Source organism: Onychomys torridus, chromosome 7, assembly GCF_903995425.1.
Source record: "Onychomys torridus chromosome 7, mOncTor1.1, whole genome shotgun sequence".
Lineage (NCBI taxonomy): Eukaryota > Metazoa > Chordata > Mammalia > Rodentia > Cricetidae > Onychomys > Onychomys torridus.
Genome location: NC_050449.1, coordinates 58,590,535 through 58,866,971, shown reverse-complemented (window position 1 = coordinate 58,866,971; position 276,437 = coordinate 58,590,535). Strand labels below are relative to the sequence as shown.

At 47.2% G+C, this 276,437-nt stretch overlaps 6 protein-coding genes, 1 long non-coding RNA gene, 1 other non-coding gene and 2 pseudogenes across 12 annotated transcripts; 2 read left to right on the top strand and 8 right to left on the bottom strand.

The window, feature by feature from the left end:
- Positions 1-5,790: 5,790 nt before the first annotated feature.
- Pdcd7 (programmed cell death 7) lies at positions 5,791-17,030 on the bottom strand. The gene is made up of 5 exons (XM_036194108.1): positions 16,089-17,030; positions 11,172-11,310; positions 8,950-9,186; positions 8,647-8,734; positions 5,791-6,870 (listed from the first exon to the last, which is right to left on the bottom strand). The coding sequence occupies exons 1-5, from the start codon at positions 16,959-16,961 to the stop codon at positions 6,747-6,749; spliced, it is 1,461 nt and encodes a 486-aa protein (XP_036050001.1). The 5' UTR covers positions 16,962-17,030; the 3' UTR covers positions 5,791-6,746.
- Positions 16,960-22,409, top strand: LOC118587603 (annotated as a pseudogene).
- Positions 22,410-25,567: 3,158 nt separating this feature from the next.
- On the bottom strand, positions 25,568-62,049 carry Clpx (caseinolytic mitochondrial matrix peptidase chaperone subunit X). The gene is made up of 14 exons (XM_036193761.1): positions 61,745-62,049; positions 52,880-53,040; positions 51,267-51,384; positions 44,351-44,505; positions 42,764-42,923; positions 41,246-41,287; positions 37,460-37,636; positions 36,822-36,986; positions 35,685-35,773; positions 34,135-34,299; positions 31,895-32,194; positions 30,304-30,396; positions 27,334-27,440; positions 25,568-26,024 (listed from the first exon to the last, which is right to left on the bottom strand). Exons 1-14 carry the CDS (start codon positions 61,821-61,823, stop codon positions 25,934-25,936), a joined length of 1,902 nt encoding a protein of 633 aa, XP_036049654.1. The 5' UTR covers positions 61,824-62,049; the 3' UTR covers positions 25,568-25,933.
- Positions 62,050-64,740: 2,691 nt separating this feature from the next.
- On the bottom strand, positions 64,741-87,563 carry LOC118586768. Its single transcript, XR_004945404.1, has 3 exons — positions 87,498-87,563; positions 86,243-86,311; positions 64,741-64,857 (listed from the first exon to the last, which is right to left on the bottom strand). It is a non-coding gene; the product is annotated as an uncharacterized LOC118586768 (long non-coding RNA).
- Positions 87,564-90,999: 3,436 nt separating this feature from the next.
- LOC118587497 (cartilage intermediate layer protein) lies at positions 91,000-106,244 on the bottom strand. The gene is made up of 8 exons (XM_036193511.1): positions 106,108-106,244; positions 103,669-103,758; positions 102,901-103,170; positions 99,869-100,048; positions 98,760-99,074; positions 97,907-98,015; positions 96,892-97,049; positions 91,000-93,750 (listed from the first exon to the last, which is right to left on the bottom strand). The coding sequence occupies exons 1-8, from the start codon at positions 106,166-106,168 to the stop codon at positions 91,379-91,381; spliced, it is 3,555 nt and encodes a 1,184-aa protein (XP_036049404.1). The 5' UTR covers positions 106,169-106,244; the 3' UTR covers positions 91,000-91,378.
- A 17,995-nt stretch (positions 106,245-124,239) lies between these two features.
- On the bottom strand, positions 124,240-126,911 carry LOC118587601 (annotated as a pseudogene).
- Positions 126,912-129,390: 2,479 nt separating this feature from the next.
- On the bottom strand, positions 129,391-165,311 carry Parp16 (poly(ADP-ribose) polymerase family member 16). 4 transcript variants are annotated; one of them, XM_036193910.1, is made up of 7 exons: positions 164,785-165,311; positions 151,050-151,187; positions 147,213-147,419; positions 143,506-143,677; positions 140,456-140,597; positions 132,763-132,898; positions 130,928-130,986 (listed from the first exon to the last, which is right to left on the bottom strand). In XM_036193910.1, the coding sequence occupies exons 1-6, from the start codon at positions 164,956-164,958 to the stop codon at positions 132,787-132,789; spliced, it is 945 nt and encodes a 314-aa protein (XP_036049803.1). In that variant the 5' UTR covers positions 164,959-165,311; the 3' UTR covers positions 130,928-130,986; positions 132,763-132,786. The 4 variants fall into 4 exon arrangements, with proteins under 4 accessions (XP_036049801.1, XP_036049803.1, XP_036049802.1 ...); XM_036193908.1 differs by lacking the exon at positions 132,763-132,898 and having other exon boundaries at positions 129,391-130,986; XM_036193909.1 differs by lacking the exons at positions 130,928-130,986; positions 132,763-132,898 and adding an exon at positions 137,624-138,959.
- Positions 165,312-175,421: 10,110 nt separating this feature from the next.
- Positions 175,422-175,537, top strand: LOC118588180. The gene has a single exon (XR_004945569.1). It is a non-coding gene; the product is annotated as a U5 spliceosomal RNA (small nuclear RNA).
- Positions 175,538-182,766: 7,229 nt separating this feature from the next.
- Positions 182,767-225,489, bottom strand: Igdcc3 (immunoglobulin superfamily DCC subclass member 3). 2 transcript variants are annotated; one of them, XM_036193068.1, is made up of 14 exons: positions 225,118-225,489; positions 221,806-222,111; positions 192,127-192,271; positions 191,639-191,769; positions 191,130-191,267; positions 189,691-189,849; positions 188,569-188,734; positions 188,059-188,306; positions 187,701-187,865; positions 187,228-187,419; positions 186,994-187,098; positions 185,982-186,120; positions 185,698-185,902; positions 182,767-184,655 (listed from the first exon to the last, which is right to left on the bottom strand). In XM_036193068.1, exons 1-14 carry the CDS (start codon positions 225,230-225,232, stop codon positions 184,458-184,460), a joined length of 2,412 nt encoding a protein of 803 aa, XP_036048961.1. In that variant the 5' UTR covers positions 225,233-225,489; the 3' UTR covers positions 182,767-184,457. The 2 variants fall into 2 exon arrangements, with proteins under 2 accessions (XP_036048961.1, XP_036048962.1); XM_036193069.1 differs by having other exon boundaries at positions 185,982-186,060.
- Positions 225,490-228,812: 3,323 nt separating this feature from the next.
- On the bottom strand, positions 228,813-264,927 carry Igdcc4 (immunoglobulin superfamily DCC subclass member 4). The gene is given in 21 exon segments (XM_036192354.1): positions 228,813-231,586; positions 232,051-232,215; positions 232,742-232,970; positions 233,481-233,586; positions 234,928-235,065; positions 235,186-235,285; positions 235,287-235,357; positions 235,511-235,638; positions 235,910-236,093; positions 238,525-238,626; positions 238,708-238,944; positions 240,274-240,447; positions 241,753-241,890; positions 242,391-242,555; positions 242,986-243,399; positions 243,943-244,098; positions 244,939-245,079; positions 246,490-246,626; positions 252,364-252,505; positions 253,139-253,492; positions 264,779-264,927. Coding segments are annotated over 21 exon segments (3,762 nt in total). The 5' UTR covers positions 264,843-264,927; the 3' UTR covers positions 228,813-231,169.
- Between the last annotated feature and the right edge of the window lie 11,510 nt (positions 264,928-276,437).

The window sequence follows — 276,437 nt, the reverse complement described above, 5'->3', positions numbered from 1 at the left end:
TCACAAGTTCAATGCCTACCTGGGCTGCAGTATGAGTTTAAGTCTAACCTGGGCAATTTAGTGAGACTCTGTCTTAACATAAAAGTAAAGAGGGTGGAGCTATAGAGCTCAGTGGTAGAGTGCTTAAGTAGCAGGCAGGAAGCCCTCAGTTAATCCCCGGTATCACATGTATATAGATACCCACAAAGAAAAACAGGCTAACCATGAAGAAAATACTGATAAATGGGATTAAAGTTAGAAGTCTTAGTCATCAGAGTTAATGACAACCACAGAATGGGAGATGGTATTTGCAAAATATCTCCTAACAAAGGACTCATATTCAGCCTATACAATGAACTTCCACAGACAATAGGAAATTTTAAATTCTCCTTAGGAGGATATCCAAATGGCCATTAGATAGAGGATGTATTATTTAACCTCTTTAGTCATTGGGTATAGAAAGTCAAACAGTGACCCACACACCAGTCATGAGCAGCTCAAATTAAAGCCTGGCCATGACATGCTGCTGAAGATGTGAACACCTGTAACTCTCATGCACTGCTGGTAAGGATGTTAATCAGGACTGGCCCAGTATCTACCAAGGCTGGAATTCTACAATTAAAAATGCATCTTCAGATCACTTGTCTTTTACACAGGGTTTAATAATGAGTTCACTGTCTTTGGGAAACAAAACAAAAACCTCTTTCACATGGAATTCAAGCTCACAACTACCTATAATGTAAACTAAATTCCTGATCACAGCCTGGCAGTTTAGTAGCAGTCAGGAGCCAGGACCAGGGTATGCCTCTGGCCCCAAACAATCCGTCAGCCCTGGCAGGGTGACACAAAGCCCTGCTGCTTAGGGTCACTGTGTGGTCATCCTGTTCCCAACAGGACAGCCTCACGTAGAGATGTTGGGTGGGTAATCTGGGAGCAGACAGGTCAAGTGAGAGCAGGTGGCCAAAGCCCTTAATTCCCTCATCTCCTCCCCAATCTATTTCTTCTCATCACGGTATCTTCCAGCCTTTTGAACTTGTCTCTTCCTGCCTGAATCCATGTCACTGCATGTCAGTGAGTGGCTAGTTATGCCCCTCTATGGGCAAGATCGGGCAAGTCTTGGGGTAAAATCTGCCTTGTTGGCTCATTTTTACTGGGTACCTATGAGGCCTAAGGATGTTACTGGAGGCTCAGGAAAGCTAAGCAGGTCTTAACATCCTCAGATTTATCTTTCAGTCTCAGCTACCCTTGAATTTGGAATTATAGAGAAGGAAAAGCCCAGATTCTATTGAAGCTCCAGAGTAAATTCTTGTCCACTTGAGATACAGACCTAACAATCCCTCTTCCCACCTTCCACTTGACATCTGCGTCCTTAATAACTGCTTTCTGCATCCTTAATAAGCCAGTCCTGAACTGGCTTCTAGTCTGGAGAGTCTGAGGGTCTCTTTCTGAAGAACAGCAAAGGCCACAGTGGATTGGAGCTAGTGAGAACACCCTAAAATGCATCAGTGAGTGCCTCCAAAAGAGACGGCCTAGTCCTCATGGGGCTGGGGGCTTTAGGAAATACACAGGGTTTAACTTGGGTATCAAAAGGTAGAAGGATGGATTGTGCGCAGAAAAAGGATCAAAGGGCAGGCAGGCATCCAGGAAAGAAACAGCAGCAGACAGACAGCAGGAATCTGCAGGGTGAGGTGAGAGGGTCACAAGTGAGTGACAGTATGTGCACTCTGCAGCGAGATCCAGGGTAGATTAGGGACCTGCTTGGGAGGACTTTGAATATTTTTATATTTGTTTTTTTTTTTTTTTTTGGTGTGTGTGTGTGTGTGTGTGTGTGTGTGTGTGTGTGTGTGTGTGTGTTTCCTGAGGTCAGAGGAAGGTATTGGATTAATCTCCTGAAAGTGGAGCTACAGACAGTTGTGAGCTGCCATATAGGTGCTAGGAATTGAACCTGGGTTCTCTGGAAGAGCAGTGAGTTCTCTTAACCACTGAGCCATCTCTCTACCCCCAAGGGCTTTAAGTTTTGAGCTGAGTTCTGACTCTAATCAGTAGGTGGCAGAGAAAGCCCTGAGGTGCTGGGATGGGGTGGGGTATACAAGGAAAGCAAGGATGTGCTACAACAAACTACATAATCCAGGACTTCCCAATTCCCAGCTAATGTGCCCATGGGGCAGATCTGAGTATGGGGCTGGAGACTGGAGAAAGCTGTAGTGACTGACCTAGGTGGGGGCCCAGCAAGGAATGACTCCCCCTGTACTCTGCACGACTCCATCCTTGCTCAGAGCTTCATTACCTGCCAACAATCCCCACTTCTCCTTGTCTCTTCTGAGGTCAAACTCACAAACACCTGCCTCCAAGGCACCTCCCAAGAAGCCCAGGTTGCCTCTCATTTAACACACACGAAGTGAATTTCACCTTTCTTCCCTCAAACAAATTTCCTCCCAGAGTCTTCATCTCAAGGTATGATGAGCCGTTACAGAGCGCGGCTAACACTCACTAGACACTCTCCTTGACCACCTCCCATCGCAAATCCTCTGCCAAGTCTGTCTGTGTCACCTTCGTGGCTAACATGGGAATCCAAACTGCTGTCACTGTCTCACTGAGCAGCTCACCTCCGTTTGTTTAACTTTTCATGTGCTACTGTTGCATCTTTGTTCTACACACAGAAGTGTGATCATTTCAAACGACAAATTAAGCCACCGTTCTTCCTCTTTCCATAGTTTCAGATGCTTTCCAAACAAAAACTAAAATTCTGAAGGCTTGCAATAGCTAGACTGATTGCGTGTGTGGTCTTTTTGAGACAGGGTTTCACTATGTAGCCCTGGCTGCCCTGGTACTCGCTCTGTAGATCAGGCTGGCCTGCCTCTGTCTCCCCGAGTGCTGGGATTAAGGGAGTGCACCCCCACACCCAGCACTAGGCTGATTCTTACCCATGTAACTCCAGCCAGAGTACCCTCATCGTGACCCCCACAGCACCTCTGCACAGCTACTCCTGACTCTGCCTGTGTTTTTCTCAACACTTCAAAGCCTTTCCCCCAGAGCTGAAGCAGCACCTGCTCAAAGCAGCTTTCTCCAAGAGCAGCTTTCATAATCTTTCCTAAACATTTTTTGAGAGTTTTGAGTCCTCCAGACCGTCCTTGAATTTCTAAACAGCTGAGGATGGCCTTCAACTTCTGATCTTCTTGCCTTCACCTCCTAAGTGTGGGATCTGGTTTTATGGGGTGCTGGGGACTAAAGCTAGGGTCCCATGCATGCTAGGTAAGCATTGTGCCAACTGAACTACATTCCCAGCTCCCTACACCCCTCTGACCGTTAGTGTACTCTGTGAACCAGGACACACATGTAGATGGAACTAACTTACTCATACTACAGGACACTGTTTATATAATTCACTTAAATGTGTTATGAAGTCAATTCCTACTTTGTGATCTCATAGAGCCTTCAAAGTACTCAAAACAGTTTTGGATTGTTGTATTAACGGCCATCTTCCTTGTAACCTGTGTTCTCTGTGGGGTTACAGAGTATTTCTTAGCATCCATGAGCACTGTGAAACATCCGGGCAATGAAAATACAGATGTGTTAGTAGCACCATCACAGCGGCAGTGAAGAACTCTCCCAGGGCAGCTGTGGTGTCAGTGAAAGCTAGTCTAGATGGAGTAAGACGGAGAAAACTTCCACAAGTCTTCACTCCTCTCAACCCAGGGAAGCAGGGATTCTATTCACCCCTTTCTCTGCTCCTAGCACCTAAGTTACAATACTGGAGAATGGAAAACCAAAAGCCACCTCCCAAAGGACACAGCTCTAATCCTAGCTTCCTCATCCTCACATGAATCAATAAAGCTGAAACTCCTGCCTCAAACGTCTCAATTTTTGCTTCAGAGATTATTAGAAAACAAGTTTATTCCAAAGCCAAATGGAATTTGCTTTGGAAACAAACTCTTCAGCAGCAGCCAGGTGTGGCAATCTGGAACTTCTGTGTAGATAGATACAAAAGTACCCAGCTCATTCAAGTTAACTCACAAGGAAAAGCAGAAACATGTATCAGCTGACAGAAGCATTTTTAAACACATCGTTAAAAAAAGAAGCTAAGTGGGAATAAGACAGCACTTTGTACTTACCTTGTAATGTCCAGGAGAGCGACTCTGTGGACAGAACCTGAAGACATGAACAGTGCAACAGATGGTGTAAGCCCAACTAAGCTTTTTAAAAAGTCACATGGACATGGAGACATAAAGAGTTTTAGAGAGATTAAGCTGGTTGGCTTGTTGCAGCAAATTCTCAGACAGCACAGACTCCACTAAATACTTACTATGGAACATACAATGACTCTTTGGCTCAGGGCTTGTTACTCTTTCCTGTGCTTACCTAATTCCTTAAAAACTTGTGTTAGTCTCTTACAAGTGCTGGTTTGGGGATGTGTGTATTTTTTTTTCATATAGAATATAATTAATCTGGGCCTGGAGCAGAGGCTCAGTGGTTAAAAGTACTGACTGCTCTTCCAGACGACCTGGGTTTGATCCCCAGCATCCATATGGTGGCTCAGAACCATCTGTAACTCCAATCCCAAGGGATTGGACTCTCTTCTGGCCTGTGGGTACCAGGCATGCATGTAGTGCAAACGCATACATGCAGGCACAACACCCATAAACATAAAATACTAAAAGATATTTTTAAGAAAGAATATGATAAAACAATTAGTGAACTTTCTGATTAATCTTTGAATTTTATTTCATTTTATTAAACATTGATGTTTAATATATGGAGAATTTAGGTAAAAGTGAAAAATCAAAAAAAAAAATGAATTGGTAAATGACTGAAGGTAAACAGAATTATAGATCTAAATTCTGCTGATTGAAAAGACTAAGATGCCAGGTGGTGGTGACACACACCTTCAATCCCAGCACTTGGGAGGCAGAGGCAGGCGGATCTCTGTGAGTTCAAGGCCAGCCAGGTCTAGAGAGTGAGATCCAGGACAGGTTCCCGAGCTGCAAAGAGAAACCCTGTCTCGAAAAACTATTAAAAAAAAACCCAAACAACAACAACAAAAACAACCTGAGACATGACCAAGGGTTACTGGAGTCAGGGGTACAGCACTCACCCACGTCTTTCTAAGCCTGGAAAGAAACAAGGGCAGTGGCTGCTACAGTTCACAGCTCACAGGCAGGCAATAGACCAGGAAACTGACGAACAAAAGTAACTGCACTCTTTATAAGAGCCTTGCCAACACCAAATATAGATCAGGAGTAGCTTTTCTTCACCCAGAGTTCAATGCCTCCTTTTCTGGGTCAGTTGCTCAATCTCCCTAGTCCCTGCCCATCAACACTGGTATCCACGGTGACAGGGACGTCCTGTCACAACTCATACAGTCCATTGCTGCTCTTCCTGCAGCCCATCTCAGAGCAGGAAGTGAAGAGTTCAAAGGAAAAGGTACACAGGCCTGTGTGGTCAGGGGAAGCTAACTATATCAGACCTGAACTCACGAGCTCAGACACACAGGGAAAAAACAGCCCGTTCCCTAGCTGCCCGATATAATCCCCAGGGGAGCAGTAGAATGCACAACTGAGCAACACGTATTAACTACAAAAAGGGACAAGGCTGTTAGTATGTCACACCCAAGGGCTCCTAATTCCACATCATTTCCAAAGTTGATGGTGATCTTTCTTGCTATCCAGAGTCAGATTTACAGCCAAAGTTTTCTGTTTACGATCGTTTTTCTGCAGCAAACTCCTGTTTATTAAATTTGGAGTGAAATGCTTTAGCAATGTGAAGATGAAATGTGTTAAATGATTTGAGAGAGGATAAATCAGGGGCAAAGGCTCAAATGAAACGTGAAAATGGTATTTATTTAGCTTTTAGGAAATTAAATAACAAAACCAGAATAAAGCAAAACAAAAACCATAACATGTCGTATGACTGATTATGTCCAAGCACAACAGCTCTTATTAATGAATATAAAAAATAAAATTTACCATTCATATTTGCTCTTTTCCCAACTTTTACTATATGGATATTTTTAAAAGCTTGAGCTAAGGGAAAAAAAATCCCAGAGCTACCCCAGTCCCTACCATGTGACTGAAATCACGGTCCCATAGGGAAACACGTTTCTATTCCTGGAGACCCCACACAGCTAGATCCCCGGAACACTATAGACTGGCGCTTTCATGAGGAACACAGGCACTGTCTGTCAGAGCACGAGCCGACCTAGTCTGGCCCTTGGCTTTTCTAAATTCTCCACAGGACAACAGTTCTAAGCCGGTAGCATTCCTGGCAGCCCGGTCTACAGCCACTGCTATGGTCCTCAGGAGCAGCTTCCCAACTGCACCAGAACTGGGGTTAACAGAACTGCACTCCTGGGAGCTGCTGGAGGACAGTTGGTATGGAAAGATCAGGAGTAGTGGCTGCTAACTCTACTCAGTAAACACCTTCAAGCAGTAACCAAGTGCTGACTGTACTTACCCACCAAAATACAACAACCCTACAGCAAATGAGCAGGCCACACCAGACCAAGCCCCTCAAAACAGAGGCAGATTTAGGGAATGAAGGCCACTGCCGCACTAATAACCTCAGTTCATCTAGGCCCTTTCCTGATGAACCTTATCATCTCCTGCTGCAAGAGGCACTCTGGCCAGGGCAGAGAACAGAAGGAAGCAGGACTTCCAGTCAGGACAATGCTGCATGGAGCTGAAGTTGTGCAGAAGACCACAGCAGAGATGATAGCATCCTAGTATCTAGAGCTGCAGTGCTCGTCTGTGGGACCACGCTCCTGGAGCCTCTTAATGCAGCTTAACGGCCGTTGCCCAGATGTCGTTGCTGGGGATCGGGGGAAGGACCCATCCTTGGGGAACGGAGTTGCCTTTAGGATGATCAGACGGCACCAGGTACTGATCCCAATCATGCCTTAATAAGAACATTACAGAATAATGTTTATTTCTGGTTTTCCCCAAGCAAGATATTCAGAAACTATATTTCATATCTAGGATACTGTTTTCAAATGACATTTGTACTAACCTGCTACAAAACTGGGTTTCTAGGAAGTATGCCTAGGGTCACATTAATGTGCACATTTAAGGAAAAACAGCCAAACAGTAAATGTACAGTTGACATTTATCATTTGCAGAATCTGTATTTGTAATCTCTTTCTCTATCTCTCTCTCTGAGACAGGGCTGGGCTGAGGCTGGCCTTCAACTCCTTATCCACCTGTCTCCACCTCCCAAGTGTTAGAGCTACAGGCATGAACCACCACACTTGGCTATATTAGCAAATTTAAATCATCCCGTGTAGCATTTCCATGGACAACCACAAATGCAGAGAGAAAAAAAAATCTGTCACATTCTGCTTTTGTCTTTTCCGGCTTTATGGAATAAATCAGCGTCCTTTTTGTGGCCTGCTCTGTGCTATGTGGTCAGTTTTGTGCTTCTAGATTATAGACAGTTAGCCCTGATGCGATGCTTATAATCCACAGCATACATTAAATTATGTGTCTTCAAACAGACACATGAAACAAGGTGGTGATCAGCTAATAAAAAAAGTAAGACAAAGGCTGGAGAGATAGTTCAGCAGTTAAGAACGCTGGCTGCTCTTCCAGAGGATCCAGGTCATGGGAGCTCACGACTGTCTGTAACTCCAGTTCCACAGAATCTGATGCCTTCTTCTAGCCTCCACAGACAGCAGACACACATACTGTACAGACATACATTCAGGCAAAATACCCAATCACACAAAATTAAAAAAAAAAAAGTCAAGACAAGAAGCTCAGCTGTCTCCTTTAGGAGCAGTGTCCGGTACGCTGTGACTCAGTCTTCACAGTAATTTGAGTACACACTCCTGTCATCAATAATAGGTTTCAAGGCTAAAACTGTGTGTCAAAGTTAAAACTCTTCCTGAAAAATAAATTTGATATGCCAGAAAATTCTTCCCCAAAACTGAGAAATTCCTGGAGTGCTGGAAGGGACTTCAGTTACTTTCAATCCGCTCTTTGAGACCCTTAGGTCCTAAGATGTTTTAGCCTAGAAACAACAAAACGCTTCCAGGTAACAAGGTTATACTGCCTGCGACATCTAATCATGTACTTCATTTTACCTACTGACTACTTAAAAGACTGCATGTGGGCAAGAGGCTTTTCTTGAGCTCAAAGGCCATATTCTAGTCCACCATCTCCATCTTATATGTGAGGGCGTCACAAGCTAGACAGCTGGGAATTAGCTAGCTCCTAAGTAATTGGTTCAGCTCAGAGCATTAGGCTTTAACCTATAGGTAGTCAGGGGTCAGCATGGGCCTTATCCTCCAAGGGCAACTATTCAAGAAAAAGGTTTCTCTTCCTTGGTTGACCTAGCAGCAAAAGAGAATGAAGAGAACAAGGCCAGCTATGGTGATGCAGGCCTTTAATCCAGTACTGAGGAGGTGGTGGCAAGTAGATCTCTGAGTTCAAGGACAGCCTGGTCTACAGAGCAGTCACAGCCAAGTTTCTTAACCTGTTCAAATGGAGATACTGACTTCCAAGAATTAATGAGGACTTTTAAGATACAAGCAACACCCTTGAACTTCGGCAACACTACACACTCAAAAGGACCTTTAAAAAAAAAAAAAAGACGCAGCAAGAGACCCAACAGCAGAAGCATTTCATCAAGAGCTTGCTGCCAAAACAGAGGGACACAAGAGGCCGCCCGTCTGACCTTATCTGAATGAGCGCAGGCAGGGAGTGCTCGGCCTGGAGGTAGTACTGGCGGAATGGCTGTAAGAGGTGAGCAAGTGGGAAGTCATCTGAAAGAGAAAGGCACAACATGTCACCTTGCTCGCTGTTCAGAGTGCACTGATTATGACAACAGGCTAACTTCATCTCCTCGGGAACCCTGACTTCCACCATGTAGTTGAGAATCTCAACTTGTAGTTAGGACTGCCTTTCAGCTCAAGTTGGGTTTCTTACAATAAAAGAACTTAGATCTTTCCTCCATCTCCACTGGCAAGGGTAAACTTACCCGGATCTCCAAATAACTTGGACTCCATTTCTCGCTTCTGAAGTAAAAGTCTCTCTCTCTCTTTTCTCTGTTTCTTTTCTAATTCTCTCTTCCTCTCTTCCTCCTGTTCTCCTTCCAGCATAACTCGGAGGGCTCTCTCTTCAGCTTCATACAGTTCAGAGCGCTTTTTAATGAGTTTTCTCAGCCGCTGAAGATGGTGCTCAAAAGTCTCATCTGCCGAGGCAGGAGGACAGACCCCTGTGCGAAAAGAAGTAAATGGAGGTCCCTGTGCCTGTCCATTCCTAGGCAGTAAAAGAAGAATAAGAGGAACACCTATGCAGCACCTGCCATGTGTTTACACATGTCCCAAGACAGCAGGGCACCAATTGAGAAAACTAATCACCACCTGCCACTTTGCAGGAGAGGCAGAAGGTCTGCACCTTCTCTGTCTGACCTATTTTGGTTTCTTTACTGACCCTTACTTTGACATCCTCTTTCTAGAGGACTTCTGTTTGTCTTTTGGTCCTCATAACATTCTATATTCTCAAGGTCATTACAACTCATGCTACTTGCTGATGAACTAACTCATTCGTGTTGGGGGGGGGGTTGTGTACAAACACACACACACACACACACACACACACACACACACACACACACACACCCCAGAGGAAGACATTAGGTGTCCTGTTCTATCACTCTTTGCCTTGTTCCCCTGAAACAGAGTCTCTCACTAAACCTGGAGCTAGGTTGGCACCTAGCAACCTCTGCCATCCTCCTGAATACAAGCCTGCACTGGGACTACAGGGATGAGTAACTACATCTGTGTAGACCATAAGTTCCTTAAACTTGACCAGTCAACTCAAGACTGTTCCCCTGTTTCTGTCTCAGTAGGAGTGGCATCTTCAATGTGTAGCAGACCAGGTTAGAACCTTGAAATCACCATACAACAAACAAAGAAAAGGAAGAGGTGTTTGGTTTTTCATAAGAGAGCTTCAAACAGCAAATACTAACCTCCCCTCTTATATACAACTGCCCTGAAAGAACCAGTGAGAGCACAGGATTCTAAATACAATGGAGGCTGACTTGTAGAAAGCAATCCATTGGTGAATGAGTCTGGCTCAATGCACAGCAGTCACACCCCAATAAAACCTTATTAAGGATCTAAAAGTTCTGTCTTCATAGTATTTTTTACTTATTTCTTTATTGGTTTTTTTCAGACAGGGTTTTTCTGTGTAGCCTTGGCTGTCCTGGAACTCACTCTGTAGACCAGTCTGGCCTCAAACTCACAGAGATCCGCCTGTCTCTGCCTCCCTAATGCTGGGATTAAAGGTGTGCACCACCACCTCCTGGCATCTAAATTATTTTATTTTGTAAGTACAGGCACATTCATGTCATTGCATGCATGTAAAGGTCACAGAGTAACTTTTAAGAGTTGGTTCCCCTTTTCTACTGTGGGGCCCAGGGTTCAAATTCAGAGCTTCAGGCTTGCCCAGCAAATGCTTTTATCTCCTGAGCCATCTTGCTGTCACTGGTGTCCTATCTTAAACTATACAGAAGAAACTATTAGTCAACTGGCATTTGGTAACTTGTATGTGTTGTGATGCAATTTCCTACATGAGTAAAACATGCCCATAACTCTAATTCCAGGGTACTGACACCCTCTTCTGACCTCCATGGGTATTTACACACACGTCATGCATACAGACAGCCACACAAACACAATATTAAAAATAGATTTAAAAAAACACCCCCAAATTTCTGAGTTACTGCTGTCAAGACCAGTTACTTTAAAGAGTAAAAATAGGGTTGGGGGTTTAGCTCAGTGGTAGAGCGCTTGCCTAGCAAGTGCAAGGCCCTGGGTTTGGTCCTCAGCTCTGGCAAAAAAAAAAAAAAAAAAAAAAAAGTAAAAATAATTAAGTACCAAATGTTCTTCCTCCAAAAATATTTGCAAGCCAAGCACAGAGGCCCAGGCCACCTGTTGTGATCTCTACAACAGAGAAGCTGAGGCAGGACAATTGTTACAAGTTCAAAGCCAGCATGAGCTGCAGAGCTGAGATTCTTTCTACAAGAAACAAAAGATAGGGAAAGGTAAGAAGAGAGAAACAATCCCACCATGTTATGTGTAGGACATCTGGATGTCGAGGAACTGAGACAGAGGAGGAGGAGGAGGAGGAGGAGGAGGAGGAGGAGGAGGAGGAGGAGGGAAGGAGGGAAGGAGGAGAAATGCAGACCGTCCTCACCTTTCCTTGCTGCGGCTTCTTTCCTCAGTTTCCTCAGTTTCTCTAAAGCACGCAGAATGTCCACCATTCTTTTGGTGTCCGATTGTTTTTTCCTTACTTCAGACAAGACTCCATCAGCAGCCGCTTTGAGTTCCTGCTCCTGAAGGGAAAAAGAGCCCCAGACCTTGGATTAGGAACCTCCCCACAGCAGATTAGACCTCCCTGGAGGCAAGCTTTCAGAGGATCAGGCTGTCCACAACAGACCGCTGAGTCTAGGTCTCTATTTCCCAGGCCTGGCATGCTACACTGGTTCAGTCAAGGGCTTCTTCTCCTGCTTTGTTAGCCTGCCCCCCCCCCCCACCCACCACCCATCCCCACCCCCTGGAAACCAGGCTGGCCTTGACTGAACCTCCCTGTCTTCTTTCCTCAGCCTCCCCTGATGTGATCCACCTCTCCCAGATGATCACACAGCCTTCCCCCATTTGGTTTTGTTTTACTTCTGGAGATGGTCTTACTCTGTAGCCCAGACTGGCTTCAAACTACAGCTTTTCACCTGCCTCAGCCTCCTAGGTGCTGAGATCACAGACGTGAGCCACCATGCCCAGCTCCATATAACCTTCTTAGAGGGACCCTCTCCTCTCTGCAGCTTCAATGCCTGTACTGAGTTCTTGTCTCTTAATGTTTCCAGGTGTGGTCCAGGAGGGCTTGCATCCAATTTACTTTGTCAAGCTAAAGTTCTATTAAAAATGCAGATTAGGGTTGGGGATTTAGCTCAGTGGTAGAGTGCTGCCCTGGGTTCCATCCTCAGCTCCAAAAAAAAAAAGAAAGAAAGAAAGAAAGAAATAGGGGGCTGGAGAGATGGCTTCGAGGTTAAGAGCACCAACTGCACTTCCAGAGGTCCCAAGTTCAATTCCCAGCAACAACATGGTGGCTCACAACCATCTGTAATGAGATCTGGCACCCTTTTATGTATACATAATAAATAAATCAATCTTAAAAAATGTCTTCTAGGGCTGGAGAGATGGCTCAGAGGTTAAGAGCACTGGCTGCTCTTCCAAAGGTCCTGAGTTCAATTCCCAGCAACAACATGGTGGCTCACAACCATCTGTAATGAGACCTGGTGCCCTCTTCTGGCCTGCAGTCATACATGCTGTATACATACTTAAATAAGTGAATGAATGAATGAATAAATAAATATTTTTTTTAAATGTCTTCTAAATTTAAAAAAAAAAATGCAGATTAGCTGGGCAGTGGTGGCACACGCCTTTAATCCAGCACTCGGGAGGCAGAGGCAGGCAGATCTCTGTGAGTTTGAGGCCAGCCTGGTCTCCAAAGTGAGTTCCAGGAAAGGTGCAAAACTACACAGAGAAACCCTGTCTCGAAAAGCAAAAACAAAAACAAAAAACCAAACAAACAAACAAACAAAATGCAGATTAACAGACCTGATTAATCAGGCTCCCAAGAAAGACAAGAAATGGAACTGGAAAAGCCTAGGGCTGACTCTACAATGTCTCAGAGTACCACTAAGTTTGTCCTCCTCTGCTCCCAAAGATCGCTTGTACAATCATCTGACAGTCCTCCTTGGATCTGTCTTCCATATCCTCATCTGCTCGCCTAGTTCTCTCCCATGTGTCAAGCGGGTGGCTGCAATCCCACATCACAGCCAGTGACGACGCCTCTTCACTCTGCTTGGAAAACCGCAACTATCTGTAGCTGTTGCTTCACTTGAGCTCAGAGCTCAGACGTCATTCCGTTATCTAGGGAGCCTTCCTCCAATGAACGAGATAGTCTCCCCTGGGCTCCTCACACTAACTACCTGTACTGACATGATCCCTACAAGGCTCCAAGCAATCAAAGACAAGCTACATTTTATTCCTCTCTATCCCTGCTATCAGACACTAGGCCCAACCCCTAATGGGCCCTTACTAAATGTTTGCTGAAGTGACTCCAATTTCATCACATTAAAGTACTGCCTCCCTAGTGTTGACATTCCTGAGGGTACAATGCTAAAGCTTGCTATCAATATACTTCCCAGCAACGCTATACTGGTCTCCAGGACAGTGGTAGACACAGGGAAAAGATTGTACTGACTAATTTCATGTCAACTTAACACGAGCTAGCTAGAGTCCTTTGGAAAGAGGGACACTCAATTGAGGGTCCAATTGTGGGTGGTGCTACTGCTGTGGAATAATCCTTCTGCACACTGTGAATATGTATTACTCTCATTGGGTAATAAAAAGCTGACAGGCTGGTTACCAGCTGGGCAGGAAGTTAGGTGGGAAAGCCAAACTGAGAATGATGGGAAGAAGGAGGGCAGAGTCAGGAGAGATGGCGGCCAGTTGCTGAGCAAGCAGGACATATAAAAATGAGGTAACAAGCCATGAGCCATTTGGCAAAGCATAAATAGAAATATGGGTTAATTTAAGTGTAAGAGTTAGCTAGTAACAAGCCTCAGCTATCGACTAAGTATTTTTAATTCATATTCATCCTCTGAGTCAGTTATTCGGGACAGGAACTTTCTGCCTATATGCTATCCTTCCTTGGGCAGGTGGTCCTGGATATATAAGAAGGCAGGCTGATCAAGCCCTGGAGAGTAAGCCAGTAAGCAACACTTCTCCACGGTTTCTGCATCAGCTCTTGCCTCCAGGTTCCAGCCCTGTTTGAGTTACTGTTCTGACTCCCTTTAATGATGGACCAGGATGCAGAAGTGTAAGTAAAATAAACACTTTCTCCCCAAGTAGCTTTTGGTCATGCATTTCATCACAGCAACAGAAACCTAACTAGGACAAAAGTGTCAGCTGATTGTGGGGAGTGGAGAGGCAAAGAACCCTGAGCACTGTCCCAACAAGACCAAAACAAGGACACCAACAGACACACTAGCATGGAAGGGGGAGAGCTCCAAAAGCCTCAACCCTAGACAACCACAGGCAACTGGGGGATGCTCAGAGCAAGAGAAATGTCTTCCCCAGAGACTGACAGCTCAATTCATTACCAATACCAAGTGGTCAGCCCTGAAATCATATACATACAAGTAATATTAAATGTCCTGGTCAGGTTGTATTTATGTATATATGTAAAAATAAGTAAAGAAAGAGGCCATGAATTTGAAAGAGAACAAGGGAGGTGCATGGGAGAGATTGGAGGGAATAAATGGAAAAAGGGAAGTGATGTAATTATACTTTCAAAAATAAAGGGTTGGGGATTTAGCTCAGTGGTAGAGCGCTTGCCTAGCAAGCACGAGGCCCTGGGTTTGATCCTCAGCTCAAAATAAAATAAAATAAAATAAAAAATAAAAAAATTTTAAAAAATTAAAATATATATATTCTAAAAAAGCAGCAGAGGGGCTGAAGAGAGAGCTCAGCAGTTAAGAGCACTTGTTACTCTTACAGAGGACTAGGTTCAATTCTCAGCACCCATAGAGTGGTGCACAATCATCTGTAACTCCAGTTCCAGGGGATCCAATGTCCTCATCTAACTTCCATAAGCACTAGGCACACATGCAGTGCACATACAAACATGCAGACAAAACACTCATATAAAAATGAATAAATCTCAATAATAATAATAACAACAGCATTCAAAGGTAATGAGGATGCCTTCAGCCAACACTTGGCAAATCTTTTCTCCCTGGCTCTACTAAAGAACATGAGATAGATAAGCTCTGAAGTCAGATAACCTAGACTTACGTCTGATGTAATATTGGTACAAACTTGTGCGACTGTTGTCAAGTTAACTGTTTTAAGTCTCAACCTATAAAATTAGGGTAATGAATTTCTCAGGGCTGTATGTAGGACATTAGTGTAGTGTCTACTATAGATGTGAGTGCTGAACTGGGGAAGGCAAGCTAGCAAACAGGGTAGCAACCAGGGACACAGTGTATTTGGGTTATGCACATTCTCCTCTTACAATAATGCACCTGGCAGCCAAGCTCCTTTGCCTCTCCAAACAATGCACCTAGCAACCTCAGACCTCCATCTTTACATATACTCCTCACTAAACAATGGAATATGTTTCTTCTCCTCTTATGACCACGGAACTTGGACAGTTTCTATTCAAACATATTCCCAACACATCCTACAAGGAGGGCCCATCCAGCTAGAACTGGTTTTTGGTGCATTCACAGTAAGGAAAAAGGTAAACCTGTGTCCAAGTAAACTTTTAGAGTAACCTACTTACCATCTTATGCTCATACACAATGGGAAGTTCTTACGATTAAAATCAAATGCATCATGGGAAGGCACATATAGTAGAAAAGATCACAGGTCCTAATCTCTCAATCAAAATAGAGAACCATCTTCATTAGACACATTAGTAACCAAGTTCCTCCTCTATAAACCTACAAAAGGAAGTGCCAAAAAACAACCAGAGACTTTTGAGTATCTTCTCTCATGTGGACCCTGTGGCTGCCAATCTTGACAGTGTCTTCCTTCTAATCTGGACTTAGTACTTTTAAAGTTTTTTTGCTCTTTTTGCAATTCTGTGTGAGTCCTTATTTCAATCATTTGAATAAGAGGGCAAGTACCTGGAAACACCTGGACAAGACAGACTCATATCACCCAATACACAGGGATTCATAGTTTCAAACTAATAAACATATGAATCCTGGGGGAAACTATTATTAGGTGTGGCCCAAGTCCTCTAAATTTGCATGCTTAGGACAGTATAAACCAATACGAAGGCCGGTTAGTACTGAACATCAATAAGTGGCTCCAACTTTGAAGCAAGGGACAGGAGGTGTGCCCTCCCAGAAATGTACCAGCGTGAACTTGTCATGTGTTTACGGGACTTCATAGTGTACGTTCTTGTGTACCATCCATCATCAAAACGGAATACAGAAAGAGGTGGTAAAGGCTAGCTTTCACGGATAAGCATCCAAGTTAACCAGCACGCAGATTCAGGTTCCAGTCACCACCGCTCCAACTGCATAGTAGTTCTCACCCGCTTCTTTTCCTCCACTTCCTGCACGCACTTCACCCTCCAGCGGTCAATCTCCTGCTCCCGTTCCGTGGCCTGCGCGGCCTCCGCCTCCCGCTCAGCCTCGCGTTCCCGGGCCCTCTCACGAAGCCGCAACCGGCGGCGCCGGACCCTCTCCAGCCTCCGTCGCGCCTCGCCCACATAGGCGGCCTGGGCCAGCGGCTGCAGCCGCTCGGCCAGCTCCGCTCGCAATGGCACAGCCTGAGCGTGTAGCGAGGCCCAGGCCGCTCCGTCGGCCTCGGCCTCGCGCAGGGACTGCCCCAGGCTGCGCAGCCGCCGCACTAGGCGCAAAGCGGCGCGCAATCGCGCGCGCACCTCGCCCAGGCTAGGCCCGACGGGTGTGCGCGGGGGCCCGGGGCCGCCTGGCCGCCGGGGGTTCCCGAACACCGCCTCCAGCCACTGCCGGTCGCGCAGGCGCTGCAGGGCCGCGTCCCCGAGCACGTCAGGCGGCGGCGGCGCCTCGGCCCAGCGCGGGCTCCAGGGCGGCCCAGGGCCTGGAGGCGGTGGCCGCGGACGCTCGCCGGCGTCGGGCCCCGGGAAGGGCCGGCACTGCGGCGGCGGCGGCGGCAGCGGCGGGGGCGGCACTGGAAAGAAGGAGCCGCCACTGCCACCGCCGCCGCCGCGGGAGGCCTCGGCCGGGGCGCGGGGCTGCAGTGCCAGCGGAGGCTGGAGGAAGGGGGCGGATGCCCCCGGGAAAGGGCCGGGCCGCTGGGGAAGAGGCGGTGGGAAAGCCGGGGAGGGCAGCGGCGGGGGCGGACAGCCGAACGGAGCGGAAGGCGGTGGCTGCGGGGGCGGCGGCCCCTGGCGGCCCTGGGCGAAGAAGGGTGGCAGAGCCATGTCGGCAGTGCAGCGGCTGCGAGCGGTGACAGTAACTCTGTGTACTTCTTTAGGCGAGTTCCGGGAGGAAGTGACGTTTTACAACGCGCGACTCCCTGCTTCACTCGCCTGCCGGAAGTGCGTCGTACTGCCGCGCAGTGGTTCGGTCTTGAATTCCCAAGCCCTGTCGTTTTTGAAAGTTCTAGGTGAGGGACTAGAGAGACTCAGCCTGAGGCTTCGGCTAAGATCCGAAAGACAGAAGAGGTTAATTGTAAGAGAGGAACACAGTTTGGATGGGAACAGCATGTGCTAGTAATTTGTAGAATGTCTGTTGGGGATCTGAAAGAATGCCAGGGTTGGGGATTTAGCTCAGTGGTAGAGCGCTTGCCTAGCAAGCACAAGGCCCTGGGTTCGATCCTCAGCTCAAAAGAAAAAAAAAAAAAAATGCCAGTGTGTGGAACTCAGAAACACTAAGGGAAGCTTAGTGATCTTTGGGAGATGGACTGTAGTGTCCACGGTGTCATATCGGGTTTTTTTGTTGGTTGGTTGGTTTGGTTATGTTTTTTTGGTTTGGTTTAGGTTGTTGTTCTTTTGGTTTTTCTAGGCACAGTTTCTCCGTGAAACCCTGGCTGCCCTAGAACTCACTTTGTAGACCAGGCTGGCCTCGAACTCAGAGATCTGCCTGACTCTGCTTCCCTAGTACTGGGATTAAAGACGTGAACCACCAAGGCCCTGCTCCAAATCTTAATGTTATGAATTTGCACCGGTGGGGGATCCCCAGCTGACTGGGCCAGGATATCCCATGAGAGCAGGGAACCATGCTGGGATGCTGGGCAGATGCAGCCCTGGGCTGGCAGGTGCCCCTCGCCTGTGGCATGCGCAGGGCACCAACTGCAGGCGGCCTGACAGTCATTCAGGACCAGGACCCGTTAGGAAATGGTTTATTATAATAGAGACGAGGAGAAAGATAGGAAAGAGGGAGAGAAGAGAGAGAAAGAAAGAGGGACAGAGGGGGGCGGATCGAGGGTGCACACCTCGTGGGAGGAAATTGTGAAAGGGGAGGGATTTTTCCTTAAAGTTGGGGCTTTTGTGTCAGGACTCAGGGAGGTGCCAAGGGGCGAATTAGAATACTAACACTTAAAAACAATGAAAAACCAGTGGTTATAAGTCAGCGTTGTGAAGGGATGTCCTTCCATTTTATTAGTTAAAAAATTAAACTTCTTTGAAATGATTTATGATTCATATTCAGCTGTAAGAAACAATACAAAGTGTTTCTTTCTGCGTGTCCTTCATCCCAGTTTCCCCACCTGCAACATCTTATAAAGCTGCAATGCGGGCTGGAGAGATGTCTCGGTGGTTAAGAGCACTGGCTGTTCTTCCAGGGGTCCTGAGTTCATTTACCAGTAACCGTGTGGTGGCTCACAACCATCTGTAATGAGATCTGGCGCCCTCTTCTGGCCTGCAAGGATACATGCAAACAGAACACTGTATACATAATAAATAAATATTTAAATAAACAAACAAGCAAATAAACAATTTTTTTTAAAGCCCGCCGAGTGGTAGCTCACGCCTTTAATTCCAGCACTCGGGAGGCAGAGCCAGGCGGATCTCTGTGAGTTCGAGGCCAGCCTGGTCTACAAAGTGAGATCCAGGACAGGCACCAAAACTACACGGAGAAATCCTGTCTTGAAAAAACCAAAAAAAAAAAAAAAACCAAAAAAAAAAAAAAAAAAAAAAGATAATTCCCCGAGTGTTAAGTTTTATTCCTATTTTTTTAAGTTGTGTATAAAGTGGGGTGCATGCCATGATGTGGAAGGATGACAACTTGAGGGAGTAAATTCTTTCCTTCCACCATGGGGGTCCCCAGAAACAAACCTGGGTCATCAGACTTGGTATCAAGAACTTCTACCCTTTGAGCCATCCAAATTGTTTTTTAGATTTTCACCAGCAATATGAGCAAACTGATTTCTCTGCATTCTCATATCCTTTCCTTTGAAGTATCTCTTCATATCTTTTGTATTTTCTAATCGAATCTTCTGTTTATGTGTATGTGAATTTGGGCCAGCACATGCCATGGCACATGTTGGAGGTCAGAGGTCAACCTTCAGGAGTCGGTTCTCTCTTTCCACTACGGGTTCCAGGGATTGAGCTCAGGTTGCAGTGTTTGCAATGGCAGATATCTTTACCTAATAATCCTTGCTGGCCCTTACTGTTTCTTTTTAAATGTATGTCTGAGTGTATGTGCCTATGTATAGGCCAGGGAGGGCATCTTTCTCCATCCCTCTCTGTTCTATATTGGGTGTGGGTTCACAAGGGTCTGTGAAATCAAGACACAGAGGCACCACAAAGATGAAATTAGCCTTTCCAGCTGCAGAGGGATCAGCCTCTCTGGACTGACTCCTAGCTTAGCAAAGGCCTTTTTTTTTTTTTTTTTTTTGTTCTCCAATTTATACTTTTTTTTTGGGGGGGGGGGTGTTTCGAGACAGGGTTTCCCTGTAGCTTTGTGCCTTTTTCCTGGAACTCACTTGGTAGCCCAGGCTGACCTGGAACTCACAGAGATCCACCTGCCTCTGCCTCCCAAGTGCTGGGATTAAAGGCCACCACTGCGGGGCTCAATTTACACTTTTTAGCAAGTTAATTTCTGTATCCCAAAACCTCTTAACTAAGCTCCCCAAAGAGACAATGACAAATGCAAATTCTCAGTTAAGGAATACCAGTTTTCTGGGTTGTCCTCAACCAAGTTTGCATAGGCTTTGCACCTTTAGAAAATTCTCAGACAAGATTCACATAGAAGTTACAGGTACAGGGAGACAGAAGGCAGCAATCACAAAAGGCAGATCAGAGCTACGTGCCAGCTGCAGCTCTGCAGGAATTCTCCCAACAACTCTCCTGTTACCTGCTAGCCATCTCACTAGCCCTCCTGAATTAACTTTTTTGTTTTGTTTTGTTTTGTTTTTCAAAACAGGGTTTCTCTGTGCAGCTTTGTGCCTTTTCCTGGAACTCGCTTGGTAGTCCAGGCTGGCCTCGAACTCACAGAGATCTGCCTGCCCCACCTCCCCAGGGCTGTTTTGTTTTCACCGATGACACCTGATCTGAAACTGAGAGAACTGATAAGATAGAGGGATACAAATTAAAGAAATGCTCTCAAGTAAGTCTCAGCCATGTTTGCTTCCAACACTGTAAAATGCACACCTAATCATGGCTAACCCTGGCTTGAAACTTTAATCTCACTACTTTCTGTAAAAAGAAATTACCATTTAACCTGGACTGCGAGGATTGTTTTATTCTTCTGAGACAAGACCTCACTATGTAACCCTTGACTGGCATGGAACTGTAGGTAGACCAGGCTGGCTTTGAACTCACAGAGATCGGCTTCCCTCTGCCTGGACTAAAGGTGAGCTCCACCACTCGGGCGTATGTGCAAGGTTCTGGCTAGTTTGTTTTAGAAACAAGAGTCTTAATCTGTGGATAAGGCTGGCCCCAAGTTGACAATTCTCCTGCCTCAGCCCTCTCTGAGTGTAGAGATTATAAGCATTATAATAGCTGCTGGCTGAAATGAACAAATGGGGCTTGATCTTCACCTGAGTAAATGTACGGCATAGCTAGAAAGATACGGGGAATTTTGGGAGGTTTGTTAATGGAAGGAATGCTTAGATGCTACTACAGTGACTCACAAGGTACGAGAAGCAAAATGTCACACTACCAAGGACTAAAGACTTTCAGGAATGAAAGGGACTCACCAGTCCCAGGTTATATGTGGAGTGATTCAGTTTTGCTAAGAGGGACTGTTCAGTTTAGACAGGTGAAGAAGGTAGACACAGATGGTGGGGTGTGAATTTCCGTGTCTGCAGCTGATGAGAAGTGAGAATGTTAAATGGGCATCTCAAGAGAGATAGGGATTTTTTTCAAAGTGGAGTCACCTGCTCCTGCCACTGCTGACACCACCCAGGGAGAAAGAAGGAGCCCAAGTGGGGATGACCCAAACTGCTTCCCTGTAGTGGACCAGCCCCCACACTTACTTACCCCAGGAACTCTTGAGGAATGAGGGATAAGAAGAGACTTAGTTAGAAATAAGGAGAGAGAAACAGACAGAAAACACAGGATAGCCTCGGGTGGACCTGGATCCTTAACCACCTGCCCAGAACTGTATTCCAAAAGTCTATTTATAACAATGCCAAGGAGTGGAACAAAAGACCTCCCCCTTGCTAGTTAGACCCTTACAAACACCAGGTACCCAGGCCAACCTCCCATGCAGTCCTGCTGGGTACAGCCACTAGGAAACCTAGTGGGCTCCAACACTTCCCTTTCTCCCTGTCCCCCATACCCTCCCCCATCAAGTGTCAGCTGCCATAACCCCCACCCTGGAACCTACATCCCCAGGTGAGGGGGCTGAGCTCTGGTCCCAGAGATCCCAAGGATCCTGGTAGGGTGACCATTGCAGCAAGACATGGCAGAAGGGGGAGGAAGTGATATTCAGTGGTGATTTTCTCAGGTGAAAAGGAGCAGCAAATGATGTAAAAAACAAAAAACAAAATCCAAACTCACAGCAGAGGATACAATGTTTACAGCACCTTTCAGAGCCACAAGCCAGAATTTGACTTCTTGCAAAGCTTATAAATACAAGATCAACAAAATCAAGTGATTACCCCCAGAAAAATACTGCTGTTTCTAATAATAAAACTATATACATATATATACATATATATATATATATATGTATATATGTGTATACATATATATACATATATATACATATATATGTATATATGTGTATACATATATACATATATATATACATATATACGTATATATGTATATATATATTTTTCCCCCCTCGAGACATAGTTTCTCTGTAGCTTTGTAGACCAGGCTGGCCTCGAACTCACAAAGATCCACCTGCCTCTGTCTCCCGAGTGCTGGGATTAGAGGTGTGCACCACCACCACCCGGCTTTAAAACACTAAATTATGGAAATCCGTGATGGGACAAAAGCCCAGAAGGCTATGACTTGAGAGAGGAAGATGGGAGGTATAGAGATCCTCCTATAGTCACTACATGACAGCTGCCAGTCTTTAGACCATCCAATGGCAGAGGCCAGTCCATGAAGAAGATTTGCAACGCTCACACCTGTCACATAAACTCAAATTTCCATCAATAGTGATTATGAAACTCACTTACCAGCAGATAATTTTTGGAATAATCTCTGGCATCTGGAAATTACAGATGGGAGTTTTAATATTGTGGGTATCAAGCCAGGCAATATGGAAAAGCTCCATCCGGAGCAGCACAATTCTATCCCCAAAGCATCACACATATGTGTACCAGCAGTACAGGGAACAATGGGTTATATGGCATAAGGGCATCTGTACTCTGTGACATACATTCTAAAAACCTTTTGAAAACCTCAAGGACTCAGCAACAGGCTTTTTTCCCCCCTGAAATCATATCTATGTCTGATATTCAGACATAAATTAGATGGGTGTTCCTAGCAGAGGAGTCATTCCCTGCTTGGGGAGATAGAACAGTTCACTGTAGCGTCCACAGTATTTGACACTGCCGCTCTATAACACTTGATAGCTACATGGAGAAAGCTGTGTGGAGGCATCAGGGACTGCTCTCCATGTCTGCTAGCCATTCAGGGGAGGGCAGAGCACTTTTAACATAATGACTTCTTGCTCCATTTTGCCTAGGGGACTAGACTGTGTCAGCACTGATGTATTCCACTTACTATGCTTTCTGTTGTGATATCATCAAACGTAGTTTATGTATCCTCATTACATTTCATTTGTGGGGTGCACTCCCTTTTTAAAATTAAATACACTTCATTTTTACAACGGATTGCAGCATTTCTTCTCTTCTCTGGCCTCCTGACTGCTCCCTCCAGGATCCCTCACTTCTGCTCTCCCCACCTGCTCAATAGGCCGGGCCGTGGTGGCACACACCTGTAATCCCAGCACTGGGGAGGCAGAGCCAGGCGGATCTCTGAGTTCGAGGCCAACCTGGGCTACAGAGTGAGTTCCAGGACAGTCTCCAAAGCTACACAGAGAAAGCCTGTCTTGAAAAACCAATAAATTATTTAATATAAATAAGAAAATAAAAATAAAAAAGGAATAAAAGCCATCAAAATGGGCCCGTTTGAAGTCAGTGGTAACAGGTGTATGTTGTGAACAAGTATTTTAATAACAGTCGGCTGTAATCACTTCCTGACATGTCTGGAACTGAAAATGGGGTGGGGAGTGTAGACCTACTACTGAATAAAAGTGGCAGAAGATAGGAGCCAAAAAGAAGGATAATAACAGGAAGTCAGTTATTACCTATTTCTGAACCCCTGAGGCTCCCTAGATTCATCTTACTTTGGAGATTTTGATTTTATTTCTTCTTTTCTGGTAAATTCTTAATTGTTCTTCCACACCCATCTAGGCTACCATATATGGTATTTACCTTACCCACTGAAGTTTGTGTCTGTCCCTTCAATGCTCATAAGGTCCTTGAAAAACTTAGTCTATGTCCCCAGTTTGGGTTCCAAAACAGGACATTTACAGGTTTTTTGTTGTTGTTGTAGTTTTTGATACAGGGTTTCTCTATAGCTTTGGAGCCTGACCTGGAACTTGCTTTGTATACCAGGCTGGCCTTGAACTCAGAGACCCACCTGCCTCTGCCTCCTGAGTGCTGGGATTAAACACTTGGGCCACCATGCCTGGCTTAGGTATTTTCAATAACATTTAACGTAAATATTAGTAAAACTTGGTTAGAGGGACCAATCCTGGAATAAAGTAGCTCATATGACATCCGTGTTCTTTAAAAACAACACCAACAGCCAGGCATGGTGGTGCACATCTTTTTTTTTCTTTTTTTTAAGATTTATTTATCTATTATGTATACAGCATGTTTGTCTGCAGGCCAGTTGAGGACACTAGATCCCACCACAGATGGCTGTGAGGCATCTTTAATCCCAGTGCTCAGGAGGCAGAGGCAGGTGGATCTCTGAGTCCAAGGTCAGCCTGTCTACAGACTGAGTTCCAGAACAGGCTATAGCTATGTATGTAGTGAGTCCCTGTCTCCAAAAAAGTTAACCATTAACTTTTAAGTAACAAAGAAGTGGCCCACTCTTCTGACACAGAGTCCAAGGCTATATAGAGAGACCCTGCCTCAAAAACAAAAGACTGATCTGGCTGCTTGGCACTGTTGATGCAGGATGCTGCATCTCTGTCCACCACCATGAACACAACACTATCGTAACTTTTTTTGGTGGGGAGGGTTGGTTTTTTGGAGACAGGGTTTCTCTGTACAGCCCTGACTGTCCTAGAACTCACAATGTAGATCAGCCTGGCCTCGAACTCACAGAGATCTGCCTGCCTCTCTCTGCCTCTACTGCCCTGCACCCCAGTAGCTTTTATTTAGTACTTCTGTTTTAGCCAGTTACCAGAACCTAAACTCCAGGATAAATCATAATTGTATGTGGCTGTGTTTGTCTCCTAGTCCATTTTGGGAGAATTATCTTAATATATTTAGAAACTGCCAAGTTTACTCTTAAAAATGGGAATGATGCTTTTAAGGGAAGGATAATAAAATTATAGTACAAAAGACTTAATGAAACTAGAACCATTTCTATGGAGAACAGGACATCTGTTTCTGTTCCTCACTGCAGCTACCAGGGTTAGTTATCTGCCAAGTTCAATGTGGGCCCCTATCCTACTTCTGTCTACTGAGGACTTCACATCCCTTACATCATAGAAAGCCCAAGTCTTCAATGGGATTTAGATTTGAAGTGTTCGGTGTTTCCTAGAGGAAAAGTGGGTGAAAAGAAAACAATATTCTAAAGCCAAACAAGAAAAAAAATGAATATTTACAGATACTGAGATGTACAAAACTTCAAATAAGATTGAACTGAATGAGTGTCATGAAAACATATTGTAACATATTGGAAGAAAGCATAAAAAAGACAATTATGGACTCAGATGCAGTTTTCATGGGTCTGCCTCCCCCCATGTCTTAGTTCTGCCCTATAAAACAAAGTAGTAATTTATGTGTCACTGAGAACACTGACTAATGATAAAACTAAGACTTTCTTCATGTTTAGTACAGCCAAAAAATTGACAGATATCTAGCACCACTAGTCAAAAAACCAAATTCAGTACTTTTAGAAAAGTGCAATTATTAAGATATTTTATTTAGTCTGGTACATGGCTGACAAAGCATGCTGCTTAAAAAATTAGTTATTTATTGTCTTCTTCTGACTATTAAATCAGACTATGAATTCCATCTACTACTCACTGATGGTACTAAAAATGGTTCAAAGATGGCAAATAAGTCAGACAAGCCATCAAGAGGATGGGTTCTTTTTTTTGGTACCAGCTGGGAAACCAATGTCATGCACTAGCAGAAAAGACTTAGAATGTGGGTTTCCATGGTATTTTTCCATATCTGAAAACTATCTGGTTCGGTTTTTTTTTTTCAAATAAAAACTCTAATATTCCCAGGAAATATGGGTAGAAAGGTAAGACTAAAGAATGGGATCCCCACACTCCACTTTGAAGAATTTATTTTCTCATTTGTAGAGTAGCATTATTGTAATATTTCCAGGAAATATGGGTCGAAAGGGTAACACTAAAGAATGGGACCCCAACATTCCACTTTGAAGAATTTATTTTCTCATTTGTAGAGTAGCATTATCGTAAAGTCCACAGTTATTGCAACACCTGCATCGCTTAAAAGATTCCTAAGAATTTTGTTAAAGCATATTTTTAAAAAACAGAACCAAAATAATGTACATTTTTATCTCTAAACATTGTGTCATTAAAGTCCATGTAATGTCTTCTGTATAAATCAATGTGATGTTACAATAATATACATGATCGGATTCTTATCTTAAAGGCTTCTGACCATGTATGATATCCAAGATAGATTCAATGCCTTTAATGCCAGACTGCAGAAACTGTTAGGACCCTAAACAAAACAAGGGAAAGCTGTATGTACAGGCAGGAGTCTGACAGTTTAGCTGTTTGCAGCATCCGCTTGGCGAGGCCATCCATCCTCCTCAACTCCGGAGTCATACTCCTCTTCAGAGGACTCTTTCGATGGAGCCCTGTAAGGAAAAGTTATGTTTGTTTTTCAACAAAATTGGAAGTGAATATGATTTCTAGACTCAGAACAGTAAACTAATCTTCATAGCTAAATAGCCCCTCAAAATAGAAAAGAAGAAGAGTATTTTTAATATTCGGATTGCTTAGTGGTGAAATATGGGAATTAAGTCATAAAAGAGTTCACTGATTTCCCTAAGAAAGCTAACTGCTGAAATGCATGGCAATTTATGAACCAAATCCAGCCCATTGTCTGCTTTGTAAACAAAGATTTACTGGGATACTGACATACTCATTCACTTATGTGTTGTGTATGGCTGCGTCTGTGCTGGGGGCAGTTTTGAGCGGTTGCAGTATTGAAAGCATGGCTCTGAAGAACTTATATGAGAAAGTCTGCTGATGATTCCTAGAATATATAAAACATAACTGTCAAATATGCCAACTGGTATGACACTGAGGGAAAATAAACTTTGTAAACAAAGATTTGGTCTTATGCAAGCCATTAAAAAGAGCTGAATGTACTGGTGCACACCAGTAATCCCAGCACTCAGGAGTTCAAGGCTATTTCCTTAGGTACTTAGTGACTTCAAGGCCAGTCTATGTCCAAAAAATAAACACATGGGACAAGCCATTCATCAATTAGAAAATTAGCACTGAAATATATTTTAATCTCTAGATATTCAACCTAAAGTCTAGTTTTTGCTTTTTTTTTTTAAACCATTTTTTGAGACAGGGTTTCTCTGTGTCGTCCTGGCTGTCTTGAACTCATTCTGTAGACCAGGCTGACCTCAAACTCAGAGATCTGCCTGCCTCTGCCTCCTTGGTTTTGTTTTGAGACAGTGTCATGATGTAGTCCAGCTTAGCGTCAAATTCACAGTGTAAACTGAGATAAAATTCTGGCGTTGTTGGTATTCCCCTTCACACACAGACAGATGTATGCCTCTCTTATATACTGCTTGTTGCAGAAAAAGTAGAGGTGGGGCTGGAGAGATAGCTCAGAGCTTAAGACCACTGGCTGCTCTCATAGAGCTCCTGAGTTCAATTCCCAGCACCCACATGGCGGATCACAACCATCTATAATGCACAAATGTTGATTCAGACAAAACACCCATATACATAAAGTACATTTAAAATAGAAGCTGATTTTGAAGATCATTTTACAAAATTACTTTATAAACCATATTGGATGTTTCTTACAGAAAATTATTATTTCCCTTACAAATAAGAAGTTATACATGTTTGCAAGGACAGAATAAACTCAAGCAGTAAGGACCATAACTTCTGGCTCTATTCTGGCTTGAGAGTATGGTTTACCGAATGTATCCTGGTTCCTTTTTTCCTTCTACTACTTCTTTGTCAACTTCTACACATACAATGTCAGAATTAGGAACTTCGAACATTGGTTCTAGTAACAGCTTTTCCTAAAGAGAGAAAAGGTAAGAAATTAGGAGGAAAATTATATACAAACATTTCAATTTTAATCAATGTAAAAGCCTTCCTATTTGTTATATTAAAATAGCTTCTAATTACATTCAGATCATTTTACAAATAAGTCAGCTGACTATTATTCTGCCCTCTAGGCAACATGCACATACAAATCCTGTACTTTCAGCCTCAGATGCTACTGCCCAGCATGCCTAACCTTTTCTATGATATGACTGAGGCCATCAACTAATAACCCTTACTTTTATGTCAATTAATCCTAAAATCACTTCTACCACATTCTTCCATTTCAAACTGATTCAAATGAACATCTGCCTCAAGTGCAGCAGCAGACCTTAAGAAAACCAGTTTTCATATAGGAGAGGTGGAGGGAATTGCTGACACATCAAGTTTTCCAGGCATGTCAGACCAATGGCCTGTTCTTCCAGTTTGCCTGTCTATGTCTGTAATACCTTAATCACCAGGGCCTCACCATACAGTAGTGTCAAACTGCTTGTGGTAAATGCATGGTTCACAACTGAAGTCATACTAAGATGGGGCTGGGATAACAGTGTCTTTACAGATATCTTTACAGGGAAGATAATCCTATCCTTGCTTTGGGAGCAGACACTGAAACAGTAACCCATGCCAGATCTGGGAAACAGGGCAGAGAAGTTTCAAGAGAGGAACAAGTGGGGTCAGGAAGTCTGTGTCCTCCCTAGGGTCTCAGAAAAAGCTCATAGCACACGGAAGCACAGGGACTAAAATGGGGATGTCTATAGGTCTGAGAAGGAGCGGTCAAAGGCTATGTGTAAAGCTGGACATGCATGGTAGTACATCTGTAATCCCAGAGCTTGGGAGACAGACACAGGAGTTCAAGGCTACCAGTTTCAGACCAGCCTTGGCTACATGAGATCTTGCTCTCTATATGCCTTGATCCTACCCCAAATTGCCCTGTAGAATTTTCTCAAATTCTCCTTCCAATGATTCAGATTTTCTTTTCCTTCCTTCCTTTCTTTCTTTTTTGAGACAGGGTCTCTTTACATAGACTTGGCTGACTTACAACTCATTATGTAGAGGATGCTGGCCTCAAATTCAGAGCTCTGCCTACCTCTGCCTTCCAAGTGCTGGAAGAGGTATGTGCTACCATACCCAGCTGATTCATATTTTCTGTATTTTTTCAATATAGTGTGTGTGTGCCCTTAGTTGCAAACACCTTAAACTTTGAGGCTTACAGAGTTCTTTTTATTTACAGTTTTGGGTTGATTTTCTTTTCTTTCGTTTTGAGGCCATGTCATGCTGTCTGCAATGGGAATTTCAATGGAAGCTTCATACACCTGTTTTATGTTCAATCAAAGCTATGGCTTTCAAAGCATCCTCAGTAACATTCAGTTAGATACACACTACAGATGGATAAGACAAATGAAAACTTAAGCTAGTCCTTGGAGATCTTTTCCTAATTAGTAACACAGCATTTGATCTACTAACTGTAATGACCATTATTAATCTTCCCAGAATCACAGAATTTTCTGACTAAATGGAACCAATGCCTATTTCATAGACAAGTTCCAGAAAGTTAAGGAAACTGAGACTCAAAAAAAGGCATGAAGAGGTTGACGACAGGCTGGCCTTGATTGAACTCACTATATTACTGAGAAGGCATAATTCTCCTGCCTTCACCCCTGAGTATTACCATTACAGATATGAGCCATCCCATCTAGCTATATGATGCTGGGTACAGAAATGATGGTTTCTTGCATTCTAGCAAGCACTCTACCTTCTGAACTACATCCCTAGCCCAAATTGTGTGTGTGTGTGTGTGTGTGTGTGTGTGTGTGTGTGTGTGTTCTAAAATTTGAACCCTGCACTTCATGCTTCCTAAACGCATTCACACTATTTAGTCACACTTACCAGTCACAAAATACTTTTCTCTGGGAGGTGAAGCAAAATAAAAACTGACTACTACCCTATCAGTCACACACACACACACACACACACACACACACACACACACTCACACAAATAATAGAAATAAAAAAGCTTTAGGGCAGATCTCTAGATAGTACTTCCAAAAGACAAACAGGAAAGCTTAATAGTCTCAAGACTTGGACAAAGGGTAAAGGGAGATATCTCAGGGAATAACACACTGAGTTCAGATTCCCAGCACCTACATAAAAGTTCAGTGGGTGTGGCAGCCTATCTATAACTTTAGTGCCTGAGAAGCAGAGAAAGCAGATCCCTAAGACAAGCTGGCTAGCTAAACTATACAAGTTGGCAAGCTCTAGGTTCAACACACACTATATTGAAGAAATACAGAAAATATAAATCAGCTGGGTATGGTAACGCATATCTCTTCCAGCACTTAGGAGGCAGAGGTAGGCAGAGCTCTGTGAATTTGAGGCCAGCATGGTCTACATAATGACTTGTAAATCAGCCAAGTCAATGTAAAGAGACCCTGTCTCAAAAAAAAAAAAAAAAAAAAAAAAAAAAAGAGACTAATTCTCAGTAATTAAAATGGAGACACCTGTAGGGGCATAGTCTTTTTAATCCCAGTACTTGGGAGAAGCAGGCACATCTTTGTGAGTTTGAGGCCAGCCTGGTCTACAAAGTGAGTTTCAGAACAGCCAGAGCTACATAGTGAGACCCTGTCTCAACATCTAACCACTATGCAAAAAGGAAAACACCCAACATCAGCCTCTGGCCATCTGCATGCGTGTGAACACACACACACACACACACACACACACACACACACACACACACACACACCAGCGCTGGCAAGTGTTAAAATAAAACAAAACACCAAATTTAGATCAATGACAATCTAGGGGGTTTGCTGATAATTTTTTAACTCCAACTTACCATTATGGACCGAAGACCTCGTGCACCTGTTTTTCGTTCCAGTGCCAATCTAGCTATGGCTTTCAGAGCATCCTCAGTAACATTCAGTTCACACTACAGATGGATAAAAGATAAATCAGAACTTAAGCTAGTCCTTGGAGATCTTTTCCTAATATAGTCACACAGCATTTGACCTACTAACTGTAGTGACCATTATTAATCTTCCAGATTCACAGATTTTTATAAATAATAGAACCAAATGACTATTTCAAAGATAAACAAGTTCCAGAAAGTTCAGTAAACTGAGACTCAGGAAAAAGGCAAGAAAGAGATAGAGGCTGGGCTGGTGTGGCTTCTATCTGACAGACCTTTACCCCTTGCAGACTAGACAATCACTATCACTTAGACCTCATTGCAGATAGTTTTCATTTGCTGCAGCACTACTAGGGACTGAAATTGGGCCTTGCCCTCCACCCCCAAACTATCCCCCAGCTGTCTAAGAGCATGTGAAAGAGAGTAACACTCTCACCCTGTACTTTAAAAAGGAAAAATTTCAGACAAGTCTGTCATTTTCATGTTTTAGAATGTCATCCTCATGATGAGGTGGTAACACGTGACTTAGAGGCAGGCAGGTCTCTGTGAGTTCAAGGCCAGCATGGTCTACCAAGTGAGTTCCAGGACAGCCAGAGCTGTTATACAAAGAAGCCCCGTCTCAAAACAAAACAACATTCTAAAAACAAACCCACCAATACAAACAAACAAAAACCCCTAGAATGCCATCCTCAAGTAGTATGCTTTTAGTCAATTAACCAATGGTAGTATCACTATTATGAATAACGAGTTTGTTCCATGGGCTGCATATGCAGCTCAGTGGTAAAGTGCTTATATGGAAAGAAAACTTATATTTAGAGATGCTAAGTTCATAAAACTCAAAATATTTTTTATCTGATTGGATGTGCTGGATAGAGTGACCTCCATGTTTGGATGTAAGAACTAATAAATTTGCCGGGCATTGGTGGCGCACACCTTTAATCCCGGGAGGCAGAGGCAGGCGGATCTCTGTGAGTTCGAGGCCAGCCTGGTCTACAGAGTGAGTTCCAGGAAAAGCTACAAAGCTACATAGAAAAACCCTGTCTAAAAACAACTAATAAATTTACTTAGGTAAAGTATATAAAAATATACAAGGGTTTGGGATTTAGCTCAGTGGTAGAGCGCTTGCCTAGCAAGCGCAAGGCCCTGGGTTTAATCCTCAGCTTAAAAAAAAAAAAAAAAAAAAAAAAAAACACACACACACACACACACACAGTATGTGAAGAGCAGAGCACTTAGAACAGCAAAGCTGAAAGAGCAATTTTGTGTATTTGGCTTGGAGAAGCTGAGGTAGGCTGACACTTCTGTCTCTGTATTTTATGCTCCAGTGGTCATTTTAATGCAGAAAAATAAAAACATTCTCAAATGCTGAATGTGACACACTGTGCCTTCCTACATCTATAATAAGTGAAGAATAGGCTGGTATTATAGATGAGCAACTTCTCTTGTAATAATGTGGGCTAACTTAATAGAATTATAATACAGAAAAGAATCACAAATTAAAGAAAAATGCAAACCTTACCTTATCCATGCTGAATAAGGCCTGATATTGAGGAATAACTGCATTACGTGGCTCGGTTAGTATTTGTACAAGTGTCTTCTCATCTAGACTATGCAGAGGGACCACCACGGGTAACCGTCCCACAAACTCAGGTATCATGCCAAATTCAATGAGATCTCTGGCTTCCACATGACGGAGTAACCGATCTTTTTCTTCAATATCTTGATGAGTATTGGACTCTCCACTTCGGTTAGCAAGGTCTGCAGCAGCTGCAGCCCGCCTGCCCTTTCCCAGATTGGACGGTGTTCCAAATCCAAGGTACTATCCAAGAAACCACAGAGATTATAAACAGTAGATAGATGGTGCAAAAGTGCTTTACATCTATAAGTCCCATATGAAACAGGGTCACAGAGGTTAAGTACTTTGGCCAAGGCTTGCTTCTCTAAGTAGCAAAGCCACGTCTTAAATTTCCCACTAAATTCACAGCTAAATGAAATGATTTAATTCCCAATAGGTTAAAATTATGTTGCAAATCCTCTTCTGACTTGTGAAATAATCAACTTTAACACTACATTTAATTTTGCCTATGTCTACCATCAAATCCTTTTTGGAAGTCTGAAGAAGCACAAATAACTATAAAATATTAGAACAAGGTCCCTGCCTTTGGTTACAGAAACCCAAATATAAGCTTATTTGTTACTATGTTTCTCACACAGGAAGGAAATAAAGGATGCTCTGTTTAACTTATGTAGAATTTCAACAGCAATAAATAAACTGGCTATTCATCCAGTTACTGATGGAAGCTGATGCAGAGATCCAAAACCAAGCACCAGGCGGAGCTCCAGGAGTCCCGTCAAAGACAGGGAAGAGGGGTAATATGAGCAAGGGAAGTCAAGATCACGATGGGGAAATCTAGAGAGACAACTGAACCAAGCTCATAGGAACTCACGAACTTTAGACCAACTGCTGTGGAACCTACATGGGACCAGACTAGACCCTCTGCATACAGGAGACAGTTATGTAGCTGGGTCTGTTTGAGGCGCCCCCGGCAGTGGGATCAGGATCTATCCCTGGTGAGTGAGCTGACTTTCTGGATCCCATTACCTATGGTCAGACACCTTGCTCACCCTTGAGAGGGGCTTGGTCCTGCCTCAACTGAATGTACCAGGCTTAGCTGTCCCCCCACGGGAAAACTTACCCTGTTGGAGGAGGGGAGTGAAGGTGGGGAGAGAGGTGGGTAGGGGGAGCTGGAGGAGGGATAAGAGGGGGACCTGTGGTTGGTATGTAAAATAAATTTTTAAAAATTTTAAATAAATAAATAAGAAAGAAAAATAAACTGGCTAAAATAAGAACCAAACTGTATCCATGCTGAATGAGGCTTGATTATATGACTTAGTACCTGTAACCAGAGTGTAGGCTATGCAACTACTACTAAATTACTACTTAAAACTAGTACACAGCAAGAGTTCAAAGACAACTTAAAGCAACTGTCAGAAAGTTCATCTATGACCTCACTTAGGAATGTTATGTAAAGTGCGGTGGCTACTAGATAAAACACAAAGGCATGAAGAAAAGAGGGGTATTCTGGGTTTCTTGCCACCCACCACATTACCATTACATTTTACTGTAACCAATCAACTACTTGGTGCTGGATATGCACCCTGAAATCCAAGCCCCAATTAAAACCATGGCTAATAAGAATTTAACAAGAAACATCAATAAAACTCAGTGAAATCACAACCCTTCTCCTTACTCCCGCTAAACTCTTCCTTCTATTTGGAAAAAGCAGCAGTGATTTATGACGAACTTTATGGGCACTGAGACAAGCTATTTGCTGGGCTGCAGCTGCTCTAGTCAATTTGTTCCTCCTGCTGCTAATCTTGATTGGTATGAAAAACTCATCAAGTTACACTTCTAAAATGCTCTTATGTAGTGAGACAGGGTCCCACTGGATCATCCTGGCTGATCTGGAACTCACTGAATAGACCAGGCTAGACTTAAAATAACAATGATCTGCCTACTGCTTCTCAAGTGCTGGGATTAAAGGCCAGTACCATCACGCATAACTAATTCATGGGTATTTGGGAATCATATTCCTTATTACTCAAAAATTCAAACAACTAGGAATGTACATTAGATCTTTCTAAGAAAATCCAATGACTGGTAACCAGTAGACATGAGAACTGAAGCTGAGTGTCCATCCTGTGAAACTTTATGTTATCTCATGAAGAATTTCAAAGGAAAAGCTCAGAAAAACTTACTTTTTCATTTTTCCTTCTGCTGATGATTCTGTCTAAGCCATTAAAAGCACCAGAGGCTACAAACAGGACATTTGTTGTATCAACTTGAACTGTTTCTCCACGTAGTTTTCTAGAATTCTTTTCTGGAACATTGACTATTGTGCCTTCTAGAAGTTTTAATAAACCCTGATAATGAATGAATTATAGCATTACCATATGTAAAGACTTTAAACGTCAAAGAATAGGATTCAATGGGGGAAAATAATACATGGTTATGGCCAATGAGTGTAACTAACAAAAATTCCCCCATTTCTATAACCAAAATAAAAATCAATTGCACTATCACTTTGGAACTTCATAAATAAATTGCAATCTAAGAAAGTTGACTTTGATGGTAGAGCCTCCCTCCCTCCCCAACCCCCCCATCCTCATGTCCCTATGTAGCCCAGGCTGGTCTCAGTGATCCTCTTGCCTCAGCCTCCCTAAGTCCTGGATTACAGGCAGGAGCCACTTTACCTAGCTTGATGGTAAACGCTTAATAAAGACAGAATGATGGCTGTAAAATGGTAATAAAATAGTGCAAATATTCAAAATTGAAACATACTCAATCTTTCACATAAATTCTTTAATTCTAACTCAATACTATAGTCAACGTTGGGTATATTTTGAGATGTCTTCATTAAAAAATTATTCAGCATAGTTGATAACAGTCAGAATTCTGTGTCTGTAAAAAGCTGTGTTTGTCACAGCTAATTGCCATTAGAGAATAAGTTTATTAAGGTGGCCAATAGATCATTGTGACTTTAATTATGATTCTACAAGAAATGAAAGGCTATTTTATACCATCTTCTTTAGGAGACAGCATGTCATGGAGCTAATCTCAAGCTTACTATATAGACAATGATGACACTGAACTCCTGATCCTCCTTCCTGCACCACTTAGGCCAAGAGATTACAAGTGTGTACCAACACATCTGCTTTCTTTTCTGTCTCATCTCTCCTTTCCTGTTTCTTTTGGTGCTAGGGATTGAGCCCAGGGCCTTGTGCACACAAGGCAAGCAAGTTGTTAACCACTGCGCTACATCTCAGCCTTTATATTAATCCTGTAATGAAACATGGGTGGGTTATTCATGCCTAGTCTTCAGTCTTCTGGAAATGTTTAAGAGGGCCTTTGAGGAATAAAACTAATAAAGATAAATCTTAGCTTTTTCTGTTTTTAAAAATATTTTAAATTTCCTAAGAAATGAGTTTTCTTATTTAAAATCATTAATAAGCTCTAATTTTAAGGATCTGATCTACTTTAAATGGCATGTAAAACTAGGTGGCACATGCCTGTAATCCCAGCATTCAATAGGATGAAGCAATACTACTGCAAATTCAAGGGCAGCCTGGACTACACAGACCTTGTCTCAAAAACCCACATTAAATAAATAAATAAAGTGGTATATGAAGTTTAGGGCGGGAAAAATAAAAGAGAATCTAATTAAATGTGAAACCAAACGTACAATACTTGGGAAGCTGATGTGTTCCCTTCTTTTTAGTGGGCTTGAACAAAATATTCAACTGCTTACTTGCTGAACGCCTTCTCCACCTACATCCCGTAACTGATGGATGCCTGGCACACTGCCAATCTTATCTACTTCATCCAGAAAGACAATTCCTACAAGTCAAGGAGGATTCTCTTTATAATATGGAAAAGAATTGCACAAGACAGTCTCAGCTTTAAAAGACTGCATAGCTACAAAGCAAAGTTAGTCAGTTTTTTACACTTAACATGTAAAGGCATGATCATTAAGACACTACACTATCTTTCTCATTCATCTTTTCATGTAACTATTATGGAATTGATTCTATAGCATATAATTTGAGAATGATAACCAAAATGCTCTCTGACAAGAGTCTGTAGTCTATTAGTCTATATGACTAATAATGAATTCAATTTTTTTTCTTTTGGAAGGGAAGACACAGCATTCATTGTAGGCATGAGGCATTGGCCAGAACTAGTAAAACTTCAGTTTACTCTTCCCTACTTCTATTTCCTCAAATACACATTTATTTATTTAGTGTACGTATGTGTGCATGTGTATGGGAACACATGTATTACAACATGTGGTGGGCAAGAGACAGCTTGCACAAGTTGGTTCCCTCCATCCACTATGTATGTGGGCTGTGAGGAGAGAACTTAGGTCATCGGGCTTGCTGGCAATGCTTCTGTCTGCTGAGCCATCTCGATGACCTATCACCTAACGCCTTGTCTTAGCACAGTGGTCCTCAACCTTCCTCATGCTCTGACCCTGTAATACAGTTAGTTCCTTGTATTGTTCTGACTCCAACCATAAAATTATTCATTGTTACTTCACAACTGTTGTTTTTACTGTTATGAACACTTATCCAGTCTAAATTCTTGTCTTTGTCCTTGTCCCCAACCTTTCCCCACCCCCAGCACTGGAAATCTGGAGAGGAGTAAGAACAAGAAAACCAATGGGAATATTAAAACCTAAAAGAATAGTACCAGCCTGTTTGCACGCTACCAGCTACCTTTTTAGCCATGAGACAAAGCCAACAATCACGCTAGAATGGGTAACATCAGGTACTTTCCAATAATTGGAAAATGTTAGTTAGCCCTTGACTCAAGATGAAAATTATACTTCTCCTTAATATTAGATTGCTTTCTAGGGACAATTCAACAAGCTACACCTGAAACATACCTTGTTGTGCTTTCTCTACATTGTAATTGGCATCTTGGAGCAGTTTGGCGATCACAGATTCAATATCTTCACCTACATATCCAGCCTGAGTCAAAGTCGTACAGTCACAGATAGCAAAAGGAACATCAAGGCATTTAGCTAAAGTTTGTGCCAGCAGGGTTTTACCTACAAACAAAAACAGTAACTAAAAAATATACTGCCTTACAATGTTTCTTCAAAAATAAGCTTAAGTATATAATGAAGCTTGAAACATTCTTATATCTGCTCTCTACTATATTCAGATCTTACTAATTTTATTGTTCCTTTTACAAATTTAGAGATTGATGTAATTAATATGTTAATTGAAAAGTTAGGAATTAGCCCAAAGGGCCACACCAATATCTCAAAGTCAGTTTTAGTTCTAAATAATGAACACTCATGATGTAGCCAGAGCAATCTTGGATAGTGTTTTCTTTACTGAGGTAGATTCTCATGCTGCAGACCAAGCTGGCCTCAGGGTTGTGGCATCAGCCTCTCAACTGTTCTGATTACACGCAGGCCTGAGAGCCAGAATCCACTCTAGTTACAAGGTATAGGTTACAGTGTCACTCTCTACTTTTTTAAAAATGAGTAGTAAAGTTTCCCAAAATGTTATTTACCTGACCCAGTTGGTCCAAGCAGCAAAATATTACTTTTTTCAAGTTTTATGTCATCATGAGAAGAATCCAGTACTTCGCCTCCCCGTTTTTCCTGAGGCATTTGCTGATTGACCTGCTGCTGCATAGATGCTCCTAGGGCATTGCCATGTGGGCTTATCCCAGCAATCTGGAGCAGCTCTGGGGGAACAGAACAACTGGATTACTAGAGCTGCACTGAAATTACTTGAGAAATGTTCCATATAATCCTACATCCCAAAATGAGCCACTATTGGAAACAACTGCTTTACCTAAAAGAGAATTTCAAATTGACAAGATACAGGTGGGGTTTTTTTAAATATGTTATTTATTCTTATTTTATGTGCACTGATGTTTTGTATGTATGTCTGTGTGAGGATGTCAGCAGCCCTGGAACTAGAGTTACAGACAGATGTGAGCTGCCATGTGGTTGAAGCTGGGTCCTCTGGAAGAGCAGCCAGTGTTCTTAACCACTGAGAAATCTCTCCAGCCCCAGTGACAAATGTTAAATACAGTGAGCTTCAGAGAACTCTCCTCCTCATTTACATCAGTGTGTAAGCATGCTCTTCACAGAGATAGTGGGACAGAACAGGGTTTCAGCTGCTAGCCTTCCTGTGCCTCTGAAGAGCCACATAATCTTGCACAAGTTACTTTCTGACCCTGTTTTCTATCTACAAAACAGCATTATTACCTGTCCTATCACATTCAAACATACAGTTGGCTAGTATGAGGATATAGCACAATTGAGTTCAAGATAATATGCAAAATTAAGATCTGTCTGTCTTGCCGGAGAGTGGTGGCGCAGGCCTGTAATCGCAGCACTCAGGAGGCAGAGGCAAGTGGATCTCTGTGAGTTCGAGGCCAGCCTGGTCTACAGAGCTAGTTCCAGGACAGGCTCCAAAGCTACAGAGAAACCCTGTCTCGAAAATCCAAAGAAAAGAAAAGAAAAAGATCTGTCTGTCTGTCCAGTAAATGAAAAGCTGGACTGCAGAGAAAAAGAAAAAAATGAGACTAAGTATGGTAGAACACACTTTTAGGGAAACAGAAGTCGGCAGATGTCTTGTGAGTTTAAGGGAAGTCAGAACTACATGGTGAGTTCCAGACTCCAGACTTACATGGGGAGAGAAGAACCAAGAAAGGAGGAGGAGAAACAGGGACTCAGGAAACTTGGGTCCTAGTCTCAGTCTGGCTGCTTCCTGCTTATGCAATCATGGAAAGCTGCCTAACTTCCTGGACATGCTTCCACTGTGACACAGGCCTTTTCCAGTTTCCTCTTCTTTTAAGGATGTTTCTTTTAGTACAGCAGGAAACCAGGTGTGGTAATCTCAGTATCAGTAACCTTATCTGAATATCTGACTTTTCCTGGGTATCAACAGGATCTTTCTGCGCCCTTCAACAGACAAAATATGTTACTAGAAAAGACAATACTGCCGGTGAAGTATAAGTTTACAAAAATAAATGTTTATTCTTGTTTTCTCTTGACTAGGAGAAAAAACCCAGAGTCTTTAAAGATTATCCACCTCAGCAAATAACCAAATTGTCCCCAGTTCTCATTACTTAAGGTATCTGTGACTATGTTATACTTGGCTATAATTTTGGATTTTATACTATTTTATATCTTATGTGTATGAAAGTCTTGCCTGCATACATATGTACCATGTACATGCCTGTGTCCCTGGAACTGGGGTTACAGATGGTTGTGAGCCACCATGTGAGTGCTGGGAATTGAACTCAGGTCCTTTGCAAAAGCCATCTCTTCAGCCCCTAGGTTTATTTTTAAGTTGCTTCTAAGAAATGAGTTAGGAATATCATAGTGCTGTCTAGTGACCATTTTAAACAAGCCAATAGATAGAATAAATAAACAGTTTCAGCAGTCATACCAATTTTTTCGTCCTATTCTATCAAGCATCACTTTGAAAAAAAATCATCATGCTTAAGGCAAAAGGTTATTCTAGTCATTAAGATTACTAGTGCAATATATACAGAACTCCAGTTGTAAAGACCTAAGAGTTAATAATTTACAATATTATTAACCACATTAGGCAAGAAGAAAACACACTCTTCTGTCTGAGGTTAGTTGTTATTAGTAAAATTTTGTTTTCAGTTTCTGGAAAATCCAATTAGGAGCTGTGGTGATAAGGGAATGGGCCTGACTTTGATTAGTTCTACCCGATGGAGGAAAATGACTTAAGTGCATAATTTCTTTAAAAATTACAAGAGACGCCGGGCGGTGGTGGCGCACGCCTGTAATCCCAGCACTCGGGAGGCAAAGCCAGGCGGATCTCTGTGAGTTCAGGGCCAGCCTGGGCTACAGACTGAGCTCCAGGAGAGCTAGGGCTGTTACATAGAGAAACACTGTCTCAAAGAAAAATTAAATAAAAAGAAAAAGAAAAAAAAGGAGGGGGTGTGGCGGCATGTATCTTTAACTTCAACACTCTACAATTCAAGGCCACTTGTCTACACAACTAGATCCTGTATCAAGCACACACATGCATGTATCCATTTACTCATTAACAAGAGACAATATAATTTTCTCTTAAAATTTTCTTAAAATTTAACTGGGTAATGGTGGCACATGTCTTTAATCCCAGCACTTAGGAGGCAGGCAGATCTGAGTTTGAGGCCAGCCTTGTCACAGAGCAAGGGCTACACAAAGAAACCCTGTCTTGAAAAAAAAAAAAAAAGAAAAGAAAAAAAATTTAATTAGGCACATTTCTCTTGATTTTTCATTAGATTAGTTGGTTTTTATCTATGCTATGATACACATGTTGAAGCTAAAAGACAACTGTGAGAGTTGATTCTCTCCAGCAGGTAGAACCAAAGTATTGAAAACAGGTCTCTTGAACAGGACCTGTGTTTGGTTCCCAGCACCCATGAAGGGCAGTTCACAACCACCTGGAACTCCAGCCCCAGGATCCAACACCTCTGGCTTCCATGGACACCTGCAATATTGTGGAATATTATTTTAACTGAGCAAAAATGTGTTACATTCGTTTATGCTGTGGGATATTGCTTTAACTGTGTAACGGTATGTTACATTTGTTTATCCTGCATTTGTTTAAAAATGTAAGAATTATGTGTTTAATTATGAAAACATATGTTGCATTTGTTTCACCTTGCCTGCCTAAGGCACTTACTTGGTTTAATAAAAAGCTGAACAGCCAATAGCTAGGCAGAGAAAGGATAGGCGGGGCTGGTGGGCAGAAAGAATAAAAGGAGGAAAAATCTAGGCTCAAGAACAAGAGAAGAAGAGAGAGAATAAAGGAGATGCCCAGGGCCAGCTAGCAAACAGACATGAGAAGCAGAAGTAAGATGTATAGAAGGAAGAAAGGTAAACAGCCCAGAGGCAAAAGGTGGATGAAGATAAACAGGTTAATTTAAGTTAAAAGAGCTATCTAGAAATGAGCCTAAGTGTAGGCCAAGCATTCACAACTAATAAGTCTCTTTGTTGTGATTTGGGAGCTGGCTGGTGGCCCAAAAGAAAAAGCCTGGTACAATTTGCTCTCATCTGTACTTACCCAAATACAGAAACATACAAGTGTATACAAGTAAAAATAAAAACCTTTAAAAAATATTAAAAAATATAAAAATTATGAAAAATTGTTCCAAAGTTATATGTTACATATAATAGATTCATTTAATATACAAGGAAGATTTAAATCCTCTTGGTACTATACAAGGTGAATGAATAATACATCATAGCTGTTACTGAATGCTTCACAAATCCCAGAAATAATCTCGTGTACAGACAGGACCGAGGGAGGGACTTACTTGTAAATCTGTACTCATCCTCCCGTCTTCTGATTTCTAACTCTAAGAAAGGAGATAAAAAGGGCAACATGAAATATTACGTATCAGTTTAGTTTAGGGCAGTCAAGACTGAATGTCTACTTCCTGCCTTTTTCCAAATTCATTTACAGGATGTATTGTTTTCACATTATGAACAACTTCTATGCAACATCCTTTCTATGTTAAAAACAAAACAAAACAAAGCTTAATGATGGTTGTCCCGATACTAACAGTCAATCAGTAGAATTTAAAAATTAATATCTAAGCCAGGCGGTGGTGGCACATACCTTTAATCCCAGCACTCGGGAGGCAGAGGCAGGCGGATCTCTGTGAGTTCGAGGCCAGCCTGGGCTACAGAGCGAGTTCCAGGAAAGGCGCAAAAGCTACACAGAGAAACCTTGTCTCGAAAAACCAAAAAAAAAAAAAAAATCTATTTAAAGAGAATAATAATTTAAGGTAAAATAAGAGTTGAAGTTCTTCATACTATAAATGCAAAGCCTTTGCTCTTCCAGCACCTCATACAATTTAGATATGACTGGAAAGACCCAGACAACAGCTGGTATATGACTGGATCACGCTCTTTCCTAAGTCCACTGTAGGCATGACTTCCACTTTCTAAAAATAACGTCAACTCCCATTACCACATAACTATTTTGCAATAAGCTCACCAGGTGAACAGTGTTTTCATTAAATTCTTTATATATTTAGTAGCTACTATATAAAGCATTTGGCAGAAATTTTTCAAATTGTACGATGACTAAAAGGACCTAAAATGCTGGGCTCCCTAGACAACAAAATAAAAACCTAAATATTTACATTTTAATTGAATTGTAATTTATATTTAAAAAAATTCGACTACTCTATTGTCCACAGTAAACTGAGATTGCATAGTACAATAATATGTTAGAATCTCAGCTAAATAGGAATTCCACTGAGAATCACTTACAAATTTGCCCTGAACCTCATGTTCTATAGCTGGAGCCCAACGAAGAATGAGTACTGATGCTGTGTTAACTTATCTCTGTGAATCTGACTTAGGCAAATGAGATTCTGTATCCTGAACCCCAAAGAGGAAAACTGGGGTTGTCCAGAGCACTGCAGTGACCTGTCTAAGGTGATCTAGAATCCAAAGATGAGTACTCAGCATCTACTCCAGCAGCCTGCAAGTCTTGGTTGATTTTTGTGCTGCTAGTGAGCAAAGGCAAGGTGCTCCACAACTGAGCTTGTCACACATTTCCTAAAGAGACCCTCAAGAAACACATTTTACATTCTTTGTGACTTCAAGTTTTAAGAAACAATACTTACCTTGACTAAAAGTTAATATTCTCTGGCATTTCTTATTCTCACCTACTTAAAAAAAATTATTGCTACGGGTAACCCACCAAAGTGATTTCATGGTCTACTAAGGGATAATTTAATATGTCACTACAGTAAAATGACTTTCCGATAAAGAGTTACAAAGAATGACCAAGCATAGTAATCTACATTTTGGTCACTGACCTCTGGGTGTCAATGATGTCTGCTTCTCCACCTCTGCTTGCTGTCTCAGATTAGCTGGGATATTATTATATATTCTCTTATAATGGTTATACACAGCAACTGAAAGAACTTTCTTAGCAAATGACTGGCCAACAACATACTTGTCGAGGTAGTTATAAATCTGAAAAATGATTAGGTATGAACAATTCACTATGAGCTATCACAAAAACACATTACAAAACTATATAAACAATTTGCTTAGAGGTTCAAATTTGAAAGATTCCCATTAAAAATGAAATGTCTGGGGCTGGAGACATGGCTCAGTGGTTAAGAGTGCTTGCTGCTCTTGCAGAGGACTGGAGTTTAGTTCCCAGCACCCACATCAGGCAGTCAGTACTGCTTGTAACCACCTCTAGGGAATCTGATGCACACATCCCTACACATAAATTTAAAAAAAAAAAAAAAGTAGGGTTGGAGAGAGATGGCTCAGAGGTTAAGAGCACCGACTGCTCTTCCAGAGGTTCTGAGTTCAATTCCCAGCAACCACATGGTGGCTCACAACCATCTGTAATGAGATCTGGCACCCTCTTCTATGTACATAAGTAAACAAATATTTTTTAAAAATTGAAAAGACATTCATTTACCTGGATAGAAACTTAAAAGCTTTGTTCTTTCCTTTTGGAGGGGAACAGCAGTGCTGGGAATCAAACCCAGGGACTTGGATGTAGCTTCATATGTTCTGCCACTGAGCCACACAACTCAGTTTTGTTAATAAAAATTAAAGTTCTGGTTCACACTTCATATTACCAACTGTTTGAAACCAGATATCAACTTCTTGTGTTTTTAGTGGAGAAGGTTTTAACTGGATACAGTGCTGCATGTCTGTAATCCTATTATGTGGTTGAAGAGGCAGGAAAATCTCAAGTTCAAGGCCAGACTGAGTGACCTTGTATAATAACCACATTCATGCACACACATATGCAAACACTAGCTATTAATACTGATCAACTCCTGAAAAGTTAAATCACTTATGTATTTTCTAGAACTTTGACTCAGATATATAAAATCTACAAATTAGTAGCTATATAAAACTATCACATTATTTTTGTGTGACCATTACTTTAGCCTTAAATTAGTTTTCAAATTTACTCTGTCATATTTTACAGGACTAAATCACACTGTCTGAAATTTCTAGACAGAGTCATCAAAACCATGGAGACACACATAGAGCAGTCCTGAAAGTGATCTTCTGATCTGCACAAACACACACCACGAACACATGTATGTGCACATTTACACACACACACATACACACTCAATGAAAAATGAAAAAACTCATGGAGCTAGGCACAGTAGCATATGCCTATAATACCAGCACTTTAAGGTGAAGGCTCCAGGATCAGAAGCTCATCTTCAACTACATAGGGAGCTCAAAGTTAACCTGGGCTACATGGGACATGGGTCTCAAAACAAAACAAAAACAACCAAAAAAGGTAAAAACCTTATAGACTTATTTAGATCTTGTTAGGATTTAACATAAACAGGAAGAGGGAAGGAATGGAATGTCTTCAGGATAAAATGCCTGAAAGATGGAGAAAAGGTTTCTACCTTTTTGGGGGGTGGAGGTGGCTTCTGTTGAAATGCCAACTTCACAGCCTCGGCTGCTGACTCTGGTTCTTTAATTATACTTTTCTTTGAGTCTGCTTCTGATAGCACAACAAAAAAGTGATGACATTTTTCACACTTGACAAAACGGGTGGAAGCTGAAAAGGTCAAGAGAGAAAAATTTTAGGAATAATTTCAATAGAGTTCACCTTAAAAACTTACTTTATCCAGCACTAGGGAGGAAGAGGCAAGTGGATCTCTGTGAGTTCGAGGCCAGCCTGGTCTACACAGCGAGTTCCAGGAAAGGCTCCAAAATTACACAGAGAGACCCTGTCTGTGGGGGAGGGGAGACACTATTGTAAGGCTCAGTGGACCAGTGCCTTGGTTAGTTGTCTACTGGCTGTGGCAGCACATGATTGTAATCTCAGCACAGGTTTTTTTTTTTTTTTTAGTAGTACCAAAAGTTCAAGGGCACACTGAGTGCACAGTCACAGCCCAGCAGAAGCCAGAAAGTAAGACTTATACCAAAAACTAAAAACAAACCAAAAATCAACAATAAAACTGGACAAGCAAGATGGCTAATATGTTCAGGTATGTGCTTCTAAGCCTGAGTCCAATCACTAGAACCCACATATTTGGAGAGAGCCAACTACCAAAGGCATGTCCTGATCTCTACACATGCATACACATAAAATAAATGTATTAAAACCAAACTATTTTATTCATTTCCACTAGGTTCTTTTCCTGATCTAAAATTCATTAAGAGTTGGCTGCAATTCAGCTATCCATAACTAGAGATAATTTTTAAAACTAGTTTGAGAATATAGACTAATTATTTACTGAAATTTTTTTTAAAGATTTATTTATTTATTATGTATACAGAAGAGGGTGCCAAATCCCATTACAGATGGTTGTGAGCCACCATGTGGTTGCTGGGAATTGAACTCAGAACCTCTGGAAGAGCAGTCGGTGCTCTTAACCTCTGAGCCATCTCTCCAGCCCCTGAAATTTTTTAATGGACTGTGACAAGAGTGTAAGTAGATTTTCTATCTTTTTTATAAAAAATTTCAGTACTTAAGTTGAGATAAAACGATTTAACTGCTGAAAATGTAAGAGATACATTTTTTTTTCTTTCTCAGACAGGATTTCTGTTTAGCCCTGGCTGTCCTGAAATTCCCTCTGTAGATCCACCAGCCTCTGCCTCCTGAGTACTGGGACTAAAGGTGTGCACCACCACCGCCTGGCAAGAAGATAAGTTCTTTAGATTACCTTGCACATATGATCATTTCTAAAACTTCTTGCAGTAGGCAGGAATTAACCCAGAGACCCATGATAATGTACAGAGAAAGGCTTTGGGGCACTCAATCCTAAATGGAAACAAGCCCCTCCCTCAAGGCTCAGGGTCTATGCAGAATTGGCGTGAAAAGATTCTGAGAGCCAGAGGTGACTGATGGATGACGCTAAGGAACTAGCATCTTTAGACACAACAGGACTGATGCACGTGTGGAGTCAAACAGACTGTGTGGCAGCATGCAAAGGCCCACACAGGTTAACGTCAGAAGGGTTAAAAAAGGAGTAAGTAGACACAAGAAGCTTTCTGTAATTGGTAGCTGCTGGGAAAAGGAAAATCACTTTTCTCTAATGGAGCATCACTAGGTATATCAACCATACTCGTTCTAGAGTAGTTAGCCAGGGCTGGAGAGATGGCTCAATGGTTAAAAGCACTGGCTGCTCTTCCAGAGGTCCTGAGTTCAATTCCCAGCAACCACATGGTGGCTCACAACCATCTGTAATGAGATCTGGTGCCCTCCTCTGGCCTGCAGGCATTACACTCTATATATATTAAATAAATAAATCTTAAAAAAGAGTAGTTAGCCATCACAAAACTGTTCTTCTAGAGGACCCGGATTCAATTTCCCAGCACCCACAATTGTTGGGTGATTTCCTACAGAGCTGCAGCTGGTTTGATTCTGGATTGTTAGCACCTAGCTTTGATCTGCCTTTTGTGACTGCTACCTTCTGTCTCTGGTACCTCCTATTTGAAGTCCTCTCTAAGAGTTTCCTAAGGGTTCAAAGCCTATGCAAACTTGGTTGAGCGGCAACCCAGAAAACTGTGGTATGGTATTCCTTAACTGAGAATTTGCATTTGGCACTGTCCCTTTGGGGATCTTAAAATAAGAGGTTTTGGGATACAAAAATTAATTTGCTAAAGATGTAAACTGAAAAACAATAAAAAGTCCTTTTTTTTTTTATTAGTTAAGAAATTTTCTGTTCATTTTACATACCACAGATTCCCCCGCTCCTCCCTCCTCCCCAGCCTTCCTCCTCCACCCCCCCCCCCCCATTCCCACCTCCTCCAAGGTAAGGCCTCCCATAAGTCAGCAGAGCCTGGTACTTTCAGTTGAGGCACGTCCAAGCCCCTCCCCCTGCACCAAGGCTGTGTAAGTTGTCCCACCATAGGCACTGGGCTCCAAAAAGCCTGCTCAAACAGCAGGGTGGGACCTGATTCCACTGCCAGGGGCCCCTTAATAAGCAGATCAAGCTAAACAACTGTCTGGCTTATGCAGAGGGCCTAGTCCAGTCCTACAGAGGCTCCACAGCTACTGGTCCACAGTTCATGAGTTCCCACTAGTTTTATTTTGTTGTCTCTGTACATTTCCCCATCATGATCTTGATGCCCCTTGCTCATCATAGACTCCCTCTTCTCTCTCTGAGATCTCCATGAGCAAACTGGAGGGAGAGGGAGGGGGGGATGGAGAGAAAAGGATGGGGGATGAGAACATAAGGAAACAGGATGGTCAAGCTGGATAGGGACAGATTGGGAGAGCAAGAAAAGAATAACATGATAAAGGGAGACATCAAAGGAACAAGAAGAAACAGGGAGTTAGGGAAGTTCCCAGGAATCCACAAGGATGACCCCACCTTAGACTACTAGCAATAGTGGAGAGGGTGCCTCAACTGGCCTACTCTGGTAATCAGATTGGCAAATACCCTAACTGTCATCAAAGAGCCTCCATCTAGTAAATGATAGAAGCAGATGTAGAGATCCACAGCCAAGCACCAGGCTGAGCTCCAGAAGTCCCGTAGAAAAAAAGTCCTTTGATAAGCTATGAGGAGTCAGTCTAGAAAGGTTGATTTCCCTGCAGCTGGAAAGGCTTATTTTCTCCTCAAAGTGCCTCAGTATCTTGATTCCACTGACCCACGTGAACCCACACCCCATATACAACACCACATGGTGGGTCATAATTGTCTGTAACTTCTTAATTCTGGGGGATCTCACTCCCTCTTCAGGCCTCTGTGGGGACTGCACACATATAATGCACAGACATACATGAAGGCAAAATACCCATACACATAAAACAATTAAAAAATTATTCTCAAAAAATAAAATGAATCTTTAAAAAGCAAAACAAGGGTTGGGGATTTAGCTCAGTGGTAGAGCACTTGCCTAGCAACCGCAAGGCCCTGGGTTCCTCAGCTCAAAAAAAAACAAACAAAAAAACAAAACAAACCTTTAAAAGAGACATTCTATTAAAACAACAAAGTATTGTTTTTTTCCAGTAGCAAATTTTAAATTAAGGACTGACTCATACATACTTTGTATTTACTGATCACCTACAAATGGTTAAAGAAATATCAAGCCATCAAGTCCACAAATTAACACAAGTTCAAATATATAACCACCATTTCCCATTAAAGAGAAAACAGTGAGCATCTTTGTTCTCTAATAAGGTGCAAGTTCACAGCTGTTACTGATGGGAAACAGGGCAAAGGATTAAAGGGCAGAGAAGCGTCTCATCTAGTTGGAGCTGTGTAACAGGAAAATCTGGCTTGGAAACAGATGACCAAAGTATTTCTCTATGGAAATTAGGTCAAAGGGAAAGAGATTAAACACCAACATATCTCATCTGTGCTTGATACTGAAAGGCTGCTTAAATTTAACTTGAGGGCTAAGCAGTGTGGTGCAAGCCTTTAGTCCCAGAACTTGGGAAGCAGACGCAGGTGGATCTTTGAGCAAGTTCAGGACAGCCAGGGCTACACAGAGAAACCCTGACTCAACAAAACCAAACAAAAATTTAACTTAAATATTAGATTTGCAATACAAGTTTGTAGTGAAGCATGTTCAGTATATATTCAAGTTCAAGAACTCAATTTTACTTATTAAAATACTATGAAGGTGACATGAATTATAAGGCAGAATTTATAACCCTTAGAAATACCCTTAAAGTGGCCATACATTCCCATGGGCTGAAGGCCAGGACAGAGCAATAGGGGAAAAGTAGGTCAGTGAGCTGACCCAGAGGGTCAAAGTGCACGCTGTCAAGATCGATGGCCTGAGTTTGACCCCTAGGGTCCACATAAAGGTGGAAGGATTGGGTAACTATTGCCTTGCTTGCTGACCTTGACCTTGATATCCTCCCTATGCTAATTCCCTGTGAGATTCCACCCTCCAGAATGCTTAAGGGAATCTGCATGGGATCGAATAAGGGTGACAGCTATGTGACTTGATCTGTTAGTGGGGTCCCTGGCAGCAGGTCCAGGACTTATCCCAGGTGCATGAACTGACTTTTTGGAGCCCATTCCCTGTGGTGGGACACCTTGCTCAGCCTTGATACAATGGGGAGGGGCTAGGCTCTCCTTCAACTTGGTATGCCAGACTTTGCTGACTACCATGGGAGGCCTTACCCACTCTGAGGAGTGGATGGGGATAGAGCAGGAGGGAGGTGAGGAGGCAGGAGAAGGAGAGGGAGGGGGAACTGGGGTTGATATGTAAAATGAAAAAAAAATTAATAAATAAATATATCTAAAAAAAAAGGTGGAAGGAGAGAACCAACTCCTTCAAACTTCACTTGATCTACGTGTGTGACCTCACACATGCACACACGTGCAAACACACGCACACACAATAAATAAATTTTTAAACAAATAAACAAAACAAAAAAACTTAAGGGAGGAGGAAAGGGAGAAAGTCAGCAGATTGCTGGTATTCCCTTTTTCTGTTTCTGGTGGGCCATCATACATCCCGAGTGGCCACAATGTCCTTGTCCAAGTACACAGAGCCAAGTAACATGGACTGAATGTCCTGAAACCATGAACTGAAAGAAACCCTTCCTCTTTTCAAGCTGTCTGGTCAGTACTTTGTCACAGATACAAGGAAAGTACCTGACACGGATGCAGAGGACAGTAGCTGCAACCAGGCCACATGGTCCACAAACTGTTTGGCCTTTTCCTGTAAATGTTTGCTGACTGGAGCTATATTATGTTTAACAGAAACTGTGAAGCAAGTATCTGGACATGGGTCGAATACACAGAATACATTCAGAGCTCTTCAACAATAGAGACAGCCTCATTTAAAAATGAGAAGTCTTCAAATAGTCGTTCATCTAGCCAAAGAACACCCACAAATGGCCAAAAACATACGAAGATACTAGACATTATAGGTCATCAGCAAAACACAGATTAGAACCACACAGTGAATCCTCAGGGCAGTGCTCTTACCAAGTGAAGGACGGCAATTCCCAGACTCTAGACTCTATTGTGTGTGTGTGTGTGTGTGTGTGTGTGTGTGTCAAATGTGTCTAGAAAATTTCATCATTCACTTCCACCACTTTCATTCTATATTGTGATCCAAATTAAACTTTATTCAGATTGATTTTTTTTCTCTTTTACCAGCTAGATCCATGAAGAATATCTTTATATTCAAACTGTTCAAGAGCTACTTTTAAATTATTATATAAGCCGCAGGGTGTGGTGGTGCACACCTTTAATCCTCGCACTCAGGAGGCAGAGGCAGGTGATCTCTGAGCCTGAGGACAGTCAGGTCTACAAAGTGAGTTCCAAGACAGCCAGAGCTACCTATGTAGAGACTCTCTCAAAAAAAAACCAAGTCTTCCCAAAACTATAAAAATATGCCATGTGGGCCAGACAGTGATGGCACACGCCTTTGATCCCAGCACTCAGGAGGCAGAGCCAGGTGGATCTCTGTGAGTTCGATGCCAGCCTGGTCTACAGAGCGAGATCCAGGACAGGCTCCAAAAGTACACAGAGAAACCCTGTCTCGAGAGAAAAAAAAAAAAAGCCATGTGTAGTACTCTTTGACATGATACTGAAATAATATTATGGTAAATATGAAAATTTAACTAAAGTATTGGTATTAGAGCTAAAATGTACAGTGAGGGTGATTGTAATCCTATTCTTAGGAGGATGAGAGCATGGAGGTCAAGTGGCTACACAGCAAGATGGTCTCAGAACTTGGAGAAAGAAGGAAAGAGAAGAAAAGAGAAGGAAGGAAGGAAGGGGAGGGAAGAGGGGAGAAGAAAAACAAGGAAAGAAACCTCTGACCATGACACACAGGAAGGCTAACGTGTGATGCAGTGTAATTGTCCCTTGACTGCACTTAGCTTAGCGTGTAGGCAATGAGTCACTAGATAAATTGCACTTTGCTCTTATAGTTCAGGGCACTACCAGAAGTAGGACACTGATTTCTTCTTTTAGTGTCTGAATCATTAGTAATCAAACATTGCCTAAATTGAGGGATTATCTCTTCTGGTACATCAGTACCCAGAGAAGAAATTATCTTAACACATGAATGATTGATCTTCCCCACATATGAGATACTTACTAAGTATTTGAAGAATGTAGCAATATAGTATAAGTTTTGGTTTTTCTAAAACCCAATGAATACACACATGAAAACTCACAAAATCCAAATTTGAAATGAACATTTTGAAGCAAATTAAACAAGTGAATATTTTATCTCTTACAGTGCCAAGTCCTACCGACATCCCAGGGATGCTAAGTATTTTTAGAACACTCAGAGAATCACTAAAGTTCAGGGTAAAAATAATTCTGGTTTTTCATTTCTATACATCCAATGGCTTACAGAAAAAGGGAGGGGAAAGAAAATTCAAATACTTACACACAAAGGTCTCTACATGTGTGCACAAGTCGCCACATTTGGGACAGCGAAGCTGGTTTCCTCCTTTCCCAGAATTCCCAGAGCCTGATTTCTTACTGCTTCCTTCACTCACTGATTTCTAATGTTCACAGAAGAGAGAGACCGTCAGTCATTGGTATCAGATACCATTATAGATGCAGCTTAACGATAAACAGGAATTTGTACTAATCTTATAATTTCCAGGCTGGAATTAGTAATAGTAGTTTGTATCTACTGCCACTGGTGTCAAAAGATCTACCATAAAAATCAAATCAGTTCTAGTTTAGCGCATGTAGTTATCTGAAAACCATCTTTTAAAAATATAATCTATACTAACATGAATATTAAATAGCTTTCTTTCAAAGACTCTGTAAGTACAAGGAAAGAAACGTTATTCTATATAAAGTAATTCTCTTTGATGAAACCAATCAAGAGTTATCATGACAGGAAGAAACTTTTAACATTCTTTTTTTTTTTGGATCTGTAGCCCAGGCTGGCCTGAAATATGACAATTCTCCAGCCCCACCCTATTGAGCACTGAGATTATAGGCACCAGCCCACCAGACTGGCTTACTCCGATAAAGAACTTTTCCATCTCATTTCAAACAGCCATTTTACTACTCCCAAGTCACCCCTAGTATTAAACCTTAACTATTCTAAGTAACTTTCACAAATCTTATTTAAAATGGAAACATTTTACCTAATACAGAGTCATGGCCAGGATTATGTATGGAAATGAAAATGCCTAGGACTATATATATATAATAGTTCAGGTATAGTTAAATTTACACACTGAAAAATAGTAACATAATCTCAGTAAACCACTAATCATCCACTTGCTAGTTACAGTACAGCTGGACAGAAAATGGAGAAGTCTAAGATTTTAGATAGAGGACAAACCGTGGCCTGTTTTTTCATCTTTACATTTTATGTAAATGTATGTAATTTTATGTAAATGTATGGGGGTTTTGCCTGTATATGTCTGCACACAACATGTGTGCCTGTGGAAGCCAGAAGAGGGCATCAGATGTCGAGACCAGAGTTAGACAGTTGTGAGCTGCATCGTGGGTGGTGGAAACTGAAGCTCAGCCCTCTGGGAAAGCAGTCACCTCTTAACCATTGAGCCATCTCTCCGTAAACCCATAAAATGAGTGGTACACTGGTATAATGTTAGAGTTGTGTAAGAAAGCAGGAAATGGCTACTCCTCACTCAGTCCTACTATGTGGTCATTTAATGACATTTTAGTGCTCTGGGGTGTCAGAACTTTATATAAGTATTGTACAGCACAAAGTACTGGATAAGCTGGGCATGGTGGGCACCTAGAAGGTTGATGTGGAATGACCCTATTCCAGGCCTGCCTGGGTTACACAGCAAGTTGCAGAATAGCCTAAATCATATAAACACTGCCTCAAACAACCACAACTAACAAATAAAATACAAGATCAAATCAAACTTTTATGCAATTTATAGTTCAGATTGTTTTACAGAATTCATACTTCCTAGAGAATACATTTAAGCTAACATGCAACACTATTATTATATTTAGCTCTTTAAAGGTGGGAAATGTATAGATGCCAATAAAGACAAAGATAACCTTATTGCCATCTCCGGAGCCATCTTTGTTAGTCCCATCTTTTGAGGCAAAGTACGCTGGTGTTTCTGAAAAGGACCTCAGAGGAGCTCTACGCAGGATCTGAGTGTCCACACTCCCCAGTCTTCCTAAAATGGGCACATGAATGCGCCCACAAGAAATACCTGGAGGGAAAAAGAAATCTATTAGTTCTCCATACCAAACACTGGTATGTTCATAAATCCTCAGTAGGAACGGGAGAGACTGCTCAGTGGTTAAGAGCTGCCTTCTGATTCCAGAGGACCTAGGTTGGACTGATCTCCATCCCAGGAGATCCAATGACCTCTTCTGTCCTCCCCAGGCACCAGACACGTACACAGAACAACACACTCATACATGCAAGTAAAACACCTACACACATAAAGTAAATGCTAACTTTGACCAGTAAAGCTACACACCAAGGGAGAAAAAAGTAACACCATCAGAGTCAAAGGCCTTTCAAAAACAAGCCAGGACTCTGAATGATTCCACAAGATACATTGTTGTCAGATGAATCACTTAAAAGTGAGCAAGGGGCTGGAGAGACGGCTCAGAGATTAAGAGCACTGGCTGTTCTTCCAGAGGTCCTGAGTTCAATTCCCACACCCACATGGTGGCTCACAGGCATCTACAATGAAATTTGTAGCCCTCTACTGCCATATAGAACACTCACTGTATATATAATAAATAAATAAATCTTAAAAAAAAAAAGTGAGCAAGATCAGCTGAGCAGTGGTGGCGCAAACCTTTAATCCCAGCACCCAGGAGGCAGAGACAGGTGGATCTCTAAATTTGAGGCCAGCCTAGTCTACAAAATGAGTTCCAGGACTGCCAGAATTGTTACACAGAGAAACCCTGTCTCAGAAAATTAAAAGAGTGAGCAAGATCATGTAGGCTCTTTTAAAATGACAGATGTTTAACACTTGTTTTACTTGTATGTTTTTGAAAAGGGCCTTTATATGCTATATTTGTGCTTTTTGTGCACTATCTCTACCCTTGAGAATAAGCATATCATAACAACTCTTGCCTCTTTGATTAGCGGGGGCAGTTAGCACTTCTTTCAAAACTTACATGCTTTCCTACTCACAGGAGGTCTCAGTAGAAAATCTGAGACGATGGTTAGAGTGGTGGTTGTTAGGGATGGAGGAATGGAGAGTTTCGGTTGGATAGAGTTTCAGTTTTACAAAATCAAGAGTTATAGACATGGATGGTGGTAACGGACGGTGGTAATGGTTGAACACTGCAAATGTACAGCTGGAAAAATGGCTCAGCAGATAAAGGTATTTGATGTGCAAGCTTGAAGAATGGAGTTTGATTCCTGGAACCCCCATAAAGATGAAGGAAGGCCGGGCGGTGGTGGCACACGCCTGTAATCCCAGCACTCAGGAGGCAGAGCCAGGCGGATCTTTGTGAGTTCCAGGCCAGCCTGGGCTACAGAGTGAGTTCCAGGAAAGGCGCAAAGCTACACAGAGAAACCCTGTCTCGAAAAAACAAACAAAAAACAAAAAACAAAAAACAAAAAAAGAAGGATGAAGGAGAAAACTGCCTCTACAATGAATCCTCTGGACTCCATAGATGTGCCGTGGCATATAAACCCACAAGCACACATCACAGATACAAGTGAATAACAGTAACTTTAAAAATATTTAATATGTATTTAATACTACTGAGATACATTTTAAAATAGTGAAGACAAGCAGAGAATTCAGTGTATACTTTTAGTCTGACATATAGGAAGTTCAAGGCCAGCTTGAGTTGATTTAACAACCTGCCTCAAAGAAAAATACATCACACACATGTACACACACATGCATGCACACACATACCCCAAATCGGGTAAAGTGGCAAGTGTCTGCAATTCTAGCTTGTAATTTTAGCACTCAGGAAACTAAGGTAGGAGAATTCCTAGCTGGAGGCTATCCTGGGCTATGGGATGAGACCCTGCCTTAAAAAAAAAAATTTAAAAAGGATAGAATGGTAGTAGTGCAGGCTTGTAATCCCAGTACTTAGTCCAAGGTCATACTCAGCTACATATTGAGTTTGAAGCCAGCCTGGACTAAAGATTCTACTTCTTCCCCCACCCCCCACAAAGTTTCTCTGTGTAGCCCTCCCTGGCTGTCCTAGAACTCACTTTGTAGACCAGGCTGGTCTCAAACTCAGAGATTTGCCTGCCTCTGCCTCCAGAGTGCTGGGAATAAAGTATTATTTGTATTCCTCTCTTGATGGATTTTTATATTGCTCTTTGTGTTGTCTTCTTTTACCTTTTCCTTTTTTTTTTTTTTCCTTCTAAAGACAAGGTCTCTATTTGTAGCCCTAACTGAACTGGAACTCAATATCTAGACCAGGCTGACCTTGACTTGACTCGTGGAGATTTCCCCTGCCTCTGCCTTCTGATTGCTGGGATTAAAGGTGTTCTTAATTGATGATTACTGGGTATCTATGGATGAGGGCGGGCATATGTGGGTGCAGTGGAAGAGGCCAGAGGAGAATTCTGTGCAGTCAGCTCTCCTTCTGCCTTCACAAACAAAGAGGTGCATGCATGGCCTTTGATTAAGCAAAATTATATTTTATTTCAGTACTGTGGGTTTACTAAGAACCTTAGCTGGGCAGTCATGGCACACAGTGCACACCTTTAATCCCAGCACTGGGAGGCAGAGGCAGACGGATCTCTGAGTTGGAGACCAGCCCGGGCTACAGAGTAAGTTCCAGGACAGACTCCAGAGCTACACAAAGAAACCCTGTCTCAAAAACAAAACAAAACCAAAGAACTTTACATAAACCAACAGACTACAGTGAATCACTAAGGTGGCTTGCTAACAGTTTACCAAAGTGCTGTTAGGAGGTACTAAGTAAAACAATAAAAGTGGTAGAGGAGAGATTGGTAGTTAAATTTAAGAAAACATTTTTCTGTCATTTTATTCTTTGTAAAATTCTGAACTCATTCTTTAAATTTTATTTTCATGTGATCAAGGACTTGCATGACTAAGTATACAGTGTTTCCAAACACAAAAAACAAAGCAACCACAGAGTCACCAAAGAAAACACTAGCAGAAAAAATAATTCATGTGTCATTTAAACTTCTGAAGGTATTTCTTTACTAAAACTTTTCATATGATACCATAGTGCTGTTTTAACATGCTGTAATCTAGGACCATAAACAAGATGCCAAGCTGTAACACAGGTGGTTCTCAAACTCAAGTGTGCATCAGTACTGCCTGGTGGATTTGTTAAAACACAGTGCAGGCACTCTTCCCTGGTTCTGCAGAAGGTTGGAGGCAGGACCCAAGAATGACCTTCTAACAAGGTCCTAGGTTGATGTTGATGCTGCTGCCAATGCTACTGCCCTGGGACTGCACTTCAAAAACAACCGTACTAAACAAAGAGGCCAATCACCGATCATAAAACCATCACAGAAATTATAAGGCACTACAGCAAACTCATCGGGGCTTCAACTGTTTTTTTGTAACATAAAACGTACATACTTTGGTGAAATGTTTGGACAGATTTCAGACTTTTTGAATGTATACTATAAAATACATAAAGAAAATTCAAGATACTAAGCTAAAGATTTTTTTAAAAATTAAGGCTTGATGGCACACTTATTACAGCCCCCAAAAGGCTAAATTAGGGGCCAGTGAGATGGCTCAGCAGGGAAAGACATTTGTGACTAGCCTAACAAAGGGAGTTCAATCCCTGGTACCCATATGGTGAAAGGAAAGAACTAGTCCCACAAATGTCCTCCACAACAGAGGGTTTTTGTTGTTGTTGTTTTTTGTTTGTTTGTTTTTCAAGACAGTTTCTCTGTGTAGCTTTGGCCGTTCCTGAAACTCTCTTTGTAGACCAGGCTGGCCTTGAACTCACAGAGATCCGCCTGCCTCTGCCTCCGGAGTGCTGGGATTAAAGGCGTGCGCCACTACCATCCAGCCAGAGTGTTATGATACATGTGCACAGGCACATCCCCACACACACAAAAAATAAATAAAATGTAATTCTTTTTAAGGAAATGTGGTTTTGAGGGAGGCCAAAAGCAAGATTTTTTTTTTTTTTAGGTCTGGGCCAACTCAAATTGTACTATGAAAATATATGATTCTGACTGGTGACAAATTCATAGATACTTCTAAAACTATGATTTGTTGCCTACCTTGATAATTAAAGAAAATGCCATTTTTCAGTTAAAAATTGGTGGAAATAAGGCTTAGAAACCTGATTCCTATCTATGGACCCCTGAAGGTCCTGTGAACTTCAGGTGAAAAACCCCTGAAAGCCAGGGAAACATTTCTGTACATTTTGCAACAGTTTGGTGGCAATGATAAAAGTCAGTTAAAAGTTAAACCATTGTGAACATCTGTCATATAGATAAAGCCTTGCAAGTTTCAGAGCAGCTGCCTTTTAAAATAATAGCATAGGAATGTCCATTGTAAGGCTATTAAGAAATAGGAGGAAGCTAGGCCTGGTGGCACAGATCTTAGTCACAGCTGATTTGGAGGCTGAGGCAAGAGGATGGAAAGTTCAAGGCCTGTCAGGGTTACAAAGTGAATTCAAGACTAGCCTAGAGAATTTAGTGAAAAAAACAAAATATTCAAAGGGCCAAGCATATAACTTGGTGGTAGAATGCTTGCCTGGCATGTGTAGGTGCCTGGTTCAATTCCCACTATGGCAAAAACAAACAAAATAAAACAAAAAGAAAAATATACGAGAAGCCAGGTATTATGGTGTACGCCTGTGATTCAAGCTGATGCAGGAGGATCACAAGTTTGGCAACAGTTCAGACACAGTGAGAAAAGACTTAACTACATCATGAAATCTTATCTCAAAACAAAGACATAAGAAAGTAATTAACTCAGTTTTTAATTTTTTAAAATGTGTATGGGCATTTTATCTACATGTAATCTACGCAATGTAACACATGTGTGCCTGGTGCCTGTGGAAGCCAGAGGGTCACTAGAACTGGAGTTACAGACAATGTGAGCTACCATGTGGGTGCTGGGAATTGAACTTGGGTCCTCTGGAAGAACAGTTGGTACTCTTCAGAGCTCTATCTTCAGACCAAATTTATTCAGCTTTTAAATATTATTCTTAACATATACATTTAATACATATTTAATTTCCTTTTCTTTTTAGGACAAGCTTTCATTCTACAGCCATGCGATTCTATTCTCTTCTACGGCTTAAAAACCACGATGGCCCTCCAAAGTGCTAAGGTTATATACAGGCATGAGCCCATACCACACCTAACATTGTTTGTATAACCCAGAATGGTGTGAACACTCTACAGAGCTGAGGTTGACTTGAAATCCAGATCCTCCACCTCCCAATTACTGGGATCATCTTTAGATTCTTGTACTTTATTTTGATCTAAGGAGCCTAAAAACTTTACAAATGATCCAGCCTAAAAAATAATAACAATAATCGGGTCTGGAGAGATGGCTCAGAGGTTAACACTGGCTGCTCTTTCAGAGGTCCTGAGTTCAATTCCAAGCAACCACATGGTGGCTCACAACCATCTGTAATGAAATCTAGTGCCCTCTTCTGGCCTGCAGGCAGACATGCAGACAGAACACTGTATATATAATAAATAAATACATCTTAAAAAAAAAATAAATAAATCTGGGTTTGGTGATTTAGCTCAGCGGTTGAATGCTTGCCTAGCAAGCGCAAGGTCCTGGGTTCATCCTCAGCTCTGAAAAAAAAAAAAAAATCCAATCTATACATTTTAAATAGCATGAAAGAATGAATAAGCAATAGTAGAGTGTACTCACAAAACAGTCTCAAAAAAGATGAAAAGTGATTACTGATTTTAGTGACAGTATTTTAATTGTGTAATAACTGGTGAAGAAGAAAGTAAAGCTAAATCTTCTCTTATAAGTTTGGCCTCAAATCTCTAGCACAAATTGAAAAAGAAAAAATATCAAAAAATATCTGCAACTTAGCTGGGCAGTGGTGGCACACACCTTTGATCCCAGCATTCGGGAGGCAGAGGCAGGCAGATCTCTGAGAGTTCGAGGTCAGCCTGGTCTACAGAGTGAGTTCCAGGACAGGCACCAGAACTACACAGAGAAACCCTGTCTCTAAATAAATAAATAAACTTTAATAGATATATCTGCAATTTAACAAGTGCTTACTGCATTTTTTTTTCCCCGACAGAGTTTCTCTGTGTATCTTTGGCCGTCCTGGAACTCACTCTGTACACCAGGCTGGCCTGGAACTCAGAGTATCTGCCTGCTTCTCCTGCGTGCTGGGATTAAAGGTATGCACCACCACACCTGGTTGCTGACTGGATTTATTAATTTTTGCTGGGATTTTTATTTTATGCACTAGTTATTGTTTTGTGATCTCTCTTTAATAAGGAAAAATAACATGATTTCTGTAACATTTGATGGGTTTTTAACTAAGTCCATTCTGCTAGAAAGAAAAAAAGAGATCTTAAATGTTTTTATGCACTTGCCTGGCATACTCAAGGCCCTGGATTCAATCCTCAGTACAAAAAGATCAAATCAAGAAGTTTTGAGAAACCAGACTTGCTTGTGAAGGCCCATGACTCCTGCACTCCAGAGGCAAGATAAAGAAATCATGAGTTCAAGGCAGCCTGGTCTACCCAGCAACACTGCCAAAATGAAATGTCTCATCGATTATTAACTCTGCCCTATTTAATCTATTATAATTTGAGTACCAGAGGAAAGGAAGAGGGAAATAGGACTAAAAATTAAGGTAAGTGCACTATATAATCATGAAAACTATGGTCAACATGTTTGACCTCTTCACTCAAGACATTTGTATTAAGTGATACCCTTTGTCTTTTGGGTGATTCAAGACAGGGTTTCTCTGTGTACTCCTGGCTATCATGGAACTCATTCTCCAGAGCAGGCTGGCCTCAAACTCAGAAATCCTACAGACTCTGTCCCTGAGTGCTGGGATTAAAGGTGGGTGCTGGGATTAAAGTTGTGGGCCACCACCACACTGAAAGAACACCCTTTCTAAAAGGATTGGATTAAAAGAAGTCAGAGGGCTGGAGAGGTGGCTCAGAGGTTAAGAGCACTGGCTATTCTTCCAGAGGTCCTGAGTTCAATCCCTAGCCATAGGGATTGCACAACCACCACCCGGCAAATAAGGCAGCCGGGTGGAGGTGGTGGTGGTGGTGGTGGTGGTGGTGGTGAACGCCTGTAATCCCAGCACTGGGGAGGCAGAGGCAGGTGGATCTCTGTGAGTTCAAAGACAGCCTGGTCTACAGAGCTAGTCCAGGACAGGCTCCAAAGCTACAGAGAAACCCTGTCTTGAAAAAACAAAAAAACAACAACAAAAAAAAAAGAAGTCAGAAACTGAACTTATATGCAATTGTACAATTCTTTCACCTAAATTCAGGGTCAACACTGTCAATGAGAAATTAATGGGCATCAAGTACTTCTGAAGGTACATATTTAAAATACAAAGTGCCTCATCTATGTCAAGCACATTTAAAATTTGTTTACTATATATGTATACTCATGACCATTTGCAGGACTGTTCTCTTTCTACCTTGTAGGTACCAGGGTTGAACTCACAGCAAATGCCTTTTTTGTTGAGCTATCTTAACAACCCACATGTCAAGTCCATTTAAAAATATATCTATCAGCCAGACGTGGTGTCACATGCTTTTAATCCTAGCACTTGGAGGCAGCACTCAGGACTGAATTCAAGGCCAGCCTGACCTACCAAGTTCTAGAGATCCGCTTGCCTCTGCCTCCCAAGTGCTGGCATTAAAGGCATTCACCACAATATCCTGCTGACATATCAAGAACTTCCTCCTGTCCAAAACACATTACCGTTGTTAATGCTGCTGTCTACCAAATTCAAACATGGAAATTTTACCTAGCCCTCAACAAATGTATGCCAAATAAATGGGTTAAAATTAGTTCCTTTCAAGTGTTTACAAATCAAGCCTCTGGAATTGGGACATCTACTTGTTGAAGTGTGGCAATCTTTTAAGAATAAACCTTACGTGTCACTTAATACAACATGCTCCCACCCACATTAACTCCATTTCATATGTATCATAAAACTGTCAATCATACATTTAGTAAGCAATGAAGATTTTATAGTTAATCCAAAAACGTAGGAAAACAGCCCTTAATGATCCAAGGCTCGTCATGAGAAGACGTCTATAAGATCACAAAGTCTAACAGGACCTAGCGTCAGTCTGATATGCATAGATTTGAGGAAAAGAAAAATGAGTTTCTTTCCCGGAATCTCTTGGCAGGTGTGCACTCTGTCACAGGCCCTGATGAATACAGAGGCAAAGTAAACAAGAGCCACTCTTAGGGACAGATTCCAGCTGTCAAACTGGGGAAGCCAAAGAGCGACTGTTGCTATGTGTGAGTGTTTGAAGAATTCCAGTAGTCGTTTCCCATCTCCCCAACTACTTTCCTAGAACCCCGAAGTTTTCCAAATATCTGGCAGATCCGTGAGACCCGTGTTTATGTTCCAGCGTCGCCGACCGCACAATGACAGTGACACCCGAGTGTTGCGCTGGCTGCCTGAGTCCAGGCGGCTAGCCGGACAACCGGGTACCCGGAGGCCCGCAAAAAGTGGCAGGCCCGAATAGAGCTGAGCGATTGTCACTTTTTAACGACCGAGTGCAGCACTCGGTCCCTCTCCCAGAGTTGAGGCGAGATGGCCCCATTCCAGCCACAAACTCCGGAGGCCTGGAGAGCACACCGGCGGGCGACAGCACACGTTGTTTTCTTCAAAACCAGACCGCCAGCTACTTTGGAGGCTCGCAGCGCCTCGCAGTCCTCATGCCCTCCTCCCCAGGGTCCTCACCGGTCCCCTTCCCGGGAGCCCAGAACCGGCTCCAGCGCGGGACTATTTCGTTACCTCTCTGCGCGGAGGAGAGCGAGGTGGTGAGCAGCCGGGCGGCCGCAGCGCCGCAGGTACAAGCGCTACAGCTGGACATCTCCGCGGGGCCTAGGCCGGGGCTTCGCACCCTGCGGATCTCAGGGGCTCAGCGGCCCGACTGTGCCGCTCGAGGGCTGCGGCGACTGGCTCCGCTCCCTTCCGCCGGCTCTATGCTGGCGCAGCGTTTTCGCCACCAGGCAGCCAGGCCCGGCCGATCGGAGTGTCCCACTGGCGTCTACTCACCAGAGTAGACACCTTCCCTCCTCCCCTCCCTCCTGCTCTCCCCCATCCCCCGCCTACCCCAGCCGGGGAGCGTGCGCGCGCCTGCGTCCTAGGCCCGGGAGGGGGCGTAGCACACGCCGCGCATGCGTGGAGAGTAACGTGAAGCTAGAGAATGGGGGCGGTAACCTGGGCACCAATGAGCGCGCTACGGCAAGCAGCGAGCCCAAAGTTTTGCGATTGCTTAACTTCTTGAGAAGTTTTAGTCCCAAAAGGATGCATGTCGGGAGTTATTCCTACGCTTCTTAGAAACAGGGAAAGTAAAAGCGAAAAAGTTGAGGGCTTTATTTTTTTAACTGATTAGAAGACTGAGACTGTAGTTCAGTGGTAAAGGCCCCAATCGCACATAATAAATACATTATAAAGTGACAGTAACCAACAAGAGCTTTCACTTGAACAAGTTTCTTCCCTCAGGGGCTCTACATTCCAGGCTGCTTTTATATTTTCTGTTTCCTTACTCGCTGCATGGAAATGCCACCTAATCCCACTCTCATCCCCAGCAACAACTGTTGGAATGAAACAGCTTTTCCTTGTTCTTTTAAGCTTAGTGATGATACTTGTTTTTTTGTTTTTTGTTTGGTTGGTTTGGTTGGTTTGAGGGGGAGTTGTGGTTTGGTTTGGTTTGGTTTGGTTTGGTTTGGTCTGGTTTTTCGAGACAGAATTTCTCTTGTGTAACAATCCTGCCTGTCCTGTACATAGCCCAGGATGGCCTCAAACTCAGAGATCCATTTGCCTCTGCCTCCCCAGTGCTGGGGATTAAAGCGTGCGCCGCCGCCGCCGCCGCCGCCGCCGCCGCCACCACCACTGGGGTCTGTATGTTTTCTGTCTGAGTTGTTGTTGGGTTTTTTGTTTGTTTGTTTTTTGCTTTTGGTTTTTCGAGACAAGGTTTCTCTGTGTTGCTTTGCCCTTTTCCTGGAACTCACTCTGTAACCCAGGCTGGCCTCAAATTCACAGAGATCTGCCTGTCTCTGCCTCCCCGAGGGCTAGGATTAAAGACGCACGCCACCACCATCCGATTTGTCTGGGTTTTATTTGTGGTTTATGACAGAGTAGTTATGCTTCTTTTGTATATTGTCTGATCAACTCTAAAGGTCAGATTGCCAGGTAGCCCAGACTTTGCAATGTAGCTGAAGAATGACTTTGAACATCTGATGCTTATGCTTCGCTTCCACCTCTAGATGACTGAGGTTACAGAATTGCACCACACCCTGCTAGAACCGTAGTCAGACAGACTTTTAGAAGCCGGGTGAGGCGGCGCACGCCTTTAATCCCAGCACTCAGGAGGCAGAGGCAGGGGGATCTCAATGAGTCCAAGGCCAGACAGGTCTACAGAGTGAGTTTCAGGACAGCCAGGGATACATAGAGAAACCCTGTCACAAAACAAAAACAAAAACAAACAAACGGGAAGGTGAGGGAAAGGGAGGAGGGGGGGGGGGGGGAGGAGGGGGAGAGGGAAAAACTTAGAGAATCAAGCCAGGACCAACACTAGTTCACTAATTCTCCACGCAGAAAGTGATTGACAGTTCCCCAGGTAAAGCTCTGAGAGGGGGAATTCCAGGTGGCCCTTATTACAGAATTCCTCATCTTAAAGTTGCAGAGCTAGAAGAGAAGTAATGTCTTCCTTCATTAGGACCGACTTCTTTCTCAGACACATCCATTAATACAATTTATTTTATTTTATTTTTGCCAGAGCTGAGGATCGAACCCTGGGCCTTGCGCTTGCTAGGCAAGCGCTCTACCACTGAGCTAAATCCCCAACACCCCCCCCACCCCACACTCCGCCCAATTAATACAATTTTGAAGGTACTCTGAAGTTCTCTCAGTACATTTTTTTCTTTTTTTACTGTGTTCTTAGAGTCTCTCAGAAGCTCTCCCTCCATGGCTGCTGTGGGGGAACCAAGTGCACCTTCCCTGCATTCTCCCCCCACTCCCCCCCCACCTTTAACCCAACAAGAGAAGTTACACTTGTATCTGTTTAATGTATTGGGATTGTATGTGGAAGAAGTTGTTCATCTTTAAAACATTGTTTGGAGACAGTCGGTGGTGGCGCACACCTTTAATCGCAGCACTCAGGAGGCAGAGGCAGTCGGATCTCTGTGAGTTCGAGGCTAACCTGGACTAGAGTTCTAGGAAAGGTGCAAAGCTACACAGAGAAACCCTGTCTTGGGAGGGTGGGGGGGGGTGCTGTAGAGGTTGCTCAGCGGTTAAGAGCACTGGCTGCTCTACCAGAGGTCCTGAGTTCAATTCCCAGCAACCACATGGCCCTCTTCTGGCGTGCAGAGCACTCATACATAAAATATAAATAAATAAAATATTTAAAAAAAGAAAGAGAGAAAAAGAAAAAAACAGTATTTGGAATTCGTGATTCTAGGACAAACCTCTCCTTTCAGAAATGAGCCAACCTTGACCCAGCAGTACTGGGTGCACGCCTTTAATCCCAGCAATCCGGAGGAAGAGGCAGGCAGATCTTTGAATTAGAGGCCAGCCTGATCTACAGAGGGAATTCCAGGACAGTTAGGGCTACACATCAGAGAAACCCTGTCTGGGGGAAAAAATTATGCATATAGGTGTTTTGCCTGCATGTATGTTTATGTACCATGTGCATATAGTGTCCAAGGAGTCCAGCAAATGATGTCAAATCCTTTGGAACGGAGTTGCAGATGGTTGGGAGCAGTCATGTACATGGCTGGGAATTGAACCCAGGTCCTCTGGAAGAACAGCCATGCTCTTAACTGCCGAGCCATCTTTCTACCACCATCCCTCCGCCTCCTTCTTCTTTTGATATGAAAGTATAGACCGCTGCTCATTATCATCTACAATTAAGAAAACAATATACAATTGGATAGCGTTGTAATTACTCAAAAGGTATTTTCTTGGCTTCTGCTGAACTAGTATCCCAAAGAACTGCAAAGATTGAGGCCACACATAAGAACTGAGCTGGGTCCAGAATAAGCATTCAGGTCAATAATTTGTATTACAAAAGTTTGTTTTCCCACTTGCACTAGCAGGTCCTGAACTGCCAACATTTCTAGCCATGTGACTAAATTCTCATGAGCCAAATGAGATATCATCACATGAACCACAGCCCTTTGGCGAACAGGTACTAACTGGTACTAAAGAATTAACTTTCTGTAAAGAAATAGCTCGCTGGAAGAACCACTTAAGTCTTTAAAACAAACCAGGATTTGTCTAATCTCCTTGTGTGAGGAGTGATTTGTTGGTAGTGTTCAAATTTTGCTTTTCATGTCCTGCCTCCCAGTGTTTGTAGATTCTGTCGAGATCACAATTAACACTGACCATCATACTACACAAGCATGAAGACTTGAGTTCAATCCTCAGAATCCACATAAAAAGAAACAAAAAAACAAAAAACCAGTAAAACAGGCATGGCAGTGGTGGCGCACACCTTTAGTCCCAGCACTCGGGAGGCAGAGCCAGGCGGATCTCTGTGAGTTTGAGGCCAACCTTGGTTACCAAGTGAGTTCCAGGAAAGGTGCAAAGCTACACAGAGAAACTCTATCTCAGGGGGGGGGGGGGGGGGGACGACAAAACAAAACAGTAAAACAGAAAAGAAAAGAAAAACAAGCTGGATGGCTTCAGAGGGACAGCACCTGAAACCGTCCTCTGGCCTCCGAATGCACTTACAACCATACACATATGCCTGAACACCTATGTACCTGCACACACATGGACATGCACACACATGAAGCTGTAAGTAATGAATGGGAATTTCCCTAACAAAGACCATAGAGGTCCAGCCCCTTACAGTCTTCTCCCAGAGTTCCAGAAGAGACGCTACCAGTGGTGAATTAATCTGAGAGATGTTGAATGAATCCAAGTACACTAAGCTCTTTAGTCCATTCACTTTATTACTCTAAGTGAAAGTCTTTCCAGATGGCTTCAATTCTGTTCTCACACTTAGCTCCTCTCTTGCCTGATTCTCTACATTTTCCTGCTGTTCTCTCTACATCCTATCTTAGTCCTACCCCGTCTTATCCGATCTTAGTCCTGCCCTTAGTTCCAACCTGTCTTAGTTCTTCTCAAGTCCCTGAGGTTTGCAGGTATATATACCCATGCAACCAGCAATACTATGGCCAAAGAAGATCATACAGCTTGAGTTCTTTCAGGGTCAAACAGAGAGGTGGTAAGATCCACACAAAGAGCAGTAATTGTCAGCGGTCATTTGCAACCCCAAAGGGAAGTGACTAATGGGGAGTGAATCAACTAAGGGTTAAATTCGGTTAATAGATCTAAAAAGGGAATTTATGTGCTCAAGCCATATTCTTAGAAGTGGTTAGGTAAAATGTTAGGAGTCTGTAAGTCACTAAGTCATGTGTAAAAATAAAACTGCCTTTTTTCCTTTGGCACTGTATCTGTCCAAGCTTATCTCGGCTGTGCTGTTTTCTGGCAGGGCAGAGGAAGTGTACTTGGTAGCTAGGCAGCCTGCATCACAGCTTGATGTACCTGGCATGTAAAAGCCCTTTTGTTCTGAGTTAATTGTTAAAGGGAGTTCTTTAGAACTAGAGATAACACTTGGAAAAGGGAGGGTTGAGCTTAACTTACACATCTGTCTGGCCTGCAAAGTTGTCTCATTATAAATTTTTACCTTATCTAGGTCTGAGAAGTATCTCAGATAACATACTTTCACCTGGAGAAGGTCCTGGCCCGGTGTTTGCTAATAAAGATGATTACAAGCTGGACGGTGGTGGCGCACACCTGTAATCCCAGCACTCGGGAGGCAGAGGCAGGTGGATCTCTGTGAGTTCGAGGCCAGGCTGGTCTACAGAGCTAGTCCAGGACAGGCTCCAAACCTACAGAGAAACCCTGTCTTGGAAAAAAAAAAAAAAAAAAAAGATTACAGAAAGGCCTGAAATTAGGGGTCTTGGCTGCCTGACCATTGTCAGCACAGTTGGGGGATATTATCCAAATGCTCCCAATTCTATAGGGAAGTTGTGCCCAAAGAATGATCAACCACACTGTTAGAAGTTCTCAGGAAAAGAATCACAAGGGAAAGCTACAATAGCACATACGAAATTCATTGCAGGAAACGGCTAACATATTCAAGAGCCAGTATTACAATACTCCTTGAGTCTTGGCTTTGTCCCCTGGAAGAGCCCTGCTCCTCCAGGTATTAGCTTTTGACACTGTCAGCTGAATTCCTACTTCAGGTTTCTGCAGCTCACAGCATTTCCCTAATGGTTAGCAGAAACTTTTCTCCAATGCAGAGGAAACAGACCGAGTACTTTTCTGACAGAGGAAGCAAAAACAACCGCAAAGAGCCTCAGAGTAGCCAGAACTAGGCTACAAAGCAAAAAAAAAAAAAAGAAAAAAAAAAAAAACATAATAAATCCTTTGATGCTTTCAAAACCAGCACAGCAAACTTCATTTTCATTAGAACATTGTTATTTTTTAATCTAATAATTAAAAAATCAAGAACCATAGGCTTTCAAGATATCTCAGGGGGTAATGAAATTTGCTACCAAGCTTAATGATCTGAGTTTGATTCCCAAGAACCACATGGTAGAAAGAAAGAAACAGATCCAACAAGTTGTCCTTTGATCTCCACACTATATCCCCCCAACACACACGTAATGAATGAAAAAAATAAATAAATGTAGTAATAATTTTTTTAAAAAGATGGGGTAGTTAAGAGTGCTCATTGCTCATGCAGAGAACCCGGGCCTGGTTCCCAGCACCCATGTCAGGAAGCTTCTAACCACCTGTAACTCTAGCTCCAGGATGGTCTGATATCTCTGGCTTCTAAAGGCACCTGCACTCACATAACCACATACACATATTAAAAATAAAATAAGCCGGGTGTTGGTGGCACACGCCTTTAATCCCAGCACTCAGGAGGCAGAGACAGGCGGATCTCTGTGAGTTTGAGGCCAACCTGGGTTACAGAGTGAGTTCCAGGAAAGGCGCAAAGCTACACAGAGAAACCCTGTCTCGAAAAACAAAAAAAAAAAGAAAAAAAGAAAATACTTCTTAAGGCCAAGAACCAGGCTGGATGTGGTGGCCCACACCTGTAATCTCAGTACTTGGGTAGAAACAGGAAGATCATGAGTTCAAGGTCAGTCTGGGCTGAGACCAAGTCTCAAAAACAAAAGACAAATTGCCAAGTATGGTGGTACATACCTTTAATCTCAGAACTCAGAAGGCAGAGACAAGTGAATGTCTTTGAGTTTGAGGCCAGCCTGATCTACATGAGTTCTAGGACAGTCAGAACTACATAGTGAGACCCTGTCTGGAAACAAATAAAAAGCTTGAAGAGATGCACACTTGTAATTACAGCACTTGTTGGCAGAGTCAGGAAAATCATAAGTCCAGTCCAGCTAGGGCTACATAACAAGACCCTGGCTCAAAAAAAAAAAAAAAAAAAAAAAAAAAAGCACTGAATTTGGTGAAAAGGTGAATATCAGTAGACAAATTCTACAAACTTGTATTACAACTAATCTTAGTGTCCAGGAAGGGATTCCCAGTGGTTGCCCAGTTAGCAGACTGTAGACTTTGCCCTAGAAAGTACAAAACACAGTGAGCTGCACATAACTCAGGTTAAATTTTCCCATCAATGTGAACAAGGGTTATGTGGCTCTGGCATCAGGCCAGGGAAGGTTTCCTCACATGGCAAGGCAAATTTGGTAGTTTCAATTTGTTCTCTAAAACTCTGCTCTGCATCAAGAGGCAGAGCAGAGGCAGGCAGGTCTCTGTGAGTTCAAGGCCAGCCTGGTCTATAGAGCAAGTTTCAGGACAGCCAGAGCTACACAGAGAAACCCTGTCTCAAAACAAAAACAAAAACAAAAAACAAAAAAAACCAAACAAACAAATAAACAACCAAACAAACAACTGTGCTCTGCATTTCAGAATGCCTAAACTATTGGGATTCACACTCACAAAGCCTGGGTTGAGACAGACACTGGGTTCATGCAAAGCTCTTTCATGGTTATAGCTCACAGTACTATAGATGGAACACCTTGTAAGTGGTGTTCAAACTGGGGAACTTATAACTGGATATGATGGTGAATTCTTTTAATCCCAGCACTTGGGAAGCCTTATTATCTCTGTGAGTTCTGGTCCATCTACATACTGAGTTCCAGGCCAGCCAGAGCTATATAGTGAGGAGACCCTGCCATAAAAATAAAGGGGAATGAGTACTTTCTCCTCTTGCAGAAGATCTATTTTGGTTCCTAGTACCCACAGGATTCACAGCTATCCCTTAACTCCAGTTCCAGGGCATCTGATGCCTTCCTCTGACTTCTGTGGGCACCAGGCTCACACATAGTTCATATACATACACACAGGCAAAACATTCATGCACATATAATGCAAATGAGTGTCATATTTAAAATAACAATGCTGGAAACTATAACATTGTTCTGTTTGTTTGTTTGTTTGTTTGTTTGTTTGTTTTTGAGACAGGGTTTCTCTGTGTAGCCCTGGTTGTCCTGGAACTTGCTCTGTAGACCAGGCTGGCTTCAAACTCAGAGATCCGCCTGCCTCTGCCTCCCCAGTGCTGGGATTAAAGGTATTCGCCACTACTAAGGCTGTCAACATCATTCTTTAGGAACTGTTTAGCAAAGTGCCTGCTCCATTTTACATGTGTACGTTCCTTGCCCTGATATTCACAGGTTGGGACAGGTCCTTGGTCCAGGATTATGGTGAGCAGCTGTGAGACGGAGCAGAGCTGGGAGTCTGAACATGGAATCCCAGAGGCCTACTATGGCTTCTCTCTCACTTGGCACAGCACCGATAACCTCTGGTCAGGTTCCTACCACGTCACCCTCTCAAGTTTTTGATTCTGAACTACAGGGCCATTTGAGATTTCCCCTGTGATAAACAATGGATGGGAAATACTGTTGGTCACATCTTATCAGCTCTTTGAGACAAAGCACTTGCACATTACACCTACTTCCACCCTGTTCAGACAGGTTAATGATGCTTAAGAAAAGTAAATCAAAAGCAATTTCCCACCTCAAATAGTTTTAATGAAGCCGCTGAGTCCTTATCTCAAGTTATTTATCTTGTGTAAACTACATAGCTGAAGGAACATAGCTTTGTGTGCCTTCTTCTGGAATAAAACTCATTTTTTTCTTTTTTACTCAGTTTTATCTCCCAGCATTGTGCATGTTGTGGGTTGCTGTGGATATATATATATATATATATATATATATATATATATATATATATATATATATATTTGTATAGATTAGAATCAGCACATCACCCAAAACCAACACTGAGTTCTTTTAGATTTGATCATGGGTAAAGGTGTCTGCAGCCATGAGTTCCAACCCTGGGACCTGCATAATGGAAGAAAAGAACAAGTGTTGTCCTGAAAGGTGTGTTCTGACCTCCATATGCACAGTGTTGTGTGCCTATACACACACAAACAAACAAATAAATAAATGTTAAGAGAAAAAGGTAGGAATCTGAACAGGATCCTGTGGTGATTCAGAAAAGAGACAGAATAGAGCCCAAGTCTACTGGTTTATAAATTTTACTATTTGGTGAGTAAAGGTGCTTGCTGCCAAGACTGATGATGGCCGGGAGTTCAGTCCCTGGGGCCCTCATCGTAGACAGAGAGAACCAACTCCCAAAAGGTGTGCTCTGACACATCTCATTGCACCCAAATACGATGTTAAATCTCACCTTCTCGTTCACCAGGAATTCTAGTGCTGCCTCTCAGAGAGCAGTGGGGTCTTAGTCAGGGTCACTATTGCTGTGATGAAATACCGAAGTGGTAAAACAGCCTGGTACTGGTATAAAAACCGACATACAGACAAATGGAATCGAGTTGAAGACCCTGATATTGATCCACGCACATATGAACACCTGATTTTTGACAAAGAAGCCAAAACTATACAATGGAAAAAAAGAAAGTATCTTCAACAAATGGTGCTGGCATAACTGGATGTCAATACGTAAAAGATTACAAATAGATCCATTTCTGTCACCATGCACAAAACTCAAGTCCAAGTAGATCAAAGACCTCAACATAAATCCAGTTACACTAAACTTAATAGAAGAGAAAGTAGGAAGTACTCTTGAACGCATTGGCACCAGAGATCACTTCCTAAATATAACACCAGCAGTACAGACACTGAGCACAACAATTAATAAATGGGACCTCTTGAAACTGAGAAGCTTTTGTAGAGCAAAAGACACGGTCAATAAGACAAAAAGACAGCCTACAGAATGGGAAAGGACCTTCACCAACCCCACATCTGACAGAGGACTGATCTCCAAAGTATATAAAGAACTCAAGAAACTAGACATCAAAATACTGAACAATCCAATTTAAAAATGGGCTAAAGAGTTAAACAGAGAATTCACAAAAGAAGAATCACAAATGGCTGAATGACATTTAAAGAAATGCTCAACATCCTTAGTCATCAGAGAAATGCAAATCAAAACAACTCTGAGATACCACCTTCCACCTGTCAGAATGGCTATGATCAAAAACACTAGGGCTGGAGAGATAGCTGAAGTTAAGAGCACAGACTGCTCTCCCAGAGGTCCTGAGTTCAATTCCCAGCAACCTCATGGTGGCTCACAACCATCTGTAATGAGATCTGGTGCCCTCTTCTGTATACATAATAAATAAATAAACCTTTAAAAAAAAAAAAACACTAATGACAGTCAATGTTGGAGAGGATGAGGAGCAAAGGGAACATTATTGGTTGAAATATTAAGGCAACTCCATGTAGTTAAAAGGGAGGTTTATTTTGTGGTATAACTTACAAGTGAAGGGATAGATTACAGGGTCTGGGAAAGGTGTAGCGCAGTCCAGTCCGGTGGTGTTCTCTGGAGAACTCTGCTCGGTCCAGGATCCAGGAACCAAAAGAGCTCACCCATCTGGATTTCAGGTCTTCAGGGGTCCTCTCTCGGCTCTGCCTTGTAGGCGTGACAGTTACGGAAGCCTCAATGGGGGTGGTACTTCCAGGTCAAAGCTGGAATGGCTACCCACTACAGAACACTCCTCCACTGTTGCGGGGAATGCAAACTTGTACAACCACTGTGGAAATCAGTATGGTGGTTTCTCAGAAAATTAGGAATCGAACTACGTCAAGACCCAGCCATACCACTCTTGGGCATATTGATAGATAATTACATGTCCACACGGTTGGGCTTGCCCGGCAGACTGCCTAACTATTTCTGGTTCAGAATAGCCATCTCTGGGTCAGACATCTCGCGGGACCGGGACTCTGTGGCTTTATGTGGTTGTGTAAAGCACGCGCGCAGCCATGTAATCTACACGCATGCGTGGAGTACCCACAGGAGTTCCTGTACGCATGCGCGGCCCAACCTTTAAAAAGCCGGTGCCATCTTGCATGAGTCTCTCAGTCTCTCAGTCTCTCTCTGACTCTCAACCCCCACGTGTGTTTCACACAGGCCTGTCACCTCTATCCTCTTTAATAAAACTCTCCAGTGGTCTTGTTGTGTTCGGGACGTGTTCCTAGCGCCACTTAAGTACTAACACATATACCCAAGGAATGCTCAGTCATATCACAAAGATACATGCTCAACTATGGTCATAGCAGCACTATTCGTAATAGACAGAACCTGGAAACAACCTAGATGCCCATCAACTGAAGAATGGATTAAGAAAATGTGGTACATATAGACAATGGAGTACTACTCAGCAGAGAAAAACAATGACAGCATGAAATGTGCAGGCAAATGGATGGAAATAAAAATAAAAAATATCATCCTGAGTGAGGTAACCCAAACCCAGAAGGACAAACATGGTATGTCCTCACTCATAAGTGGATTCTAGATATAAAGCAAAGAACAATCAGACTACAACCCACAGAACCATGGAGGCTATATAGCAGGGGGGACCCTAGGATGACTGTGGCTTATAATTTTTGGTTTTACTCAATTACTGAGCAAGCCTCAATGAAACTTTTCACTATTAAGATAAGAATTTATACTGTATCAAGCTGATAATAGAAAAATTAATTAATAAATTAAACAAACAAAAACAAGTGAAATACCAAAGTGGTGATATTTTATTTGTTCTCAAACAAAGCTTGTCTAGGGGTCAAAGGAAAAAGCCAGCCACCATATTAAACATAGAGGTCAGGCTGTGGTAGAACACGCCTTTAATCCCAGCACTAGTTAACCATAGAGGTCTGGAGGTCTGTACAGACAGACAGGAAGTGATAGAACTGGACAGAAAGAAGTGATGTAGCTGGGCGGAGAGGAGGTAAGATGGCAGGGCACAGAAAGGTTTACAAGGCAGAGTATACAGGAAGTAGCTCTCTTTGGGCTAAGGATTTCCTAGTGGTAAGAACTTGTGGCTGGCTTGTTCTCTCTCTCTGATCTTTTAGCTTTCACCCCAATATCTGGCTCTGGGTTTTTATTAATAAGACCATTTAGCAATTTGTGTTTTGCACTATCCCCTCAAAAGGACAGGAACTTGCTAGAGGAAGGAGCTAATGCAGAGGTCTTGGAGGAGTGTGGCTTACTGGCTTGCTCCTCAATGCTGCAGGCCACAGGAAAATATCATAAGAACTCAGCTGGTTATGGCAAAGTCACTACCTGGAGGGATCAGGGAATTCCTCCAGAAGAAACCAAATTCCAAGGAGTTTTTGGTATTATTTGTCTTGTTATATATCAGCTGTATTCTGTTATGAAAATCATGTGTGCCTTCATAGTTTTCCCAATTGACTTTTCCCTAAGAAGGGCTAACAGTGTGGACTGATCACTCTTTGGACATACACATTCCAGGACTTTGGAGAACAGCCTCAGGAAAGGCTTTCTCTGGAATCAGATATCTCCCTCAGCCACTTTCAAGGACTAACAGTGTATTGCTAACCAGTCATTAACACTCAGTATACCTTCTCTTTTACCACTCCCATTTTGGATTGTTAAAGAAAGCCTGGTGGTCACTGCCTGAGGAAAAATTCTTACCTGCCTTTCTGACCCTGTAGAATTCAAGCCTGGTGACCTTGCTCGAACAGGGCATTGATATAACTAGATTCCGGGGAGACTTAGGTAGAATGTGGAGAATGGAGGACGGAGGAAAGAAAAGAGAATGGAAGAATAGATGGGTAAGAACTTGAGAGGAACAAACTGAGATGGGGAAGAACTAGATTGAAGGGCTAGAAGAGAGGACTAGAGGAATGAGATGGAAGATGAGGAAGAGCCAGCTGGGGAAGTACTAGCTGGGTAAGAACAAGGTGAGAAGGACCTAGATGAGGCAGAATTAAGACGAGAGAATTAAGATAGAACTTAAGAGGGAGCAGTAGATAACAGAGAGAAACCAGGCAAGAAAGGAGCTAGGCACGAGAACAGAACTGAAGCTGTGTAGATAGGATGTTATGCCAGAGGAATTAAAGCAAGTGGACTATAGAGCTCAGTGTGCTGAGATTCTATTTCCCGAAAATAGTCCTCGCCGTCAGTAGTTCTCTCTCCTGAGCCCCTGGGATGCATATTGTTTAGACTGGTCTCTCTAATATTATACAAGACCTCAAGGCTTACTCAGCCTGCTTTCTTATAGAACCAAGGACCACCAGCCCAGGGATGACCCCATCCACAGTGGGCTGGGCCCTCCCCAATCGATTACTAATGAAGAAAATGCTCTACAGGCGTGCCTGCAGCCTGGTTTTATGGAGGAATCTTCTTGAACTTTGCCCCTCTCATATGACTTCAGCTTGTGTCAATTTGAAATAAAACTTTTCAGCACACATGCGCTCTTCTACAGTCACCATTGCCTTTAAATAAAGACGTGGTGTGATGTTTTGATCACATTCTGACAATAAAGTTTGCTTGGAGTTATAGGGTGGAGCTATCCACTAACTAACCAAAATTAACCATAGAGGTCTTGGACCGAGGACAGATAGAAAGTATTAAGGTGAGGCTGAGAGAGGATCTCAGCCTTTTGGCTTGAGGAACAGAAGAGAGATGAGGTCACTGGCTTCTCTGTCGCTCCTCTGATCATTCAGGTTCTTACCTTATATCTGACTCCCAATTTTTTAATTGATAAAGAATAAGTAGAAAAATGCTTCACCTGGAGCCCATAATGGGGCACAAAAATCACCAGACAGTCACTCACCACTGGCTTTGCAGCCTCCACAGCCTCCAGAATCGGCTAGCTTTTCGTCCCATACCCTGAGCCCTCTGAGCAAGTCTGGGGTTTTTCTGTCTCAGCCTCTTTGCAACAGCCTCCAGCTGCAGCCCAGACTCCACAGAAACTCCACAGACCCCAAACTCCACAGGTCCGTGGGCTCCAAACACGGGGTTAGCTGTCCAGGACCGGCTGGCTCTGCCATCAGCCAGGCAGCGGGGGCCACACGTGCCTCTTCCACACATTCCTCTGTATCTGCTTTTCAGACGGCTGGCTCCTTGGCTCCTTCTCCCTGTGGGTTGTGGGGCTTCCCCTGGGTCCCCTCCTCAGGCTGCTGCCATAGGCTAGCCACCTGCTCGGGCTTCTGTCATGGTTGCAACCGCCCGCTCAGCTCACAGCTACCTACAGGTGAGCCGCTGCAGCTGCCCTCAGCAAGGCTGTGCACTGTCCGCGTTCTCTGTCCAACTGTGCTACGAAACAACACCCAGACTCACACTTCACCGCCAACAGATTTAGTGAGACAATTGGGAACTCTTAAAGGGAGGGAAAATGGAAGACAACATTGCAAAGGAGGGAGTTAGGTCCCTGTGTGAGTCCACAGTGAATGGTTTGAAAATGGAACTATGGTGATATTTTATTTGTGCTGAAATGTGATTTTATTTGTATGTTAATAAAGTTGCCTGGAGATCAGAGCTAAGAGCAAGCCTTTAGCAGAAGTCCGGGTGGTGGTGGTGGCACAAGCCATTATTCCTATCGCATGGCAGGCAGAATCTCTTGTGTGTTGAAGGACACAGCCAAGCGGTGACCGAAACCTTTAATCCCAGTACCAACCATAGAGACCTGGAGGTCTGTATAGACAGGCAGTGACGAGGAAGTCATGTGGTTGGTTTTAGAACCAATGAGAAGGCAGAACAGAAAGGCAATAAAAAGACAGGACACAAGAAGAATGTCTCTCTCTCAGGGGAAGGACAGTAGTGAGTGGTAAGAGAAGGTGGTCTTAGCTCTTGACTATTGCCTGATCTCTGGGCTCTTAACTCTTTATTGGCTCTATTTCTTATTTAATAAGACTGTTTTGTAATTCTTTTTTTTTAAAAGATTTATTTATTATTATGTATACAGTGTTCTGTCTGCACATATCCCTACAGACCAGAAGAGGGCGCCAGATCTCATTACAGATGGTTATGAGCCACCATGTGGGTGCTGGGAATTGAACTCAGGACCTTTGGAAGAGCAAGCAGTGCTCTTAACCCCTGAGCCATCTCTCCAGCCTGTAATTCTTGTTTTATACCTAAAAAGTCGGTTGATATCAGTGCCAAACATGAAAAATAGACTTATAAGATAAAATTATTAGAAAGACAGACCAATGGAACTAAAAAAAATATTCACACACAGACAGAGAATTTAAAGCAGAAGTTACTACACCATTACATTACAAAGTGGAAGAGGAGCGGCCCAAGGTTATTAAAAAACAACTTTAATTTATCCAGTTACCATTCAAGAATGACCACCAGGTGGTAGGCATCCCCAAGGCTATTCAGAAGTTAACTGAGATCCTATAGACTTGAAGAGATTTAAGGAAGCAATAGTTTCTTATGTTATGCATTCACCCTTTGTGAAGCAGATGTTAAATTCATGGGCCACTCAAAACAGAATAATTCTACAAGACTGAAAAAAATTAGTTACAACTGTATTAGAAACTGGTCCTAAGTTACAGTAGAGAACCTGGTGGAGAGACAAAGCTAGGGCCATGGAACAACAAGGTAGGGATAGAAGTTATGAGATTTCCCAAGATCAACTTCAGTAAGGGCCATTATGCTGATGTGGAAAGACAAATTACATTTGATGATCACAACTTGGCCCTATGCTATACAACAGCTTCGAATGCTTGGGACAAGATTTAAAAATCAAGAAAGAGAACTGAGCCATTTATTAAAATTATAAAAGTACCAAAAAAAAGCTTTCACTGAGTTTTTACAAAGATTGACTTCAGTTGTAAATAAAATATCAGATCCAGAAGTTAGACAAATATTAATTGAAACTTTGGCTTTTAAAAATGCTAATTCAAAATTTAAAAGGGTGATCAGGCCTTTAAAGGCAAGATCAACACCCATAGATAATGGATTAGAAATACAGCTGAGCTGGGCAGTGGTGGCACTCACCTTTAATCCCAGCACTCTGGAGGCAGAGCCAGGCAGATCTCTGCAAGTTCAAGGCCAGCCTGGTCTACAGAGTGAGTTCCAGGACAGGCTCCAAAACTACACAGAGAAAACCTGTCTCGAAACACCAAAAAGAGAGAGAGAGAGAGAGAGAGAGAGAGAGAGAGAGAGAGAGAGAGAAAGAGAGAGAAATACAGCTGAATTTGGATCTCATGCTTATGATGATACTTGGATAGGAGAAGTGAGTTCTTTTTTCTTTTTTTTTAACTTATTTATTCTTATTTTATGTACATTGGTATTTTGCCTGTGTGAGGGTATCAGATCTTGGAGTTACAGACAGTTGTGAGCTGCCATGTGGGTGCTGGGGATTGAACCTGGGTCTTCAGGAAGAGCAGTCAGTGCTCTTAACCACTGAGCCATCTCTCCAGCCCCAAGAAGTGAGTTCTAAAAATTTTAAGAAAAATAAAAATGTTAGACGTTTTAATGGTGCTAAACCATGTCATCTGAAAAGGGATTGTAGGCAAGGCATTCCTAGGAGTAATGCTTCTTCTAGAGAGAATACAAATATTAGACCCCAGCCTTCTGGGATATGCAGAAGGGGAGGCAAAGGCTGACATTAGACTAATAAATGCAGATCAACGAGATACAGGCAAGATAACCCTTTGCCATCGGGAAATGCCATAGGAAGCCTCTTGCAGGCCCTCATATTAAATTTGGTTCAATCATTCCCTGTCAGTACTGAGGAAACTTCTCCACAGAACAATTAAAAGATTTAATGTCTGTTATGGAAAACCATACTGTTCTGGATGACAGAATAGCTTTAGAAGACAAAACAAATTTTGAGGAGAAATCATAAAGCAAATATTTTGGCAAACTTCCATAACTGATCAAAGACCAAAGTTAAAAATACAAATAAGCTGGGCGGTGGTGGTACACACTTTTAATCCCAGCACTCGGGAGGCAGAGCCAGGTGGATCTCTGTGAGTTCCAGGCCAACCTGGTATCCAAAGTGAGTTCTAGGAAAGGCACAAAGCTACACAGAGAAACCCTGTCTCAAAACAAAACAAAACAAAACAAAAAAACCAACCAAACAAACAAAAAACCCTCACAAATAAATGGCATTGTAATTGAGGGTTTGGTAGACATGCGGGTAGATATAACAATAATTGCACCAAAATCTTGGCATCCAAATTGGCCTCTTAAGGAGGTAAATGTTCAGCTTTTAGGGATTGGAACTTTATCTCAGGTAAAACAAAGTGAGAGATGGGTTGAATGAATAGGGCCAGAAGGACAGAAAGGAAAATTAAAGCCACATGTGTCTAAGGTAGCGATGAATTTATGGGTATGTGATTTGTTACAGCAATGGAATACCAAGATTAACATTCCTTCAATCTCAAAAACAAACCATAAACTAACGTATGTTTCTAGGAAAATATTAAAAGGTTTTATAAAGAACAGTCACTGACTATTCAGGTTGTACATAAACAGGACACAACAGCTGTTAATCTTTCAAAGGTACCAACAGCCCTACCTTTAAAATGATAAACTGACAAACCTGTCTGGGTGGAATAATGGTCTTTGACATCAGAATAATTATAGGCCTTAGAACACCTGGTACAGGAGCAGCTGAATGCTCAGCATATCAAATAATCAACCAGCCCTTGGAATTCTCCTATATTTTTCATTAAAAAAGAAATCTGGACAATGGAGAATGGTAACAGATCTAAGAGCTATTAATAAGGTGATTCAACCAATGGTCTCTTTACAGTCTCTAATTCCCTTGCCTTCTCTATTACCTAAAGGATGGTTTATATTATAGTGATTGATTTAAAAGACCACTTTTTTAAAATTAAACCTTTGGAAAAACAGGATAGAGAAAAATTTGCTTTCACATTACCTATTTGCCCCGGCCAGTGGGGTTTCAACAGGGCGACCCACCTGTGGGAGCGAATAACAGGACAGGGCGACACGAAAAGACGGACAGCAAGACAGTATTCTGATCAAGCTGCCAAACTTTATTTTCCTCCACATGGCTTATATAGCATAAGAGGGGAAGGGGCAGGAAGGCGGGAAGGGGAAGGGACATGGAAGGCATGCAGTACATGGGAGACGTGCAGGTTGTGCAACTGCAGGAAGTCTGCTAAGGTCAGGGGCTATTTGTTCTGTTGCTAGGCTACCTGACCATGGAATGCTCTTTACATTCGGTTGCCATGGCACCTGATTGTGGAATGTTCTTATCTTTGGGAGCCTCCGGTTAGCAAACAGGTGTTACTGCCCTGGGGAGGGGGAAGGTGGTGGTTTATGACTTATTCTCTGGCTTAGCTAGTACTTTCCATGGTTCATGTTTGGTTCCTGAAATCTTGGTCCCTAACACCTATTCTTAATAATTCCCCAGCCTGTTAAAAGATATCAATGGAAAATTCATCCACAAGGAATGTTAAACAGCCCTACCATGTGTCAATATTTTGTGCAACAGCCATTGAAAATAATTCATAATCAGTTCCCTCAGTCTATAATTTACCACTACATGGATGATATCTCTAATTTAGATGTAGATACCATAGGAAAAATGTTTGAAGAAGTAAGGAAATTTTTCCTTTTTGAGTATTACAAATTGCTCCTGAAAAAAATACAAAGAGAAGATTCTATTAATTACCTAGGATATAAGATAGGTTTACAAAAAATTCAACCACAGAAAATATAAATCAGGAGAGATCAATTGAAAATTCTTAATGATTTTCAAAAATTGCTGGGAGATATTAAATGACTATGACCCACAATTGGATTAACAACTCAAGAACTAAATAATTTATTTCAAACCCTACAAGGTGATATGGACTTAAATAGTCCAAACAATATTATCAGCTGAGGCTGAGAGGGAATTGGCTTTGGTAAAAAATTGGCTTTTGGTAAAAAATTACAGGATGCACATGCAGATCATTTGGATCCACAGCTCGATTGCATTCTAGTTATTTTATCTTCTACACATTCTCCTACTGAAATTCTAATGCAGAGAAAAGATAATATATTAGAATGGACATTTTCATCACACAAAGTAAAAAATTAAAGACCTATGTAGAAAAGTTTTCTAAATTGATCCTAAAGAAAAATTAAGACTTCATCAATAAGCAGGAATAGACCCAGTAAAAATGGTGGTACCTTTTACTGATGCTAAAATTTCCTTCCTCATTACAGACAAAAAAAAAAAAAAAAAAAAAAGCCATTGACAAAGAACTTGCAATAATTTTTGGGAGAGATTAGCAACAAATACCCCAAAAGCAAAAGACTTCAGTTTATTTACAAAAAACAAAAAACAAAACAAAAAAACCTTAACTAGATCTTTCCTTACATTGTATGGGGAACATCAATTTCTTGAGCCCCAAAATTCTATACTAATACAAACAAATTTAAAAAAAGACAGATTATAGGTCAGAAATAAACGGGCTCAAAGCCCTTATAATTCTGTTCAAAAGTCAGAATTATATGCTTTTTTTCATGATATTATTAGATTTTCCAGAACCTCTTAATATAGTTACTGGCTCTCAATATGCAAAAAGAGTTGTTTTACATATATAAAAATGCTGAACTTATTCCAGATGATTCAGAATTAAATTTGTTATTTATTCAATTACAAAAAATAATCAAAAATAAAAATCATCCCTTGTATATAACACATATCACACCCCATATGGGTTTACCAGGACCCCTGGCACAAGGTAATGATAAAATCGATCAGCTATTAGTAGGAAATATGCTAGAAATAGCCTCAAAATTTCATTAAAAATACCATGTTAATAGCAAGGGTTTGAAAAAAGATTTTTCCATCCCTTGGCAACAATCCAAGGAAATTATAAGAAAATGTCCTACTTGTTCTTTATATAACCAAACTTTACTACCTATAGGAAGTAACCCAAAGGATACCCAAAAATGAAATTTGACAAATGGATATGTTTCATTTTGCAGAGTTTAAAAAAATGAAAATTTACACATCATACCATAGATACATATTCAGGATTTCAATGAGCAACTGCTTTGAGTTCTATATAGGCTTATTCTATAATTACACATTTATTAGAGTTATGGCCATCATGGGGATACCTGTACAAATTAGGACTGACAATGTTCCAGTATATGTCTCTAGTAAAATAAAAGTTTTGTGCATATTATAATATAAAGCATATTACAGGTATACTACACAATCCTATAGGACAAACAGTTATAGAAAGATCTAACCACACTCTTAAAGATATGTTTAATAAATAGAAAGAGGTAATAAAGATCCCCAGAGACAGAATGCACAATGCTTTATTAACTTTGAATTTTCTAAATGATAATAAGAAAGAAACAACAGCTGCAGAGAGATGTTAGATCATAGAAAATAAACTGCTGAATTAAACCAGCCTGTATACTTAAAGATGTGTTGACCTCAGAATAGAAACCAGGATATGTATTACATTGGGAAAGAAGTTTTGCTTTTGTTTCCACAGAAGAGGAAACGTTGTGGATACCACCAAAATTGATAAAGATTAGATTCAAATAGGAGAGACCTCTTGATTGATTAGAAGAGGTGATAGTTCATCAAACAGTGTGACCATTCAATATAAACTAATTTATAAGACTAACAAATGCCTTTCATTTGATCAGATATAACCTGCCAAAAAGGAAACTCCTCAAAGTAAGGGCTGGGGCAGGTTTTATTTTTGTCTTTCCAGGAAAATAAAGGCATCCAACTAAGGAATCTGAAGGCCACTGGACAAATGAGGCATCTGAAGGAAAAGGGTAAATCATCCAGAGATGTCCCAAGGAAAAGAGTAAATTGGCCTAATGATATATCACATTTACAACAGGATAAAATTGCATAAATCTTCCCAAATGTTTGTTTCTGCTGTTCTCTATAGATATAAGGCAAAAGGTCTTTTTGTAGTCCCAGTTCAATTACAAATTAAAGCTGGTTTTGAAGTTAGAATTCATCTCCCTCCTTCTCTAAATCTAAGCATGCTTGTGAAAGGAAAATTCAAAATCTCTGTCTCAAGTCAGAGGAGCCACCCAATACAGGACAGAAGAAAAACCAAAATTAGTGGGCTAATCTATTGCCACTAATCTCATAATTCTTTGGTTTTATTTTGACTCTTTAAAACTTTTCTTAAAGTATAAATACTATCTCAAAATTTATAAGATATATATAGATATAATTTTCTGTCATTATTACTAATTCTAGAAAAAGTCTTCATCTGGCTTCCTGTACATGATTTCAGGATGAGTCTCTATCAGGTAACTGGGAATTAAGTCTTACTCCGGATGTACTTAACAAATTATGGTCCTTTAACCTCTTCGAGATTTGCTGCATATGACATTTAAAATGTTTAAGTTTTCTACAATGAACCATGACCATTCTTTTTTTTTTTTTTTTTGAGCTGAGAATCGAACCCAGGGCCTTGTGCTTGCTAGGCAAGCGCTCTACCACTGAGCTAAAGCCCCAACCCCACCATGACCATTCTTAATAGCAACCTTTGAAGTTTCCAAAAGGTAGATGGGGCCCCACAATGACGATTCCACTTGGATTGTGGTAACGTCACTAATCTGACAAACACTACCCAAAGATCAACTTTGGACTACAAACTGCTCAGGACAATTTCAAGGTGGCTGGCCGAGATGGACTGGCCTCACAGACTACTCTAGCCAGGACTTGAGATAAGCCCTGCCCTTTCCCATTACACAGACACTGGAGAGCAAATGATACAGCTACCTCTCACAGGGCTTGACCATTATCCTAATTTTCTCAGGGTCCCTTAAAGATGCTGTCACCCCCAGACAATAGGAAGTAATTTTGAAAACTGGATGCTCACATTCCCAAGAGGTAGGGTGGGTGGTTTTTGGTCACTCAATGGATTATATATATATATATATTTGTCTTCATTTAGGAGGGTTGGTTACAAGTTGTTATTGGTAATGGTCAAGAAAAAAGCTGAACAAAGGAGATTAGATTCAGGATCTCATTCTGAAAAGAAAAAAAGAGGGATATAGAAATGATAGGATAAAAGGATAAATTATTGAATCTACTTTTGAACCAAAAACAACTACTAGTCTTAAATATTTTATATTGGCTGGGATTTTTGTATATTGATACAAATTTGAAGTTATTTTTGTTATACTGTATATATGTTTCTACTCTTGTTTAATATGTTTTGTATATTGATACAAATTTAAGGTTATTTGTGTTAGAACATACTGTTTCTAATCTTATTTAAGGTATTACACCTATGCAACCCATTTAACAATGTAATGTTAATTTTTAGTCCTTGAAAGTTATTTTATAAACTATTTAGGATAATAGAGAAATGCAGGTTAGTAGTTAGTCACCTATAACAATTAAACTTGTAATCATGTTAGGTATGTTTTCAAGGTCAAACAGAGATATATTTTAGATAGACAGGTTGTCTTCAAACACTTCAGAGATCTACAGAATATGGCATTTATGATGTTTTAAAACATAAGGTTTTTTTAAATAACAATGAGATATGTCTGCTCCTGGCAGCACCACTCTATAGCAGAGAAAATGATGGGCATAGAAGAAACTCCATGTGGAGTTTACTTTCTTTGTAGCAAAAGTTAGCCACTGGGCAAGAAACTGCCCTCACCTCGACCGCTGACAGTATCATGTCTAAATTGGACAAACAGGACACGAAAGAAAGTGACTACTGAACTTTGCCAAGACAAGGCAGGACAGTCCTTCAAAATTCCTGCTTCACAGAAAAGTCTGTCAGGTATTCTAGACCTATTGGCTGAAGATGGACACCCCAGTGTTACAGAGAGACCTTGGATAACTGTCCAGTTGTTTCTGTCATTTCTTAGTTTTGGAAGTTATTTGCATTTCCTGTTTACTCAAGTAGTGAACTCAAGGTCTCTGATGGAGTGGAAGACTAGATTGTTATGATTATAGTTTTCCTTGTTACCAAATTCATAAAAGAAACTCACAAAAGAGATGTAAAATATATAAGGCTGAGAGACATAAAAAGATAGTTTTGGGTTGGGGATTTAGCTCAGTGGTAGAGTGCTTGCCTAGCAAGCACAAGGCCCTGGGTTTGGTCCTCAGCTCTGGAAAAAAAAAAAAGATAGTTTTGGGTTGGTAATGCAAGTTGGGATAGAAAGTGAATTAGGTGCAAAACTTTGGACTCACCAAGATAGGATCGGAATGGAGTATTTTCTCTGAACTTGCCAAATGCAAATGGACTGGACATTGTTAATGTAATTCTTATCTGTACATATTTGTATACAGCTATTGTACTTATTGTATATAGTTTTACTATGTTAGTTAAACTTTTATTTAGACAAAAGGGAAATGTTATGTGATACTTTCATTACATTCTGACAATAAAGTTTGGTTTGAGTCAGAGGACGGAGCTAGCTACTAGCTGATCAAAATTAACCATAGAGATCTTGGACTGAGGACAGATAGGAGACAGGAAGTAGTAAGGTGAGGCTGAGAGAGGACCTCAGACTCTTGGACTGAGGAACGAAAGAGACAGGGCACTGGCTTCTCCACCACTTCCCTGATCAGTTCAGGTTCTTACCTGACATCTAACTACCAATTTTTTATTGATAAAGAATAATTAGATAAATACTTCACAAAGACTTTTTTTTCCTGGTTTTTCGAGGCAGGGTTTCTCTGTGTAGTTTTGGTGCCTGTCCTGGATCTCACTCTGTAGACCAGGCTGTCCTCGAACTCACAGAGATCTACCTGGCTCTGCCTCCCAAGTGCTGGGATCAAAGGTGTGCGCCACCACCGCCCAGCCACAATGACTTTTTTAGTAGGTGTGTGAGGGGAGTTTGTGTTGCATATGGCATATGCACATGCCTGTACACATATGCAGAAGTCAGAGGAGAATATTGGGTGTCTCTATCACTCTCCATATTCTCTTGAGATGATCTGTATCATTGAACCTGGGAGCTAGCCCATGGCCTAGTGATCCTCTTGTGTCTTGTCTGTGGCCTCCCCCATCTCCCAGCACTGGGGTTACAGTCACAGCAGCCACATCAGGGTATAATATATATGTATATATTACACTGCTTATAGCGAGTCCCTAAGTGAACCTCCTGGTTCACTTAGAGATCTTATCTCAAAAAATAAGGTGGGAGGATAATTGTGGAAGACTTCTGAAAGTCAGCCTTTGGCCTCCACAAACACACAAGTGTGCAAGCATGCATATTGCAACATGTGAATAAATATACACAAACATCTGTAGGTGATGTGAGCCACCATCATACACAGAGCTTTACAGTTCTGAAAACCTTTACAGCCAGGTACAGTGGCTCCTGCCTGGAATCAAAGCACTTGGGAGGCTGAGGTGGAAGCATTGCTACCACTGGGAAGGCAGCCTGGGCTACATGCTGGGGTCAGGCTAGCCTGGGCTACATGCTGGGGTCAGGCTAGCCTGGGCTACATGCTGGGGTCAGGCTAGCCTGGGCTACGAGTGAGACACTGTCTCAGGAAAACAAGTGAGGGCTGCAGAGGTAGCTCAGCAGTTAGAGCTGGCCCACCAGTCCAGCCTTATCAAGAAGCTCTGGGTTCCAATGAGGCCCTCTGCCTCAGTGAATAAGGTAAAGAGCAATTGAAGAAGACAGATGCTATCAACCAGGGGCCCTTAAGTGTGTGTCCACACCTACATACACATGCACACATGCACACCACACATACCTGTTTTTAGGAACGTGCTTTCACACCTGTATTTTAATCTAATCCTCACAACAGCCCGAGATGTAGGCAACGGTCAGCACTTGAGTTTAACTGACTGGCCCAAGCTTTCTGAATCAGGACTCAAACTTAGTCCCCCCTATGGGCTCCCCATTTCTTCCCTGTTTCCTCCTACAAATGATAGTGAGGTTTTAGATTTGCGGAATCTCTACCCCTTACTTAGAAATATCTCACTTCAAGGATTAAAACTCCACTGCTTCATTAAGACAAGGACCTACCTGTTGCGGTAGCACCAGCGCTACCACCACCCGTTCACCATGTTCACCACATTCACCATGTCGGAGCGGCTGTGGATCGAAAAACAGACAAAAGACGGCGGGTCATTCGTGCCAGGGGATGCCGAATGCCGTTTATTGAAGGAGGGAGGGAACCTTAAATACAGGTTTACAGCACAATGGAGGAACCCATTGGAGGAAGTTCACTACCCAAAGTTCTACATTCTTGCATCTAAGCTGTTTACACCAAATGCAGGACACACAAACAAGGAACTTCCCTTAAGCATTCTGGAGGGTGGAGACCAGCAGGGAACCAGCATAGGGAAGACATCTGGTCCACGTCAGCAAGCAAGCAACAGTTACCCAAATTGAGGGTTCCAGGGCCCTACACCTACCATTCTTCATTCTCTTAAAATTACACACACACACACACACACACACACACACACACACACACACACACGAGGGGGGAGCATGGCTTAGTGGTTAGGAGTGTTTTGTTTTGTTTCAGAAGAACCGAGCTCAGTTCCCTGCACTGGGTCAGTCTATTATAACTCCAGCTCCAGGGGATCAGACTCCCTCTTCTGACTTCCAAAGACACCTACACACACTTGGCATAAAGTTACACACACACACACACACACACACACACACACACACACACACACAAATCCTAAAAATTAAAAAAAAAATCCTGGAGTGGCTGGGTGTGGTTCGTGCCTGTAATCCCACCACTGGGGAGGCAGAGGGCTGAATGTTCAAGGTCAGCCAGGAGTAAACGGCAAGACCCTATATTTAAGAGAAACAGCATGAGGGGGTTGGTTTTTATACACCTAAGTCCCTGCCCCAAAGTCTAAAGTGCTTTGATAAAATACTCTGGATTAGGACTCAGGAATATTTTATTTGTTTGTTTGAGACAGGACCCCGGGTAGCACAAACTGGTCTCAAACTCACTCTGAGCACAGCGGAAGATGACCTTGAACTACTGACCCTCCTGCCTTCGCCTCCCAAGAGCTGGAATGACAGGCAATGGCTACTATGTCTGGTTTGCTTGGTGTTGGGAATTGAAGGGGGGCTTCGTGCATGCTAGGCAAGCACTCTACCAACCGGGCTACATTCCCAGCTGAGGAACCTATTTTCTGTTGCTGGAGCTGTGGACTGCTAACGCTTATTTGCAGTGAGGAATGGCTTCCCTAGGGTAGCCTAAGTTTCCTAAGATCTCTCTTTTTGGCTTTTTTCCACCAGGGTCGTTGCTCACCTTTTGTGTTGTAGGGGGATGAAGGAGACCTCAGGACTCCCCGCTCTCCAGTGGCCATGCTTTAGGCTGAAGACCTCAGAAATCTCCGCAGGGGACTTTGTCAGCCTGCTGTTTTTGAGACGGTCCGCAGGTGGCGCTAGTTTACCACACTTCCCTTGGACTCTGGGCGCGGTAGTGAATTGGTTCTTGAAGCTAACCCAGTGGAACTCCAAATCCTGAAGACCATGCCAGGAAACACTTGTTTGAGGGTTTGTTTTGTTTTTCGAGGTAGAGTTTCTCTGTGTAGCCTTGGCTACACTAGATCTCGCTCTGTAGACCAGGCTGGCCTCAAACTCATAGAGATCCACCTACTTCTGCCTCCTGAATGCTGGAAGAATTAAAGGCATGCATAACTGCCCAGCTAGTTTGAATTTTTTTTTGTCTTTTTTTTTTCCTCAGAGCTGAGGATCGAACCCAGGGCCTTGTGCTTGCTAGGCAAGGGCTCTCTCTACCACTGAGCTAAATCCCCAACCCCTAGTTTGAAATTTTTAAAGGGCACAGATAGTAATTTTCAAGCAGGAGGCCGAAAACAAAGCATTCCGAGTAACTGAAAATAAAGTTGAAAATAAAGTTGGAGGAGTCACACTTGCTGCTTTCAAAACTGCAGCCCCCAGGAAGGCCAACAGTATTGCTGTAATAGATAAAGCAAAGGAATAGACTGGTAAACTCATAGATAAGGTCGGTTACAGTCAATCGATTTTATCAGAGCTGTCAAGACCAGTCAGTGAAGGGTTTTTCACCAAATGGTGCCGGCTCAACAGGATAATCACATGCAGAAGAACTAAGTGGGGTCTGTCCTTTGTACTATGTAAGAGAGCTGCATCAAATGGCCACACAGACAAGACCTGGGGTGTAACTCTGATGGTGTGGTGCCCAGCATGCATGAAGCTCTGGGTTTGATCCCCAGCACTGTATAGACAGAGTGTTGCCTCCAAATTTGCTTATATCTTTTCAAGCTCCACAGACTCTGTTCTTGTCTTGACAATTAGTGACTTTGCTCTAGCACCCCAGATGCTTGAGATCGCCAAACTTCCTATTCATGAGCAGAGCAGCGGGCCTGGCCCCACTGTGTGGCTTCCTGTCTGTTTTTTCCTACTGCTACGACACATCTATTCTGGTAAAATTCACCCTCAGTATTGAGTGATCAGCCAGCATAGCACTGGCTGAGAATAAAAAACTGAGGGCTTTTTTGAAGTGAACATTTGGTCCAGAAAATAAACAGACGCCACAGTGGAGAACAAGCCATGAGTCAGTGGCTGTCCTGTGCTTGCTTGTTTGTTTTGTTGTGCTGGGGAAGGAACCTAGGACTGTGTGCATGCCAGAGACAGTTCTAATTGATTACAAACTGCACTCCAAGGAGCTAGGCAGATTCAGATCTGAGAAGGCAAATCCAACACAGTATAGTGGTGGCCAAAGGTGCTCAGACTGACCAGGGAAGTTTTGTTTTTTGGTTTTTTTTGTTTGTTTGTTTGTTTTTTTTTTTTGTCCTGATAATAAATAATGCCTTCCAACCCTCCATGACCTGTTTTCCTGACAGTTTTGAAGTAGTTTCAATTCCATCCCAGTTCAGCTTCTCACCCCCTGACAAATTGTTTGGATCTAATTTTTCAAGCAGGCGCTTATGTAGCCCAGGATAGCCTTACTTTGAAGCTTAGGCTGGTCTTGAGCTCCTGGTTCAGCAGCCTCCACCTCCCAAATGCTGGAATACAATTTAAGCTGTGTGCTCCCGAGCCCATTCCCCTCTCCCCTGCTGACTGTTGATGCTCCAGGAATGCTCTGGCACCACCCACTGACCTTGATTTACTATTTTAAACTGTTTAAACCCAAAACCAAATCCTGTAGACCAGTTGTTTCACTCTAGGGAGAGGTGTTACCCACATCGGAGGCCTGCAGTCTAGAAAAGCAGGGTGTCTGTAGAAGAACTTGAAAACAGAGACAGAGAAAGCCCGTCCTTTGGAGCAAGGTCAGCCAGCCCAGCTGAAGGAGACAACAGACTTGGGAGAAGCCAAAGGACCACTTGGCCAGAAAGCCAGATCCGAGGCCAGCTATTGTATAACCTCCTTCATGCAGAAAAAAAAGACAAAAATTGGGACATATTTTCAAGCCTTGCTTAGGAGCCCAGAACAGGCCCACAACTCCAGGAATCTCTGCTTTTCTCTGAAAATGGAAAATATGAGCTAAGAGACAAATGTGACTGCTGAGGGTGCCCAGCCTATAACTTAGGGACGCTGGGCCTTGCACCTTGGCCCTGCTTTCCAGCACCCCTGTGCTCTGAGCATCTGGCGTAATTTAAAGGCTGAAGGACAGCATGGAGCCTCAAAGCCAAAGCACAGACTGTGCATTTGTGGGTCTCTGCCCTGGCTCTGCAGGGCTTCTAGCAAGAACAAAAGCAACTATAAAGAGGCACACACACAGGCACAGGACTGGGGATGCCATTCAGTTTGTAGAGGACTTGCCTGGCATGCATAAAGTCATGGGTTTGACCCCCAGCACTGCATAAAACTAGGTGCAGCCAGGCAGTGGTGGCACATGCCTGTAATCCCAGCACTTGGGAGGCAGAGCCAGGCAGATCTCTGTGAGTTCGAGGCCAGCCTGGTCTACAAAGCAAGTTCCAGGAAAGGCGCAAAACTACACAGAGAAACCCTGTCTCAAAAAAACAAAAAACAAAAACAAAAACAAAAAAACTAGGTGCAGTGATGTATGTCCCTAATCCCAGTACTTGGGGGATAAAGGCAGAAATACCAGGAGTTCAAGGTCATCCTAAGCCTTATAGTAAATTTGAGGCCAGAAGTCACTACAAGAAACCCTGTGTCAAAAGAGAAATATACACAATTAACAATCTGATGTAACTGTGGGGACTAAGAGATATTCTTCCCAGAGTTGGAGAAACTGTGATTACCCTCAATATCTTTGGAGGCTGGAGAGATTGCTCAGCACTTAGGAGTGCTTATCACCCTCGCAGAGGATCCTGGTTCTGCTCTCAGAACCCATATCAGATGGCTTAAAACCACCTCTAACTCCAGTTTCAGGGAATCTGATGCCCTCTGGACTTCTTGGGCACCTACACACACAGGTACACACACATACACATAAATTCAAAAGAAATCTTCAATCACCTACGGTTACATGTACACCAGAGTTCCCAATTTGCCGAAGAAATAAATGTTAAAGGACTGGAAAGATGGCTCAGTGGTTAAGAGTACTGGCTGCTCTTCCAGAGGACCCTGGTTCAATTCCCAGCACCCACATGACAGCACACACCTGTCTGTAATTCCAGTTCCAGGGCTTCTGACACCCTCTCACAGACATACATGCAGGCAAAACACCAATGAACATAAAAACAAATTATATATTAAATAAATAAACTTTAAAAAGAAATGTTAATTGCATTTCAAGTAAAAATATTATCGTTTATTTCCTTATTTGACCACCATTTATATATACGAACTTTGACAAAGGCTTTGCTTACATTTTGTGGGACATGGCCAAGAGATATGCTTTAGACTGTTCATTTGTTTCATTTGTATTAAATTATCATTAGTATAGAGAGGCCGGTAAAACCATACAAAAGAAGTGTGTTTGCAGTCACAGCAAAATGAAGAGCCAAAGTTGCAGAAATTTACCAATTCCTTTTGTTTCTTTTTTTAAAAAGGGATCTTTATTTTGTCATCCTGGGGGCCATGCGCCAACCAGTACCATAAAATAGAGACAATAAGCAAAAGTACAGAGAATCAAGATGCACCAAAACAGACGCGTTTAAATTAACAAGTGACAATCTGCGACAGTCTCACAACAGCTGTCTCCTGAGGTGGACAGGGGGCACTATGAGAACCCACAATTACTTAGTTGCTCAGAGGTTGTTGAGCAACCCCAGAAAACCTCAGGGGGACCACTCCTTCCCGCCGGCGCAGTCCACCCCTGCTTGCCCGCTGTTGCCTCATGGAGGAAGATGCTCTTCCTTGGACAGTGCCTGCAGCTGGGGACCTGGCTGGTGTGCTTTGGAGGTACTGGAAGGCACTCTGGCGGCCTACCTGCCTCTCTGCACAGTTAAAGGTCAGGGCAACTCCCACATTGCTCTTCATGATTCTGGAGGAGCCGTCAGAAGTGCCATCAAAACACCGGCCGAGTGCAATCTCCTTAGCTGTACGAGGGTCCTGGTCAGTGACCGTGTAGATACCGTAATTATGGCCCAGGGGGTCCAGGGGTGCCAGCATGGTATACTCACTGGTGTCATTGTTGACTGCTAGTGGAAGGTGGTTGACCAGGTACTCATGCAGCATAGAGTTCACACTGGATCGATGGCAGCTGCCCTGGGGGATGACCTTCACTAATGTGCGGTCCACGCGATCTTGGTCATAGAGCATTCCACTGCACTTGAACTCCAGGCAGGCGGACGAGACATTAGGTTGGTCTCTGTCCCGAGTACTCTTCACATCTCGGATCCCATAGAGCTTCCCCACGGTCTGCCGGTGGGTGCCCCCCATGTTGCGGGACCGTACATTCACCTCCAGGGGCCCCACAATCTTTACCTTGATGTAGCAGGCCCTGAACTCCATTGGCTTGGGCCACCAGGCCAGGTAGTCTTCAGTCCAGCTCATGGGGTCGTCTTCATTGAAAGGAACTGTGTTGTAGTCATAGCGATCCCCTTCAATCTGATAGAACCGGAAGTGGGCCGCACTGGGCGGTGCCTCTTCACACGCCCGAAGGTTCTCAAAGGCGTAGATGGGTCCATTGCTCTCTTCAGCTGAGTTAGGTCTCGGCTTGGCCATACTGATTTGGAAAGCCGTTTTTTTAACCCGTGGGTCCTCATGGTCTGTCCGACGGTATTTAAGTTTGTTGAGGTAGGGCTGAGGGACACCAATTGCATTTGGGTTGAATTTAGGAGAAGACTCTACTGCCTCTAGTTCTTCTCCAGAAAGGCTTGCCAAGACATAGATGGAGTAAGCGTCAGGGGATTGGTCATCACAGAAGGCAGGCAGGCAGGCCCCATTGGGGCCTGTGATGACACTGTCAAATCGGCCCCAGGCCCTGGGGTTAGATGAGAAGCCAGTTCTGGGCTCCAGATTGATCACTGAGACTACAACCCCTTGGATTTGCTCACTGGGCAGGAACCTCTCACTCCTGTAAGTTCTCACCTTGATGAAGCACCTTCGGCTTTCAGGGACGTCCAGGTTAAAGAGCCTTCTCTCTCGGATCTCCATGTTGCCCACTAGGAAGGTTCTATCTTCCCTCTTGTTCCTCCTCTGGCTTTCAAATCTGAAATCACCTTCCTCTTCCCACAGTCCTGTGTCTGGGTTGAGCGACCAGAGTTTCATGGCTGGCACATGCTCTGGCATCTTGACCTGGGTCGAGTCAAGGTGGACCTTCACCTTGCCAGCATTCAGTGACTCCGAAGTGGCCTCGTCTCTGAAGTCCACTGAGAACATACCGTATGTTCGAAGGGGAAAGGTGTCTCCTTCATCATTGATGAAGTTCAGGTCACTCTGGGCAGCTGTGGCCGTGGAAATATTCCGAGGGTCCAGGAAGGTCACACTGGCCTTCACCTTTCCTGTGAAGGGCTCCCCATTCTGCCTATAGAAACTTTGGGATGGGATCTCCAGTTCAGCCACAGGGTCTTCACCAGCCACCTCTCCCAGGGGGATAATGTTGGTTTCCATGGCTTCCAATGTGATGGGCTCTTTCTGCCGAAGCATCTTGATCTCATGGAACACTGCACTCCCCTTTCTGTTGAAGGGCAGCACTTTGGTAGTATTGACAAACTTCTGCAGCCTGTCAACAAATGTGAGCACCAGCCTCTCCGTATCCTGGGGGATGTGGAGGGTGAACGTGCCCTTGTAGCCAGTCATGCTCACACGGTTATTCCCCATGTACACATGGCCAAAGCGCATGGGCTCCCCGTTGTCAGCAGCACTGACCCGGCCCCTCACGATGCTCCGTGTCTCTGCACATCGCTGGCAGCTGCACTCCATGGCCACCTTGGTGGGTAGTGTGTACCCACTGCACTGGATCTCCCTCTCTTCTGTTCTGGAGATGCCACAACAGTTCTCCACAGCATCCCGGCACCGGATCCCATTGTCTTGCTGCCCTGCACAGGTCTTGATCGGGCAGCGGCCTACATCGTAGTAGAAGGAGTTGGTGGCATTCTGGAAGCAGTCGTGGGGCAGCCGGATAAGGTAGCTCTCAGGGGTGGGGTTGCAAGGATTCTCATCATGTGCTAAAGAAGAAATGGTATGGATGTTAAAGTGTAAATTCATGTCTTTTTGTTTTGTTTTGTTTTGTTTTTAAAGAGAGAGTTTCTCTGTTTAGTCCTTGCTGTCCTGGAACTCACTTTGTAGAGCAGGCTAGCCTCAAACTCAGAGATCTGCCTGCCTCTGTCTCCCAAGTGCTGGGATTAAAGGCGTGTGCCACCATCGCCCAGCTGTGAATTCATGTCTTACACAGAGTACTTCAACTCAATGTATTCTCTCTCTCTCTCCTCACCTCCCTCTCTCATCTCTCTGGATTTTGTTTTTGTTTTGTTGAGACAGGGTCTCACATAGCCCAGGTTGGCCTCAAGCTTGTGCTGTAGCCTAGGATGATCTTAAATTCATGATCCTTCTGCCTTTACCACCCAAGTGCTGGGATCGCTAAGCATGTGCCTCCAAGCCAGCGTGTGTGTGTGTGTGTGTGTGTGTGTGTGTGTGTGTGTGTGTGTGTGTGTGTGGTGCTGCTGCTGCTGGGAACTGAACCCAGTGCCTGCTTATGCTAGACAATTGCTCTACCACTGTGTCGCAGCCCTTCCTTTCTACAGTTTTCAAAGGACTTATATATCTGCAACCGTGACTCTCACAGAACTTTCTTGGGGATATGAGACAGCTATTACCAACCCTGTTAAGACATGCACGGGGAAACAGTCGTTACTGAGGTCAGTAGAAAAGCAGTTCTCAATGGAGGGATCTTTAAAACTGGAGGCGTTGCTGGCATATAAGAAAAAGGAGCTATTTGTGACCCATGTCCCACAATGACTGGCACTTCCTGCATCCTCGGTGATTTTCACGCATCCCAGGAAAAATTCACGTAGGCAAAAACCCTGTTTTTGTTGTTTTTATTTTGTGTACATGAGTGTTTTGCCTGTGTGCATCTGTGCCTACAGAGGCCAGAAGACGGCATTGGATCCCCTGGAACTGGGGTTACAGATGGTTTTAAGATACCATGTAGGAATAGAACCTGGGACCTCTGGAAGAGTAGCCAGTGCTTTTAACCACTTGAGCCATCTCTGTAGCTCCAGAAACCCTGTTTTACCTGGGCATGGTGACACACACACTTTTTTTTTTTTTTTTTTTTGCCAGAGCTGAGGACTGAACCCAGGGCCTTGCACTTGCTAGGCAAGCGCTCTACCACAGAGCTAAATCCCCAACCCCAGACACACACTTATAATCCTAGCACTTGGGAGGTAGAGGCAGAAGGATCATAAACTCAAGGTCATTCTTGGCTATATAATGGGTTTGAGGCCAGCCCAGGCTATATAAAACCTTGTCTCAAAACAAACAAACAAACAAAACAAAACAAAACCAAGACCTGTTTAAAGTAATGGGAGCCTGGTATTTTCCTCATGGCCTCTACCGTACACTGAAGTTCTCAAGACTTCAACTACCACATGAATCAATCTAAGACTCTTTGCTTAGCTTGGAACAATGCCCAGAATTGTTTCTCAATTGAAAAATAAATGAAGCCGGGCAGAGGTGGCGCAGGCCTTTAATCCCAGCACTTGGGAGGCAGAGCCAGGCAGATCTCTGTGAGTTCGAGGCCAGCCTGGGCTACCAAGTGAGTTCCAGGAAAGGCGCAAAGCTACACAGAGAAACCCTGTCTCAAAAATACAAAAAAAAAAAAAAAAAAAAAAAATGATGTCTTTATAATAGTAATATTCAAAGACTAAACCACTGGGATGCCACCTCTGTACCCATCAACCCTTATAGGTCACATCCATGGTCACTCTTGAGTAAGCACTCATGTCAGCTCTCTCTATCTTCCTAGTTATTGTGCCAAAGCTTTTAGCTATTGACACAATTCTATTGCCATTGACACCATTTTCTCTTTAGTTCCCCTTTATGTTGAACTTAAAGCAGTGTACATACATATTTGGAAAGAGTATGTAGTCATTATCTGTCAACTGAACTTCCGAATGGTAAAGTATCATGAAAGGATCACTGTGGCAACAGGGTATGCTGCTGTGATGGCTGGCACACTCCTCGACTCCTCCACTAAAGGCCCTTTGCCTTGTCTGTTCTGAGGTCTGTTGCTCAATTTTCTTGGAGTCTGTGAAATATTCCATAATTCTTCCAATGAATTTTCATTTCCTCTGCTTTGTTTTATTCTGTTTATTCCTAAGATACCCTCTCCCCTCACTGTCCAAGACAGGTTTGATAGGCCTTTGGCTTGAAGTCCTTGCTCCTCCAGTTTTCTTCTAGAAGCCAGCTTTAATCAGATCACCCTTTCGTATAACACATGCTCAGTCCCCTGCTTCTGTAGCCCCACAATCCATACCTCCCCACACTTCTACCTCCACACACTGTGCCTGAGGCTTCTCTAAGATCAGGACTTGCCAACCTTCACTGCAAAGCAGAGTGAAGTGAGGAGCTTTGAAGCCATGCATGTCCAGGCCACATCTCAGACAAAAATCAGACTCCTGGGGGTCAATGCAGAATATCAGTTTGGGGGTTTTTATTTTTGGAGGAAGGCTGGATTTTTGAGATAAAGTCTCATATAGTCAAGACTAGCCTTGAACCCACCATGTAAAAGAAGATGACCTTGAATTCCTGATCCTCCCTCTACCTCCCAAATGCTGAGGTTACAAGTATGTGCTACCATGCCTTAGCTACCTGGAAGGTATCTATTTCTTGTCTATTATTCGGGCCTGGGCTCCTATTTTAGCTACATTTTTCTAAATTTCAGGAGCAAATTGACAGGATCTCATGTAGCCAAAGCTATCTCAAGCTGATTATGTAGCTGCTGCTGATCCTGACCTTCTGACCCCCTACTTTCATCTGGGTTTTTGCAGTGCTGTGGACTTAACCAAGGACTTCATTCATGCTAGACAATTACTGTACCAACTGAGCAACATCCCCAGGCCCTACATGTTTTTGTCTTGATTGAATTTTATTTACATTTCTACACACACACACACACACACACACACACACACACCCCTCAAATGATCGTGCTGCGACAGCAAGACCATCTCTTCATTATATCCCAGAGGGCCCGGTACTGTGTACATCATAGAAAACCCCAAGCTTTTCCTGCCCAGTGACGCTGACTGGAGTGCTCAGCCAGCCCTGTTGTAGACCCAGGACCCCTGAGACCCACACAGGCTTACCTATGACTGTCAGCTGGGCAACCTTGGACTTCACAGCTCCAGCGTCACTCTGCGCCTTACAGAAGTACTCCCCTGCCTGGTCCTGCTGCAGGTTCCTCAGCACCAGCTTGCTCTCGTGCTTGTAGAGGGAGGGATCCAGCAATGTGTTGTTGTGGTACCTATAAGGATGCAGAGGTAGAGCCCCAGTGGGCCACAAGAGGAAAGGTAAACCTGAAGACATGCCAGGAAGCAGGGGACTGGGGATGGTCCACTTTCACTTGGCTTGCCCAACAGCGCCTGATTGGCTGGGAGTTGGGAAACTGCTTCTAAGCCCCAGCCCTACCTCTTAATTGATGGGGGATCTTTAGACAAATCCTCTCACCTCTCTGAATTACAGCTTCCTGCTCTGTAAAACAAGAGCACTGATCTCCAGCTGACCTCCAAGAACTGTTGGCATTCTAAACAAGCTAGTGGCTCTAAGTGCTTGTTGGAGGGTAAAGAACTCACCCCTGGCACTGGGGATTCTGACTTGCTGGGGGAAGCAGAACTGAAGCATCTTGCTGATTGGCATAAGAACATGCATGTTAGGACCCTAACTAAGGCCAAGAGACATTTCGGAGACAGGCATGGTGGTGCATGCTTTAATCCTAGCACTCAGGAGGCAGAGGTAGGTGAATCTGTGAAATTGAGGCCAGCTTGATGTACAGATCGAGTTCCAGGAGAACCAGGGCTACATAGAGAAATCCTATCTCAGAGGGAGAGAGAGAGAGAGAGAGAGAGAGAGAGAGAGAGAGAGAGAGAGAATGAGAGAGATTTTGGGAGAGTGAGCTGAGCTTTGAGGTGTAAGAGGATTGGCTGGTCATCTGGGCAACAACCCTGCAGACCCCCAATTTGTAAACGCCATTATTCAGGCTCTGCACCAGTAGCCCACATGTGCCTTTATTCTGTGAGCCATTGCTATGGTTTGGTCTGGACACAAGGCCAGCAAGCCCCGATTTCTGAGAGGACTGGGGAGGGCGGCTGGCAGAATACACACCAGAAGTACTTGTCTGGACGGGGTTTCCCTGTGGCCTTGCAGCACAAGGCCACACTCTGCCCGGCCCGCCGTGCTTTCGTCTCCGGGTTCATCACAATGTATGGAGTCTCTGGGGGAGAAGATGAGAAACGGTCTCTGGGTTTCTTACTTTGTGACAGGCTCTAGAGAGCCCTGCTCCCTCAGGGTCTTCGGTGGTATTGAAATTGTATGGCTTTATCCTACCCCCTGCCCATCTCTGGTGTCCCCCTAATACCCAAAGGAACTGACCACCAGTGGATTCCCCTCCTCCACCCTTTCCATCTGGGACCTGTTCCCATAAACTTCTCTGGTAGCATCTGGATGGGACAGTGAAGAATGCTGGGACCTGGTACCAGCCACACTCTAAGTGCTACAAAGGATAGAACTAAGTGGCTCACTGTGCACTATTCATGATCTTCTGCCCTCAGCAGAACAGGGTTGTTGTTGTTGTTTTAACTATTCTACCCATTTCTGAACTTCCCAAGCTCCTCTAGGGCCTATAAACCTTTGTGGTAATTGACTATTTTAGACAAGGTAGTCAGGGAATCCTCATGCCTCGGGGTGCGGGACCTGCCAATATCTAGTAGAAGAACACTCTACACTGAGTACACACAGCAAGCGCAAAAGCCCCAAGGCAGAAGGGATGCATCTATATTTGAGAAGCAGACAAAGAAGCCATTGTGGCTATAACAGATTGATTCTGAATAGTAGGGAAAAAAAATTAGGGAAAGCCAGAGGATATAGAGCTTGTGGGTCATAGCAAAGATTTTACACTGTGTGAGCTGGGGAAGGAGCTTTCAACTTTAAACCTTCCTACCACAGGGCACTTAATCACCTGCCCTCACAAACTCTGCATTGATGGTGGCTGACTTCAGGCTAGTCTTGGGCATCGTGAGCACAATTGGAGCAAACTTGGTCTTGGTGATTTTCAGGATGCTCTTGCCATCAGGACATAAGCCGGGAACTCGGAACCTCCCACTACTGTCTGTCTGGGTCAGCATCTTTGGTGCCTTGGCCAGCAGGTAGACAGTGGCCCCTGGAGCTGGGGCACCTCCAGGGAGGGAGATGGCCCCATGAAGCATGAAGTCCTGGCACATGCAGGCATCACAGTCAGCATTTGCCTGGCCCATGGGGCAGGTCAGGTCACAGGCTGTGGGACAAGGAGCCATGTCAGCAGGGCTTTATGGATTCTGACCCATCTTCCCGCCTATCCCAGCCTGGATGCTCACACACCCTTCCTTTCCTCCTTGGGTCTTTCTTAACCCCTCCTTACTGCCTGTACAACTAATTCCTATTCACCCTTCAGATTTAGCCCAGGAAACTTCCTCTCTAAATACAACTTCCTGATTTCTTTTCTTTCCTTTGTTTCTTTCTTTCTTTCTTCTTTTTGTTTTGTGTATGTGTGTGTATAGGGTTCAAGACAGGTTTTTTCTGTGTGTGTAATCCTGGCTGTCCTTGTAGATCAGGTTGGTTTTGAACTCAAAGATCCATCTGCCTCTGCCTCCCAAGTACTAGGATTAAAGGTGTGCACCACCACTGTCCAGCTGATTTCTTTTCTTTTATTTATTTGGTTTTTTGAGGCAGGGTTTCTCTGTAGCTTTGGAGCCTGTCCTGGACTAGTACCAGGCTGGCCTCGAACTCACAGAGATCCACCTGCCTCTGCCTCCTGCCGAGTGCTGGGATTACAGGCGTGCACCACCACCACCACCACCACCCCCCCCCACCCCCCCGCCCAGCCCCAGCTGATTTCTTAAGCTGTGATCATTGACAATGCCCTGTGTTTCTAGCTGTCTCGTATGTCTCTCATCAGAGCAAATGACCTGCTCAGTTAGGGATGGATGAGTGAAGGAATGACTCAGTCTTTCACTGACCCTCTAGCCCATCCTTCAGGCTATTTTAGCCTCACCTGTCACAGAAGCCCAGTGCACAGAGGGAGACAGGTACCTGTGCAGGCCTGGCTCACACAGAGCTGGCCTTCCTCGGTGGCCTCACTGCACAGTGACACTGTCTGTGCCAAGCACGTGCGGGTACGGGTCTGGACCCCGGTGTGACCACAGGCAGCTGAGCACTTGCTCCAGGGAGACCAAGGACTCCAGATGTGCTCTGTATCTCGTCGCAAGGACCCTAGAAGATGAGAGCAGCAGAAGTCACTTTCTCCCCCAGAGGACTGGGTCAGGAGTCTGACCCCACGTGTGTTTCTTCTCTGGTGTGGGAGCACAAGGGCCCTATTGACATCAGAAGCCTCGCTGATATTTCTATTTATTTCAATGAATAAAAAATAAATTTTGAGACAGTCTCATGTAACCGAGACTGGCCTCCAATGTCTGATCCTCCTGCCTCTACCTTCTGAGTGCTGTAATTATAAGGAAGCAGGCTACCAGTTGTTGCTAGAGATGAAACCTATTGCTTTGTGGATACTAAGCCAGCACTTGACCAACTGAGCTACACCCCAGACCTACAATGTTTTGTTTTGTTTTGTTTTGTTTTTTAACAAGGGAAGTCAAAAGTCTTGAGGAAGTAGTGTTTTTAACTTGCAGAGAGGCAACATATGGTGAAAGGTTTTTTTGTTTTGTTTTATTTTATTTTTGGCTCAGCACTTAGGACCTATGTTGCTGGTGGTCCATCATCCTCCACTAATGTGAAAACAGCCACATTGCTCGCTGAAGACAGGCACCCTGGGAATTCAGGGCCTGTTGTTCACAGTGACCTGAATAGCCAGACTCCTGCCTACCTCCTCACCTCTCTCCTACAGCCTGTGCATAAAAAGGAGGCTCAACCCTTACTGGAGAGACCAGCTGGGTTCCCAACAGCATAAAACTATCATAGGCTCCTGGGTCTGCAACATCAATCTGTACTGACAGGTAGAGCCCCAGGGGCAGGGTGCCTGTCCAGAGTACAGGCCTGCAGCAGGCCTTAATATCTGCACTGTCCAGTGTGTGGACAGAATGGAATATAAAGAACATGGATTCTGCAAACATGGACGTGGTTCAAGTCCCTGTGCAGCACTTAGCTGTGTAGCTAGCAGACTAACGACTTCTCTAAGCCTCCTGTGGCCTGTTGAGATAGCAATGTCTCAAGGTCAATTGCCAAGGTTGAATAATGAGGGTAGCCAGCATCTTGCACACAGAAATTATAGCAGCAGTTGACATTTAGCGAAACTGGGCTCAACTGCTTCGTTAATTGTCTCACGTGAGCTTCATCAAAACCCCCACAAATGGGGGACAGCACTTGGAAACCTGAGTCAGATGATTATAGGGACTAGTTTGAGCTACATAGTAAGTTTGAGGCCAGTCTAAACTATGCAGTAAGACTTTATACAAAACTAAAAAAAATTTTTTTAATTTAAATCCTTAAGATACACTGTTATTCCACATGTGAGAGGCCAATAACTATAATCCCCAAACAGGAGGATCATGTTTAAAGCCAGCTAGGTAATTTATCAAGATTCTCTCAAAACAAAAATACAGGGGGTTGGGGATTTAGCTCAGTGGTAGAGCGCTTGCCTAGCAAGCGCAAGGTCCTGGGTCCTGGGTTTGATCCTCAGCTCCACAAAAAACAAACAAACAAAAAACAGAATTTTTTTTTTCAAGACAGGGTTTCTCTGTGTAGCTTTGCGCCTTTCCTGGAACTCACTCTGTAGACCAGGCTGGTGTCAAACTCACAAAGATCCACCTGCCTCTGCCTCCCGAGTGCTGGGATTACAGGCATGCACCACCGCCTGGCCAGAAAAAAATTTTTTAAGAGAACTAAGAATGTAGTTCTGTGAAAGAGCATTTGCCTAGTATATGAGGGGCCCTATGTCGAATCCCTAACACTGAGAAACATGGAGAACGTAAGACTAAGGAGCCTCAAAAAGCTTGTCTAAAATATACAGTTGCAGCTGGGCATAGAGGAACATGGCTGTCATCTCAACATTCTGGAGAGAGGCAGGAGGGTCAGGAGTTCAAGGATAGCCTGGACTTCATAATGATTCCCAGGCAAGCTAGGGCTAGACCCTACTCCCCTCACCCCCCCCCAAAAAAAAGGGGGGGAGGAGGAGAGAAGAGGACTGGGGATGCAGCTCATAGAATGCTTGCCTGATATACATAAAGCTGTGTGTTAGAGAACCAACACATGCCTAGAGTCCCAGCACTTGGGAGCTGGCACCATCAGGAGGATCTGAAGTTCAGGGTCATCCAAGGCTACATAGGAAGTTCCAGGCCAGCCTGAGCTATATGAATACAGTTGCTCTAGGCTTGTTTTCCTATATTTATAATCTCAGTTACTTGGAATAGAGGCCAGAGAATCACATGTTGTAAGACCTGCCTGGGCAACTTAGTGAAACCCATCTCATTATTTAAGAAATAAACATAGATAAAAGGGCAGAAGGCAGCCAGACACTGATGGTGCATACCTTTAATCCCAGCACTTGGGAGGCAGAGGCAGGTGGATCTCTGTGAGTTCAAGGCCAACCTGGGCTACAGAGTGAGTTCCAGGAAAAGCACAAAGCTACACAGAGAAACCCTGTCTCAAAAAACCTAAATAAATAAATAAATAGGGCAGAAGCAGGGTTAGAGATTTAGCTCAGTGGTAGAGCACTTGCCTAGCAAGCTCAAAGCCTAGGTTCAGTCCTCAGCTCTGAAAAAAAAGGGGGGGGGGCAGAAAGCTGGAGATGTAGCTCAGTAGTAGAGGGCTTGCCTAACATAATGTCCTGGGCTCAATCCCCACTACCACAAAAGTAAATAATGAATAAATAAACAACACAGTTGTACACAGTAAGCTAGAGTCAAACCCCAGAAGTTAGACAAGTGCCATCTTCTCCTCTGAGTCACTGGAATGCAACACAACAGGTTGGCTGGAGCAGTTCTGGGGCTCATCACATTAATGAGACTCAGTGGCTGTTAAGAGACTGGGAGCCTATGCAGGTTTGTGCTATTTGGATCCCGGCCTCTCCTGGGCCAAGGCCGGAGGCAAGAGCTGGGGCCATTCAGACTCACCTGGTGGGCAGAGGAAGCGCACTGTATAATTGGAGCAGTTCTGGCCTGGTCTCTGTTCCCTGTTGAGGCACCAGAAGCCCTCACGGGGACTGCCGTGGACCACCTGGCCAGTGCTGCCCGCAGGCATCCAGTCAGTGGTCCGGGCCTCTAGCCGCAGCGGACGGGCACACACACGCTCCCCATAGTAGAAGCGAATAGCATCCAATCGCTCGAAGTCCCCCTGTCCCCCTGGGTGGTCGATGTTAAACCAAGTTGTCCACTCACCAGGACCTGAGAGACAGAGCTGGGTTGAGGAGGAACCATCCCAGCTCTTCAATCCTTTCTCTGCCTCACAATGTGGAGCCCTCCATCCCAGCTCTCATCAGCCTGGAGGACCAGGCTAGGGACTGGCTGTCTAATGTCTTTTTCTTACTCTACCCCTTTCTAACACTGTACATGGGGCTTGGACCACAGCATTCTCTGGCACAAAAATCTCTTAGCAAGTCAGTGAGGGTGTCAGTGAGACTCTGCTATTTCTCCACCTTCATCTACCCCTTCCATCCCCACCAGCTCTAGCATGTGAGCACCCCGTTTCTAGAATACATCAGGCAGCTTCCTAACTCTGAGCTTTCTTATACTGCACTCCTCTGCCTGGCGAGAACAGCCAAGTGTCTTGTTAAAGCATAGTTTCCATGAAATCCTAACATCCTCCCCAGGCTTCAGAGACCGACCTAAGCAAGCTCAGTAAAGACTCCCTCCCAACTCTTCCCTGCTCTGATGGAGACTCACTCTCCGGGGAGTCAGCAGGCTTGGCAAAGGTGTTAGAGATCCTCTTTGCAGGCTGGACTCTTCTCACTGACTGGGTAAGCATCTGTCTCCCTGCAGGACAGAAGAAGAAGAGAAGCCAGGGCTCACAGGGTTTGAAGATGCAGAGAGCTGGAGAGGTGGATTCAGTATGAACCCTGAGCATGGGTCCAAATCCCCACTCGGCCACTCACTGCTGTGAACCTCCCCAAGCGCTTCATTTCTCAGCCTGTTTCCCATAAAACACACTGAGCTGGCATGGAGAGCATGCTCGACAAATGATAATTCCCTTTTCTGTCTTGTTCTAGAAATGGATGAGCAGCTAGACTTGGTGGTACATGCATGTAATCCCAGCACCTGGGAAGTAGAGGCAACAGTGTCGGAGGTTCAAGGACAGCCTGGCTACATAGTAAGTTCCTAGCCAACCTGAGCTACATGCTACATGAGACTCTGTCTCAAAAAAAAAAAAAAAAAAAAAAAAAAAAAGGAGAGTGAGACCAAGCCCAGCGGTGCATGCTTTTAATCTCAGCACTTGGCTAGACTGGTCAACCAGGCTACATAACTCTGTTTCCAAAAAAAAAGAAAGAAAGAAAAGGAAGAAGGGGGTGTCCTCAGGAGTAGAAGGGGGACAAGAGAGGGCAGTGGGAATTTTATCAAGCTATATCACACCTATGTGAAAATGATATAATGAAACCCATTATTATGTATAACTAGTATATGATAATTTAAAAAATATTAAGGCCAGGGAGATGGCTTGAGAGGTAAAGGCACTTGCTACCAAGCCTGATACCCTGAGTTTAATCCCAGGGAAGGAGAGAACAGACTCCCCAAGTTATTCTCTAACACCCCCCCCACATACACACAGGAATAATAAGTCCATACATAGATAAAAATTTTAAATGGAGCTGATGGATACGTCAGGTAGCTAGTAGGTTGAGGCTCCTGTTAGGGAGTTTAGACCTGTCCCCGGGAAGATGGAGCCTTGTTTTCCTTTCTTATACAGTGGTGACACTGATTTCCCTTCATAAGGTGCTGCTGGCCTGAGGGTCCCATGAAATGAGACACCAGTGTCTCTGGAGAGGGCCGCAGACTGCCGCTGCTTTCTAACTACCCTTGGGCAGGCTGTTGAAGCTGCCTGACCCAGTCCTCATAAACATAGGACAGTAAGAGTTCATTCACAAAACCTTCAGAACAATGCCATATACTGAATAAATGTTAGCCAGCAATTCTAGCTCAATGCCTGGCACAAGGTGGGTGGGGCTGTCCCTTTCTCTTGATGGGCTGACACTGAAATCCACCATCCCATAAAGGACTCCATGAACCTACTGGGCTAGTGATCTTCCCTGTTCCGACCACAGCCTGCTGAGCAGAGGGCCCTCAGGACAGGGGCCACCTTCTCTAGCCCTTCTCTACATAAAGCTGGGTTGAGTGCTCCAGAAGCAGAAGAAAGCAAAGCAGAGGCCTGCAAAAGCCTTGAAAGGCAATTAACTCCCAGGCAAGGAGCCAAGTCAGAATTCTCTGTGCTGCCTAATTGGGGTGATGGGAGCCCTTTTAATCAACCTAATCTGATTTCCCCTCAGATGGCTGAATGTTAATCATCTTTACAAACAGCAGCTGCCAAGGTGGGAAGGGCGAGGCAGGAGGCGGGCACACACTGCGCTGGCACTGTGGAGGAGCTGCCTTTGTTCCTGCGTCTGTCCGGGGTCACAAGCCTGCGGGGCATGCAGCTTTAAAAGGGTTGTGAGCAGTCTTTGCATTAGCAGTGTGATTAGAAATGGGAAGAGGCGAGGGACGTGGGGGAGGGAGAGCTCTCTGCAATGTGTAGACATCTCAGCCCCCCCCCCCCCGGGAGCAGAGGACAAGCAAACCAGGACAATTTCTGGTGTGTCCATCCAACTTGACTTCAGGGTATAAAGGAAATTGAGTTGTTAGGGCCAGAAGAATTTTCATGCAACTGAAAACAGACCAACCCCAAACCTGCTTCTGAGAACTCTGTGGGTCCCCTGTGACTCCCTTTTGCTTTGGCTGCCAGGAAGCTCAGAGCTAAATTTGGTGCACAGGGGCAGAAACTTTCCTATCTTTTTTCCTTCCTCCCCATGTGTGACTACTCATCCCGGCCATTTGATTCTATTCTGTGAATTTTTTTATTTTTTTATTTTTTTTATTTTTTTTATTTTTATTTTATTTTATTTTTTTTGCCGGAGCTGAGGACCGAACCCAGGGCCTTGCGTTTGCTAGGCAAGTGCTTTACCACTGAGCTAAATCCCCAACCCCTGTTCTATGAATTTTAATAAGGGCGGTCTCAGATCTATCAAACATCCTCAAATCTTCAGGCCAGGCAGATGCATAACTGGGTCCCAGAACAGAAACGACTTCTCTGTGGCAAGTAGAAGCTACGGGAGCAAGCTGAGACTTAGTGCGTACCGAGCACAGAGGTGAACTCCAGGACTAGGAAAGAGAGTACCCAGGTCTTGGTTGCTGCCATCTTTCCCTCAAGGCCACGGAGGAATGTCACAGAGAGGTGATACTGCTTCACAAAGTTGGGACTGTGGTTCCCCAGGGATGTTTCATAGAGCCAGTGATCTGCAAAGAAGCAAAGGGTATCATATTCCACACTTCTGGATCACTATTTTTTTTAAAGGTTTATTTATTTATTATGTATACAGAAGAGGGTGCCAGGTCTCATTACAGATGGTTGTGAGCTGCCATGTGGGTGCTGGGAATTGAACTTGGGACCTCTGGAAGAGCAGTCGGTGCTCTTAACCTCTGAGCCATCTCTCCAGCACCTGGATCACTTTTTTTTTTTTTTTTTTTTTGAGACATGGTCTCATGTAGCCCAGGCTGGCCTCAAATTCAATGTGTACACAAGGATGATCTTGAACTTCTGATTCTCCAGTTTCCATCTTCTGAGTGCTGGGATACAGTCTGACTTTATGTGGTGCTAGGGATGGACCCCAGGGCTTCCTTCAAGCTAGGCAAGCACTCTACCAACTGAACTACATCCCAAGCCCGAGTCACATCTCTTATGGCTCCAGTAGAAATAGCTCTTGACCTCTCCAGGGTGAAGGGTAGATAGAATGGAGTCTTACTGAAGTGACAGCTGCTAGAACAGCCAAACCGAGCTGTTTGGGAGATGTGGAAATGTGCCAGGTTCCATGGCAGGCAGGCCACAAGGGAGGATAGAGATAAAGAAGTTCCTTGACAGTAAGAAGGGCCTGGCTTACTTCCAGGGGCTGCTAGGTAGCTTACTGATCACTTTCAAGACCCAGGCTTTTGTTTTGCTACCCTTTGATGGGGTTCATAGTTTTGTACAGGTGGCTACATATTAAGGACATGCAGTCCTGGCCCCGGCCACAGTGGGCCCTCTTAGGGTAGACAGGCAGGCTGAAAGTCACCCATGCCTCAGCCACACCACCTCCAAGAACACATTCCCAGATGTGCACGGGCCACAGCTGGAACCCATTCTGGCCTGTTTGTTTTCGACCTTGCTAGGAGCACCAAAGCCAGGAGCCAACTAAAGGGAACTGGATGGGGTGCTTAGTGAGAACCCAGGGCTCCCAATAACTGGAAACATAGAGTCGAGGCTGCAGGGCTGGGGAGAGGAAAACATGCCCAGACATAATGTTAAAGGATGATGGAGTGGGCATGAGTGGCCCACGATCCTCTGAGCTGGTATTTTTTTCTCCCAGAGTTAGGGACAACCCAGAATCTGATCTAAAAACCCTCCAGTTGCGTATGATGACTTATACCTACAATCTCAGTACTTGGGAGACTGAGACAGGTAGGTGGCTCTGAGCAGGAGGCCAGCCTGGGCTATTATAGTGAGTTCCAGGATGGCTTTAGCTACAGAGAAAGACATTTAAAAAAAAAAAAAAAATTACCTTCAATTACCAAGTCCGGTGCGGAAGAACAGGAAGGAAATGTCTCCTTTCTGGAAGAAAAAGATCCTTTGAGTTTTTGGATGTCTCAGGAGATGAACAAATCCACAGTGCAGACTGTCTAGCCATGAAACCGCTGTACCAGGTTGGTTCAGGCTACTCCAAGCTTCCGGACTCTGAGCAGGCCTGCAAAACCAGAGACAGCTCCAAGGCTGTCAGAGAGGCCAGGGTGGCCTGAGGCACCTTGTGGAAAAGCCATTTCCCATCTGGCAGCCAGCAGAGAGGCTCTCTACAATCCCACCATTTCCTCCCAGTAGGCCTGACACTCAGGCTCCTCAACCAATGCTCCCTGGAGCTCCTGGACAGTGTACAGTGGCCGGCCACAGGAGGAAAAGGTACAGAGACCATGGTAGGGCCATTGGGGGGACTGTGACTTCAGGTGGGCAGGCCTGAGGCATGACTTTGGATAATAAGGGACAAAAGAGAAGTGTCAAGCAGAAAAAGGCGTCTTTTGTGGGAGATGAGGTGGTCAGAAAACAAAACAATGAGATGTCTAAGGATGAGGGTAGGAGCAGAGCCAGGCAATGAGATGCAGGGATGGGACAAGAGGGTTGGAACTCACCGTATCCTGAACAAGGCTCTTAGCTTGGGGTCCAAGTCTTCTTCACCTCTCCAGCAGTCCAGGCGCGGGCCTTATATAGCACAGCTGGTGGCTCAGCCCGTGGCAGCCAGCCACGGGAAGAAGCAGGGAAACCAGATCTGAGCATGAGGCTCCCTCCCTTCCCCACATCCCCAGCAGCTCACAGGGGCAAGAATTTAACATCAAGATCCTTGGGGATGTGGGGGGGGGGCGGGGTGGGGAAGGATGCCATAGTGCAGTGATGGCCCAAGTGGGCCACAGCCTAGGCACCACAGTCTATGTCAGAGAGACAGAGGTCAGGAGGAAGGCTGGCCATTGGACCCAGTCCTGGGAAAGGGCCAAGGGGAATTCTCCATCTGGGCAGCATTTCATAGCTTGGGATGGTGCGTGCTGGCCTAAGCTTGGTCTGCTGATCCCCCACATTCCCCAGCTGGCCAGCCCATGCACAACAAGATCTTAGCACATACTCCGAACTCTCTTTGGCACACAGGTCACCTCAGCCTCCATGGATGGGTGTGTCTGGTCTGAGCTGGGCAATGACTCAGCTTCTCTGGCCTTTGAAGGAGCACTCGGGGACCCTCAGAAGGGATGAGGGACAAAGATCCTGGGGTACAGGATATCACCTAAGAACAGTTCATCCTTACCCCTCCCCATCTTCATTTGTGTACCTCCGTGCACCCTCCGAGACCAGAGAGATTCAGCATTTGAAGTGCTTTGACCTGCCAGGGGTGTGTGTGTGTGTGTGTGTGTGTGTGTGTGTGTGTGTGTGTGTCTGCCTGTATGCATGTCTACCAGCAAGCCTGACCCACAGGTGACTAAGCAGCTGCCTGTACCTTAGGACGTCCCTCCATCTCCCTCTTCCAGCTCCAGTCTTAGGCCATGGCTATCTAACTTTAGCATCATAAGAAACAGCTAGAGCCGGGCAGCGGCGGTGCACACCTGTAATCCCAGCACTCGGGAGGCAGAGGCAGGTGGGTCTCTGTGAGTTCGAGGCCAGCCTGGTTTATAAAGCGAGTTCCAGGAAAGGTGCAAAGCTACACAGCGAAACCCTGTCTCAAAAAAACTGAAAAGAAAAAAAAAAAAGAAACAGCTAGAAGGGAATGGGGGTGTGGTTCCATTGGTAGAGCACTTGCCTAACCTGAACAAAGCCCTGAGTTCCATCTGGATAAACCAGGTGTGGTGGTACATACCTGTAATCACAGAACCTGGGAGATGGAGGCAAGGCAATCAGGAATACAAGATGGTCCTCAGCTATACAAAGAGTTTGAAGTTAGCCTGGGCTACATGAGACACCCTCCAAAAAAAAAAAAAAAAATTCAGAAAGCTAGTAAAATCTGGGCTTCTGGGAACTGGAGGCTGGAGAAATGACTTGAAGCTTAAGCACACTCACTGCTCTTCCAGAAGACTGATATTCAGTTTCCAGCATCCAAATCAGACAGTTCACAACCACCTGGAACTCCAGTTCCAGGTGCATATCCAATACCCTCTGGCTTCCATGAACACCAGGCATGCACATATACTCATGCAGGCACACACACACACATACACAAACAAACAAACAAATAAATCCAGGTTTCTTGGCCCCACACACAGCCTTTGTAGAACATGAGACTTGAGTTTGCAATAGAGCCGGTGGTCCTCAGACCACATTTTGAGGATAACTGGTTGAAAAGATAAGACCACAGCTGGAAGCAGAAGATGAAGAGGGAGTCTCCTGAGTGCTGCTGCCTCAGGTCACAGCCTCATCCAACTGGCCTGGGCTTCCTGTCCCATGCCAACACTTGGAGGTGGAGGCTGGTACCTACAGCCGTCCACAACAAGGTCACTCCACAAAGCCTGTCTGAGCTCTTCTTCATGGCAGATGTCTAGCTTGGCTGGGCAGTGGGAAGCCACAAGAAGGATGTGTCACATTTCTCATTGCTGAGCCAGGATAAGAACGACAAGAGAGAACGGGTTTATTTTGGCTCACAGCATAAGGATGCACAGTCCACCATGGCTGAAAAGTCGCAGCAGCAGGAACTTGAGGTGGCTGGTCACATGACAACCACAGGAAGCAGAGAGAGGTGGATGCTACAGCTTAGCCCACTTCTTTATTTAGTCCAGGATCCCTGCCATGGAACAGTACCACCCACCCACATTTAGTGCAGGTCTTTAGTTAACTCACTCCTAAAACTTCATCAGACACATGACCAGAGGCTTGTCTCCTAAGTGATGTCAGAACCTGTAAGGTTTACAATCAATATTATACGTCACAGACACGTCTCTGCACTCAGAGGAAAGAGCATCTCATGGACCAGCTCCCACAGTGCAGCAGTGTGGATCCTCTTGTCAGCCTGTGTGGGCACGCATGCTCAAGCCTGATTGTATCTCTGCTTTTCTCCGTGTGTAAGCAGAGGATCAGAAACTTAGTTTCTTATGGGGACACGGCCTGAAAGGAGGGACAGAGGAAGGATGCTGAGCAGCAATGTGGCTCTGGAATTGACACAGGACACGGGTCTGTTTGGCTTTTTCTTATGGAGCCTGTTTTCCGCTTTTTTTTTTTTTTTTTTAAAGCTGAGGATCGAACCCAGGGCCTTGTGCTTGCTTAGCAAGCACTCTACCACAGAGCTAAATCCCCAACCAGGCCTTAGCCAACAGGCTCTGTAGCTATAGCTGGCCCCAGCCTGACCCAGCTCATCATAGCCAATCCATGAAGTGGCTTCAGCTGAGGCTTGGTGGTTTTCTTTTGATTGCTCTTGTTTTGTTTTGAGAAAGGGTTTCATTGTAACCTCAGACTGGCCTCAAACTGGCTATGTAGCCCAGGATGACCTTGAATTCCTGATCCTCCTACCTCACCTCCAGAGTGCTGCAGTTACAAGAGTGTGCCAGGCTGTTGTGTGCTTCCCAAGCCTTCAACCAACTGAGCCACATCCTCAGTCCTCAGCTCAGGCTTTGACAGCAGATGTATGTATGAAAGGAATGAAGCCCAGGTGAACAGGTCTGAGGGATAGACAGACAGGTAGAGAGAGCCTGAGCTACAATCACTAAAATAAAGGGCAGGAAAAAAAAAAAAAGAACCTGGGGATCAGAAGTCTAGTCCTGGTCCTGTAACTCATTCTGGTTTGTGAACTTGGAGTAGCAACATCCGGGTAATCCTGGGCATCAGTGTCTCCAACCTTGCAATAAGAATTTGGGCTGAGTGACCGCATTCCTAAACCCCCGCTCCCCACCCCCCAGCTCTAGGAGAGCAAGGTCTGTTAACACATGGAAAGGAGAGAACAGGAGAAAGGGCCCAGTGGGGCAGGAGGCTTGCTAGAAAAGCAGTATGACTACGGAGGTTGGTAGTAGTCATACTGCTCCTCTCCCATCAGTCTCTTCTCAAGAGCTATATACAACTAGATTCCCAAGCCTCTCCTCCAAGATCCCCTCCGACCAAGAGGTTGCTGCTCCTTCAGCCAGGACTCCGACACAGACAGGAATTGGGAGGCAGCCATAGGCCTCTACTATCCAAGGCCTGGCCTGGGTGGGTCAGCCATCTGGGACTTCTGCAGGCCAAGCTTGTCTGCAAGCAGCTCCAATCCCCTGCTTGGAACACACTGGAAATTCATTCATCACCCCCACTCCCACCCAGGCAGCAGAAGAGTTTGGAGCCCAGCTTAGCTGGCCTTCTGGAGGCAAATCCTATGGTCAAGGATTTCCACTCTGCTGTTGGGAAAGAAGCCTGGCAGGGAAGGTGGGATGGGCTGACCCTGATGACTCCAGAAGGTGGTGTTGTCTGTCTCTAACACTCTTGACACCCCCCCCCCCCCAACACACACACCATGGGTGCCCTCCTGTGGTCTGGAGAGGCTTTCCAGACCCAGGCAGGCCTTCATGTAAGCCAAGGCTGGCCTCAAACTCATTGAATGACCAAAAGTGACCTTGAACCCCTGTGCCTCCTGCCACCACCTCCCAAATGCTAGGAGTATAGATGTGCACCACCATGCCCTGTTTTATGCAGTGCTGTGGACCAAACCCAGAGCTCTGTGCATACATGCAGGCATTCTATCACCTGGAACATTTGAGATGAGGTCTCACACTGTAACTCAGGCTGACTTTGGATTGTATCAGTCTTCTTGACCCTGGCTCCAAAGTGTTGGCATTACAGGCATCGTGCTTGTAAAATTAGATCTAGGTACACAGACAATGTCTTCAGAACTGTTCTCTCTCCGTGTCTAAAATGGCTTCCATTATATTGCTCATTCTTTTCCTTTTTCTGTCTTTCTTTTCTTTTCTTTTTTTTTTCCCCCATGACAGACTTTCTCTGTGTCGCCCTGGCTGTCCTGGAATTAGCTTTGTAGATCAGGCTGGCCTTGGACTCAGAGATCCACCTGCCTCTGCCTCTCAGGTGCTGGGATTAAAGGAGTGTGCCACCATGTCCAGCTGTATCACCTATTCTTGTACTAAGTGATTACACTACTCCACCCCCAGATGAAGAACTGAACTTCCCTCACCTTGAGTCTCAGGTGGCCTCATGACTTCCATGCCGACAGCTTCTGCTCTTGGGTTCTTCAGTGTAGACCAGGGTTCTCAACCTTCCTGATGCTGCGACCCTTTAATACAGTTTCTCATGTTGCGGTGACCTCCCAACCATAAAATTATGGTCATTGCTACTTCATAACTGTAATTTTACTACTGTTATGAATCATAATATAGTATCTGTTTCCTGGTGGTCTTCGGCAACCCCTTTGGAGAGAAGTTATGGCCTACAGATTGAGAACCACTGCTCTAGGGAGATCAGCGGCTGTAAGAAGTCAAATCTGATTACCACGAGACCACTGTACTAGAGAGGTCTACTGCAGCAGTTCTTGTCAACAGCCCCACTGAGCCCAGCTCCCAGCTGTCACCACCAAGGCTGCAGACATGGGAGTGATGTTGTCTTGGATCCTCTTTACCAGCTCGCCCATCAGCAGAGTGTCATTAAGTGGTCTTAGTTAATGCCTCAAAGGACATAATTGGAACTGGTCCCAGTATCCATGTACACACCTGCACTCACATGCACATAGGCACTCACAGACATATACACACATACATATAGTTCAAAATAAAATGAATTCTAGGAGGCTGGAGAGATGGCCTAGCAGTTAAGAGCACTGACTGCTCTTTCAAAGGACCCCGGTTCAATTCCCAGCACCTACATGGCAGCTCACAACTGTCTGTAACTCCAAGATCTGACACCCTCACACAGACATACATTCAGGCAAAAACGCCAATGCACATAAAATAAAAACAAATAAAATTTTTAAATGCTTGGGCTTTGTAGTTTTAAAAAAATGAATTAAAAAAATGTAAGGGCCTAGCGAGGTGGCTCAGCAGTTAAGAGCACTTGTGTTCTTCCAAAGGACCCGGGTTTGATTCCCAGCTCTCACGTGGTGGCCCACCACTATTTTTTTTTTTTTTTTTTTGGTTTATTTATTTATTATGTATACAACATGTATGACTGCAGGCCAGAAGAGGGCACCAGAGCTCATTACGGATGGTTGTGAGCCACCATGTGGTTGCTGAGAATTGAACTCAGGACCTTTGGAAGAGCAGCCAGTGCTCTTAACCTCTGAGCCATGTCTCCAGCCTGCCCACCACTATCTTTAACTCCAGTCCCAGGAACTTGATGCCCTCTTCTGTCCTCTGAGGGCACCAAGCCTGCATGTGGCACACAGACATACATGCAGGCAAAACACTCGTCTACATGAAATAAAAGGTTTTAAAACTGTGGGGTTCTACAATTGGGGCTGGAGAGATGCCCAGTGATGAAGAGCGCTGGCTGCTCTTGCAGAGGACTGGGGTTCAGGTCCCAGCACCCCATCAGATGCTTCACGATACCCTCTTCTGGCCTCTTTGGGTACACACACACACACAGCATGCACTCACCCCAACATATAGACATACACCTATTAAATAAATAGGGAAAAGAAGCAAAAAAGCCTGAGTTGTTTATAAATCCCAAGAGTATTCCAAATGGAGGGAGGGAAGAACACATTGTCCAGTTGAGTCCTACATGAAATCTTGAGCTACAGAGTCTGCGGGGCATGATAAAATGGTTGTCACTTGGGTCATTTGTTCCACAGAGACAGAACCTGGAACAGATGGTGACTCCATATCGTCTCTCCCAAGTAGTTTCAAGACCCCTTCTTGCACATTTCAGATCTCCCAAGCAATCGTTCCATTAAAATGTCCTAGAAAAGAGAGCTGGAGAGAGAGAGATGGTTCAGAGTTAAGAGTGCTGGCTGCTTCCGTAGAGGACATGTGTTGGGTTCTCTCAGGCTCCTGTGTTTCTCCTGGTTTGTCTGCTCCCTGTGGAGAGACTCAGTCCTTCTCTGCATCTCTGTCAGTTAATCTTTCCCCAAACACACAGAGACACTTCCAAGAATACAGACTCAGACTCCAGATTTGTGAAATTCCCTCCTTGTCTATGGATAGTAGGGCTGGCCCCAGGTACCCATCCATTCCTCTGAGAGCCCCTCCTCACAGCCCCAAGCGAAGCCAATGGTCCCTTTCTGCCCCACAGTCCCTGAGCACTCCTCCAGAAGAACTGTAATCACAATCTACTGATGCTTTTCTTGCCTCCCCGCCCCATTCCCACTCTCCCCGTGGTGAGAGGCCCTACAGGAGAGAGTGTCCTTGCCTATTTTCCCATTCTTGGCCTTTTAGCACCCAGAAAGCTCTGACTGTGTGTAGAGTGGGCCTGGCCTCTCATACGCCCACTGAGATAGCCCATGGACCGTGGCCCACACTGCTGTGTTCTCTGCCCTCCCCAGAGTACACGGTAAAACAAACCTAACAGACCCACAGGCTTTCCTCAGGTCATCATGCCAGGGCCTTCCTCTGGCCCAGGAGAGGCTGGTGCTAGTCCTGAGGATGGAGATGGCCTGGGATACAGGGTGTGGGTGACCGCTAGTTGACTCCCTGCAGACCCCTGGGTCCTCAATAACAAGGATGTTCCCTCCTCTTCTCTGTACTTTCTGTCTCTGGCATGAATCTTGTTGGTGCCATTGGACTTTTAATATTTTCCATTCATGGCTGTTAGACAACATTTCACCTCAAAAATGCTTCCTCCCCCTCACCAAAGGGCGTGCCTTGCCAAAGAGGAACCCAGGATTGAACCAGTAGAGGTGACCTATCCACACTCTAGGCCTTGGAGTAGTCACAGCCTAGCCCTAGAAAAAGAGGTGACAGAAATGTCTTCCCAGCCAATGGAGTGAGTTCCCAGGCTGCCCGGGGCTTCACAATCCCATGAAAAACATAAGTTCTGTGACTCTGTTCTATCTGAGGCCACACCCCCACCCTTCGTCTATTCTCTGACCTTGGGCTGCATCGGTCTCCATAGTGCTTATCTTGCCTGGCACTTGTGAGGCCCTCAGACTACACGTCTGGGTCATCCAGGAGCTGTGAGGACTGGGAAGATAGCTCAGTCTGAAAAACGCTCTTCACAGGAGCCCCAGAACCTGATTTTGAATCCCACCCCCCCCCACACACACACACACAAAATGCCAAGTGTAATAGTGTATGTTTATCTTCCTAGCCCTGGGGAAGAAACAGGCAGATCCCAGGAGCTCACTAGCCAGTCTCACTGGCAAATTATAGGTCCCAGAGACCCTTTCTCAAAATATAAAGTGGATAGCTCCTGAGGAACAACACCCAAGGTTGACCTCTGGTTACCACATGCCTGCTCACACATGTGTATGTGCACAAGAACACACACACACACACACACACACACACACACACACACACACACACACTTAGTCTCTGGCCAGAAAAGCCCTGTCCAAGATGATTCTCTACTTCTAATTTGATGATCAAAGATACCTACCATACTACCCATTTCCTCCCATTTGTGCCCATACCTCAAGGAGGAAAGGCACATCGAGGGAGAGCGAGGGTCCCTATGGGTAAGCCCAGAATTCCCAAGTCAGCCTTGCCCATAGCAGATACCTGGGAGCCACTAGCTCCGTCCCAGGCCAGGCCAGGCGATCTCCTTCACCCAGGTCCTCTCTGGCCAGCACCCAGCTATCTGTGCAGCGGACCAATAGCCTCTACTCCCCTGGGACGGACTGTCAGCCGTGAGAGTGGGCTGTGTGATCAAGGCCACCCTGCCACCATCATCTTCCTCGTTGCCCTGGGAACTAATAGGTGCACTCACTAGAGGATTAAGTTTGGAGAAAGCTTGTTGCCTATGCCATGCAAGGAAGGATGACCCCACCAGTGGGGAAAGCTGATAGCAGCTTTTTTCCTCCTGAGGAGGGAGGGTCTGCAGGGGCCTTTCACAGCCCCGAGGAAGGAACTTAGCAGGAGAGCCAGGTTCTGCCTACTAGAAGCTCATCCTCTTCCTGGCCCAGAAGAGACCAGAGCCCTCAAGCTTTCTCGCTCACTTTCTCCGCTGCCAGGGAACAAGCCTAGGGCTAGAGACCCCACAAGAGGCTTGAGAGGTATGAATGCCTTCTTCAGAGGAAGCTCCTGGTTAAGGAGCAGGGAGCTTGCAGGAGAAGCCGCTCTTAAGGCTGCTTGCAGCTCTCCATCCCAAGCTTCTGGGCAATGAGGGATATTAGGTCCAAATTGGCCCCCAACCCACAGAATGGCAGCCTGGACTCAGCTCAGGCTAGACCCTGAAAAGATAAAAAGAGGATGGCTACGCTTACACTCATCAAGAACTGGTTCTGTGTGACAGGAAGAGCCCTACTTCCCTCCTCTCCCCTCTAGGCAAATGAGGCATCCAGTTCTTAGTAGCACACACCTTTAACACACGTGAAAGTCTGCAGGCTCGCCTCCAGGCTCTTCTGGCCACAAACCTTCCCTACCACTACTGGTACCCCCAGGCTGTTCCAGTTCACATATTCTCCTATGGTGCCTCCAGGTTTATTTTTCCTACCTAGGGCACACTGGAAGGCCAGCCCATTGGCAAGTGTGAGCACCAGAAAAGCTCCTGGCTTTAGAACAAGAAGGTGCAGAGGCTGGAGCGATAGCTCGGTTGGTAAAGTGCTGTCTCACAAGCCTGGGAACCTGAGTTTGACCCCCAGAATCCACATAAAAAGCCAGGCATGTCAGGGCATGCTTGTCATCCCAGAGAGGGTGAGATGGGAGGTGGAGACAGGCAGATGCCAGAAGCTTGCTGGCCAGTTAGCCTAGCCTACTTTGTGACATTCCAAACAGTGAGAGACCTTGTCTCTGACAAAAAAATGGAAGGTACTTAAACCAGGTGTGGTGGCACACACGTTTACTGCCAGCACTTGGGAGGCAGAAGCAGGCGAATCTCTGTGAGTTCAAGGCCAGCCTGATCTTCAAAGTGAGACCCTGTCTCAGAAAAACTGGAGGAGGAGGAGGAGGAGGGAGCAGTGGTGGTGGTACTAGGGAAATAACAACTGAAGCCGTCCTCTGACCTCAACAGCCGTGTGCACACACATGCGCAAATGCACCTGCTCCCATACATTCACCCACATGAAAACCCACGTTTTCACACATGCAAAACAAACAAAAGGTTCCTTCTTTCCTTCCTTCCCTCCTCTCCTCCCTCCTCCCTTCTTTCCCTTACTGAGAAGAGCCTTGGACATGCTAGGCAAGTACTCTACTACCAAGCTACATGCCTAGCCTTCAACCTTTGATTTTAGAAACAGGTTTCCACACTCCTGATCAGGCTGACTTTGAACTCACAATGCTCCTACCTTGGCCTCCCAGGTGCTGGGGTTATGAATGTGCGTAGCCACCCCCAACAACTGCTTTTTTCTACCTAATTTTTCTCCTTTGTGAGTTTGCAAAATATACATCTTTTTAAATTTTAATTGTATGTGTCTGTGTGAATGTGAAATGGAAATCAGACGACAACCTTGGAAGTCAATCCTACTCTTCTATCTTGTTTTAAGGTAGGGTCTCAGGGCCTGGTGGTGGAGCACACCTTCAATCCCAGTGCTCGAGGCAGAGGCAGGCGGATCTCAGTGAGTCTGAGGCCAGCCTGGGCTACAGAGTGAGTTCCAGGACAACCAAAGCTACATGGTGTGACCTTGTCTTAAAACCCCAACCCTCAGAAAAAAGAAAGATAGGGTCTCAGGACTGGGGAGATGGCTTATTGGTTAAGAACACTTGCTGCTCTTCCAGAGGACCTGGGTTCAATTCCCAGCACCCACATGGTGGATCACAACCATCTGTAACTCTAGTTCTAGGGGATCTGGTGCCCTTATTCTAGTCTCCATGGACATCAGGCATGCATACAATAAAAAATAAAATTAAATAAGTCTTTTTTTTAATGGTCTCTTTGATTTTTCACTGTGTAGGCCACACTAGCTGACCTGGAAGTTTCCAGGGATTCTCTTGTTTCTGCTTCCAATCTCGAAGTTTCTAACACATACATTTAGGAAGGACATGTTCAAACCACAGCACTCAGGTTTTTGGAGAGCCTGACTAGCATACTACCAGTTCTCACAAATTACTCCATCCCACAAGACCATGTAAATTCAAGTTCAAGGCTGGGTGGTGGTGGCACACGCCTTTAATCCCAGCATTCGGGAGGCAGAGGCAGGAGGCTCTGTGAGTTTGAGGCCAGCCTGGGCTACAAAGCAAGTTTCAGGACAGCCAGGGCTGTTACACAAAGAAACCCTGTTGTGGGGGGCCTGGGGAGTGGGAGGGTAGAAAGAAGGGGGGAAAATCTCATAATTTTTAACCATAGTAAAAATTAAAATTATAAAAATTTCCTTAAGGCAAAAGACAGTTTCATAGCTGAGATTGCTATGGGATTATAAATATTTTTGGCTTGAATATTTCTTGCCTCCTTGCCAGTTCAGGCCTATTTTTTACAGGTTTTTTTTCCCTTTTCTTTTATCCAGAATTATTTCCAGAAGGAAGTGGAACTCTGTTTCTTAACCTAAAAATTGAGATAATTGGACTAGAAAATAGTTCTTACTGTGTCTGGAGCACAGATTTTTCTGAGAATCTGATAAAAGATAGAACCCTCAGAAAAGAGCACATTTGAAAATGTGCACAATTGCTGCTGTCCTCCTGAGACTATTCTTGGACCCACATTAAAAGCACACAGTGAGGGAACACTTTTCTTTCTCTCTCTCTCTCTTTCTTTCTTTCTTTCTTTCTTCCTTCCTTCCTTCCTTCCTTCCTTTCTTTTCTTTTCTTTTCTTTTTCTTTTTTTTTTTTTTAAGACAGAGCCTTGTCTGTTTTTTAATTTGCTATATAGCTGAGGATGACCTGGAACTCCTGATCTTCCTGCTTCCACCTCCCACAGGCTGGGATCACAGGGCACCACCAAGCCTGGTGTATGCAGTGCTGGGAATCAAACCCAGGGCTTTGAACTCAGGGCTTCATGCAGGAGCTTAGAACTTTACTAAGTGAGCCTCAGAGGTAAGTTGTTTTGTTTTGTTGTGCTGTGTGTTTGAGACAGGGTTTCTCTGTATAGTCCTGGCTGTCCTGGAACTCTCTGTAGACCAGGCTGGCCTCGAACTCAGAGATCTACCTGCCTCTCCCTTCCGAGTGCTGGGATTACAGGCGTGTGCCACCACCGCCACTGGGCTTCAGAGTTAATGTTGATGCCACTGTGACTCCTGTTTTGAGCAGAGTTCTTCCTGCACTTCCCAAATCTCCAGTTCTCCTGGGGAAGGAGAAACGGAATCATCAGTTAAAACTAAGAAGAGCTCCAACACTGTAAACCAGACCCTCCACTTCTGTTCATTCCAAGTATTCACCGGAGGGAAGCATGCGAGTGCAGGCCTGCCATCCCAGTACTTGGGTGACTAAGGCAAGAGGATCCTGAGTTCAAGGCCAACCAAGGTTAACTAGACAAAACAGCAGAGTATTTACTAAACTCTATTCCCACTGACTACTGCTGCTGAACATATCATTCCTAAACTTAGTGACTTATATGATAATTGTTTGACTTTCGTGGTTCCAGGAGAAACAGGGCACAACTGGGCAGCCTCTGCTCAGACTCATATGACTGTAATTATATGGTGTCATGATTTATATGTGGTCTAATCACAATCATGTGCTAGAAGCTTAGTGCCAGTGTGAAGATGCTGATAATAGAACTGTTAGAAAGTGGGGCCTAATCAGAGGGGATTGGAGCATTGTCCTCGGCAGGGTTAATGTAGCTCTTACAGAATTTGAAAATCTTAGACTTTTAGGCTCAAAAACCATGAACTTAATCAACATCCTGTCTTTGTAAAGTATCCAGATTCCACTATTTTGTTTTAGCAATAGGAAATGGTCTAAGACCTAGAAGCATATTAAAGGCTTCTGCAGTTCATGCCCAGCAGTTGGTACTGACTATGGGCCAAGTTCTCATTGGACTTTTCTCAAGAACTTCCGTGGATCTCTGTGACCCGGGAATCCTCGTAGCATGGCAACTACCATTTGACTTTGTCTTTGGAGGAAAGGGGAGTTGTTGGTTCTTTTGTTCGTTTTTGTGAGTCTTGCTTTGTAGCCCAGGCTGGCCTTGAATTCATGGTAATTCTCCTTCCTCAGTTTAGTGCTGGTATAAAATGCATGTGCCGAGCCAGGCAGTGGTAGCACATGCCTTAAATCCCAGCACTCGGGAGGCAGAGCCAGGCGGATCTCTGTGAGTTCAAGGCCAGCCTGAGCTACCAAGTGAGTTCCAGGAAAGGCACAAAGCTACATAGAGAAACCCTGTCTCGAAAAACATAAATAAATAAATAAATAAATAAATAAATAAATAAATAAATAAAATAATAAAATGCATGTGCAACCAGACCCTGCTGGCAACTGTCTTTTGAAAGGGAACATCCAAAAAGAAAGCCGCCAGGAAGACAAGCTGTCTCTTGGGCCTGCCTCAGATGTTCCACAACGCTGATTCGCCACATCTGGTTAATTAGATACAAATGATTAGACCATCTCAGGCAGATAGATAGCTAGACAGACAGACAGACAGATATGTGCCCCAGGCTGAACTCAGACACCTGAGATCAAATGTTCTCTGCTGTAACATGCATAGCTGGATTATAAGCCAGTACCTGGCCATCCTGGGCAGCAAAGCAAAACCATGCCTCTTTAAATTTCATTTCATTTTATTTATTATTATGTGTATATGTGCATGGTTTAGGGGGGCACACATTTCATGATGCACATGTGGAAGTCACATGACAGCTTTATGGAGTGGGTTCTCTCATTTCACTTTTGTATGGGTTCTTCTGGGAATAACACTCAGACCACCAAGCTTGTACAAGTACTGAGCCATCTTTCAGGCCCTTAAATATTTGAAAATCAATATAAATATGCATTTTACAGTATTATGGAAGATAAGGCAGGAAGCCAGGAGGATTCTCATCATATATCTGTCTGGCCTCAGAAATCTACAGAAGAGAAATCTGAGCTGAGATCTGAGACTTTAGTGGACACTAACTTGGCGAAAAGGGTCAAAGAACTCTCTAGCATGAGGGAAAACTGGGTCAAGACACCAGGGCCAGGATGGATACTGGTCTGAGAGGCAGTTTGTGTCTGGAGACATCAAATAAAAGACAAGACACAGAGGTGCATGGGGGCCGCGGGGCTTTGCAGATCAGAGGAAGCTGCTGGAGACTCACATGTTGAAGAGTGATGGGAACAGATTTGCAATTTCAAGACCACTTTGGCTGCTGTGTGGATGGCCTGCTGCCAGATACTGAGTCAGGGCTGGGCAGAGTGAGAGGCTCCTGTCTGCAGCTACATCCCGACCCCATGAGGCTCTCCCACACAACTCAGGCCAGCTGCAGCCCCAGCCCTATATGTCTGGTCTGGGACGCCAGGCCCGGCTCTGTTTTCTTTTTTAGACAGGTCCTCACATAATAGAGACTGGGCCCAAACTCTTGATGTAGCTGAGGATGTTCCTGGACGTCTTATTCTCTTGTGTCCACTTCCTAAATGCTAGGATCACAAGTGTGCACCTCCATGCTCTGGGTGCAGGGGATTGAACCCAGGGCCTCATGCACATTAGGCAAGTCCTATACTAATTGAGCTGTATCCTTAGCCCTATCTTCTGATTTTGAAGCAGCTTTTTTTAGAGATATAGTTAGCATATAATTAATATTTCACATTGTACAATCTGTTAAATGTTGACATACACACACACACACACACACACACACACACACACACACACCCATTAGGTCATCAGTAAAACAAAAAAATGACACATCAATAAGTAAGTAACCAGGCCGTGATGGCACATATCTTTAATTTGAGCACTCGGGAGGCAGAGGCAACTGGATCTCCATGAGTTCGAGGCCAGCCTGGGCCAGAGTGAGTTCCAGGCTACACAGTGAAACCCTGTCTCAAAAAAAAAAAAAAAAAAGGTAAGCAGCTGGGGTGATAGCTCAGTGGTGAAGTGTTTGCCATACAAGCATAAGGACCTGAGTTCACAACCTGGCTCCTATTTAAAAGCTGAGTACAGTGGCACACATCTGCAATCTCAGCACTCAGAAGGCAGAGGCAGGAGGATCACTGGGTGTTCAAGGCCAGCCTGGTCTACATAAGTTCCAGGACTCAAAATTAAATTAAATAAAAAAAATAATAAAGTTGCAAACAATTGAGGAAGGCACTTGATATTGACCTCTGAACATAAACACACACACAAGAGGCAAACAACCCCTTAAAGTTTCCTCATGTGCGTGTGTGCATGTGTGTATTCGTGCATGTGCAACATTGACTTTATTGCGTTGCTTACAGGAGACCTCATGCTCCTTTGAAATCCAGCTCTTTCCCAACTCACTTCCTTCCCCCAAGCTTCCATGATCCACTTTAGGTCACTACAGATTAGTTTTTATTTAAAAGTTTGGTTTTTTGTTTGTTTGTTTGTTTTTTGTTTTTTCCGGGGCTGGAGAGATGGCTCAGAGGTTGAGAGCACTGGCTGTTCTTCCAGAGGTCCTGAGTTCGGTTCCCAGCACCCAAATGGTATCTCACAACCATCTGTAATGAGATCTGGCGCCCTCTTCTGCCTTGCAGGGATACATGCAAACAACACTGTACACATAATAAATAAATAAATCTTTAAAAGTTTTTTTTTTCCATTTTACATACCAGCCACAGTTTCCCTCCCTCCCCTTCTCTGACTCTCCCCCACCCCAACCCCCATCCACTCCTCAGAGAGGGTAAGGCCTCCCATGGGGAGTCAACAAAGTCTGGCATACCAAGTTGAGGCAGAACCAAGCCCCTCTCCCCACTGCATCAAGGCTGAGCAAGGCATCCCTCATAGGGAATGGACTCCAAAAAGTTAGTTCATGCAGTAGGGATAAATCCTGGTCCCACTGCCAGTGGCCCCACACACTGCCCAAGCCACACAACTGTCACCCACATTCAGAGGGCCTAGTTCGGTCCCATGCAGGTTCCCCAGCTGTCAGTGCAGAGTCCATGAGCTCCCACTAGTTTGGGTCAACTGTCTCTATGGTGATGATCCATCATGATCTTGACCCTTTTGCTCATATGATCCCTCTTCCCTCTCTTCGACTGGACTCCGGATGTATTCATTTTTATATGTATTCATTTTCTGAGGCTTCATGGTTGAGAGTCTGTCTCATCCATGTTCTTCACTCTATTCATGGCTGGTCCCTTTTCATGCTGAGGAATGTATCTCTATTTCTTTATGCATTCTTCCAACGATGATGCACACTGGGTTTCTGGGAACAGTCATGTACCTACAAGTCTTTGTGTGGACTTCTGCCATCATTTGGGTAAATACTTTCGTAGGTCTATGTTTAACTTCCTGAATGACTGTCAGGCTGTTTTCCAAAGTGTTGGTACTACTTACGTTCCCACTACCAGTGTCATAACTGAGTTGTGCCGGGGTCTGGGTAGCACTTGGCGTGGCCCCACTTTTTAAACTAAAAGAGCTGACAGACAGTTTTATTTCACATTTCCTGATACAAGTGAAAGCTGCCCCTCTTTTACCCCACACCTTCCCTCCAAAGCCATTGTCTCTGTTAGGAAGGGGTAGGTCTTCCTTGTCATACAGCTACAAGACTCTCGGGCTCAGCACAGTGACCTCATGGTGAAACAGAACAAGAAATTGAAAACTGACTGACTAGAGCCTTTCTGGTCCTACCTGTCCGGCCGAGTCATGCCAGGCCGCGTGGGCACCATCATAGGGCAAGCAGGAGGTCTCATCATTGGAGGCCCAGGCATTGTGGGCATGTGGCCACCCATGGGTGTCCTCATTCCAGGAGCAGATCCCACAGGCATCATCCCAGGAGGAGGGGGGTTATTATTGGCATCATGGGAGGGTCTTCCACGTTGGGTGCAGGCATCATGCCAGGGCAAAGAGGACCCGGGAGACTGGAAGGAGGTGAATCCATGGAGCAGAGAATGAAACTGGAGGTATCTTTCCTTGGTGAAATGCAACCATTGTTGTGTCAATCAGGCTCTGGGGCTGCTCTTCCATCCATTTCTGGTAACAGTCTTCCACGTTCTCTTTGTGTTTCTGACCACTGCATTGTGTCTTTCTCACAGATGGAGAGAAGCAGGTAAGATACATATCGAAGCAGTCACAATAAAACTTAGGTATGGGCGGGGCAGTGGTGGCGCATGCCTTTAATCGCAGCACTCGGTGAGGCAGAGGCAGGAGGATCTCTGTGAGTTTGAGGCCAGCCTGGGCTACCAAGTGAGTTCCAGGAAAGACTCAAAGCTACACAAAGAAACCCTGTCTCAAAACAAAAAAAAAAAAAAACAAAAAAAAAAAACAACAACAACAAAAGAACAAAAACAAACAACAACAACAACAAAAAACTTAGGTATGTTGCTCTGCAGGCTGCTAACTACCTGGTTCCACGGCCCTTCTTTTTAACTGTAGCTGCTCTAGTATTTGTTCAGCAGTACTCATTAAGGTTTAATCTACACTCTCCTGATAAACAAGGAGCATCTTTCGTGTGTGTGTGTGTGTGTGTGTGTGTGTGTGTGTGTGTGTACACCAATGTGTGTGTGTGCATGAGTGTGTAAGCAAGAGGTCAATGTCAGCTATCATTCTTTAGGAACTGTGATCTCCTATAGTCCAGGCTTGCCTCACATTTGCTGTGTAGCTAAGGATAGTCAGTGTTGAACTCCTAATCCTCTGCCTCTACTCCATGCACCACCACACCCAGCTGCTTTTTAAAACCTGTATTCTAGGGCTGGCAAGATGGCTCAGCTGGTAAAAGCCCTGGTTGCACAAGCCTGGTAGTCTGAGTCAATCCCAAGAACCCACATAAGGGTGGAAAGAGAACTAGCCCCACAGTTATCCTCTTGACATATGTAATAATTATAAAATTTAAAACAAACCTCCTGTATTCTTGATTGAAGTTTTTTGTTGGTTATGTTTTGTAATTCTCTTATTGATATTTGTCTTTTATTTGGGGAACTGGTGTTCACACTGGAACTCACTATCTGGCCCAGGCTGGCCTGGAATTTTCAGCAACCCTCCTGCCTCAGCCTCTCAAGTGCCTGGGCCACTTGGACTGACCTGTGGTTTTCAATTTTTTTTTTTTTTTTTGAGCTGATAATCGAACCCAGGGCCTTGCGCTTGCTAGGCAAGCACTCTACCACTGAGCTAAATCCCCAGCCCCGTGGTTTTCCTTTTCTAGAATGTCTTTGTATCTGGTATCAGAGTGATGCTGGGTTTGTGGACCAAGTGGGGAAGTATTCCTTTCTTATCAGTTTTTAGTGTAAAGTTGGCATTGTTTCTTCCTCAGATGTCCGATATGTAGTCCATTATCTCTGTGTTCTTGGAGGTGACACACTTTGGCTAGAGTCTCCCAGATCTTCCCCTCACACCTCAGTCCTTCCTGTGGCTCATGAACCCTATCTAGCCAGCTACATCCCTGCTCTCCAGCTACATCCCTACCACCTTCCCCTGCTCCCATGCCCCATGCTTCAGTGTTGGGTCCTGTCATTGTTCTAAGACTAGGGGGCCCCATGTTTGAGTGTTAGATCTTCTCTTATTCTAAGTTTAGGAGGTCCCATGTCTGGGTGCTGGGTCTTCTCTTGTTCTGAGTTTAGGGGGCCCCATGTCTGGGTGTTAGGTCCTCTCATTGTTCTAAGATTAGGGGGTCCGTGCCTCAGTGTTGCTTTTCTCTCTACTTGGCATCTCTTCCACATGCCCCTGCATGGCCCTTTCTTAGTCTCCATCCCACAGTGTAATCTGGGTAGGGTCTGTAGAGAGCTGTCTTCCATGGAACCCGATCTTTACTCTTCCTAATAGAAAATGTGTGGATCTCACTCATCATTGTTCTTTGCCAGCTCCCTAAAAGCAGGGCTCTTGTCTGCCATCTTTGTGCCTATATCTCCTGCATCCAGCAATGATTCGGCACAAACCAAGTCTGGCAGCGAGGGAGGATCCGTTGATGAAGGAGATGAGCAGCGGACTGGCCTTGTGGTCAGACAAGGGGCACATCAGAGTCGCTGACAAGCCTGTCAGCCAGCCTGAGGTTTTGGTTCAGCCTGAACTGGGTCAGGCAGCCCTTAAGTTAGGTGGGTTGCTCTTTGGTGAGTGTCTGTTGACTGATGAGTCCACAGTGAAGTCCTGGGGTGACAACAAGGCAAAAGACCCAGGCTTTCTTCCAAGAAGTTTCTGGCCCACTGTCTACTCAATTTCACTGCTCATGGCTCTCCCACCAGGAAGTGAAGTCTTGTGGTGCGGGGGAGCAGGAAGACTGGTGAGCCTGTCCCCACCCCTGGCAGCTGTGGTGCAGAGACTGCTGTAGGGCTTCTGGACCCCATAAAAGCCTCACCTGGGGTGGCATCGCTCAGGAAGAGCCTGTGGGATCACAGAGAGGGCTTTGTGGCTTCCCTGCTCCCCCCCCCCCCCAGATCCCCTAGCATGGGCTCTCTGCTCATGGAAACTCCCCTGCTGGACTTGGCTGCCTGGCCCCAGGAGACAGGCTGGGTTGCACGTTGCCACTGTCCAAGCTCTGGTGGGGGTTGGGGAATGGAGGACAGGACATAAACCTATGCCTCTAAAGACCACTTTTTATAAGTGAATGCACCCTCAGTGACCCTCCTGAGGCCAAGGGAAGCCTTGCTCCTGGAGGAGGGCGAGGCCTAACTTGGAAAGAAAGGGCTGGGACAGTTAATCCCAGACATCCCCAGAAACACCTCTGCTGTGGGGTCACAGATGTGGCTGGAGTCCCATCCTAGAAGCTGCGTAGGAGGGCATCCCAGCGGCTTCTATGGGAAGCAGCTGTTCCCATAACCGACAGTGGCACCAGCTGCCTGCGATCGTGTGACCTCCGTCCCTGACAAACTCCATGACCAGAAGGCCCCACTCATGGTGACATCATCCCCATCTCACACTGCTGAGGGAAATGAGCTCAGGGCGGCCATCAGAGGCGGCCTGTTTACTTACAGAGACCCTGGCTGTCACCAGCTCTTTGACCAGACAGACATTCCCAGCCCTGGCCAGCATGAAGCAGAAATTTCCTTAAACACATTGCTTTGGCTACAATCTATCAATTGCTCCCTTCCTTTCATTTTTTTTTTCCAGTAGGAAAATTCCTAGCTCTGATCCCAAACAGAGAAGCCTAGAGATGTCAGAGAAATATCACAAAGACCCTCAATATCACAAAGACCCCCAGGGGTCAGATGTGGTGGTATGTGCTTGGAATCCTAGCATTTGGGGAGCTGAGGCAAAAGGAGTGTGGGAAGTCTGAGGAATGCATGCACTATATAATGAGTTTAAATCTAGCCTGGGCTACATAAGGAGACCTGATATCAAAATAAACACAAGACTCCATAGGGTCTTTCTTTCCTAGTTTAAATCACTCCCACCTGGGCAACCTTGAGCTCGGGAGCTGGGAAACCACCAAATTGGCTCTCTGTCTCCACGGGACGAGGGTATCAGGATGACGGTTTCATGACCTGGAGTGGAGGGCAAACCCTTTCCAGCCTTCCCTAGGCCCTGGGCCCTGGGCCCTGGGCCCCCCTGAGCTCCCTTTCCGAGCTTTTCCCAGCCTGCAATCCTGGCTGCACCCTGACCCCTCCTTCATTCCCTCCAGGTCAGAGATATTTCAGGAGAGCATAAACGCCGCCAGTTTTAACAGGTTCTAGGGGATTCCCAAGACAAGCACCCCACCAACCCGAGCTGCCTCCCGCCCCACCCCACAACTCCTGTATTGTCCCCCGTGGAACTCAACCATTCTAGGAGTCCTTGAGAAGACAGGAGTCATGGAGGTCTCCTGTCCCTCCATTGCTCCAAGATCTTCAGGCCACCCTTGCCAAGAGCAGAGATCCCCACCTAGAGTATCAGCCTCCAGGACAGCTGCCTGAGCTGACCTGGGGATGGGCAAGCAGGCACAGACATGTCAAGGAGCTGAGGCCTGACTTGACCCAGCCCTGCCCTGTGCCTAATCCTGCTGAGCTCAGCATGCTGCAGCCCTGGCCTAGGCTGGAGACAGTCCAGATGGAAGAAAGCATTGAACTTGTGATTACCTGCGTGTGGACATGTGACTGGAAGGTCTCAAAGCTCCACAGTAGAGGAGGGTGGGAGGGTGAAAGGTTGGAGGGAGCCGCTCACCTGCACTGAAGAAACGGCTAGATTTTCTTGCAGCGTCCCCAAATCCCAACAGGCCAGAACTACCTAGACATGTGGTTAAATGAATTCAATCGGTCATTACGTCTTCTGGACCCAGGAGTGGTAGGGTATGATAGCAGAAAAGTCCAGAAAAGAACAGAAACCCGATGCCATGATTCTCAACACTTCACCTACTTCCTTTAATCGTCTTACATTCCCAGGAGAGGTTCAGTAACCCAAGAACAAACAGCCCATATATGGCAGAGCTGGGATTCAGACTCAGTTCTGTCTGAACACAAAGAGTCTAGATTTGAGCATCTCCCACTTTGACCTCTAAAAAGTTCTTAACTCAGGGGCCAGCAAGATGGCTCAGAAGGTAATGCTGCTTGCTGCCAAACCTGCTGACGTGAGTTCAATCCCTGAGACTCACGTGGTGGAAGGGGAGAACTGGCTCTCACACGCTGTCCTCTGACCTGCACATGTTCACATGTTCACACACACACACACACACACACACACACACACACACACACTAAAATAAATAAATGTAAAAAATAATGACCACATTCCTTCTGTAAACTAACCTTCATTCTATAGTTTTATTTTTCAATTTTTGTTTTGTTTTGTTTTGAGACGGGGTTCCTCTATGTAGTCCTGGCTGTCCCGGAACTTACTCTGTAGACCAGGCTGGCCTCAAATTCAGAGATCCACTGCTTCCCAAGTGCTGGGATTGAAGGCATGCACCACCACCGCCTGGCTGTAGTTTTATGGTGAACTACTCCCCAGATGAGACCCAGATGGGTGTAGGACAGGAGCTTGAACTCTTGATGCGTGCTCTTTCTAACACCCCAGCACATCTCATTGTCCTAAGTCAACCCCAGCAGGGAAAGGGAAGGCAGAAAGCTGTGCGCTGGCTGTGTCCTCTAGAAAATCAGACATACATGTAGCTAACATGGAGGCAGACACCAAATATGTCTCCAGGCAAAGGCAGACACTGGACACTTGGACTGATGTATAGTGCTCTTAGCTCTTCGACTGTCATTGTTTCATCCCATAAGAAATAGACAAGAAAGGTCCCAGAAGGCCACAGCACAGCTCTACGTGACCAATACCCTCCAGATTGTCAGTGCCAAGTACAGGACATCACTGAGTAAGCACTTCAGAAATGTCTCCTGAATACATGAGTGTATAATGTTATGAATGAGTCAATGAATGTGAGATGAATGCTTCTGAATAAATCTAAAGAGGCCACCCATATGTTCCCAGAGGCTCAGTGACCTACTACAGACAAATCTGCATGTTCCCAGAGACAAATACCTAAGCTTAATGTCTATAAAGACAAGCTCACGGTTACTCCAAAATGACCCCAAAGGAGCAGCTCCCCTCATCTCTGTGAAGACACAGAGCCCATAGTTTATCCTCCATGACACCCACATGCAAAGGCTTACTCAGAGGTGTGGACACTTACACCCAGGCCTAAGTACACATAAGCACACTTTCTACCAAAGAAACCAGCTCCCACGAAAACACAGCTGCCCACACAGGCGGGCCCAGGACAGTCCCCCAAACCCACACAGATGTGAACAGCCAGACAAAAGCACAGCCTGAGGCCCAAGACAGACCAGGGTCGAGACACCTGTCCACAGAGACTCCTGAGCTACCCCAACCCTCCCACGCTGTCTGCTCCTCCACCGTCCTGTCTGCAGCTGGGAAGGGGAAGAGATGGGCATCCTAAAGGACTTCCGGCTGCAGATGGCTGAGGCATCCCCTCTCTCCCCCATCACCCCACCCCAGTAATCTCAGGCCAGGATCCTAGGGCACAGAAGCAGATGGTGTGTGTTGAGGAGAGGGGGGCTCCTCTTCCTGAGGGCTCTGCCCTTCGTCCCTGGCTCCTCTCATAACTTGGTCAAGTTAAAGCTGGGCGCTGGACTCTCGGACAGTGGCAGAGACCCTGCTACATCAACTCTGCTCCTGACAAGATGACTTAGCAGAGCCTGGTGACCAGTGCTTTTCCGGGGGTTGTCTTCCCTCTCAGGAAACAGTCCCGCCATAAGCTTGATCTCCAAAACAGGCCTAGGATGAGAACACTCTGCTCCCCTCCAAATGCATCATGTCATCAAGGCAGAGTGTCAGCACTATCCCAAGGCCGTAGGGATCATTCTGCCTCACCTCTCTCTTTCCACTTCTCTGAAACAAGCCATTGGGATATGATGACTGCAGGTCTATGCAGAGAGATGGTGCATTTCCAGTGCCCCAGGTAGTTCACAGGCTCCAACTCCAAGGACAATGACCCAGTAGAGGGGTCTCCTCTGAAATGACAGAGTTGAAATGCAGGTTGAGATACATAAATAGCTCAGTTGATAGTGTTTCCCTATCATGCATGAAGCCCTGGGTTTGACCCTCCAAATTTCCTAAACCAAGCATGGTGGCATACACTCGTGATCACAACACTCAGAAGGCAGATGTGGGAAGATCAGAAATTTAAGGTCACCCTCAGCTACAGGGCAAGATCGAGGCCAGCCTGGGCTGCATGACACCCTGTCTCAAACACAACAAAAACAAAAAGCCAAAACCAGGACTTGAGGTCAAGATGCCTGGTACTGAGGCAAAGTAGAAACTGAGAAAGTGTCCTCACTAACACATAGGCCTCTCCCCTCCCCCTCTCCCCACTTCCAGGGCCCCCAGGCCTCAGCTGGAGGTGGACACAGAACTACAGCCAGCCAGGAGAAGACAGAAATGCTGCTCAGCACAGCTGGCTAGACAGCAGAGACTGTTTATTCTCTGGTGTCCGGAATAACTCAGACAATCAGAGGAGGATTTGGCTGCTGGCAGTCCCTGGATTTGTGGTCTCGAAGAAATCATAATCTGAGCAGACTGGAGGCTTAAGCTCTGAGCAGCAGCTGGGAGAGGAGGGAGGGACCCCTGCCTGCCTCTCCTTCAGTGCCCTGTGGGCCTCATGGTCACCTCCTGGACCTGCAGTGACTGGGATCAACAGCTGACTAGGGCTGCATGCAAGGCTCTGGTTAGTAAGTGAATATCGGGGAGATTTCCCATGGGATCCACTTCTGGCACCCCCGGTGGCCCATGCTTAACTAGGCAGAAGGGCTAAGGGCCCTCAATGGGGCGATTTTCTGCCTTTTCTGCCTGGTACCACAGCCTTCCGTCACCATCAGGCTAGGTCATCAGTTCTCAACCTGGAGATCAAATGACCCCTTCACAAGGGTCGCATATCCGATGTCCTGCATATCAGATATTTACATTTCGATTCATAACAGTAGCAAAGTTACAGTTACGAAGTAGCAATGAAATAACTTTACGGTTGGGGTCACCACAGCATGAGGAACTGCATTAAAGGGTTGCAGCACAGGCAGGTTGAGAACCACTGGCCTCGGTCTTTTTCATTCCAACAGCTTCTCCAGCTGTAACCTGTGCCCACCGGCCCCCCATTATGACTCCAGCTCTAGAGTCCACACTTTCTGGGACCCATCTCTTGTTTTGTGTACATTTGAGTGCATTGTGGGATCATCATCCATGGGTTATAACGGCAATCAAACCTCATTGATCCAGACTCACCAGCTTAAAAATCACATCTTTTTTTCGTAATTCATGGATTTACAACAAAAGTAAAGAGAATCCAAGACAGCTGAGGGCATCAGTTAAGAACCCCGTCCCCCGATGCACATGCCTTCATTTCTCACCAGATCCAATTTAACTTTTTTGTTTTGTTTTGTTTCGGGTTTTTTTGTTTGTTTGTTTTTTTGTTTTTTTTTTAACTTCATTAAATCACAGAGAGTATATTGATCACCAAGTGAAAAGCCTGGTTTTTAAGCACCACCGATTCACAGGCCCCCTGCTTCCCAGGGTAGCAAGGTGGCAGCCAGGTGGTAACAAGGTCAGCAGGACAGCACTCTAATCCCAGAACTTGGGTTGGGGGTGGGGGGTGGGAGTGCAGAGGCAGCAGGACTGAGTCCCAGGCCATCCCAGGCTACACATTCGGGACCAGGAAATACAAGTCTCTTTCCCAGAAACATCCACAAAACTGGACTTCATCTTGCTGGATTTTCTTATCCAGTTGGGTCACATACCCACGTCTGAAGCCAAGTGCTGCTCTATTCAGAGTGGGTGGGTGGAAAGGCTGTCAGCTGCTTCACCAGGATCCGGGGAGAGCAGGAAATAGGGCCAGGAGGGTGAGTGGAGCCTAGGCGAAAGAACAGGTGACCCCTGGCAGAAGAAATGAGGGACTCTGAGAGCTGAAAGGATGACCCCCCCCTTTAAAATATACTTGGTGGTGGGGGTTCAGCTCAGCTGTTGAGAGTAGGTACTGCTCTTCCAGAGGATCAGAGTATGGTTCTCAGTACCCAGGTAGTAAGGGGACCCAGGTACTGCCCCCTCCCAATGCCTGTAATTCTAGCTTCAGAGGGCTCAACTGTCCCTGGTCTCCAAAGGCACCTGCACTCATGTTCATATACCTACACACACAAATATATGTATACACACACACACACACACACACACACACACACACACACACACACACACCTTTAAAAATAAATAAGTAAACACTATAGTAAAAGTCCAGCAGATTTCCAGCTATTGTACAGATGGATATACTTGTACCTGTGCTTGCCCAAGACCAGTGAAATCTTAAGCCAGTTTGCAATGTGTCAGTCCAGTAGTTGAGACTGGCCTTGCCTCCTTCTGCAATCTGACCGACCTGACCCATGTCACCAAGGCTGGCTGGAAGGGCCTGGAAGAATACGTGCTGTTTTCAATGGGGTCCTCTGGCTAAATGCAGACAGAGCCATGTTTGACTCCAGTACCCCGTTAGTGAAGCTCCTTTTGCTGGTGAGTCTCCAATTATTTCTCTCTCATTGTCTCCCAACTCATTACTAAAGCCTGTTCTTAGACAGGCTTTGCTTTGTGTTTTGGTTTCTTGAATGTTTAAGGTTTTTGTTTTGAAATGCTCTCACACTGTAGCCAGGTTAGCCTAGAGCTCAAAAAATAAAAAAAGGTAGATGGACAGATATCTGTAGCACAGACTGGCCTCAAACTTGTGGCAATCCTCCTGCCTCAGCTTAGTGGGTATTTTAGGGTTTGTTTGTTTTTTTAATGTCCCCCCCCCCACACCCCCGAGACAGAGTTTCTCTCTGTAGTCTTGGCTGTCCTGGAACTTGCTCTGTAGACCAAGCTAGTCTCAAACTCACAGAGATCCTCCTGCCTCGGCCTTTCTGGTGCTGGGATTAAAGGCGTGTGTCACCACTCACCGGCTGCCTCATGGGTATTTAGATTACAGTTGTGAGCACAATGCCCAACCATTGACCCATGTGTGAATAAACTTCAAAACCAGTAGTGTTCCACTTTCCTGGACTATTTGCATTTTAAAATGAAACACGAGGCTCTTTACTGCCCACCCCACTAATCCTACCAAGTACTTCCGGGGTTACAGCAAGTAGGATTTCCCAAAGCCAAGTAACAGCCTCCTCAGATGCCTTCAGCCACCGACTCCCCCTTCCCCTTCCCTGAGGTCTAACTCAACTTTCTTAAGCTGCCACTCAACCATTCATTACTCTTTGCTTTGAGGTATGTGTGTGTGTGTGTGTGTGTGTGTGTGTGTGTGTGTGTTGTGTGTGTGTGTGTATTCCATGAATCTTTTCATATATTCACTCAACAAACTTCTCTTGAGTGCACCGAGACAAATGTACATATGCTTGTCCTGAGAACCCTGCCTTCTGAAAGCTTCCAGTGGAATTTTAAGGCCGAAGACATCAACTTCACACAAAGTGCAGCTCGTTGGGTCTAAAATGCTCAGTAGACACCGCTTTCCCTTCAGTCCATGGACACTGCTTTGGAACACTGGAAATTTTCAAAAGCCCTTTCCAGGTGGACCAGGGCGCCAGCAGAGTGGGTGGGGATGGTGGTTTCTATCTTGCCTTGGAATGTCGGGATTTGTTTTGGATGTTCTAAACATCAGGTTGGAGATACACGCAAAGTGGAGGGGCCCCTAACCAGATCAGGGTTAGAGGCAGCCCAGGACACCGTCTCCATGGTGCACAGCCCCAGACGGCTGGGAAACAAACAAAAACCCATGGTGGGGAGTGGACAAAGGCAAAAAAAAAAAAAAAAAAAAAAAAAAAAGCCAAGAGATGGAAACCTGAGGGGGGACGACATGGGGACATGTGGTGAGTCAGTGCAGAGGGGAGTGTTAGAGGGGCTTGGGAGGGGTGTGGTCATGTTTGTGTGTGAAGAACTGAGTCCAACCCCAGGGCCTAAGAGTCACCATGGCAACAGGGAGGGTGAGTTCGGCAGATTCCATGCCAACACAAACCTCCTGGGCTTAGCAGTGGATGGGCGCAGATGTGATGCGGCCATGTTATAAAGAAAAACACCTGAATTGGGCTCTTTAAATCAACTCCCCACCCGCGGCCCGGCTTGGGAGGTGACTGCCATTTAATGGAATGAATTAATCATAAACCAACACTGAATCACATCCGCTTCTCTCTCATCTACACAGGCATGTACTAGTAGTTCACAGGATTCTGGGCCCTTCAAAGCCAGCCTCCTACCTGTGAGAGACCCATTTGACACCTCTGTCTGAATGCTGCATTCCAGTCAATGACATGTAGTTGCCAGAGCTGACTGGGGGGCGGGGAGGGAGGGAGTCAGTGCTTCTCACAAGGCCAAGACAGCAGGGGCCCCAATGTGAGGTGGTGGCACCTGAGTGTCTCCTGACCTCCTCTGCCATCAACTACCTGGGCATGCTCCTCCTCTTGGGCACATTAAATAGAACAGAGAGGAAGCTGCTTTCTCCTCCTGGGCCCCACTCTAAGGCTCCCAGCCTGCCTCCTCCAGAGCCACTGTTCTAATGGCATCTGCCTTAGGCTGAGGGTAGGGGCTGAGTGGTTTTGAGTCTTGTCTCCTTCCTGTCTATCATTTCCAGGTACCCAGAGGTCTCACAGCACCTCCCACAACCCTACCCAAGGGCCTAGTGCATTCACGAGACAAAATAAGCACAGTGCTTCAGACCCATAGTTGGGAAATGTTTTAATTTCTTTTAAAACCAGAAGGGGAGAGCTTCAGCTAGAGCTCCATGGTAGACACTTGCCTAGCACGTACAAGGCACTGGATTCAAAACTCATGGAAGTACTTAAAACCAGGGTTGGAGAGATGTCTCAGCAGTTAAGAGTGCTGACTGCTCTTCCAAAGGACCTTGGTTCAATTCCCAGCACCCACGTGGCAGATCACAACTGTCTGTAATTCCAGTTCCTGAGGACCCGGCACCCATGGCAAAACACCAATGCACATAAAATAAAAAGTATAGCCAGGAGGTGGTGGCACATGCCTTTAATCCCAGCCCTCAGGAGGCAGAGGCAGGTGGATCTCTGGCCAGCCTGGTCTACAGAGTGAGATCCAGGACAGGCACCAAAACTACACAGAGAAACCCTGTCTCAGAAAAAAAAAAAAAAAAAAAAAAACTTAAAATAAATAAATAAATTTAAAACCAGATCTGGTGTCCCATGCACTCAGGAGGTAGAGGCAAGAACATCAGAAGTTCAAGGTCATCCTTACTATGTAGCCAGTTCCAGGTCAACCTGGACTTCATGAAACTGTCTCAAAACAAACCAAAAACCCAGTTCTCCTTTTACTTTGCCCTATCTGCCACTTTTCAGCACAATTCTTTGTGTCTTTGCTCCTTTCTGCTTCTGAGAACACAAGCCCTTTTCGAGTCCCCACTCCTCCCTCTCTGCCTAGACTGACCAGCCCTCAGGTTTCAGTTGATTTGTGGAGAGAGCAATGGAGCTGTGTTACTGTAGGTTAGCTGTGAGATGTCTCCCACACGCTGGCACATTCAGTTCTTGGTCCCCAGCTGATGGATGGGTGCTAGGAACTTTAGGAGGTGGAGCTTATGGAGGAAGATCTGGGAATGTGGTACAGGCTCCTGTTTCGTCCCAGACCCTTTGTGTGTGTGTGTGTGTGTGTGTGTGTGTGTGTGTACGTTTCCTGACCTCCAAGCTGTTAACTGCTCTGCCCAGACACACCCTTCCCACTCTGCCATCATGAGCTGGGACCGTGGAAACTGTAAGTCTTCATCCATCAGTCCTTCCTCCCTCAGGCTGTTTATTTCAGGCATTTTGTCCCGGCAATAAGAAAGGCGCATGCCTTTAATCCCTGCACTTGGGAGGCAGAGGCAGGAGGATCTCTGTGAGTTGGAGGCCAGCCTGGTCTACAGAGTGAGTTCTAGGACAGCCAAGGCTACACAGAGAAACCCAGTCTCAAAAAATAAATAAATAAATTTAAGAAAATAGAAAGCTGATGAGGGTTAGTGTGACTCCATCACAAGGGCCCAGTTTGATGCAGTGCTGGGATCAAACCCACAGCTTTGTGCACACTAGGTGAGCACTCACCATCTCATCTGTATTCCTAGCTCCAAGGATGGACATGAGAAACCAGCCTTCCAATTTAACTCCCAGCTCCACCACCTCCTCCTGGTACAGCGTGGACAAGCTATTAAGCTTTCTGGGCCTGCCTTCAGATCCTTATCTGCTAAAGTACCCAAGGCCTGTTGTGGAGATCAAAAAAATCAACATACATGTATAGTCTATGGTACTGGTTCTGTATTCCTGACCCCGGACCATGTTAGGACCCTTTGCCAAGTGCTTCTCCTTTATAACACCATCTCAGGATGCCAGCCTCACCTGGAATGCTTGTCCATGTGCCCACACTGCCAGCTCCTGGCGGGCAAGGGCTTTGGTCCTACTTGTATTCCTAACGCAGGGCACACAGTAAGTGTCCCCGTTTGTGAGATCAGTGACCACAGGTCCCACTTACCAGCTACCCTGGTGGCACTGCCACTCATGTCCACCATGAAGAAGGAAAAGCTTTTTAACAGTAAGTAAGTACAGCTGACTTGAGCTGGGGCTGCGTGCGGACGTCACACAGACAACTTGGTATTTAGGAAAATATCTTTATTGTTTTTTAAATGACCCACGATTTGATTTAAAAACTTAATAGTGGCTTTTTCAGAAACTTTACAAATTGTAGAAAATGGTTTTCTCCTTCGCTATGGAAACCTCATTCCCATTCAACAGGGTTCTTTCCTGGTTGAAGCCTGGCAGGAAGGAGGGATAAACAACGCAGCATGGACAGCTGGGGCTCTCTGCTCACACACTAAAACTCAGGCTGAGTCCCAAAGATGGCGGCTCCTCTGAGGGAGACTCAGTTCATGAAGATATGAGGCCAACTGAGGCAGGTGTCTGTCTTGAAGACCACCGGGCCCCTGAAGGCCTAGAGTGTTGTAGATCAAGGCAGCTTGGTGGGAATGAGGACCCTGGTGAGCCTATGGCTTGGATCCTTCTCTCTATAACACAGCCAGGAAAGAGGCTGTGGCCTCAGGCCACTTGGTGCTCCAAGTTTAGACATCTCTCCTTTTCTTCGGCTCACAGAGGCTAATGTGTCAAAGTTACTTTCAAACAAACAGCAACAAAAGCAGAGAACAAACATTTGGTTCTGCTTCAGCTGTAATCAGCAGTTGGTCATTTTTAGAAAAACGATGACGGAGTTTTTGTTATCCCTCTGTGGCTCCTTCTCTGTGTGGTTGAGAAGGGAGGGAGGTACAGCTGTAGCAGAAACCGTTTGTTGATCTGAGAAAATCGTTCAAATGTTTTACGCCTGCAGACCAAAGCTGATGGAATCCCCCACTGATTCTTATGAGAAACACAACTGTCCCTCTTGGGTGTCTTGAGTCAAAACAAGGCAACCGCCTAAAGATTTATCACCCCACTGCACATTCTCTGTCTTCCAAAAGGCGTTAGAGAAAGGGCCAGCCTCCGTCTGAGCGATTGTAAACACCACAGCCAGCTTGGACACTTTGCTTTTAAACGCAGCAGGAGTTACTTTTCCTTTGGCCCTGGCTGAAGAGCCACCTCCCTTGACTATTTGGGAAGAAGCAGATTGGAGGGCACCCATTGACTGGACTGTGACTGAGCACACCATCAAAGGCAATCAGTACATTTATGGCATATGAAAATTGTCCTGTGCACCCCCTGCAACTGGTCCCCAAGTTCGACCTGGCTGGATATGAGATGCAGGAGGTGGAGGACAAGCTTCCATAAGGCACACGTGAGTGGCCCCCGCTCGAAGCGCCTGGGATCATCTCTTCACTCGGTTCCAGAAGTGGTGGAATGCAGAGGAGTTGGTGACACTCACGATGAGCAGCAGCAGCAGATACAGGGACATCATGACCATGAACCAATGGCTGGATAGCCAGGAGAGCTGACTGGAAGCCCTGCCCAGAGGGAAAAAGGGTGTTGGCAACTCGGGAAAAACATTTTTTGTTTTAAGTGTATGCAAGAAGTTCTGGCTCAGAGGACAGGACATGATGAATTTCATGAAGTGAAGCTTCGTGCGGTTCTGCTCAGGATATCTGGGCTGTTTGCTCTGGCCCGCCAACTTGCCTTTCAACAGAACATTTTCTAAAAGCACAAAGAGAGCTATGCAGTGAGCTCACCCACTCTTCCCTGTTCAGCCCCTCCATTACCTTTTAGAACACGTGTTTTTCTTAAGCAAGGCTTTGGTATCTAAAAGGATGCCCCAGTTCAGGGTGTCTGCACAGACAAGTTACTTAGTAAAGGTGGTCTTTTCTACATGAGCAGATACAAATCTGAGCTGGGGGAGTCTTTTGTTACTATTGTGTGTGTGTGTGTGTGTGTGTGTGTGTGTGTGTGTGTTGGCACATGTGGAGGTCAGAGGACAGCCTGTGAGAGTCAGTTCTCTCCGTCCACCATGTAGGGCATGGGGATTGAATTCATGCTCTCACCAGCCTGGGAATTTCTGTGTTACACTGGAAGGTATTCTAAGCCATCCAAATGTGCCCTGAAAACACTCACTAAGGAGTTAATTAAGAATAAAGTTTTTCAAAAATAAAAAAGAATAAAGTTTTTCAAGTAAATAGCATGTAACTCCAACTCCAAGGGATCTGATGCCTTCTTCTGGCTTTCCTTGGCACTTATACACACACGAATGCGCAGGCACACACACACACACACACACACACACACACACACACACACACACAAATCCTGAAAGAAAAAAAAGGAATATTCAATGCAACCCCACAGACTCCAACAACATAGTAAAATGGCAAAATGACAGTCCCTGTAGGACCTGGGCATCCTCTTACCACCATGCTACTAGAAGAGATGAGGCCCCCTCTACAGTCCTCCAGAGCTAAAGGCCCTCATCGGCTGCTGGGGTCAACACTCTTTATTACTCATTTATTTATTTCATACCTTTTGCGATGCTGGGGATTGAACCCAGGGCCTTGGTATGCTAGGCAAGCACTCTACCCCTGAGCTACATCCTTGACATCAACTCATTAGAGAGACAAGATGAAGCATCTGGGGTCCACAGCAGGTCCCTGTGGGAAGCAGCGGAGCTGCACCTTCTCAGCCACTGTCTGGTTCCCATCCTGCCTCTAGGCTCAATCTCTGGAATGGAGTTCAGACAAATCATGGGCCCAGAGAGCCCTAGTCTGACATCACGTATCCCTCAAACAGGCTTGTTTCCAAATCCATCTTCTCCAAACTAGGCTGTTTGGTCCCCTTGGAGTCAGAGCCACACATATCTTCTCCGACTTCCCTACCTCTTCCCACCTGTCCAGGATCATGGGGCGCATGCTTTACACACAGCAGAGCCTGAGGCTGGGGGAAGGAACGACGACTGAGCAAGCGACATCGAACCCGGCAGCCATCGCCCAACCTCGTGTGGGGAGCATCCGCTTACCTCTTGGGCTGCTTCTGGGCGTACACCAGCAGGTACTTCACCCGCAGGAGCTGGTTGTTGGTGACTACGAAGTACTTGGGGGGGACATCTCCCCCTTCGCTGTGCTTGATTCTCGCTCTGCGGCGGTCCATTTCCTTGGAATCTGAAGGAGGAGAGTGAAGCTCGCTTTGTCGGGTGTTGTGTGGGGGTGGGGAACACAATGACAAAGGAAGCAGATTAGGAACAGAGGGGAGTCCAGGCCCGGAGTCCAGGCCCGTGGTCCTGAGGCATAGAGGTCACAGGCTGCCGAATACACCTGTGTTTGTGGAAGACTCAGCACAGAGAACAGGAGACTCCGGCAGGCAGGAAGACAAATGGGGAAAAAGAATTAGGAAAATGGAAGACAAGAAAGCTGCAGAATGGAGACAGAAGAAGACAGCCGCACACTGAAGGCCGCAACAGCAGATGGACATCACATACCCCGGGTCCAGGACCCGGACTCTTCCTGGAGCAAAGCCGGAGTAAGACTGCTTATTTATTTATCTGTCTGGAGACAAGTCTCACGTACCTGAACTCAAGAACTAGCTAAGGGTGACCTTGAACTTATTTCTGACTCTCCTATCTCCACTCTGGGTGTTGAGCTTGCAGGCCCGCACCACTGTACCAGGTTGATGCTGTGTTGAAGGTGGAACTCAGGGCCTCACACTTGCCAGGCGAATACTCTGCCAATCGAGCTACAACCCCATGGCCTAGGAGGCGTTCTGAATAAACCACACTAGATTTGAGTTCTCAGAACACTCTCTTCCATCAGGCCCGGTGGAGCACAGCTTTGACCTCAGCGCTTTTTTTATTTATTTTTGACAGGGTTTCATTCACCATGTAGTTCTGGCTGTCCTGGAACTCACTGTGCAGCCCATCCTGCCTCTGCCTCCTGCTTGCTGGGATTAAAGGCGTGCACCACTACTTGGCTTGATCCCAGGACTTTAAACTCAGTGCTTGAGAAGGAGACAGAGAGAGGTGGATTTCCTGTGAGTTCAAGGCTATCCTTGAGATTCTGTCTCAAACACACACACACACACACACACACACACACACACCAACTCTTCCACCACTTCTGCCAAGGCTTTTGTTCTTGAACTTGCTATGTAGCTGAGGGTAACCTTGAACTCCTGACCTTCCTGTCTATGTCCCAAGTTCTAGAATTACAGGTACTTGTCACCATGCCCTGCCCAGGATATAAAAAGAAAAAAAATGTTTTTTAAACACAGGATCTCACTATGTGGCTAGAACTCTGTAGACCAGGCTAGCCATGTACTCAGAGATCAGCCTGCCTCTGCCTCCCAAGTGTCAAGATTAAAGGTGTGTATACCACCACGTCTGGCTTTATTCTTTTATTTATTTATTAGGCTAGCCTTGATCTGCTGATCCTCCCGATTCTACTTCCTACACACTGAGATTACAGGCTTATGCCAGCAAAACTTTTTTCTTTTTTTTTTTTTTCTTCTTTTGGTTTTTCTAGACAAGGTTTCTCTTTGTAGCTTTGCATCTTTCCTGGAACTCACTCTGTAGCCCAGGCTGGCCTCAACTCAGAGATCTGCCTGGCTCTGCCTCCCGAGTGCTGAAATTAAAGGTGTGCACCGCCGCCACCACCACCCGGCTGCAAAACTTTTTTGTTTTGCTCTTTTGTTGTGGATTTTATGTGTATGTGTGTGATGCTGAACCCAGGGCCTTGCACATGCTAAGAAAGTACTTTATCTCTGGTCTGAGAGGCAGGAAGAGAGAACACTCTCTTTTCTTTTAAAACATGAAAAGGCTTTAGCAAACACAAGCCAGGGCTCTGTGGCAGCAGAGGCTGAGCAGTTTTGTTTTGAAGTTTGATGTCCCCATATGCAAACTTGCTAAGAATTACGAATGTGAGTGAGCGTTCGTGCTGTCTGGTTGGGAGGATGGCGTCAGACCTGGGCCTGTTCCTTGGGTCCAGTTGTTTCACATTAGAGGCCAGAACAGTTTGTGTCTTGAATTCTCCTCTTCTTAGGAAAGCCAACAGCCCAGTTTGGAGACTGGAATGACAGTCCTGTGACTCTTCTGCCTTGGGGGAGGGTGGCCCAGAGGGACACCTCAAGCCAGTGGAGTGGAGGTGCCTGCTGGCTATCTGCTCCTGGAGAGTCCATGGCCTCAGATGCCCCTCTGGTCATCCGGGGGTTCCAGCACACTCCAGTGTCGCTCAGAGGATCTGGACCCGTTATCCTGACCGTTCGCCTTAGCGTTCATTGAATGTTAAGTGTATACCAGGTTCTCTGCTGATGCAAGTGCCCAGAAACAATACCAAAATTCAGATTCCCAGAGAGCCCTGCTCTTACCTTACAGACGAGCTTCTGTTTGTCAAACCTTTTTATTTAGTTTTTGGGTTTTTTTTTTTTTTTTTTTTTTTTTTTGGTTTTTCGAGACAAAGTTTTCTGTGTAATGACCCTGGTTGTCCTAGAACTGGATTTGTAGACCAGGCTGGCCTCAAATTCACAGAGATCCACCTGCCTCTGCCTCCCAAGTGCTAGGATTAAAGGCGTGAGCCACCACCTGGCTATTCTTTCTTTTTTTTTTTTGTAATTTTTATTTTATATGTATGAGTATTTTGCATGAATGTATGTATGTTCACCACATGTCTGGTACCCATGAGGCCAAAAGAGGATGTTAGATCCCCTCGAATTGGAGTTACAGGTGGTTGTGAGGGTGCTGAGAACAGGGCTCAGGTCCTCTGGAAGAGCAGTAAACACTCTTAACCACTGAGCCTCCATTTGTCAAATCCTGCCTCCTTCCCAAGGCTTTCCCTGGATGCTTGGACCCACTCAGCGGCCCCTTGTGAGCCATCCCCCAGCACTCCCTGACTCCTACCTGTGGCATGCGATCTTTTTCTATCATGTGTTCAATCCCTGAGAAGCCATTTCCTTCCTTGAAGACCAGCCTCTGTCCACTGCTCTGGACCAACCCATCCCTAAGCATGCGATGGCCCTCCACTCCACACCTGGGCCAGTAGCAAGTGCCTGCAGCCAGGCCTGGGTCAAATGCTCACTCACCCTTCTTCTTGGTTTGGCACTTGACATCTGGATGATCGATGACCTCACACACGGCTACACAGCTAAGGATTGGTCCAAGGAGGCTGTGTTGCCACCCATGGCCGTGAGGACTGTAAATGAGGGCCAGGCTCAAGTCACTTGTGAGGTAGGTCCCTTCCCCAAACAAAGATGTCTGGAATAGCAGAGGCGAAAAGAAACACATAGAAGTGAATGGAGAGTGGATGTCACCAGATGGCACACGTCCCTCTTCCACAGAGCTGTAAACATAAAAATTTTCACAGTCTCCCACTCCTTTAAGACAAATAACCTCCGATGTCATCATAGGGCTTATTACTAAACACATTCCCATCTGATAATGGTTTCACTGACTGTGGATTTGGCCACCTAGCCTGGCAAAGGAGCTGTACCTTGTGGTCAAGGTTGAATGGAAAAAACAACATCGATATCAGAGTTCAAACAGACCTCCGTTTCAATGTTCCAATGAATTACATAAATTCTGTGTTTCAGGGTCCACATCTACAAAATGGTGTAAAAGTTCCTCCTCCATAAGCTTATGACCATGATTCAAAGACATAACAGGGCTGGGGGTGTAGCTCAGTGGTAGAGCTCTTGCCTAAGTATTCAGTCCTCAGCAACACACACACACACACACACACACACACACACACACACACACACATAAAAAATGTGCATTTGAGGCTACCTGGCCCCTAAGAGGTGGTGGCAGCCTCAGGTGGGTCAGGTGGGCACACCATCACAGGTGTGCTGTGATAATAAATAGTAATTCCCATTATATCAAAGCGTGACACATAGCTACACTTAGGGGTTTGCAGAAGCAGAGCTATATCCTGTTACCTGAATAAGAAATGAGTCTTGGGGTTGGGGATTTAGCTCAGTGGTAGAGTGCTTGCCTAGCAAGCGCAAGGCCCGGGGTTCGATACTCAGCTCCAAAAAAAAAAAAAGAAGAAATGAGTCTCTCTGACCAGAAGCTGGAACTAAATGATGGAGGTGCCATGAGGGTCCGAGTTGAGTTTTACTCTGTGTTGGTGTGGGCTCAGAAAACATCTGGGAATGTAGGGCGCAGCTGCCTGACGGGGAGTTAGTTGGTCCTCCCTAAGGAAGAGTGGTGGGCGGAAGCTCTGGCCAGCGGAGCCCGCGGCAGGTACAGGGAACACAGGCTTCCTTGGCTACCACAGGTACCAATAGCTGGTCACCACTCAGTCACAGTAACATCCAACATGCTTAGTCACACTGACTCAGAACACTTCTCATCACATCCCAGAAGCTTCCATCAGTGGATGGACTTTGATACTTGGGTTGAAATTCGATTGCTCTCTGTGGACACCAGTATCTTAGATGACACAGAACTCCAGGAGTTCACTAGAACACATCCTCTGCTCTGGAACTCAGAAATGGCTACTCTGTGGCTTGGGGCAAATGAAACAAACCTCTGCTTGACCTTTGGAAAGCTCCCATTCCAGGTTGGACAATGTCCCCATCTCTCAAAAGCTGACACAGACAGTCTCCAGGTCAATGAACACCCTCTGATCGGACCCCATGGAAGTTTTCTCTTTCTTTTTAAAGATATTTATTCAGTCTCTCTCTCTCTCTGTCTGTCTCTCTCTCTCTCCCCTTCCCTGCCCTTTGCCCCCACCCCTGTGTGTGTGTGTGTGTGTGTGTGTGTGTGTGTGTGTGTGTGTATGTGAGAGAGAGAGAGAGAGAGACACAAGAAGAAACTTGTGGAAGCTGGTTCTCCCTTTGGCCATATGAGCACCTGGGATCAATCTCAGGTCACCAGGATTAGCAGAAGTCACCTTTACCGGTTAAGACATTTCTCTGTCCCTGTACATTAATCCTTTACTTAAGTCCTACATATGTCTTCAGCTTCTGTGACTTAAAACCTTGAGCCAGGCTGCTGTGAGTGGAGAGCACAAGAGAGTCCTAGGGCATTTCTACTTCCAAGATAACTTCACACCTTCCCCCTGGTACATGGGCCCCCTGGTACATGGGCAACTTCTCCAGGGTAAAACAGAGACCCCTGGATTCCAGTAGCCTGGCCACAGCAGGAAGCCCAGGGCCAGCATAAACAAGCCAGTCACCCACCAGCACTAATCAGATGCAGCAGGGTTGGAAGCAGCTTCTCCAGCCTCGGGGCTACATCAGCCCCAGCTGAGCCCAGGCTCCCGGATCAGCCAGCCCATCAAGACAAGACAGATGCTGCTCTGCCTGGGGAGGGGCCCAGCACCCACTACCTCAGATGCCCTCTCCCCTGGCCTACAAGAGCCGCTGCTGCTTCTCCTGGAGCTTAGGAAAGGAAGAGGCCTCCGGACACTAAGCCGCTCCAATCCTTTCGTGTGCTCAGAGAGTAGAGGTCACCAGTGCCACACAAGAGGGAACAGACCAGGACAGCCTAAGTTCCCTTGCCCAGGCCGGCATGGCTGCCCATGCCTGTTTAGCTATAACAGACTGTTGTCATCCTCCTCCTCCTCCTTCCTAAGGGGTAGAGTGTCAGAAGGAAGAGGATGATTGGCAAGTTTTGATTCATAAATATGAGAGGAAAACAGTTCTGGGGAAGGGCCCCCCTTGCACACCCCACGGCAATTTCTCAGGGCTGACAGGAGCTCAGCCATGCTTATGGTTACCTGGGGATCCTGTTAAAGTACAGGTTCTCACCGTGTTGTCTAAGGCAGGCCTGGGGCTTCACATTTCCAACAAAGTGTTCCTGGGTAATGCTTATGCTGCTGGTCCAGGGTCCACACTGTGTGACCAGGGCCGGGCACACATAAAGACCACTGGAAGAGTTGGTCAAGCATACTGATGGGCCCCACCCCCGCAGAACCTCAATTAACTGGTCTGGGATGCAGTCAGCATTGGGATTTTCCTTTGTTTTTATGAGACAAGGCCTCACGTAGCCCAGGCTAACATCAGACTCCCTATGTAGCCCAGGATGACCTTGACCTTCAGACCCTCTTGCCTCCACTTCCCTAGTGTCAGGGTTACAGGCGGTCAACACCGCATCATCTGGTGTTGGGAATTGAACTCGGTGCATAGCAAGTAAACATTCTACCAGCTGGGTTGCATCCCAGGCTCTCCAGTACTGGTATTTTTGTTTTCTTTATTTTAAATTTTTTATGTATGTGTGTGAGTGTGCTTGCTTGTCTATTTGGGTCCCATGTATGTGCAGTGCCTGTGGAGGCCAGAGAGGGTGTCGGATAACTACAGCTACAAGGCAGGAGCCACCCGATGTTGAGGCTGGGAACTGAACCCAGATCCGATGCAAGAGCAGCAAGTACTCGTAGCTGCTGAGCCACTTCTCAGCCCCAGCAGTGGGATTTTTAAAAGCCTCCCAAGTGACCTACATGTAGAGCTAAGGCCAGAAACCATGATTCGTCCCCAACCATAACCAGCCCAGGAATCTCCCAGATCCTATCAAAACACAGACGGCCCCAGGATTCAGGAGGTCGGCAGTGGGCCCGAGACGCGCATTTACCCAGGTGGCCAGGTGACTGTGCTGCTGGCCTGCAGACCACTTCAAGGTCCAAGTGCTAAGGCCTCAGTAAACCCACCTGCCATGTGCCTCCCCACCAAGCAGTCCCCTAACTCCAAGCCGTCCCCTAACTCCCATGCTCCTGGGGGGGAGGGGGGGCAGGGACACCAGGGTACAGGGGAGTAGGGACATGGGACATGGGGGGCGGGGAAAGGCCCACCTTGTTTAGGTGGCAGTGTAGACCATTGTGGATGATGGAGTGGAAGTTCTCTAGGCGGCTGCCATGGAAGGCATATATGAGGTCTCGTTCTCCTTTGGTCTCATAAAATCTGGCGTTGGCTGGGTCAAAGTACTCGATTTCAAATAGGAAGTCCGGGGTGGGAACAGGCGTGTGAGGGGCACCAGTCAGCTGCTGGATCTTTTCGAACTGGAAAACATGAAAGTGAAACGTGAAGGGAGTCATGGTTTTCCTTGGGACACTGGTAAGTGTGCTGTGGTGTGTCCTCTTAATGGCCAGTGTGCTGGCACAGGCCTATACACTCAGTACTTAGGAAACAGACAGGAAGGTTGTGAGTTCAAGCTCATCCTCAGCTACATGTCAAGTTCAAAGCCAGCCTGGGCTACATGAGACAAAAGAAGGGATGGAGGAAAAGAGGTAAGGAGGGAAGAAGGAAGAAGAGAGACGAGAGACACAAGGCCTCCTAAAACCTTGGGCTCCCCCCCCCCCCCGCCCAATCAGCTCGCCTATTAGAACAATTAGTTTTCTAATTCTGAAGCTGTCCCTCCATAGTCAAACGCAGGGCTTCTGACAGCTCAAGAGAGCTTCTCTCTAAGGACAGTTACAGGCGGGAGAGAAGTATTAACTGCTCCTAACCCAAGGATTACTTCTTTTTTTTTTTTCTTCAGTTTTTAAGACAGTATCTCATGTAGCCCAGATTTGACTGCTTCTAAGTCCTGGGGTTAAAGCATGCGTCACCACACCTGGCTCAGAAATCGCTCCTAATGTTCCCAGAACTTTTCAGGTTTGGATGGTAGCCCACATCTGCAACCCAGCTTTCAGGAGGTTTCAGAAGGGGGGTGGAAAGTTCCAGGTCAGCCTGGGTTCCACAGCAAGACCTTGTCTCCAAAAAACAAAGCCCTGACAACAAAACCACCACTTTCCCATCTGTTCCCACATTTTCTCTTTACAACAATCTCATGAGAGGCAGAAAGCTGGGACAAATGTCAAAAGCAGTCACAGAGCCGGGCGGTGGTGGCGCACACCTGAAATCCCAGCACTCGGGAGGCAGAGGCAGGCGGATCTCTGTGAGTTCGAGGCCAGCGTGGTCTACAGAGGTAGTCCAGGACAGACTCCAAAGCTACAGAGAAACCTTGTCTCAAAAAACAAAGAGCTGGTTAGTAACAAGCCTGAGCTACTGGCCAAACATTTTTAAATAATATTAAACCTCTGAGTCAATTATTTGCACTGGGTATTTGGGAACAGGCAGGCAGGAGAGAAACTTCTGCCTACAGATCTGCCTGCCTCTGCCTCCCAAGTGCTGGGATTAAAGATGTGTGCCACCACTATGCTTGGATTAATTTTTCTCTTTCTTTTCTTTTCTTTTTTTTTTTTTTTTGGAGCTGAGGATTGAACCCAGGGCCTTGCGCTTGCTAGGCAAGCGCTCTACCACTGAGCTAAATCCCCAACCCCAATTTTTCTCATTTTTTATGCCCCCCCACACTTTTTTGTTGCTTAGAATATTTGGTTTTTTATTTTATTTATGGGAGGGGAGCAGGTAGGCAGGGTCCCAGTAAAGGTCAGAAGAGGAGGCCGGACCCCAGAACTGTAGTTACAGGCAGTTGGTAGCTACCCGCCGAACTCAGGTCCTCTGGAAGAGAAGCAAGCATTCTTAACCCCCGAGGCTTCTCTTCAGCCCCTGCTTGTTTGTTTGTTTGGTTTTTTTTTTTGAGATTTTTTTTTTTGAGATTTCATGAAACTCAAGCTGCCTTCAAATGGCCTTGAAATTCTGCTCCTCTTCCCCCTAACTCCCAAATGCTGGATTACAGGTATGTACCACCATGCCCAGCTAAAGTGTCCGGTAATAAAGTGATAATACATGGTAGGCAAATGTCCTGACTTGAGCAAAATAAAAAGCTGACATTCCTGGGCACCAGACCCCCCACATTAAAGTATTGTATTCATTCTCATTTATGTGTATGTGTGTGCCTCTTTGTCTGTATGTACACCACACGCACACAGGTGCCTGTGAAGGCCAGAGGAAGGCACTGGATCCCCTAGAATTAAGGACAGTTGCAAGCTGCATATGGATGCTGGGAACTGAGCCCAGGTCTACTCCAAGAACAGCAAGTACTCTTAACCACTGACTGTCTCTCCAGCCCCACCCCCACACCACCCACATTTTAATGTGAATTTAAATCGGTTCATAATCGAAAGTCAAGGAGCCACTGTCTCACATCTGCTTTAGCTGTAAACCCACCATCTAGCAGCGCTTTGATCCCACATGAGGTATGAATAAATGATTCAGTTCCACAGGGGAAGTAGCTCTACCCACTCTGGAACACAGACTCCCTCTCCATGGCTCCTCATGTTTCTCACCATCCAGCACAGCTGCATGGCCCTGTGATATCAGAATCCTGGGCATCGAAATCTGTGCTATTTGGGAACAATTGTAAAATTGAATTCTTTTTTGTTTGTTTCTGATTTTTCAAGACAGGGTTTCTCTGTGTAGCTTTGCGCCTTTCCTGGAACTCACTCCGTAGACCAGGCTGGCCTTGAACTCACAGAGATACACCTGGCTCTGCTTCCCGAGTGCTGGGATTAAAGGCGTCCGCCGCCGCCGCCGCCGCCGCCGCCGCCGCCGCCGCCGCCACCACCACCACCACCACCACCACTGCCTGGCCACAAAATTGAATTCTTACAGCTGGAGCTGGTAGTTCATCTCTGTGATCCCAGGAATCTGAGGCAGGAGGACTGCCATGACTCTATAGTCACCACAGGCTACATATCATGACTTTGTCTTAAAAATCCAAAAGCAGGGGATTGGGAAGACGGCTCTGAGGAGAACACTTGCTGATCTTGGAGACGATGAGGTTCAGTTCCCAGCACCCACACGGAAGCTCACAACCATCTGTAACTCTAGTTCCAGGGGATCTGATGCCATCTTCTGGCCTCCTCAGGTACCAGGCATGGACATGATGTATGTACATACATTCAGGAAAAACACTCATACAACTAAAAAAATAAATAAATACATCTTCAAAAAACAAAGCCAAAAAATTTTAAAAAAAATTGAGAGCCAACAAAATGGCTCAATGAGAAAAAGGTACTTGCCACAAAGCTTGACAACCTGAGTTTAATCCTTAGGACCCACATGGTATGGTAGGGCCAAAACCTCAGTTCCAGCACATCTGGCTTCTGCCAGAGACTGTTAGGGTAACAGCTTCCATCACTGCTCCTCTTGGAGATAACTAGAGTTTCAACTTACAAACGGGACCCAAGAAGAGGATGTGAACCCCAAAACTCAAGTATCCCACTACTTTGGGGTTCTTTACTGTTTAACAACCAGACTAGGCCAGTTCCCTTCCCTTCTCCTTCCTCCCTCCCTTCTGTCCTCCCCAAGTGCTCCAGATAGAACTCCAGACCTAACACATACTAAGAGAGCGTTCGGCCACCCAGCGTCAGCCCTAAGGCGTGGACAGGGCCTTCACTGGGCAGAAACGCCTGCAGTTCTTGGTAGACGTTTGAGCCCTCTCTATGTGCTCCTAGATATGCTCCAAGTGTGAAAACTCATTCCCATAGCTGATGTGCATTTGCCCAACTGAAGTACACCATAGTTATCCCCGTTTATAGATGAGGAGACACATGCCGAACTGAGCCTGCCAAAGTGCAGGTTCCTGGGCTCTTCAGACATACAAGAATCTCTGAGGGTGGTACATATGAATCTGCATTCTCCACCAGCTGCCCAGTGGTACACAAGGAGGTCTCAGAACCACTGGATTGGTGATGTCCCAAAGCAGTCAGCCTTAGGAACCTGTGACCTACACGCCAAAGTCTTACCTCTGCCTTCTCTGCACTGTGGATTGTCAGGATCTTGGAGGATAAAATCCAGCTCACTAGGTCCCAAGCCTGTTTGTCTGTGTCTCTGGAGGACTGGAGAAGTTCCTTCAGATTGGGTAACCTGCCAGCATCTGCAAGCTGAAAGGAGAAAGAGGCTCCATCAGCAAGGATCCTGGATAAAACGGTAATTGAACGCCCTCTAGTGGTGATGTTGAAAACTTCACTCCTTCTATCGGGAGGAATTTTATAGAGTAGATCAGTCTCCTTCCTAAAAAATACTAAACACTGAGATCTTTGAATTCTAAAGAGTTTTGTTTTGTTTTATTCACTTAGTACAAAACATGACCTGAGCTTATGGCAGGTTTTAGTCTTTGTCCTGTTAAAACGAATGCAAGAATGTTATTGTGTTATGGCTGGAGGCGCAGAATTCCTGAGTGGGTGGTCCCTACACTGTTCCCCCTCCTGAACAAAACGGGTCGATGCTATTCTTAGTCCTTGCTTCCCACTTCCTGCCTCTTCCACTCCTAGCTCCTGTCCAGGAAGGCAGTCTTTTTCACTAAGCATCTACGCAGTGCCAGGTCCTGTGAATTTGGGAGCCATTAGAGAGTGGAACCTTGGTGAAATGGAGCTGGGTGTGAAATAATCCTTATTTAAAGGTTTCACCACTGCCTGGTGCTGGTGGCACACGCCTGTAATCCCAGCACTCGGGAGGCAGAGGCAGGCGGACCTCTGTGAGTTCGAGGCCAGCCTGGTCTACAGAGCGAGTTCCAGGGCAATCAAGGCTACACAAACCCTGTCTTGGAAAAAAAAATCACCATCTGGCTTGTGAGAATGTTCAGCAGGTAAAGGTGCTTGCTGCCAAGCCTGGCAACCTGAGTTCCATCCTCAGGACCCACACAGTAGAAGGAAAGAACTGACTCCCACACTCTGACCTCCACATGTCCACAATGGTGCATCTACACCCCATACACACACACACACACACACACACACACACACACACACACACACACACACACACAAATTAATTTAAATTGTCAGTTGAGTATGGTGGTTCATGCCTGCCATACCGAAAGTGGAGAATCTGAGGCAGGAGAATCAAGAATCAAGACCCACCTGGGTTAGCTACCTAGTGATTTCAAAATATGCTTGAACTATATGAGACAGACTGAAAAAAAAAAAAAAAAAAAAAAAGCTGGGCGTGGTGGCACACGCCTTTAACCCCAGCACTAGGGAGGCAGAAGCAGGTGGATCTTGAGTTCGAGGCCAGCCTAGTATACAGAGCTAGGACTGTTACACAGAGAAACCCTATCTTGAAAACTAATAATAATAATAATAATAATAATAATAATAATAATAATAAATACTAGGGATGTGGCTAGTGGTAGATTTTTTGCCTAGCACATATAAGGCCCTGGGTTTAATCTCCAGTACTGAAAAATAATATGCTGTAGTCAGGTCTGGAAGCACACCCTTGTAATCCAGATTCAAGAACCTGAGACAGGAAGGTTGCTGTGAGTTTGAAGGCAGCTTGAGCAAGGCCCTGGGTTCGATCCTCAGCTTTAAAAAAAAAGAAAGAAAGAAAGAAAGGGGAGCTGGAGAGATGGCTCAGAGGTTAAGAGCACCAACTGCTCTTCCAGAGGTCCTGAGTTCAATTCCCAGCAACCACATGGTGGCTCACAACCATCTGTAATGAGATCTGACGCCCTCTTCTGGCCTTCAGGAATACATGCAGGCAGAACACTGTATACATAATAAATAAATAAATAAATCGAAAGAAAGAAAGAAAGAAAGAAAGAAAGAAAGAAAGAAAGAAAGAAAGAAAGCAACAGATAAACAAACTGAACATGAGCCCAGAAGAGAGTCGGGAGATTGAGTGTCGTTCCGTTCGTTACTGTTTTATTTTTCTCTCTTTCCCTCTCGTCTTCCCTTTCTCCCTCTCTCCTTTTCTTTCTTTTCCAGGTAGGGTCTGACAGATCCTAACTCTCCTCCTTCTCCTGAATACCAGGATTATAGTGTTGTCGCTCAAACTACCACTGAGCTAAATCCCCAACAATCTGTTGCATATTTCTTAAGCCAGAACAGGAAGGGGCACAGCCACTTCCTTCCACTCCCCGGCACTCACCCTGAGGACCACAGCCTGAGCCACCATCCAGGCCTGCGCTCTGAGAGCCCCACAGAAGAGCAGAAGTTAGACCGCTTTTAGGGGCTTCGGGTAAATGGGAAAGTCCCCTAATGGCTCCAATCCCGAGCCAGACCCCACCCCAGCTCCCAGTCATCTTCTGGGCCCTCCTACTGCCATCTGCCAGGAGAGGATCCCTGCTGTGCCCTGCCTTCCCGGGCCTCCATCTGCCCAGCCCTCCATCTGCCCGGCTCTCACCCTCTTTGGGCCCACTGTACTCTTCACATTATTCTGCTCTATAAAGTAAGAGTCTTTCCTGTCTGCACTGCAGTAGGACCTTTGGAGGGAAGACACGCAAGCAGGCTTACCAAACAAAGTAGAATAGGCCCAGGTAAATGAGAATGTCAGATAACACCACCAAAAAGTGAGCTGGGCCTGGTGATACAGGCCTGCATTCAACAGGCGGGAAGACCACACACACAGGGCCAGCCTGGTCTATATAGGGAGGTTCCAGGACAACCAAGGCTCCACAGTAAGAATTTGTCTCAATGAATAAATAACCTATGTGCCATCTGGGGCATAGTGTCTCACTACCTGGTTCAGGCTGGCCTGTAACTCACTGTGCAGAACAGACTAGCCTCAAACAGAGCCATCTTCTTCATGCTCTCAAGTACAAAGGCTACTACCTACAGGTGTGTAGTCTACAGGTGTGAGCCACCATGCAAGCTGGGCAAGCACTCTACCAATCCAGCTATAGCCCCAGCTAACTCAATTAACTCATGATAGGCGGGCAGTCCTGGTGCACTTTAATCCCAGGAAGGCAACGGCAGGCCGACCTCCTGCCGCTAAGGAATGAGTTCCAGGACAGCCAAGGCCACACAGAGAAACCCTGTCTCTAAAACAAACAGCAACAACTCGTTTTAAAGTCAAGGAAATTGAAGCTTGGAGTCCTAGACGCCTTGCCTGGGGTCATAAGGCTAGCTGCAGGGCAAGAGTACACGAAGCCAGGTAACCTGACTCCTCCAGGGTCTCCCTAACCTTAACAGGCCTCTGTCACAGTGGTTCTCAACCTGTGGGTCAAGACCCCTCCCGAGAGTTGGACCTTTTCACAGGGTTCACCTAAAACCGTCGGAAAAACAGATATTTACATTATGATTCATAACAGTAGCAAAATTACAGTTATGAAGTAGCAATAAAAATTAGGAGAGTTGAGAACCACTGGTCTATTGAAAGAACTTTTAGTGAGAGCCTGTATTTTAGCAAAGGAAGACTTGAGCCAGACTTTGCTACTTGGGAAGCTAATCAATCATGTACTCCCTTCTCCACCCACCAACTACAACCAAGACACCTACTGGGTGTGCCTAAGGCCTGTCAAGGGCAGAGAGAAAGAAGTATATTCTATGTAGCATGGGATGGAGCAGGAGACAGGAAACTTCCATGTGTGCAAGAGATCTACACCGCAGCTCCTGACTGGGTGCATTACCAACACCTGAGCGGAAGAGAGTAAGTATGGGGGGAGGGGCAGATGGAACTCACTGTGCCAGGGTGTGTGTGTGTGTGTGTGTGTGTGTGTGGAAGTGGAGCGCCAGGGGGGGGGGGGGGGGGGTTGTGAGAGGCAGAGCAAGCAGACACCCAGAGGACTAAGCAGCCAGGCACCCAAAAGGTGCATCCTGGGCTCAAACGCCCCCTGGGATAAAAAAGGATGACAAATGAGTAAGGGGTGGTCTTGGGGAAAGGCTGTGGCACTGGAGATCTCCCACGCCAGCTCCAGGCCGTTCCTCTCACCAGAGCTGTGACATCTGAGACTTCCCTGGTTAAAAAGAACTCAAGGGCAGGAGAGGCGGTTCAGCAGTTAAGAGCTCTTTCTGCTCTTGCAAAAGACCAGGGTTCAGTTCCCAGCACCCACGTCAGGTGGCTTGAACTGCCTTCATGTAATTCCAGCACCAGGGGCCCTGACACTCTCTTCCGGCACCCGTGTGTGCATGGCATATACTTATACTCACAGATACACACACACAAAATAAATAAATAAAATAAATATATTTTTAAAACTGAAGAAAAGACAGAAGCAAAGAGATCCATCAATCACTTGCGCATAGTGGTAGACCCCTGCAATCCCAGCACTCAGGAAGCGAGGCTCTTGAGTAGGAGGCTATCCTGGGCTACACAGTGAACTCCTGTCTCCAAAAAATAAAACATAAAAAGAAGGAAAGCAATCAGCAAGCCGAGGTTTTTTTCCCCTGAATTCCTAATTTCTAGAAAGCCAGAGGACAAACGAATCCTATCAACTATGCGTTTGTCCAAGACAGTCTCACTGTATGTACAGCAGAGGTGACCTCTAACTACCCTGTCAGCCTCCCACCAGCTGAGACCGCCTGGCTTCCACAACTCACACCTTTGCCGCTCTGCTAGCTATGGACACTACGGGAAAAGACCCAGCTGCAGAGATGCCTGGGGAGGTGCCAATGGTGGGCAGAGCTGAGAGAGCTTAGGACTGGGAGACAGAAAGCCTCAAAAACCAGGGAAGAGTGAACAGGGAGGAGAGGCCCAGCGACCCAGGAGGAGGCAGCCCAACCTCTGCGCTTTGAGCAAGTGACAGGGGACACCTTACAACCCCCCAGATCGCCAGCTCCTGGAGCATGGGCCCAGGAATCTGTTTGCAGATGTTACCACAGGTGACATCTGTGCTCATCCCCAGGCAAAACTGGAGCTACTCCAGATGCAGGCAGCAGCTGCTGCTGTCCACAAAAGGCAAAGCCGGCAAGAACACACCTGGACAAAGAATCATCTAGGAAAGTGCCAGAGGTCACAGTTATAGGTGGGGGAGCGGGCAGTGCTGGGAAGAGAATGAGCCAAAGGGCCCCTGCCTTGGGGACCAAACCATGACATCTGGGACAGTGAGGGGAAGGAAGGACCAAGCTGGCATGGGGGAGGGGGGGGGAGGGCAGGTAAAGGCTGAGAGGTGAATGCTGCAACTCCATACAGGCGTGCCGGGCCTAGCCCATGCCTAAGACATGAAGTTGTACATTTATTAAAATGGATTGGGGTAAATCACAAGTAGCTGGGGTGGGCACGGTGGCGAACGCCTATCATCCAGTGTTTGGGAGGCTGAGGTAGGACATTGCCACGAATCCGAGGCCAGCCAGGTTTAGAGTGAAATCCTGTTTCAAGACGCTAAATCCAGACAGTCCAGGGATGAGGCTCAGTTGGGAGCATTCCAGCCTTGCAGGCTCTGGGTTTGATGCCCAGCACCAGATAAAATCAGGAACACACCAGCAGCTGGGAGGTGGAGGCAGGAAGATAAGAAGTTAAGGGTCATCCTTGGCCACATAGGGAGTTTGAGGCCAGCCTGAGTAACAGGAAACCAACTCAAAACAAAACAAAAAACAAAGGGAAGTGGAGTAATGGCTCAGCAGTTAAGAACACTGATTGCTCTTCCTGAGGACCTGGGTTCAATCCCCAGCATTCACACAGTGGCCAACAATCCTCCAGTTCGAGGGGATCTGATGTCTTCTTCCAGCCTCTGTGGCACATACACATACATGTAGTTAAAACACCCATACATAAAAATAACTAAATCTCAGCCCAGTGGTGGCGCATACCTTTGATGCCAGCATTTGTGAAGCAAAAGCAGGCCAATCTCTGAGTGAGTTCCAGGACGCCCAGGGCTGTTACACTGAGAAAGCTCAAAACAAACTAACAAAACCCCACTAAATCTCTTGGCCTCTTGGTTCAGACTGAGGGTTCAGGGTATCCTAATTATTCCTGCCATTTCTTTCTTTTCTTCTTCTTCTTCTTCTTCTTTTTTTTTTTTTTCTTTCCGAGACAGGGTTTCTCTGTGTAGTTTTGGAGCCTGTCCTGGATCTCACTTTGGAGAACAGGCTGGCCTCCAACTCACAGAGATCCACCTGTCTCTGCCTCCCGAGTGCTGGGATTAAAGGCGTGCGCCACCACCGCCCCTGCCATTTCTTCCTAGCCATCTCCATTCATTTGTGACTCCTAGCTGACCAGCAGAAAAGCTCTCTACCAGGGACCCACAGCTACCTCTCGTGGCTAGGACTCAGATCAATGTATCACTCAACTGTCTTCAGAAAAGCTGCTTCTTGTAGGCAACTCGAGGATCTTAGGCACTCACAGATAAGCACTAGGAAAACCAGGTATGTTAAACCTGCAGGGTTATCTCTTCAAAAGATAACCTGTTTTCCTCCTAGAAGGTCAGGAGCTAAGGTGGTAAATAACCTGATGATGTAGTCAATCTACAGAACCCATTGTTAGGATCCTGCCCTCACTCCCGCACATGCGCAGCCCGGGGGTCTTGTGTCTTACATCGCAGCGGGTGCTGGCAACTACGTACCCACCTTAAAAAGCTGAATGTGGACCCCCCACCCTCTCTCTCTCTCTGCACCCTGCTGCTCTGCTCTGCTCCCACCATCTCTCTCTCCAGGCCTGGCTCTCCTCCCTCCTATCCCCTCCTTCCTTCTAATAAAGTTCTTTGTAACTCTGGTAGCCGTGGCCGTGGCCCATGACTTTTCCACTGGTAACAAGTGCCACCACCAGCGCCTTTTACCTATCACCCATCTTTATGGACCATGCTACACATACTTTACAAAGAGTTTTGACGCACTCATCTGAAGCTCTGTCATATACAAGGGACTGAGTTAATTATCACCAGGAAACCTTTATCCAAACGGTGCTGTGCTTAAATATAGCTAAAATAAACTCCCAGCGTTAGACTCTGAAAGTTTGAACCCACACCAGCTACTGAGTCCTATTGAACTGGACTTCCTTCTTGCCGCACACAGATTGGATGACACTCTCCTAGCCCTGGTGTTTGCAAAGCCCCCCCCACAGTACATAGTAATCAGCACAGAGACACACAACTGTACAAGATGAAAGTGAGTGTCTTTAGAGCACTCAGCCCTAAATGCAAGGTTTTTAAACCAAGCCTCCTCTCTCAAGGCTCAGGGCTCTATGTAGAAGAGGAAGCAGAGATTGTTAAAAACCAGAGGTGATGGAAGACTCCAAGGTAAAAGCATCGTACAGACACAACAGAGCTGATGCACATATGGACTCAGAGACTGTGACAGCACACACAGGGCCTCAATGGATTCAACCAGACAAAACTTTAGCACAGTGAAAGGAAGCAGACACAAAGTCCCACCCCTAACCAAGAAGTTATTTGCAAATGACACCTGCTGAGAAAGAGAAAATTTACCCAGTTTCACTAGATATACCACACATTCCAGGGCAGGTCCCATGCCCAGGAGCAGTTGGCCAGCACAAAATGGACCCCATATTTTTTGTATGCATTTTTCATTTTTGTCTGGTTGTGGATTTGTTTTGTTTGGTTTTGTTTTGTTTTTCAAGACAGGGTTTCTCTGTGTAACAATGCTGGCTGTCCTGGAACTCACTCTGTAGACCAGGCTGGCCTCGAACTCACAGACATATGCCTGCCTCTGCCTGCTGAGACTAAAGGTATGCACCACCACCCAGCCTGTTTATTTGTTTTGACCTTTGGGTTTTTGGGGTTTTTTTTGTTGCTTTAATATTCATTTTTATTTTATGTGCACTGGAGTTTTTGCCTGCATGTATGTTGCTATGAGCCACAGCAGAAATATGAAGTCGAAATTCAGCTGATTACAGCCAAGCTTTATCTGGAAGAATCAAGGAATTCTTTTGGAGGATTAAGCTAAATCTTAGGGAGTGTTTGGTGATATTCAGGTTTTAATATATCAGCTGTCTTCTGCTATGAATTTCCTGTGCACTCATAACTTCCCCAAGAACTTATTTTTAAAGACATTTTCTAATTAATTCAGCTTTTATTTGCTTGGTGTTTCGCCTGCAAGTGTGTCTGCATGAGGGTGTCAGATCTTGGAGTTAGAGACAGTTGTTAGCTGCCATGTGGGTGCTGAGAGTTGAACCGTGTCCTCTGGAAGGGCAGTGGGCGCTCTTCCCCACTGAACCATCTCTCCACCCGCCCACCCCCCACCCCGCAAGCACTTCTAACAGTGTCTTGTATCTGCAATACTTCTCAAGCGTCCCAGGCCAACCGGCTGCTCTGAATTAAGGTAAGCACCCTTACAGAGACGCTGCCCAGCATGGCTTTGTTTCTTTGTCGTGTAAATAAAGCTCAGACCCTCTTTCCTCCCACAGCCCAAATGGCATTCCAGAGCAACTGACTCAGAACAAAAGGGTTGTTTGCATACCAGGTGCAGTCAGACTTGGAGGCATTTTTCCCCGCTCGGTGCAGAGTTGCCCAGCCCGACCAGAAAAGCGGGGGTTTTTGAGGACGGTCGGTGGATTGGGTCCGGAGAGTAGGAGGGGAGGGACGAACACGGATGGAGAAACGGAGGACGAAGATGAGGTTGAGAGCAAAAGAGCTTAGTTAGGACTAGGACAATGAGAGGAAGGGAAGAGAAGGGACAGAGGGACAGGGAGGTGCGGGGGGGGGGGGGTGTACATAGATTCATTCCCTCAGACTACTCCGGGTGTTCATAGTGTCTTCCCTAGGACTCTGGGAGAAATCCCCTCAGGGCAGCCCCCCCAGGAAAGTTCAACAGTATGTCCTGTCGGATCCCTTAGAACTTAAGATACACACAGTTGTGAGCTGTCATGTGGGTTCTGGGGCTCGAACCTGTGTCCTCCCCAAGAGCAACCAGTGCTCTTCACCACAGAGCCATCTCTCCAGCCCCATTATTTATTTATTTTTTTTCTGAAAGAGAAAGAACATGAAGTTGAGTAAGTAGAGAGGTGAGGAGAATTGGGGAAAAGTTAGGAAAAGGAAAGAATATGATTAAAATAGTTTGTCTATAAAGAAATTCAAATAAAAATCAAAATAAACTAGTAAATAAAACTCGAAAACATAACAAAGGAACTATTGTAGCTCAGTTGGTTGAAGCACAAAACCCTGGACGCCTGGGGCATGTAAAGTGTGTGTGGCAATCCCTGGGAGCCTGGCACTGAGGACTTAGCAGGACCAGGAAGCTGAAGGCTGGCCCCAGTTCCATAGCAAGCTGGAGGCCAGCCTGGGTTAGTTGAGACCTGTCTCAAAGAAAGAAAGAGAGATGAGAGCCAGGGAGAGGACAGAAGGAATGTGGGCTTTGCATCTTAGAAGGAACAGAGTGGCTTCCAGTCACAGGCAGCACTCTAGAAAGGCCTTCTTTAGAACGAGTTGTGGCCACCTCGGATTCTCAGCCAACAGAATGTGAGTCAGCTTATGGCTGCTAGCTACTTCTAGAACTGACCAATGGAAGCTTTCTGTTCAGCAAATGAAGGAGACAGGCCCCTCGACCTGAGTTCCACCCCCGGGACCCACATGGAAGGAGAATACAAACTTTCCCAGTTGCCTGTCCTCTGACCTTTGAACACACCAACCCACACAAACAAGCAAACAAACCAATACATAAACACCCCTAGGCTGGGGACGTAATTCAGCTGCGACACTGGGACTGTCCAGCATGCACGAAGCCCCCATTGGGTCCCCAGCACTGCTTAAACCATCATCATCACCACCAATCAGTCTACTGCTCACCATACTTACTAGGATGGTTAAAAGGAAGTAGTTGGGGCTGGAGAGATGGCTCAGAGGTTAAGAGCACTGGCTGCTCTTCCAGAGGTCCTGAGTTCAATTCCCACCACCCACATGGTGGCTCACAGCCATCTGTAATGAGATCTGGTGCCTTCTTCTGTATACATAATAAATAAATAAGTCTTTAAAAAAATATATCAAGTATTTCCACCAGGTGTGACGGCATATCACACTCAAGAGGCAGAGACAGGCAGTTCTGTGAGTTTGAGGCCAGCCTGGTCTACAATTGAGTTCCAGGACTCTGTTATTATGGTATTTACCTAAAATATTACCTATTTTTATTAGACAAGACCAAATCTAAACGCTATAATTTTCTCCCTACCCAGCACCTGAGTACTTGTAGAAACCCCCAAATCAATTGATAGGAAAATTCAAATGCTACATCTAATCTACAAATAACAAGAAGCCCAATGCTCGGGGTACATGGTCAATTAAACCATATGCTGTAAGGATGACACCTAGGCATCAGGGTTGGTTTGGTTTGGTTCAGACAAGGTTGAGAGCCTGGACAGAGTGACCTAGCCCAGTGAGTGTCAATACTGTTTCTCATCTGGAAATAAGCCTTTCTCACAAAGCTCCATCAGCCTTTGACCCAGCCATGCCATGCCTCAAGAGTTTGTCTCAAGAAGACAATGAGAAATGTAAACAATTATTAACACAAAAGGGTGTTTTACTGTGGCATTCTTTGTGAGAGCCATTGTCTTAGGGTTTCTATTGCTGTGAAGAGACACTATGACCACAGGCAACTCCTACAAAGGAAAACATTTAATTGGGGTGGCTGGCTTACAGTTCAGAGGTTCAGAAAATTATCATCATGGTGGGACACGGTGGTGTGCAGGCAGACATGGTGCTGGAGAATTAGCTGAGAGTCCCAGGAAGTGGTCAGAGGCACTGGGTGGTATCTTGAACATACCTGAGACCTCAAAGCCCGCCTCCATAAGGACACACTTCCTCCAACACGGCCACATCTACTCTAACAAGGCCACACCTCCTAACAGCGCCAATCCCTTTGGGGGCCATTTTCTTTCAGACCACCACAGCCATTTTTAAAAGTTGTGAAAGAAGCATAGTAGTGCTCACCTGTGATCCCAAGTACTCAGAAGTCTGAGGCAGGAGGATTCCAAATTCCAGATCAGTCTGGGCTTAACAAACAAAAAACAAACAAAAAAACTGGGCATGGCCCAGCGGTGGTGGCACACGCCTGTAATCCCAGCACCCGGGAGGCAGAGGCAGGTGGATCTCTGTGAGTTCGAGGCCAGCCTAAACTACAGAGCTACTCCAGGACAGGCTCCAAAGCTACAGAGAAACCCTGTCTTGGGAAAAAAAAAAAAAAAGAAAACAACAAACAAACGAACAAAAAACTGGGCATGTAGCTTAGTTGACAGAGTGCCTGCCTAGCAAATACCAGCTCCTGGGGTTTGATCCTCAGCATCACATTGAAGGGGTGGTGGAGTGGGGTGGGTGCGTAGATAGCTCAGTGGATAAGGTGTTTGCCACACAAGCAGAAGGACCAGAGTTTGAATCCCTAAAACCCATGCAACAAAGCTGGTAGGTGTGTAGGCCAGCGATAATCCTGGCACTCTGGCTAGCTAGACTGGCTGGAATTGGCAAGCTTCAGGTTCTGTGAAAAATCCTGCCTCAATAAATAGACAGTGATGGAGAAGACACCAGATATAAGCTTCAGGTCTCCACGCGTGTGCGCACGCACGCGCGCGCACACACACACACACACACACACACACACACACACACACACACACGAGCCCACACACAGTTGAATACACACACACAAAATGCAAAATAAATAAATAAAATACCTCCAGGGGTAGGACTGTCTGCTGTAAGTGGGACACAGAACAAGGAAAACTTTCATCTGAGTCTTACAGGAGAAGGAGTTTCCAGGGCACAGAGCAGAAATAGTATCAGGAGGGCCCGGGCACTGAAAACCTTATACACGTTTTTCTTTCTTTTTTTTTTAAAATTAATTAATTTTAGGGGGTAGAGTCTAACTGGCTATCCCGGAACTCACTATATAAACTGGCCTGTCCTCAAAACTCGCAGAGATCAGCCTGCTCTGCCTCTAGCAGTGTGTGTGTGTGTGTGTGTGTGTGTGTGTCCCCATAAGTGTGCCACAGTGACTGGAGGTCAGAGGACACCTTGCAGGAGTCCGTTCTCTCCTTCCGCTCTGAGTTCTAGGGACCAAGCCCAATCATTGGGCCTGTACAGCAAGCACCTTTACCAACTCCACTCGGCCATTTTCACAAGCCCCAAGGTGATGATGATCGGGATGCTGGTGTGGATTTCCATCCCCAAAACCCTGAGCATGGGAAGCCTGGAGTCAATTCAGAGGAGGCCTCACCAGCTACCTCCCACCCCCCACCAAGGGTCTGTGGTCTAACAGAAAACCAGAACAAAGGCTTGACGGTTGTTACAGCCAGTGACAAGTGCTGATGGCAAATGGTACCCGCAAGTTTGGAGTGTTTTACCCGGATGTATGATGTCTGAGTACCAAGTGCATTCCTGGTGCTGGCAGAGGCCAAAGAGAGTCTTGGACCCTCTAGAACTAGAGTTAGATGGTTGTGAACCAGCATATGGGTGCTGGGAATTGAACCCGAGACCTCTGGAAGAGCAGCCAGTGTTCTCACCCTCTGAGTCATCTTCCTAGTCCCAGATTTTTGCATTTATACTCGGGAATGGCATTGCTCAATAATTTCCCTGTACTACCCTCATCAGATTAAATACCAATCAAAAGCCAGCCTCTTTTTTTTTTTTTTCTTCAGCTTTTCGCCTTTTCTGGAACTCACTTTGTAGACCAGGCTGGCCTCGAACTCACAGAGATCAGCCTGCCTCTGCCTCCCAAGTGCTGGGATTAAAGGCATGTGCCACCACCGCCCAGCTTAGCCTCTTTTTCTTTCCTATTATGTAGTCCAGGCTGTACAGAAACTCAACATGAGGCTGACCTTGAATTATTACTGATCCTACTGTTTCCACCTCCCAGGTGCTGGGATTACAGGTGTCTGCCTGCTACCACATCTCACTACCTGTCAGTATGTTGGAAGAATTTCTATGAGATTGCATGTATGTATTAACCCTTATATTTGAAATAACGCTCATCAATGAAACAGCTTTTGTTTCTTTTTGTAGCCCAGGCTAGCCTCAAATTTGTGCTCTACCTCATCCTTCTGAGTGCTGAAATTGTGGGTGTACACACCACTACCAGAGACTTTATATTTTCTTTACTGAGTCAATTTTGGCGAGTTATACATTCCCAGGTAATTCCAAATATTTGGATTACAAAGATAGCTGCCATCTGGAATACTGGCCCTATTTCTTCAAGAAATGATATGCCTAGGACGATGGACTGTGATGGCCTTTAATCCCAGCACTGGGAGGCAGAGGCAAGGCAGATCTCTGTGAGTTCAAGGCCATTCTTGTCCACAGAGAGTTCCAGGACAGGCTCGAAAGCTACACAGCGAAACCATGTCTTGAGAAACAAACAAACGAACAAACAAACAAACAAACAAACAAACAACTGTATGCCTTATAGGCCAGGCATAGTGTTGAAGCTTGTAATCCCTGCACTCAGAATTATAAATCATCAGAAATTAACAATACATATGTGCCCTGTGTGTGACAGTTCATAGTGTATGTAAGAACTGTTCCTATGTAACTTTATCTGAAGAGCAAAGTCTAGCTGCTTGCAAAGGGAGGGGCAACTTCCTGGCTAGGCAGAACAGCTGGTTGAGATCAACGCCCCTTTGGGGACATTTGTGGAGGACGACGCAGCGCTTCCTCACATCACTCCTGGGAGTCAGTAACTGACACGAGGAAGCAGCCACCAAATGACTTGGCAGTGTGTCTACACGAGGGTGTTTAGGAGTGTGTTCTTGCTGGTGGGAACCTTCCCCAAGGCCAGGATGGGAATGGCGTGTTTTCTAACACGGGTGGCGCTGCCTCTGCCTGCTATTCCACGGGGCCACTTGGCCCAGGATGCGGCGAACAACGCTGGATCAGGGCGCACTCACCAGGGCCTCGAAGTCCTTACAGTCGTGGCGGGCGTAGGAGGCGGGGAAGGGCCGCAGCACCGAGTCCCGCTTGTAGCTCTGCAGCGCCGAGGCGAAGAGGCTGCAGCGGAGGTCCGCGGCCAGCACGTCGCGGCTCGCCGCTTCCCTGGCTGCCGCCCTGCTGGAGAGCTGCATCCCGGGCTCGTGGCGCGTGGCCCGGGGGAGACAAGGCGGGGCAGCCCGGGGCCTGGGCCCGGGGGATCACCGACCGTCAGCGGCCGGGTTTCCCAGCCCGGGGGGTGGAGCTAAACAAAGGGGTGACAAGATGACAGTGGTAAGAACGCGCTGACGAGCGTCCTCTGCAGGACTCTGGGCTCGATCGCTCGGTGCGGGGAACACGAGGTCTGGAGAACAGCCTCTCGGACCCCGCCAGCCCCGGGGCCCCTGACCTGGAGGAGCCGCTATGGCACACGGCGGGGGCAGCACCCCGGGGACCCCGGCGGACCCGGCCTGCCCGCCCCACTGCCTGCAACCACGGCCTACCTCCCCTCCTGCCGCTCTCACGCCGCTCCGCCCACCCGGCCCAGGCCCGCCCCTTCCCGCGCCCCGACCTGCGGCGCTCAGCTCGCTCCAATGCACGGGTTCCCCGAGGATACCAGCTGCACAGGGTGCGGGACAAAGGTGCCCAGGCGGCTGACCGTCACCCTCACAGCAGCCCCAGGTGGAAACCGTTCCGGGACCCGCCCCGGGGACTTGCCTTTGTCCTGACTCTGCGGGTTGAGCCTGCCTCGCTCACCTTGGGAATTGCCACCTGTTGAATAAATGGGTTCCCTCCGGAGCTGATGCGCTGCAAAGAAGGAGTCACTTGACACCCAGGGAAACTGAGGCTCGGAGAGGCAATTCTTTCTCAAGACTATAGCCAACGCAAAGTCCTTCCTCTCTACCGTACAGCCTCCGGAATTCTCTCAATTGCTCAAATGTATGACCTCAGATCTCCCGAGATCCTCCTGCTTTGAAGGCCTCTAACAGGAAGCCTGGGAAAACAGACACTGGAGGGCAGAGGGAACTGTGACTTGTCCCCAGGAAGGGAAAAGACCGGACTCCAAGATGACTCAGCGGCTGGACGGGAAAGGCATTTCGATGCCAGTCCTGACGACCTGAGAGTTCAATCCCAGGATCCCACCTGGTAAAGGCGAGAACTGACTCCAGCAATTTGTCCGGTGATTTCCACGTGCCCCCAAGGCTCAAGAATGCCCACACTCAAACATATACACAAAATAAGTAAATGTACGAACAAACAGACTCCCACCTCCTCTCCCTACTCGAGACTTTACTAGGAAAACAAAACTGTTTGGCCTCCTGATCACATAGATATATAAGCACAAGTCTATACTCAATTAATAAACCAAAATAGTCCCCTTTAATGACCACAGACACGCTGGGTGTAGTAGTACACGCTTTGTGAGGCAGAGACAAGCGGATCTCTGAATTCCAGGCCAGTCTGACCTAAATGTCCACTTCCAAGACAGCCAGGACTGCAGAGAGAGACTTTGTCTCAACATAAATAATAATTAAAAAATAAAAATTAGACAAACAGCACTGAGGAGATGCCTCAGTGGGTAAGAACACTTGCTCCTCAAGCATAAGACCTGAGTTCAAATGCCCAGAACAACACTAAAGCAGAGTGTGGCCATGGCTGTGGACAGGAGGAATTCTGGGGCTTTCTAGCTGCCGGACTAGCTCCAGGTTCAGTGAAACCCTATCTCAATGTACTAGGATGGGAAGTGAAAGACCTGGTCACTTCCTCCTCTGGCCTCCACTTCCATGAGTGCAAAAACTCACACACCAAAATGGGGGGCAGAGAGGGGCTAGGGAGATGGCTTAGTGGGGAAAAGTACCTGCTGCCCAGACTGATGACCTGAATATAATCCTTCTTACTCACATGGTGGAAAGAGAGAGACTCAGACACATACGCAAACATTAAAAACAAAAACAAAACCTTAACCAAACCTATTAATTAAATAATATAAATAAACATACATGTACAGTCACTCTGCTCTCTGAGAAATAAACCCCTTCCTTGGGCATTCGGAGGGGGCTGGACTCTGTGCTCATCAGATTTTGTGGGCGGGGGAAGGCAGACAGGATTACATCCCCAGACCCCACAGAGCCTCCCACATCAGGCAATGGGTGCAGGCTACCCCCAGAAGTCCTCCTGATAACAGTTGTCCTAAGGCCTGGGCTAATCTAGAATCACCAAAATGTCTGAGAGCTTCATGGGCTCAAATAAAACCCCTCGAGCCCCCAAAGTCCTGGGGTCCTGTGAAGCACCCAAAAAATGCTAAGGTAGCTGCTGCACATCTGGAGTGCAGTAGACAAATCTCATCCTGGGAAAACCTGACCTTCACTCCTGCCAGGTAAGTATAATAAATGTAATTTTTAAAAAATTAATGAGGGCTGGAGAAATGGCTCAGTGGTTAAGAGCATTGGCTGCTTTTTCAGGGGTCCTGAGTTCAGTTCCCAGCAACCACATGGTGGCTCACAGCCATCTAATGAGATCTGGTGCCCTCTTCTGGCCTGCAGGCATTCATGCAGACAGAACACTGTACACATAATAAATCAATCTTTAAAAACAAATATAGGACTGGAGAGATGGCTCAGAGTTTAAGAGCACTGACTGCTCTTCCAGAGGTCCAGAGTTCAATTCCCAGCTCCCACATGGTGGCTCACAACCATCTGTAATGAGATCTGGCGCCCTCTTCTGTACATAATAAATTTTTTTAAAAATTTAATGAAGGGTCAGAGGGATGGGTCAGCAATTCAAAGAGCTTCCTGTTTTTCCAGAGGACCTGAATTCAGTTCCCAGAACCCACAGCCAGTAACTCCACTTCCATGAGATCCAACCCTTTTGCCCTCCATGGTCACTGCACTCATGTGTGGAGTGCACATGTTTATTATGTGGAGACACACATAATTACAAGTTAAGGAGCTGAAGAGATGGCTCAGTGGTTAAGAGCATTGGTTGTGCACCCAGAGGACCCAGGTTTACTTTCTAGCATCCACACGGCAGCTCACAGCCCTCTGTAACTGCAGTCCCAGGTGATCCAATGCCTCTTTTCTTTGGGCACCAGGCATGCATGTAGCACACAAACACACATTCAGGCAAAACACCTATGCGCATAAACTATTTTTAAAAATAATCTTTACAATTCTTTTACAAATAAAAAATACTGCTGGACAGTGGTGGTGTACACCTATAATCCCAGCACTCAGAAGGCAGTGGCAGACAGATCTCTGAGTTAGAGGCCAGCCTGGTCTATAGAGAGAGTTCCTGGACAGCCAGAGCTAGACAGAGAAACCCTGTCTCAAAAAACCAAAACAAAACAAAACAAGCAAATAAGTTAATTAAATTAAATAAAAAACACTAATGAAACAGAGAACAAATATATGCTTACAGTTTTGTTCTATTAATTTTTGTTTTTGTTTTGTTTTTGTTTTTTGAGACAGGGTCTCTGTGTAGCTTTGGTGCCTGTCCTGGATCTCACTCTGTAGACCAGGCTGGCTTCGAACTCACAGAGATCCACCTGCCTCTGCCTCCTAAATGCTGGGATTAAAGGCGTGTGCCACCACACCCAGCAACAACGTGTTTATGAAATTTTCAGTCATTTTCTTTTTGGTCTTACTCTGTAACTCAGGCTGGCCCGGAACTATGTGGCCCATGCTGACATTGAACAAAATGACTTTTCTCTCATGATACACTATTTGATGAGACATTGTCCTTGGACAGTCCTTTCCTTCTTTAATCCTAATTCCTTTGGCTCGGTATTTACAACAGGACTTTGAAGGCTGTGTCTGTTGAATCTGACCTCTGCCCACTTGTGCAGGCCATCTCTGCTGCCTGCTTTTGTTTGCTTTCCACTGTATGAGTCATATTTTCCTGTTTCTTTCCATGCCTTGTGATTTGTGTTGTTTCGGAGAAAGGGCATTTTAGAGAATATACTGCGGCTTGTTCTATGTCTGGGGCGTATGATTGTCTGCTTGTTTATTTATTTAGTGATGTCAATGGAGGGAATCAAATCCATGTCACCCCTTCAGTGCCTCCAAAGTGGCCACTCCTGCTACACAGCAGGGGGTGTGCTCACAGTGACTGTAGGGGGTATGCTCAGTGACTGTAGGGGGTATGCTATGCTCACAGTGACTGTAGGGGGTATGCCATGCTCACAGTGACTGTAGGGGGTATGCCATGCTCACAGTGACTACAGGGGGTATGCTCAGTGACTTTGGCAGTGAAGGTTTTTGTAGGGTTTTGTGTTTGTTTTGTTGGTGTTGGTTTGTTGTTGTTGTTGACAAGTTCTCACTATATAGCCCTGACTGGGCTAGAACTTAACGATGTAGACCAGGCTAGCCTCAAACTCATAGGGATTCTCCTGTCTGTTTCCCGAGTATTGGGATTAAAGGCATGTGCCACCACACCTGACTGGTTTGTTACTTGGTTTTGGGTTTTATGAGACAAGGTCTCATTCTACATAGGCTGTACTGGAACTCTTTGTTCAGCCAAGGTGGCCTCAAACAAGCAGCAATCCTCCTGCCTCAGCCTCACAAGTGCTGGGCAGTATTTTTTCCAGACCTTTTATGTGTCTTTGTCCCTGGCCACATCCAGTTGTTCAATTCACTCAGTACTGTACGATTACTCAGTTGTTTTGGACTCCTGGGAAGGAAAAGTCCCCGAGTCAGTGTTCATATGTTGTGACTCTGTTTACTCCCCTGGAAATCTGAAAGCCTACAGAGGAGCCCATAAAACCAGTGAGATTGTCTGTCTCCCAGTTGCCCTTAACCACGACCTCCAGGACTGCCCCACTTTATTTCTCTATTTATTAATATAACTATTATTGTTATTGCTATTATCATTGTTATTTCCCTTGCTGGGGATTAAACTCAGAGCCTTTCCCATACTAGGAAGGTGTTCTACCACTGAGCCACACAAACATCCCAATCTGTTTGCAGGAGGTTTCACCATGCTTTGGTACAAACGAAGTCCATTCCTTCAGGAAACCATCAGTTTTCTCCGGTAGTTAAAGCCTCTGGCCCAGGACTATGGAGATGGGGTGGGGACAATGAGACGCTTCTGAGTGGCACTCTTGCTCTGTAGGAAATGCGCTAGTAGGAGAACTGGAGGGATGTCTCAGTGGTTACAGACCTGATGTGCAATCATGAAGATGAGAATTCAGATCCCAGCACCCCAAAAAACAAGCTGTAACTCCAGCCCAGAGGGATCTAGTGCCCTGTTCTATCCTCGATGCATGCACAAACACAAATAAAAACATGTCTTTTAAAGAGTGCCTGCTTTGTACATTCATGTGCATGTGCACGCATGCGTGCAAAATGCTCTAGTGCACCGGGCAGTGGTGGTGCAACCCTTAATCACACTACTTGGGAGGCAGAGGCAGGAGGATTGCTGCATGTTTGAGGCCAGCCTGCTGTACACAGCTAGTTCCAGTACAGGCTCCAAAGCTATTGTCTGGGGTGGGGGGGGGGGGGGGGGGGAAATGCTCTGGTGATAGGAAGAGGGTACAGCAGCGTAACCTTGGCTTAGTCCAGGGAGACCTCGAATTGAAAGCTATCCTTCTGCCTCAATCTCCCAAATGTGAGCTACCATGCCTGGTGTTTACTATGCTCCTTAATAAATGTTGTATGTCCTTAGGATTACTTCTAGAGACTGTACATTGTGTTGAGTGTGATGTGTGCAAACACCCATGTACACACAAAGACCAGAGCAGGGCAGAAGATGTGTTCTGCTCTATTATGACTCACCTTATTTCCTTGAGACAGGGTCTTTCACTGAACGTGGAACTAGGCTGTCGGCCAGCAGATCCTCATGGTGCTGGGATTATTCCCATACTCACAACCTACTTTACATGGGTGCTGGGGATTCAAACTCGGGTCCTCATGCTTATACAGCAAGCATTCTTACCCAAGCTACCTCCCTAACTCCTGTAAATGTTGGGGTTTTGTTTTAATTTTTTAATTTTTTTGGTTTTTCGAGACAGGGTTTCTCTGTGTAGCTTTGCCCCTTTCCTGGAACTCACTTGGTAGCCCAGGCTGGCCTCGAACTCACAGAGATCCGCCTGCCTCTGCCTCCAGAGTGCTGGGACTAAAGGCGTGCGCCACTACCACCCGGCTTGTTTGTTTTATTTTCAAGACAAGGTTCCTCTGTGTGGCCCTGGCTGTCCTAGAACTTGCTGTGTAGCCCAGGCCTCTAAGTCAGAGATCCGCCTGTCACTGCCTCCTGAGTGCTGGGATTACAGGGGTGCACTAGCACCGCCCCACTGCTTTGTTTAGTTGTTATTGTTTTAATTTAGAGCTACAACTGGAATAGCTGAGTGCTCTCCCACCAGCACCATATAATCCAGCTTGAGAGTAAAGACGGCAAAAATTCAAGAAACAGAAGAAAGCCATTGAAAATATAAGGACTTGAACAAAAATAAGATCAGAAAATAGAGTACAGACATAAAGCATGGTATAAAAGGGTACAGAGGCGTGGCTAGAGAGATGACTCAGCATCAAGAGCACTGGCTGCTCTTCCAGAAGACCTGAGTTCAGTTCCTAGCATCCCTACTGGGTGGCTCACAACTGCCTGAAACTCCAGCTCCCGGGGATCTGACGGGGCTTTCGTGGGCTTAGGAACACATAGCGCGCGTGTACACACACACACACACACACACACACACACACACACACACACACGCGCGCGCGCGCGCGCATAGACAAATACATGTAAATGAATGATAAAAGCAAATCTTAAAAAAATAAATAAAAAGTTCTCTGGAAGCAGAGACAGGCAGATCTCTATGAGTTCGAGGCCAGCTTGGCCTTACATTGTGAGTTCTAGGACAACCAGGGCCTATCTCAAAAAAAAAGCAAAAAACACAAAAAGGTCAAACAAAGGAGGAGGAGAGCATTAAAACAAAACGAAACAGGCTCAGAGGGTAAAAGTTCTTGATACGAAAGCCTGATCACCCGACTTCCATTCCCAGAACCCATGGTAAAAGGAAAAGGTAAATGCCAGAAAGTTGTCTTCTGACCTCTACATACATGCCTACACCCACATACACACATCATACATAAATATACACACAAATAACAATTAGGGAGACTATTTAAAGACAGTAAAGGGGCTGTTTCCTTGAAAAGATTACTAACTGCTGCAGAAATAACTCCCAAATGTTACTGTTTGTTCTAGAGATTAGAAAAAAAGAAGGAATATACTCCAACTTATACTTGAAAGTAAAGGCATAGCATATACTTAAAACTTTAATCCAAGCAGGGCGCTGGTGGCTCACGGCAGAGCCAGGCGAATCTCTGTGAGTTCAAGGCCAGCCTTGGCTACCAAGTGAGTTCCAGGAAAGGAGAAAAGCTACACAGAGAAACCCTGTCTCCGGAAAAAAAAAACAAAAACAAAAACTCAAAAACCAACTTTAATCTGGACATAACAGCATCACCTGCAGCAAACCAACACTTGAGACATGGAAGTTAGCCAATCAGGAGTTCAAAGCTATCCTTTTCTACATAAGACCTTGTTACAAAACAAAACAACAAACAAACAAAACAAACACAAATAGTGTCAGGGTCCACACCTTTAATCCCAGCATAAGGGAGGCTGAGGCAGGTGGATTTCTATGCATTCAAGGCTAGCCTGGTCTATGTGGAGAGTTCCAGGACAGTAATGGCTACATAGTGAGATCCTGACCAAAAAAAAAAAAAAAAGGGAAAAATAGAAAACCCATGGTCATCTTCATATCCAGAAAACCAGAAATAGAGTAAAAGACCTTCGTCAAAACAGATCTTGCCTGACGATGGTGGCATACGCCTTTAACCCCAGCAAGCAGAGAGGCAGGAAGACCTCCGAGTTTGAGGCCAGCCTGGTCTACTTGATGAGCTCCAGAACAGCTGGGAGCCGAAGGAGAATGTAGGGACACTGAAGACTCCCTAGGAAGGGCCGGGGCTACAGCTCAGCACAGAGCACTGGCTCGGTAGCCACGAGGCTCTAGCTCCATCCCCGGTGTTGAATAAATAAGTGACTGAAGGACATCACGAAGGCATCGGCAACATGGGACCTTCTGCGGCTGCGCAGACACCCTGTCAGGAAAGCCGGGCTGCTCTACTGAAAATTTGGCACTTCACAGTGACTAATTATGGCAGTCAGTCGAGTGAGGAAAAGTACAACAAGGAAAAGGAGGTAATATACACAATGCAGGATTAAGACGACACGGGGAAGTTCAGGGTACATGGAAAGGAAAGAAGCCGCTCACTCCAGGATCTGGTTAACATTTCTTGCTGGCTGAGGGTCAAGAGCTTCAATAGACCTAACAAACCGGGGGAGACTGTCTGCTAAGACAGCAGTCCTGATCCCTCGGGATTGCTCAACGTGAGTCAAACAGGAAACGCACTGTTGTTGCTTAACACCAGAGACTATGCAGTCTTGGAGTTTATCAGCAGTTTCCCATCTCCACACCTGAACCATGCACCTCACAAGCCACCTTAAATTTTAGATTTACAGAACAAAGTTCTTCTATAAACCACATGTATGTATGTATGTATGTATGTATGTATGTATGTATGTATGTATGTATTTATGTGTGTGTCATGCACATGTGGAGGTCAGAGAACAACTCCTGGGAGTCTGTTCTCTCCTTCCATCATGTGAGTTCTGGAGACTGAACTCAGTTCAGACTTGGTGGTAAGTGCCCTTACCCATGGAGCCATTTCCCAACCTCCCCTCACTGGTTTTGGAGACAGAGTCTTATGTATCCCACCCAGGCTGGTCTCTAACTCCCTATGTAGCTGAGGATGCCCTTGAAGTCGTGACTCTTCTGACTGTCCTTCCCGAGTGCTAGGATCATAAGCATCTTCCATGAAGTCCAATTTTATGAAGCTCTGGAAATCAAACTTAGGGCTTTGTATAGGTTAGACACTCTATCAACCAAGCTACGTCCCTAGCCCACAAAACAAAATTCTTTAGGATACATGAGCAAACTAACACCTTAAAATATTTGTAGGGGGCTGGAGAGATGGCTCAGAGGTTGAGAGCACTGGCTGCTCTTACAGAGGTCCCGAGTTCAATTCCCAGCAACCACAATGAGATCTGGTGCCCTCTTCTGGCCTGCAGGGATACAAGCAGGCAGAACTCTGCCTATACAATCAATCAATCAATCTTTTAAAAAAATTATTTCTAAGATGGGCAGTGGTGGCATAGATCTTTAATCCCAGAACTCAGGAAAAAGAGGCAAGTGGATCTCTCGGTTTGAAGCCAACCTGGTCTACAGAGCAAGTTCCAGGACAGCCAGAGCTACACAGAGAAACCCTGTCTCAAACCTAAATAAATAAAATAAAAACCTGGATTTCCCAATTTTAAGAAAAAAAATTTGTGCCATGCTGTGCTGGCACACCTTTAATCCCAGCACTTAGGATCTCTGTATGAGTTTGAGGCCAGCCTGGCCTACAAAGTGAGTTCCAGGACAGTCATACCCGTTACACAGAGAAATCATGTCTTGAAACACCAAAACAAAAGAAGAAAAGAGCTGGGTGGTGGTGGCCCACGCCAGCACTCAGGAGGCAGAGCCAGGCGATCTCTGAGTTAGGAGGCCAGCCTGGTCTACCAAGTGAAATCCAGGACAAGCACCAAAACTACAGAGAAACCCTGTCTCAAAAAAAAAAAGAGGAAAAATTTTACTGGCAAAAGTAAATTTTACTTAAGAAAAAAGATTACCGAGAAGAAAAAAAAAAAAGTGTTAGGTACCAGAACATTAACAGAAATGTGTTTATCGAGACTTTATTTTTGACTTTGTATTTTAAATGGAGTGTGCTGGATGTCTCTACAGTTTTATTCATAGGACTGCAGAACCTGGGAAAGCTGCTGCTGCTATTGATGCAGAGCGTGCTGTAGTAATTGGTCTTTTTATATAAATAAAAACGTACACATATGTATCATATTTGAGAGTGAGTGTGTATATCAGCCGTGGGAAAGGTAGCCCCCTTTACTTCGCACGGTACAGAAATGAAAGCCGCAATGGTTTAGAAATTATGAACCTCATTTTTTCCCCTTCCATTTGTACAGAGGAACACACTACATTAAATATGCGAGATATTATCTACGTTGGTGTCATTACACAAACTAAGAACAGAGAAAACACATTGCCAACACTCTTGAAGCCCTCTGGGCTCCTGTCCCAATCCCACCTCCCAGAGCAGGAAATCTGTCAGTATTTCGTCCTTTTCAGTTCCTTGATGCCTAAACCATCGGAAAAATCCTTTATTTAAAAGAAACCGTGCTCGAGCTCCTGTGTACGGAGGTATAAACCCAGCCACTCTGAGCAGGAAGAGTAAGCCTTCGCCCCGCCCCTGTAGGAGGCCCCCGGAACGCCGCCAGTCTCTAGGGCGATTGCTCGGCTTATTTGCATACCCATAACACACTGCAACTAATACCGATATTTTCGTGGAAATATACTATTTTTCCTAGAAGCTTTAAAACTAAAAATATATGTATTATTTAATACAATCATGAGAAATGTCTGTATGTAATGATTCTGTAAACGTGTAGTCACCATCAGTAAACTAGGAGGTTCTGCTACCTTAGAAATGTTTTCAGGCAACCTGACTTCATACTCTGGTTTCTCTTCAGATCGTATAAATCTTTCGCCTTTTACTAAAGATTTCCGTGGAGAGGAACAACTCTGAGTCTTAAACCAATTTTTTGAGGCCTTGTTCTTACAAGGCTCCACATGCTGTTCTAAAAATAGAGACCTCCAGCTTCGTAGTCTGTGCCTTATATCATTTTTATGTGTGGCTCTGTACCCGAGTCTGTCCTGAGTTCAGTTTCTGGTATCCACATGGTGGTTCCCAACTAATAATGTAACAGGGGCTGGGATCTGACGCCCCCTTCTGTAACCGGCGCACAAGCAGCAGCGCTCCTCCGTGTTACCTGACTGTGGCTGCAGCCTCCCATCGCTGCTGCTGCTGCTGCTGCTGCTGCTGCTGCTGCTGCTGCTGCTGCTGCTGCTGCTGCTGCTGCTGCTGCTGCTACTACTGACCGTCTGGAGCCCAGAATGTGCCCTTCCTTCCTGACGTTGATTACGTCAGGTGTGATCGCTGGCACCATTTCTCAAGATCATCTACACTGGACTGGTGTGATGTGTAACTTCAGAGGACTTACCAGAACCCCGTGCCACGGTCGGGTTTCATACTTCCAACCATCCCCTGTTGAAAGCCACTCTGCTCTTGTCAGCATGCACGGTTCAGATAACAAGGAGACTCAGGCCCTCTGCCTCGCGGGTTGTTTTCCTCTAAGGCAGAAGAAGGTCAACATAAAAGGAGCGGAGAACAATTCAAAGTAGAATGGTGCCTGCTATATACAAGTTTTGATCCCTAGCACTGGGGTTGGGGAGAGGGGGACGGGGTGTGCACACACGCACGCACGCATGAACAGATGTATGGACACACAATAGAAACATGCATCAGAGCACTGCACATTCAAAGCTCAGCGGAAAGATCTGGAGCTATGACTACTCCGCTCGCTGCCTTTCTGACCCAAGAGTTCCTAGCATCACTCAGATTTTGCTCTCAGATGTCTCTAGATACACCTTTGGGGTCCTCTCTGTTCAGGGCCTGAAGAAGTTAGGAGATAAGTGGATAGAAGGAGAAAAGACTGAGCGGTGGCGGCGCACGCCTTTAGTCCCAACACTCAGGAGGCAGAGGCAGGTGGATCTCTGTGAGTTCGAGGCCAGCCTGGTCTACAGAGTGAGATCCAGGATAGGCACCAAAACTACACAGAGAAACCCTGTCTCAACGCCCCCCCCCAAAAAAAAAGGAGAAATGAGAGTTACTTTGACCTCAAGAGCAAACTTCATTTATTTGTTTGTTTATTTATTTGTCTGCTGGTTTTTCAAGACAGGGTTTCACTGTGTAGCTCTGGCTGTCCTGGAACTCTCTCTGTAGACCAGGCTGGCCTCCAACTCACAGAGCTCCACTTGCTTCCCCCTTCCTGGGTGTTGGGATTAAAGGCGTGTGCCACAACTGCTTGGCATTCAAGAGAAAATTTCATTGCTGTGGGATGTCTTTCTATCTGCGGTGAAAAAAAAAAAAAAAAAAAAAAAAAAAAAAATATATATATATATATATATATATATATATATATATATATATAAACACACACATTTATAAACACACACACACACACATTTATAAACACACACACACACACATTTATAAACACACACATTTATAAACACACACATTTATAAACACACACATTTATAAACACACACATTTATAAACACACACATTTATAAACACACACATTTATAAACACACACATTTATAAACACACACATTTATAAACACACACATATATAAACACACACATATATAAACACACACATATATAAACACACATATATAAACACACACATATATAAACACACACATATATAAACACACACATATATAAACACACACACACATATATATGAATAATTTGTTAACAATTAAAGCTGCTTGGCCTATGGCAGGGCAGAATGGAGCCAGGCAAGAAATCCAAGAGGGATATAGAGAGAAGAAAGGTGGGGTCAGAAGGGAGATGCCAGCTTGATGCCCAAGGACCACAAGATGCCAGTAACACCACAGCCACGTGGCAACATATAGATTAATAGGAATGGGTTAATTTAAGATGAAAGAGCTAGCTAACAAGAAGCCTGAGTCATAGGCCATACAGTTTGTAATTAATATAAGCCTGTGTATTTACTTGGGACAGAGTGGGACACAGAGAAACTTCCCCCTACTTTATTAGTATTCCTTTAGAACCCCTCAGCTATCTGGGCACAGAATTTGATCCTAACACTGGGAGGGTTGGGACAGAGGCAGGCAGATCTGAGTTCCAGGGCAGCCTGCTCCCTCCACATAGGTTCCACGTCAGCCAGAGCAGTCTTAAAAACCCAAACAACCAATCAATAAATAAAACCTCTGAGCTGGGCGGTGGTGGCACATGCCTTTAATCCCAGCACTCGGGAGGCAGAGGCAGGCGGATCTCTGAGTTCCAGGAAAGGCGCAAAGCTACACAGAGAAACCCTGTCTCAGAAAAAACAAATAAATTAAATAAATAAAAAATAAAATAAAAAAAAAAAAACCTCTCAGCCTAAGAATTAAATTGGCAGCCAGGAGTAGTGGTGGATCTCTGAGTTCAAGGTCAGCCTAGTCTACAGAGATCGTTCCAGAACAACCAGTTCTACACAGAGAAACCCTGTCTCAGAACCAAAACAACTAAAACAAAATCAACAACAAAGAATTAAATTGGTATAAGACCTGGGGAGATGGCTCCATGGTTAAGAGCACTGGATACTCTCCCAGAGTATCTGGGTTTGGTTCCTAGTACACATGGTGACTCATAACCATCCATAACTTCAGTTCCGAAGAATCTGATGCATTCTTCTGACATCCAAAGGTACCAGGCACACAATGGTACACACATACATGCAGGCAAAACACTAATAGGAGAAAAGCATACAAATTTTCTATATACAAAAGCACCACAGAGAAGTGACCACTAAAATAGATGATCACGTGTTTATGCACTGCTGAATAAAGAGAAAGGTGGGCTGGAGCCCTTGGCTGTAAAGCTGTACAGAGTGGAATCAACATTAGGTAGAGATTTGCCCTTTTCTCCTCCCTTGAGGTTTAATCCAGTGGGGCAGGTCAGGGATCTGGCTAGGGGGCCCCCTCTAGGAAGATGTGGGGTGTTTACCCACCAACCCCACAGCTCCCCCGAGTTTTCTTGAATGTGAGCAGCAGGAAATATAAGAATATTATAATATAAGAATATTATAAACAGAAAATAAAGGATAGCCTCAAGAGGGCCTGGAACCTTTTCCAACGGGCCCTGACGGTCTCTGCCCCAGGGGGCGGAGCAAAAGACCTCCTCCCCCAGCGCAGCCAAGTGCAGACCATTTCAGACACCTGCACTCAGGCCCGTGGCCCCAATCATCCTCTATGCGGACCTGCTGGGTAAAGCCACGAGGAACCCGAAAACGGGCTCCCACAGGTCCCCCTTTCTTAATATATAAAAATTAACTCATTATTAATAGCTTACAGCAATCTCCATAATTGTTACACCTCCCAGTCTAGGAGTAGACGATGATATAAGATGGCATTTCTTTTTTGAATTAGGTCCAAGGTGACTACAGCCGTCTTTAGCTGCATCAAGCCCTTTCTAAACCAAAAACTTAATGCAATCGCAAACTTAAAGAATCCCTTAACTTCATTACCATTATTAACAGGTTAACATAAATATTGCAATACATAGTCACAACTCTCCCAATCTTACAACTCAAAGCAAACTCTTAACAGAACCATTTGAATTAACATAAATGTAGCACCATATATGCTAACAATTTTCTGTCTTACAAATTTAACTCTTTTTTAAAAGGTTTATTTATTGATTATGTATACAGTGTTCTATCTGCACATATTCCTACAGGCCAGAAGAGGGCACCAGATCTCATTACAGATGGTTGTGAGCCACCACGTGGTTGGTGGGAATTGAACTCAGGACCTTTGGGAGAGCAGTCAGTGCTCTTAACCTCTGAGCCATCTCTCCAGCCCACAAATCTAACTCTTAATCATTTGAATTTTCTTGATAACAGAACGTAGAAAAAACTTCTGATGTATTCACAAACTTAAATATTTCCTTAACTCCACAAAACCAGGGTGCATTAATACCAATAGGTTAAACATAATTTCTGCAAACATAATTCAACCTTAATTCACTCATAACTCCTCCTTTTCTTTATCATTTTTAAACAAAATCTCAAACCTAGTTAGAAGAAACCCAAACTTACACAATTCCTAAATATCCATATTAAAAAGCAATATTCTCAATTTAACCATTAACACTTTGAAAGCTATTAGAAAAACATCCAAAAGCAGTTTCTTAATAAAACTTTTTACACTTTAAAAGTAGTCTTAGTATACCCATTTGCATTTCTTACTAACAAAACATCACATTAATCCACTCAAACAAGAAAATATTTTTTAAATTAAATAGACTAAGGAATATTCATTCTCCCTTTTCTTTATAATTTAAGCAAAGTCTCAAGCCTAGTTAGAAAACCCAAACTTTTCAATTTAAACAGTTCTGTTTGCAACACAAGACCAGTTCCAAAAGTAATTCCATTTTACATAAACAGTTCCATAAAACAATTAATGAATCACCAGTTAATAAAGCATATAAAATTGTATCTTGACTCTAGGTAGAAACAATAGATTTCTTCATTTAAACAGTTCCATTTTTAACACAATTCCAGCAAAGTTTCTAGGTCATTACTATAGGTAAACTCAAAATTGTCCCATTGCAATGAAATCTATTGTTCATTTCATTTCTTAAGTCCCAAAATTCAAATAATAAATTCTGGTATGAGCCTTCCAAATATGAAGAAATCCATAACAAAACCTTTTTGTAGTTTTCTCTCATTTTCTTACGTTCAAAAAGTTCAAAAAAGAAAATTCCAATATCAGACTTCAACTTCCAAATATGAAGAGACATTTTACAACCAAAACTTTTCGCAGTTAACAGTTTTAGTTCAAACAAGCATCTCTGCAACTTTTGTTCACAGAGACCTTTTCAGTTACAGTAGTATTCTAAACTGCACCGTTTTTGATGTTAGCATTGATTTTCCACGGATCTCAGCAGCCTTGTTGTGCTAGTTCTGGTGGTAGCTTCTTAGCAGCTTCTGGAGCTTTGGAAACCATTCAGACTGCCTGCTTTGCAGTCTACTAGGACACTACCTTCTGTGTCTCAGGTTCTTTCACTCAATATTCACACTTTTTCACAAACTCACATATAACATGTGCTTAAGCATAAACTCACACTCAACATTTACACATTTTTACAAACTCACATATAACATTACTTATTTATACTCCTTAATGAAATTATAGAACTACTTTAGCAAATATATTTCTTATTTACTTGTTATATACTTATATTCATTCCATCTTTTTTCCCGAGACAGGGTTTCTCTGTGTAGCTTTGCGCCTTTCCTGGAACTCACAAAGACCCACCTGCCTCTGCCTCCCGAGTGCTGGGATTAAAGGCATGCGCCACTACCGCCCGGCCCCAATGACCTGAGAATGGGTACTGCCCCTCCGGAACACACCAACACTGGCTATTGTCCCAAGTAAGCTCACAAGGGAAGTTGGACTGCTGGAGGCTGGGTGGCCTGTCCCTCACTGAGGAGGCCTACATTCTGGGTTCTGGAGCAGGCCCAGGCCCTGCAAAGGGGACTTGGCCTCTGTTGTCCTTCCTGCCCAAGGCTGAAGCCTTGAAGCTGTACCATGGAGCGCTGGGTCTCCCCACATGGAGCAGGGGCTGAGGGTCCTGAGACGGAAGGGTTGAACATAGAAGTCAGTATCAGAGCCAGAGGCCAAGATCAGTCTCCAACCCACCCAGGGTGTGGGTCCAGCAGATGTGTCTAAACTTTTCACATTGTGACACTCCGTCATCAAAAGATCATGCTGGAGAAAGTCACATAGAAAAATCTTTCTCTCAGGCCAGGCATGGTGGCACACGCCTTTAATCCTAGCACTCGGGAGACAGAGGCAGGTGAATCTCTGTGAGTTTGGTTCCAAGACAGCCAAGGCTACGCAAAGAAACCCTGTCTCAGAAAACAAACTAACAACCAAAAAACAACTCCCCGCTCAAAAACCCAAAATCTTTCTCTTTTTCTTTGCGACAAGGTCTTCACTGTGTAGGCGTGGACAACCTGGAACTTGCTATGTAGACCAGGCTGGCCTAGAAATCACAGAATCCACCTGTCTCTGCCTCCTGAGTTCTGGGATTAAAGATGTGGACCACCAAGGCTATAATCATAATTTTTTAAAAGCGATACCATGTAGCCTTGTCTTCTATGTAACAAGTAACCCTGGAATTCTGATCCTTGTGCCTTTATCTCCTGAGTGCTTCTGAGATAACAGGCAATACACCACCATTCCCAGCTCATACTGGGGTTTCTCTATTTTTTATTTTTTAAGATAGGGTTTCTCTTCGTAACGCTGGCTGTACTCTGCAGACCAGGCTGGCCTCATGTGTGTGTGTGTGTGTGTGTATCTGAGACATCATCTCTCACTGAACCTACATGACTTGCTTTAATAAACCAAACAGCAGTTGTACGATCAGGTTCTAACCTGGCCCTAGTGACAGAGTGTTACTGCAACATTGTGTCTCAAAGCCAGTCACCGAGTCATGATGGCTGGTCATACTTAGGGAAATGATATACCAATGGGAAGAGAGTCAGGCCAGTGAAGCTGAGGAGAACAGGGATAGCTGCCCCACTCCTCCCAGGCCCGCCCAAACCACAGCTCATAAGCGGTGTAGACGCCATGTTAAAACACATTACTGGGCACCAGGCACTCAGAATGGGTTTCGAGCCCTGGTTATTACCATCTGGCATGAGGTGGCAGGTGGGGTGGCTGGTGGGAGGAAAGAGTACTGATGTAACTGAGGATGATCCTGAATTTATCATCCTGCCTCCACCTCCCGAGTGCGGGGATTATAGCCGCTCACTACCATGTCTGGTTTATGTAGTGCTGGGGATGTAACCCACGGCCTTATGCTAGGCAAGTACTCTGCCAACTGAACTACAACCCCAGCTCCTCCTCGTTCTTGAGTTATATATCTAAGCATTTGAAAAAAAAAATATTTATTCAGTTTTTTTTTTAAACAGGGTTTCTCTGTGTAGCTTTTGAGTTATATATCGAATTATGGAAATGATTACTGGCACAGCTACTTCATGAGGCCATGCGTAGACATATGACTGCTCACATTGTGGGTGCCTCACACAGTTCTGAAGGTTTGGTTGCCATTATCCCAGGCCCTGACCCTGTGAGGGCCCTTTCCCCAAAATGCCCCCACCCGCAAACCCCAGAACCTGAGCCAGTATCAAAAAAACTCAATGTTCACTTTGGCAACAGTACTTTTATTCAGTTAAAATGAATAGACGGTGACAATTCCAAGCCAGGCCAAGGAGTGGCCAGCCCTCTCCCCACAGCCCCTCAGACCAAAGGAGAACGGGACAGAGGGTTCTGCCTCAGAGTGGGAAGAGCCCTGGAAGCCACCTATCATTTGGGAAAAGGGGCAAACTGCCCTTCCCAAGTCCACTTGGACAAGACTCTAGTTCCCTAATAAAACGCCACACATTCTACCTTTATCGGCTAATTATCTAAAGTTCGGGGCGGGCAGTCCCGAGAGGATTTGGGGTCAGGGATTTTATGATCTAACTTCATTTTTAAGGAATACATTTATCCCCCCCCCTTTTTTTTTTCTTTAAAAAAAGTTTACCTTCTCTATTTAAAAAAATGTTTCCGAGTGTAACCAAAAATAGGTACTTTTTTTTTTTCTTTCTTTCTTTCTTTTTCTTCTTTTTAACCTAAGGAGTTCAAAGAACAATACAACAGAAGAGAGATAAAACGTAAACATACCTCATACAAAAATAACTCCTGGCCACCCCTGCTAACCGGGTAGGCCAGGTTACCTGGGTCCCGATACAGAAAGCTGGGGTGCCTCTGTGGGGGTGTACCCACTCCAAATAACGCAGTACATTCCAAGGACTGGGCCCCGTGTCTGGGCAGGACAGGAGACAAGCCTCCAGGTTATGCCCTACCTTCCCCAGGCCCAGGCAGGGAGGAAGGATTATAGGGATCCCAGTGGCCAGTGGGTTGTCTGAGAAGGTCAGAACAGGATCGGGGAGACACAGGGAGGGAGGGCAGGTGGTATGCAGGGAAGTGACTAGTTTGGGACAACGATTTATACTTCAAGAACAATCTTCCTCGTTTTTTTGGCTTGTTCCACATTTTCTCCCTGGCCAATTTCATCTCTATTTCTGTGAGCCCCAGGGTCACTTAGCCACAGCCTCCTCTGCTGAGGGAGAGATAGGCAAGGCTAGGGGAGAAGGAGACTTAGCAGGGTCCAGTGACAACACAGGCCCACACCAAGGGCCTTGAGGTTTGAGGTAGACGGTTTCTTTCACACTTGGGAAAGTGATTTTTGTTTTGTTTTGTTTTCTTTTTCTTTTTTTTTCTTCTTTTTTCTTTTATTCAGGGCAAGAATATGGGGTGGGGGGGTTCCCCAAAGGGGGCGTGAGGTAGGAGTGCATTCGGGCTCTGTGGGGCAGGGGGGTGAGGCTATTGCCCCGCTACTCCCAAGGACATTCATTCCGGCTGAGGTAGGTGCTGAGAGTCAAAACAGCTAAAACCCATCCTGAGAAAACAAGATCGGAGCAGGGCGACAGCATCAGGGGCCGAGCCACAGTGGGGACATATTTCTGGAGGATAATCCACTTCCTCTCTTTCTTCCTTCTCTCTCTTTTCTGACTTTAAAATTTGGATTTTTAAAGGAAAACTTTGTTTCATTAGAAGTCGTGTGGGCAGCAGGCATTGGTGAGGGGACATAAGCTCTAGCAGGGGAGATGCCTTCCTGGAGGACCCACTGGCTCCTGTGGTTTCAGAACCCTGTCCTTCAATCATGCTAGAAGCACTGGCGAGCTCCTAGAACCATCCAAGTCCCACGGGACAGGAGAAACCTCGCCTTTGACCTGAGAATGGGGTACTGCCCCTCCGGAACACACCAACACTGGCTATTGTCCCAAGTAAGCTCACAGGGAAGTTGGGACTGCTGGAGGCTGGGTGGCCTGTCCCTCACTGAGGAGGCCTACATTCTGGGGTTCTGGAGCAGGCCCAGGCCCTGCAAAGGGGGACTTGGCCTCTGTTGTCCTTCCTGCCCCAAGGCTGAAGCCTTGAAGCTGTACCATGGAGCGCTGGGTCTCCCCACATGGAGCAGGGGCTGAGGGATCCTGAGGACGGAAGGGTTGAACATAGAAGTCAGTATCAGAGCCAGAGGCCAAGATCAGTCTCCAACCCACCCCAGGGTGTGGGTCCAGCAGATGTGTCTAAACTTTTCACATTGTGACACTCCGTCATCAAAAAGATCATGCTGGAGAAAGTCACATAGAAAAATCTTTTCTCTCAGGCCAGGCATGGTGGCACACGCCTTTAATCCTAGCACTCGGGAGACAGAGGCAGGTGAATCTCTGTGAGTTTGGTTCCAAGACAGCCAAGGCTACGCAAAGAAACCCTGTCTCAGAAAACAAACTAACAAACAAAAAACAACTCCCCGCTCAAAAAACCCAAAATCTTTCTCTTTTTTCTTTGCGACAAGGTCTCACTGTGTAGCGCTGGACAACCTGGAACTTGCTATGTAGACCAGGCTGGCCTAGAAATCACAGAATCCACCTGTCTCTGCCTCCTGAGTTCTGGGATTAAAGATGTGGACCACCAAGGCTATAATCATAATTTTTTAAAAGCAGATACCATGTAGCCTTGCTCTCTATGTAACCAAGGCTAACCCTGGAATTCTGATCCTTGTGCCTTTATCTCCTGAGTGCTTCTGAGATAACAGGCAATACACCACCATTCCCAGCTCATACTGGGGTTTCTTCTATTTTGATTTTTTAAGATAGGGTTTCTCTTCGTAACGCTGGCTGTACTCTGCAGACCAGGCTGGCCTCAAACTCACAGAGATCCACCTGCCTCTGCCTCCCAAGTCCTGGGATTAAAGGTATTCACCACCATTCCTGGCCAGTTCATTCTGTTTTAAGTAAATTTACGATTTTGTGTTGGGACATTCATAGCTATTATTGCCAAGTGCAGGAACTTGTGGCCTGCAGGCTGCAGACTGGGTGTGCCTGGCCAGCCCTAGGTCTCCCAGGCTGACTCAGAACCCAAGGAACAGCCTGACCAGGAATTAGGTGCCCCAGGAAGATCTTGTCCCGGGGCCAAAATGGAGGGGCAGCATGGGGGAGTCTGAGGAGATGGGTGGGAGGCATGGACACTCACAGTGGGCCTGGAGCCTGGCTGCCCAGCTGGTCCAGTTGGGAACAACTGCTCCAACTCCTTGGCATCCACATGCTTCTCATCTCTGCCTAGCTGGCCCCCCTCTCCTCGGCTCACTCCATTCAGGGCCAGGATACCAGGGTCCCTCTGGCTCCGGGGACCTTGGGGAGGGGAGAGCTGGTTTTCCACATCCTTGCACAGGAGGACCCTAAGAGATGAGCCCAGTGTTAGGGGAGTAGCATTGGGAACAGAGGCAGAGGGCAGTTCCTCCCAGACTCAGGACCCACCTGCCCCTTTGTCCAAACAGGAGGAAGAGGACACAGAAGACGATGCAGGTGACTCCGATGTGGATGCCGATAACAATGCCTGTGGTGGATGTATGGTTGGTGACATCTTCCTTCCGGCAGTCACATGGGGGACTCAAGGCTAGAGGGCAGGTCAGGTTGGGGCACAGCTTGCCTGGCCTGAAGCAAGACATCCCAGCCCTCTTCCTCTGCCTGACCCCAGCTCAGGCTTTCAGTTCTTTCTTATAAGTTCCAAGCACCAGCTCTGTGCCAGATACGAAGACTGGAGCTGTTTATTTTGAGATAGGGTTTCATGTATCCCAGGCTAGCCTCAAACTTGCTATATAGCTGAGGATGGCCTTGAACTTCTCATCCTTCAGCTTCTACCTCATGAGTGCTGTGATTATAGATGTTATACCTAGTTTCTGTGGCACTGGGGATGGAACCCAGGGCTCTTCTTTCTTTCTTTCTTTCTTTTTTTTTTTTTTGAGCTGAGGATCGAACCCAGGGCCTTGCACTTAATAGGCAAGCGCTCTACCACTGAGCTAAATCCCCAATGAACCCAGGGCTTTGTAGACAACTAGGCAAGCACTCAGCTGAGCTGTATTCCTAGCCTAGGACAAGTACGTTTTTTTTTTGTTTGTTTGTTTGTTTGTATGTTTGAGCTGAGGATCGAACCCTCAGCTAGGCAAGCGCTCTACCACTGAGCTAAATCCCCTACCCAGACCCCACCCCCGTTGTTTTGTTTTTATGGACTGTTTCATCTTTGCCATAGTTTTATAAAGTAGCTATCATGAATCCTGTCTCATACTGGGAAAAAAACCTTGAGAGAAGTTAAAAGCCGCTTGCCCACAGGTCACACGGCTGAAAAGCTGCTCAGTTAAGCTTTAGGCTTCTGTCTAAGCTGTGTGCATGGGGGCTACAAACATTGTTCTCCCTCCTACCTAGTCTTCTTGCTGCCCATTTCCTTCCCCCCAGGCCAGGCTGCAGCCCATGTCCTAGCCTCAGCCCTCACCTGTCCTCTCCGAGGCTCCCTTCAGAGACACGAAGCGGACCGTGGCGTTTCCGTCCCCATGCTGGTTGTAGGCAAGGAGTTTCACCTCGTACACGGTGCTGGGATCTGCAGGACGCAGGGCTCCTGAGCAACCTCCCCTTCCCTGCCAGGCAGCTTTGTCCTGGCAGGGAAGGGACACCACCCCTGGTAGCCAGTGTCACACCTTGCCCGGCCCCCTTGCCCCGCGGGTCTCACCGAGCTGGCTGAGGTTGTAAGAGGAGACGGTCCCAGGGAGCAAGATGGGGCCGGTAAAGGAGGCGGCGCTGGCTGGTCGGTAAAACAGCTTGAAGCCCCCATTGTGTTGGGCTAGCCTCGGCCAGGGCTTCCACAGCAGTTGCAGAGAGGAGCTGCCCAGCAACCGCACTGATAACGGAGGTGGGAGTGGGGCTAGAGGGCCAAGATGTGAGCAGTCAGTTGGAGCTCTAGCTTTCCACCTGTGACCTAGAACCCGAGAACCTGACAGCCCTCTGACCCCAGGCACAGGGCATGCATGGCCTTATCAGACAGCATCTTTCCATGAAGTAGAAAAGGCTGCCCCTTCCTCCCAACACAGCTAGCTACTCAGCCTCCGGGCCAGGCACCTGTACCCACACCACCTAAACAGGTGTATGTGTTGGCTCTGCTCTGATAGACTGATCATCTATGGGTTTGCATCCCACCCTCCTTACCTTCACCTAGGGTGCTGGCCAGGGTGGGGGCAGAGGCTAAGCTGGCCCCCCTTGGTGTGTAGGCCTTGATGTAGAAGCTGTATGCTGTGGAGGGCTCAAGGTCTCTGACCAGGTGCTGAAAGGTACTCTTGCTAACGGCTTCCTGATATTCCAGCTTTGGTGAGTCTGGGAGGCAAAGGGTAGTGCCAGGGAGTGTTCAGGGATAGGACAGGGTCTTGGAAGCTTTGGGGAAATGAGGTGGTCAGGGAGCAGGGTGTGGCAGGAAAGGAAGGATTTGGGTCAGGATGTGTGTGGTTCAGAGGGCTAGCTATCGTGAGTGAGGGTGGGTGACAGAGCTCTCCCGATGGTCACCACCTACCGGCAGCCTTCCTGATGTGCAAGACATAGCCAATGATCTCCTTGGTGTGGGCTAGAGGCTCACTCCAAGACACTCGAACCTCAGTGGAGGACACAGAGACCGCACGGACGTTGCGTGGGGGGCCTGGCAACCCCTCAGCCCACAGCACGGTCAGCCTGGCACTGGCTTGGGATGAACCAGCTATGTTCTCTGCCACACATTGGTAGATGGCCTCATCTTCAGGACCCACTCCAGAAATGCTCAGTGTGCTGTCGGAGGAGGAGGAACCTCAGAGGTCAGCCACACCTCCCACCTGAGAGAGGGAGAGACTGAGCCCCTCCTTGTCTGAGCAAGACTTATTGGCACGAGGGTGGCAGGTTCAAGACTTAAGCCCCAAGTCCCAGTCCCAGACTCCTAACTCAGCACTCTTCCCTGGCTAGAGATACACACTTACATTTGGGTCACTTCCTATGATAGACACACGCACGCACGCACGCACGCACGCACGCACGCATGCATGCACGCACTTACCTATTATTGTTCTTGAGCCTGACGTGGCCTCCTGGCCCCAGGACTTGTCCATTCTTCAGCCATGTGACATGAGGTGGTGGCTCACCTTGAGCTTGGCAGGTGAACATGGCTGTGGTTCCAGCTGGCCTGGAGATGGACTGAGGATGCTGGACAAACTCTGCTGGAGCTGAGCAGGCACAGAGAAGCATGCAGAGTCACAGGGGTCACGGAGAGGGGAGTCAGGGACAGCCACACATGAAGGGGTGAGGAGGAAGGGGGAATGGCTCAGAGAAAAGTACTCGAGGTAGGCCAGGAGAGGCTCCCTCCCTTCTGCCTTCACCCCAGCATCTAGGAATAGGCCTCCATCTTAAGGACTATTTAAAAGACTGACATCTGTATCCGAAAGCAATCAAGCTGAGCTCCCTGCTCAGGAAATTGTTAAATAAATAAATGTGCTAATAAGGCTGGCTGCACCTCCAAGGCTGCAATGACAGGAGATGGGTGAGCCCCCCTTCACCACCCAATTCCACTTCCCTCCAATCCACGGCCTCTATTAACACCCAAGAATAAAATACTCCATCACTTTCCTGTGGACAGATTAACGGCACATAGCATGCTAAACAAACAGCATTTAAGTTCCTAATTCCCCATTTCCCATCTCCATTCCCATGCCGCAGGAGGAGAGGCGGTCAGGGGAACGCCCCGGAAATGGAAATTGAGGCTGGCTGTGGGGCCCACATCTTGTGAGCAAGGTGGGAGCTGTTCTGTGAGAGGGAGGTGACAGGCACACTGGAGCGCACAGCAGGCAGGTGTGAGCGTGGAAGTGCCACATGTGTGAATGACAGGAAGGGCCACGTGTGAGCCAGGGGAATGACCTGCTGATATCAGAAAGTGGCAGTGCTTTCCAAGCTGCAGGGGTGGCACTCACATGGGCTGCAAGTCAGAGAACCGCCATACCCCTCTGGGGCTAGGACGCATGTTCTGGGGAAGACCTGCGTCTCTGACCTAACCAGAGACTTAGGAGAGGCTAGGGTGAGGCTTGGCAGCTGCAGTGGTAGAAGGTACTGATCTCTGGTACAGACCACAGATACTGGGGAGTGGGGGCGGAGAGTAGGGCATGAGAAGGGTTTGGCTGCTCTGTACCTTGTACCACCAGCCGGCCCTGGGCTGTCCTCCTCACCCGGGTGCCAGGCCTGTTGGCTGCACACACGTAAACACCTGAGTGCTGGACGGTCACATCTGAGATGATGAGGTTCCCTGTGCCCAGCACCTGGATGCCCTCCACCCCAATGGGGCGGCCATCTGCAATGGAAGCAGAGGGGGAATGAGCAGTGTCCTGAGTGTGCAAGATGCCAAGGATGAGCATATTCCAGAAGGCTTGCCCCTTTACCAGTCTTTCAGGAGCCTATGGCTTTGGCACCATCCCTCCGCACAACTCCAGAAGCGGCAGAAAAACTCAGCCCTTGAGCCCAGCAGCAGGGGTCAGTGTCCTGATTCTAGCGTGGTGATTGCTGGCTGGTTTTGCTCTTGCTTTTTTTTGTTTTTAGGCAGCATCTCACTGCAAAGCCTAGGGTGACATCCTCCTGCTCCAGCCCCTAAGTACCTCTAGTCCCTTTTCCTTGAGTCCATAGAGAATTTGGATCTGATCAGCAGTTGTGAATTCCGTGGCTGAGTCCGCCCTACTCCAGGATGCTGAGGCACATGCCCACGAATATAAAGGCTCTAAGAAGTCCCTCAGTAAAGAGCCTTGGTTAGCTTTGTTTCCCACACTCGTTAGGCCCCTGGGCCATTCTTTTTCTCCTGCTAGGCCGTACTTTGGGAAATGATGGAGCAGATGGCCCCTGGAGTGCCTAGTGGCTCCTGATGGTAGCCTACCCTTTCCAGCCTCTCCCTGGGACCGAGGCCCTCCCCCCACCCCAGGGATCAGATTAGCACAGCCAGAACACAAGGAGACAGCTCCCCATTCAGGCCCTGAAGTGGTGAAATCTACTCCATTATCCCACAGGGCCCCTCCTCCCCCATCACTCAGCTGCTAGTGTGGCGTGGTCTCCCTGTGAATGCGGGCCCCACCCCACCCCTCTAGAGGCTCCTTCCCCCAGTGACCTTTCGGCCCATCTGCACCCTTTCACGGCTTTCTTCTGTTGCCTGGGGATTCTGGCTGGGGCGACTTGGGAGCAGGCAAGCCTGAGAGGGGAGAGCAGCGCCAGGGTGGGACGCTGGCTGAGATTTTGAAGGTTTAGGATTGCGTAACTGGGGGGTGTGGCCAGGGCCTGGAGGGTGGGGTGGGAGGGACTGGGTGCTGAGGGCTGCGGAGAGTTCTGGGGGCCAGAGAGACACTGAGGGAAAACTGTCTATACTCGGTAACCCAGGGAACGAAGCCAGGCCCCGCAGGGAGCGAGAGAATGCAGGAGCAGGCTGACCTCCAGAGAAACGCAGCCCCTCCCCAGGCCACAGGGAGGGGATTTGACCCTTGTGGAGAACAAATACAATTTAAAGTCCCCCAGAGCTGGGTGATGAGACCATGAGACCAGCCCTCCCAGGGGTAGGCTGGCCAGAGAGCTGGGGCTATGGATGAGGCTCACCCAGGCGGCTCCAGGACACAATGGGGCGCGGGTTGCCCGTGGCGACACACTCCAGCACTGCGGTCTGGTGCACCGTCAGGGTGAGGTTCTCAGGCCCCACAAGGATGGTGGGCTCCTTGTAGGCCCCAGAGCCTGAGCCTGGGAGGAGAAGACCACATTTCCTTATTCCAGTTGGAAGCTTTTCCATTTCCTCGCTCCCACTCAGGACCCTGGATACACCATACACCAGCCCCAAACCAAGTTCTGAAGACAAGGAGATGTTGGGGGACCTGAGGGTCCGTCTTGACAACCATCTTTCCACTCCCGGCCACACCTCCGGCATTGGGAGAGGCAGGGATCTCAGGGAAGACATGCTTCTCAGGAAGGGAGGGCTAGAGACCAGCCTCAGCTGCCTCTGGCTTGTGCTCACAGGGCCTCCATACACACTTGGTCACACTGCGGAACTGGGTCTGTCTGGGAGGAGACCAACTGGGGTGACTGGAAGAACTGGGCAGGCCGAAGGATCTCACCTGACACGGTGAGCCTGGCCCCGTGGCTGACCCGCACACTGGCAATGTTTGAGGCCACACAATGGAAGACACCGCTGTCCTCAGCCCGAAGTCCTGTTATCTGCAAGACCCCCTTGGGCAGTAATGTGTACCTGTTAGGGGAGGGCACAGTTGACCAGCACAGTCATTGCAACCTCAAGCCATGGGGACATACACTGAGATGTGGGCACTAACCCGACCATAGAGTTGTGATCGCAGACGTTCACTGGGACCCTCCCAGGTGGATATACCCTCCTAATCTTGATAACAACCACACACGATCCTCACACACACATTCACGAGCCTGGAGTCTGGGCCCAGGAAGCCATGTGGGCCCCCAGTTCTGACTGCAGCTTGCATAAATAGCACTGTCCCGGGCTGTGGGCACTGGTGGCACACACAAGACCTCCACAGCCATCTTCCAGTCAGTACCTCCGTCAGCCTCTCTGTCCTTCCCATTAGAGGCTCACCTCTCATCGTCTGTGTCAATGGGGACTCTGTTCTTCTCCCACGTGATCAGGGGCTTGGGAAGCCCATGGATTTGGCACTGGAAGCGGGCCACACCACCCTCCTCACCTATGGTGGCCTGGGGGTGCACATGGAAGTCCGACATGGCTGGGGAAACAGAAGGGGGGCAGATAAGGTGCACTGTGGAGGTGCAGAGGGAAAGGTGAGGGGTCACGCACTGAGGTGCCCTCTGTTTGAGGCAGGACAGTAGCTTAAGAGACATTACCAGCCCTTCCCACAGCCCTTCCCACCGTGGGTAGGCAACACTCTGATCCCAGAGATGACATAATCTTTAAGAGACCTGGGGAGGAGATACTACGACAAGACATTGTCCTACACAAAGTTCACAGCTGAGAACCATACAATCAAGTTACCAAGAAAAGGCAAAATAATAATAATAATAGTAATGTTTTGAATATACATTTACAACACTGTGCTGGGCTGTATTTACGGCGTCCCTTGGCTGTAGGGTGGACATGCTTGGCAGACCAATTCCAGAATGATGAAGCTTGCCGGGCAGTGGTGGCGCACGCCTTTAATCCCAGCACTCGGGAGGCAGAGGTGGATCTCTGTGAGTTCAAGGCCGGCCTGGTCTACAGAGCGAGTTCCAGGACAGCCTGTTACATAGAGAAACTTTGTTTCGAAAAATCAAAACCAGAGCAGAGTGACGAAGCTCTATAGGCATGTGTGGGCTGCGGGAGGAAAGGGTCTCCTGGACCTCACTCACGAAGGCCACGTAGAGAAAGGCACTCCTCCCAAATTGTCTAGGGTCTTTTGATCTGCTGTGACCTGAGCAATATGTGCCACGTTCTACACAACTGGAATCCGAGTCCCAGACAGGGAACTGTTCACCACTGTCGCCTCTTAGGGACATTGCCAGTAGTGTCTGCCAGCCTCTTCCTGACCAGGGCCCAGTGGATTTCTTTTTTTTTTTTTTTTCCCTTCCTTCCTTCCTTGTCCTCTCTCCCTACAGGCAGTTCTGCAGTTTCTTCCAGAGCCCCAAGAGGGTAGTGTATCCACGCAAGGTGACAGGCCTCTCAGAAGACTGTCAAACCCACCAATCTACATTTCAATGTGTCATAAATATTCAAGGGCCCCCTCCCCACCTTTTGGGGATCAGACTCACACTTAAACTCTGATCTACAGAGGGGGCCACGGTGCCCCCTTGTACCCCCAGCTGGTTAAGTGTTCTTCCCACCCTGCTCCCACCCTGGCTCAGGCCCCACACTGCAAACCTGGGAAAAGGCCCCTCCCATAGGAGCTCCCAGCTTCGGCACCCGGACTGAGATTTCATTAAAATCCACTTTGCTTCAAGTGCAGGAAGGCGGTACACCATCTGTCCAAGCTGCAGCCCCTCCCCTCGGGCACTCCATCAGTTGGGGCAGTGGCTCCCTCCCTCCTAGAATGAGTCCCCCCAAACCCCAGCAGCAGGGACCCTGGAGCTTGTTGCTGGCTGTCCCTGCTCTAGGCTCCCTGGCATGCCGGGACAGCCCTCCTCATGGTCCCAGTGTTCCTTCTCAGGTTCCCTCAACCCACAGTGCTGCCCTAGACTCCATGGCAGCTCAGCAGCTTGAAAGGATGAGGACGAGCCTTTGTGCCTTCCCCTCAGGAGTCTCTGGGGGCTGGCTCCTTTGTGGCCATTCCCCATCTCATTTGCTTGTGGTTCATTAAATATAAACATGCATTAAAAATCCCCTGCCCAGCCTCCTCCTCTCTGCTGGCCTCCTGGGAGTGTGGTGGATGTGTGTGTACAACTCCTTGTACACGTGTTCCGGGCCGGGTGTTTGCTGGGAAGCCAGGCTCTGTCTCCTATATCTGGCCTAACTGTCCCCATCTGGACAAGGGTAGGGGTTTGAATCTGCCAGCTACCACGTCGGGTATGCGTTTCTGGTGTTGTCTAGGTAATCAATCACCAGTGTCTCCCTGTAGGTAAAGCTCTTGTGGACAGGACTTTGGAGCCTGGGTTTGAGAGGGAAGGGCAAGTGGTCCAGCTGGGGACCCCATCGGGCTTGATGAGAGGATCCCCAGGGTGCATCCAGAGGTCAGCCTGCCCTGCCTCAGGCCAAAGGCTGTGCTTGGCCAAAGGCCTGTGGGTCAACCCAGGGCTCAGGACTGGAGGTTGAAAAGTCTCTGGGCCCTGTCCAGCTCAACCTCCAGGAAGGCAGGGCTTCTGCAGGAAGACAGGAGACAGATCTTGGGGGTGGGGGAGAGAGCACTTGGGCTCCAGAATCTGCTATCTTGCTCCCTCACCCAGACTCTGCCTAAGTAGAAGCTGATGCCCCCTTCTCACTCCAGCTGGAGAGGAGCTGTATCTCCCTAGCCCCCCATCCCCAACCTGGGGCGCAGACTAATGGTTCTGCTGACTGCAGATGCCTCCTCATTACAGAATCAAGACTTTTGTGCCTCTCGGCCCCCAGGCTGGACTCCCTGGAGCCCCTAGAACTGGTCTGAGGAGAGACATGGAAGAAGCTGCTGCTTTTCAGGTCTGGGTGCTGGGATAGTGGAGTCTGGCCTTTATGGGGGAGCCCTCCCTCAAACCCTCAACCTCAGAAAGAAACTACCAGCACAGCGAGGTTGAGTATAAAGATGCTGGAAAGCAATGCTGATGCTGGAAGGAGGCGGGCAAGGAGTCAGTCCTCATACCAGTAGGGTCACTGGACTCCTAAAGGTCCCCCGGGGCCCGCCCGGCCCTCACTGTCTTCACTGGAGGGGCCCTGGCAGGTCCTGTGTGATGTCTTACTGGCACACTGATTCTGAAGGGTTGCTTTGCTTGTCCAAAAATGCTTGAAAACCAGTTTGAAGTGAATCCTTTTGTCTAATAAAAGGGGCACTGAAGCCCAGGCCTTCTGCAGGGGTGTACCTTAGTACCCCTGCCAGTTTCCTATTTCCTTTCTCTCCAAGGCTAGGAAACCCCGCCAGCAGACTATATGTTAAACTAGGCTCCTCTTCCTCCTCCTCCTCCTCCTTCTTCTTTTTAAAGATAATATTTAGGCTGGGTGATTGTGGGGCACGCCTTTAATCCCAGCCTTCAGGAGGCAGAGGCATGCAGATCTCTGTGAGTTCGAGGCCAGCCTGATCTACAGAGGGAGTTCCAAAACAGGGCTACAAAGAGAAACCCTGTCTTGAAAAAACAAACAAATAAAAATATAGGTGTCTATGTGCCATGTGTGTGCCTGCTGCTCAAATAGACCAACAGAGGGGGGTCAGGTCCCCTCGAACTGGAGTTACAGACAGTTGTGAGCCGCCAGGAGGATGCTGGGAATTGAACCCAGGTCCTCTGGAAGAACAGCCAGTGCTCTCTGAACTGGACCATCTCTCCAGCCCCAGCCAGCCTTTTCTTAAAGGCTAGAGGGAAGGTCAAGGGCATAGACAGAGTTGGTTCCTCAGCTTCACCTGGGGAGCCCAGCTGGACTGTCAGATGTTCTCTTATCACCAAGGTTCTGCTTCCCTGGCCTCTTCCTGTCCTTTACCGACTCCCTGGTCAGCCTGGGGCTCGCTGAGTGACCTAGTTTATACAGCATAAACAGAGGGGTAGACGCCCCCAGGACCCTCAGATTCTGCACTAACCTTTGCCATTGTCTCCATGCCAGAGAGCCTACCCAGATTAGCTGCAGTCCTGAGACCTTCAAGGCACTCCTGCACTCAAAGAGGCTTGGGGCTCCCCTAGTGTCAGAGCAGAACATATTTGGTTCACAAGTCTTGTGTGTGTGTGCTGTTTGTTTGTTTTTAGTGAGATATTTGTACACATGTTGGTCCTCTGAGGACAGTTTGAGGTCCCTCACTTCAAGCTGGGTGACAGGAGAGGGGATGAAGTAGGTGGGAGCCCTGCCAGGTGTGAGGGCCATAGGACGCATCAGGGGAAAGGCGATGGCAGGCACCCTGTCCATGTGCCCTTTGAAAAGGGTCTTCCAGCTCCCCTGGGACCCACCATGGGTACAGCAGGTTATGGCAGAGGCCAGAAGGGCAGAAAGTGAGGCCAGCAGTCCTCGGTTGGAAGGGAATGGAGACGACAGGAAACGGTCCTGGACACCCCTATAAATCACCCCGAGGGACGGAGTCTCCTGAGAACCACATCTACAGCAGCAGCTCCGGAGGGGAACTTATTACGTGGTCCAGGGCCTTTGCAGAGGTCAGGCCTGGATTTGATTAGACAGGCTCCAGGGGGACGCAGGGGGCAGTGATAGGTCAAGGCAGAGCATTGGGAAGGAAGCTCAGGTCTCCCACCTTCTGGCTGCAGCCAGATTACTATCTGGTGTGTGATGATAAAAAAGAGCTGTGGACATATTTGGAAAACTTAAGACTTTTCCAAAGTTAGTAGCTGGGGAGTGGGGGGTTCCTGAGAGCTGAATGCTCCATTCTCATACACTCACTCATTAGAGATGGGGATCACTGTGAAGACTTATCCAAAGATCCTGGAGGCTAAACATACACACACACACACACACACACACACACACACACACACACACACACACACACATAAATAACTAAAGAAAAGAAAAGAAAAAAGAAAAACACAAAACAGAACCCACATATATGTATATTCAATGTACAATTTACAACTGATTGGAATTTGAGGATTCACAGCCCACTGCTACTGGACTGACAGTACAGTGGTAAGCTATGAAACACTTGACATGCACCCAGGTAAAACTGAGATGTCCTATAAATATAATATACACACTGGATTTGCAACTAAAAAAAGAAAAGCAAAAGAGAGCTGGGTGTGGTGGCACACGCCTTTAATCCCAGCACTCAGGAGGCAGAGGCAGGCGGATCTCTGTGAGTTTGAGGCCAGCCTGGTCTACAGAGCGAGTTCCAGGATAGGCTCCAAAGCTACACAGAGAAACCCTGTCTTGAAAAAAACAAAACAAAATAAAAATAAAACAAAAATTTAACTTATGTTTCTTAGACTTATGGGTACTTTTCAAATGCTCCACAGCTATGTTGGCTATTGGCTATGGGGCAGCCCCAATGGAATTTCATCATCACAAAGTTCTATTCCATAAGTTGGTTATTGACTATGGGGCAGCCTCAATGGAATTTCGGTCATCAAAGAGTTCTATTCCATAAGTTGGCTATTGACTATTGGCTATTGGCTATGGGGCAGCCCCAATGGAATTTCATCATCACAAAGTTCTATTCCATAAGTTGGTTATTGACTATGGGGCAGCCCCAATGGAATTTCGGTCATCAAAGAGTTCTATTCCATAAGTTGGCTATTGGCTATTGACTATGGGACAGCTCCAATGGAATTTCGGTCATCAAAGAGTTCTATTCCATAAGTTGGCTATTGACTATTGGCTATTGGCTATGGGGCAGCCCCAATGGAGTTCTATCGATAGTGCTCATTTCAAGGCTTCAGAGACCTGCTTCTCTCTTCCTCTTTCTCACTGCTGCCCCATCAGAGTGGACCCCTTTCTCTCCATCTTCATTTCTGTCCTGTCCCATCTCTCACAGCTTGCCCTCTTCTTGGCCATATGCACACAGAAACAGAGGACAAGGTCCACATTTGGTACGTTGACCTGTAAGCCAGGTGGCTTCACATTGCAAGATTCTGTCCAGCCCCATGTAAATAGTAAATATTTGCTAAGAACTCTTTGGAGTGGTGGTACAGACATCAGAGAAGACTCTGGAAGCACACAGAATGGAGTTCAAAGTTCAACACTACAGTTCACCCCACCCTCAGCTCACTATCATGAACTCTGAAGCATGGGCAAGTGATACCTTCTCTCAGAACTTGTTTTTGTTGTTGTTGTTGTTGTTGTTGTTGTTGTTGACTTTTTTGTTTTTTGTTTTGGGACAGGGCCTCACTATATACCTCTGGTTGGCTTGGAACTCATTTCCCAGGGGTGGGAAGTACTGGCCTTAAACTCACAGAGATCCACCTGCCTCTGCCTCCCACGTGCTGGCATGAGAGTTATGCGCCATTCCACCTGGTTCTCAGAACCTCCGTTTTTCCATTTATAAAATGGGTGTGCTCCCCCTCACGAGCTGTTGCTCCCCTGCTGCTACCTGTTGTTGGAGGGGCCGGGAAAACTAAGATGAAAGAAAACTACAAGGTATGAAAGAGCAAGGTTGGAGGCAAAGGACTCCATCAAGGGTCGAGCAGTCGCTCCCTGCAGAGGACAAAGCAGAGGCAGGCACCTCGAGTCCTCCGCAGATGGGACTGAAGAGAATTTGCTAGAGGATGGTGTAAAGGAGTTCTTGGGGGTGGGGGGCAACGGGGTGTTAGCCAGAGTGTGGTCTCTTCTAGCTGACTTCTGCTTGGGGGTTTCACGGAGACAAGCTGTCAGTAGGAAGAGGCCGCTGGGTAATCGAGGCCTTGATTTCTCTAGTAAAATCTTTATGAAGCCCATAAACTCATGCCTTTATTGGCCAGGCTCGTTCCCCGGGTTGGATGTGGCTCTCTGAGGCGTAGTTAAAACACCTGCTGAACTAGGCACCAATGGCGACTCTGGCCTCCGTCCAGACCCGGTTCAGCAAACCAGCAGTGAGGCCTAGTGGGATTTGGACTCTGGAGGGCCCACCTCGAATACTCTTTAATCCCAGGGACACACACTTCTGTAAATGGCCTGTTCCAAATACCCCAGGGAAAGGAGGGTAGAGATGGTGAGGAACGCCGGGTCCTGGGGCAGCTGGTGTACTGCTCCTGCTGCCCGTACCCCAGGGGTGGGAAGCACTGGCCTTTAAACACAGTTATCTGGCCACCGTTGTCTGGCTCACTCCTCCTAACACTGTTCACATTTCCCCATCGTCCATAGTCCCCCTTAGCCCTTGACTTTAGCTCTGTTAAGGAACAGTACACCCTGATCAGCTGTGGTCATCAACGACTTGTGGAATTCACTGTGGCTGGAACTGGGGTTCTGAATCCAAAAGTGCACTAGGAAATGGGAAGCGCCGTGTGAATGTTGAAATAGAGGAGAGTAGATGGACCTACAGGCAGCTTCATAAGACTGTGGTGGGCTCAGAAGCCTGCTGGGCTATGCTGGCCAGCTTTTGCCAGGTGTCCCTGCTGAGAAACCCCTGCATCCCTTAGCTTGCCTCTTTGAGCTCCTGACCCCGTCTTGGGCCCCTGAACCCCAGGCTCTCTCTCCTACCCCCTGGCTCCACCACCAGCTCACCAATCTCCCCTACCCTGGCCCCAATTCCAACACAAAAGGCAACTTTGTCTTTCAAGTCCCCAGCCATAAATCCACAGCTCACCCCTCTGCAGCCGCCTCTGACAAACGGGGGCCTGGAAAGGGGGAGTGGTGTGGGATGGTGTGTGGAGGGGGTTGCATTCTCCTTAGGAAAGCCTGTGTTTCCAAGTACTGGCCCCTGCAAGACGAGGGAACCTCCAGACTTTGATACCACAGTAGGCCAAAGGCAGGATGGCAGGGGAGCCCGGGGGCGGGGCCAAGGAGAATAAACCTCCTCAAAGCCCTGCATTTAATCACTTAGCCCGGAAGTTTGGAGGCTCCAGCTCTTCCCTGGATGCCTCCTCCTCCAGCCTCCCATGGAGGATGTGAAGTATGCCTGGAGAGGGTGTGCTTGCCTATTAAGTATGTGTGCCTAAGAGTGGATGTGACACACGGTGGTGGCCTCTGGAGTAAAGGGAGGTGTGGGTGAGGGTGAGGGGACAGAGGAAATGTAAGGAAACCCCCACCCCCACCTCACCTCCAGCTCCGTGAGTCCTTCTACCACCATTTCAAAAGCAGACCCAATGTCAAGTATTTTGTTCTGTTTTCAGGCCATGTATCAGGGGAACCCATGTCCTGGGTTTGCTTCAGGAAGTACAAGTCACCTGTGCCAGTCACACAACAGAGCCGCTGAGCCCACTCTGAACATTCATGCAAGACGCACGTACAGAAGTGCCAACAACACACTCTCCGGCATCCCAGGAACAAAGCTGCCCCACTCCTGGGCACTGCCCTTAGATGTTCCCATTCTGAAAAAACGCCTAGTGAAATCACCAGGCTCTTACGTGCTGTCGAAAAACCACGGCTGGGAAGACTGGAGAGATGGCGGCTCAGCAATGGAGAGCATTGGCTGCTCTTCCAGAGGACCCAGTTTTGATGTCCAGCACCCACATTGTGGCTCACAATAGTGTATCATTTCAGGGGATCCAGTGCCCTCTTCTGGCCTCTGACAGCACTGGACACAACCGTGGTGCGCAGACAAACAGATAGGCAAAAGACCCACATACAGAAACAAAGATTTTAAAACATGGCTCTGAAAACAGGCCCTGAGAACCAGGCACACACCTTGATTCCCGGCTCTGGGGAGGCAGAGGCAGGTGGATTTCTGAGTTCAAGCCAGCCTGGTCTACAAAGTGAGTTCCAGGACAGCCAGGGCTACACTGAGAAAACTATCTTAAAAGATAAACAAACAATAATAATAAAAAAAAACCAGGCCCATATGACTAATGTCAGCATAATAACCATAAATACCAGCTTTTCTAGGGCTCAGAGAAGTTAAGAATTTGATAAAGGTCACACAGATAACCACTGTAATTAAGGCAGGTGTTTGAACTCAAGGTGGGCTGACTCCAATTCCAGAGCTCTTTCCCAGCATCTCAGCTGCCCTCGGTAAGAAAATACACATTCACATGCTGCTCAATATAGACTGACATGCCCACAGGAAGACACATGGATGCCCTACATCTAGACCCTGCCCATCACTCCTGATCACTTTTAAGAGATGCCCACACACAGCAAGCTTCACTTTTGTTTAATTGGCTCCGGGTTTGGTGGTTTTATAGACTGTAACTAATGCAGAAAAGCACCATGATAAGGTGGTGTTATCACCACACTAATGGCCCCTAAATTCTATTAACACAGGTAAATGAATAGCCATGATGCGCTTGTCCCAGGTGGCTCTTTTCTAAGCAAGTGCAACTTTTCCCCACCAGAAAATCTGAGGTACAGATCTTTCCAGAGTGGGGAGGCCCAGGATACCCCAGTGGGATATACAAATGAAGGATTTTTTTTCCCTCAGGCTGGGAGGGCAAACCATAGTGAAATGTCAGTGGTTTCTGTTGGGGAGAGGGAGGCCTGACCCAACTCTTCAAATAACTGCGTATTCAGTCATGGTAAAGTCAAAGTCATTCTCTGGGCCTTAGTTTTGTTTAGTTTTGTTGTTGTTGAGGTACAAAGTGTTACCCAGATGTAACCTTCAAGGCACCAAGTGCAGCCGGTGGTGCGTGGGGGTGGGGGGGGGGGGGAGTGGACCTGGGGATGAATCTCTGCTTTGGCTTTGAAAATGCCCAGGTCTAGCAGAGCCCCTCTATGCAGACTGTGTGTCTCTGTTAGTGTCAGGGTCACCAATCTTCCTTATGTAAACCTGCCAGGTCCCACCATATCCTTAACTTCCGTTGTTCTGGTCCGGACACCGGATCTCTCTCACCTCCCGGAAGGGCGTCTGGTTAGGGGGCCCAGGCTGGAGCTATTAAGTAAATTGCTTTCACATGACCACCAGGACAACTCAACAAAAACAGACACTTCCCCCAAATTTCCAGAGCCATATATTAGGATTTGTAGGGATTGATGGAGTAGGGGTTAGGTAATAGAGAGGCGAGCTGGATCAGGCACGGCTCTGACCAGCCTATGTATCCTCGGACCAAACAAGTCTAACCTTGGTTTTACTTGTCTCTAAATATAAGTGGAGGATAGAAAAGGTAATACCTAAAATCTGGACCTAAAGATGGAAAAGCAAATATCTAAGATTCTAAAACAGGGCTGGAGACATAGCTCCGTTGGTAGAGTGCTTGCCCAATATGTACAAAGCCCTGAGTCCCAACCCTAGCACCACATACATGGACTCTCAGCACTCAGGAGGAAAAGCAGGAAGATCAGAAGTTCATGGCCATTCTTGGCTACATATGGCGTTTGAGACCAGTCTAGGATACATGAGACCTTGGAGTCTTTTGCTGTTGTTGTTGTTTTCTTTTTTTCTTTCTTTTTTTTTTTTTTGTTGTTGTTTTCTTAAAGACTAGAGAGGTGGCTTAAGTGGTTAAGAGCATCTGCTGTTCTTGCAGAGGACCTGAGTGTGCTTACACTCACATAACACAGCTCAAGGGAGATCTGGCTTCTGACCTCCATGAGCATCTGCATTCATGCACACACATACACACAATTAAAAACTTAAAAAGGTTCTAGGACAACACTAGGCAATGTCCCCTCCCCATCCAGCAAAAAGCACTTCTGCATTATATCTCAAAGCACACTGTTGTTTCCTGGCATCTCTGGTGCCTCAACACCAAACCTAACAGGTGGAGACCTGTAGGCCCTCCACCCCAATAACTCTAGAACAAGCCATATCTATTTTCAGGAGGCAGGAGGTCCAGAGCCCCTGGAGAACCGTGGAGTTTCTTGGCTAGAGAGTAACAGTGGTTGGAGGTCTCCTAACACCTTAGGAACCATCTTCAGTGGGTTTCAAAAGTTTTCCCATGAAGTCACAGGAACCATCAGACCCACTCAGGTGGAGATTCTCTTCTTCCTATATACTTTATTAGTAGCCTCATGATGTATGCCAGGAGGCCAGGTTATAAACTCCTTATAAAAAGGAGTCACCGACTCCCTTCCCTCCTTCCCATGGCTAACTGATCCCGACTTATCCTCTCCTTTCTTCCCTCCTGCCTTGGTTTAGGGCCTCATCACTTGCAACTGTTCCGGTAATGGCGTACCCACCTCTACCCTTCTCTCTTTCAGTCTTCTGTCCCTCTTCCCAAACATCCCAAAGCCACGATGTTCTTAAAGTGTGGTTAGTGTCTCTCTGTTGCTGTTTATCAGGGAACTCTACTTAGACTGGTATTCATGTTCTTCATTATTAGGGGGTTTCATCTCTCTATGCTTTCAAGACAGCAATTCTGTAGTCACATGATTTGTACTCACTCATATAAGTTTTCCTTCCCCGAATATATCATGATTGTTTTTATTTTTTATATTTTATTATTATTATTATTATTATTATTATTATTATTATTATTATTTTCGAGACAAGGTTTCTCTGTGTAGCTTTTCACCTTTCCTGGATCTTGCTCTGTAGACTAGGTTGGCCTCGAACTCACAGAAATCCACCTGCCTCTGCCTCCCGAGTGCTGGCTGGGATTAAAGGCATGCGCCACCACTGCCCACCCTTGTTTTGATTTTTTAAAGATTTATTAGGCTGGGCAATGGTGATATATGCCTTTAATTCCAGTAGTCGGGAGACAGAGCCAGGCAGATCTCTGTGAGTTCAAGGCTAGCCTGCTCTACAGAGTGAGATCCAGGACAGGCACCATAACTACACAGAGAAATCCTGTCTGGGAAGAAAAAAAAAGACATAGTCTTTCTATGTAGACATATGTTTGAGGCTGGCCTCAAACTCAGAGATCCATCTACCTGCCTCTCCCTCCCTGGTACTGGTATTAAAGGTGTAGACGGGGCACCAGGCTATACCATGAAAGTTTATGCTCACTTTTTTTTTATTATTATTATTTTGTGCCTTCCCCTTCAAACACTTCCATCTTCCACATCTCCCAAAAGAAATAGCACTTATCAACTGTATTAGAGTCAAGTGCCTACATATCTTTCTGCCTAGTCACCTGTGGCCTATGAGTTCCATGAGAATGGAGAACAGACTAATTTGCCTTCCTATTTGTAGCCCTGAGAACAGACACAAAAGATAATAAATAGTAAGACCTCATAAAGTGTAGTCTACTCTGAATGGTCTAGGAGGCCAGTCGTTCCTAGCCTCTTATTTTGAGACAGGGTCTCCGGAATGGCAGGCTGGCCTGCAACCTGATGTAGCAAAGATCAACCTTGAATTTCTGATCCTTCTGCCTCCACCTCCTAGGTGCTAGGATTACAGATACCGGCTATGAGATGAGACCTTGTTTATGAAGGACTGGCTTCATACATGCTAGACAAGCACTCTACCCACCGAGCTAAGTCCCCATGTCGCCCTCACCCTGTTGTCCACTCAAGTCCCCACTTGTGCACAATTTCCTCTACTTTACCCTCAGCTTCTTCAGTGAAAATTAAAAAGTTAGACAGACCGCAGTTCTCAAAACTGGGTTATGGATTCCAACAACCCAGAGTTCTGCCTAACAATGCAGACGGCAGTACCCCACCGTCAGAGACCCCTTGGTCTGGGGTGGATGAACGGGACAAGAATCCGTTTCTACTAAAGCTCCAGGAGAGGACTCACATACTTAGCTAGTTGTGGGCACCTCTGGCCCTGTGCAGGTTCTTGAGAACAGCCACAAGGGCAGAGTCTCAGCCCAGCCCCCCACCTCTTCCTAGAGGCCGGCTGGTCCTAGTATCCCGACTCCAGCGCCCTAGGCAAGGCAAGGCGCAGAGGGTAGCAGGCGGTGGGGGCGCCTTCAGAGCGCAGCCCCCGCGGGGCCGGGGTGGAGGCATTCGGGGGGCGGGCGGGCGAGGTCAGGGCCCGAGCCGGGGGCCCTGAGAGTCTCGCTCGCTCAGCGGCAGGAGTAAGTGGGACCATCTGCTCCACTCCTCGGAGGTCATTGCTTTGTGTCAAGCTCCCCATCCCCCACGCTCCCCTCCTTCCTTTCTCCCCCCTTTTGCCCTTTGACTCCCGGGACTCAAAGGGAGAAAAGCACTTGAGGTCCTGATGAAAGTGGGAGTATGATGGGGAGCGACACCAGCCGCCGCGGCCCCGCACCGCCGCGGCCCGGGATCTCCGCAGCCCTAGCGCAAGCTGCGCAAGGCGCGGAGCCCGTGCGCGGTGCAGGCGCAGGCGGCGGGCGCTCCCGCAGGAGGCAGGCCGGGTTCCCACAGCCCGCCCGGCCCGCCGGGCCCCTTTGAAGTGGCCGCAGCTGCACACCCCGCCCCGCGGCTAATCCGGGCCGACGCGGGCGTCCTCGTCCCCCCCGCATAGCAATAGTGTCCGCGCTGAATGGCACTGGCTAATTACCTCGCTCGCACCACCGCGGGTGAATGAGAGAATCCGACATTGTGCGCGGCGAATGGAGAAAATAAGACAGCCATTGTCCTCGCACGCCAAACGAGGGTTTGATGTCGCTGGGGGCGAGCAAAGCACCATTTCCCGCCGCCCCCTCCCTCCCCAGCGCTTCGAATTCCCCAGCTAGGCCTGGCCCCCTGCTCTGGTAAGGGGGAAACTGAGGCAGCAGTTCCTGTCCCCCTGCCCCCCACAAAGAGATGGTGGACTAGCCGGGAGCAGCCTTCTCTCTCCTCGGCCAGCCTTCTCCATTCGCAGCCACCTCCTCTGGTGTCCCGCTTCCACGCTTGAGTCTGAAAGCCAGGCGAGGCCTGCATTCACCAGGACCTAATTAGATTTCGTGAGAACACGTGAAACCATTGGCACGAGAGCGGGGGAAACTGTCCACTTTGGTGCCCACCTGTGGGTCACCAACTGTAAGCCACCGAAGAGTTTAAAGAATGGGCAGGATGACTCAGAACAGCTCAGAAGAAATAGAAAAAACGGCAGGGGGAAGTCTGCGAAGAGGCCAGGAGGCGGATTTGAATCGGAAGCACTGAAGCAAAAGTTCGGAGGCTTCGATGGCAGGGGGATGGGCTGATAGGTAGCAACTCCGGCTCCAGCCACAGAAAGGTGAAAACAGACTGCTCATCAGAAACCAGTCAAGCCTGAGGCGTTTCTTCATCTATTAGGATAGTTAGCTCAGCTAGGAAATCAATGCCAACTAAAGGAAACTGATACAGATGGGCAAGGTGATGATGGTCCTGCTGTGTAAGAAGACGCTTCACGTTGCATCTGGCTGCCGTTTTATTTCTTCACCATTACCAAAAAGACAGGAATCTTGGGGGTAACACGGACAGCACACCTTTCCATATTAGGAGTGTCTTCTCTCTGCCCTCTGTTCTGCCCAGGGTTAGAAGTGTGAGCCACCATGCCTGGTTTTAGTGAGCATCATCTTTTTGAAGCACACCAAAAAGTTCTCCCTCCATCTGCAGGATTTTTCTAATGTCCGTGTCTCTATGGCAAATTTGCAGGCAACCACAGCCAACTCCTTACTTGGAGTAACCATCTATTTTGAGAAATAGCATTAAAGAAAAGAGGGCTAGGGATGGAGCTCAGATATCCAGCACTCACGCATAAAGCCCCGGGTTCGATCCCCAGTACTGCATAACCCTAGCACTCAGGAGGCGTTCAAGGTTATCCTCTGCTACACAGTGAGTTCCAGGCCAGCCTGGGCTACATGAGACCCTATCTCAGAAGAGAAGGAACAACCCAGGAGGGAACGGATGAGCAGCCACCAAAACGTTCCTGGCTGTCAGCAAGTATGTTTAACGTTACCAAGTACTGGCTGTAATCACATGTGAAAAGCATGCTTTCAAAATGTAGCTCGTTGTTTTCCTTCCCCGATTCCGAAACAAGGTTTAGTGGAAAGCCTGGTCCTAGCCCTAGATGTGATCACAATGTTTTCCTTCATAGCTCTAAGTAAATCTTTGTCCTAGACTTATTTCTTCTGCCTAAGGCTGTATGGGACCTTTTAAGCCTGCTTGGCTTCACAACACCTGCCGCTGTGAACTACTTACATTTGAAAGATCTGCCTAGTTAGTCAATTTAGAGAACACCAGAAGAAACAAAGAGATAAAAGCAGAGTTGCTGTGTATGGGGTAGAGGCAGGAGGTCTGGGGACCGCCCCCACCCCAGCGACTCCCACCTCCCTCTTCTTCCATCTCCGGTTCTTGAGCCCCTTCTGCAGAACCACAAGCCTCTAAGAATGATGTTTAATGTTTGTCTTTCTATAGAGAAAAAGGATTTATTCAAAGGGACGGCTATGAGTAGCAGATCAGAGATAATTTTTAATTTGATAGAGTCCGCTACATTCACTCTGTGTGTATGTGCAAATGCATGTGTGTACATGTGTTCCTGTGCGCACATGCATGTAGAAGCCAGAGCCTGAATGTCCTCAATCATGCTTCATCTTATTTTTTAATTTTTTTAAAAAGATTTTTATTTATGTGTGTGCACACATGTGTGCAGGCATACGTGCATGCACATGCTATTGGAGTCCAGAAGAGTGTGTCAGATCCCCTGGAGCTAGAGTTACAGGCTGTTGTGAGCCACCTGGCCACTGGAAGTGGGTGCTAGGACCTGAACTGGGGTCCCCTGGAAGAGCAGTAAGTGCCCTCTCTCTAGACCCCATTGCCTTCATGTTTGAGGTAGGCTCCCTGGCTAGACTGAATAATTACCCAGAAAGCCCCAGAGGTCCTCCTGTCTCTGCCTACCCAGCACTGGGACTGCAGGCATGTGGTTCTGTGTCAGACTTTTTAATGTGGGTGCTGGGGATCAGAACTCAGGTCCTTATGCTGTACAGCAATCTCATCACCGAGCGATCCCTAGCCGACTACCTCTATTTTATTAAGATTTAATGCTCAGCCAAGCAGAAATGACCTGTGTGTGCATGCACATGCCTGCCTTTGTAGTTTTTTGGCTTTTTCGAGACACGGTTTCTCTGTGTAGCTTTGCGCCTTTCCTGGAACTCTCTTTGTAGCCCAGGCTGGCCTCGAACTCACAGAGATCTGCCTGGCTCCGCCTCCCGAGTGCTGGGATCAAAGGCGTGTGCCACCACCCGGCTGACTCTACACTTTTAACGGAAGCCTTTCACCTCTTACTTTCTCAGGCCAAATAAGTAACTTCTGAGAAAATACTCCACAGGTAAGAACTCTGAAAGACAATGAGGATAATGTAAGTGTGGGTTTTTCTTCCCTTCACCATTTCCACAGCAACATCCACCTACAGGGTGCTTCATGCCATTAGGGTTGTAACGCTTTCAGGTGACAGGAAGGCAGGCATGTATATGCACAGTTCTTCCAAAGAGAAGGCACAGGGACAGGAGAAAAGGGAGACTTTTAACACAGAGTCTGGCCTGTTGCCGCTTTTCGGGGTGAGGTCAGTAGTCTGGCCTCCTGAAAGCGCCCCTCGATTTCCCGATAGTCCCACTCTGAGGTGACAGTACCTCTCTTGGTGTGGAGGGCTGAGGTCTGAATTCACTAGGCCAAGCCCTTCTCACTGGACATTTGCTAATGATATCTGTGACCTTGGAGGGAGGGCCCTTCAGAGACCTGAACAGAACAGTGGCACGAGAGTAGGTGCTTGTTAAGACTCTCAGTGACTAGAAAGAGGGCTAAAGGGCACAGTCAGAGGAAGAGGATAAAACTCTTCTATTATCTTTGAGCTAAAAGCAGCCAGACACAGCCAGCGTGGGCTCTGGATGTAGGGACTGAGAAGCCCACTGAAGGGTGTGCTAGGGGAAGCCACTCCTGGAGCCCTTGGAGATAAACTCAGCTTTTTCATTCACCCACCCCAGCCTGTATGTGGGGCTCCAGAGGGCAACCACCTCACAGCAGGCACACTTTCTATCTTCTCACATGGGACTCCCAATTCCATCCTCAGGTACCACCAGCTCCAGGCCATGCTCTGAGGCTACAAGAAGGAGGGATCCTCTCTTCGGTTCTCTCCTATGCCTGTTCTACAGACCAGAGAGAGAGCTGAGCCATATACACCTGTCCCAGAAGGACTGAGCCTTCTTTAGGCCCCCAAAGGGCAAAGCTGTTCACACAACCCAGTGGATCCTCCTCAATGTGATGTGGTAAAAGCAGTGGCTTGCAGTGCTTGGTGGTACATGCTTGTAATTCAGCACCTGGAAAGGTCTGGAATAGGGCTGTGGCTCGGTTGGTAGACTGATTGCCAGCATGCAGGAAGTCCTGGGCTTGACCCCCCCAGCACTACATAAACCAGATATGGTGGCACATGTCTATACTCCCAGTACTCTGGGATCAGAAGTTCATGGTTATCATTGGCTGCATAGTGAGTTCAAGGACAGCCTGGGATACATGAGACCTCTCTCAAAAAGTTAAAATAAAATAATACATTCAATTAAAAAAACAGCATCATTTTATCTCATAAAATCTTAAATCGCAGAAACATCACACCAGGTTGCTTGTTGTAGTATTAATTTTGGCACAGTTTGATGGGAAAATGATTGACTTAGGAAGAACAGTCAGAAGGAAGGGAGGAGACAGGAATATCAAACAGGAACGATGCTGGGCTAATTCTATATAATGCCATCATCGGTGATCTGAAGCAATAGAAACAGCATGTCCTAACGCAACCTGCAGGTGACACTACATTAGACAGGGCTTCTCTGGGGTGATAGAGGAGTGTGACATAATTATCAGGGATCTCAAGAAAATCAGAGTGAAGAGGATTGTTGCAGAAAGAGTGTGACATTCTATATAAGATGAGATGTAAGAGACATGATTAAAATAAATACCCCAAAAGGAAAAAGGAAAAGTAAGCCAGAATTGAAGATGGCAGAAAAAGATCCAGGAGTTGTTGTTTATCACTGGGTTCTAATTCTCTAAGGTCCTATTCAGCACTGCTCTGAAATTAAAACTCAAATCCCATTTGACCAATCAGCACATGGGAAAGAGCATCTGGTCCCTTGCTGGCTTCTGCCACAGCTCTATATTCAGGACTTGGGACAAGGTTCTCAGTTCCCAGGGCAGTGGTATGAGAGTCAGACTAGTCAGGAGGGTGGGAAGAGAGGAAGGCAGGGGCAGTGTGAGCCTGCAACTCCAGAGGAGCTGTGTGTGGCCTTCCCATTCCGATGCAGTCTGGGCAGAAGCCCCCGCCATGTTTATCTGCTATCTATCCTGTAGCCTCTGAGACCTTTGATTCTCCCCTCCCAATTGCAAATTGCAAATAAACTGTCTAGTCCTGCCCTGTGGTCAAAAATCCTTGGCCAAGCCCCTTGGAAAGAGCAGAGTAAGGAGGCCAAGGCTTACAGCTCTTCCTTTTTTTTTTTTTTCCTTTCTTTTTTTTCCTGCAGCTCCAGATTCCCAAACTGAGTAGAGGGCAAGTTTTCAGAGTTAGCCAGGTAAAGATGTCCCTGTTCAAAATGACCACAGCAGACTCCAGGAGTAGGAACCCTGAGACACTGGGCCCTGGATATCCAGAGCCAAGGAAGTGAGGAAACACACCAAGGCACAGACTTGCACGCTTGCACACATGCTTGTGGCTGCAGAGGTGACGAGTGAGCAAGGGGCTAATAAACTACAGAGGTGGGAGGGCATGTGTGGAGGGCAGCACGTGACCAACAGAGTCACAAGTGCTGTGACAAGGCAATTCTGAGCAAACTCCAAGTCCAAGTGATTTCAGAAGGAGTACCGAGCAGAATCAGAAGTAACGGGGTCTGGGGAAGACTGGAGCCTTGAGCACCATGCATGTCAGCTGAGTCCCAAAAGATACAACGACTGATCTGTTTCGGGGCCTCTCAGCCACATCTAACCCCTCACTAGTAAGGACCCCTGCTCTGTGTCCCTCCAACAGATACCTTTTGCTCTTCCCTACTGGGCAGGCTGCTGCATTGTTCAGTGAGGCCAAGAGGGCCAGGGGACCACTGTGGGCTTCTCTGTAGAATATCAGGAGGAGGTGTTCATCTGTCCTCCATAGCAGGCTAGGAGAGACTATAACCTTGGGCAGAGGTGGGCAGGTAACTCCTGGAAGCATTGGGCCATCAAGCCCAGGGGACTGGAGTCACTGCCTTGGCCAGGGGACAATAGTACAAGGACAATCAGCAGCCGTAGCTCCTTCCTCCGGGCTGATTATGGCTCTTCCCTGACACCCTCCTTCCCCTCCCCCTCCTGCCAGGACCCCTGGGGAGAAGGAGCCATCACAAACCAAGCCAGTTCCTCTCCTGTGATTTGTTCTGAATTTTCAAACAAAGAGTGATTATGACAGATGTGGAGCAATCAGCATCATTATGCGTGAGGAACAAGGAAGTGAAAGGGAGCCTAGGGACCCCGTGGGGGGGAGGGGAATTTGTCTTCCCTCCTCAGGAACAGGCAACTCCCATCTCTACCTCCCATAACCCCAGCAAACCCCCCAACTTCCTTCCCTCATGCCTTACTCGCTCTGCCCCAAGCCTTCCTGGAAGTTCCTTAGCAGTGGCTCCAGGTAGGGGAAGAGGAACCTCCTAGGCCAGGGTTCAAAGCTGGTCTCTTCCCCATCCCCATGTGGCTTGGGTATCTGTGTGCACTGTAACAGGCTAACCTGGGTTCGAATCTCAGCTTCCCCACTTCCTGGGTCCCTCGAGCAAGTTATTCAATCATTCTGGACCCCCATTTTCTCATCTGCAAAACAGCCCTGGAAATACTAGTGGGCCTGTTGTGGGAATTAAGACAATGAGCCCAGAGAGGGTTTATCACAGAGCAGACCCCCATGACTATGATTACATCTTTTATTATTATTAGCCGGAGCGACAACTCAAGGCCAGTCCCCTGTATCCAGTGTGCTTGGGGAACTCATTAAGTCCTCAATCTGCCATGGGTGTGTCAGCAGCCCTCACCAGAACTCCAACCACGGCAAAAACAAAAGAGAGACATACTCAGCCCAGTGTGTCCCCGGGACAGGCACAAGGGACTATCCCCACCCTCTCTCTGAAGTAGGGGGTAATAAGGTTTTGATGAAGGCCAGAATTCAGAGAGGTGACAAGCCAGGTTTTCCGAAATATCTGACAATGGAAGTGGCTGGGCCAAGGCCTGAAGAATGGGGTAGAGGGATGGGGTTGGGGACCTAGGTACAGGCTGCCCTGGTTCAGGCAGGGTGAAGAGTTTGAAGCCCAGGCAGAGGGACTAAGAGGTCCTTGGGCAGGTCTTGCCCTTGAGAAATGTTCTTTAAAATTTTATGTGTCTACATGTGCTTCTGTATGAGTGTATGCCACACCTGTGCGGTGGCCCACAGAGGCCAGAGGAGAGTATTGGAGCGCCCCCCCCCCAAACAGGGTTATAGATGGTGGGAGCAACTGGATGTGGGTACTAGGAACCGAACTCAGGTCCTCTGCAGGAGCAGCAAATGGAGACTGGGAAGGCCACAGGGGTCCCAGTGGCCTGAGCATTTTAGGGTGCTTTTCTGCTGCATGGGTTTGGGGAACAGCTACAACTTGGTTCTCTCTCATGGTGGTCTGCCCCTCCTCGGCCCCTCCTCTCCGTTTAGGTGGTCTGGTCTCCATCTGCCCACCCCACGTCCCCGGGGCCTCTTGATAGGCTCCACTCCCTCGCATTCCAGTGGCCTTGGGGGCAGCAGCGAGACCAGAAAGTCCAGTTTCTGCCCATTATCAATTGCTAGCATCTCTTTGCAACCCAACACCAGCATTCCAGAGAGCAGCCCAGGGCTGCCCCAGCTCTCAGTCAGGGTCACTGTCCAGCTAGGAGGCAGTGGTGGCGGCGGCGGCGAGGGGTCTCAGATTGCTCCCAGTAAAGGCCAGCCACTGGGGAGGCCCTTACTTGTGTGTGTGTGTGTGTGTGTATGTGTGTGTGTGTGTGTGTGTGTGTGTGTGTGTGTGTGAGCCTGTGGAGCCCTTCTTTTGGGGTCCTCTTTGGACCCCCTTCTCTTTGGCTCTCTACAGAGGCCAGCTGCTCCCATAACACAGCTGGGAACACAGCCGGTTAGAGAAGTCACTACGGAGGAAGGTAGGAGAACCAGCAGACCAGTGAATGGGGAAAGAAAGAAGGGGTGAGGAGAAGATGAGGAGAACAGAGCAGAAGAAACTGGTGCTGGGGTGGTTACAGGCAAACACACCGAGAGCTGCCTCAGAGGAAGGCAGAGATGGGTAGTGTATGGAAAAGAGACTGAAATGGTGGGGGAGATGGTGGGGTGCAAGTCTCCACATCAAACTCCTCGACCTGAACCAGGCTGTACTGTGCCTAGGTTCAATCCAGCTGCCCCTCTCTCCCTTCTGGCCTTTTCCCACCTTCTTAGCCTAGGACATGAGGTCCAGGAGCCCCTTCTTGTGAAGTGCACAGACATCCCCCTACCTGCTCTTTGAGAGCACTAAATATCAGCATTTTAGCAAGTCTTGGGACAGGGCAGCAAGCTCAGAGATGAGGGAGAGGTTTGTGGGGAGGGGGGTTGCCAGCACATGTCATAGGTTCATTAGGGTGGCAGGCAGATCTGGGGACCCACGCACGTGATGAATGACTGTGGGTGGCGCTACAGCCGTGTTTCCTGGCTTACGGTTGAAGACCTCACCCTCCCAGCAATGACCAGTGGCTCACCTGCTCCCTTCTCACTTCAGTCCATCAGGACGGGAAACTATCAACCCTTTATGGGGCCTGCACCAGCTCTGCAGCCACAGCCAAGCTATGCTGCTCATACCAAGAGGGTGGAGAGATGAGCCCAGGCCCCCCCACCCCCCACCCCCGCAGCTGCCACACACGCACTCACACACATGGCTACAGCTAGAGAAACTGAGGGTGTCACAGGTTAGCTGCACACAGGGCAGACATCTTTGATGGAATTACTCAGTACAGTTTAAACAAGACAGGAAGGAACCCTTTGGTTTCCATTCTGGGTGCCTTTCTGTTCCACTCACTTATTAAGGGAGTGTAAAGTAACGGTCAAGCTACTGTGCAAAAGTCTTTCTTCAAGACACACACACACACACACACACACACACACACACACACACACACACGCACGCACACCAGCCTGCAGGGGCTCTGGAGAGGAAAGAGAAAGGCAATACATGTAAGCCAGGAGTGAAAAAGTCCTTTCTCCCTAGGGGTGGGAAGGGGGCAGAGGGTTAAGGGGGGCTGGGGGTCTGTTTCATTTGCAGGCTGCAAATGCCTCTCCTATTCACGGGCCCACATTCCCAGCCCAGGCGCCTGGCCACTGACAATACGGGACAGGAACAGAGAAGATTTGCACATTGTGTTTAAGGGGCCAGCTGGCTGCCTGCGACGGTGGAGCCAAGGTGTGGGAACCAGAGGCACTCCACGTCCTGCCGGGGAGGGAGGGGGCAGCCCAGAGCCCTGCACAGAGCTGGAGGCCTCCCTCCCATCAGGCCCAAGTGCCTGGGGCTGCAGGACCCATCCAGCCAGAGATGAAGGTTCAAGGCAGGAGACCCAAGACCCTACAGGGAGAATCAGGCAATGGAGTGTGAGTCACAGCCCATCTGGTGGGGCAGACAGAGCTTCAGTTCTTCTGGAGAAGAACAGACAGACACCCATGATCCTGCCCCATGTGAACACACTGTACTTTCAGGCCCATTCTCCATGTGCATGGTCTCTGTTCTTTGGAACTGTGCTATCAGCCTATCAATTTAAGAAGGGGGGGGGACACACGTACTTTGGGCCCAGCAGGCCACATGTTCATTTAGTTTTTACTAAGCTCCTCAGGCAGGGGATGTGAGAAATACAAAAAACCAAGAAGCCCTCCAGGAGCTTAAAATCTAGCTGAAGAGACAGATGGAGTGCGTAGCTATAAACCAGTTAGTTAACAACACAAGCAGCCATCGCCCAGGGGAAGGGCTCTCTAATCAGAATGCCACAGACCGCAATCGTTCCCACCAGAGAAGAAAAAGAACTGCAAGTTAGGTGACTCGGGAGGAACTGCGTGTGGTAAGAAGGGGCAAGAATGGGCTGGGGAAAGTTCCAGCAAAGGCAGGTCTGTCCTGAGGACCTCACAGAAGAGACAGGCCTGGGACACACTCTCTAGTGACTTGTTCAGGCACACAGGACTCCTGGGTCCCAAAAGGGCCTTTCCATTTTCCTTCCCTTTCTATCAAAGGGTATCCAAATAATGGTCCACACGTGGGCTTAAGAGACAGCCTAGTTAGTAAAGTACTTGCCTTCCAAGCACAAGGACCAGAGTTCAATCCCCAGAAACTGCTCGTAGAAAAACAAACAAAAACCCAAAACATGAGACATCAGTCCCAGTGCTAGGGAGGTGGATACAGGCAGATATCCCTGGAGCTCCCCGGCCAATCAGTCAATTCTACTTTGAGAGCTCCAGGCTACTGAGAGACTCTGCCTTAATAAAACAAGGTACATAAGGTACATTGGGTGTGGTGGGCCACGCCTTTAATCCCAACAGTAGGGAAGCAGAGGCAGGTAGATCTCTATGAGTTCAAGTCCAGTCTGGTTTATACAGTGAGTTCCAGACCAGTCAGGGACATAGTGAGACTCTGTCTTAAAAAAACAAAAAAAAAAGTGGATGCTACCTACAGAATGATACCCAAGACTGTCCTTTGGCTTCTACACTCAAATGTGCGCGCGCGCGCGCACACGCGCGCACACACACACACACACACACACACACACACACACACACCATAGGTGAGGCATGATTGGCAGGTAAAAGGAGCTGACCCTCATCCATCTGTCACATCATGATAGGGTGAACTTGCAGCAGGAAGTACGTCTACGTGTGGGCCCTCACCCACCAGTTGAAATTTTAGCTGCAGAGCCTGCATGTTTGAAAGGCAGTGAGGGACATTTCCTTGGATCTCCTCAGCTAGGTTGCCCTTCAAAGACAGTAGGAAAGCTTTGGTTCCACTAAGCCTGGACAATCACCTATCAGGTGACAGAGGCCTTCACAGTCACCAGCCACAGTGCCTGGACCCACTTCCCCACACCTTACTCAGGGCCTTGTCTGCACACTGAACCTCCCACCAAGTTTAGCCCCCAGGAGCTTCTGCCCACACTTGGCCCCACCCCAACCTAGTTCCAGATCCACACAACACCAATCATGCTGTCTCTCACACATAAACTGAGAACAATGAATGCAGCTCTCAGAAGCAGAAAGGGCAGCTCTGGAGAGAGCAGGCAACTAGAGTTGGCCTTCTCCCTCTTATGACATCCACTGCTTTACCTAGGAGTCTGATCTCTGACCTTGGGTTTTTTTCTTGGGGGGGAGGGGAGGGCTGAGGATGGAACCCAGGGCTTTGTGCTACCACTGAGCTAAATCCCCAACCCGACCTTGGGGTTTTGTTTTGTTTTTATTTGTTTGTTTGTTTTGTGTTTTTTTGTTTTTTGTTTTGTTTTGTTTTGTTTTGAGACAGGGTTTCTCTGTGTAGTTTTGCGCCTTTCCTGGATCTCACTTTGTAGACCAGGCTGGCCTCAAACTCACAAAGATCCACCTGCCTCTGCTGGAATTAAAGGCGTGCGCCACCACTGCCCTGATGTTGATTCCTCATCAATAGTCAAAAGCACTGCCTATGGTCTGTGCTGAACTCTTCATGGACATAATCCTAGGAAATCTGGGGCTCCAAGAATGATTTGCCCAAGGTCCCAAAGCCAGTGGGTAGTGGGGACGCCCAAGGCCACCCTGCCTAGGTCTGCTTTCTGTATCAGACTACATCTGAACTCACTGTTAGGACCACCCAGCTTGCTTGAAGCATCAGCTGGCATGAGTGGACAATGCCTACCACTACCCAGGATGCCTTTGAGCTTCTCCTAGATGTCAAGCCCTTTACTCCACTACCTCAGAAGTGTTCCCAAAGCCAGAAACACAGAGGGGATTACAGCCTTTGCCCAGATGGGGATACAGTGGCTCAAGAAGGTTAAGTAACATTTGCGCAGGGCTTCTGATCAATGTGTGGCAGAGCTGGTTCAAACCCACCCCGTCTCTGTCCCTCAAGCCTTTGCTCTATGGACTTCAGTAGGCCACCCACGGTTTCCCAAATTATAGATGATGTGATATTACGACATGAGACTGGGTAGTCCCTCAGAGTCAGCTGTGGGTCAGCAGCATTGCCATTACCTGGGCTCTCACTAGATGCAGAAATCTGGGCCAGGCGGTGGTGGCGCATGCCTTTAATCCCGGCACTCGGGAGGCAGAGGCAGGCGGATCTCTATGAGTTTGAGGCCAGCCTGGACTACAGAGTGAGTTCCAGGAAAGGCGCAAAGCTACACAGAGAAACCCTGTCTCGAAAGACAAAAAACAAACAAACAAACAAAACAAAACAACAAAAAAAAAGAAGAAAGAAAGAAATCTGGGCCTTGTCTAGATATTTAGATTCAAAATCATATCTTATCAAGATCCCCTCACCCTGGGGCGTTGTCAGGATGGGTTCAGTTTGGGAACTCCTGCACTTGATCATAGGGTATTTCTCTTCCATTCCCCCAGGATCAAGAGGCAGGATGGAGGGCAAAGAGCTAGGAATGGGTCCCTTACTAATCTCTGCCACCTGAGCATAGGCCATCCCCCCTTTAAAATTTTTAGTTTATGTGTATGGGTGTTTTGCCTGCATGTGTGTCTATGCACCATCACATCTACACCTGATGCCCAAGGAAGCCAGGAGAAAGCGTTAAACTCTCTGGGACTGGAGTTCCTGACAGTTGTAAGGTGCCATGTGAGTGCTGGGAATTGAACCTGGGTCCTCTGGAAGAGCTACAGGTGCTCTTAACCAAACCACTGAGCCATCTCTCCAGCCCTGAAATCATCCCTTTTTGAAATAAACCAGGCACAAAAATCTCACTCAGCAAGAGGGAGTCAATGAATGCATGTGTCCCTCCAGAGGGAGAGTGTGGTAGTTAGGCCGGGAAGGGTTACAACAGAACATGGAGCTCCCAGACTCATGGCCTGGTAGGTTTACATGGAGCTTTCTCTAGATGAATACCAACAAGTGAGAAATCCCAGGCTGGGAGTGGAATCAGCTGAAGATTACCTTGAAAGGTTTTTGTCTGTGAAGCTGACTTTAAACAAACATGGGTTCCTGAGTGATTCCTGTTTGTCAGGCAGAGTTTAGGACGCTCTGGTCCTTGTGACTCTCCTTCAAGGTAGGATGAAATATACCTTGTGCCGTGGGCCAGGAGACGTGGCCAAGGGAACAGAATCTTCACATCAGCAAGTCTCAGTTTTCAACCCTCACACTATTGGCCTGTGAGACAGCAAGTCAGAGTCTAAAAATCCTGAGATCATGAGTAGATCACAGAACCCGAGCTGCTGTATCCCAAACTCGAGTTCCAAGGATAAGCCAGCCTGTGCAGCACAGCCCACCTTGGGAAGAATCCAGTTCAAGGACAGCATCTGGAGTTGTCAGAGTGGCCTCCGGCCTAGAACTCTGATGTCCCAGCAGACCTGTCTATGAGCAGTTCCAAGCATGCTACCCCCATGGGACTCACAGGAGAAGCAGGGCCCTAGGGACTCCTCACACCTTTTCATAAGGTCACCCTCCCATGTCTCACAACATCTGCAGTGCCTGCAGGCAAGGCCAGGGGTGACTACCCAAGGAGGGACCTGAGGCTGATAATCAGCTCTAAAGCTCCAGGAACATTGCCTGTGAAGTAAAAAGATGGAATCACTTACACCGTTGCTTGGGGCCAAAGCAAGTCCCCACCAGCACAGCCTTGAAGAGGGGAGGGGAAAACTACCTCAGACTAACAGTCAGAGACAACTCCCTTAGCTGTTCCTGGGACCCCAAGAATTAACCAGGCCAGCTCCACCCACAGCTCAATTCCTTACATTGCTAGAGTTGAAAAAAACCCTTCCAGCCTTAAGACACGGGGAGGTGCCTAGTCTCACTTTAACTTGATAGGCCATGTTTGGTTGATATCCAGCTGCACACCTGTGAGGACCTGGATTTGAATCTCCAGAACCAATGTAAAAAGCTGGGCCTATAATCCCAGGGTTGGGGAGATGGAAACAGCAGGACCCCTGGGACTTGCTGGCCAGTAGGTCCAGCTATATCAGTGAGCTCTGAGCTCAATGAGAAACACTATTTAAAAAGTAAGGTCAATCATGGTTAAGGAGGACACCTGACATCAACTTCTGTCCCCCATACATGTACGTACATCCCCTCATACGTGCACACACATGAACATGTATGCACATACAATGAGACTGATAGAATGCTACCTTAGTATTGTTTAAGTCCCTAGGTTTGACTCCCAGCATGAAAAAAAGAAGAAAAGAAAAATTCATCTACCATTTTTCCCCTTCACAGCCTTTCTGTCTTCTTCTGAAGTTTTACCTCCCAGGATCCTTTGCTGGACCCAACAGGCCTCTATCTCGCCTGACTAAAACTGGCCATGGCATTGTGGAAGGACTCATGACCCGAGCCCTTAACATCAGCAGAAGACTGTGGTGGCCCCTCTGTGTCATGCTGGCTGTGGGACTTCATGCCTGTACCCACTGGCACTGCCAAGGATGTGGGTAAGGTCAACCCAAGCTGAAGGGGATGCTCACTGGCAAGGCCTTCCATGTTCCTAGCCCTGGCGTGTTTGTCGTGGATCTGACATGGCACATGGGGAAATCTGCAATAACATCAAGAAGGCGGTCAAGCAGGCTTTGGAGGGCTCACTAAATGGCATCCTGGGCTACACTGAGGACCAGGCTGTCTCTTCAGTCTTTAATAGTGCTGCCCACCCATCCTCCTCTGATGCTGGGGCTGGCATTGTTCTCAACAACAACTCTGTAAAGCTCATTTCCTGTCATTCCTATAACAATGAATACCGCTACAGCATCAGGGTGGTGGATGCCTTACGTGGCCTCCAAGGAATAAGAAGCCTTGGATCATCTACCTGGAAAGAGCAGAGAGGAAGAGGGAGGCCCTCAGCTGCTGAGGAGTCCCTGTCGCAACTCAGTCCTGAAACTCTGAGTATCTTTCCTCAGTTTCCAGTCCAGACCCACAGAAGAAGGGGAGGGGCTTAGGGAGCACTACTCTCTTGAACACCATCAATAAAGTTCCAGTGCACGTGCCAAAATAAATACAATAAAATAAAACGGACCATGGAGATAGGCAGTGTTGTCCTGGGAAGCCCTCTCCCACCCTCATTCCCCCCATTCCCAGACTCCAGGTCTTCCTCTGGTTCCCAACCTCCACTCACACACCCGGCCATCTGCTCGGAGACTGTACCAGTCTCTTTGCCTGGTAGAGAGGGCCAGGGCCAGGGGTGGCTGAGCCAGAAGTGATTCCCATCTCAAAGTCCAGGGCTGCTTCCCAGCAAGCTCCATATGGGGGCCTGGATCAGCCTTTCCTCAGAACAAAGGGGCATCTTCAGCCCAGCACGAGGGCTCCTGCCTGGAACAATTCATCACTCACCAGCCCGTTCACAGTAACAGTGCAAATGTCCTCTGAGCCAGGAAGGAACTTGTCAGCAGCGTTCACAGGGAAGAAGGCAGCATGCCATAGGAGTTAAGTGGGAGGGCATGGAGTTCAGGTTGCCCAGGCTGCAGCCTGGCTCTTCTGCCTCCCAGAATGTCACTACTGAATCCCACCCTCCTCCAGGCCCAGATTTCTCATCTCTAAAAGGGGAATGTTAGTGAATGTCTCCCTCAGTCATTATGAAGGTTCAATGGAATAAGTCACATAAAGCATTTTGGGTGCTCAGCATGCAGCAAGTACCAAATAAATGCTGCGAATTATTAGCAAAGTTAAAGCGTCCTTTCTAAGGGACAGTGGCTCCCTGGAAGAACAGAGATTTAGGATGGAGAACACTGTTCACTGGCCTCTCAACTGTGCCATTTCTCAAGAGGATTGTCTTTTCTTCCTCCTTCCTTCCTTTTCTTCCTCTTCCTCCAATAAATTTCTCTCCCTCTGGTTTGAGACAGGATTTCTTTGTGTAATAGTCCTGGATGTCTTGGAACTCATTCTATAGACCAGGCTGGCCTTGAACTCAGAGATCCACCTGCCCCTGCCTCCTGAGTGCTGGGATTAAAGGCTTGTGCCACCACTGCCTGGCAATCTCTTCTCTTTTTAACATCTATTGATTGAGTGTGTGTATGTGTATGTGTGTGTGTGTGTGTGTGTGTGTGTGTGTGTGTGTGTGTGTGTGTAGGCCAGAGGTCAACCTCAGGTATCTTCCTTAGCAACATTGTCCACCATGTTTTTTGGAGACAAGGTCTCTCATTGGCACCTAGTGCTAGCCAATTCAACTAAGCTGGCTGGACAGTGAGCTTCAAGGATTCCCCGTCTTCACTTCCCCAGCACTAATTATAGGCTGCTGCTACCACACCCAGGGGTTTTGGGGATCAGACTCAGGCCCCCACGCTTGTGCAGCAAGTACTTTTCTGACAGTTTCCCCAGCACCACCGACCACAGGTTTTTGTTGTTTTTTAGTTTTTCGAGATAGGGTTTCCCTGTGTAGCTTTGTGCCTTTCCTAGAACTTGCTTTGGAGACCAGGCTGGCCTCAAACTCACAGGGATTCGCCTGCCTCTGCCTCCTGAGTGCTGGGATCAAAGGAGTGCACCACCCCGACCGGCTGTTGTTTTGTTTTTAAAGAAAATTATTGACAGGTTTGAGAACTCTATTACTGGCACAGTGAAGTCTTATCCCACTCAAAATTAACCTATAGTTATAAATTTCATGCTGTTAAACTCTCTGAAAAATCTAAGTGCCCCCTTAAAATAAGGCAAGTTTTAAAGATTTATTTATTATGTATACAGTGTTCTGCCTGCACGCCAGAAGAGAGGGCAACAGATCCCACTAGAGATGGTTTTGAGCCACCATGTGGTTGCTGGGAATTGAACTCAGGTCCTCTGGAAGAGCAGCCAGTGCTCTTAACCTCTGAGCCATCTCTCCAGCCCCAGGCAAGTTTTTCTATGTTTAAACAGCAGAACATATTCAATGGACCAGGATGCTCATGGTATGACATACAGGTGAAAACCTTGATACCCTGAATGAAACATGGATGAGGCCCCACCTCCAGCCTATGAGTCTTTGGCTACAATCTTGTCAGTTTACATTCCAGTCACTAAAAAGAGCACATGACATACCGTACCATATAAAGTCACCACTGTGCCACCTGTCAACTGACCCAAGCTAGAAAATTTGTTCTTCTGAGCTTCACAAAATGGGCCTCCTCCTCTGCTCCCATGACATAGAGTGACCCTGGTCATCCGTCTGATCTACATAAAGGGGGAAAAAGGGACATCTACTTACTTGCAGCCTGGACACGAGCCTTCCGACTGACCAGCAGCCCAAAGCGATTCTGCGCCACACATTCGTAGTCACCCTCGTCTGAAGGGCTGCCTCCCTGCTCCAGCCTGAACTGGTGGATCAGCAAGGACCCATTGGCCAGGAGGGTGGAGTGGGTGCCCTCAGGCAGTTCCGCTCCATTTTTCCTCCAGGAGACTTGCACTGGAGGGGTTCCCTCCACTTTGCAGCCCAGCACTATGGGTTGTCCAGGGACTGCAACAGCATCATTTGGCTCCACAGCAAATGCCAGTTCAGCAGAGTGGCCCAGACCTGCATCAGGGAAGGAGAAATGGAAGGAACGGAGAAGTTAGCATAAAATGTACCTGCAGCCAGTTAGAGCTCCATACACGGCGATTTCAAGTTAGATGGTTCTCTGTACCCATCACACTCCTGTGCTGTGTCTTCAGCCTCAATAGGAATCCCTACCATACACAGAACTGTTATGTGTTACAAACTGCCGTCCTGTACAGTATTCTACTTGACTCCAACCACTGCAGAAAAGTGAATACCCTTTGTACCACGCCTTCTTTCACAGATAAGAAAACAGAAGCCTCAAGACGTTATGTGGCTTGCCCAGGGCCTCACAATTGGTCATTGCAAATCTAAGTCTTGGAAGGCTGGAGAGATGGCTCAGTGACTAAAAGCACTGGCTTCTCTTCCAGAGGACTGAGGTTTGATTTCTTGCTCCTGCATGGGGACCCAACAAACATCTGCATCCAGTCCTGGGGGTTTAATGCCCTCTTCTGGCCTCCATGTGAACCAGACACAGAAGAGATAGACAGACATGCATGCAAGCAAAAAAAAAAAAAAAAAAAAAAAAAAATATCAGAGACTCTGCTGGGCACAGGCCTTTAATCCCAGCACTCGGGAGGCAGAGGCAGGTGGGTCTCTGAATTCCAGGCTAGCCTGGTCTACAGAGTGAGTTCCAGGACAGCCAGAGCTACACAGAGAAACTCTGTCCCCCCAACCACCGCACACCCCCCCCCAAAAAAAATCAGAGTCTGAAAAGCAAGACTGGTACCAGCTCCTGGCTGCCACTCTTGCCATCGCTCGGCACAGGCACCGAAGCCTCACAGACTTTCCGGATGTGACCTTAAAATTTTCAGTGTATCCAGCCGAGCAGTGGTGGCGCACACCTTTAATCCCAGCACTCGGGAGGCAGAGCCAGGCGGATCTCTGTGAGTTCGAGGCCAGCCTGGGCTACCAAGTGAGTTCCAGAAAAGGCGCAAAGCTACACAGAGAAACCCTGTCTCAAAAAACAAAAAAATGAAACAAAAAATTTTCAGTGTATCCTGGTGACCCCTCATCAACTATTTAAGTGTGGCTGGTGACATGATTAACAAGAGAGCGCTCGCTGCGGAAAATTAAAATCACTAAAGCAAGGCCAAGGGCTGGGAATGCATCTCAGTTGGTAGTGTGTTTGCCTAGCATACATAAAGTGTTGGTCCCCAGCACTAAAATCCAACACGGTTGTCCCAGCACCGGTGAGGTGGATCAATAAAGCAGGGATGCACTTTGGCCATCCACATACAAGGATGACAAAGATGTTCCCTCACTGTGAATAAGAAAAAAAAAAAAAAAAAAAAAAAAAAAAAAAAAAGCCTGGTGCGGTGGCACACACTGTTAGTCCCAGCGCTCGGAAGGTAGAGGCCAGTGGATCTCCGAGTTCGAGGCCAGCCCGGTCTATAGAATGAGTTAGGAGTTCCAGGTCAGTCAGGGCTACACAGAGAAACTCTGCCTTGAAAAACCAAACCAAACCTAAAAAGTAGAGTGAGATAGCAATAAATTGGGTTTCCACTTGCTGGCAAAACTATCAGACCTGGTCCAATGCCTGGTTGGGAGAAGCAGGTATGGGCCCAGTACACAGTACTCAGGGTACAAGCTAGGCTGTGTGTGGCCTGTGCTTGCTCCCTTACCCAGGGCTCTGGGTGTTAGTCCTTTGGCCTTTGTTATAAGGAGAGATCAGAAATAGTAAACATCAATATAGATCTCCTAAGTTTAGCAGAAAGTGTGTGTGTGTGTGTGTGTGTGTGTGTGTGTGTGTGTGTGTGATGGTGCCCAGAAGTGAATCAAGAGCCCGGGCAAAAGGCATATTCACTTATATCCCATGGGTGACAGCCAGTCTTTCAAGCAAGCAATTGACCAGATCGCCTATGACTTCACTCCAAGAGGAATGAACCCTCCTTGTCTAAAAGGGCGAGCACAGAGCCCCCTCCTCACATTTCTAGACTCAAGCCCTTCCCTGCTGAGTGAGACCTAGTCTTGCGGGGAGGGGGTTTGGCATTGCCTCCACTCTAGGATAAGAACAGTTTAAGACGTTTGACGCTCACACTCTTTCAAATCCCTCTCATCCTCCACACACCCTAAGTTTGAGCCACCTCCGCCTCCAAGCCAACCCCGCTGAAGCCATAGAGTATAGTTTCTCCTGGGTGAAGAGCAATATTTTGCTTTTTGGTAAGGAAGGAAAGGAAAGAGAATAGTTCAAATGTGTGTCTGCGAAGGACTTGAGAAAGAGGAGGACCTAGATCCACACCCTTCCTTCTTCGGTGACATGAATCTTTTACAGCCACCGAGGAAGTGACGGGTGGCCCTGCAAACCCAGGGCAGGGACTCCTAGAGAGCTCCCTCGGGGAAGGGCGGGGCCCTGGGCAGTGCGGAGGGCAGGCGCTTGCCCTGGGCGACATCATCTCTCCTCCGGCTCTCCGGGCTCTTGGTAGGGTCGCCCTCTCCGCCCACAGGGAATCTTTCTTTCCTCTTCCTCTGGACCCAGTCCCACCTCCAAACACTGTTGGGTGTTGGGGAGTGGGGGGAATGATGCCTTCTCAGTCCCGTGCAGGCGCGCCCCCATCCCCGGACCCCGATCTGCCGCTTCCGGCTTCGGTTGCCTCTGGTTACTGAGGGTCCTCCAGCCAGCCCAGCTCTGCGCACCCTAACTCGCTCTCCTCGGTTGGGACTCGTCCGCTCATTTTCCTCTGGGCTGGTTTCCTTGAGTCCCCAACGCCAGCCTGCTTCCCCAACTCCCGCTTTGCCGCGCTCTCAGCTTCTCCGTCCAGAATCAGGGTCCAGCCCTGGACTTATCCCGAGTCCCCGAGGCCCAGGGAACCGATCCCCCACCCCTCTCCCGAGGTTCTGCCCCCACGCAGTCCTTCCAACCACAGGTAGCTTTGCCAGAATGGCTCTCCCTGTGCCCACAGCGCGCTGTCCCGCCTGGTCTCTCCAGCACGCGCTCCTAGCGCAGGTCCGCCCCTCTCTCCCGGGTTCTGATCCCCAGCTCACCACGGCTTGGTGCGGGCAGCGGCAGCAGTAGCAGCAGCGGCAGCAACGGCGGCAGGAGCCGGGGCCGACGCAGCTCGGGCGGGCGGCGCGGGGACGCGGTGCGCGGCGCAGCCATGGGGCTCTCCGTCCGCTGGGCTCGGCGACGCGCGGCGCTACCCGGGGTAGGGGCCTCTCGCGGGCTCACAGCGCCCCGCGGGGCCGGCGCCGGGGCCGGGGCCGGGGCTCGGGCCGGGGCCGAGCCCGGGCGGCAGGAGGCTGGGGCCGCATGCTGGCCTTAGCGGGGAGCGGAGATCAGGGAGAGCACCGCTTGCGCCATCTTGCACCCACCGCGGCGATCTGTCAGCCGCGCCCGGGGTGCGCGCTCCGCTCTCCGCCCGCGCCCGCACCGCCCTCCTCCTCTGCCCGCCGCCCCCCTCCTCTCCCCTCCCCCAGCCCCCTCTCCCCGGAGGCCGGGTCTGGGGAACAAAAGAGCCGGCGAGCGCTTTAAGCTGCCGGACATTCCCGGCTGCGCGGCGGACGCGCCCCCTGCGCTTTGAACTGCGGCGGGAGTAGCCGGCGCCGACCCCGGCTGCAGCCTGGTATCCGCTCCTCGTGGCCGGTCCGGACTTTAGGATCTGGGAAAGTGAAGACTGTGAGAGAGGGTCCGGGTCCGGGCTGCGGAAAAACACGCAAAGCTGAGGGGTTTGCTCTCCCCCACTTTCTCTGCGGGGCCCTCTTCCACAACGCTCAACTCTGTCTTAAAGACAATTCTCTTAAAACTGCTCAAAGTTGTTAGAGATTCGATATTCCCTAGGTTCCTGGTCCTTCTGTTCAAGGGATGGGTCGTGTCGCTACAAGACTGACTCTCTAGACTGAGGAATTGGGGCACCCCGGTAGGTGACCTGGGAAGAGCAGCCCCAGCTCGACTATAAGAGTCCGATAGAAACCCGAGACTCCACCCGGTTCTGCCGGCTGATCAGCCCAATCATTCTCACTGAGTAGGTCTGAAACCTGAAGACAGCATTATCTCCCCTCAACTTTGTAGATCCTTAAAAGCAAAGGTCCAGCAAATGACCTGGTAACTGAGTAAGCACACTGGAAGTTACAGTTGCCAGGATCATCTCTCAGTGCTGTATCTGATGTTTCACATATTGGAAGGCAACTCTTAAGAGAGACATATATGTTACCCCACAGAGATCTTGAATCTTGGCCTTTTCCTGCTCTATACAACCACCCGGTGGGTCCAACTTAATGGGTGAGTTAATCAAAAGTAAATCCTGGGGTCTAGAGACTTGAAGGTGGCAGTGTCTGCCTCACAAAGGTGCTCTGCCATGACTGGGATGGTAGAGTGTACGAAGTCTCTCTCACCTCTGAGACAGCCCAGCCTGGCCTTGAATGCACTTTGTATAGAAGGCTGACCCTGGACTCTTTAATCCTTCTGTCTCCACATCCCAAGTGCTAGGATTATGAGTCTGTGCCACAAGCTTTGGTACAGGTAAGTAAAGAAGTGCAGGCTTGGGGCTGATGAGATGGTTAAGGGGGAAAGGTACCAGTGGCCAAGCCTGATTGACCAGCCGAGGTCCATCCCTGGGAACTACACAATGGAAGGAGAAAAGTGACACCCACAGCAAACTGTCCTCTGACGTCCAGCCACACTTGCTACATGGCACATGTACACACACACACACACACACACACACACACACACACACACCCCACAATAAATAAAGTAAATATATTAAAGTTTTCTAACTTAAAAAATGTTCAGAAGAGCCAGGCATAGTGGTGTAAATCTTTAATACAAGCACTTGGGGGTGCTGGTATTGGCAGGTGGATCTCTATGAGGAGTTTGAGGCCAGCCTGGTCTACATAGCAAGTTCCAAGACAGACAAAGCTACATAGTGAAACCCTGGCTCAAAAAAAAAAAAAAAAAAAAAAAAAAAAAGAGAGAGAGACAAAAAACCAACCAAACAAACAAACAAAAACCAAAAAAAAACTCACCAGGCAGTGGTGACACACACCTTTAATCCCAGCACTCAGGAGGCAGAGGCAGGTGGATCTCTGTGAGTTCGAGACCAGCTTGGTCTACAGAGCGAGATCCAGGACAGACACCAAAACTACACAGAGAAACTATCTCAAAAACAAAAACAAAAACAAAAACAAAAAACAACCTTCAAAACAACAATATAATATACATACATACATACATAATAAATAGATAGACAGATAAATAAAAACCCCTTCAGGTCTCTAGAAATCAGGTGCCTGTACACACACAGATCCGCACTAATATAAGCCAAAGTCTGGAGTCATGTGAGCAATGGAGAGATTCAAGAGCAGGGACCTGGGTCTGTCACCGCCACAAAAGGATTCAATGAGGAAGGGCCAGAGTGAGGTCTCTGCAGACAACAGGGAAGGTGGTATTGAAGAAGGGCCCTCTCTGGGGCCTAAAGTCCCCGAATGCCCTCCTGCAGGCCTTGAATCATCAACCACCCCTTCTTGGCATGTTCGGAACTCCAGAGAGGTCAAACTGCTGTCCTGAAATGCTGTCATTTTAAATTCATCTTGACAAGTGTTTAATTTTTCTTTATCACAACCCTTGGTCTGAGAGTGATATGCAAATAATGGCTATTCTGCTGCATGAAAAATGTGCAGTATCTCTCTGTGTGATCTGTCAATTAACTCTGAGCCTGGCCCACCAGCCACTTTGGGGGTGGTCCTGGGCATGACAGCCTCTGCTGGCTCATGGCTCCTTCCAGTGAAAGAGCACCTTATAGGCTCCTTAAAGATTTTAGAGAAGGGCTGTCCACCATGATCCAGCGATGTGTGGAGTACGATCCGTGAGGCTGTGTAGACATGTGAGTTCTTGGATTAGCAAGATATTTGTGCAGATGAGCATGCAGATGTGAACCGAAGGGTGTACTAAGAGCAGGTGCATCCCAGGAGAGCAGCAATGTGGCTCAACACATCTGTGGGCCACAATGTATGTCAAACTTTCACAGAGTTGGCAGGGGGTCTGATACACTCTTCCAACCTCTCCCTGTAGGCGTGCATGTGGTGCGCGTGTAGACATGCAGGCAAACATGCAGGCAAACACTCAGGACACATGCCAGGTGTGCTCATTCTCAACCACACAATGACATTTTCAGCGCCCTTGTCTTAATCTGAAGTTTGAAAAAAAAAATCAGGTTTGTATGTATGTGTCTATGAGAGTGTGTGCTTGTGTGTGTGTGTGTGTGTGTGTGTGTGTGTGTGTGTGTGTGTTTCCTAAATGCCTACTGAGTAAGAAAAAGGCTCCATTTTTTTTTTCCCCCTTGGGACCATCTTCCCTCTCCAAACTTACCATTTCCCATCCAGGCAGGAAATAAACTTCCTAGGCCAGCAAGCCTGAGGAAACTCCAGTCATTTGGTTCCATAAAGAACCTGAGGCTGGGGGATGGATGGTTCAGTGCTTGAGAGGGCTCACTGCTCTTGCAGAGGCCCCTTGCTTGGTTCTCAGTACCCATATGGGATGGCTCACAAGTACTGGAAAGCCCAGTTCCAGAGGATCTGAAGAGCTCTGGTCCCAGTGAGCACCTGCATAAGTGTGGTCCACATAAAATTATGCATGTGTATCCTGAGTGCCTGGCACACACATGCACACACACACACACACACACACACACACACACACACACACAATCTTTGAGGAAAAGTTTAGAAAAGAGAACAACATGTCTGGAAAATAGTTTATTAATTCATTATAGGGACAGATACATGATCAATGCCTTAGTGTAACACTAAAGACTATATCATATTTGTAAGGAGGAAACAGGATGTTGGAAATTGCAATGAAATAATAAAGCACAAACTAAGTATGAGTAAATAAATGAGCATGTAAGTATTGAGTACATGTGTCATGCGTCAAGAAAAGGAAGATTTTTAAATGAGACCCAAAAGAATTTAAGGCATCCGTGGCAAGCGACAAAGGGATTACTACCCTGTAAAAGGCCAATAGACTCCTTTCTAATAAAACCTGCTGCTATAAAGACACAAATCGAACACTCCCCAGTTCCTCAGAACCCAAATCGGCTGCAAGGCTCGTGAGTAACGGCTAGGTTCTTATCAACGGTGAGTTACAGGCAGATACCAGATTTATTACTTATTTGCTTTTGAGAAACAATTTTCCACCCAACCTAATGGGTTATAAATGGTCTCATTTGCAGCCTATTGAATTCAGACCAGAACCTCAGTGCCGGTTAAACAAGACCATGAGGAATGACCGTGGTGGAATGCCAAGAGCCTACTGTTGAAACGGCTACTTCATTCAAGGCGAGGGAGAGAAAACCTAACCAGCAAACTAAAATGAGGCCTTTGACCTTCAGAGCAACGAAGAAACAGCGCAGTGGCATTGGCCGTGGCCACTCTGAATGCTAGAAGTAGTTCAAGTGACGATCCTGTTTGTAACGAGACACGAAACCACCATTAATAATCTTTAGTGTTATCCTAGGCTGGCTGGAGAGGGAGGAGGGGGAAATGTAGGTGTCAAACGTGAGTGACACACGAGGGTAATAAACACAGATGCTTGCAGGGGCCGAGGAGACGGCGACTCTGCTGAAAGACATTAAAAAAAAAAAAAAAAAAGGAAAGATACACTGGTTATTTTTAATTTGGCCCAGAAGCCAGAGTTAACGCTTGATATGCCAGCCAGTTAAAATAAAAACACGCTCGGTGAGAGAGCCAAGACCCCACACGCTCCACTCCTGGCAGATGACTGGTAGATTGCCTGGCTTTCACAACACAGGAAGGACACATCAGGCTTGTCCCTGTGTGGTGAGATGACCTCAGGATTCAAACTTTAAGGAAAAAGAAAACAAAATGAGCCAGCCACCCTTTTCCTGTGCACAGACCTCCCTTCTAGCATCTTGGAGGAGATTCTTTCCACTCTGAGTCCAGTCAGACTCAAGGCTCAAGGGTCAGGGAGCTGAGCCACCGTTGCCCTCTGAACTCAGTGCCCCTCACCCCCTCCAGCTTCAGCCAGGATGGGAGACTGCAGGGCAAAAGCGCACACCCGTTTTTCTGTGCAGATGGGTGGCTTCCGGGTTTCAGTCCCTACCCCTTCTCTTGGCTTCCCTGGTGCAGCCTGGATTCATCACTTCTGCAGAAAACCTACGCATCTCAACCCCAAGGAGGAGGAGGAGGCCAGGGCAGCCAGAAGCTCTTTCCCAAATTTACCGGGAGTGGGTCATCTGCCCAGAAAACGAAAACGGGGGTGGCCGGGGAGCCGTGGGGACCCAGGGGTCACACTATGGTCTGAAGCAGACATGAGGTAGTCATGTTGTCAGGGAAGGGTGCATAGGTTGAACCCAGGGACGAGACACACTCGACAGGATGACGGACATAGGCGACAGAGACGGGGAAAGAGCAGTGAGGAGATGGGAGGCATCGCAGGGAAGAGACGACACACGAGGCGGATCACTAGAACAACGATGGGGGACAGGGAGAGAAAGAAGATTTCCCAAACCAGGCACTTCCCATATTACAAAATTAGGTGCAGGGTTGCTCAAAGGAGAGGAGCACTGAGCTGGGCTCACCCAGCCTTCTGGGCCGTAGGAGGCCAAGGGGAGGACGGCCATGCAGCTTGCAGGCTGCAATGCAGGCCCACAGCGTTGACTGGCACCCAGCTCAGCCTAGCTGACAGCAGAGGGGCTGGGGCTGTCTTCGTAGACTCGGCATTGGAGACACTCTCAGAGTGTAATAAAAGGCTGGGCGACAGAGCCGCAAGCAATTCAAAGAGCTGACACTGGTCACTGTCACACCATCCTGCCACAGAGGACCATTTAGGCCACAGTGCCCCCTACATAGGGCGAGGTTTCCCAGCTCAACCAGCACACACAGGTGACTTCACATATGTCCAGCTCTGTCTTAAGTCCCCCCAGTATCACATATGTGGTGCAGAATATGGGGGAGTGAGTCAGGTTCTCCCCCATCCCAGCCAAAGGATCCTAAGAGGCTCCAAAAGGCTTGTGGATATCTCCAGCACACACACGTGTGGCCATGCATGTCATGTTCCTGAGCCGTATCAGCCTTTTGCTCAGGGCAGCTGAGCAGAGGAGACAGGGGCCCTGGGGAGGCTTGGGCTGACTGCTAGAGGGCACAGGGCTTTGGGCTGGCAGCTTTTTCCAGGGGCCTCCTCTAGAGCAGTGCTGGGCTGGAGGTCTGGGCAGGAGCAGGAGGCACTGGATGCCTCTGGCAAGCAGGTGAGCTTCTCTGGCTCAGTGGTTGCCTCTTCACACCCTTCCAGCTCCCTGCCTAGCCAGTCTGCTCCTTGAGACAGATCCACAGCCCCTGAGGTGGAAGGCAGAGCCTCTGTAGGCAGGGGTTCCTCGGGCTCCAGGTCTTGGAGGTGGAAGTCAGGACTTCCTCTGGATGCACCAAAGTCAGAGTGGACGATGACCTCAGCCTCCACCTGATTCCTGCAGGCTGGGGGCGGCTTCTTTCTCCCATTGCTCTGGCAGAGCAGAGAACAAAAGCCCAGGTGAGTATCGCTAAGAATGGTCATCAGAAAAATGGCCCACATATGTGGGGTGGAGAAAGGCTGACCCTCATCCACTAGATAATATAACAAGGACTGTCCCACCTGAGATGGCTCAGGTTCTGGCAAAGGCAGGCAATAGAGAATGTCACCCGTTGGCTTACATTTGGGCTTCCAGAAAGTACTAGAAGGACTTCCAGAAAGTACTTCCATGAAGAGCAGGAAGGATTGAATGTATGTGAGGGGTAAGGCTACCCTCAGTTATTCTGTAATTCTACCGTGGGCCACTTAGTTCCAGCTAAGAAGGAACTGTCCCCAAACTAGACTTCCTGTCACCTACTCCCGTTTGGAAACTACAAGGCCTCCTGAATACACTTCTGTCCCTGCAAAGGCATAGGGGGCCCTTCCCTCCTGCCTCCCCTTCCTCTCAGGACACGGACCTTTATGGCATCATACACCAGAGCCTGGAGCAACAGTGTCTGTCCAGTTCCGGCTGGAGGCAGCAGGGCACGGGTCAAAGCAGGCCTGGGTCCGCTACCCTGAGGCAGCTCACAGCCTGCCCAGGAGCCTGTCCAGCTCAGCCCACTGGGCTGGGCCCAGGAGATCTGCAGAGAAGGAAGACGTCATATGCAGGGTCCAGGCCTGTAGACCCCTGCTACCTCCAGACAGGTTCCATGCTAACACCCCTTCCCTAGGCAGGGGTGGGAACTGGGATAGGGCGCATAGGAAGGGCAGTTATAACCCTAACAACACTTGATATGCAAAACCCGAGGCTGCCAAGCCTGGGGGATTCTTCCTCATCGCAGAGTAAAGGGGGACTATCTTCCTGGTCAGGGTGTGCCACCATAGCAGCTCCCAGAGAACCTGGCCTATGGGGTCTTACCTTATCCCGGGCCCAGCCCTACTTGGTCACCGCCAGAGTTATCAGGGAAGTGAGGAGAGATCTGGGTGTTCTGAGTAAATACAGCTCTGGTGCCCTCTCAGGTGAGGCTGGGAATGGACGGAGGCTTCTCTAGCAGGCTCAGGGCCTGGTCGTTGTCTCCCAGTCAGAAGCTGTGCTCTGTCGCCCCCTCGTGTTTAGTTTGAGAATGGGTCCATGTATGCCTCTGTCCTACCAAGACTCGGTCTCACCTTTCTCTTGGAGTGGCCCCGGCAATCGGAAACGCTGCCACCCATAAGGCTGTGCACTTCCGCCTTGTCTTCCATATCCGAGGGTGGTGGGGACCAGTCTTGGGGGCGGGGGTGCACGAGAGACTCCAACTCATGGGCAGAAGGGAGAGTGGGGGCCCCAAGCCGAGCTCTGGAGTACAGTGCCGGGTTCCCAGAGGTGGCTGTGGAGGACGGCCCTGGGAGGGCTTCCCTGCAACAGGACAAAATGGTCCACAAGAGTGGACTTGGTTTCCTAGTGTGGCATGTGCAACCAGAAAGGTGTGCAAGCAGAAAGGTGTGCAAGCAGTGTAGTATTCCTCTGCTGTCTGCCCAGCCCGACCCCTCAAACGGCACCCTTCCTCGTGTGGAGAGGCGCGGAGCGTCTCCATCCACACTTCTGAAAGCACACAAGGTAGCTCTGCCTGCTTTTGCTGGGGTGGGGAGACTGGGGCTCCCCTAAGCTCACCCCACATTCTCATGAGAGCGGTGCCTCAATTCTTCATCTCAGAATGCTAATAAATAAATTACTGAGCCGTTTTTTTCCTGCTGCTAAGAGTGGAGCCCAGGACCTCACATGGGCTGGGCAAATGTAGCACTGAACCCATCCCACTTCCAAAGCCCTAACTTGAATGGGTTCCATGTGCAGCAGGGACGTATAGACTCCTTTTCCACTCTGCAGCCCTCCTGTAACTCTCTGAGTCCTGATGGGTCCCTGGTTCACCTGTGGGAGCTCCGTCGTAGGCCGGCACACATGCAGGCCAGGAGGCAGAGAAGGCCCAGGCAGACACCCACGATGATGCCCGTGACAGAGTGCACGTCCAAGGAGTCTGGTGGGGAAGACAGAGCAATTCAAGGACAGAACGACACACACAGTGCTCATAAATCCAGAAACCAGGGAGGGACTTCTGCCAAAGACGGCTGGCCTCAGTCTCACCCTTTGGGGATGCTCCCTCTCTCCTCTCTCTCACCCTCTCTCTCTCTCTCTCTCTTTTCCGAGACAGGGTTTCTCTGTGTAGTTTTGGTGCCTGTCCTGGATCTCGCTCTGTAGATCAGGCTGGCCTCGAACTCACAGAGATCTGCTTGCCTCTGCCACCCGAGTGCTGGGATTAAAGACGTGCGCCACCACCTCCTGGCTTCTCTTTTGTTTTTGTTTTGAGATAAGGATTCTCTGTGTAGTCCTGGCTGTCCTGGAATGCTCTCTGTAGACCAGGCTGGCCTCAAACTAGAGATCCACCTGCCTCTGCCTCCTGAGTGCTGGGATTAAAGACATGTGCCACCATCCCTGGCTTGGAAGCTCACTCTCTTCTGACTGGACCTCACTGGGCCTCATACTAATGGAGCCCACCATGCCTTCCGTGCTGTACACCACTTGTTGCTTCTCACGAAGCTGGGCTTTATGGAAGCTTTTCAGTGAAGCATTCTTCAACCTGCCAACAAGGGCTTTCATGGTGTCTGTGTGGATAACCCAGAAGAACTCTAGGTGTGGTATGTACACATGTATCTGTGGTGTATGTATATGTTCATGTAGGGGAGGTACACAAGTGTATGTGTGTGTCCTGTGGAGGTCAGAGGTCCACATCAAATGATTTCCTCAACCACCCTCTGCCCAGAGATCATCCAGATTCTGCTTCCTCAGCACTGGGATGACAGTGTAAGCCGCTACATCCGGCTTTTACCCACGTCCTGAGGCTTGAGCATTTTACTAACCGAGCGTCTCTTCAGCCTTATGTGTGTTTATTGCTCTGCCGGCCCCATCTCTGTATCTGTAATAATTTTCAGTGAGGGGTCCTGGGCTCTCATTTTTATCTTAATTGAACCCTGTGAGTGTCTGTCTGTCCATCCTGATGTCCACTTCCCCTTTACAGAGCTCACGAGCTCACCAAGACAATCCTTTAGGCAAAGCAAGCTCCCCAAGAAGCCGTCTCTCTGATGTCCTCTGTCCTTCACACCTGACACACACACACACACACACACACACACTAAAAGAATAAATAAAAGGACCTCTCACAGCTATGACAGCCCCTCTACCAAGCTGCCACTGTCCCCCCACACCCCCCACACCCCCAAAGTCAAGAGAGTGCAGTTTCTAGAAGGCAGGACCGGGGAGCCAATCCAGAGGTCTTGGGGCCCCAGGTTGCCCCAAAGGCCTCCTCCCTCCTCCCTGGTACCTGAGAATGTCTCCTGGAGAGTGATCACATCCTGCAAATGGGAGAAGGGCCCAGGCCCCACCTCTGTTCGGGCCCCCATCTTGAAGAAGTACCGTGTGTCACTCTCCAGGCCATGTACCTCTGCACTGAAGATGTTTCCTGTGGTGGGAAGTGGAGAGCGGGGTGGCAGGTAGAAGGGGTGAGCATCCGGCCCCAGAAGCCCCCAGAACATTCTCACGACTAACTTGGTCACCTGAAAGGGTGGGATGGCGCCCTTACCCTCTGTGGTGAGCAGTGTCCACTGGTGCTCGGGCTGGGTGTGGTTGTTGCTGTAGAGAATTAGATACTCCACGATCTCACCATTGGGCTCCGTGGGGGGGGCACCAGTGTAGCCGAACAGTGGATGGTGTCAGGGGGCTCAGGCGCAGGTCAGAGGGGGGTGTTGAGGGCCCTGCAGTGCAGGGAAGGAAGTGAAGGGTCAGAGACAGAGCCCCAGCTAAGGGCGGCTGGAAGTCAGGAGATGAGGGCACAGTGTCCCCTTCTTCCTCCTTCACTGGACCCAGCAAATGGTGGAGCATGTCGGGAGAGGGCGGTGGATACTCACGGTCAGGCAGGGTGGAGCGCTCTACTACAGAACCAAAAGGCCCATCCATATCCACACCATGGGACTGTACCGCAAACTCATACTTGGTGAATGGCTTCAGCCCGCCAATGAGGATGTCTTCTCCGGAGCTTGGGGGGGGGGGGGAACGGATAGTGCTAGTGCCCTCAGACAGGCTTCAAGCCAGGCAGCTCTCCAAGCTATCTTGTGCATGATGGGAGGGCAGCGCCCCAGCAGACTCTCACTGAAGCGTGACCACAGGCTCTGCCTTAGGGGATGGGACCAGATAACTCTCCTCCCTTCTCACTTTACACCCTGGTCCTCTGTGGATCCTGTGTGTGCCCTTGCCACAGCTGAGCCCTGGAGACTCTCCTACCTCCTGATGCCTCCCCTTGCTGATACCTGGTATAGTAGGTGACCAGGGAGGCATTCCTGAGCCCCCAAGGACCAAAGCGCACAGTGTAGTTGACAATCTTGACGGTGGTAAAGTCTGGCTTCTTCCACCGAAGCCAAATGGAGGTGGAGCTATTAGACTCTGCGTGGACGTGGGCAGGAGGCAGGGGTGGCCCCCTCTGGATAGGCAGGTCTAGAAGGGAGAATCAAAGTGTGGGGAGAGGGGACGGACTCTCATAGTCCCAAGAGGTTTTATTTGGTATTTTTTTCCCTCTATTTTTGAGACAAGGTCTCATTATGTAGTAACCCAGGCTGGCCTCTAACTCCACCCCCTGCCTCTGCCTCTCTCGTGCAGGGGTTCCAGCTGTGTGCTACCATGACTGGCACTGGCCTTCTGTTTTTCGATCCTGTGATGGGTGGCATGATTCCTAAGGATGAAGTGATATTTGCTAAGGTCACACATAGAGCAACTACGACTCGTCACCAAAGAGAAGTTGACAAAGAAGACATGCCACGACTCTGGAGCCAGACTTGGTTGAAACTCCATTTCTGACACTTTACTGTGTGACTTTAGAGAAGCTGCATAACCTCTCTGTGCCTCCATAGCCTGTGCTGATATGGATCTGATGTCAGTACCTATGTCTTGAGGTTCCCTTTTTCTTTAGATTTATTTATTTAGAGTTTTATTTTTATTAGTGTGTATGTGTGCGCCACATATGTGTGGGTGCCTGCAGCCAGAAGAGGGTGTCAGAGCCCCTGGCGTCACGGGTGGTTGTGAGAGAACTGATGTGGGTGCTGGGAACCACTCAGGTCCTCTGGAAGAGCAGTACATGTCCCTAACCACTGAGCCATCTCAGTCGTGCCTGTGCTTGTTATGTGGGAGGAAGGGGGGAGCGTGCCGCTGTGTGCCTGTACAGGTCAGAAGACAACTTGGGGGAGCCTGGAGACCAAACTCAGCCGTCTGGCTCACAGCAAGCCCTTCACCTGCTGAAACACCTCACTGGCCCCTGAGTTAATACTTACAACACGGCCAGGAAACTGTCTGGCGACTAATGTTTATTAGATAAGTAAAAAAACAAAATAAACTCCAAGAGAGCAGATACCTTATTTGTATTGTTCAACCGTAAATTTCCAGAACAGAGCTGGCACGTGGTAGATACTTAGTAAAATATTCGCCAAATGCAAACAAACAAACAATTTAGAATGAGAACTCAGGTTCCTCTGCTTCTGACTGTCAGGATGGGTCCTCGTGGTGACAAAGTAGGACCACCGGGCAGCACAATGCAGTGGATACCCTTGAGCCAGGGCTCTTGGTCCTGATTAGTCTAGGCTTTGTGATGAGTCCCTTTGCTTCTTTGACCCTTGTGACACCATAACAGGATGTGGTCACCTATAAATTTCACTCTCAAGTACTGTGAGATTAGCTGGGGGGTGGGGTGGGGGAAGCAGACAGGCCTTTAATCTCAGTGCTTGGGAGGCAAATATTGGTAGATCTGAGTTCGAGGCCAGCCTGGTCTGCAGAGGGAGTTTCAAGACAATCAGGGTTACACAGAGAAACCCTGTCTCAAAAAACAACAAAACAAAAAAAAGAACCGTGAAACTGCTGGGTGTAGTGGCACACACCTTTAGTCCCAGCACTAGGGAGGCAGAGGCAGGTGGGTTTCTGTGAGTTCAAGGCCAGCCTGGACTATATAGTTTCAGGACAGTCAGAGCTACATAGTGAGACCTTACCTTGAGAAAACAAACAAACGAACAACAACAACAACAAACCCAAACCAGACACCCTCCCAACACTGAGCATGAGATGGCTCAGTGGGTAAAGGCACCTGTTATTAAACCTGAGGACTTGAGTTTGACCCCCAGGACCCACATGATGGAAAAGAACCAGGTTCCTCTCACCCCCACAAGTGCACCCACACAATGCACACAAAATAAATAAAATGTAATAAAAAATTTAAAAATAATTAAAAATTTAAGATAACATTCAAATAAACCTCAAAATGTTTTCAAGTAAGCTTATGGTCTGTGCTGAGCAAAGTGCTAGGCAGAAGTGGTCCACAGACACACACAGGCAAAACACCCCCACACAGAAAATTCATTTATTTTTAGGTAAACCATAAAGATATTCTCACTGCTTAAGAATTATGAGATAGGGGGCTGGTGAGATGGCTCAGCAGTTATGAGCACTGACTGCTCTTTCAGAGGTCCTGAGTTCAATTCCGAGTGCATACTGGTGCATAACCATCTATAAGGGCATCTGATGCCCTCTTCTGGAACAAAGGGGTACATGCAGATAGAGTACTCGCATACATACAATAAATACATCTTTTAAAAAAAGGATTGTGGGATAATCTGACGGATCATGTGGTATAGGTGGATGGGTGTGAAAAAAACTAAAGGTTGAAGGCTGGAGCCAGGAATCCCACACCAAGCACAGGGTTTCCTAAACCTTTTCAAACTCTCCCCGTTTGCTCTGCTTAGCTTGAGAATGAGGGGGTCTGTCTGACATCATGAGGACCCCTGCCCGGGAGGGTGGGCTGGAGTGGATGTGGCATGCACCCTGCCTGCTGGCTGTTGAGGGAAAAGGGGAAGAGGCTCTCAGACCCCTCCTGCCGCCCGCTCACCTGGTGTGGGCGCCTTCTCAGTCTTGCCTTTCCATACAGCTGCGTAGCCATCCTCTTGTTTGTTGAAAGCTACGAGCTTCACCTCGTACAGCCTGCCAGGGACTGGGGAAGGCCACGGGGGTCACTCTCCCTGCACCCAGCTTGCCCGGCTCACATGACCCTCCCAAGCCCAGGCCTACTCACCTAGCTGGGTCAGTTCATATTGCTTTACTTTCTTCTTGAGGCGCACGGGCCCCACGTCCCAAGCCTGGTCTCCACGGCCCCCTGCGGGGCGATCACCATCTGTCTCTTCCTCTGCCCCCACTTCACGCCAGTAGAGTTTGTATCCAGAAATCTGGGTGGGGTGAGGGGGCGGCTGCCATGACACCACCAGGGATTCCATCTTTGCCTTCACCTTCAGTTCTGCAGGGGCAAAGGGAACTGGGGGAAGAGGAAGATGATGGGCACAAGGGGAAGAGAATGAGGAGTGAGGAGGTCAGGGACCTGAGCGGGTGCAGGGCAGGGGCCCGGCACAGCATAGAGTTTTCCCTGCTGCTCCACTCTGCCACCTCCCGGTGGTCTTGAGCACTGCATGCCAGCTGTGAGGGTGCGTCTGTCCGACATGCACAAAAGAGACAGCAGGGGGCGCCTCTGAGAAGGCCCAATGTCGGGGAACAGAGGGGCTTCTGCTAGTCTCTTGAAGGAATAAATACAGACACGGGGCTGCTGAGGTAAGGAAGGACGTCTGGAACCATCAGAGTGAGGAGTCCTACTCGGAGTCCAGAAACAGAGAGAGGGTTGGCTATGTGTAAGACACTGTTTCAAACACCTTGTATGTGTATTTTTAAATGTTTAAGTATTTATTTATGTGTGTGTGTGCATTGGAGGTCAGAGGGGACTCATTTTGTTCCTTCCACCATATAGGTTCTGTGGAGGCAATGGCAGTCTGGCCCCCAGAAAAAGGAGCAAGCCCCTTTGCCAGCTGAGCCATCTTGGCAGTCCTTGTATATTTATTTTTACTTCATTCTTAAAAGTCTATAATCCAGTTTTTAAAAAGTGATATTATCTATATCTTACAGACAGAAACTGAGCTCAGAATGTCAAGTAACTTGCCAGGTGTCTGAAAATGGTGGCCGACTTTGTAGACATTTAATCACTCTACCACTGGGCCTCTAGGCAGAACCAGCTACTAGTTAATAGGCTCCCTCCCTCCCTCCCTCCCTCCCTCCCTCCCTCCCTCCCTTCTCCTTCCTTCCTTCCTTCCTTCCTTCCTTTGAAACAAAGTCTCATGCATCCCAGGCTGGTCCCAAACTCACTATGTAGGTGAGGCAGATCTCAAACTCCTGATCCTTGTGCTGGGATCACAGACATGTGCCACCATGCTGGGTTTATGCAATGCTGGGCATCGAACCTAGGGCTTTGTGCATGCTAGGCAAGCACTCTACCAAGCAAGCCATATCCTCAGCCCACGGAGTTCCTGTTCTGTGCCAACCACTTTATGTATAAATGCATTACTAATCCTGCTGTCACCCCTTATAGAAGTAATGAAGCTTTAGAGATGTGACTTGTCAAAGGTCACAAGGTGAACAGAGATATTTGAACCCAGCCCTTCACTCCTACACCCAGGCTTCCCTGATGTATCAAGTGTGTGTGCAGGGTGGTGGTGGAGGGGCGGGTGGCAATAACAGGTCTGTGCTGGGGATGGCCTGGGGTTCTGAGGCCACAGAACACTCCACACCCACTGTCCAGTCTGCCCCTGCAGCTCCATACCATGGCTCTGGTTGTGCACACCAGGTGTCCTGTGCTGCATCCACTGGGAAGGAACTCCATAGCCGGCCCCAGTGCCAGCTGAAATCCGGACGCGGTACACCTTGTTCGGCTGAAGTGAGTTTAACGTAAATTTTGTCTCATTTCCGGGTACCTCAGTGGAGAAAACCTGATCTTCTGGGACAAAAGAGGTGAGCTGCTGGGTGTCCTTCATCTGGAGAGCATGATCTCTAAATTTACCCCACTGACTCTTCCACTTCAGGTCCCCAAAGTCCTCTGGGCACTGACCCCTCAGCATGGAGGCAGGTTCCATGCCTGCAGGATGACCCTGGGGCCTCTAGCATAGGAAGACCAAGGCATGTTCTTCTCCTCCCTGTGCACTGTCAAGATAGCCAGTCCACACCCCCTTGTACAGTCTTGAGAACTAGCCGGGCGGTGGCGGCACATGCCTTTAATCCCAGCACTCAGGAGGCAGAGCCAGGCAGATCTCTGTGAGTTCGAGGCCAGCCTAGTCTACAGAGTGAGATCCAGGATAGGCATCAAAACTACAGAGAAACCCTGTCTCGATAAACCAAAACCCAAAACCAAAACAAGCAAACAAACAAACAAACAAAAAAAACCAAAAATAAACAGTCTTGAAGACTAGCTAAGGACACTCAACAGCATCTGGTGTCAGGAGCCCTGGCTGCTGCCTCAGGTCAGCCTCCTGTCTCTGTCTCTGTCTCTCTGTCTCTGTCTCTCGCTTTATTCCGACCCTAGCCACTTTTCTTTTCTGCACTCTGTTCCTTTTAGAACCACACAACCTCCCCTAGACCACGACCATCTCCCCAGCAGGGCCATCCCATGCCCCACATGCACACCCGTAGCATCCCATCTCTTCTCTGGTGCTTAAACTCGAAGGGTTCCAAGGATCACCTAGGTGAATTGCTTGTTTCACAGGAAGGAAACTGAGTCAGAGGCTCCATTGACTACACACATGGCCCCTCCTTACCTTGCTCGAGCTACTGACCCTCTTTGCCTTCCCTTTTCCTCTGTTGCCCCCCCAGCACTGTGTGTGTGTGTGTGTGTGTGTGTGTGTGTGTGTGTGTGTCCCCATGAGTGTGAATGTTCACACATGTGCAGGTACATGTAAGATGACAACTTCTGCTGTGATTTCTGTGGTATTGTCCACCTTTTGCAACAGGGTCTCTCAGTGGCCCGGAACTCACCAGTTTAGCCCAGTGAGTACAAGGGATCCTTCTGTCTCCATCTCCCCTGCACTGGGATTACAAGCAGGCACCACCACCATGCCAGGCTGGGATTGAACTCAGGTCCTTGGACTTGCATAAGCACTTTATGCATCAAGCTCTCTCTCTAGCCTCCCCATTGCTCTTTTCCAGAGCTTCCCCACGCCCCCGCTGGGACCCACTCCCACAGACGCCCGCATCTGGTAGAGAACCCCCTTTCCCATTGACAGCTCCCCATTGCCCCAACCCCACTCACCTTCCTTCCCCAAACCGTACTCTATCTTGTATTTCACCACCTGCCCGTTGCTCAGGCCAGAAGGCAGGGGCAGCCACGCCACCCTGATGTCTGAGGGGTTGGGGCTGGACAGGGCGAGCTGGGGTGCTGCGCTGGGAACTGAGACAGAAGAATATCGGCATGAGCTCCGCTCCACGGATGGGGAAGGCGAGGTCAGAAGCAATCAGAGACTTGCCCAGGTCACACAGCAAGTCAGAAGCAGGCCCAGGCCCGGGATCTGAGGGAGGGAAGGGAGCCTCTCAGGAGAGCCCCAGCTGGAGGATGAAGAGACACCCTTCCTACCCCAAGGCTATTGGACAGTGTGGCCAGAGGCTTTTCTATCCAATGGCTGGATGATACAAGGGTGTAAGGAAGGAGGCCTGTGTGATATGGGGACTCACAAGAGCTGGGCTCAAGTCCCAGCTGTCCTACTGACCTTTGGCAAGTCACTTTAATTTTCTGATCCTCAGTTTCCCCATTTTACACTGGGAAGAAGAAACTCTGCCCACTCCTTTACAGGACACAAGATATCACAAGGCAAGGCAGAGGTCCTTGGGGTACACTATCTCTGGGTGGGGATGTCTCTGGGTTCCAGGTCACTGCAGGTTCAGAGGTCCTACCATCATCCAGTGTATGCACCAGGGCCGGGCTGGAGGTGCGGCTGGCCCCTAGCTGGGAATAGGCCACCACGTAGAACTCATAATCCGTGTTGGGTTCCAGGTCCCGAACCTGCAGCTCTGTGGTGTCATTGTTCACTGCAAACTGGTACTCCACGTTGTCCACTCCTGAGATGGTGGCACAGGGGATACAGGTCTGACCAGCTGGAGTTGGTCTGGGGAATCCTAATGGCTTTTGTATAGCTAAATTGTCGAAGACAATCTAGGCTGATGGGTATAAATGCCCTTGCCAGCTAGTCTACCCATTTATATTAATTCTAGAACGGGTCAGAACGTCCTCATGCTGTCTAATTGAAGTGGTTACTACTACACTTAGCTGGGGTGGAAAATGGCGCCATTAACCCTGTAAAGACAAGCATTCTCTCAGGGGAAGAAGTGTGTGCACGCTCTGAACTCTACTACTAGACTGAAGGTCACTGCCTAGCAGGATCGCCTCCCATCCCCTCACCCCACCCACAGAGGTCCCCACCAGGCAATCCATCAGCCATCTAACCCGTGGTTACCCTAAGTGGGACCACTTGGTCATGAGTAGACATACCCCTTGCCTTTTGGTAGTGAAGGGAGAAGCCAATGATTTGCTCGCTGTGCAGTTCTGGCCGCTCCCAGGCCACCAGCACAGTGGAGCTGCTCAGCGGCGTGGCCGTGACCCGAGTGGGGGCGCTGGGCAGCCCCTCGCGCACCACCACCGCCAGGGGCGCAGCAGCACACGCGGTTCCCGCGCTGTTCTCCGCTACGCACTGGTAGTAGCCGGCGTCCTGCAGGCCGATCTGCGTGATGACCAAGCTGCCGCCACCACCCTGCACCTTGACGCGCCCGTTGGGTCGCAGCGGTGCCCCGTCGTGCAGCCAGCGTAGCGCGGGTCGTGGCTCCCCCGACGCGCGGCACACGAAACGCGCCGTGCTGGCCCGCGTCCTCGACAAAGCCTCTGGCGCTTGCGAGATCGCAGGAGCCCCTGGGGTCAAGAGGGAGACTCTGACAAGAGGTCGGTCCCGCCCCAAGTGTCCAAACACCAGACCCCCAGCCTCTCCCTGAGGTTCTCTCCTCTAGTCGCCTGGGTCAAGCTCGGGGTCCACCCACCTGCCCACTTGCCCTGGCCTCTCCTGGGCTAGCCCTCCTCTCTTCCAGAGCCCAGGATCCAGCTCACACTCCTGCTACATACAGCCTTCCAAGTGATGGGATTACAGGCAAGTGCTACCACGTCCAGATTCTGGCTCCTAGGCTTCACACCATCCAGACCTTTCCACTATCTCCTCCCATAACCTCACCCCACTCCAGCTCGCCCACACTCTCACTCACTCAAGCCTGGCCTCATACACCCCTCTCTATCCCTTGTCTCAACTCTCTCCACTCTATCCTTCAGCTAGGGTCCAACAGTCACCATTAGTAAATAAAGACTGCTTCCATGGCATCCCTGTCCACATTCCATCTTCTAGAAACGCCCTCTCCTCCCTCTGACACCCACCCGTCCCTAGTGTCCCACAGCTCCAGCCCTCACCCAGCACTCGGAGCTCAGCGGCTGCGGTGGCAAAGTCGCGGGTGCGGGGCTTGTTGGCCCGACAGACATAGACACCAGAGTGCCGGGGCTGCGCGCTGGCGATGAGAAGATTGGTCCGGCCCATAATGATGACATCCGTGGAGATAGGCTTCCCGTCTGGGGTCAGAGAAGGAGCAGGCTGGAGGGGGACGCTGGAGCTGTCCCTCCATGCCCTCTCCAACTAAGGGGATCCCTCTACACCCCCACCCCGGCACAGAAGCATCACAGTGGCTGGGTTGAATTCCAGTTCCTTTGATCCTAGCTTGGTAACTCTGATCCCTAGGTAGATGGGAGATAAGAGATAGTAGGTGGGCAGACTGTGGTTAGATAGCCTCTGGTGGGTGGGGGCAGACATTTAATACAACCTTTCTTTTTGCTGCTTTTATTTGTTTGTTTGTTTATTTATTTATTTATTGGATTTTTTGAGACAGGGTTTCTCTGTGTAGCTTTGCACCTTCCTGGAACTCGCTTTGTAGACCAGGCTGGCCTCGAACTCACAGAGATCCATCAGCCTCTGCATCCCGAGTGCGCCACCACTGCCCGGCTTTATCTATCTATCATCTATCTATCTATCTATCTATCTATCATCTATCTATCTATCTATCTATCTATCTATCTATCTATCTATCTAGACAGAGTTTCTCTGTGTAGCTCTGGCTGTCCTGGAACCCACTCTGTAGACCAGGCTGGCCTTGAACTCAGAGATCTGCCTGCCTCTGTGCTGGGATTAAAGGCCTGTGCTACCACCACTGGGCTTTAACACAGCTTGTTTACACTTTATTACTGCATGGATGTGTGTACATGTTGGGCCTGCTCAAATGTGCTTATGGAGGTAGAGGGCAACTTTGTGGAGTCGGTTCTCTCCTTCCATCTTTAGGTAGCTCCTGACTTGAAGCCTGGGGGATACGGGTCCTGCCCACTTCCCCAGTCTCCTCCTCCTCTTCCCTCCACACTCACCCTCTCGGACCCAGGACACTAAAGGCGTGGGGTCAGCGGAGGCCACACACTCCATCACTACACTCTGTCCAGACACTACGGTAGTGTTCTCTGGGGCTGCCACAATGACCACATCCTGGCCTCTGGCAGCCTCCAAGGACCCTGGAGAGACAGCAGGAGAGCGGGTCCATCACCTGTTGCTCCTGTACTAGCTGAGGCAGGAGAGCAGGGGGCATCCTTCTATCAGAAGAGGGAAGCAGCTACCAAGTCCAACAGAGCTGGCCTGGGCCTCAGGGCTCTTCCTCTTGGAGCCAGAAGAATGCTCTCCACACAAATGGGCTCTCCTTCCAGTGACTGGGCAGACCACACCCATGTCACACACCATATTTCCCTCCCAAATCCATCCCACCCGTCCTCTGCCTTGGACCCAGCACTCAGTTCTAGATCTAGCACTGCCTAGATCTATATCGGCAGATCGATATAACCTATAAGGCGTTGTGTGAGTTAGGCAGATCCCTTTCCCAAAGTGCCTGAGGGTCCTAAGTGCAAAGCAAGGGGTGGGCTCCACTTTTTAGCCAGGAAGCTTTGCGCAGTTTTCTATGTCGGATACTCTCGCTGCGCAGCAGAAGGGTGAACACCTTGTTTGTCCAGCAGGGGGAGGCAGAGAACCAGTGCAGAAGAGAGCAAAGAATGTTCCCCCAGAGCCGCAGCCCAGTGAAGCCCAGCAACAAGAGGATGGGCCCAGCGAAGGGGCGGAGGGATGGCGCTAGTGAGCGACCTTCGGGGAGGCTTGAAGTGAGATCTACTGAGCAGCTGCTGAGTGCCGAACACTTTGCATTCCCATCTAACCCCTCTGAGCTGGACATTTGATCGCCAGACCAGGGTCACACAGATGGGCGAGGAAACTCAGGATTCAAAATAGGTCTTTGTGACCCCAAAACCAGTGCCCTTGATAGTGGATCTTATCCGGGCAGTAGCTTTTCAGAGAAAGGCAGAAAAAGGACTTACAAAACGGCTCAACACCTAAAGATGCTTGCTGCCATGCCTGAAGACACAAGTCGGATCCCAGGAACCCACTTCGTGGAAGGAGACAACTGACTTCCACAAATTGTTTTCTGTTCATGAGTGTCATGGACATGTGCACAAACACACAAAAATAAATGTAAAAAAAAAAATTGAAGAAAAAGAAGGGGGGAAAGGCAGACAAGGACCAGCGCACAGGTGGCAAGGAGCCAGACTGGCAGTGTATAAAACCGAGAGGTGGGGCAGGCCTCCCACCTACCCAGAGCCCTTAGGGCACCCCGAGGGGCAGAAGGGACCAGAGGCTGTGGGGCATCGGCACCCCTCTTTTGATACCTTGCCTGCTTACCAGTTCCTGCCCAATTCTAGGAAACGCAGATACCTCATAAGAAGGAAGGAACCCTCCACCAGAAGTTGGAATCTTGGGTCCCGGACCCCAGTTCTATCCTCATGTAGAACTACTACCCAATCGTTTGTCTGAAGATCTGGCCTGGTCCCTTTCATTTCCAATATGGCTGTCCCCAGAAATCTCCAGGTGTCCTGTCCACTTACCTCTGAGAGCCACACTGAGTGAAGCCTCGTGGCTGAAGCGTTGGCGGGCTGAATTGGTGGCCACGCAGCGGTAGGAGCCCATGTCACTGTCCTGGACATCCAGGATCTGGAGGACGCCGTTGGGAAGAGTGATGAGCCTTGAGAAGGAGCAGAGGGAGCCTGTGAGGTGGGGAAGGGGATACAGGAGGTGGCCCACAGTGACAGAAATGCAAATCCAGACTATAAAGTCTAAACTCATCCAACAGACTGGCAAAGACCAAAAGATTTGGTAACAGCTTCGGCGGGTGAGGAAATTGAGGAAGACGTCATTGTCTTGCAGCTGTCGCCTAACACACCCTCTTTCCTGGGCAAGCCCACACAGTTCAGCACCAAGGAGGTTCCGATCTAGCCCTGGCCCTTCTTGGACTCTCATAGTGAGTCTCAGACATGCGCAGCAAACACATGTCAATGTTTACTGCAGCCTTCTCACAAATCCAGAGGCTGGAAACTGGTGGTTCTGGCCTGAGCTCACAGGTTTGGGGACTTCCTGAAATGGAACGCCGCAGGTCCAGAAGCCATCTTCCCAGAGTGCTTCGGTGCCGTAGGATAACATGAGTGGAGACTAAACATTTTTACAAGTTTGTATGTGTACTGGATGTCCCTATAAAAGGAGGTTGTCTCTGGGGAGGGGACCTGGGAGTCTGGAAGCTGGGGGGTATCAGGAACTTACTTTTTATTATGCACACATACCTCCCCTCCCTTTTTAAAACATTTATCTCCTTTTTTAAAAAAAAATTATTTATTTATTATGTATGCCTGCAGGCCAGAAGAGGGCACCAGATCTCATTACAGATGGCTGTGAGCCACCATGTGGTTGCTGGAAATTGAACCTGGGTCCTCTGGAAGAACAGCCAGTGCTCTTAATCTCTGAGACATCTCTCCAGCCCCCTGGACACATACCCTTTTAACAGTTTGGATTGTTTTTAAACCTTTTTCCTTCTGAGGATTTTTTTAAACCGTGTACGTGTAGGTATGTTTATGTGTTAGTACAAGTGTCTGCAGAGACCAGCAGAGGGCTGGAATTACAGATGGAGCTGGAGCAGCCTGATATGGATGCTGCAAAGTAAACCCAGGTCCTCCGGAGGAGCAGTACACACTTTGAACGGCTGAGCCATCTCCCTGCACCTCCCCAGCCCTACCTCTTACCCGTGCTTCCTTTTCCTCTCCCAAAACAAAACCTTATTGATCTCCTTTGACCCTCAAAAGGATCCCAAGAGACAGGAGAATCATAACCTCCATTTTATGGTAACAAAACTGAATCTCAGAGTAGGGTGTTAACCTAAGACCTTCAAGCTGGAGCAGTTAAAACCTGAAACAAGAGACTTGGGATGTGGCTCAGTTAGTAGGGTGTTTAATCTAGGGTGTACCAGGCCCTAGCTTCCATTTTCAGCACCGTATAAACCAGTAATGCTTCATGCCTGCAATCACAGTCCTAGGGAGGTGGAGGCAGGAGGATCAGAAGTTCAAGGTTATCCTGCGCTACATAGTGAGTTTGAGGCCAGTCTAGATGCTGTGGCACTGTGCTACAAAACATCTTGAACCCAGGTCTCCTGGCCCTCAATGCTATGTTCGGCCCACTGCTCATAGCTAGGGATGCCTGTGGGAGGGAATGGGCATGGTTTCCTGTAGGTCCCATCCAGCGATCTACCCAACAGTCCAGGAGGGATGAGGGCATTGTGACCTGACCCTCCTGGGTAAAGGGTTGAGGAGGCCAGGAGATCTCCCTTGAGAAATTTGGGGCAGGAAGGTTGGGATGGTGGGCACTGAGTATGCTCAACCAAGCAGGAGGTGATGAGGTCTTCTAGGGATCAGCTCCAGGTGGTGAAAATCTTAGGTGTAGAGACTGGGTGGAGCCAGAGAGGGACAGGGCAGTTGTGTGGTAGAGGAAGATTCTTTGCTCCTGGAGAAGCAGGGGCTGAGAAAACCTAAATGTCAGAGAGGTGGTGTGGTCCAGGGCTGAAGAAGGGTCTGGGGAGATGTTCTAGAAACCTGAGAAACCTTAGGTGCTTAGAAACCTTCAGTGGCAGTATGATGTCTTTCCTCATCCCCCAGGTGAACCTTTGTCCCCCACATAACCTCTGACCTCAGCTCCAGAGCCACTCACACATGTGCTAAGGTAGAGAGGTGGGGCAGTGGAACAGGAGGGGACGCAAGGAAATATCTGGGCCAGGGCCCTACCCACTGCCATGAGAAATGAAATGAGGAGGAATCAGGCCCCTCATGCCAGACTCTACCTAACATGCTGCCTTCTGAAGCTTTTCCTCTCCCTCCTCCCAGCCAGACAGGGCCTCAGCTAATTGCCTCCACTCTCTAACCCTAAGGGTCTCTGGTCTTGCCAGGAAAATGGTGCACCAAGTGCCAAGTGCCAATCCATTCCTTAACTTAACTTTGCGTGCCTGCGTGCGTGAGTGGACATGCTCCTTCCTCGGGCACTGAGCTGGAGCTGCAAGCCAGAGGCAAGGTGGGACCTTGCCTGCTCAGGGCTTTCTAAACTTTGTCTGTTTTTGTTGCAGTGTGGTTTGGGAAGCTCTGATTTTGGAAAGATATCCGAGATGTATTGGTTAGTAGGGGAGAAGTCACAAAATAGTGCTTAGGAAGAAATTCTGGTTTTGGAAAACAGATACATGATAGGTTGGAATGCATGAAGAAAAAGCCAAGGTTGGCAAAGCTTGAGTAGTGCATGGGGCTTCCTCTGTGAGGGGGATTATTGGGGGCTCTTATTTGTTGATCTCTACAAAATAAGTAATTATTTGAGATAGGTTATCACAGGCTGGTGTGGAACTCATTCCATACATCTGAGGGTGAGTCTGAACTTCTGATCCTCCTGCCTCGACCTTCCAAATGCTGGGATAGCACATTTCCAAATGTGAAACTTAAAAGTATGTGCCTTTCCGAATTTTTTGTTTTGTTTTGTTTTTCAAGACAAGGTTTCTCTGTGTAGCTTTGGAACCTGTCCTGGAACTCACTCTGTAGCCCAGGCTGGCCTCTAACTCACAGAGATCTTCCTGCCTCTGCCTCTGAGTGCTGGGATTAAAGGTGTGCACCACCATCGCCCAGCAAGAGAACTGAATTTTGTTTTGTAACGGTGGGTGGGCTTCAACACAGAAGCATCAGTGCCACGGGGTGAGAGAACCAGGTCTAACGTGTGTGACTGTGGCAAGTGCCATGACGTATCACTTTTCTCATCTGGAAAAGGGCTCCACTGACTCCTGTCCTGCATGCTTCACGACCCTGACCCTCTTCCCATGAGCTCACATTCCCTAAGCTGTAACTTACAAGCTCCAAACACATGTATACAGATATGAACCTCACGTGTATTTCAAAGGACTTGGATGGAATACTCAAAATGTTAGTAACTGTGTTTAGTGGTAGGTGACTTCCCTTCTCATTCTATAAAGTTGTGTGTTTTGGCATGAATCTTAACATAAATTCAATTTTTCAGTCTCATTCATGACTGGCTCCCGTGGAAGAAAAAGTATCCCATCTTATTAGAAATTAGTGTAGGTGGGGCTGGGATGTAGTTCAGCTGGTAGAGTAGCTATACACAAAACCCTGGGTAACACAGTGTTGGTAGCATGCATAAAACCCTGGGTTCTATCCTTGGCACCTAATAAAGAGGCGGTGGTGGCTCACGCCTGCAATCCCAGCACTGGGGAAGTAGAAGGAGGGTTAGGAGTTCAAGGCCAGCCTAGGCTACATGAGACTCTGCCTTGAAACAAATAGTAAATACCAAGGAACTGCCTTGGGGTTTAGCTGTTACTGTTAGTCAGAAAATAGGTGCCTGTCCCCTGACGGAGTGTACCTGTGTCGCAGGGGCTCACAGCCTACCATCTCCTATAACCACTAGGCTGAATTTATGACTATCATATTTGTATAGCTGGGCACACGCAAAAATACACACCTTGGCCAAAATCAAGTTACTGTTTTAGACATTTCTTTATTCCCTGACACAATGTGCTGGGGCATGTGAGCCTGGGCTATTTATAGAGCAGGGTCAGTTTTCAGTGGCAAGTGCTGCTGGAGCCGGGAGCTGGCAGCCTCACCTCATGGGTGAGGCCTGTAGCTTCACCGGATGATGCCTGAATTAGGTGCTGGGAGGGGAAATATGATCCCCACTGTTTTGCTGAGGCCAGCCTGGTCTACATAGTGAGGGCTAGACAAGCCTGGGATACACAGGGAGGCCCTATTTCAAGCAAAACAGAGACCTAACAATGAGAGAAAAACAACAATTGATAAATGAGACCAAGTACGGTGGCACAGGCCTATAACTCCAGGGCTGTGGAAACTGAGGGAGAAAGGTCATAAGTCTGAGGCCAGCCTGGGCTACTTAGCAAGACCCTATGTCAGGAAAAAGAAAAAAATAATAATTGAACAACAACAACAACAATTACCAGCAGTTGGGCAATGAGATAATTTTTCTTTCTTTTTTATTTCTATGAACTTTAAAAATGTACCTTTGGGCTGGGAATGTAGCTCAATTGCTAAGAACACTTGCTTAGCTTGACCAAAGTCCTGGGTTCTATCCCCAGTATCACATAGACTGTTATTCCAGAACTCAGCAGACAGGAAGAGCAGAAGTTCAGGGTCATCTTTGGCTAACGTTGAGTTTGAAGCCAGCCTGAATTACAATGAGACCTTGTCTTTAAAAAAACAAAACAAAAAACAAAAAACAAAAAAACAAAACAAAACAAAACAAAAACCCAAAAACCAAAAACAAAAACAAAAAAACCCTGAAAAAATTGACATGCTATAAAACCACATTTTGGGAAATTACAACTTAATTGAATGTCCTTCCCATTTCGTTTCACAGATACAGGTAGAATGGAGCTGAATGGGAAGCAGTGTGTTAAGGTGTGTTAAGAAGGAGTAGAGGCCAGGCTATACTAGGTCAACAAGGATCTAGCTGCTGACTTCACCTGACCACAGGTATCCTGTGACTTTTCTAATACCTTCCACTCCTACCACTCAGGCAAAAGTCAGCAAGGCTGAGGGCAGCCCAGCATCAAGAAGTGGGTCGGGATGGTGCTTGGGAGTGATTTGGAAGCCAGCGTTTCTGAGCCTGGGGGATCCCACTTCCATGCAGCAGAGGGGAAAGATGCAGCTGATGGACAGATGCAGGAGAGGGCTGTGAATGCCTGGGAGAGACGTTTGGAGCTGCATCCCCCAGAGATGGGTAAGGATCCATGGAGTGAGGACCAAGAGTTGAAACCAACCCAGAGGCCACAGAGACAGTGAGTCTCTGGGTTCTGGCCTGTGTATCTGGACTTGCCAGGAGGCTCCGCAGGGAAAAAGTCCTGCCTGTGCTCTGCTTTGCTTCCAAACTGGAATTTTCCCTGGATTGTTCCATCTATCTTTATAGGAAGAGAGGAGAATGAAACACGACAGACCCTGCAGCCTGCTGCTCAGACGCCTGCACCTCACAGGGTCCAGTGGAGACAGGAAGGGCACTTGGGAGTCCAGGGAGGAACTGCAGAGGAACTTTGGAAAGAGCGAGCTGAGCAGAAGCCAGTCTTCAGCCAGTGCACTGCTCCCGGTGTGGTCAGAAATAGATCACTGTCGCTCTCTGGCTCTTAGTGCCCTCGATAAAGCAAGTGGTGGATTATGAGTGCTTGGAAGGGCTCTAGACTGTCCTCTGGTTCTGTGCACCTCAGCCTGGTGGGTGGCTTTTCTTCCAGAGAGGAAGCCTTCTAACTGGGCTAGAAGTCAGGCTAGCAGTTGGCTCTTGGGTGAGTTTAGGTGAATAGAGCCACCTTGGCTCTAAGAATCCTGGTTCTAAACACATTCCAGAACCCTCTGCCATGCACATTGGAGCGGGCTCCCTTTTGGGACACTCACCGAGGCTCCTCAGGCACTGTCACCTGGTCCTTTTCCCAAGTAATGATGGGGGCTGGCAGTCCCTCAGTGTGACATTCAAAGCGTGCTGTGCCATTCTCCTCCACTGTCTGGGACTCTGGGTGCAGAGAGAAGTCTTCGAGTGCTGAGGACAAGCACAGTGAGGAGAGAGAGTGAGAGCATGAAAAAGTGAACACAGAACACGGAGTCATGGAAACACAGAGCCAAGCAAATCCAGAACAAGGGAGACGCAGTTGGGGAGCAGAGAGACGTGGCCAAGGGATACAAAAATGATTACTGGTTAGATGGTGCTGAGTGAATTCCAAGGCCCTCCTGCCCAACATCACCATCATGATCACACTCTAGGATGGGTACATTTCTTGGTAGCCTGTGCTCTAGAAAGCCCTAAGGGGCCAATGCCAGGAGGATAGAGGTTGGTTATACTCCTGGGCAGGGTGCTGTGTGGGTAGGGGACACGAAGAGACAGCTTTGGGGCCCTGACCCCTTCCTGGAAGACAAGCAAGCCCTATACACTAGAACTCAAAGGTCAGGGAAAGGACGGTAAGGGACAGTGAGGGGTGAAGACACAGTTGAAGGACACAGGACAGGAAGGGCAGATAAGGGACCCACTGAGCAGGACAGGACAGGAGGGAGGGAACCTGGGTTAGGTTCCTGCTTCTGGTACAGGTAAGTAAGTAACTATAGTTGCTATTCGCTCCCCCCATCCCTCCCCTTTGGTCCCCAAATCTCAACCCTCACCCCAGATGCAAGCACTTACTGGCAAGCTTGACCACAGCAACCTGGCTGGCCACTACCCCCAGTGGGCCATGGGCCAGACAGGAATAGCTGCCCTCAATGACCTTCCATGTCCTAAAAGCTTCCTCATCAGCACCGTCTTCTGGTTCTGGAGCTGAGGATAGCCACAGGGAGCCATTGGGTAGCAGGTGCAGGTGGTCATGCTCCAGCACAGCGTCCCCATCCTTGCTCCATGTCACCCTGGTTGGTGGTCCAGCAGCAGTAGTCCCCAAACTACAGTCCAACACTGCAGCCTGCTTGGGACCCAGGACCACTTGCAGTGGCCCCACATCACAGCTCAGCTTGACAGTTGTCTCCTGGGGCAACAGCAGCTCCCCTGTGTGGAGGAAGAGGCACCAGAGCTGTGGGTGTGTGGCCTCCCGGTCACTGGCTCACCCCCCAGTCACTGGCTCACCCCCCAGTGCCAATCACTTATGGAAAGACCCTGTAACTATCTGAGCCAGCTCCCCCTTTGCCAGAAGCTCCTTCCTTCTAGGGTCCCATCTATCCATAGTTGGACCTCTGCACCCACCAAAGGATCCCGCTCACAGCAGCCCATCACAACAGCCACAAAGTAAATTTGACCCAAATGTTTGCTTTCCATCCAATAAGTGACTAATATTTTGTCCAGTCAGCCAAAGAGATGGAGTGCTCTGCATGCTAGTGCATGGAGTAACCCTGGAAACTTCATGCCAAATGAAAGACCCCGGGCACCAGATGCCACAGACTTTGTGATCTCACGTCCATGAAATGTCCATAGACAGAAAATAGATTAATGGTTACCAAGAATTTTGAGCAGAGACGAATGGGGGGAGGGGGAGTGACTGCAAGGAGCATGCGGTTTCTTTTTGATGAAGATGTTCTAGAATTAGACAGTGGTCAAGGAACACAACTGTATTAGAATATTAAAACCCACAGGGTGGAGTGTACAGTGCAGGGGACATATATAGCACAGTTGGTAGATTGCTTGCATAGCATGCACGAGGCCTGGGTTTGACCCCCAGTGCTCCATAAGTTGGGTGGGTGGTGCACACCTGTAATCTCAACATTCTGGGATGGAGGCAAGAGGATCAATAGTTCAGGGTTATCCTCACTTCAGCTATGTAGCAATTTGGATGCCAGCCTGGATTATATGAAACTTTGTCTCAAAAAAGCATGCTTGTACATGTGGTAAATTCTACCTAAATTGTATCTTGGTTTAAAAAATACATAGCAATTCTTTCCTTTTAGGGCTGTCATGAATGCCCACTGGGATGAATTGCAGAAGATGTAGCGTTGCCTGGCACTGTGTGGTGGCTCAGTGGTTTTATTCTCTCTGGAATCCAATGGGTCATCTCCACCACTATTACCCAACTGAATACACACCACAAGCTAGAAAAAATGTTGTAGTGGAAAACTCTGAGAAACATACTATGAATGTAAGTGTGCGTGCATGCATGTGTGTGTGTGTGTGTGTGTGTGTGTACATGCTGCTGCCTGTAGACCCTAACACTGTCACTGTCACAAAGGGATGAGAAGGATAATAGAATGTACACTATCCCAAATCAAGACAAAATCACAGAGGGAAATATTTCTTATCATAATTAATTCTTCATCAGAGCCTGCCCATCATTATCCTAGAGCAATGGTTCCCCATGTAAGTCCTTCATCACAGCTGGACTGCTGTCCTCTGTCCCATAAAAACTCAGTCGCCCAAGGTCTCCTCTTAGGCTCTGGCCTGACTCCCCTCTGTAAGGCAGAATGGCACATCTGAAAGCAGACCAAGGATGGAGGTGACATCCTCATCATGAGGCAAGTCCGGCATGACAGAGCCACACAAATGAGGAAGACTAGGCAATCAGGAAGATGTATGCCTTGAGCGAAGCACTTCTCCCAGGTCTCAGTTTATTTACTGATGTCAGTTCCAGAGCAAACACAGCACCATCCACGCACACCCCACACTGTTCCATTTGTGTTCCCTGACATACATGTTCCTCTGTCTGCCACCCTGGTCAACACCTAGACTCCTCTCTGTCCCCATAGCATTCAAAGAGGAATAAGATAGTCTAGGTGCTGGACAGTGGTGGTGCGCACACATTTAATCCCAGCACTCGGGAGGCAGAGGCAGGCGGATCTCTGTGAGTTCCAGGACAGCCAGAGCTGGAAGGATGGTTCAGTGGTTAAGAACACTGGCTATTTGTTCAGAGGACTAGGATTTGGCCTCAGCACTCCATCAGCTCACAACCATCTGTAACTCCAGTTCCAAAGGCTCTGATCCCTCTTCAGATCTCTACAAGCAGCAGGCAAGACACATGGCACACATGCAGGCAAAGTGCCAACACACATAAAATTAATAACAATAATAATAATACAAAGGGGGGAAAAGGACAGTACTGACTGGCTGAGGCAAGGGGATGAGGTAGAAATGTGAAGGATGGAGGGTCAGAGAGAACCGGTCCTCACACTCCATCAACCAGGCTCTGCTGAACAAGGCTGGCCTGAGTGATATAGCAAGTGCTTGGGGAGAAGGCAGTCCCACTGTAGGCAGACAATCGAGGTCCCAGAGGCTGGGGAAATGGCCCAGGTGGGAAAGTGGTTTTTACACAGTTGTGAGGCTCAGAATTTGGATCCCTAGCACTCACATCTATAATCCCAGGGCTGGGGAAGTGGAGACAGGGAGATCCCTGGAGCCAGTTTAGCCAATGAGCTCCAAGTTCAGTGAGAGACCCTGTCCCAAAAAGATAAGGTGAGGACTGGACAGATGGTTCAGACATTAAGGCTATTTGTTACTCTACACAGAGGACCAGGGTTCAATTCCCAGCACCCACGTGGTGGCTCACAACCATTTGTAACTCGTTCTAAGGGATCTGAGGTCCATGCACCTGAACACACACATACACAAGCAGAACACTCATACAAATCAAAATGAAAAAAAAAATCTAAATTTTTATTTATTTATTTTTCACTGTGAATTGCTTTAATGGTGGTATTTGTACAAGTGATGCCAGGACATGGCTGGCAGACAGGCTGTGAGTGAGTAAAGGGTTCACCTTGCTCCCACACATTAGCTGCTGAGCTGAGACAGACTCTCCCTCCTCCTCAGATATAGCATCCCTGCTGCTACTCAGGACGCCTGGTGGTTCATGTTGCTGTTATCCTCAGTGAACCCCATCTCATCCATGCCCTCATTTGAAAAAAAAAATATGACCTCTGCCCTCTGCGTGCACACTTACACATGACCGTGTCCATACATCTCCCTCTCTCTCTCTCTCTCTCTCTCTCTCTCTCTCTCTCTCTCTCTCTCTCTCTCTCACACACACACACACACACACACACACACACACACACACACACACACATCAAGGTCCCAGTCTTGCTGCTTCCCCTGCCAGCTGTGACAGACAGCCTGGTGTCCTCTCTGGGACTCAGTTTCCACATATTTAAAATGCAGATGCTACTGAGCCTGTGAGAATCAACCAAGCGCTGCCTGTCAGGGGTTCAGCTCAGAGTGTGACGGACATCGCTCAAGGAGTAGCGGGGCTCGTTCTCTTTTGGTGGGATGCTGGGGGGGGGATAGAACCCACTCACCGCACAGCTGCACCCGAAGGCCCAGAGGCACATTCTTTAAGACCCTGGGCACACGGCAAGGAGCTACACAAACGCTCTTTGCAGCCCTTAGCATCCAGCCCTTTCTCTTCTTCTAAAGCCCTAGATTCCATGATTCAAATTCAGAGTTGTGGAAGGCAAGTGTGGGCTCTCAGCCCAGCAGCTTTAAACGCTCCAGTCCAGAGGCAGAACTGTAGGCTTGGGTTTCAGAGGAGAAAAAGCCCCACATAACACGAATCCTCAAGCCCTCTGGCAGCCTCCCCACCCCCTAAAGCATGTCCGGGGCTTGAAAATCCCCCGCCGTGCTGAACAAACAATGTGAACAGTTGGGGCCCGAGCAGCTGCTGGGTATGTCAGCAGCCTGGGCTCTGGCGGGCAGGACAGCCGCCAGAGGGGCTGGTGGCTGGCAGGGGGGCCCAGGAGCTGCAGTTCCCTTCCTGAATATTCATGGATCAGCAGATGTCGAGCTTCACTACCTCCGAGGAGCCCAGCAAGGCGAAATCAGGGAAACCCACAGGGCTGAAGACACAGAAAGAACAGGGATCCGCCTCACAGAGCAGCAGGACTGTGCCACAGCCCTCGTGGACCCACGTCAGTGGCGACTTCCCGAAGTTCAAGGTCCAGTCCACAGAAGAGGAAACTGGGGACCAAAGACCGGGGTACCGCGGGGAGATCTGAGCAAACTGTCCTTCAACTTTCGGGAGATGAACCCGCAACTCGTGGAGACAGATGCTCCTGAAAAAAGAGGGTTTCCAGGGAACCCTGCCCAGGTGCCAGCTTCCCTCCAGGAGACTCCTCTGCCTCCCTCTAGGGAAGTTTTTCAAATGCCATTTGCAAGTTTCTTAAACGTCTTTCGTTTCTATTAGAGGTGAAACCAGCTTTGTGCCTCGTCCCGATCATCTGGTCTCCTCGTCCCGATCATCTGGTCTCCTCCTCCAGCACTCCTCCTTCTTGCGCAATCTCGGGTTAGCTCCTTTTCTGTCTCAGTCTCCCAGCCCTAAACAGGGAAATCTCCAAACTCAAACATTTGCATCAGACTTCTTGAGCTAGGGAAGTAGCTCAGGCCTAGCCTACTGGAGGCCTGGGGTTTGATCCCTAGTTCTGGATAACTAGGGCTTAGTGGTACACACCTGAAATATCAGCACTAGGGAGGTGGGGGCAGGGGGATCAGAAGTTCAAGAGCAGGCTAGGAATATAGCTCAGCGATAAGAGTGCTTCCAGCACATTTGAGCCACTAAATTAAATTCTTAACACTATACACAAAAAGTTCAAGGTCATTGAAATGACATCGGGAGTTCAAGTCCAGCCTGGGCTACATAATACCCTGTTTCAAGAAACCAAACCAGAGGCAGGCAGATCTCTGTGAGTTTGAGGATAGCCTGGTCTACAGAGCAAGTTCCAGGTCAACCAGGGATACACAAAGAAACCCTGTCTTAAAAAACAAAACAAAACAAAAGACAGTGCTGGCGCACACCTTTGATCCCAGCACTCAGGAGGCAGAGGCAGCAGGTGGATCTCTGTGAGTTCAAGGCCAGCCTGGTCTTCAGAGGGAGTCTGGGACAGCCAGGGGTATTACACCGAGAAACACCGTCTTGAAAAACCAAAAGAAAAAAAAAAGTATGATTCCTCTACCACCAAGCCTGTAATAGTGATGACTGAAAGTGGGTAGATCTTACATGTCCAAGGGATCTTGCTCCCCCCAACCTACTACATGGCTGACTCCCAAAGTCCTTCGTACAAGCATCTCAAGCACACTGCGGGTACCAGGAGACCTTGCTCATTACCAGTCTTTTGCCTACAGGGGCTTCCCTCAGTCCTCATCAGTCTTTCTGTGAGACCCCACCAGAGATACAAAACTTCTGGTTTTGGAGTCTCCTAGCCATTTTCAATCTTATTTTTTTCTTTTCTTTTGGAGACAGGGTCTTCCAACATAACCCTGTCTGTCTTGGAACTCATATGTAAACCAGGCTGGACTCAAACTCACAGAGATCCCCCTACCTCTGCCACCCGAATGCTAGGATTAATGGCTTGCACCAGTGGGCCTGACCCTGAATCTTATTTTTCTTTTTTTTTAATTTTATTTATTTTTATTTCATGTGCATTGGTGTTTTGCCTGTATATATGTCTGTATGAGGGTGTTGGATCCCCTGGAACTAGAGTTACAGACAGTTGTGAGCTGCCATGTGTGTGCTGGGGATTGAACCCAGGTCCTCTGGAAGAGTAGTCAGTGCTCTTAACTACTGAGCCATCTCCCTAGCTCCTCAATATTATTTTTCAAACATGTTTTGCTTGTTTCTCTCTCTCTCTCTCTCTCTCTCTCTCTCTCTCTCTCTCTCTCTCTCTTTTTCTCTCAGACATGGTCTCACTCTGTAGCCCAGGCTGGCCTCAGACCCACAGAGATCTGACTGTCTCTGCCTCCCTAGTTCTGGGATTAAAGGTGTGCACCACCACTGCCAGGCCCTGCCTCTGCTTCTTATACAGGTGTGCCACCATGCTGGGCTCTGAGAAGCTCTTGCCTACTTAAGAGGATAAATGAAATTGTATCAGACCAATGAGAACCTAGTCAGAAAGGCAAATTGCTATAGAGTTCCAGGGTCCGAATGGAGCTATTTGGTGAGGTCATCAGGAACCTGAGTTGGGTTCCATTATCCAGGTTTATGTTCAGGAAGGATAGGGCACGTAGGTGGGGGAGGGGGAAAAGGCCAATAACTTGCCACAAACATCAGGCTTCCTCACTGTTCTCCACAGATTCACAGCTTGTTTGCAGTTGAAGGCCGATCTTCTTTCCCAAGAGACACAAGTCAGTTTCTTTCAGAACATTGGCCACCTTCCTCACCACATACTAAATCCCTCCCTCCAACAGCTGGAAGAAGAGTCTGAATGAGTGCCAAGGACACGAGGAAGGCCTCAGCCCTCCCTCTATGTACAATCCAGAGAGGGAGGCTCAGTGTCATCTAAGGTGACAGCAAAGCCACATTCAACATGGCCCTGCCTCCCCCTGGTCGCCCCAATATCCATGCCCACCAAGCCATACAAAACAGGCCATCGCCAAGCCTCTGGAAGCGCCTTGTAGGTCCCCTTGCTGTTGCTTCCTAGAAAGGCTTTGAACCAGTTTGATTTAGACACTGGTCCCTCCACTTCTTCCTGCCTCTAGGAACCTGGGTGCCTGGGTTGCTGCAGTTACCACTCCGGACTGTTTCTTTGAAACCCCTGTCTCAGGTAGCTCAAGCTGTTCTTGAACTCCATATGCAGCTGAGAATGATCCCTCTACCTCCCAAGTGCTGGGATTACAGGCTGGGCCATAGGGCCACCTGCATGCTGGGCAGAGCATGCTACCAACTGAGCCACATCCTTGGCCCTGTTCTCGCTTGTAACAATCTCTTAGGATTATATTGTAGTCACCCTTCAGGCATTAGTAGCTAAACAGTGTCTTGTGTAGATACTCAATACATATTCCTCAAACGGCTGTGTAGACAGGCAGACCTTCTCATACAACCCCTTATGCCTTTCCAAGCCTCAGCTTTGTTTTCTGTGAAAACATAGTAACTCCCTTCAGAGCTAGAGACAATGTGAATAACACAGACAGAAACTGCCTGGCATATTATGTGGCCTCTACTAGACACCCAATAAAATGCTTTAAAACTACCTAGACTCGGGGCTGGGGGTATGCTCAATAGGTAGAATGCTTACCCAGCACGCATGAAACCCTAGGTTTAGTACTCAGCACTGCATAAACTGCATGTGGTGGTGAACCCTGTAACCCCAACACTCAGAGGGTAGAGGCATAAAAAGCAGAAGTTCAAAGCTATATAGTAAGTTCAAGGCCAGCCTGGGTTACATTGGACCTGTCTGAAACAAGCAAACAAAAACCACACAGAAACAGAACAGCAAATTCATAGTAAAACTTAGTCTAAAGATCATTAGGGCGGGGAACCCTTTATCTTGCTGGTTCTACTATACAGCTCATATGCTTAAAAGTATTTCTTCTGAGCCCACCCATGTCTCCACATATGTTCTGCTGACCAGTGCCAGTCCTCAAAACTACATAACAAGGTCATGTAAAGTAAGAGGACCCCTATCAAGTGATCAGGAATCCTGATCTGCATCTGGCCCTTGGCTTTCTTGACCCCAGTGATCCCATGGTCCCTCCACATTTACAGGAGTCCTACAGCTGGCCTGGCTGGGAAGAGAGTGGGAAGAGAGACTACCGGACTCCAGGATACCCTTTCTGGTTTTCCTTCCCTAACCCTACTTTCCATCCATCTCCTTGACTTCTCCATAGAGTCCCTTATCATATATCCCCCCCGCCCCCCCCCACCCCCCCCACCCCCCCCACCCCCCACCTTGGAGGCCCAGGCTTATCTGGCAGCCACATGTGTTCTGCATCTGGAATTCCAAGTCTGGTTACTATACCTCAAAGACTTTGGAGTGAACAGGAGGTGGGTGAAAGGAGTCCATATCCTTGGACCAACCAGAGAGAAGACTCAGGTCTAAAGCGGCTAGATTCTCTATGGAAGGAGTGCAGGAGTGCAGAGCGGGTTAGCTTGTTATGTGTGCGCGCCAAACCCCGGGGAAAAAGTGACTGGGCCTTACAAAGAAGAGCAGAAGACTGGTCTGGCCCCAGATCAGTTCCTAATTGAATAACTTCAGGAAATCACTCAGGTTTCCAATCTGTAAAGTGGACTCACAATAAATCCTTTCTATTATTTTCTCTTTTGACGTGAGTAAGCTGAGTCACTATGTAGCCTAGGCTCGCACTGAACTCACAGCAATCCTCCTGCCTTGGTCTCTCAAGCACTGGGGTTACAGATAGGCACCACAGTGCCTAGCTTCCTGTGTTTCTTTCAGTGCTGACATTACAGGATGCTCTGATCATGACATTTCCTAGCTTGAAGGAGATACAGTCAGGAAAATAATCACATATAAATATGTGATTAACGAGGCCATGAAAATACTCACATGTTCACCTGAAGGTCTAGGTAAATTACCTGCAAAAGTCATTATTAAAAGACGCTTCACTTCTTAAACCCCAGCACTCAAGAAGCAGAGGCAGGTGGATCTCTGTGAGTTCCAGGCTAACCTGGCCTACAGAGCTAGTTCCAGGATAGCCAGGGCTACAACCCTGTCCCCAAGCAAACCAAAAGTTTCTAGCGAGTTTCTAGCGTCGGCCTCTAGGATGGGCCTGAGTCTCAATGTTGAGAAAGGAATGGCAAGGAAGGGCCTTTCCAGGTGAGGGACAGGCTGTGATGTTCTCAGAGCTCTCTGGGTTTCCCAAGCCCCAAACTCTAATTTGAGTGGAAGGGGGAGCCCCACTCCTTCATATGATAAAAGAGCTCAGCTTCCTGCCACTGCCCTCAGATGGAAGTCTCATTCCTATGAACTCATAGACTAGGCAGATGATGCATTGTCCTAACCCAGCCTCAGCCCTTTATTCTGGTCCATGCTGACTTCGCTGGGAAGACTAATAAGTCTGACCTTCTCCTCCTTCACTACTAATAGACCATATCTATAGGGACTGGAGTGATGGCTCAGTGGTTAAAAGCACTGGCTACTCTTCTAGGGGACCTGGGTTCAGTTCCCAGCACCCACACGGTGACTCACAACAATCTGTAGCTCCAATTCCAAGGGATCTGACACCATCACCTGGCTTCCATGGGCACTGGGCACTCACGTGGTGCACAGACATATTTGCAGGCAAAACACCATACACATATAATAGAACTGAAAACAAAGGAAAACCCTCTGATCTATGCTCACACCCATCTGATTCCATTTCCTTAGTATCTCTAGAATTCTGCCACTCAGGCCATGCTAGCCACTATTCCACGGCCACCGCTCTGTCTCCTGTATCACCACCTCCTCCCCAGGAGCGCTTCTTTGCCTAGCCCTGCACCATCCATTCTCCACCCTGGCTGCAGTGAGCTGATGCAAAGCTAGTCTGAAAACCTGCCCACAGCGGGGCAGGAGGGTCACGGCTCAGAATCCTTGGTGGGACTAACTCACTCCTTAGCCTCCTCTCTTTATACACTAGTGACCCACCCCTCCCCCACCTGCCCAGCTCCCACCCGGTATTCTAACGGCCAGCCAGATTTAGCTTGATGCAATGATGTGAACTAAGTCGCCTCCCAGTATTGGCACCCCCTGCTTCATCTGGAAGACTCCTCCCTCTGCAGGGCTGGCTCTTCCTCTCTCCATCATTCTCTTCAGAACCTTTCCTGGTCTTCCCAGTTATGGCCCTTTCCAGTCCTGACCTCCGACCCCGACGCTAAGACTGACGGCCCGGGGCTAGGATCTTCTTTACAACCTTCTGGGCATCAGGCACACGTTAAAGAGTGTGCTATAAAGAGTGCTCAACAAATACTGTGAAAGAATGGATGACCTCCACTCCATAGGGGTGTCTGCAGACTGCGGAGGTTCACACACTCAAAGGAGGTTAAGCCAGGGCAAGAACAGTCGTCGCTGTAGCCATTCAGGTGGCAGCCTGGAAGAATCCCAATGCACGCTCCTCTCTGTCTGGGCACTGGGGAGGAGGGAGAGGCCAGTATCCCGACTCTCTCCGGTGCCCCGGCCCGAGGCCTCAGAAGTATTTAAAAAAGCTGGAGTGCGGTTGCCAGCCGGGATCCCGCGTTCCGGGAGCTTTGGGAAGAACAGGAGGAGGAGGGGAGGCGCAACTATTCCTTAATCCTCGGGGCTCCACGAAGACAGACACCTCTCTGACATTTCCTCGCGCCGCATTCACCTGACAACTCCCGGGCCCCCAGCTTCTGCGGCCCAGCCCCACGCACCGAGCGGCCACCGGCTTGCAGCGGGGTCCACAGTCTCGGAGGGAAAGGGGCGTGTCTTGCCGGGCGAGCTAGGGTCCGAGCGGTTTCCAGCACTCTCCCACCCGCTGTTTTCCTGGAGATGGGCCTGGGGTTGGCCCGGCGGAGGCTCCTTCCCCCCCCCCCCCCAGCCCCCGCCGCCCTCCCTGCCTCCCTCCCACGTGGCCTGGCCCAGTCTCTCTGGAAAGCCGCAGCAGCTGGAGAAAAATCCCCCTCCCCACCCCCACTGCCAAGTCCCTCCCCGACTCGCCCCGGACACATCCTCAACTCCCCCCTCGGCGGGGAAGGCAAGAAGTAATCGAACAAAGCGGGCAGCCCATCCCCCTCGCGGCCCTCCCACCTAACCTCCCTGGGGCCACCCCGCAAACGCACACCCCACTGAGGGTCCAAGGGGCCGGGGGTGTCAGCAGCAGCTCTGGCACACACACTCGGACACTTCGTTACCCACTCCACGGCCCTATCTCCGGTGTGTACAATTGTGACCCTTACCCCTGACCCTACCCCACACTAGGACCGGGGGGGCTGGAGGGGGCCTTGCTGACCTCGTCCACGCTTCCCCGGTCCGCCCTTTGGGGTGGGGCAGGAGTGACACGCGTCCCATCCAGAGACCGAGTGTTGGGTCCGTTCACTAAAGCAACTGGTTTCTTGCCCTTCCCCCAACCCCCTCCGAACCCCGGGTTTGGGTCCACAACACCCCCACATTCCCCTACCGCCCCAGCGGGCCCCAGGGGCCACACCCACTGGGCAAAGTTGAGTGTGGTTTTTCTCACCGCCGCCCCCACCACGATCAAGGACACTCCCCAAAAGCCAAGGCCAAATATTAGCTCAGCCCCATCCAGTTACACACGCACCCGACACAAATGGAGGTGTAAGAGCACACTCCCGCCCCGCCTGCCCTCTCAGGCACACTCGCGACCGCGAGACGCGTGCGAGCCGGGCAGCCGGCGCCGCAGCCACCCGCGCGCTGGCGATGCCACCCGGCGCCTTAGGCACGCGCTGTGGACACATTCTCCCGGAGGACACCCCCCACCCCGACACACAAACCTGCACACCTCACACGCACAAGGTCCACGCGCAGGGGGACACGCACGGACACAGCAAGGACACACACCCCCTGCGGACAAGTCCCCGCAGTCCCCCCGCCCCCCGGCTGCAAACATCGCGCGCGCGCGCGCCGGGGACGCCCACTCGCGACTGCGGCCACCGGGGGCCCTTACCGCGCGCGGACAGCAGGCAGAAGGTCAGCGCCAGGAGCCCGCGGCCCGTGTCCGCCCGCGCCATAGGGCCGGGCTCGGGCCGCTGCCGCCGCGTCCGGGCGCCTGGGCCGCCGCCGGGGGAGGGCGCGCCGGGCGTCAGTGGCTCCGGGAGGCGCGGCGCTGCGGGCGGGGGCGCGGCCTCCGGGGCCCGGGCCCGAGCGGGGGCCGGCGCGGGGGCCGGGGCCGCGGCCAGCTCGCCCGCCCCTCCATCGCCATCTTGGGCGAGCGGCCCACGCGGGGGCGCCCCGCCAGTGTGGTCACCCTACCCCACAGGGGGAACACCCCCGCCCCGCGCCTGGGCACCACCGGGCTGCTCCTGCACCCCACTCTGCATGCGGTACCTTTCGCTCTCCCTCCTGATCACCTCCGGCTTCTTTCTGTTCATCTTTTCACCTGAGCCTCTGGATCTTGTCCTTGTCATGACCCTACCTCGGGGTCTCCATCTCTGTTCCAGGCTCAGTGGAGGCCAATTCATTGAGCTCTGTGTTTTTCCACCTCACGTCTTGACCTGAATCCTGCTTGGCTTCTCTACAGGCTGTACCAACAGACCCACTGAGGACACCACAGTCCCTTGTACCCTCTACCTCTGTCATCCCAAGCTGAGGGGTTCTCTTGGCTTCCTTCCTTCCTCCTCAGTTGCCAACCCAGTCTGTCCTGTGTTCGCCTCTGTGAGGGCCATGAAGACTTGCTTGCTCCCATTTTACACACCTGCATACTGGGAATACTGGTACTTGGGAGGGGGGCTTTCTAAGGACAGGTGGCTTAGAGCAGCAGGTGCAGGGACTGCCTGTGATGTTGGGTCCGCTGTACCTTTTTATTCCGATTGTGTGGGTCTTATTTTCAGGACTGCCTCTTCACCACGCATCTCTAACTGACCTAATCAAGTCAGTTGCCTCAGTGTCTAAAGCTGGGAAATCAATTGCCAGGCTGAGGCTGGGGAGAGTATCCCACACAAAATGGCTATTTAAAGTGCCACATTTGAGACTGGAGAGATGGCTCACTGGTTAGCGTGCTTATTGCAATTGCAGGGGACCTAGGTCTGGGTTCCATCACCCACTCAGGCAGCTCCCAATAGTCTGTAACTCTAGCTCCCCGGAGGCCTTTGTGGTACCTGCACCTACAAGCAGGCACACAGTTACATTATAACTTAAAATAATAAAAACGAGTCCTAAAAAAAACCAAAACCAAACCAAAAACCTATGTGTCGTAGTGGCTCATGCCTTTAATCCCAGCACTCTGGAGGCAGAGGCAGGAGGATTTCTTTGTAGGCCAGCTTGGTCTACAAAGTGAGTTCCAGGACAGCCAGGACTGTTATACAGAGAAACCATGTCTTGAAAAAACAAAACAAACAAACAAAACTCTCACCACATTTGAGGCTGGAGAGAAGATAGCTCAGTGGTAAAAGTGCTTACTGTGCTTACAAAGGACCTGGGTTGTGGTCCCAGCACTCACTCGGCAGCTCACAACCATCTGTAACTCCAGTTCCAATGGATCTGATGCCCTCTTCTGATCTGTGTGGCTGCTACACATGGTACATATAAATTCATGCAAATACACACATACACATAAAAATAAATTTTTTAAAAAAGGAAAATACATTCTTCCATTTCTTTTTGTTTTGTTTTGTTTTTCGAGACAGGGTTTCTCTGTGTTGTTTTGGTGCCTGTTCTGGATCTTGCTCTGTAGACCAGGCTAGCCTCGAACACACAGAGATCTGCCAGCTCTGCCTCCCAAGTGCTGGGATTAAAGGTGTGTGCCACCACCTAGCTCAAAGATAAGTCTCACAACTTCCCCTCCTCTTCTATTTAGTCTCTGGCTCATATGTTGTCAGTTAGTCCTTACTATGACCATACTTTTGGGGAGTACTTTTGGATTGTACTTTTAGGGGGAGGTTAAGACTGTACCCTCAAACACATCATGTAGTCAAAGATGACCTTGAACCTATGACCCTCTTGCCTCCACCTCTAGAATGCTGGATAACAGGTATGCACCACCATGCCCCATTGATGAGTGCTGGAAACCCAGGGCTTCCCAAATGTTAAGCAAATGCTCAGTCGACTGCTATGTCTGTACTTTACAGACGGAATGGAAGCTGGCCTTGTTTCACTTCCTGTTCAGCCTCATTTTATTCCCAGAGTCATCATTAGCATTTGACTTGGTGGATGCCCCTTCCTTGAAACTGAGTGATCTCTTGGTCCTCAAGGCTCTGATAGGCTCTTATCTTCACTCTAGTGATGCTGAGTGGTCGCCTCCAGCCTGAACCATCCCCCTAGATGTGCATGTCCAGCTATCTGCTCAGTAGCTCACATGATCTTCCCGGCTCCACTGTCTCAGTTCCTAGCACCAACATCCTACCTGCAGCTCAGGTCCAATTTTTTAAATTTACGGACAAATTATGTGTGAGTGTGTGATTTGTGTGGCATGATGGCCACAGACAGCCTGGAGGTCAGAGGGCAGCTTTGTGGAAGTCCCCTTCATCTTTTACAAGGGTTCTAGGAATTGACCTCAGGTTGCCAGACTTGCACGTCAGGCACCTTCACCTGCCGAGCTCCCTCCATGGCCTTGCAGCTCAGCAAGTCTAAATCATATCTCACATTCACCTTTGATCCTTCTCCACCTGATTTCCCATCTCACTTGCTCACCCTCCTCACTTCTCCCCTGAATTGTTGATGTGACCTCCTCACACCCTCAATGTTGCCCTTTCTTTCCCCTTTCAGGGCTGTGGTCCATACAGCAGCCAGTAAGCTCCTGTCAAGACAAGATCATGTCACAGCTCTGCTCAGATCTCACCAGTGGCTTCCATCTCGGAGAGAAAGAACAAAGTCCTGTCTCCGACTCTCCTTTGAAACTATTTTGTTTGCTTACCCCCTCCCCAGTGACACTAAAGTCCCCCATCCCCCACACACAGCTCAAGACCTTTGCCCAGGACTGGGGATGTAACACATACACAAGGCCCTAAATTCAGTCCTCATCATTGAGAAGAGGAGGAGGAGAAGGAGGAGGAGGAGGAGGAGGAGGAGGAGGAGGAGGAGGAGGAGGAAGATGATGACAAACTTTTGTCTAGCCAACACAAGTTGAGGCCTACTTTTCCACACTACATATTGTCAAGAAGTCTTCCAGGAGCTAATGTTGGAGGTTATTGGATCCCCCTGTGAACCTCAAGTTTGCATTTGCATTGATTAAATAAAATTAACCTTGAGTCAGGAGGCTGCATTAGCAACGTGTTGACAGAATGTAATCATAGAACATTAGAGGGCATCCAGGAGAGATAGACACAGGAAGTAGTAGGGAGGGATTTGGAGTGGCGCAGCATTTTCTGGTTTAGCAGAGTGGAAGCATGGGTCTTTCAGAGACATCAGCAAGGAGAGAAGGTCAGCTACTTGAAACCCAGTCTTTCTGAGCTAGCAGGTTTTCACCCCAGCCTTTGAATCTTGAGTCTTATTTAGAAATAGAATGATAGAGATTTAGTTAAAGCTACCTTTTAGCAGCAGTGACAGAGCCAGCACATTCAGGAGCAGAATTCTCGCCAGACTGCAGCCTAAATGGCCAGGCTGCTACTAGGGAAGCAGGCTGGTAACTATGGAGCTGCAATTGCTGGCTCATAGCAGTAGATTAAAGGCACAACCACTGTGCTGAAGTTAAAACAAGTGGGGGTGTGCTCCATTATTGGAGAGCTTGCCTAGCATGCATGAAAACCTGGGTTCTGTCCCCAGTACTGCATATTGAAACACACCTGTAATCCCAGCACTTGAGAAGTGGAGGCAACAAGATCTGTACAGCTTTGGAGCCTGTCCTGGATCTCGCTCTGTAGATCAGGCTGGTCTCGAACTCACAGAGATCCACCTGACTCTGCCTCCTGAGTGCTGGGATTAAGGTGTGCACCACCACCCAGCTCAAAGATAAGTCTTACAACTTCCCCTCCTCTTCTTGTTCTCCTTCCCTGCTTTTGTTTTGTTTTATATTAGTGTGTGTGTGTGTGTGTGTGTGTGTGTGTGTGTGTGTGTGTGTGTTCGCGTGTGCGCATGCCACAGAGCACCTGTGACAGTCGGAGGAGAAGTTTCAGGAGTCAGGTTTTTCCTTCTACCTCATAGCTCCCAAGGTCGACAGGCCTGGGGGCAATCGCCTTCACCCCTGACCCATCTCATCGGCCCCCTGCTTTGTTCTTGTCCTCACACTTAAAGCTGTGATATGCTCTACAGTTTGCGAAGTCTGAACTCCCACACCCTGCTGTCCATGCGAGCTTCAGAGGGACAGGGCTTTTTTGCTTGCTAGGTTCACTGCTGACCTCTCAGTGTGTAGACAAAGTTCCAGAGCTTTGAAAAGTGCTGGGTGAAAGGTGTTCACCACTCAGGGATTAGAGGGTACTGAGAGGTGTGGGGTGCCAGAGAAGTGGGGGCCGGAGGAAGGATGAAGTGCTTGTGGCAGGGGACTTGGAGCCATGGAAGAAGACTTCAGAGCTGTTGTTGATTGCTGTGAATGTCTGTCCTGGGCTGGGTCTTGACAGCAAAAGAAGGGTGGATCTAACAGGAGGAGCAACCACACTTCTGGGGATCCCAGAGCACAGGATGCATTCTCGCAGGGCCAGTTCAGGCCTAGAACTTCAGAGGTTCAAGAACACTTGCTGCTGTTTCAAAGGACCTGAGTTCGGTTCCCAGCACACAAGTAGTCAAGCAGCTTATAACCACATGTAACTTCCAGCTCCAGGGGATTCACCGCCCCCTTCTGGCCTCCAAGCGCACAAGCATGCACACACAAACACACACACACACACACACACACACACACACACTCACACACACACACACACACACACACACACACACACACACACGATCTTAAAGAGAGAGGGGGTGGGTGTCAGGTCCACTGTTGTCTGAACAAGTACCACAGCTATAGTCAGGAGCACAGAGCTAAAAAGGGTTCCCTGCCTTCCCTGCGGAGTGCCTGGGCTAGTGAGTACCCTGTGGTACCAGTTTAGATTGGAAGTCGGGAGTTGGCACACCCATGCCAGACTTGGTGAAACAGAGAGGGTTTACTAGAAAAATCTAGGTAAGTAGAACCCAGGAAGTGTGAACTGGGCAGTGCATCCAGAGCAGGCAAGGAAGCCAACAGAGAGGCTGGGGCTGGACGGGAGGGAGGCCCTGTACCTTCCCAAAACAATTGAAGAATTAGCTGTGGCATGAAAGTGTAAACAAACCATCACTGTGTAAAGGGGTAAGTTCCAAAAGCCACCAAAAAGGTCGTTAACTTTTCTCTATTCCAATCTTAGCATTGGGGGTGTAGCTCAGGGGCGGAGTGTGCGTTTAGAACATGCAGACCACAGCATCCAAAAGTAAAGAGGGAAAATACAAATGCATTCGTCCACAGACTCAACCTTCCTAATGCACTTTATACAGTTCCTCATGGTGTGGTGACCCCCAACCATAAAATTATTTTGTTGCTACTTCATAACTGTAATTTTGCTACTGTTATGAATTGTAGTGTACATATCTGCATTTTCCGATGGTCTTAGGCAACCCCTGTGAAAGGGTCACTGCTCTAGGTAGGGATTAGGAGGCCTGGGGGAGGTAGGGGTGTCAAGAGTGACAATCTGGCACAGCCAAGCCCAGTATAATAAACTAGAATGTGGTTCTTGTCAGGCCTCTGCAGCCTTGGGTGACTTCTGTCCTCTCTCTGGGTTTTGGCTTATCACTGATGAATGATGCCACCATGCATCATTTTATCTATCCATCTCCATTTTATCTATTTATTCTTTTAAATACTGAAAAAATTCTCTGGTTACTACAATTCATTTTCTTTAACAGTCTAGGAAGCTTGCAGCCATCGGCTGTTCCTGTGGAATTTCACCTGGGATTGGAAATTCTGGAGCCCTGGGGGAGCCGGCTGTGTGGTGACCTTGTAGATAAAGCCCATGTGTATTTTAGATGCTGGAGTGAGGGGATCGCTCTAAAATTAGCCCCTTTGCTTTGGTTTCAGCCAACTGACTGGGCCCCTCAGCATAGCCTTTATGGCTCCTGATGTTAGTGCCTGTTTTCTTTTCCAGCAAATTTATGGCCATCAGCAGTTGACACAGCTCAGGGCCTTCACCGATACACGGGTCTCCTCTTCTCCATCCACTATATTCTTAGAAACTTCTACTTTGATCCCACAGGAACTTGAATGGCTTCCTGGGGTGGGATGCTGATAGCTATCTACGTGCATCTGTAGTGTTCTCTCCCAGTTTTAGTCTCTAATCAATAAAACAAAACATTCTATTCTTTTTGAATGGTCTCACAGAAAGCTTCCAAGTATGTGAGGAATGTTCTAAAGGCCAGTGACACTCACTACTGTGGAAAGAGGGAGCAAAGGCACAGAGAAGTTAACTCATTTGCTTAAGGTGGCACAGTAGGTGCTGCTGGATCAGGGGGACAGAAGGGCAGCTCTCAAGATCAAAGCTCACATTCCTCAGTGCTCACTCCTGCTCTGCCTTTTAGGGGCTCACCCAGCATCAGGTTACCTCTCTTTGCACTGGTATTTTTTTTTTCTTCCAAGGAATTTCTCTGTATAGCCCTGGCTGTCCTGGAACTCACTTTGTAGACCAGGCTGGCCTCAAACTCAGAGATCCACCTGCCTCTGCCTCCCGAGTGCTGGGATAAAGGCACACACCACCGCCTGGCCACACTGGCACTTTTTGTTTACACATCCATCCCCACTACTAGACTGAGAGCCCTTTGAGAGGAAAAGAAAATCTGATTCTTTTGACAATGCCCAGATCCTTGGATCCATGAGCATCAGTCGATGGGATCAGGATTAGCATTTCAGTTTTGCATTGTGACCTTGGGAAGGGCCTACAACCTCTCTGGGCTTCAGTTTTATTCTCTGGAAAAAAAAACAAAAAACAAAACCCAAAAAAACTAGGAGTTTGTGCCTAACCAATATCCTTATCACACAGCGAAGATCCAGTTGAACACGGGGCAATGACTCAGTGGATAGAGCGCTTGCCACGAAAGCATGAGAAGCGGAGCCAGAGCCGGCAGGAAGGGAAGCCGAGTATCCGTGCCGCTGGCCAGCCAGCTAACCTGGCAAGCGCTTTGGTGAACAATAAGAGACTCTGTCTCAAATGAGGTAGACAGTGTGACTGACTCCTGAGTTTGTCCTCTGTCCTTCACAGCTCCGCCATGGCACCGGACTCAACGTACACACGTCAGCAGTCTGTCTCACCTGCATCACCTGCTCGCTTGGTAAAATGTGTCATCCCTAGCGAAGGCCTTACAGTCAGAGACGCTGGATTCAGAGCAATGCGCCATACTGGAAGATCAGCTTGTGGGGCAGGAAGGTGAGGAGTAGCTGGGGCAACCAGAGTCCTGTCACCAAGATGGAAGCTTCTGGAACTCTGTCTTGCTCATGGCCCAGAACCCGCCACTCTCTCAAGATCCCAGAGGCTGAGTCACAGTCTTTCCCCCACCCAGCGCCTGTCATCTCCCAGTGGCTGTGCCTTGCATCCAGGTCCTGGATAGCAGAAGGCTCCCACTGGCAGCTGTGAAGGGGTGGGGTCAGACCAATGGCAGACAGCCAACCTCAGCCTCACAAATCACCGCCAAGCACCACCTCCTGCACTCCAGTTTGGCCTCCCAGCCACTCAGAGAATAAGTCTGGAAAAGCCATGTTAAGTCTGGAACGCCCCAGCAAGGCAAGAAGAGGGGTCGCTCAGAATCTCAGACAGCTGCTGGGCGTGAGCCGAGCACTGCCAGATTCCAAGTTGTCTTCTGTTTCCCATGCTCCCGCTCTCCCTCGGGCAAAAAGACTCATCTCCAAGACCTATCCAAAGCCTGCTTTTTGTCCTAAGCAGGAACCCAAGCTCTGAAGGAACTCGAATTTCAAGCAAATATTACATTTCCTTGATTTTGAGATATACCTTCCTTCCTCATAAGGTCCTTTGAACACTGGGGATTGAATTTGGGCTTTGTACGTCAGGCAAGCTCTCTATCACTGAGACACATCCATAAATTATGTTTGTAGGTTAAAACAAAAACAAAACAGCCGGGCAGTGGTGGCACATGCGTTTAATCCCAGCACTTGGGAGGCAGAGCCAGGTGGATCTTTGTGAGTTTGAGGCTAGCCTGGTCTACAGAAAGGGATCCAGGACAGGCACCAAAACTACACAGAGAAACCTTGTTTCGAAAAACAAACAAAACAAACCAAACAATTAAGGGCCTGTGATATGGTTTGTTGGGTAAAGGGCCTTCTTCCCAAGCCAAAGGACTGAATTTGATCCCATTCTGCACATAGCAGAAGGAGAAAACTTATTCCTGCAAGCTGTCCTCTGACCATACATGTACGCCATGGCATATGTGTGCAGATACACACGCTCAAGAAACAATCAATCAATCAATAAAAAGGAATAGTTAAAATAAATTAGGTGTGATGATGAATGAGATGGCTTAGCAGTTCGGAGACCTGTTGCTCTTCCAGAGAACCTGGCTTCAGTTCCCAGCATCCACATGGTGATTCACAGTCATCTGTAACTCGGGTCCCAGGGAATCCAGTGCTGCCTTCTGACCTCCAAGGGCACAATGCGTACAAACGATGCTGTTGTGGAATATTCATGAAATGTTACATTCTTTTATGCTGTGGAATATTTGTTTAATGATGCAAAGATGTGCTGCATTCTTTTATGTTGCATTTGTTGAACTCTGTAAAGCTGTGTTACTTTGCCTGTTTAAAACACCTATTGGTCTAGTAAAGAGCTGAATGGCCAATAGCAAGGCAGGAGAGAGAAATAGGGGGGGCTGCCAGGGAGAGAGAATAGATAGGAAGAGAAGAGAGCAGAGGAGGAATGAGAAAAGAGAAGGAGAGAGGATGCCAGGGGCAGCCACCCAGCCACCCAGCCACCCAGCCATTCAGCCATCCAGCCACCCAGCCACCCAGCCATCCAGCCACCCAGCCACCCAGCCATCCAGCCACCCAGACACCCAGCCACACAGCCTTCCAGCCACCCAGCCACCCAGCCACCCAGCCAGCTACGGAGTAGGAAGTAAAGAAAGGTATATAGAATAGAGAAAGGTAAAAACCCAGAGGCAAAGGTAGACGGGATAATTTCAGTTAAGAAAAGCTGGTTAGAAATAAGCCAAGCTAAGGTGGGGCATTTATAAGAAAGAATAAGTCTCTGTGCATTTATTTGGGAGCTGGGTAGAGGGCTCTTAAAAAGCAAAGAGTAAAAAAAAAAAAAACCTAACTACATGATGCACAGATATATATGCAGGCTCATACACATAAAATAATAAAATAAATACATCTTTAAAAAAAGCCATTCCCGGGTTGGGGATTTAGCTAAGTGGTAGAGTACTTGCCTAGCAAGCGTAAGGCCCTGGGTTTGATCCTCAGCTCAAAAAAAAGCCATTCTTGCCGGGCGGTGGTGGCGCACACCTGTAATCCTAGCACTCGGGAGGCAGAGGCAGGAGGATCTCTGTGAGTTCGAGGCCAGCCTGGTCTACAGAGTGAGTTCCAGGACAGGCTCCAAAGCTACAGAGAAACCCTGTCTTGAAAAACCAGAAAAAAAAAAAAGCCATTCTGAAACAATACTAAAATTCATAGAGACACAAAGGACCCTGAAGAGCCAAAGCAGTCCTGAACAAAAGGCCACAACTGGAGGCATGGGAGCAGCTGACTCTAAAACAGCACACACCATGGCCATAGTTGTTATTTTCTTCATAATATTTTAATTTATTCTTTGAGAGTTGGATACATGCATACATTTAAAAAATTTAAATTTATTTACTTATGCTATGTGTTTTGTGTATATGTATGCCTGGTGTCCTTGGAGTCCAGAAGAGGACATTGGACTCCCTGGAACTGGAGTTAGAGACAGCTGTGAGCTGCCATGAGGGTGCTGGGAATTGAACCCGGGTCCTCTGGAAGAGCAGCCGGTGCTCTCAAGCCCTGAGCCATCTCTCCAGCCCTGCACTTTGATCATACCCACCACTACTCTTCTCAACTCCTCTCAACACATCCCCTTCCCAACTTCACGTCCAATCATTGTTGACTATATGAGGATGGGTTTGGAGTCATCCATCAGAGAATGGGCAATCTACCGTTGGCCACACCCCCAAAGAAAACTGACTCCCTTACTCAGCAACCATCAATTGCCAATGTCTCTTCAGCTGGGGTGGGGCCTCCCCAGTCCATGCCAGATTTAAGATATTTTTTTATGTGTATGAGTATTTTGCTTGTATGTAAGTCTCTGTACCACTTGCATGCTTTGTGTCTGTGAGGGTCAGAAAAAGGTGTCAGATCCCCAGGAACTGGAGTTACAGTTCTTAGCCATCATGGGAGTGCTGGGAATCAAACCTGTGTTTTCTGGAAGAGCAGCAGTGCTTAAGAGCCATCTCTCCAGACTGCAAGCTGAAATTTTCTCCACCACCCCTTCCTTTTTCTTTTTCTTCTTTGAGACAGGGTTTCTTTGTGTAGCCTGGGCTGTCCTAAAACTAACTAGCTCTGTAGACCAGACTGGTCTTGAACTCACAGAGCTCCTTCTGCTTGTGTCTTCCAAGGCTGGGATCCAAAGTGTGTGCCACCACCTCCTGCTCAAGCTAGAGTTTTAACTGGCTTGATCTAGTGCATATAAGGACAGCTGTGGGAGTTCCTGAGTGCATCCGTGTGCCATGTCCAGAGCAGAGCACTGCACAGCATCCTTTCCATCCTCTGGCTCTTACATTATTCTGCCCCTCTTCCAAAATGGTCCCTGAGCCTTGAGGAAAGGGGGTTTGGGGTGGATGTTATCTTTAGGGTTGAGTCTCCACATTTGGACAAGTTATGAGTCTCTGCTTTAACTCAGGTCTTCATGACCACACATCAAGCCATCTCTCCAGCTCAGTTTTTGGCTTTTTCAATTTACCATGTTTCCCCAGTCATCCATGAATGAAAGCCCGCTGCTCAGGATGGAGGAGGGCTGGAGACCCAGAGCCCTCATTCTCTGTGGTCCACCCAGGTGCCTTCACTTTGGCATTGGATCTGCCGATATGGCTTGGTAGAACCCAGGTGGAGTTTGAGGCCAGCATGGTCTACAAAGCGAGTTCCAGGACAGCCAGCGCTACACAGAGAAACCTTGTCTTGAAAACAAACGAACAAACAAACAAAAAATTAGAAGAAAGATTTATTTACTTTTATGTTGTATGTGTGTGAGTGGTGGTTTTTGCCTGCATGTGTTTCTGTGCAGTATGCAAACACAGCTTCTGTGTCTGCAGGGGACTTCCGGAACAACTGTCTAGAGCTGAGCACCTTCCTTGCATTAACGGTAGGAGGGCAGACAGGAGAGGAGGGCTGGGGCTGGGAACGGAGCAGTTGGGGATATTTCCAGTTCCCTTCTGTCTGCTGGGAGAGGACGCTCTCACGTTCCATAGTTTAGACCAGGCTGAGGCTCTTGTAGCTGTAAGATGGGATCCTGGGCCTATGCAAGTACTCTGTGTCCCTATCTCCCAAGGCACCGAGGAAGAAATTTAGTGTAATTATCTCAGTTCACTTTGGAATGCCACACATTCATCAGGAGTACTGCTTCATTAATAAACATGCTTAGCACTGAGTAAGACTAACCATTTTTTGTGGTTCCTTTAAAATGTTTTATGGCAATATATTAATAAACACT

Bases quoted from the DNA above. Each gene is read 5' to 3' on its own strand.
- Clpx (XM_036193761.1), bottom strand. From the start codon at position 61,823: ATGTCCAGCTGTAGCGCTTGTACCTGCGGCGCTGCGGCCGCCCGGCTG. The intron at 42,924-44,350 runs GTAGAAACCTTT...ATCATTTTTCAG, and splicing joins CACCTCCACCCCCCAAAAAG to ATTTATAACTACCTCGACAA. The intron at 26,025-27,333 runs GTAAACCATACT...TTTTCCTTACAG, and splicing joins AAGGAACCAGGATACATTCG to GGCTCCATCGAAAGAGTCCT.
- LOC118587497 (XM_036193511.1), bottom strand. From the start codon at position 106,168: ATGGCAGCAACCAAGACCTGGGTACTCTCTTTCCTAGTCCTGGAGTTC. The intron at 103,171-103,668 runs GTGAGTCTCCAT...TCTGTCTCTCAG, and splicing joins GCCTGCTGACTCCCCGGAGA to GTCCTGGTGAGTGGACAACT. The intron at 100,049-102,900 runs GTGAGTCTGAAT...CTCATCTTCTAG, and splicing joins GCGCTTCCTCTGCCCACCAG to GGTCCTTGCGACGAGATACA.
- Igdcc3 (XM_036193068.1), bottom strand. From the start codon at position 225,232: ATGGCTGCGCCGCGCACCGCGTCCCCGCGCCGCCCGCCCGAGCTGCGT. The intron at 187,866-188,058 runs GTAGGTGGTGAC...TTTGCCTCCCAG, and splicing joins GCACATCAGGAAGGCTGCCG to ACTCACCAAAGCTGGAATAT. The intron at 185,903-185,981 runs GTGGGTCCTGAG...CTCATCTCTTAG, and splicing joins CTGTTTGGACAAAGGGGCAG to GGTCCTCCTGTGCAAGGATG.
- Pdcd7 (XM_036194108.1), bottom strand. From the start codon at position 16,961: ATGGCTCTGCCACCCTTCTTCGCCCAGGGCCGCCAGGGGCCGCCGCCC. The intron at 8,735-8,949 runs GTAAGTTTACCC...TTTCTCTTTCAG, and splicing joins CAAGTTATTTGGAGATCCGG to ATGACTTCCCACTTGCTCAC. The intron at 6,871-8,646 runs GTCAGACGGGCG...GTTCTTATTAAG, and splicing joins CCTGCGCTCATTCAGATAAG to GCATGATTGGGATCAGTACC.
- Parp16 (XM_036193908.1), bottom strand. From the start codon at position 164,958: ATGCAGCTCTCCAGCAGGGCGGCAGCCAGGGAAGCGGCGAGCCGCGAC. The intron at 151,188-164,784 runs GTGAGTGCGCCC...TTCTCCTTTCAG, and splicing joins GTAAGGACTTCGAGGCCCTG to CTTGCAGATGCTGGCAGGTT. The intron at 147,420-151,049 runs GTAAGACTTTGG...CATGTTTTCCAG, and splicing joins ACAGTGCAGAGAAGGCAGAG to TTCGAAAAGATCCAGCAGCT.